Raw genomic sequence first — 288,358 nt, 5'->3', positions numbered from 1 at the left:
TTTCTCTCACTTTCTAGTTTCCTTATAGTACCTCCCATTGAGACAACCTAGTAGACACAAAGCTGGAAATGGCATCTGGGAAAAGTAGTCTATGGGTTTTTATCACCTATAATACAGAAGGATGAGAAAGATACAATAGGTACAGTTAGAGTATAGTGTCTTAATTGCCAATATTTTTCTGTAGAATAATTACATGTTATTACATGTTATTTCTTTTTTTTCCCCTTTTTGACAGATTTTTTTCTTTTTTATTATTATTATTATTATTTTTACTTTACAATATTGTATTGGTTTTGCCATACATCAACATGCATCCACCACGGGTGTACACGTGTTCCCCATCCTGAACCCGCCTCCCACCTCCCTCCCCATACCATCCCTCTGGGTCATCCCAGTGCATCAGCCCCAAGCTTCCTGTATCCTGCATCAAACCTGGACTGGCGATTCGTTTCTTATATGATATTATACATGTTTTAATGCCATTCTCCCAAATCATCCCCGCCTCCCTCTCTCACAGAGTCCAAAAGACTGTTCTATACATCTGTGTCTCTTTTGCTGTCTCACATACAGGGTTGTCATTACCATCTTTCTAAATTCCATATATATGCGTTAGTATACTGTATTTGTCTTTTTCTTTCTGGCTTACTTCACTCTGTATAATAGGCTCCAGTTTCATCCACCTCATTAGAACTGATTCAAATGTATTCTTTTTAATGGCTGAGTAATACTCCATTGTATATATGTACCATAGCTTTCTTATCCATTCATCTGCTGATGGACATCTAGGTTGCTTCCATGTCCTGGCTATTATAAACAGTGCTGCATGTTATTTCTACATATGTTTTAAAAAATGCATAAATATAAGAAGATATATATATGTATATATGTATATATTGTCTACTACAACACATCAGAGATACTCACTGTTACTGTCTGTAGTTTTATCTTTCCTAAATTTTCACACATATGAATGCTAATTGAAATGGGAATTATTTTATCTAACAATTTACTTGAATATTCATATCAAAATATTTGGGCTTCCCAGGTGGCTCAGTGGTAAAGAATCTGTCTGCAATGCAGGAGACGAGTGTTCAGTCCCTGGGTTAGGAAGATCCCCTGGAGGAGGAAATGGCAACCTTCTCCAGTAGCTTAACTATGTAAGTGCCTTTAACTTTTGTTGTAAAACTGGTTTGGTGCTACTGAATTCTCTTAACTTTTGCTTGTCTGAAAAGCTTTTGATTTCTCCATCAATTTTGAATGAGAATCTTGCCAGGTACAGTAATCTTGGTTGTAGATTTTTCCCTTTCATCACTTAAAATATATCCTGCCATTCCCTTCTGGCCTGCAGAGTTTCTGCTGAAAGATCAGCTGTTAAACATATGGGGTTTCCCTTGTAAGTTATTTGTTGCTTTTCCCTTGCTGCTTTTAATATTCTTTCTTTGTATTTAACCTTTGTTAGTTTGATTAGTATGTGTCTTGGTGTGTTTCTCCTTGGGTTTATCCTGTATGTACTCTTTGTGCCTCTTGAACTTGATTGACTGTTTCCTTTTCCATGTTGGGGAAATTTTCAACTATAGTCTCTTCAAAAATTTTGTCAGTCCCTTTCTTTTTCTCATCTTCTTCTGCGACCCCTATAATTCAAATGCTGGTGCATTTGATATGGTCCCAGAGGTCTCTGAGACTATCCTCAGTTCTTTTCATTATTTTTACTTTATTCTGCTCTTCAGAAGTTATTTCCACCATTTTATCTTCCAGCTCACTGATCCCTTCTTCTGCTTCAGATATTATGCTATTGATTCCTTCTTGAGTATTTTTAATTTCAATAATTGTGTTGTTTGTCTTTGTATTGTTATTGTTTAATTCTTCTAGGTCTTTGTTAATTGATTCTTGCATTTTTCTCCATTATGTTTTCAAGGGTTTTTTTTATCATCTTTACTGTCATTATTCTGAATTCTTTTTCAGGTAGTTTGCCTATTTCCTCTTCATTTCTTTGGACTTCTGTGTTGCTAGTTTGTTCCTTCATTTGTGCAATATTACTTTGCGACTCCATGAACTGCAGCATGCCAGGCCTCACTGGTTTAAAAAATTAAAATTTAAAAAAAAAAGGAAAAACAAAAAGAAGACGAAAGAAAAACAAAAACAGAAAGCTCCACAGATCTTCAAAAAACCAACATAGGGAGAGGTTTATAATGACAATAAAAAGTGCGATTGAAAAAAAGAACTCAAAAGCTTTCTTAGATTTCATAGTGCCAATAATATTGACATCTACAACAACGAGGGGTGGGAAGAAAAAGAAAAAAAATCCAAAAGAAACTACAGAACAAGTCAAAAGATAAGAATAAAAATGTTTTTCTTGAGTCACTGCTGTCAGAGTTCTTTCCCTTCCTGGGAGTCACAGTCCACCTCACCTCCCTAGGATGCCCTTCAACACTGTGCTGGTCTCTGGATCTGCTATGGGGGCAGCTCTAATATGGTCCTACTCCTGTGTTTTCTTGCCCCGAATGCTCACAGCTATCAGAACTAGTGCATTTTCTTTTGTGGGAGCACTCAATGTCCTTTTATATATTCCATAGGCATACAGTCTGCCTAATTGATCATGTGAATTTAACCTGCAGCTTGTACAGCTGGTGGGAAGGTTTCGGGTCTTCTTCTTTAGCTGCATTGCCCCTGGGTTTCAACTGTGGTTTTATTTCCACCTCTGCATGTGGGTCATCCACTGGGCTTTGCTCCTGAGGCTTCCCTGAAGGACTTGTGTCTGCCGCAGTGAGGGGCAGGTGCAGAGGTGGTGCAGCTACTAGGGTCACAGAGGTTCTGGCACCACCAGGTACTCAGGGGAGTTAGCAGCTAGGGCAGCAGGAAATATAGTGCTCTAGGCTCTCTGATAGCTCAGTTGGTAAAGAATCCATCTGCAATGCAGGAAACCCCAATTCTATTCCTGGGTCGGAAAGATCCTCTGGAGACGAGATGGGCTACCCACTCCAGTATTCTTGGGCTTCCCTTGTGGCTCAGCTGGTAAAGAATCTGCCTGAAATGTGGGAGACCTGGGTTCGATCCCTGGGTTGGGAAGATCCCCTGGAGAAGGGAACGGCTACCCACTCCAGTATTCTGGCCTGGAGAATTCCATGGACTATACAGTCCACGGGGTCGCAAAGAGTCGGACACGACTGAGTGACTTTCCCTTTTTGGCTTCCCAAGTAGTGCAGATGGTAAAGAATCTGCCAGCAATGCAGGAGACCCGGGTTCGATCTCTGGGTCAGGAAGATCCCCTGGAGAAGGGAATGGCTACCCAATCCAGTATGTATTAGAGACTTCCCTGGTGACTCAGATGGTAAAGCGTCCGCCTACAATGCAGGAGATCTGGGTTCGATCCCTGGGTCAGGAAGATCTCCTGGAGAAGGAAATGGCAACCCACTCCAGTATTCTTGCCTGGAAAATCCCATGGACAGAGGACACTGGTAGGCTACAGTCCATGGGGTCGCAAAGAGTCGAACATGACTGAGCGACTTCACTTCACTTCACTTCTTCAGAAGGGTATAGCAACCAGTATTGACCAATACACTCCAGTATTTTTGCCTAGAGAACCCCCTGAAAGAGAAGACTGACAGGCCACAGTCCACAGGGTTGCAAAGAGTCAGACATAATTGAAGCAATCCTGCATGCATAGGCACAAGACTTCTTTTTTGCCTGTGGCAGCTCTGCCTCAGTGAGGGTTGACCGTAAAGGTGGCACAGCTGCTTGGGTTGCAGTGACCCCCTGGTAGTGCCAACTGTGCAGGGATACAGACAGCTATACCTCAGGAGCTATGGCTCTATCAGAGCCTTTTTTCAGCCTCTGGTAGCTGGTGATCAGAAGACCTCTTTGGCTAGTCTTTCTCTGTATCTCTGCGTATTCACGCATTTAGAGGGCTCCTTTGCCTGGGGACCTTCTCTTTTGTTTGGCATGTCAGGCACATAGAGGGCCTCCCCTGGCTGTGGTCCTACTCAGTAGATCAGTGCATCAGGCACTTAAAGGGGCACCCTGGGTGGGGTCCTACACTGTAGTTCAGCCATCAGTCACTTAAAGGCATCAGTGCATCAGGCACTTGATAGGCCAGCCTCTCTGTTGTTCAGCTGAAGATGCTGGCATGTGGGGAGAGAGAGGCTATGATGATGGCTCCACCCTCTACACGTGACCCAGCAGTATTGCCTTGCTTCCATGGCTGCCTGGCTTTCCTCCACAGGCATTTCCCACCACAATCTCCTTCCTCACACCCCCTTGGTCTGTCTCTCCACAGTCATCAGTAGCCCTTGCCCTGGGATTGCTCCACAACCCCTAAGCTCCAGCTCCCTGCCACTTCTAGGGGACCTGCATCCTTGTCCAGGGTACACATGACTGCAGAAAGGACTGTCTGATTCTCATTCCATTTAGGCTGCCACAGATTAGCTGTTTCACTCTCAGCCTTAAATGTTTCTCCTCTGACTCACGCAATTGCCTCAATGTGGGGATCAGACCCCTGCTTCAGTTCCCCTACCCACCAAAGGCAGGTCCAGTCCTAGTAACACTCCTGTTTTCACCCCTAGTTCCTTTGTCGTACCAAGTTTTGTGTGGTTCTGTATATTCTTTTCCACTGGTCAGGTACTCCTGTCCACTATCAGCTGGTGTTCTGCATGTACTTCTGTGTCTGAAGGTGTATTCCTGATATATCCGTGGAGAGAGATGTACTCCACGTCCACCTACTCCTCCACCATCTTGTTCTTTCCCTCCATTTTATATTCTTTGTAACTCTATTATCTTTTATGCTTTGTTATAGTATTTATTGATTGCTTAGGGTTTAAACATACATGTTTAATTTGCCCAGGTGGCACTAGTGGTAAAGAATCTGCCTGCCAGTGCAAGAGATGTGGGTTCCATCCCTGGGTTGGGAAGATCCTCTGGAGCAGGAAATGGCAACATTCTCCAGTATTCTTGCCTGGAGAATCCCATGGACAGAGGAGCCTGGCAGGCTACATTCTATAGGGTAGCAAAGAGTCAGTCACAGCTAAGCACACAACACCCACATAGTGTATTTCCAAGTTATATTATTAACTTCATATATGGATTAAGAATCTTACCATAGTATGATTTTATTTCTCCAATCTCAGTCCTTGTGCTATTTTTATCACACATTTTACTTCTATATTTTATATAAAACTCAAAGTATCTTATTTTTAAAACAACTCAAGGATACTTAAATATTAGGAAAATTATTTACTAATGTAGTTACTTTGCTAGTATATTTTATTACTTTGTTTACATCCAGATTTCTATTCAGAATCATCTGAAGGACTTCCTGTAATGTATTTTGTAGCAGAATTCTGCTTGTAGTGACCACTTTCAGCTTTGTATATCTGAAAGTATATTTATTTCACATTTGCTTTTAAAAGATATCTTCACTGAATTATATGTCTAGCTAAATTTTCCCCTTTATTAATTTAAACATGTAGCTCTATTGTCATCTAATTTATATTGTCTCCAATGAGAAATCTGGCATCATTACTTTCTTACTAGTCTGTACATAATATTCCTTTTTACTTTCAAACTTTAAAATGTTCTCTATCACTCATTTTAAGCAAGTTGGTTATGATATGACTTGATGTATTTTTTTCATGGTTCATATCCTTGGGATTTATTATACTTCTGGATTTACTATTTTCATCAGATTTAGAAAACTTTGAGCCAATTATTTCAACTACAACTTCAAATATTTTCTTCCCTGCCCTATCTTTAAAGGACTACAATTAAACCTGTATTAGGCCACTGAAAATTATTTCATGTCTTATGAACCCTCCTTTCCCCTAGATTGCTTTCTTTCTTCTGCTGCTCTGTCTTGAATGTCACCAGTCTTTCTCCTATAGTATCTAACCTGGTGTTAATCTCATCTAGTGTATTTTCCATCTCAGAAGCTGTAGTTTTTAATCTATGGAAAATGAATTTTGGCCTTTTTTCATATCATTCACAGCTGTACATAATACATTCAATTATTCCTCCAGTTTTGGAAATATGTAGAGTGCAGTTATAAAAATTATTTTAATATGCTTGTCTATCATTCCTATTATCACTAATATTTCAGGGTTAATTTTGTTTCTCTCCTCATTCTGTTCATATTTCTCTCCTTCACAAGACTGAAAATTTTCCCTGGACACTGAACACTGATAAGTTTATCTTGTTAAGTGCTCCATATTTTTATATTCCTATGACTATTCTTGTGCTTTATCCTAGAATATGATATGATTCTTGAAAGTAGTCAGATCCTTTCAGGTTCTGTTTTTAAGTTTTTCTAGTTGGAATCAAGGCTTTCCCTGGTGGCTCAGATGGTAAAGAATCCACCTGCCAATGCAGGAAACCCAGGTTTGATCCCTGGTCAGGAAGATCCCCTGGAGAAGAGAATGGCAACTTACTCCAATATTCTTGCCTGCAGAACTCCATGGACACAGGAGCCTGGGGGGCTACAGTCCATCGGGTCGCATAGAGTTGAACATGACTGAGTGACTAACACCCACACAGTTGGAATCAAAGTAGCCTGTAATCTAAAGCTAATTTTGCTCCTGTAGAGAGGCAAAATATTCTGAGTATTTCTGTCATGTGCTTAATTGCCATCTCTAATCCTATTCAGTGAAATATCTGCCCATTTCTAATCAGATTGTATCCTTGTTACTCTTGACTTCTCAGTATTTTATATATTCTAGATATTACTCCTTTATCAGATATGTGGTGTTCAAATACTTTCTCCCAGTGTATTACTTATAATTTCATCCTCTTAATTTTGTCCCTCAGAAAAAAAAGTTTTAAATATTGATGTTACAATTTTTTCATTTTTATCTTCTATGGATTATGCAGTTGGTTTCAAGTTTAACACCTTTGCTTAGTCCTAGATTCTGAAGACTTTTTTCTCTATTTTTCCTGAAAGTTTTATAGTTTTAAATTTTATATTTAAATAGATGCCTTTGAACTGTTGTGTTGGAGAAAACTCTTGAGAGTTCCAAGGAGATCAAACCAGTCAGTCCTAAAGGAAATAATTTCTGAATATTCATTGGAAAGACTGATGCTGAAGCTAAAACTCCAATACTTTGGCTACCTGATACAAAGAACTGACTCATTGGAAAAGACCCAGATGCTGGGAAAGATTGAAAGCAGGAGGAAAAGGTGACGGCAGAGAATAAGATAGTTGGATGGCATCACCGACTCGATGGATATGAATCTGAACAAGCTCCCTGGTGTGCTGCAGTCCATGGGGTCGCAAAGAGTCAGACACGACTGAGTGACTGAACTGAACTGAACTGAGATGACAATTTTGAGTTAATTTTTGTATGAGGTGTAAGCTTTAGGGTGATTTTCATTTCTTTGCCTATGACTGTTCAAGAGATCCAGCACCATTTGTTGAAAAAGATTATCCTTCAACCTTGGATTGCCTTTGCTTGTCATCAGTCAGTTGAGTATATGTTTGTGGGTGTATTCCTGGGTTCTTTATTCTATTCTATTGATCTACATGTCTGTCTCATTGCCATTATCACACTGTCTCGAGTACTCTAATTATGTATTAAGTATTACTCTCAGTAGAGTGACTTAGGTATTTTAATTCATTTGCATTTCCATTTTAATTTTAGAGTAAGCTTGCCTATGTCTGTAAAAACATGCTGGGATTTTGATACAAAATCAATTAAACTTATAGATTAGTCTGGGGAGAATTGACATCTTTACTGTGTTAGGACTTCTAGTCCACTAACACACAATGACTGTCCAAGTATTTAGGTCCTCTTTAATTTCTTTCATCAGCATTTTGTAACTTTCAACATACAGAACCTGTTCTGTTAAATATATACCTGAATATTTACTTTACTTTGGAGGGAATGTAAATTCTTTCTCACTTCTCTCTCTCTCTCTGTCTCTGTCTCTCTCTGTCTCTCTCCATATATATATATATATATATATATATATATATATATATATATATATATGAACTGTGAACTTCCAGATGTTCAAGCTGGTTTTAGAAAAGGCAGAGGAACCAGAGATCAAATTGACAACATCCACTGGATTATGTAAAAAGCAAGAGAGTTCCAGAAGAACATCTATTTCTGCTTTATTAACTATGCCAAAGCCTTTGTGTGAATTACAATAAACTGTGGAAAATTCTGAAAGAGATGGGAATACCAGACCACCTGATCTGCCTCTTGAGAAACCTATATGCAGGTCAGGAAGCAACAGTTAGAACTGGACATGGAACAACAGACTGGTTCCAAATAGGAAAAGGAGTATGTCAAGGCTATATATTGTCACCCTGCTTATTTAACTTATATGCAGAGTACATCATGAGAAACGCTGGATTTGGAAGAAGCACAAGCTGGAATCAAGATTTCCAGGAGAAATATCAATAAGCTCAGATATGCAGATGACAACACCCTTATGGCAGAAAGTGAAAAGGAACTAAAAAGCCTCTTGATGAAAGTGAAAGAGGAGAGTGAAAAAGTTGGCTTCAAACTCAACATTCAGAAAACGAAGATCATGGCATCTGGTCCCATCACTTCATGGCAAATAGATGGGGAAACAGTGTCAGCCTTTATTTTGGGGGGCTCCAAAATCACTGCAGATGGTGATTGCAGCCATGAAATTAAAAGACACTTACTCCTTGGAAGGAAAGTTATGACCAACCTAGATAACATATTAAAAAGCAGAGACGTTACTTTGCCAACAAAGGTCCGTCTAGTCAAGGCTTGGTTTTTCCAGTAGTCATGTATGGATGTGAGAGTTGGACTGTGAAGAAGGCTGAGTGCCGAAGAATTGATGCTTTTGAACTGTGGTGTTGGAGAAGACTCTTGCAAGTCCCTTGGACTGCAAGGAGATCCAATCAGTCCATTCTAAAGGAGATCAGCCCTGGGTGTACTTTGGAAGGAATGATGCTAAAGCTGAAACTCCAGTACTTTGGCCACCTCATGCGAAGAGTTGACTCATTGGAAAAGACTCTGTTGCTCGGAGGGATTGGGGGCAGGAGGAGAAGGGGACGACAGAGGATGAGATGGCTGGATGGCATCACTGACTCGATGGACATGAGTTTGAGTGAACTCCGGAAGTTGGTGATGGACTGGGAGGCCTGGCATACTGCGATTCATGGGGTTGCAAAGAGTTGGACACGACTGAGCGACTCAACTGAACTAAACTGATATATATGGAATATATATATATATATATGAAATATTTATGAAATATATATGAAAGTGTTAGTCGCTCAGTCATGTCTGACTCTTTGTGCCCCAATGGACTGTAGCTTACCAGGCTCCTCAGTCCATGTAATTCACCTAGGCAAGAATATTGGAGTGGGTAGCCATTCCCTTCTCCAGGGGATCTTCCTGACCCAAGGATCAAACCCAGGTCTTCTGTATTGCAGCGAGATTCTTTACTGTCTGAGCCAACAGGGAAGCCTATATATATATGTGTGTGTGTGTGTTTTAAATATATATATATTTAAATTTTTGGTCTCTGCATGTTTATTGTTAGTATGTAGAAATATGATTGACTTTGCATATTGATCTTTTATCCTGAAACATTGCTAAATTCACTGATTAGTTGTAGAAGTTTTTTGGTAAATTCATTGGGAATTTCCCCATAAATAATTACGTCACCTGTAAACAAGTCTAGTTTTCTTTTTTATTTGCCAGTCTGTAAGCCTTTTATATATTTTCCTTGCTTCATGTGGAATAAGAGTGGTGAGAGCAAACAATCTTGTCTTGTTTCCAGTCTGGTGTCTCAGTATATTCAAGCTGCTGTAACAGAATATCATAGATTGGGTGGTTTATATACAACAGAAATTTATTTCTCATAGTTCTGTAGGCTTGAAAGTCCAGCAGATTCAGAATCTGGTGAAGCCTGCTTCTTGGTTTATAGTTGGCTATCTTCTCACTGGGACCTTGCATGACAAAAACTGCAAAGGTGTCTCTCAGAACACTGGAGTGGGTTGCCATTTCCTTCTCCAATGCATTAAAGTGAAAAGTCAAAGTGAAGTCGCTCAGTCGTGTCCGACTCTTAGCAACCCCATGGACTGCAGCCCACCAGGCTCCTCCATCCATGGGATTTTCCAGGCTGGAGTGGGGTGCCATTGCCTTCTCCATTTTATAACCACACTAATCCCTTTATTATGGCTCCATTCTCTTGACCTAATCATTTCCCAAAGGCTACACTTTCACTGGGAATTGGATTTCAGCATACGAATTTTGTGGGGACACAAGCATTCAGTCTTTAGCAGAGGGAGAATGTTGTATTTCTCCATGAAATATGATGTAGATGCTCTTTATCAAATTGAGATAATTCCTTTGGATTCCTAGTTTTCTGCAAGTCTTTCTCATGACTGAGTATTGCGTTTTATCAATTATGTTTTCTGCATCAATTGATATGATTATATAATATTTCTTCTTTAGCTTGTTTATATGGTATAATACATTAATCAATCAAATTTTCAAACATTGAACCAGCTTTGCATAATTTAAATAAGTTCCACTTGGTCTTGTTGCATAAACACTTTTATATATGGTTGTATTTAGTTTGCTAGTACAGTGTGGAAGATCTTTTGTGTCTTAGATCATAAGAGATATTGCTTTTTTTGTTTTTGTTTTTACTGTCTTTTTCTTGTTTCAATAGCAGGATAATACTAGCCTTATAAATGAGTTAGGAAATATTCTCTCCTTTTCTATTTTCTGGGAAAGATTATATAACACTGGTTTTAATTCTTCTGTAAATGTTTGATAGAATTCTTCAACAAAACCATATGGAGATTTATTTTTCCTCTGTTTTTAAAAGTTTTAAATAGTTTATTTAACACTTATGGAAGTATTATGAGTATATATTTCATATTGATTGAGTTTTGTTATTTTGTGGTTTTTGAGAAGTTGGTCTTTTCTTTTAAGAGGTGGAACTCATGAACAAAATTGTTCATAGTATTCCCTTACTATCCTTGAAATGACTAAAAGATCTATAATCATGTTCTTTCTAATATTGGTGATTTTTTCTTTCTTTTTATCTTTGCTTTTTGCTAGGTTTATTGATTTTGTTGATTTTTTAAAAATAATTTGCTTTTGTTTCATTGCTTTTCTTTATCATTTTTCTGTTTTCAAGGATTCCTGCTCTCATCTTTATTATTTATTTCCTTTCTTCTACTTGTTTTGGGTTTGCATTCTCTTTTTGAAATATCCCTAGGTAGGAAATTTGGCTATTAATTTGATACGCTTTTTTCTTTTTTTAATGATTTTTTTATTGGAGGATAATTGCTTTATAATATTGTGTCAGTTTCTGCAATACATCAGCATTTTATTGTTATAAATTTGCATTTCATCTCTGCTTTAGCTATGGCTGACATATTTTATATTTTAGAGGCTGCATTTTAATTTTTATTTAGTTATGCTTTTATTTCCTTTTGAACTTCTTACTTGATCCATAGACTATTTAGATGTATTTTTGCTTACACTTCAAAAGTTCAGGAGTTTTCCCAGTGTCTTTCTGTTATTGATTTCTGCTTTGGTTCTATTATGGTCAGAGAATATACTGTGTATAGCTAAAATTCTTTTAAATTTGTTAAGATTTGTTTTATAGTCAAGGATATGATCTGTCATGGCAAATGTTCCATTGACACTTGAAAAATAATGTCTTCTGTTGTTGTTAGGTGGAGTCTTGTTTATATGTCAATTATATCCTATCAATGTTGTATTCTTTTGTTCTTGTATATCTTTGCTCATTTTCTGTGCAATATTTCTACTAGTTTCTGAGAGCAGAGTATTGAAGTATCAAAGTGTAATTGTGTATTCATATATTTGTACTTTCAGCTATATCAGTTTTTGCTTCATGTATTGTTAACAGTCTGCTGTTTGGTATATACCTATTAAAGATTGTTATATATTCCAAGTGGATTCATCCTTTTATTATAATGTAGTATCCCTCTTTGTCTCTACTAATTTTCTTTGCTCCAAAGTCTATTATAGCTAATATTAATATAATCATTCTTGGTTTTGTCAGTTAATGATTGTATGGTATATTATTTCCATCTCATTACATTAAACATACCTATGTAATTGTAGTTGAAGTGAATTTATTGTTGACAGCATATTATTGGCTCATGAGGTTTTGCTTGTTTGTTTTTGTTTGTTTTAATATTAAAATCCCCTTTATTTTGATACTTCTATTGGAATGCATATATTGGAAGTCTTTCTATTTCAAGTTATAGAAAATTCAACTTAACCAATTTTTTCCCAGTTTTATTGAGATATAATTGACATACAACACTGTATAAGTTTAAGGTACAGACCATCATGAGTTACATACATCATGAAATGATTACCACAATAATTTGTGATGAGAACTCTGTGATGTTTATTACTTTCTTATATGGCATACAGCACTGTTAATCATAGTCGTCATGTTGTATATTACATCCCCAGGACTTATTTGTTTTATAACTGCAAGTTATTTTATATCTTTTGACCATTTTCATCCAAATCCCCTATACCCACCCACTCCCTTGTCTGTTAACCACAATTATGGTCTCTTTTTTTCTGTGAGCTTGATTTTGGTTTTATTTTTGTTTTTGATTACATATATCAGGGAAATAATACAGTGATTGTCTACTGTATCTGACTTGACATAATGGCCTCAAGATCTAATCATATTGTTGGAAATGGTAGGATTTCCTTCTGTTTTAATATGGCTAAGTATTATACCATTATATAAATATCACAACTTCTTTATTCATTCATCCATTGATGGATTCTTATGCTATTTCCATGTCTTGGCTGTTGTAAATACTGCTGCTATGAACATGAGGTGCAGAAATGTTTTTTTTCCTTCAGATATATCCCAGAAGTGGAATTGCTTGATGATATGGTAGTTCTATTTTTAATTTTTCATAAGCCTCCATACTCTGCTGTTTTTCATAGTGTTTGTACCATTTACAATCCCACCAGCAGTGCACAAGGCTCCCTTTTCTCCACATCAGCTGCCTGCTAGCCCCTCCATCACCTGGCTGAAGAATCACAATGCTGCCTGCTTCTTCCAAGTGGGGCATGGATTAGCTTCCTGGCCAGGCCCACTGAAACTACCAGGTAGGGAAATTAGAGTGCAGATGATTCCATGGAGTGGGTGTATCAGATCAGATCAGATCAGTCGCTCAGTTGTGTCCGACTCTTTGCGACCCCATGAATTGCAGCATGCCAGGCCTCCCTGTCCATCACCAACTCCCGGAGTTCACTCAGACTCACGTCCATCGAGTCAGTGATGCCATCCAGCCATCTCATCCTCTGTCGTCCCCTTCTCCTCCTGCCCCCAATCCCTCCCAGCATCAGAGTCTTTTCCAATGAGTCAACTCTTCGCATGAGGTGGCCAAAGTATTGGAGTTTCAGCTTTAGCAGTGGGTGTATAGAATGGATAATTCTCTTTCTGCTCACCCCCATTGAAACTGGGAAAGAGGGGTGGTTTTATTGTTGATGTTTCACTGGAGTAGGGTTGAGTATTATCAAAAAGTTTTTCTGTTTTTAAGCCACTCATCCAAAATCTGGCCAAGGGGGATAGACTCATTGAAACTTTTATTTATTTACTTTGTCTATGCTTGTAGGTGTTTACAAGTTGGAGGATTCTGCAATGCACTGTCTGGGTCATATGGAAGACAATAAGGAAATCGAAGTACTTTACTTGCTGTGTTCTTTAAATCTCAACTCCCTAGCCAATCTATCTTCTTGGTTCCAGTTTTAAGAGTTTTCTTTGCTTGTTTGCTATATTATTTCTTAGTTGTTTTAGTTGTAGGTATAGAGGGGACTGATCATCCTCACTAATCTCTAAAAATGCGTGTGCAAAAAATGATATAAAATCAAAGTGTGCTTATCACTTTTGCTAACTTTAAAAGTAATCTTAATACCCTAATTTAAAGTATGCAAGAAAAAGGTACACTGTTTTTGGTGTTATGATTTTGGAGTAAGGATCTTTAAAAATTTAAAAGCACCTCTCACAGCTATCACTATTATAATAGTTTTAATTTCATTACAATTGATGTATTTATATACTCTCTTTGATTCTACTCTTTAAACTTGTTTAAAGAAAAAAAATTAAGATATATATATCTAATGGTTGATTCATTTTCATACATGAAAGGTAATGAATTTAAAATCAGCAGTTTTATTTTTCCAACTTTTTTCCCCATTGTTTTTCATTTTTTGCAGTTGAGGCATACTTTTCACAAATTAAAATTATGAATATTAACTGTGCAACTCAATGTCATTTTATAAATAAAAACACTCTCATAATCTCAACGCAGCTCAAAACACAGAATACTTTTCCCAGTATAGAAAAGTCTCTTTTGCATTTTCTTTTCTTCCCCAAACTTTAAACTTTTTATTTTATATTGGGGTATAGCCCATTAACAATGTTTTGTTAGTTTTGGGTGAACAGTGAAGGGACTCAGCCATACACATACATGTATCCATTCTCTACTAAACCCCTCTCCCATCCAGGCTGCCATGTAACATTGATCTTGTGCCCTTTTCTAAGCAGTAACCAGACTTCCTAAGCCAATAGTTTTTCTGACCTGTATCAATGTGGATTAGTTTTATTCTGATCTCGAGCTTCATATAAATGAATCATATAGCACATGTCCTTTTGTGTATGATCTCTTTCAAATAAACACATATGTTAGATTCATCCATATTGAATTTATTGATAATTCCTACTTTTTTATTGTTGCATGGTATCTCATCGTATAAATTTCACATATACCTTAAGAGAATTCAGGGAGTGACTTCATCAAGATAGCAACATAGTTCATTCCCAACTCAGTCCCCCTTACAAGAGGATCATTTAGCAACTACCCATAGACAAGACTGCTTTATTGACTAGGCCAAAGCCTTTGACTGTGTGGATCACAAAAAACTGGAAAATTCTTAAAGAGATGAGAATACCAGACCACCTTACCTGCCTCCTGAGAAATCTGTATGCAGGTCAAGAAGCAACAGTTAGAACTGGATATGGAATAACAGACTGGTTCCAAACTGGAAAAGGAATACATTGAGGCTGTATATTGCCAACCTGGTTATTTAACTTATATGAGAGTATATAGTGTGAATTGCCCAGCTGGATGAATCACAAGCTGTAGTCAAGATTGCTGGAGAAATATCAATAACCTCAGATATGCAGATGGCACTACCCATATGGCAGAAAGCGAAGAGGATCTAAAGAGCCTCTTGATGAAAGTGAAAAAGGAGAGTGAAAAAGCTGGCTTAAAACTCAACATTCAAAAAACGAAGATCATGGCATTCGGTCCCACCACTTCATGGCAGATAGACGGAGAACAATGGAAACAGTGAGAGACTTTATTTTCTTGGGCTCCAAAGTCAATGTGGACCAGTGATTGCAGCCATGAAATTAAAAGATACTTGGAAGAAAAGCTATGACCAACCTAAACAGCATATTAAAAATCAGAGACATTACTTTGCCAACAAAAGTCCTTGTAGTCAAATCTATGGTTTTTCAGTAGTCATGTTCAGATGTGAGAACTGGACAATAAAAAAGGTTGAGCACCGAAGAATTGATGCCTTTGAAATGTGGTGTTGGAGAAGACTCTTGAGAGTCCTTTGGACTGCAAGGAGATCAAACCAGTCAATCCTAAAGGAAATCAACCCTGAATATTCATTGGAAGGACTGATGCTGAAGCTGAAGCTTCAATACTTTGGCCACCTGAGGAGAAGAGCTGACTCATTGGAAAGGACCCTGGTGCCGGGAAAGATTGAAGGTGGGAGGAGAAGGGGACAACAGAGGATGAGATGGTGGATGGCATTACTGACTCAATGGACATGAGTTTGAGCAAACTCTGGGAGATGGTGAGGGACAGGGAAGCCTGGTGTGCTGCAGTCCATGAGATTGCAAAGAGTCAGACATGACTGAGCAACTGAACAACAACAAAAAACAGATGTAAAATAAGAAGTAAATAGCAACACAGTTGATAGTTGGGATCTTTGGTATCCCACTCTCAAAAACAGATAGATCACCCAGAGAATCAATGAGGAAATGGTGAATTTGAACACAATAGATCAAATGAATCTAACAGACATACAGAACATTTTATTCAACAGTAACAGAATACACATTGTTTTCAATCACACATGGAACATTGTTCTAGGATAGGCATACATTAGGTCAAAAACAAGCCTGAACATATTTAAGAAGTTAGAAACTATGTCAAGTACCTTTCCTGACTAAAACTGGAAAGTAACAATAAGAAGATAGTTGAAAATTCACAAATAACTGACAAAATCCAACATCTATTCATGAGAAATCTTTTAATCAAAATTGATATACAGGGTACATATTTTCAACATAATAAAGGCCATTTATGACAAACCCACAGCTAGCATCATGCTCAATGGTGAAAATATGAAAGCTTTTCCTCTAAAATTAAAAACAAGGATGCTCACTCTCACCACTGCTATTTAACACAGTATTGGAAACCCTAACTACAGCTATCAGACAAGAAAAAAAAAAGACATCCAAATTTGAAGGGAAGGGAATTCCCAAAGAAAGAAAACAAAAGGGTAAGATCAAAATTGGGCTACATGTTTTCCCATAAGACATTTTTTTGATTTTGAAAGTAGCAGCTGATGCTTTAGAACTGAGCATGTCTTTCAACAGCATCTTGGGGTTTGAGGAACAAAAACTGGATTTTTCTCTGATACTGAGAAAAAGTCCTTTGCATGTCAGAGGATTTCTGTTAGGAATTAAAAAGGGCTAAGAATAAGAGTAAACTGGAAATTGATCAGCTCTCCCAAACAATCTCAGCATTGAGTCACTTGTCTGAATTAAGGTTCTCTGCCTTAACAGACATAAGTACCTTGATGCAAAGGACTAAGGGATGTGTATTGCAGTCTGAGAGCAGATACAAAATTAATGAAAAAATATTGTAAGTAATATAGCTAGGAATTTTTAAAATATTGAAAGTCATCAAAATATGCATTCAAGAAATGCCACAAACATCAAAAGGAATGCAAATAACATCACAATTAACCATATTATGATGAAAGTACTGAAAATCAAATGCAAAGGAAAAATAACACACATTAGTCATTTAAACAGATTAAGTGATTAATTTTTTAAAAAACTGGAATATTGAAAGGACAAAAATGGGAAGGAAACATTGAGATAGCATAGAGGAAGTAACAGTGGGAAGAAATTACCATCATTTGATACAGGTTGAAAATTGGAGAAGAGGTTGGGGTTATTCAGATATGTTTGGGAACCTCTCTTTCTAGAACTCAAAAGTCACAGGACCCTCAAGTCACAGGTGTCTGTCATCTTAAATGACATAATAAGTGGTCTATAGGGCACAGTTGGAATGTCAGTCTCTCTTGTCAGAAGCAACCAGCTTCTCCCACACAAGAGGATATATCAGATGGCACTTATTTTGAATTATATTCTCCCCCTCAAAAAATACAAAAGCTCACATTAATGGTAAACAATCAATAGGCCTGTTGCTGATGGAAGTGTTCTTCCATCTAGAGTAGATATGCTTCTAAATATTTTTTCTTACAGGATATATGAGCATAACCCTGGTATCATAGAAAGCAGTATGCCATTATAAAGTTCTGATTATTGTTAGGTTTCTATGGAAACTGGAAAATACAAATTTCTAACCAGAGGTACCCCCTTAGACTAGACATCAACCATTTACCTTCATCCTAATCCAACTAATGAATTAGTAAATAAAATATTAAAGGTAATGTAAACAATCCTCAAAAAAGGCATTGAGGGAAAACATCTTTCAGATAGTGAGTTATGGAAGACAAAAAGGAACAGGTTTATCTTTTTCAGCAAACATAGACATAGGTTACAGTTACTTTTAAGGGCTGCCATAACAGATACATAAAGTGGAACAGATCTCAAAGTCCACAAAGCCCCAAATTCAATCCTAACATTTGGTTGCTGTGATTGATGCCAAGATTCAAATGGAGAGATGGAGAGAATGGAGGCATGTCTGAGATACGTCTGATGACCTTCCCTAAAGGCCTCAGGTTTGAGTCAATTGCCAAGGGGCCATAGGCCCTTAGTCTCAATCCCTAGGCAGACATACACATTAAAATCTGCAAAGATTTGATCATTAAGGATTCCAGATATATCCTGGTAGGGCTTCCCTACTGGCTCAGATGGTAAAGAATCTGCCTGCAATGCAGGAGACCCAGGTTTGATCCCTGGGTCGAGAAGATCCCCTGGAAAAAGAAATGGCTACCAACTTCAGTATTCATGCCTGGAGAATCCCATGGACAGAGGAGCCTGGTGGGCTACAGTCCATGGGGTTGCAAAGAGTCAGACACGACTGAGCGACTACACTTTCACTTTAATACAGCATATAATTTCAGTGCATAACTGTATTTAATAACTGGACCTTCAGGCATAAATTACTTCATCCCAGGCAACATAAAAACTAAAATATGATGGGTCACAACATTAATGTATCAGTTCAGTTCAGTCGCTCAGTCGTGTCTGACTCTTTGTGACCCCATGAATCGCAGCACACCAGGCCTCCCTGTCCATCACCAACTCCCGGAGTTCACCCAGACTCACGTCCATCGAGTCAGTGATGCCATCCAGCCATCTCATCCTCTGTCGTCCCCTTCTCCTCTTGCCCCCAATACCTCCCAGCATCAGAGTCTTTTCCAGTGAGTCAACTCTTCGCATGAGGTGGCCAAAGTACTGGAGTTTCAGCTTTAGCATCATTCCTTCCAAAGAAATCCCAGGGCTGATCTCCTTCAGAATGGGCTGGTTGGATCTCCTGGCAGTCCAAGGGACTCTCAAGAGTCTTCTCCAACACCACAGTTCAAAAGCATCAATTCTTCAGCATTCAGCCTTCTTCACGGTCCAACTCTCACATCCATACATGACCCCAGGAAAAACCATAGCCTTGACTAGATGAACCTTTGTTGGCAAAGTAATGTCTCTGCTTTTCAATATGCTATCTAGGTTGGTCATAATTTTCCTTCCAAGGAGTAAGCGTCTTTAATTTCATGGCTGCAGTCACCATCTGCAGTGATTTGGGAGCCCAACAAAATAAAGTCTGACACTATTTCCACTGTTTCCCGATCTATTTCCCATGAAGTGATGCCATGATATTGGTTTTCTGAATGTTGAGCTTTAAGCCAACTTTTTCACTCTCCACTTTCACTTTCATCAAGAGGCTTTTTAGTTCCTCTTCACTTTCCGCCATAAGGGTGGTGTCATCTGCATACATGGGTATAAATACATGAGTCACAGTTCAGTTCAGTCGCTCAGTCTTGTCTGACTCTTTGCAACCCCATGAACTGCAGCATTCCAGGCCTCCCTGTCCATCACCAACTCGCAGAGTCAACACAAACCCATGTCCATTGAGTCGGTGATGCCATCCAACCATCTCATCCTCTGTTGTCCCCTTCTCCTCCTGCCCTCAATTTTTCCCAGCATCAGAGTCTTTTCAAATGAGTCTGCTCTTTGCATCATGTGGCCAAAGTATTGGAGTTTCAGCTTGACATGGGTCACAAGATTAACATATAATTTCTGTGGTGCATTCACAAACAGTGGCTTTAAATACTTTTCAATGATCACATATTCCCCCAAAGCTAGAAATGAATGGATGGATGAAGCAAAAGTGAAAAAGTTAGAACCTGAGATAGAGAAGACTCAGGTTAGAAAGGAGACCCTAAATAATATATCTAAGTTTCTTATTAGAGATCCATATAAAGAGTAAAAATTGGGACTTCCCTGCTTGGTCCAGTGGTTAAGACTTTGCCTTCCAATACAGGGGGATGCAGGTTCGATCCCTGGTTGGGAAGCTAAGATCTCACATGCTTCTCAGCCAAAAAAACCAAAACATAAAACAGAAACAATATTACAACAAATTCAATAAAGACATCAAAAAGTCTTTTTAAAAAAGAGTGAAAATTGACCAATTGTTGCAGTTAACAGGATTCTAATAAGGAAATATTAGAATATGGAAGATTATTAGAATATTAGAATGTGGAAGATAACCTCCATAGGTTCAGAGAAAACAACCCACATTGAGGCAATTTCAGGGCCAACCATATAAATAATCATTAAACAAATATGTACAATGATATTGAGGAAAAATAAAGCTCCCAGAGTGGAGAAGCAAACACTAAAACGAATCCTATGTGCTTATGACCGCAGGTAGAGAAATCGAGCCTGTCATATTTGGGAAATTGCATTCCCCAGGAAATGCTACAATTGACACCTTGTAAATGTGTAAGGGGGCTTCTCTGATGGCTCAGTCAGTAAAAAATCTGCCTGCAATGCAGGAGACCTGGGTTCAATCCCTGGGTCAGGAATATCCCCTAGAGAAGGGAATAGCAACCAGTATTCTTGCCTGGGGAATCCCATGAGCAGAAGAGCCTGGTGGGCTACAGTCCATGGGGTCATAAAAGAGCTGGACACGACTTAACCACTAAACAGCTACAACAAAATGTGTAAGGATGGCTGGAGTTAAGGAACTTTTTATCTTCCTATAATGAAACAAGCAGACAAAAAAGTAAGTCGCTTTGCAGAGACTTCACAACATCATCACCAAAGTACACAAGGAAGGACACTCTGACACTTACACTCTTACACAAATTCATGTTATTCCAGTTAGAGAGACAGAATTGTAATATGGTCTTGATTGATCTGGGGAGATTAATAATAAAATTGCTTTTAATTTTTATTAATATATTAATAATAAAAAGCCCTGTCTGATTGGGCCTCAGTAGTCTAAACAAGATGAAGCTATCTCATACCTCTGGGACTCAAAAAAGAGGAACCATCTAGGACAAGATTATACATGTAGCCAAACTGGATTGTTTTCATTTCTCTCGGAGAGAAAAGGTAAATAAAAAGAGAGACATCTTCAGAAATAAAATACTGAGAGAATAAATAGAAATGTGATTCCACATTTTAAACTTGTTTTGAGTGGCCTACTAGACCATTAGCAATGTGTGAGGAAATGGTCACTCTCAGGCATGTGCCCAGAGTCACATAGCTGGGAAGCAGAGGAGCCTTTATTGCACTCAGGTCTGTGTCCTCCTTGGCTGAAAGCTGTACTCTCACCACCACTCTTCCTCACATCCTATTGAGGAATCAGGCTTTATTTTAGCAACCAGGGTGATGCTCATCCACAGAATGATAAAACTGGTGTTTATAATACCAGCATGTTTTGTTTAATTCTATGCCCCTAGTAGAAGGTTTTGGAAAATTCTGGCTGTTTTCAGTAGACTTTATCCTTATTTTTTCACCCTCCTTCACACTCTCATACTTTCATACTGTCATTGTCATACTCACATATTCAATCCTAGACATATTCAATCCTAGACTTTTATTTCCAAACTTTCACATTCTTAAACTTTCACATTTCATTCACAGACATTTACATACTATTTATCTACCTATCTACTATCTATTTATTTATTTTGTCTTAATATCGTTCACCTATTTCTGTTGTCCTCTCATTCCCTTCCACTCTGGTGATCACTTGTTTGTCCTCTGTATCTATGACTCTCTTTCTGTTTTGTTAGGTTTATTCATTTATGTGGTGCTTTTGACTCCACATATAGGTGAAATCATACAGTATTTTTCTTTCTCTGTCGGACTTATTTCACTTAGCATAATAACCTCTATGTCCATCATGTTTCATATGGCAGATCTCATTTCCTATGGCTATATAATACTCCATTGTATATGCATGCCACAACTTCTTTATCCATTCATCCTGATGTTGTAAAAGATTGAGGGCAGGAGGAGAAGGGGACGACAGAAGATAAGATGGTTGGATGGCATCACAGACTCAATGGACATGGGTTTGGGTGTACTCTAGGAGTTGGTGATGGACAGGGAGACCTGGAATGCTGCAGTTCATGGGATTGCAAAGAGTCAGACAAGATTGAGCGACTGAACTGAACTGAATGATGGGCACCTTGGTTTCTTTCATATCGTGATTATTATAAATAATGCTGTGATGAACATAGGGGTACATATCTTTTCTAATTAGTGTTTTTGTTATCTTTGGATAAATACCCTGCAGTAGTATGTAATGGTTTCCCCACTGGAGAAGTGGTATTCAATGGCTTCTACTCAGCAGGTAAAGAATCTGCCTGCAATGCAGAAGATACATGTTCAATCCCTTAGTCGGGAAGATTCCCTGGAGAAGGGAATGACTATCCACTCCAGTATTCTTGCCTGGAGAATTCCATGGACAGAGAAGCCTGGTGGGCTTCAGTCCATGGGGTCACAAAGAGCTGGACACAACTGAGCGACTAAACACACACACACACCCAGTGTTATGTAATATCATTCTTTGTCTCTTGTGATAGTCTTTGCTTTAAATTCTATTTTGTTTAATACGTGTTGTTACCCTGGCTTTCTTTTTTATTCCATTTATATGGAGCACCTTTTTCTATTTCTTCACTTTAAGTTTGTATGTGTGTCTAAATCTGCCGTGATGTTTGATGTTGTCTCAGAGGTCTCTTAAATGACCCTCATTTTTTAAAAATTCTTTTTTTTTTAAATTTTATTTTATTTTTAAACTTTACAATATTGTATTAGTTCTGCCAAATATTGAAATGAATCCGCCACAGGTATACCCGTGTTCCCCATCCTCAACCCTCCACCCTCCTCCCTCCCCTCCCCTCCCTCTGGGTCGTCCCAGTGCACCAGCCCCAAGCATCCAGTACCGTGCATCGAACCTGGACTGGCGACTCGTTTCATACATGATATTATACATGTTTCAATGCTATTTTCCCAAATCTCCCCACCCTCTCCCTCTCCCACAGAGTCCATAAGACTGATCTATACATCGGTGTCTCTTTTGCTGTCTCGTACACAGGGTTATTGTTACCATCTTTCTAAATTCCATATATATGCGTTAGTATACTGTATTGGTGTTTTTTTTTTTTTTTTTTTTTCTGTTCAGCTTGAACGATTTCCACTACTCTGTCTTTCAGTTCATCAATTTATTCCTCTGTATCACCTAATACATTGTTGATTCCTCTACTGATAGTATATTTTAAATTTCAGTTATTGAAATTTTTAAGCTCTATTTGGTTCTTTTTTATATTCTCTAACTCTTTGTTAAACTTCTCACTGTGTTCATTCCGTCTTCTTCCAAGTTTATTGAGCATTTTAATGATCATTACCTTAAACTCTTTTGACTAGATTGCTTATCTCCACTTTGCAGAGCTCTTCTTCTGGGGTTTTATCTTGTTCTGTTGCTTCAAAAATTTTCCTTTGTCACTTCATTTTGCCTGATTCTTTGTTTTCATTTATATGTATACATGTATGAGGTAGGTCAGGCATGCTTCCTGATATTGGAGAAAGGGACTTCAGTAGGAGATGTTCTATGGGTCCCAGAAGCACATTTCCCTCTGTTCACCAGAGCTATATGCTTTAGGGGTACTTCCTATCTCCCTATGTGCACTGCATGGACCCTTCTTCTGTAGCGATACTGACTACTGTGGCTGTTCTGCTAAGTGTGGCTAGTCCCCAGCCTCGTTGGTTGTCAAGTCCTGCCTGATGTGGGAGCTGCTAGCCACTGGTGGGCAGAGCCGGGTCTTGAGTTAGTTAGCTACAGAGCCCTGGGGAATCCCAAGGCAATGCCAGCCCACGGATGGGTGGATTAAGGTTCTGGAGTGGTGGATGTGAAGCCCAGGGGTCCCTAAGATGATATCAGCCTGTGGGTAGGTGGAGCTGAATCTGAACCCAGCTGGCTACAGGGGCCATGGGGTCTTGAGGTGGCTGGAGTGTTAGGGAGGAACTGCAGCTGCTGCTGGCCTTCTGATTGGTGGAACTATGTCCTTGCATGGCTAACTTCTTGGCCTGATGAGTCCCAGAATTGGGATTGACTGGCTGGCAGGCGTGGCTGGAACCAGGTGCCCATAAGCTAGAGGAAGGATTACAAAATGTCTTCATAGTAGAATAGTTAAAGTGAGAGTGTTAGTCACTCAGTCCTGTCCAACTCTTTGCAACCCCATGGACTGTAGCCAGCCAGGCTCCTCTGATTCTTTACCGTCTGAGCCACTAGGAAGCCCTCATAGTAGAATAAGCTTCCCCAAATGGCTGCTACCAGTGTCTGTGTCTCCAGGTTGAGTCCCAGTTGCCTTCTGACTCTCTAGAAGGCTCTCCAAGATCAGCAAGTTGGTTCGCTCTAGGCTCCTTTCACATTACTACTTCTTCCCTTGGTCTTAGAGTATGTTAGTTAGATTTTGTGTGCACCCTTTAAGAGCGGAGTCTCTGTTTCCTACAGTCCTCTGTGCTTAGTTGCTCAGTCATGTCTGACTCTTTGCAACCCCATGGACTGTAGCCAGCCAGGCTTCTCTGTCCATGGGGATTCTCCAGGCAAGAATACTGGAGTGGGTTGCCATGCCCTCCTCCAAGGGATCTTCCCAACCCAGGGATAGAACCAAGATATCTCACATTGCAGATGGATTCTTTACTGTCTGAGCCACCAGGGAAGCCCTCTGGATCCTATGAAAGCAAGCCACACTGACCTTCGAAGCCAAACATTCTGGGAGATCATCTTCCTGGTATAGGACACCAAGCTGGGGAGCCCGATTTGGCACTCAGACCTCTCCTTGGGGAGAAACTCGGCAGTTGTGATTATCTTGCTGTTTGCCAGTCCTTTACCCATGGGTGTATTAGCTATACTGTGACTCTAATGTTCTTACTTATCTCACGGTTCCTTCTTTGTATGTATCTTAGGTTGTAAAATATTTTTTTTTTCCAAAGAAATCTGTGACATCATCTTCCATCTCACATGCTGTTTGAGAATATTGCTATATCCCACTGAGAACTGGGGTCTATGTCCCTAGCCTTTTTAACTGGGCAGGTTTGGAGGGAATGTTTCATTTAATAGATTTGCTGAAGGTGATACTATTTGACTTCCAAGGACAGATCATGAAATTCAATGCAACTTTCATGTGGTATTCTGTAACACTTGTCTTTGAATTCTTGAGCTGCCATATAATATGTCTAACTATCCTGAGGCCACTATGCTCTAAGGAAGCCAAGACATCTAGAGAGTTCATATGCATGCATGTGTTCTAACTGGCAATCCTAGTTTTTGTGTCTTTTCAATCCAGGCATCTTATGTATGAGTGAATGTACCTTCATGTTACTGCATTCCCCAGCTAATGAAAGACTCCTCGATTTCAGGTCTATCCAGCTGAGGCCCACGGTATAATGAACCAGAGAAGAATCTTTTCTGATATGCCATCTAAGAATTCTTGATCTACAAAATGTGATGGCTAAACAAAATTTTGTACTACACCACTATTTTAGAGATAATTTGTTATGCATAATAATGGCCAGAACAGATATCAGAAGTAGTTTCAGAGGAACTGCTTCAAGGATGCGTCCCCTGAATTTGTTCTCCGATCTGATTATATTTCAAGACATTAATAACTTTTTCCATTGGCAAAGGGCACAGTTGACAGCTTGCGGTATACAGCAGCAATACAGTTTCTTATATCATCACCTGTAGACACCTTTGGCCACCTGATGTGAAGAACTGACTCATTTGAAAAGACCCTGATGCTGGGAAAGATTGAAGGTGGGAGGAGAAGGGGATGACAGAGGATGAGATGTTTGGATGGCATCACTGACTCAATGGACATGAGTTTGAGTAAACTCCAGGAGTTGGTGATGGACAGGGAGGCCTGGCGTGCTGCAGTCCATGGGGTCACAAAGAGTTGGACACGACTGAACAACTGAACTGAGACACCTTGAAGCAAATGCATATACATGGCAAGAGTTTGAGTAACTGAAAAACACTTGCAGCCATAAAACATTTTATTGAAAATAAGGATTATAATGAGGTTGACTGTTTCCTTTTACATGTTTCAGAGAACTTAGGAAAGAAAATGATGAGTTCAGGGTTTTAAATTCCCAGATTAAGTTCCCAGTAGGGAAGCAAATCACATCTCTGACTGCTCTAAGCAATAATTGTTATCTCATGTAGCCATAAGATTAAGATTTCTGAATAAAAGCAAAACTAAAGTATAATCTTGTTAAGGACTGAAGTACAATGAAAATTTATTTTCCAGCCTCATGAATTCTTTTATGTTAAAGTAAGAACATTGATGCAAAAGTAAATGCACAATGAAAATTTAGATAGGGACATTCAGAACATGATCAAAAACATGATGAAACTGAAATCCTTGAAACCATAAATTCTGCCAATCTACCTTTGCTATTAGTAGCAGCCTTTACACTTGTGTGTGAAAAGATCAGTCTTTCCTAGTATTAAAAACCTATAATGGCCTAACCTGAGGTAACTGACCTGCAAGAGACTATAGATTCTCATCAGGATCTACTCACACCAAGTATCATTGTTTTTATTTTTATTTTCCTACCTTCATGAAGATACAATTGCCATATAATATTATGTAAATTTAAGGTATACAATGTGTTATGACAAAATGATCCCCACCACAGTGTTAGCTAACACCTCCATCATATCACATAGTTACCATTGCTTTTGGATCTATAACCAGACTTGTATTTTTTTGTTTGTTTTGTTGTTTTTCAGCTGTACTGGGTCTTAGTTGCAGCATATGGGATCTTTAGTTGTGGCATGAAGACTCTAGTTTCCTGACCAGAAACTGAACCTGCACCACCCCCTGCATTGGGAGTGTAGAGTCTTAAGCGCTAGACCACCAAGTATTCTTGCCTGGAGAATCCCAGGGATGGAGGAGCCTGGTGGGCTGTCATCTATGGGGTCACACAGAGTCGGACACGACTGAAGCGACTTAGCAGCAGCAGCAGCAGCAGCAGCAATAGCACCAAGGAAGTCCCAAGACCCATATATGTATGGAATCTAGAGAAATGGTACTGATGAACCTATTTGCAGGGCAGGAATGGAGACACGAACATGGAGAGCAGACTCATGGATGTGGTGGGGGAAGGAGAGGGTGGGATGAATTGGGGAAATGGTATTTACATGTATGCACTGCCACATTTGGAATAGATAGCTGGTTGGAAGCTGCTGTGTAGCACAAAGAGTCCAGCCTGGCACTCTGTGGCAGCTTGGAGGGCGGGGTGGGGGTGAGGGGGGGATCAGGAGGGAGGGGATGTACACATAGCTATGACTGATTTGCACTGTTGTGTGGCATGAAGCCAATGCAAGGTTGAGGGGCAATTGTCCTCCAATTAAAATAAAATAAAAACCCTTAAGGCTGCCAACTTGAAAATATTTCCTCTCCTATGTTAGCAAAAAGCACATTTGCTTTTAACTGAAGTAAAGATTGTGGATACAGGAGTAATAATGATCTGTGCTATAAAAATAAAGTTTATCCTTATTAAAAGAAAAAAAAAAAACTATAACCAGACTCAAGCCCTAGAAGGCTTCCCTGTTGGCTCAGACAGTAAAGAATCTGCCTGCAGTGCAGGAGACCTGGGTTTGATCCCTGGGTCAGGAAGATCCCCTACAGAATGGAATGGCTACCCATTCCAATATTCTTGCCTGTGGAATTCCATGGACAGAGGAGCGTGGTGGGCTACAGTCCATGAGGTCACAAAGAGTCAGACAGGACTGAGTGACTAACACTTTCACTTTCAAATCCTAGCAGCTTTCAGAGCATGAGAAAAAAGCATAGCCTTCAAGGAGGTGTTATACACATCAAAACAGTTGTATGATTTTGTCCACTTACATTAATGAAATTTGGGGGAAAAGTGTGAAAATAGATTCTGAAGTTTTTGGATCAGGATGTTAAAAGATATGTTGGATTGGGCCAAATTTATTGATATAGTCTCACTAGGTAGAGATTCCATATTTAATACATCAGTTTGAATGGGGAGAGTGACTATAACAATTTGCTGTTAGTTGGACCAAATATGGACCCAAAGGCACTCTACACGAAGTGAAGTCAAAATGCCAGTACTTCCTTAGAACACTGGAAATGAAGGTATCTAAAGGTTTAGAGACTTTGAAAGGATAGAGTGGATTTACCACTTAAGACCTACTCTCAACACCCCACTGTGACATCCAGAAAATCCAGAGGACTCTGTCTTTAACGAAGCTGTCAGAAACATTCATGAGGGGAGCATCAGCATCACTGAAGACTCTGTGATGTGTAATCTTTGTAGGGCATAAATGATTGGGAACTGCTGCCTTCAAATTAAACTTCTTGCATTGAAGGGGGACATTGTATTCCTGGTTTGGAAAGAGCCAAGTGGTGACGTGTATTTGCCAGAGACAAGATGGGTATGGTTACCATAATAAGTTAAGTAGTAATAAGAACTTTCTCACTCACAATGAGCTTTAGTGTTGACAAGTTGATTGTGGTGTCCCTAGAACTAAATTAGATGAGCAGCTTACTAAGTTGTACTTCATCTGTATAAATTAGACAGCTCTATATCTAATGAATAGAATTCTGACTTGAATGACTATGGTAAAAATTCACAGGTCCTCTTGAACTCAACTCCAATACTTGAGCCACTTCAAAAATTCAATGCCCTGTGAACAAAGATGAGGCCAGATCTCCTTTAAAAAGGACTCTGCTACCCAGTCAAATGAAATATTGTAAATCTGCATTTGAAAAAAGTGAAAGTGATAGTTGCTCAGTTGTGTCAGACTCTGCGAGTCCATGGACTGTAGCTCCTCAGTGTCCATGGAATTCTCCAGGCAAGAATACCAGAGTGGTTGGCCACTTCCTTCTCCAGGGTATCTTCTCAACCCAGAGATAGAACCGGAGTCTCTCACATTGTAGGCAGATTCCTCAACATCTGAGCCACCAGGCAAGCCCTTAATCACTGGACCATCAGGGAAGTCTTCCCTAAAGGGACTTGTCTCCATTTATCAGGGTAACTGCATTGAAGAAAGAGGGAAATAATCATATATTTTAAAAAGATTACTAGACACTGACTCTGAAGTAACCCTAATTCCCAGAGACTCAAAATGCCACTGTGGAGATTTTACTCAAGTCAGTGATGTATCTCCTGCTATGCTTACAAATAGCTGTGAAAAGAAGAGAATTGAAAAGCAAAGGAGAAAAGCAAAGATATAAACATCTGAAGGCAGAGTTCCAAAGAATAGCAAGAAGAGATAAGAAAGCCTTCTTCAGCGATCAATGCAAAGAAATAGAGGAAAAGAACAGAATGGGAAAGACTAGAGATCTCTTCAAGAAAATCAGAGATACCAAAGGAACATTTCATGAAAAGATGGGCTCGATAAAGGACAGAAATGGTATGGACCTAACAGAAGCAGAAGATATTAAGAAGAGATGGCAAGAATACACAGAAGAACTGTACAAAAAGATCTTCACGACCCAGATAATCACGATGGTGTGATCACTGACCTAGAGCCAGACATCCTGGAATGTGAAGTCAAGTGGGCCTTAGAAAGCATCACTACGAACAAAGCTAGTGGAGGTGATGGAATTCCAGTTGAGCTATTCCAAATCCTGAAAGATGATGCTGTGAAAGTGCTGCACTCAATATGCCAGCAAATTTGGAAAACTCAGCAGTGGCCACAGGACTGGAAAAGGTCAGTTTTCATTCCAATCCCAAAGAAAGGCAATGCCAAAGAATGCTCAAACTACTGCACAATTGCACTCATCTCACATACTAGTAAAGTAATGCTCAAAACTCTCCAAGCCAGGCTTTAGCAATATGTGAACCGTGAACTTCCTGATGTTCAAGCTGGTTTTAGAAAAGGCAGAGGAACCAGAGATCAAATTGCCAACATCCGCTGGATCATGAAAAAGCAAGAGAGTTCCATAAAAACATCTATTTCTGCTTTATTGATTATGCCAAAGCCGTTGACTGTGTGGATCACAATAAACTGTGGAAAATTCTGAAAGAGATGGGAATACCAGACCACCTGATCTGCCTCTTGAGAAGTTTGTATGCAGGTCAGGAAGCAACAGTTAGAACTGGACATGGAACAACAGACTGGTTCCAAATAGGAAAAGGAGTACGTCAAGGCTGTATATTGTCACCCTGCTTATTTAACTTATATGCAGAGTACATCATGAGAAACGCTGGACTGGAAGAAACACAAGCTGGAATCAAGATTGCTGGGAGAAATATCAGTAACCTCAGATATGCAGATGATACCACCCTTATGGCAGAAAGTGAAAAGGAACTAAAAAGCCTCTTGATGAAAGTGAAAGAGGAGAGTGAAAAAGTTGGCTTAAAGCTCAACATTCTGAAAACGAAGATCATGGCATCCGGTCCCATCACTTCATGGGAAATAGATGGGGAAACAGTGGAAACAGTTTCAGACTTTATTTTTGGGGGCTCCAAAATCACTGCAGATGGTGACTGCAGCCATGAAATTAAAAGACGCTTACTCCTTGGAAGGAAAGTTATGACCAACCTAGATAGCATATTCAAAAGCAGAGACATTACTTTGCCAACAAAGGTTCATCTAGTCAAACTACGGTTTTTCCTGTGGTCATGTATGGATGTGAGAGTTGGACTGTGAAGAAGGCTGAGCGTCAAAGAATTGATGCTTTTGAACTGTGGTGTTGGAGAAGACTCTTGAGAGTCACTTGGACTGCAAGGAGATCCAGCCAGCCTGTTCTGAAGGAGATCAGCCCTGGGATTTCTTTGGAAGAAATGATGCTAAAGCTGAAACTCCAGTACTTTGGCCACCTCATGCGAAGGGTTGACTCTGGAAAAGACTCTGATGCTGGGAGGCATTGGGGGCAAGAGGAGAAGGGGACGACAGAGGATGAGATGGCTGGATGGCATCACTGACTCGATGGACATGAGTCTGGGTGAACTCCGGGAGTTGGTGATGGACAGGGAGGCCTGGCATGCTGGGATTCATGGGGTCACAAAGAGTCGGACACGACTGAGCAACTGATCTGATCTGATCTGATGCTGTTGTTATCCCCAGTACAGAATGTGTAAGTGAAATTGACATACTCAGAAACTGAAAGAATCCCCACGTTGGTTTCCTGATCCATAGAATATGGACTATTACTGCAGGGAAGGCCAAGCGAAAGGCACTAAAACTGTCTCTACCTACCAATATAGCAAACCAAACGCAATGTTGTATTCCTGGAGGAATCTTGAGATTAGCACCACCATCTAGGAATTTAAATATTCACACAGTGAAGATTCTCATCACATGCCCATTCAAGATTCTTATTTGGCCTGTGCAGGGGAAAGATGGATTTTCAAGAATAACTGGATTATTATAAAAGTAGTCAAATGATGAACTCAATTGTAGATGCTATTTAAGATTTCTTTGCTGCAGAAAAGCAACATATCCCCTGGCATCTGGTGTGAAGTTTTTTCTCCCCTGTATTTGGAAATAAAGACCATATGCAGCAGTTTGACTATAGCTGTCAGGGCAAGCAAGTTACCTTCACCAGGCTATATCAATTCTCCAGACTTGTGTCAACAATTAATCCTTGGGGATCTTGATCATCTCTCCATACCATGGGAAATTACACTGTCCCATTACATGGATGTGTGTGCTCAGTTGTGTCTGACTGTTTGTGGCCCCGTGGACTGTAGGCCACCAGTCTCCTCTGTCCATGGAATTTCCCAGGGAAGAATACTGGAGTAGGGTGCCATTTCTGACTTCAGGAGAATCTTTCTGACTCAGGAATGGAACCTGGATCTTCTGCACTGTAGGCAGATTCTTTACCGCTGAGCCACCTAGGAAGCCCATGCTAATTGAACCGGATGAGCAGGATTTAACAGCAATCCTAGACACCTGGTTGAGAGGAATGCATTCCAGAGAATGGGAAATGAACCCCATAAAAATTCAGGGACTGGCTTTCTTGGTGAATTTTCTAGGGGGTTACTGGTCTACAGAACATTGAAATATTCTGTCAAGAGGAAGGACAAGTTGATGCATCTGGCCCCTACTAATGAGCTTCTTTTGGTTTTGAAGGTATCATATATCTTACTTGGGAGCACTATTAATAATTCTACCCATTTACTGAGTACACTAAAAGGCTATCATGTTTGAGTAGGGTCCAGAATGAGGATGGAGAAGGTGATGGCACCCCACTCCAATACTCCTGCCTGGAAAATCCCATGGATGGAGGAGCCTGGTAGACTGCAGTCCATGGGGTCGTGAAGAGTCGGACACGACTGAGTGACTTCACTTTCACTTTTCACTTTCCTGCCCTGGAGAAGGAAATGGCAACCCACTCCAGTGTTCTTGCCTGGAGAATCCCCAGGGACGGGGGAGCCTGGTGGGCTGCCATCTATGAGGTTACACAGAGTCTGACACGACTGAAGCGACTTAGCAGTAGCAGAATGAGGAAAAGCTTTGCAGTATTCCCAGGCTGCCATGCAAGGTGCTCTTCCATTTGGTCAGTACAGTCAAGCAGATCTAGTGGAATTTGCTGTTACTCTGCATATCAGGATGCTGTGTGGAGCACTTTTCATTCTTTTATAAGTGGTGAAAGTGAAAGTCTCTCAGTCCTGTCTGACTTTGCAACTGTATAGTCCATGGAATTCTCCAGGCCAGAATACCGGAGTGGGAAGACTTTCCCTTCTCCAGGGGATCTTCCCAACCCAGGGATCGAACCCAGGTTTTCCACATTGCAGGCAGACTCTTTACCAGCTGAGCCACAAGGGAAGCCCAAGAACACTGGAGTGGGTAGCCTATCCCTTCTCCAGCGGATCTTCCTGCCCCAGGAATCGAACTCGGGTCTCCTGCATTGCAGGCAGATTCTTTACCAACTGAACTATCAGGGAAGCCCAAACTGACAGTTTGCTTATATTTCCTTCAAATGTCCATAACAAATAGTTTATTTGGGTTGATAACCTTCCCCAAGATAATTGTAACATGTTAGCTGCTACTCCTCTTACCCCTTTGTTTTTTTCTTGGAGGGGACCAGGGTAAAGTTATTCTCACTCTGACAATTCCTGCATTAATATTTTATTTTCCAAAATGAATAGTATAACTTTTGCAGAAAAAAGAGGTTAAGAATTTCTAAATTCACAGAGGCACATTTTGATAAGTTTCCAGATTCTTTGTAGCTTTCTTGGTATTTTGCTCCGTGAAAAACTACACTTGCAAAAATAGAAAACATTCAGGGAGTGGAGATTCTCAACTATTTTGTAGCTCATCGCAATCTATCAGTAACAGACAGAAATCAAATAGGATATTGACAGGTCAGAATGGAAGGTTGTCAGAGAAGCAAAATGTTCTTAAGAAGGATTGTTCTGTATGATCCATATAGGTATGGGCTCCATATAGGTATGTATGAACAAGCTGATGAATGTAGCCTCAAGGTGACTATTTGCATGGGAGAGAAGCAGTTTTGACTAAGAGGATTTGTGCACGCAATATGTTTGAAGAAAGTGAGATGTGAATGGGAGAGACGGTGTATGTGGTTGCGTGTGGAAATGGGGGTAGGCAAGATGGTTGGTGGTTATACTTTAGCCTTGCCCTGGGACCAGATCCATAGGTCCATCCAGCTCAGTGAATGATGGACTATCCAGCTGCAGAGACTATTTCCAAAGCAAGGTCAACACTGTTACTGTGCCTAGGTAACAAAGCATGACAGGGAGTGAAGATGACGAAAGGGTAACAGATCAAATATTTAAACTGGACCACCTGCAACATTTGAAATATTTGAAGGTTTAGGTCAAGAGTTTAGTTGGGGGTCTATATTCCATGGGGGCTTCCAAGGCAGTGTAGTGGTAAAGAATCTGCCTACAATGCAGGAGATGTGGGTTCAATCCCTGGGTCAGAAAGATCCCCTGGAGAAGGAGGTGACAACCCACTCCAGTATTCTTATCTGGGACATCTCATGACCAGAGGAGCCTGGTGGGCTACAGTTAATGGGGTCGCAAAGAGCCAGACCTGACTAAGCAACTGAGTACACACACACACACACACACACACACATAATATGCCATATGTGAAAGGTGTGTGAAATATGTAAAAGGTTTAAATCAACTAATAGAGTGCTAAATAAAATATCTTCACATTAACCTGAATGGTTACATTTGCATTTGAATAGTTGGTCTATTTTTATGTTTTTCCTTATATAATTGATTAAGGAAATTTAAAAACAAACTTGTCAGAAATAGAGGTGTAGACATAGAAAACAATCTTATGGTTACCAGGAAGTGGGGGAGGGATAAATGGGAGATTGAGATTGACATATACACACGACTCCATTAGATATAAAATATAACTAATAAGAACCTACTGTATAGCATAGGCTACTCTACTCAATATTCTGTAATGACCTATATGAGAAAAGAATCTAAAAAAAAGTGGATACATGTATGTGCATATCTGATTCACTTTGCTGTATAGCAGAAACTAACACTACATTGTGAATCAACTATACTCCAACTAAAAAATTAAAAAAAAAACACACAAATCTGTCAGTAACAGGTATATACCAGGAATGGTTCAGTGATACTCAAGATCACACATCTAGATACCTGTCTCCAGGGCTGCCCTGTGCTAGATTCAGTGTATTAAGTTTCTATTGTTACATAACAAATTGCCACACAAAAGATCTCTCTCATCTATAGTCATGTATATCTTCACCCTTCTATATTCCATGGGTTAGAAGGAAGTCAATAGTCCTGTCAAAGTCCAGGACAAGGGATTACACAAGGGTGTGAACACCAGAAGGTGGGGATTATTGGGGGCCAGCTTTTAGTCTGTCCACCATACTTGGACTCCTCTAAGTTCTTTTCCAGTGATGTGGGAAGAATGGATCCACCACCCTAGACCGATGATCCTCTTCCCAGGCCCCAGTCTCTCCTCTGCCCCTTCTCTACAATCACTGAGTGCCATTTCTCACCTCAAGAGGTTTTACTTGCATATATGTATATAATGTAACTAACTTATCCTCTGTTCCCTGCCTATATCCCTTATTTCTAAGCTACTTCTCAGTCCTGGGCATATTTATTTTGGCCGTGATCTGAAGCCTCAGAAGCACAGGCCTTCTGAAGAGGATTATGTAGGCCTCTTGGAGCTTAGGACTTAGGTCTACATGAGGAGCAAATTCAGGGCCCCTGATACACAGAGCATGGTTTGAGGTTGAGAGGCAAATGTCCTGAGTACACACATCCACTTAACCACACACGTGGGACTCTTGGCTGTTTGCAGAGTTGAAGCCCACCATGTTACCCTCCCCAATTAAACTTTATTCACTCTCTCCATTAGATGTAGCCACTATCCTAAATAAGTTGTTTATAATTCTCATTACTTTTTGTCTGCTATATATGTGTGCATAATTCTTATGCATTCCTTTGATTACATGTATGTTTGTGTGTGTGTGTGTGTGTGTGTGTGAGCTGCTCAGTCATGTCTGACTCTTTGAGACCTCATGGACTGTAGCCCACCAGGCTTCTCTGTCCATGGGATTCTCCAGGCAAGAATAATGGAGTTGGTGGCCATTGCCTTCTCCAGGGGATCTTCCCCACCCAGGGATCAAACTTGCATCTCTCCTACATTGCAGGCAGATTCTTTACCACCTCAGCCACAAGGGAAGCCCATATGTATATTCATAGGTAATCAATTTATGGTGATTGTTTAGAATGTCTCTAGACCTTGTATACAAGGCATCTTAATGTTTGTATACTTCTGAGACTGGAATTTTCCCTTACCCATTTTCTCCACTGCTACTACTTTGAATCTGATCTTTCCTTGTGTCTGCATCCCTGAGAATTCTAGTCTCTTTCCCAGTTCATCCTTTATCGTCCTATTCAATTTACTTGAAACAGTCTCAAGTCAGTGAAGTAAGACTGGTCATAACATAGATAAAGCCTAAATCCGTGTTTTTCAAACTTTAGTGTGCCTCAGAATCACCTAAAGGGCTTGTAAAACTCTGGTTGCTGGACTACCTTCAGATTTCCAATTCACTATGTCTGGAATGGGGCCAGAGAATTTGTAATTCTAACAAGTTCCCAAATGATGCTGATGCTACTATATTATGTCAGCCCACTAACAGCCCAGTACTATCTGGTCTTAAGATAAGCTAAGTCATTCATCAGGTTCTTTCAATAAAATGCAGTAGGGCCTGGACCTCTATCCCTGTTTACATAAGGTGTTTTTAACTTGATGTTTCAATTGGCCGTGTGTGTGTGTGTGTGTGTATGTGTATGCGTGTGTGTGTGTGTGTGAGCTCAGTCATGCCCGACTGTTTGCTTCCCCATGGACTGTACCCCGCCAGGCTCCTCTTTGGAATTTTCCAGGCAAGAATACAGGAGTGGGTTGCCGTTTCCTTCTCCAGGGATGTTACTGATTCAGAAATAGAACCCATGTCTCTTATGTCTCCTGCATTGGTAGGCAGGTTCTTTACCACTATTATCATCTAGAAAGCCCACTTCAATTAGAGGACGCAATAAAAGAACTTAAAACATGGTTGAAAATGATCCCTTTCAACAACAGTAGGGTGGGCCAGAACAGAAAGATACAAAGATAGATTTGAATCAGGTTATTTATATAAAAAAAAATTTGAAGCTTATTCATTTTTAAAAAGCTTTTTATTTTCAACTTGAACTAATTCTGTCAGACATATCAGAGAAAACAGAAAAATTAGATATCAGAGATGTTACTTTTTGGGTGAAGAATTTTGGAACAAATCAGCCTTGATAAATTTCCCACAGACTACTAAAAATCAGAAAATCTCATATCTGTGATGAATCAATCCACTGTTTCTCTTTCATCCAAGTCTTTCTAAGCCTTCAAACTGTAGGAAGAAATAAAAGAACAATTAAACACAACAGTGACTTTCTAAATCTAATAATAGTCAATCCTGTATATATTTGTTGTTTCAACAAGAGAAAACACAATTTTCCTCTTGTAAACCAGACCCTTGGGTATCAGGGTGTTTGTCTGTCAACTGAACATGTGTTCAATCAACTGATCACACCAATCTAGTCTTTGACTTGTCAAATGCCAAAAATGTTTGTTATCATTATTTTTTTTTGGCTGGTGAGGTGGGGGAAAGGAGAACACCAGACAGGGATATAAATGTCTTTCCACCTTAAAATACTGTGCTCTTTCCATAAACCATAATCTCTTAATCTCCCAGACCCTCAGAGTCCATATCTGTAAAAGGAGAAAGAAAAAAAAAAGAAGGAAGAAAAATGATAGAAGGGATGTAAGTTAAATTAATAATTCAATAACCAAAATCTTAGTATAACTAATTTTATTTTGCCTTACACATGAAATACAAAAGTTTAAATAAACACTTAGATATAAGTCATTAAATGAGATCTTACTTGAAATTCTTATCTTTTTGCAATTTTTAGGTAGTCACATTATCAAAGGCATTGTGTCCTTGTTAATATAAGAAAAAGTACTTAGTGGCCACCAAATGACAAACTCCCATCTCTAATGCATGTTCCGGTCACTTTTGCTACTTAGTGCTGGCAACTGTGTTCTAAACAAATATGGTCTCAGTTACCAGGCCTGATAAATTTCTCACCTGTGTTAAGTCTTATCATTACAGCTCAAAGAATGTATACCTATGAAAGATGTACAATTCAGAATATTCTGCATTCTATACTATCTAGTGAATGTGAAAATTATTAACCCTAAAACTGATGTATAAAAATAATTTTAAAACAAGTTTCATTGTTTATCAAGAAAATTTAAGAATATAACATGTGTATGGCAGAAATGGTTGGATCACACTCAACCTGGACTCTCCCAGGCTGCACTCTATTGGATTTGGATCCTTTCAAGGTTCTTTTTCTGGTTCTTCATTTTCATCTTCTTTCCCTCCTTGCCTTCAAGTTCTTGGACCTCTTCATTAGAATTTTCATATTGATAATTACTAGCTTCTTTCATGAAAAATAATATGGACTTTGGGACCAGACTTCATGGAAAAAATAACCCAATTTACAATCACCTCCAGTATTCTACCCTCAGGAGGAGAGAAGTAGGTGCAGAAAAACTAACGAGGCACCTTCCTAGTGGTTAGAGCAACACTTCCAGGGCCCTCACATTTCTGCAGCTTCAGGGTTTTCAGGGTGAGGTCTTTACCATCTATCCAGTAGATCTCACACCCTGTGCTGCTGATTATTTCTGGTCCTTTGGAGAAGAAGGGATCAGAATCATCTGGGTCTGACCGCATTTGGTATGTGTTCATCAGAACTTTGTTGAAAAAGTATTCGTCTGACTTAAAGAGGAATTCTTAAGGTGAAGCTCATTGGTTTTCGGACCCCTGAGAATTTTATTTTTACATCTTTCAGGTGATCTGTTACAAGTTCATCATTTCCCTGGGTCATGCTACAGAGAATCTTTAAGTGCCCTCAACCAAAAGCAAGGGATGCCCTTTGTTTGCCCCTTCCGTTCAGGCTCTCTTTCCATCTCCTCCCAAGCTCCTTCTGGAACAGGTACTTGCCACTGACATTCACCTTCTGTGGGTTCATGAATTTTATTGATGATGTCAGCTCTCTTATCAAACAGAGGTTGGTAGAAGACAGCATACTTTTGGTTGAGACCATAAAGGTCTTCATAGAATTGGAATTCCACTTGTGCAAATTGTGCCTGGAGATTTTTGAGAGCTTTGACCCTCTGCTTAACCGCTAGAGGCCAGCACTGAGTGTGGCCTGCCTTTAGCCGGATGCCCCAACAGGGGCCACAAGGGCCTCAGGAATCGGCTGCCTCCTGCGGGTTTCAGTCTCCTCGGTTGCATAGGCCCCTCCAGTGCACAGAATACATCTGCATCAGTCAGGGAATTGCCCTCCTCGACCTTGAGCTTCTCGGGTTCCTCTACCTTCTAGCATGCTGTCCCATCGGCAAGTTCCCCAGGCATTTAGGGGGCGGTTCCCTCTATCAGGTACTTACCCCTCCCACCCTAGTTCTCTGCTCCCTCTGCCAGACCCTTGCCCTCCCAAGGTATGGATCCCTCTCCCGGATCTTCAAGCTCTTGAGAGCCACACTTGACCATTATGCAGCCTGAATCAGAGTGAACCAAGACGTGGTTATTATAATGATACTGCATAGAACGGAATGGACCAGATCCTGGAACAGGGATCAAAACTCTGCCATGGGTAACTCATGGGCCCCTACTATGCTTTCTCTGCCCTCCTCCTGTACCTCATCATCATGGTCTTTCTCCTTGTATTCATCTTTCTCCATGCTGTCATAGTCCAGCTCCTCTTCCTCCTCCTCCTCTTCACCCTCCTCTGGGTCCTCCTCTTGCTCTGCTGAGGGGGTGTCCCTGTTCTCCTTGATTGTGGGCTGGGTGGCCTGCTGCCTAGCACCCTCCTCCAGAAGAGCTCTGGCAACTGCCTGTGAAGCCAGAAAGGCAGCAGTCCCTGCGATCCCATCTGACCCTTCGGCAAGGGGAATCACAGGGACGCCAGTGAGTGCAGGATCACGGTCCTCCCCACCATCAACTACATTCTGGCTACTATGAGCTGGGTCTTGCTCCTGCGTGGTTGACATGGCGGCAAGAACCCACTTGTCCCTGCTTGGACCCAAGTTGTGATCAAGTGCAGAAAGGACTGTGGTGAAAATGGCAGCCACCAAAGTGACTGCCACTAACTGGACGCTGTTGGCAGCAGGGGCTACAGGGAGGTGGTGGGGTGACAGAGAAGGCGGTTGAACAGGTAACAGAAGTCTAAAAAGGTGCCTGAAGGGGCCCCGCAACAGGTAGAGCTCACAGAGACTGTTGCCACGGTGGCGGTGGCCAAGTTATGAAAGAATCAGAGGGGCGGGTGATAGGAGCTGAACCTTGAAGGGTCAACAAAGGAGCGATTTCGTCATCAGCGAGCCCTAAGCTCATTTGCTGAGAAGTGAGGATTGACATACCTGGTGTCCAGTGAGTGATCAAGGCCCCTAGGTTCTGGGTTACTCGAAATCTCCTATGTCTTTGAGACGTTAAAGTCCTTGTTTGGCCTTTAGGACCACACAAGTTCACAAGTCCTGTTAATTTCATAATTGTCAGCAAAACTGTAGTATTCCAATCAAGAACTGTAATCCCCTCTCCCCATTTCATCAAAGGCCAGCTCCTGTCAGTAGGGACAGAGTCATTAAAAATTGTATAGCTCAGATCTCAGCAGTGGCAATAACTTCCAAGAAGAGAGTAAAGATTTTAGCCTTCTTAACATTATTAAAATTCCTTAATAATAAAGAACATATGAAGTTAAAATGGCATCAATCAGAACAGAGGGTTGAAGAAATGTTAGAAACAGGAGCTGGAAGTTTAATCAATGCTGCGAAAAACACACCAAGCCTCTAAAGAATGCATACAGAAAAGAGAATGCTTATTTAAGGCAACCATGCTGCTGCTGCTGCTGCTAAGTCACTTCAGTCGTTTCCGACTTTGTGCGACCCCATGGATGGCAGCCCACCAGGCTCTTCTGTCCCTGGGATTCTCCAGGCAAGAACATTGGAGTGGGTTGCCATTTCCTTCTCCAATGCATGAAAGTGAAAAGTGAAAGTGAAGACGCCCAGTCGTGTCTGACTCTTCGCAACCCCATGGACTGCAGCCTACCAGGCTCCTCCGTCCATGGGATTTTCCAGGCAAGAGTACTGGAGTGGGGTGCCATTGCCTTCTTCAAGAGGGCAACCATAAAAGGCTTTAAAAGGGCAGCCTTCCTAGGATGATCTGAGTAAACTAAGGCTTTCTGCTGCATTCAGACCCACTAAACCAAGAAACTATGTGTAAAAAGCAAATTTTTTAAAAAGATAGGTCACTTTTTTGTATTTATTCTGAAAATTAAAACATTTTGTAACTGAAAAATATTTTAGAGAGCCATAGGAAATGAATTATGAAATATCATATACCAGAAAAATAACACTGATAAATACCTTTCATCATTTCAACCAAATTTCAATGAATTAAAAAAAAACTAATGTATTTTTATTGAAGTAAAATTAGTTCATAACATTATATAAGTTTCATGTGTATGACATGGAATTTCCACTTCTTAATACACAGTAACATGCTCAGCATCAAAAATTTACTTTCCATTTATCACCATATAGAAACAGAGCAGGAGCCTATCAGGCCCCCCCAGGACAGAACACCCCACACACACACTCCCGCCCCCCACACCACACACACACACACACACACACACACACACCATGTCCTCTGCCTGCTTTTTGTCTATAGAAAAACTTTGTCAAAGAATAAATTTAATCATAGAAGTGAGAAAAAGCAGAAGTAAAGAAAAGCAGTCAAGCCAGACGGAATAATAATAGTCAATAAACAAAGTCAAGGACTTTTATTCCTCTTCAAAATCTATAGACAATATCCTGAGACATATCCTTTGAACTGTTTTGTAGATACTGAATTGCCCACCAGGTGAAAGGGTTAATTACATGATGTCCAGACTGTAGCCATGACATAAGCTGCCACAATTCTGAGAACTGGTGTCAAGAAAATGGGACAAGCCAACTCTGGAACTGAAGATTAACTGTACTTAGAACAATCAAGATGATATTGATAGACCACCACGTGACCAATTTCAAGATGACTGTTAAAGCTGACTGGGCTATTTCTACATGTCCCCCTCCCTCTGACTATACACCCTGAAACTCCCTCTTAAAAGCTACTGCCTACAGATTGTCAGGAGGGAGTTGGCCTTTGGACATGAGTCTGCCTTCTCCCCCAGCTGCAGACTGGACAAAAGCAAACTTTCCTTTCCACCAAGTTTGCCTCCTGAGTACTGGCTTTCAAGAGGTGAGCAGCAAACCTGAGTTTTGGTAACAGTATGGTTGATCCTCTTTACCCATTTTCTCCTCCCCCTCAGTGGTTACCCTCTGGTGACCACTACTCTGCTCTCTGTATCTAGGTGTTTGCTTTTGGTTTTTTCTTTATTTATTATGTTTGTTTGTTTGGCTTTTACAATCCAGTATTGAGTGAAACTGTATGATACATGTCTTTCTCTTTTTAATGGCTACTGTACACACACACACACACACATATACACTGCATCTTCTTTATCCATTCATTTATTTATTGTCACCACTAAGGTTGTTTCCATATCTTTGCTATTGTAAATAATATTGCCATGAACAAAGGGCTACATATATCTTTTCAAATTAGTGTTTTCATATTTTTTTGTATGAATACTCAGAAGAGGGATAGCTGGATCATATGGTAGTTACTTTTGTCTTTGGTCTCACCTCAAGAAGGGACCATGGCATTGTCAAAAAAATTTGATTTAAATTTGAAGGGAATGTAGCAAGGTAACTAACCAGATACAGAGAAAATCAATGTCCCAGAGCACCTAACTGGCTTGCTAAAGGTCATGAAAATTAATGGCAGAGTCAAGTCTCCACCCAAGGTTTCCTGATGTCTAATCAGCATTTAAACAAGATTACTTCTTTTCTATCCAACTTGGAGGGCAACATGACATCTGAAGGTTAATTAGCCACAGAGAAAGTCAGTGGCCCCAAGTAAAGGAATCAGAAAGACCAGACTAAGGTGTCTCCAACACTCTTCCTCCACTTTTGACCAAAAGCATTAACAGGGACTGAGAAATAAGTGCCATAATCCCCCAAAATGAGAAGCTCAAGGTCTTTTCTGGGAGAAAAGACCAAATGTGAGGTGGATCTATAACTAAACTATCATTACATGTAATACATTTACTACCATCTATGTAGTAACTTGCCCAAAAAAGATGTCCTTTTCATAATAGGGGACTGGAATGCAAAAGGAAAAAGTCAAGAGATACCTGGAATAACAGGCAAATTTGCCCTTGGAGTACAAAATGAAGCAGGGCAAAGGTTAATAGAGTTTTGCCAAGAGAACACACTGGTCATAGCAAACACCCTCTTCCAACAACACAAGACTCTACACATGGATATCACCAGATGGTCCATACCGAAATTAGATTGATTATATCCTTTGCAACCAAAGACTAAGAAACTCTATACAGTCAGGAAAAAAAAAAAAAAACTGGGAGCTGACTGTGGCTCAGATCATAAACTCCTTATTGCAAAATTCAGACTTAAATTAAAGAAAGTAGGGGAAACCACTAGGCCATTCAGATATGACCTAAATCAAACCCCTAATGATTATACAGGGGAAGTGACAAATAGATTCAAGGGATTAGATCTGATAGAGTGCCTGAAGAACTATGGATGGAGGTTTGTGACATTGTAGAGGAGGCAGTGATCAACACCATCCCCAAGAAAAAGAAAGCCAAAAAGGCAAAATGGTTGTCTGAGGAGGCCTTAGAAATAGTTGAGAAAGGAAGAGAAGCTAAACAAAAGGAAAGATATACCCATTTGAATGTTGAGTTCCAAAAAATAGCAAGGAGAGATAAGAAAGCCTTCCTCAGTGATCAGTGCAAAGAAATAGAGGAAAACAATAGAATGGGAAAGGCTAGAGATCTCTTTAAGAAAATTAGACATACCAAGGGAACATTTCATGCAAAGATGGGCACAATAAAGGACAGAAATGGTATGGACCTAACAGAAGCAGAAGATCTTAAGAAGTGGCAAGAATACACAGAAGAACTATACAGAAAAGATCTTCATGACCCAGATAACCACGATGGTGTAATCATTCACTTAGAGCCAGACATCCTGGAATGTGAAGTCAAGTGGGCCTTAGGAAGCATCACTATGAACCAAGCTAGTGGAGGTGATGGAATTCCAGTTGAGCTATTTCAAATCCTAAGAGATGATGCTGTGAAAGTGCTGCACTCAATATGCCAGCAAATTTGGAAAGCTCAGAAGTGGCCACAGGACTGGAAAAGATCAGTTTTCATTCCAATCCCAAAGAAAGGCAAGACAAAGAATATTCAAACTACCGCACAATAGCACTCATCTCACACGCTAGCAAAGTAATGCTCAAAAATTCTCCAAGCTAGATTTTAACAGTACATGAACTGTGAACTTCCAGATGTTCAAGCTGGATTTAGAAAAGTCAGAAGAACCAGAGATCAAATTGCCAACATCTGTTGTGAAAAAGTAAGAGAATTCCAGAAAAACACCTACTTCTGCTTTATTGACTATGCCAAAGCCTTTGACTGTGTGGATCACAACAAACTGTGGAAAAATTCTTCAAGAGATGGGAATACCATTTGCCTCCTGACAAATATGTATGCAAGTTAAGAAGGAACAGTTAGAATCAGACACGGAACAGGACTGGTTCCAAATTGGGAAAGGAGTATGACAAGGCTGTATATTGTCACTCTGCAGATTACATCATGCAAAATGCCAAGCTGGATGAAGCATAAGCTGAAATCAAGATTACCAGGAGAGATATCAATAACATCAGATACACAGATGACACCACCCATATGGCAGAAAGTGAAGAATAACTAATGAGCCTCTTGATGAAAGTGAAAGAGGAGAGTGAAAAAGCTGGCTTAAAACTCAACACTCAAAAAACAAAGATCATGGCATCTGGTCTCATCACTTCATGGCAAATAGATGGGGAAACAATGGAACCAGTGAGAGACTATTTTGGGGGGCTCCAAAATCACTGCAGATGGCGACTGAAGCCATGAAATTAAGATGCTTGGATCCTTGGAAGAAAAGCTATGACCAACCTAGACAGCATATTAAAAAGCAGAGACATTACTTTGCTGACAAAGGTCCATCTAGTCAAGGCTATGGTTTTTCCAGTAGTCATGTATGGGTGTGAGAGTCGGACTATAAAGAAAGCTGAGTGTTGAAGAAACGATGCTTTTGAACTCTGCTGTTGAAAAAGACTCTTGACATTCCCTTAGACTGCAAGGAGATCCAACCAGTACATCGTAAAGGAAATCAGTCCTGAATATTCATTGGAAGGACTGATGCTGAAGCTGAAACTCCAATACTTTGGCCACCTGATGTGAAGAACTGACTCAGTGAAAAAGACCCTGATGCTGGGAAAGACTGAAGGTGGGAGGAGAAGGGGATGACAGAGGATGAGATGGTTGGATGGCATCACTGACTTGATGGACATGAGTTAGAGTAAGCTCAGGGAGTGAGTGATGGACCGTGAAGCCTGGGGTGCTGCAGTCCGTGGAGTCGCAATGAGTCAGACATGACTGAGTGACTGAACTGAACTGAACAAACTATGTAGCTGAAAGCATCGGAAGAGGACACACTGGGTGGGCTTTTCTCAAGAAAGGAAGAGGAAGGATGTAAGGTGTACACCAAAAGAAAGGCATCAGACACCTGACTTGAAAGGACAGTTTTCACATTGCCCCTTCAAAATGCTCTTGTCCTCTCAGAGTGTCCTTGACTTTTTCTCTCAGGAAGAAGAGAAATACAATGGAATTAGACTTACACTATTGTAAAAACTGGTAAAACAATTTTGATTCAGCCATTATTGTTGCATCTGGTGATGGTTCTCAACCCACAGGACACAAGGCCAGGAAGGAAGAATAAATACGAACTCAAGAAATGTAGGGGAAAATTGAAACACACAAAAAGATGGAACCTGCATCTTCCTTTCTTTCATTGGATCCTAGGTCAGAATTTGTCTATCATCAACCCTAAAAATTTGCTGGAGAAATGTAACTCTTGTTACAAAGTCCCTCTTGAACTTGGCCCAGAAATTAGAGAAGCTAGAGAAATATGACCCTGAATGCTCAAGTTGTGAGCCTGGCCACTGCCATTGTCAACAAGGGGAAGCAGCAGTTTATGATCTACAACATGGTGCCTGACTACATCATTCTTCCAAGAGTAAAACATGGCTACTGTTTCAAATCAGATTTTCATTTTATGGTGATCAACCCTAACTTGCAACATGCAAAGTAAATGATTATGGGAAATGGAGTTTGGCTTGGCCAAGTTGACACATTTTAGTGCTTTCACAGTCCAGCCCTTGTCAACTTGGCATCCATACACACTTCAACTAAAGAAAAGAGAAAAGCCATGCTTCAGCCTATCATGATGCAACTCTCCTGTGTAAAAATCAGAACATGCAAACTCCCTTCATAAAAGACCGTACAATTCCCTTCATCCATCTTAGGTGAGATGCTTATTTTTCTTCTCAGACCACTTTAATGTCTGGTAACTTGTACCCTGAAAAAAAAATTAACCATTATTAGCATATGCTATATATTAATTAATAGGAAGGAATAAGGGGAAAGGAAGGTTGAAGAAAAATAGCTAGTAAAATACAGATATATTGATATCAAAATAAGCAAAAATACTCATGACTATTACAACCCTGGAGTTTTCAACTGGAAAACCCTGGTGGTCATAACTGGTGTTTTCACCAATCTTCTTCTAATACCCATTTTATATTCTCATTGCTGTAAGCAAGTCCCTTAGCTGGGTTAATTTCCTTGCCTGGTGTATGACCTAATTTTTCCTTTCTAGAGGGTCTGGACTAGGTGGAATGACCTAATTTTTCCTTTCTAGAGGGTCTGGACTATTAGCAGTTCTGTTTGTATGGGCTGTTATAGTTTTCCATTGATTTTGTTCACAGGACATAGGAATGTTACTGAACCAAACTTGGATCTGCTTGCCTGTATACAGTAAAGCCAATCTACTGACACCAGGTTGCGGTGAAGGACAGTGCAGCATTATTGCTGGGCACCAAGTAAGGAGTCCAGGTAGCTAGTGCTCAAAAGGCACAAACTCCCCAATGGCTTTCAAAGAAAGATATTTAAAGACAGGGTGAGGGAATAGCGTGGTGGGTTGTGGGGTATGTGATCAGCTTGTGAACATTCTTCTGATTTATTTCTGGTGAGGTAATTGAGAGTGCACATCATCAATCTTCTGATTCCAACCATTCTGAGGTCTATGTGCTTGTGGGCAGGATGCAGTTAACTTCTTCCACCTGGTGATGATGGGGTTTCAGTATCTGTAAAACAGCTCAAAGGACTTGGCTCAGAATATTATCTATAGCCCTTGAAGAGGAACTAAATGTTCTTCACTTTGTTTAATGGTTGAAGTACTATTATTTTGTCTTGCTTGACTGGAACTCAGGGAAGGAATAGGAGGCCTTCTCTACAGATAAGAGACTAGCAAAGTACCTGGGGATGTCTCCCTAGGAAAGCCCCATCAGGTCCTGCTCAGGTATAGCAGTACTGAGAGGCATCCCTGGGAAACTCCTGCATTACAAATCCCCATTTTGTGTAGCAATGCCATTTCCTCTTGATGGTCAGGATCTACCACCTCTACCAGTACTCTAACCCCTCTTTTTTCCTATTCATTCAGTGGCACCAAGGTAGCCAGATGGCAATCTCAACTACAAGTCTAGTGGAACCATTGTTGTATCCCCTCAGTGGAAGTGTTCATTCATTTGAACCAGGAGCGCCTAGTTCACAGGGACAGGAAGCAAGACTTATGCCAGTGGATTAGTAGGGGAGTAATGAGAGGATTCCAGTCATTTTCATTCCTTGATTCCCCAACCTGTGAATCCAGACTATGGGAGAAACTGCCTCACATTTTGGATGCTGATTTAGAACATATACCACATCACAAAGCACATTGTCCTACTCTACAAAGTGTTGTCATCTAGCTGGTTCTGAAACGGAGTCATCAAAAGGCCCTTTCACTTGCTATTAGACCAGCTATTTCAAAAGTGATGGGAAATATGGTCAGACCACTGAGTTTCATGAGTATCAGCCCATCATCACATTTAGTTTGGTTTGAAATTAGTTTTTTGGTCAGAAGCAAAGAATCAGACATGACGGAACTGAACTGAACTGAACTGATGCTATGTAGGATATCACCATGGTACATATGGCAGTCTAAGTTCACAGATGATAGTTTTGGCAAAAGCACTGTGGACAAGGAAGACAAAGCCACATTTAGAGTCAATGTCTATTCCTGTGAGGACAAAGCAATACCCTTTCTATAGTGTATGTGGTCCAATGTAAACAAAGTAAACCCAAATAACTTGTTAGTTAACCTGAGGTGAAACGCCTTATTTGAATCTCAGTGTTGGTATCTGCTGTACTTGTGGTCACATTGAACTTGAATAGAGGTCCGTGTTTCTGAGCCCATGCATAAACTTTATATTATTTGATATAGCCACTTTCTTCATGATCTCATCTGGCAAGGACAGGAATATATGGGAAAAGTGACTGATTGACATCCACAGTTTGCATCATCTTATCCTCCTAATTATTAAATTTACATTCTGCTAATATTGCTTTTTGGTAAGGATTCATACTGGACAGAAATATCTTCATGCTCCATGATCATTTGCAGAGAGTTACATACATACCCCTTCTTCAGATTTCCTTATTACCTGTTTTGCATCCACGTCCTTACCATGTTCCCAAACATTCAGGCAAAACATTAACCATTGTCCATTAACTAGGGTAAATGCATATTTCTTTTCACGTTTCATTTCAGGGAAAGTAAGCAATTGGATACAGTGCTTGAAGTCTTGGCTACTGAGATTTCCCTTCATCACTATCCTTTTAGCAGCAACTTCTTTTCTGATCTTGAACTCTAGAACAAGCTGATGCTTGACCATGGGTCACCAAACACTCATGTAATCAAAAATAACTCTGATGAATTGAGTGTTGCTTAACCCATTAAACCATAAAGTTGGAGGTGAACATTTCATCAACAAATGATAGTGGTATAGCGGGGAAGTGGAAGATTTGCCTTGAGCAAGTCCTGAAGGGGCAAGCAATTTACACAAATGTGGTAAAAATGGGAAGCATATCCCCAGTTTCTGACACAGAACTACTAAAACCCTAGGAATTTTCTGAGTTGTAGGGGTGATATAAACTTCTTTTATTACTCATAGCAAGCCCCTTGAAACCATACCTGGGTTTATGCTAATGAGATGACTCTTGCCTAGACCCTAGATAGCTTCAGGATTGGGGCTGGTCACCAGAAAGACCAAGCCATTATTAGAGGTTTGGAACTTTCAGTCTCATGTACTAGTTTCTAGGGATGGGAGAGGGGTTGGAGATTGATTTTAATCACCAATGGCCAATGACTTTATCAATGGTGTCCACATAATTAAATCTCCAAGTGTGCATGCATGCAAAGTCACCTCAGTCATGTCCTACTCTTTGCGACCCTATGGACAGTAACCTGCCAGGTTCCTCTGTCCATGGGATTCTCCAGGAAGAATACTGGAGTAGGTTGCCATGCCCTCTTCAAGGGGGTCTTCTCAACTCAGGGATCAAATCCACTTCTCTTATGTCTCCATGAAAAATCCCTAAATGACAGGATATGGGAAGCCTCTAAGTTTCCCAACATCAAAATACTGGGAAGGGCATGGAAGCTCCATGAAACTACCCCGTATCTTAGCTTATGCATTTCTTCTACTTCACTATTCCTGAGTTGCATCATTTATAGTAAACCAGTAAATGTTTAAATGCTATTTTGATTTCCCACCTATTTGGGTCTTCAGAAAAATGTAAGATGATATGGAAGGCCCTCGCAATGTCTACTACATAGATCAAAGTGTCAATACTATAAAATAAAGATATATAACTGAAGGAAGAAGGTAGATAGCACGATCAAACATATGGCATAAGGGCCTTTGGGAGAGGGGCAGAATTGGTGTGTTGATAGCCTAGACTACTCACTTGAGATATGTAATCCAAGCTGGTATTATTTTGTTTCATCTTGTCAGCTGCTTAAGACTATCCTTTAAATTTTCTAATTACATCTGTGGTTTGTGGGTGATATGAAGCATGAGATTGTTTTATATAACCCATGATTGGGTCCACTGATGTGTACTTGGGTCACAAATCTGAAGCCATTATTAGATGGATAGTGTTCAGGAAACCTGAACAGGAAACTAATGTGGTTTTGTGAAAGTGAAGTGAAAGTGGCTCAGTCGTGTCCTACTCTTTGCAACCCCATGGACTATCCATGGAATTCTCTAGGCCAGAATACTGGAGTGGGTAGTCTTTCCCTTCTCCAGGGGATCTTGCCAACCCAGGAATCAAACCGGGGTCTCCTGCATTGCAGGCAATTCTTTACCAACTGAGCTATCAGGGAAGCCCATTGTGGTTTTGTAGGTCTAGGATAATGTGGCCAAGTCAGTGAAAAATCTATAAATTGCTAGGCCAAACCCCAGAGAAAGTCTCTGCAGCAGTCAGGATCCAGTGAACCTATCCAGATGTGACCAGTGGCTCAATGTGATTAACCTGCTAAGAATGTCCCGGCCCATGGCTTGGAGAATCTGTCCTTCAGATCAGATCAGTCGCTCAGTCGTGTCCGACTCTTTGTGACCCCATGAACTGCAGCACGCCAGGCCTCCCTGTCCATCACGAACTCCCGGAGTTCACTCAGACTCACGTCCATCGAGTCAGTGATGCCATCCAGCCATCTCATCCTCTGTCGTCCCCTTCTCCTCCTGCCCCCAATCCCTCCCAGCATCAGAGTCTTTTCCAATGAGTCAACTCTTCGCATGAGGTGGCCAAAGTACTGGAGTTTCAGCTTTAGCATCATTCCTTCCAAAGAAATCCCAGGGCTGATCTCCTTCAGAATGGACTGGTTGGATCTCCTTGCAGTCCAAGTGACTCTCAAGAGTCTTCTCCAACACCACAGTTCAAAAGCATCAATTCTTCGGCGCTCAGCCTTCTTCACAGTCCAACTCTCATATCCATACATGACCACAGGAAAAACCATAGCCTTGACTAGACGAACCTTTGTTGGCAAAGTAATGTCTCTGCTTTTGAATATGCTATCTAGGTTGGTCATAACTTTCCTTCCAAGGAGCAAGCGTCTTTTAATTTCATGGCTGCAGTCACCATCTGTAGTGATTTTGGAGCCCCCCAAAATAAAGTCTGACACTGTTTCCACTGTTTCCCCATCTATTTCCCATGAAGTGATGGGACCGGATGCCATGATCTTCATTTTCTGAATGTTGAGCTTTAAGCCAACTTTTTCACTCTCCTCTTTCACCTTCATCAAGAGGCTTTTTAGTTCCTTTTCACTTTCTGCCATAAGGGTGGTGTCATCTGCATATCTGAGGTTATTGATATTTTTCCCGGCAATCTTGATTCCAGCTTGTGTTTCTTCAGCAATGCTTCTAGTGTTGGCTAGGCTTTGACAGGTGCAACAGCTTTTCTGTGCTGTTTCAGCATTTTCAAATGGCAGTGGCATCCAGGAGGCAAGCTATCATAAATCTACCTGCTTTAGGGTAGAAGACACTTCATTCTCAGTATTTAGCTGAAAAGTATAGTCTGCTAGTTGATTATGCTTTCCCTCACCATTATTAGAGGCTTTTCTAGTGAGCATCTATATGGGTAATACAAAGTTTTTTAGGAGCAGAACTGATTTTTATTTAAATGTTTCTACCCAACAAGAAGCCTTATTTTATATACCAGTCTGAGGCTTGATAGTGGCCTGATCAAATTTCCACACCATTAGCTATAACCTGAGTCACATAAATTTATGGTTTTCCATAGGTCCCACTAAAATGGTCCTAACTGTAGCAATTCCCATCAGGGCTTGAAGGGAAAAGCTAGCAGAGATGCACATAGACAATATATCCATACCAATAACACATTCATTTATGGGGGTCATGAAAACAGATTTGTAGAAGTTTTAAGGGATCCTGTCATTGTCAGACTTAAGCAAGGGTCTTAATGGTGGTGGCTTTAGGCTCCAAATCAGAGGGTATTATCTACTTTTCCCTCACCTTGGTGCCTGTAATTGTGTGGAGAACAGTCTTCTATGAAATGATACTTAGAAAGTCAAAGGGTTTAATTTTTCACCTCTCTACTAAATTTTAACCTTTGCATAGGAATTCTGATCCCCCTGGTAACAGAGGGCCGTTGACTTAACCTGAGTGTTATTTGTATTTGAAGGCTGAGAGGTCAGATTCTGGTTCAAGATAGCTATATAGGAAGATTCTGAACTTATCCCCCCACATGGACGCAATGAGTCTGTAGCTACATATGGAACAATTTCCTCTGGGGAAAAAACCTAAAGACTGGCTGAGTAATGACTATACATCAAGCAAGCAAGCAAGAAACCACATAAAAGTGGGTAGAAGAGACTGGGATATAATCTTGCTATAAAAGCCACCCCTCACATGTGTGCTAACATGGTGACCCATAACTGGCATGGAACTCAAAATCTGGAGCTTCTCCCTGAGTAGCAAAGGATTTGAGCACCACATTGGGCACCCAAACTTTTAAGACCTGTACCTAAGAGGTGAACCCCCAAACATTTAGCTTTAAAAATCAACAGAGATGTGATGGACCTAGAGACTCATATCCATGAGACCTACAAGACTGTAGCAATGTGAGAAATGGATCTAAAAGGGCTTAAGTGCTTGTGCTCACTACCCTAGGGCTTAGATCAGAGGTAGGCAGTTGCATTCAGAGGCTAAGTGAAAGAGATTTGTGTGTACTAAAGTATTGGCCTGAGGGTCAGGTATCTTATTTAACTCACATATCTAAGAATCTGCTGGAATACTCTCTGGAAACAAGGACTGTAGGGAGCCATCTTTGTACTCTCCCTCTGCCTTACTGAGAAGCCTGATAGGCTACAATTCACAGGGTCACAAAGAGTTGGACACGACTGAGTGACTAATACTTTCTCTTTCTGCCTCACCCTAGACAGCAGGTACCATCTTTTAACTTTTTTTTCTATTTCTGGTGGAAACCATCTTTATGCTTCCTCTCTGCCTCATTACAACTGGTGGGAAACAGTTTCACACTCTCCCTCTGCCATGTTCCAGAGCACCAGTAACTCAAGGATGGAGTTTTACACAAATTTGCTGTCCTGATTTTTGTGGCTAGAGTATGCCCCTTTATTTCCTTGTTCTTGAGGCCAAGAGGAATTGTGTTCATGGGTACCATGGAACTGTATCAACCAGAGACAGTATTTAGTTTTTAGCAGTCTACCACCAAAAAGGCATTGCACAGACAGTAGCTGAAACATACCCTGGTATTTGAAAGAGGCTTATTTACTTATCCAGGAACTTTGGTCTCAGGGGAAAACTTTTGGTTTGACACACATTTAGTGCCCTTAGAAGTAATTTCAGGGAACAGAGGCCAGTGGAAACAATCTTTGCACTCTCTGCCTCATTACAGCTCACTGGTATCTCCCAGGAAGGATCTTATATCGTTGCCTGGTGCCCAGATTCTTCAACTGCCACCAGAGAACGCCTGAACACAGCCTGGCTCTGGGTCCCACAGGATTTTAACCAACAGAAAAATAGTCTTTAAATAGTTAGCATCTCCAGGGCACAACAAGAGGCAGCAGAGCCAGGAGCTCAGTCTCTGTGAAAGAAGCCTGTTAGCTAATCATCATAGATGCAGACTGAGGGGCAAGCTTCTGTTGCTGCTGCTGCTGCTAAGTCGCTTCAGTTGTGTCCAACTCTGTGCGACCACATAGACGGCAGCCCACCAGGCTCCCCCATCCCTGGGATTCTCCAGGCAAGAACACTGGAGTGGGTTGCCATTTCCTTCTCCAATGCATGAAACTGAAAAGTGACAGGGAAGTCGCTCAGTCATGTCCGACTCTTAGCGACCCCATGGACTATAGCCTACCAGGCTCCTCCATCCCTGCAACTTTCCAGGCAAGAGTACTGGAGTGGGGTGCCATTGCCTTCTCCGGGGCAAGCTTCTAACTAAGTACATGTCTGAGGCATGTCTTTAATCCTTTCCACAGACCTCAAAGAATGGGTGCTATCTTTACACTCTCCTTCTGCTATGCTCAGGAGCAACACTATCTCCCACAGCGGCACTCTTATGCATGTCTGGGGCCCTGGTTTTTGTGGCCAGGGAAAATTGTGTTCCTGGGTCCCATGGGAGAGTGGCAATCAGAGAGACATTTCTTTACAAGCTAGCCCCCCAGAAGACTGCAGAAACAATTGACAGAAATGCACCTCCAGTCTTTCTGTGAAAGAAGCTTCCTTGCTTGTTCTGGAGCATTGGCCTGAGATGTAAGCCTCACTTTTGACTCATACCTAGGAGTTTATGGAACTGCTCTCAGGGAATGTAGGACAGTGGATGCCATCTTTGTGTTCTCCCTCTGCCTTGCTAAAGCTTGCCAGTATCTCCCAGAAAAGAGCTTATACTTATCTGGAGACCCAATTGCTGAGACTGCTGCCCAGGTGACCCCTCCAAATTGCCTGGCTTTGGTGGCCAGAAGACTGTATTTATTTGCATACTTTAAATTTTGCTGCCTGAGGGTCTGGATTCCAATCAGCCTGAATCTAGGTCCCAAATGAGATCCTACCTATTGGGACACTGACAGGTCTCAGCAGAGCCTCAACTACTTGGAGCTATTCAAATGATAATGATTTGATTGGACAGTCACAAATGTTTGAGAGAGAACCAAGATCTAGGGAAGAGTTGAATGACAAGGCTCATCCCCTACCTAAGGCCACTACTTCAAGGCTGAGAGAGGTACCTGGTTCATCTAATGAATAGAGGTCAACACAGAGGATCAAGCAAAATGAGGAAACAGAGGAATGTGTTCCTAATTTTTAAAAAAGATAGTCTCAGAAAAAATCTTAATGAAATGAAGGTAAGTAATTTAAACCTGACAAAGAGTTGAAAGTAATGGTAAAGTCAGGAGAATAGATGAACAGAGTGTGAATTTCAACAAAGAAATGGAGATATAAGAACTACCATATAGAAGAAGAAATCAAAGAAAAAAATTACTAATACCTTGACACGAACAAAATTGGAAATATAATGAATTGAAATGAAATTTAGGGGATGCAGTAAAACCAGTTCTAACAGAGAAGCAATAAATGCCTACTTCAAGAAACAATAAAATGTCAAATAAACAACCTAACATAATTTTTTACCTGGAGGATAGTTGCTTTACAATGTTGTGTTAGTTTCTGCTGTACAGCAAAGTGGATAAGTTATACTGTTGATGGACATTTAGGTTGTTTCCATGTTCTGACTAACAACCTAACATTAAACTTAAAGAAACTACAAATAAAGAACAAATATGCCCAACGTTAGTAAAAGGAGAAGAATTACAAAAATCAAGCAGAAATAAATGAAATAGAGACTAAAAAGAAAATAGAGAAGATCAATGAAAATAAGAGTTGGTTCTTTGGAAAAATAAACAAAATTGACAAGCCTTTAGCTAGACTCACCAAGAAAAAAAGAGAAAAAAGCTCAGGTATATAAAATCAGAAAGGAAAGAGGGGATATTACAATTGCTACTACAGAAATACAAAAGATCATATGGGCTTACTATACATCAACAAATCTGACAGCCTAGAAGATATGGATAAATTCCTAGAAACATATAACCTACCAAAGATTGAAATAGAAAATCTGGACATATTGCTAGTAAGGGGATTGAATTAGTAGTAGTAATAATAATAAAAAACACTTCTCAACAAATAAAACTCCAGGTTGCACTGATAAATTCTTTCAAACATTAAAAAAACAGAAATAATAACAATTCTTCTCAAACTCCGATCGCTGAGTCGAACACGACTGAATGACTTCACTTTCATTTTTCACATTCATGCACTGGAGAAGGAAATGGCAACTCACTCCAGTGTTCTTGCCTGGAGAATCTCAGGGATGGGGGAGCCTGGTGGGCTGCCGTCTCTGGGGTCACACAAAGTTGGACACGACTGAAGCGACTTAGCAGCAGCAACTTCTCAAACTCCTAAAATATAGAAGAGGAGGGAATTCTTCCAAACTCATTTCAGAAGGTCAGCATTACTCTGATATAACTACGCAAGGACATTACAAGTAAAGAAAATTATAGGCTGAAATCTCTGATGAACATAGAGGTAAAAGTCCTCAAAATATTAGCAAACCAAATTCAACAATAAAGACATTAAAAGGATAACACACCATTTTCAAGTGGGATTTATTCCAGGGATGCAAGGATGGTTCAACATCTGAAAATCAATCAATGCAATGTATCGCATTAACAAAATGAATGATAAAAATAACCTCAATAGATGATCATCTCAATAGATGCAGAAATCATTTGACAAAATTAACACCATTTATGGCAAAAAAAATCTCAACAAATAGAGTATAGAGGGAATGTACCTCAACATAATAAAGGGCAGCATATGACAATCCCACAGCTAATATCATACTCAATGATAAAGAGCTGAAAACTTTTTCCAAAAGCAGGTATAAGACAAGGATACTCACTTTCACCACTTTTATTCAACATAGTATTATAAGTCCTAGCTAGAGCAATTAAGCAAGAAAAAGAAATAAAAGACATCCAAATTGGAAAGGAGGAAGGAAAACCCTCACTATTTGCACATGAAAAGATGTTTTATATATATATATATATATATATATATATATATATATATAAAGACTCCATTAAGAAACTGTTAGAACTAATAGAAGAATTTAGTAAATTTGCAGGATACAGAATCAATATACAAAAATATGTTGTGCTTCTATTTACTAATAACAAGATATCAGAAAGTGAAATTAAGAGAAAATCCATTTACACTTGCACCAAAAAGAATAAAATACCTAGGAATAAATTTAACCAAAAAGATGAAAGACCTGTATAATGAAAACTACAAGATATTGATCAAATAAATTGTAGAAGACACAAATAAATGAAAACCTATACCATGCACATGGATTAGAAAAATTAATATTGTTAATATGTCCATACTACCCAAAAGAATCTACCAAAATTCCAATGGCATTTTTCATAGAAATAGAACAAACAATCCTAAAATGTGTAAAGAAGTGTAAAAGGCTTCAAACAGCCAAAGTAATCTTGAGAAAGATGAAGCAAGGTGAAGGCATCATGGTCCCAGATTTCAAAGTATATTATAAGGCTGCATAAATCAAAACTGCATGGTACTGACACAAAAACAGACACATAGATCAGTGGAATAGTATACAGCACTTAGAAATAAACCCACACATAAATGGTCGATTAATCTACAACAAAGGAGCCAAGACTACACAATGGGGAAAAGACAATCCCTTCAATAAATAGTATTGGGAAAACTGTATGGTTACATGCCAAAAGAATGAAACCAGATGATTACCTTACACCATACAAAAATATTAACTCAAACCATATTAAAGTCTTAAATTTAAGACGGGCAACCCTAAACTTGAAGAAACATAGATGGCAAGCTACTTCATATAGATCTTGGTAATAAGGTTTTGAATCCAACATAAAAAGAAAAAGCAGAAAAAGCAAAGAAACAAAACCAAGTGAGACTATGTAAAACTAAAAAGCTTCTGCACAGCAAAGGAAGCCATTCACAAAAAGAAAAGGCAATCTAATGAATGAGAGAAAATATTTGCAAATCATATATTCAAGGGTTAATATCTAAATATTGATATATAAATAACTCTTGCAACTCAAGAGCAAAACATTGTGATTAAAAAATGGGCAGAAGGTCTGCATAGATATTTTTCCAAAGAAGACATACAGGTAGTCAACAGGTACATGAAAAAGTGCTCAGCATCACTAATCACCAGAGAAATACAAATCAAAATCATAATGAGATGCCACCTCACACTTGGTAGAACGACTATTATCAAAAAAGAAACAACATGTTGGTGAGTACATAGATAAAAGGGAAAGCTTGTGACTTGTTGCTGGGAATAAAATTGGTGTAGCCACTATGTAAAATAGTATAACATTTCCTCAAAATTAAAAATGAAACTACCATGTGATCTAGCAATTCCACTTCTGGGTATTTATTTGAAGAAAACAAAAACACTAATTCAAAAAGACACATGTGGCCATGTTCATAGCAGCATTATTCATAATATACATTAGCTCCAGTATGGAAAAATCTACATGCTCATTAATGAATGAATGGACAAAAAATATGGCATGTGTATTATAATTCAGCCATAGGAAAGAATGAAATCTTGCATTTTATGAAAACAGATGGTCCTTGAGTGCCTCAAGCTCAGTGAAAAAAGTCAGATAGAAAAATGCAAACAGAATGACCATCATCAAAAAGTCTACAAGCAATAAATGCTGGAGAGGGTATGGAGAAAAGGGTACCCTCCTACACTGTTGGTGGGAATGTAAATTGGTATAATCACTGTGTATAGCAGTATGGAGCTTCCTTAAAAAACTAAAAATACCAAATGACCCAGCAATCCCATTCCTGGGCATATATCTGAAGAAGACCATAATTCGAAAAGATACATGCACCCTAATGTTAATTGCAGCACTGTTTACAGTAAGCAAGTCATGGAAGCAACCTAAATATCCATCGACAGAGGGGTGGATAAAGAACATGTGGTACATGTATACAATGGAATATTTATTCAGTTATGAAAAGAATGAAAAAATATCATTTGCAGCAACATGGTGGACCTAGAGATTATCATACTAAGTGAAGTCAGTTAGAGAAAACAAATATCATATGATATCACTTGTATGTGGAATAAGAAAAAAAATCATGCAAATGAACTTGTTTACAAAGCAGAAACAGACTTGCAGACTTAGAAAACAAATTTATGGTTACCAAAGAGGAAAGGTGGGGAGGAAAGATAAGTTAGGAGTTTGAGATTAACATATACACACTACGATATATGAAATAGATAACCAACAATGGGTGAAAGGGATAAAAAAATATAAATTTCAGTTTTAAAATAAATAAGTCATGGGGACGTACAGCACAGTGACTATAGTTAATACTGTATTTCATATTTTAAAGTTGCTAAGAAAGTAAATGCTATCACAAGGAAAAAAAATTTGTAACTATGTAAGGTGATAGATGTTAACTAGACATTGTGGTGATCATTTTACAAGGTATATGAACGCCAAATCATTATATTTTACACGGGAAACTAATACAATGTTATACATCACTTAGACCTCAATTAAAAGAAAAACTATTTCTTTTGATGATATTAAGCTGCATGAGCTGTTTGTAAATTTTGGAGACTAATCCCTTGTTGGCCACATCATTTGCAATTATTTTCTTTCATTCTATGGTTACCTTGTGTTTTGTTTATGGTTTCCTTTGCTATGCAAAAGCTTTTGAGTTTAATCGGATCCTATTTGTTTATTTTTGTTTTTAATTTCCATTATCCTGGGAGACATTGAAAAATACATTGCTGCGATTTATGTCAGAGAGTGTTCTGCCTGTGTTTTCCTCTATGAGTTTTATAGTATCTGGTCTCATATTTAGGTCTTTAATCCATTTGAGGTTATTTTTGTGTATGATGTCAAAGAAAGTTCTAATTTCACTTTTTTTTGCACGTAGCTGTCCAGTTTTCCCAGCACCATTTATTGAAGAGACTATCTTTCCTCCATTGTATAGCCTTGCCTCCTTTGTTGTAGATTAATTGATCATAGGCATGTGGGTTTATTTCTGGGCTTTCTATCCTGTTCCATTGATCTATATTTCTATTTTTGTGCTAGTTCCATACTGTTATAGTCATAAGACTATAGCTTTGTAGTATAGTTTGAAGTCAGGGAGCCTGATTCCTCCAGATCTGCTTTTCTTTCTCAAGATTGTTTTGGCTATTTGGGATCTTCTGTGTTTCTATACAAATTGTAAATGCTTTTCTGTGAAAAATGCCATTGGTAATTTGATGGCGATTGCATTAAATCTGCAGATTGCCTGGCATAGGACAGTGATTTTCACAATATTGATTCTTCGAATCCAAGACCATGGTATATCTTTCCATCTGTTTGTTTTGTTTTAATTTCTTTCATCAGCGTCTTATAGTATTTGGAGTACAGGTCTTTTATCTCCTTGAGGTGAAGTGAAGTTGCTCAGTCGTGTCCGACTCTTTGTGACCCCATGGACTGTTAGCCTACCAAGCTCCTCTGTCCATTGGATTTTCCAGGCAATAGTACTGGAGTGGATTGCCATTTCCTTCTCCAGGGGATCTTCCCAACCCAGGGATCAAACCCAGGTCTCCCGCATTGTAGACAGACGCTTTACTGTCTGAGCCACCAGGGAAGTCCTATCTCCTTAGGTGGGCTTATTCTTAGGTATTATTTTCAGTGAAAGGGTAAATGGAATTGATTCCTGAATTTCTCTTTCTGATCTTTCATTGTTAGTGTATAGAAATAAAATAGATTTCTGTGTATTAATTTTGCAACCTGCAACTTAACCAAATTCATTGACAAGCTGTAGTGGTTTTCTTAGGATTTTTGTAATGATATTCTCCTTAGCATTTTCTTAGTATTATGTCATCCGCAAACCGTGACAGTTTTCAGGTTTGGATTCCTTTTATTTATTTTTCTTCTCTGATTGCCATGGTTAGAACTTCCAAAACTATGTTAAATAAACAACCCAATAAAAAAATGGGCAGAAGACCTAAATAGACATTTTTCCAAAGAAGATATACAGATGGCCAAGAGGCACATGAAAAGATGTTCAACATTGCTAACTATTAGAGAAATGCAAATCAAAACTTACAATGAGATATCACCTCACACCAGTCAGAATGGCTATGAAAAAATCCACAAACATTAAATGCTGGAAAGGGTGTGGAGAGAAGGGAACCCTCCTACACAATTGGTAGGAATGTAAACTGGTGCAGCCACTCTGGACAACAGTATGGAGGTTCCTTAAGAAACTGAAATTAGAGCAATCATATGATCCTGCAATTCCACTCCTGGGCATATATCCAGAGAAAAACACTGTCTGAAAGGATACATGCATTCTGACCTTCATAGCAACACTATTTACAAGAGTCAAGACATGGAAGCAACCTAAATGTCCATCAACAGAAAAATGAATAAAGAAGTGGCATATATATACACAAGGGAATATTACCCAGCCACTGAAAAGGATTAAATGATCATGGATGGACCTAGCAACTGACATACTGAGTGAAGTAAGTCTGACAGAAAATATGATATCGCTCATTAGAAAAATCTTAAAAATGACACAAACGAACTTATTTACAAAAGGAAACAGACTCACAGACTTTGAAAACAAACTTATGATTCTAGGGGTGGGAGGCAGGGAGGAGGGATAGTTAGGGAGTTTGGGACTGACATGTTGTTGTTGCTGTTTAGTCGCTAAGTTGTGTCCAACTCTTTTGTGACCCCATGGCCTGCAGCCTGTCAAGCTGCTCTGTCCATGGGATTTCCCAGGCAAGAATACTGGAGTGAGTTGTCATTTCCTTCCCCAGGGGATCTTCCTGACCCAGGGATCGAATCTATGTCTCCTGCATTGGCAGGTGAATTCTTTACGACTGAAACACCTGGGAAGCCTGGGATCGACATGTACACACTAGTGTATTTAAAATGGATAACCAACAAGGACCTACTATGTAGTACAGGGAACTCATCTCAATTTTATGTAACAGCCTAAATGGGAACATAATTTGAAAAAAGAATAGATACATATATATGTATGGTTGAGTCATTTTTTATGTACCTGAAACTAACACATTGTTAATCAGTGGTACTCCAATATAAAATAATAAGTTTAAAAAAATAGATAAATTCAGTCAAAAAGTATTTGTTTTAAAGAAGAAAAAGAAAAAAAAAATAGCTGATAGGTTAGACAAAAAGCTTCTGGGCCTTTTCCTCTATTCCCAGGTCCACAGAGAGGGGTGGACCTGCATCAGTCACAGGGGCTGACAACATAGAGACCCAAGCAAGGCTACCTCCCTGGATTTGGCCACAAGTTCTCTGAAGCAGGAGAGGGAGAAGGAGCAGAGAGTGGGTGAGGCAACTGACTGGGGTGGACAGCTGCTTCCTGGCTGGGACTCTTAGGGGCATGCAGGGTGGGCCTGTTCAAGCAGAGCCCAGTCTTTCTGGGAGCGGGGGGTGGGGGAGCAACCAGAAGGTCACAGCTGCTGTTGCTGCTGCTGTTTGCATTCTGTTACCCTGGTGACAGCTGCCATAAAGGCACTATGAAGGACAGGGTTTGTAGTAAAGCACCCTACACTGTGCCACTCTCTCTTTATTAACTTTAGTCAGATTACCTCTGGAGAAATCTAATTAAGTTTCTAAGGTCTCTTTGGAGGCTGTTGGACAAAGCAATCTTGAGTACTACACTTTTTTTTCCTCTCTTGAAGTTTCAACAACTTGCTGACACCAGGGTGTTTATTGGCACCAGGAACATATTGTTCAAGTTACTCAGCTTGTGTGATGACTCCCACCACCATATCATTGCTGAGAGCCTTAAACAGTGGTTAAGATATTGCTTCCCTACCTTTCTTTGACCCTCTCTGTTGGGTCACTTATCTGACCAGCCAGGTGAGATCTGCTGGGGGATGATCTGGTGGTGGTCAGGCACTAAAGAGGACCAGAAACTGCCCTCAGAATGGAAAAGTTTATATTAAAATATGCTAACACCCTCCTAAGAATGCCTCATGGCTTCCTCTGGCATTCCCGAAGATCCATATGCATGACTAGCAAAGTGCCCCATGAGACATTTAGACTCTTGCAAATAATCCACTAGCAACCTTCTAATATGCCCTGCAGACTCCGTTAATAACTCCCAAAGGTACTGTGTAGGATCTTCAGGCTTTTGAGTTCCAGGAGAGCATTGTGGTTAATTGACTCCTTGGCTCTCTAAGTTTGTCAGAAGCTCAGCTGAGCTGGAGAGAAAGCTGATCTGCCAGATGTCAGAGTAGCTGCTTAAGACAACATGCCAAAGTAAAAGTAACACTCAAGCCTTACTTAAATCACTTACTGCAATAAGAAAAGCAAAAGGCTAAACTGGGGAAAGTGCTGACCCCACTCTTTTCTGTTTTGCCCATGGACCAGTGCCAGCATGAGATCAGATGGATGAACATAGACAAGGAGGTTGTCTCACTGTACAGGGAGTGCTGAACAAAATGCTCCTGTGGTTTTAAGTTAGGCACCTAGGCTAGGAGCACAGCTATGTGTGAGAGCATGGCCAGCTAAGGGAGGCTGACTGCTTGACAGCAACACCCTCCTGAGACTTCAATCTGTTAGGTAGTTAGAATAGGAAAAAGGAGTCTAGAATGGTGGTGGCTAAAAGACAAGAAAGGGAAAAGCCCGTAAAAAGAGAACAAAGGAAAGTCTGAGGACTGGAGTGAGGATCCCAGGTAAAACAAACAGCATTCCTGGCTAGCCCCATTTACATAGGGCAGGCCCAAGGGGAGGAGAAAAAACATATAAAAAGAGGAGCCAAAATTGGGCTGCAGGCCTCTCTCTTTTCCCATCTATTGGGTTGGCATGCCCTCATGCCTCGAGGATGTATTTTCATTTCAGTTCAGTTCAGTCGCTCAGTAGTGTCCGACTCTTTGCAACCCCATGAACCGCAGCATACCAGGCCTCCCTGTCCATCACCAACTCCCGGAGTTCACCCAAACCCATGTCCATCAGGTTGGTGATGCCATCCAACCATCTCATCTTCTGTCATCCCTTTCTCCTCCCGCCCTCAATCTTTCCTTTACTTTCTAAATAAAACTGAGCTGTATACGGAGCTGTAACACTGGTCCATCATTTCAAATTTTTTTTTGCAACGAGACAGAACCGAGGAAATTACACACTCGCACAACAAATCTGTTGGCTGTACAACACGTCTGATGTAGGAAGAGAAGTTTTCGCCCTCAAAGTGTGCAGGTTAAATCCTTTGTAATTGCCTATGGTTAGGCCTGAAAATCACATGTAAGTTTTTAAACCAGTAGCCAGACGCCTCCTTTTCATCATAAACTTTTAGTGGTAATTTTTGTAGTGGTTGGTCTAGTGGTCTACACCTTAACTTTTTCTTCCTTCCTTCCTTCCTTCTTTCTTTCTTTCTTTTTTCCTGGCCACGAGGCATGCAGGATCTTAGTTCCCCAATCAGGGATTGAACCTGTACCCCCTATAGTGGAAGTGTGAAGTCTTAACCACTGGACCTCTAGGGAAGCTCTTCCATCTTAACTTTTCAATAACAGCTTCAGATTTTTATATTATTATTAATATAATTCCAGTTAGATAGAGAAACATTATTTTCATGTAGCTTTATTCACTTTACTCTATTTTGTGGTATTATTGCTATGTATGTGCTTCCTGGGTGGTTTAGCGGTATCAATGCAGGAGACATGAATTTAATCCCTGGGTCTGGAAGATCCTCTGGAGAAGGAAATGGCAACCCACTCCAGTACTCTTACCTGAAGAATCCCATGGATGGAGGAGCCTGGTGGGCTACAGTCCATGGGGTCACAGAGTCCGAGACTACTTAGTGACTGAACAACAACAGCAATTCTTATATATGTTAACTATTCCTATAAATGTTACAAACTCAGGAATACATTGCTATAATTATTACTTTATAAAATTTTATGTCTCTTGAAGAATCTTAGAGAAGGATAACAAATACATGTTTGTAGCTTTTATTATATTAACTTTCCTATTTATTGTAGCTGGTTCGCTGCTTCTTGTGAATTCAATTTACCATCTAGAGTCATTTTCTTTGTCTAACACAGCTTTCCTCCCATCTACCTCCATTGTGCTGTTTTTGCTAAATAAATTGCATTTCTATGTGTTATAAGCTTCAAAATACATTATGTACATATTTTAATATAATTGCTTTTTAAATCAGTTAAGAAAGGAAAGGAGAATAAATATGATTATATACAGTCTTTTATAATTACATAGTTACTATTGCTCTTTGTGTGTGTGTGTATTCAAATTATAATCTGAGGTCACCCATTGTCAGCCTGAAGAACTTCCTTTAGCAGTCCCTATAGGGCAGGTGTGCTAGCAACAAATTCTTTAAGCTTTTGTTTGTCTGGAATGTGCTTATTTCACCTTTATTCTTGAAAAATCACTTTGCTTGATTTGGGATTATCGATTGACAGCCAGTCAATTCAGTTAGGTTGCTCAGTCGTCTCCAAATCTTTGTGACCCCATGGACTGCAGCATGCCAGGTATCCCTGTCCATCACCAAATCCCAGAGCTTGCTCAAACTTATGTTCATTGAATCGGTGATGCCATCTAACCATCTCATCCTCTGTAGTCCTCTTCTCCCACCCTCAATCTTTCCCAGCATCAGGGTTTTTTCAAATGAGTTAGTTCTTCACATCAAGTGGCCAAAATATTGGAGTTTCAGCTTCAGCATCAGTCCTTCCAATGAATATTCAGGGATGATTTCCTTTAGGATGTACTGGTTGGATCTCCTTGCAGTCCAAGGGTCTCTTAAGAGTCTTCTACAGCACCACAGTTAAAAGCATCAACTCTTCAGTGCTCATCTTTCTTTATAGTCCAACTCACATCCATACATGACTACTGGAAAAACCATAGCTTTGACGAGGCAGACCTTTGTTGGCAAAGTAATGTCTCTGCTTTTTAATATGCTGTCTAGTTTGGTCATAGATCTTAATTCCAAAGATCAAGTGTCATTTATTTTCATGGCTGCAGTCACCATCTGCAGTGATTTTGGAGCCCAAGAAAATAAAATCTGTCATTGTTTCCATTGTTTACCAATCTATTTGCCATGAATTAATGGGACTAGATGCCATGATCTTAGTTTTCTGAATGTTGAGTTTTAAGCCAGCTTTTTCACTCTCCTCTTTCACTGTGATAAAGAGATTCTTTAGCTCTTCTTTGCTTTCTGCCATACAGGTGATGTCATCTGTGTATCTGAAGTTATTGATGTTTCTCCCGGCAATCTTGATTCCAGCTTGTGCTTCATCCAGCCCGGCATTTCACTTGATGTATTCTGCATAGAAGTTAAATAAGCAGGGTGACAATATACAGCCCTGACATACTCCTTTCCCAATTTGGAACCAGTCTGTTGTTCCATGTCCAGTTCTAACTGTAGCTTCTTGACCTGCATACAGATTTGTCAGGAAGCAGATCTGGTGGTCTGGTATTCCCATCTCTTGAAGAATTTTCCACAATTTGTTGTGATCCATGCAGTCAAAAGATTTGACATAGTCAATAAAGCAGAAGTAGGTGTCTTTCTGGAATTTTCTTGCTTTTTTGACGATCCAATGGATGTTGGCAATTTGATCTCTGCTTCCTCTGACTTTTCTAAATCCAGCTTGAACATCTGGAAGTTCATGGTTCACGTACTGTTGAAGCCTGGCTTGGAGAATTTTGAGCATTACTTTGCTAGCGTGTGAGATGAGTGCAATTGTGCAGTAGTTTGAGCATTCTTTGGCATTGCCTTTCTTTGGGATTGGAATGAAAATTGAACTTTTCTAGTCCCAGGGCTACTGCTGAGTTTTCCCAACTTGCTGGCATATTGAGTGTAGCACTTTCACAGCATCATCTTTTAGGATTTGAAATAGAGCAACTGGAATTCCATCACCTCCACTAGCTTTGTTGGTAGTGATGCTTCCTAACACTTGACTTCACGTTGCAGAATGTCTGGCTCTAGGTGAGTGATCAGACAATCGTGGTTATCTGGGTCATGAAGATCTTTTTTGTATAGTTCTTCTGTATATTCTTGCCACCGCTTCTTAAGATCTTCTGCTGTTAGGCCCATACCATTTCTGTCCTTTATTATGCCCATCTTTGTGTTCCCTTGGTATCTATAATTTTTTTTGAAGAGATCTCTAGTCTTTCCCCATTCTATTGTTTTCCTCTATTTCTTTGCATTGATCACTGAGGAAGGCTTTCTTATCTCTCCTTGATATTCTTTGGAACTCAGCATTCAAATGGGTATATTTTTCCTTTTCTCCTTTGCCTTTCACTTCTCTTCTTCTGTTTGATATTTTAGAAATATCAATAGCATCAGATACACAGATGACACCACCCTTTTGGCAGAAAGTGAAGAAGAACTAAAGAACCTCTTAGCTATTTGTGAGGCCTCCTCAGACAACCATTTTGCCTTGTTGCATTTATTTTCTTGAGAATGGTCTTGATCACTGCCTCCTGTTCAATGTCCGAACCTCCATCCATACTTCTTCAGGCACTGTATCAGATCTAATCCCTTGAATCTATTTGTCACTTCCACTGTATAATTGTAAGGGATTTTATTTAGATCATACCTGAATGGTCTAGTGGTTTTACCTACTTTCTTCATTTTAAGTCTGAATTTTGCAATAAGGAGTTCATGATCTGAGCCACAGTCAGCTCACGGTCTTGTTTTTGCTGACAATTTAGAGATTCTCTGTCTTTGGCTGCAAAGAATATAATCAATCTGATTTTGTTATTGACTATCTGGTGATATCCATGTGTAGAATCTTCTCTTGTGTTGTTGGTTGACAATACTGACAGGTTTTTTTTTTTTTTTTTTTTTGAATTTTGTATTATGGCTTCTGTTGTTTCTCTCCCTCTCTCTCTTTTAAATTGAAATATACTTGATGTACAAAATCATATGAGTTTCAAGTGTATGACATAGTGAGTCAACATTTATACACATTGAAAAGTAAAAACCACAATAAGTGTAGCAAACATCTGCCATCATAATATTATTGCAACATTATTGACAATATTCTTTATGCTGTATATTACACATCTGAGACTTACTTAATTTATAACTAAAGGTTGTACCTCTGAATCTCCTTCTCCTATTTCGCTCAATCCCCTACCATTGTCCTCTCTGTTAATCACCAGTTTGTTCTCTGTAACTATGAGTCTGTTTGTCTTTTGTTTATTTAAAAACATTTCACATATAAGTAAGATCAGAGAGTTTTATCTTTTTCTGCCTGACTTATTTCACTTAACATAATGTCCTCAGGTTCCATCTATGTTGCTGCAAATGGCAAGATTTCATGCTTGTCTAAGGCTAAGTAAGATGGTATTATATACATAAATACAACATCTTTCAGATCAGATCAGTCACTCAGTTGTGTCCGACTCTTTGTGACCCCATGAATTGCAGCACACCAGGCCTCTCTGTCCATCACCAACTCCCGGAGTTCACTGAGACTCACCTCCATCGAGTCAGTAATGCCATCCAGCCATCTCATCCTCTGTCATCCTCTTCTCCTCTTGCCCCCAGTCCCTCTCAGCATCAGAGTCTTTTCCAATGAGTCAACTCTTCACTCGAGGTGGCCAAAGTACTGGAGTTTCAGCTTTAGCATCATTCCTTCCAAAGAAATCCCAGGGCTGATCTCCTTCAGAATGGACTGGTTGGATCTCCTTGCAGTCCAAGGGACTCTCAAGAGTCTTCTCCAACACCACAGTTTGAAAGCATCAATTCTTCGGCGCTCAGCCTTCTTCACAGTCCAACTCTCACATCCATATATGACCACAGGAAAAACCATAGCCTTGACTAGACGAACCTTTGTTGGCAAAGTAATGTCTCTGCTTTTGAATATGCTATCTAGGTTGGTCATAACTTTCCTTCCAAGGAGCAAGTGTCTTTTAATTTCATGGCTGCAGTCACCATCTGCAGTGATTTTGGAGCCCAGAAAAATGAAGTCTGACAGTTTCCACTGTTTCCCCATCTATTTCCCATGAAGTGGTGGGACTGGATGCCATGATCTTCATTTTCTGAATGTTGAGCTTTAAGCCAACTTTTTCACTCTCCACTTTCACTTTCATCAAGAGGCTTTTTAGTTCCTCTTCACTTTCTGCCATTACTCATTCATTTATCAATGGATACTTAGTTTGCTTCTATTTCTTAGCGATTTTAAATAGTGCTGCAAGGAACACTGACTTGCATATATCTTTCAAATTAGTGGGTTTTTTTTCTTTTAAATAAATATGCTAAAGTGTAATTGCTGGATTGATGCTAAAGCTGAAACTCCAGTACTTTGGCCACCTCATGAGAAGAGTTGACTCATTGGAAAAGACTCTGATGCTGGGAGGGATTGGGGGCAGGAGTAGAAGGGGACGACAGAGGATGAGATGGCTGGATGGCATCACCGACTCGATGGATGTGAGTTTGAGTGAACTCCGGGAGTTGGTGATGGACAGGGAGGCCTGGCGTGCTGCAATTCATGGGGTCACAAAGAGTTGGACACGACTGAGTGACTGAACTGAACTGAACTGATGATAGTTCTGTTTTTAGTTTTTTTGAGGAATCTGTGTACTGTTTTCCATCATGGCTGTACAAATTTCCATTTCCACCAATGGTTCATTAAGGTTTTTTTTTCTCCATATTCTCACCAACATTTGTTTTTTGTTGTCTTGTTGATAATGGCCATTCTGATAGGTATGTGGTGATAACTCATTTTAGTTTTGAATTGCAATTCCCTGATGATTAGCGGTGTTGAGCATCTTTTCATGTATCTTTTGGCTATATGTATGTCTTCCTTTGGAAAATGTCTATTCAAATTTTCTGCTCAATTTTTATTCATATTATTTTTTAAATTAATTAATTAATTTTAATTGGAGGCTAATTACTTTACAATATTGTAGTGGTTTTTGCCATACACTGACATGAATCAGCCATGGGTGTACATGTGTCCCCCATCCTGAACTATATTATTTTTTATATATTGAGCTGCATGAGTTTAGTGTATATTTTAGATATTAACTCCTAAATGGAGATAGTATTTGCAAATATCTTCTCCCATTCAGTACGTTGCCTTTTGGTTTTATTGATAGCTTTGAGAGAGTTAACTCTTAGGTAGGTTGATAAGGAGTCCGGGGCTCTTGAGGAGGAGAAAGGGGTCCAGAGTTCTCAAGGAGGAGAAAAAGACAAACTTTTTTCTGCATCCCTTTGTTTTAGTCACATAAAACATTGTTTCTTTAAGCTCAGAGCTAATGGCTCAAGGGCATTTTTTTCCTTAAGTTCTGTACTAAGGATTATATAACAACAAATGTATCTTGCTTGAGGACACGTTTCTCCTTCTTAACAAGAACCTTTTGACTAATCCTGTTATCTTATGTGGGAGTGGGTCCGGTTAGTGATAGTAGTGATAGTGAAGTCACTCAGTCCTGTCCCACTCTTTGCGACCCCATGGGCTGTAGCCTATTAGGCTCTTCCGTTCATGGGATTTTCCAAGCAAGAATACTGGAGCGGGTTGCCGTTTCCTTCTCCAGGGGATCTTCCCGACCCAAGGATCGAACCCGGGTCTCCTACATTGTAGGCAGACGTTTTACCGTCTCAGCCACCAGGGAAGTCCTTAAAACTGAAGTCACTCAGTTGTGTCTGACTCTTTGCAACCCCATGGACTGTAGCTTACTAGGCTCTCTGTCCAAGGAATTTTCCAGGCAAGAACACTGAAGTGGGTTGCCATTTCCTTCTCCAGGGAGTGGGTCTGGTTAGACCTTTCTATTGTTAGTTCTAATCTTATTAATTTAAGATGTATGTTGTGGGAGTGAGTCTGGAAAAAGTATATAAGGCCTTGCTAAGACTTGTGAGGGGGGCACACTCTGTCTCCCTTCCAATGTCTATGTCAGAAGCTTTCTCTGTCCTTTTCCACTGTAATAAAACTTCTGCCACACAAAAAAGCTCTGTGTGACTAAGCCTGGTCCCTGATCCTGAAGTTAAATCTTCTTTGGATATCATGATTCTGATATTGTTCACTGTAATCTATCAGTTTCCTTCACTGTACAAAACCTTTTTACTTTGATATAGTACTGTTTAGTTACTTTTGCTTTTGTTTCCTTTACATGAGGAAACAAATCCAAAAAAAATTGTCACTATGACTGATGTCAAACTACACATTGCCTATGTTTTTTTCTAGTTTTATGGTTTCGGGTATTACATTTGTTTTTAAACAACTTTGATCTCACTCTTTGGCATGTGGCTGTTCAGTTTTCAAAACACCATTTATTAGAGACACTGTGTTCTCCCCACTGTATATTCTTGGCTCCTCTGTTATAAACTAATTGGCCATATAAAAATAGGCTTATTTCTGGGCTGTCTGTTCTGTTCCATTGATATCTATATGTCTGTTTTTGTGCCAGTGCCATATAGTTTTGATTATTATAAATTCATAGTATAGTTTGAAACCATGGAGTGTGATATCTCCAACTTTGTTCTTCGTTTTCAAGATTGCTTTGACTACTCAGAGTCCTCTGAATTATAAGAGAGAGACATATTTCTGGATTTAGTTGAGTTTATTGATATGGCTGCACTTCCTAGAGATTCTGTATTCAATGTGCTAGTTCCAGCAGCTTTATACAAGACTGAAACGATTGTTTTAAATGTAAGTTTTAAAGAATATCTTGCAAATTAACAATCAATCAATTTCATCTTAGGGAGAATGTATTTCCAGAATGCAGAACTGAACAATAGTCAGGAATGAGAGGGAGGTGGAGGACAGAACTGTGGAGATTTGGGGTGGGGGAAGAGAATCAAGATAATAGATGAAGAGGAAGAGAATTAACAGTTTCTGGATCCCTCCTATGTGCCAAGTACAATATAGGAGCTTCCAGACAGCATCTCTAAATTTTACTTAATACTTCTGATAACCACATGATATGGGGATTGTTACCATTTCACTATAAACGTAGTAGTGAAAGTCACTTAGTCGTGTCCGACTTTTTGTGAACCCATGGACTTCAGTCCATGGAATTCTTAAGGCCAGAATACTGGAGTGGGTAGCCTTTCCCTTCTCTAGGGGATCTTCCCAACCCACGGGTCGAACCTAGGTCTCCCGCTTTGCGGGCAGCTTCTTTACCAGCCGAGCCACAATGGAAGCCCAAGAATACTGGAGTGGGTAGCCTATTCCTTCTCCAGCTGATCTTCCCGACCCAGGCATCAAACCGGGGTCTCCTGCATTGCAGGCGGATTCTTTACCGACTGAGCTATCAGGGAAGCCCATATCATTTCACTACAACAGAGAGGAAACTGAGGTTCAGGGATGTTAAGTTACTTTCCCCAAATTACACAACTCTTACATAGCAAAGGCATGACAGGAGCACAGGACTCCAGAAGGCAGAATAGGGGAGTCTGTGGGGGTGGGGGAGGGTTGCCCTTCTCATGTGTCAGCAGATCCTGCAGTTGCTGCCTGCTAGCAAAGCTCAGCTGAATCAGATACAGAAAATAAGCCGTGCTATTGCCTGACTAGGACGCTAGAGGGCGCAACTTTGGAAATTTTCTTTCTAGACAGTCTGTTTCGTCGGAAGCGAATACTGAGAGTAGATTATACTGAGAGCAAATACTGAGAGCAAATACTGAGAGTAGATTATATGTTGTATACCAGGAGTGAGTATGAACTAACCTCAGTGTTGGGAGCTCTGAGCTTTCCATTGCCTTGTGGCAGGACAAATGCACCCTTGACCATCCTATGTGCGAGGTGTACCATCTTCTGTTCAGTTTGCGCAGTGGGTGTCAGGTAGTTAGAAAGATCCCTTGGGTTCAGAAAACTGATAGTTGGCAGTCTCTTTTGAAATCCCAGTGCTAAGTGTGGTCATCTCCACACAGTAGGAGCTCTATCGATGTTTGCTTAAGAAGAAATGATGTCACCATACTATCACCCTCTGTCTAGTCACTGCCTTGTCAAAATCCCCCAGTGGCTTTCTAATTCCCTTTAGGTAAAGTTTGCACTATTTAACTTGGCTTTCAAGTCCCACCATAGACTGTGATCTAAGCTTATCTCAAACTAACTCCCATTCCCCCAACAATCACCCCAATCTTAACATATACACATCCTTAATGTAGTCCTGAAGCAGCCAGTGTCTGAAATTAGATGCTTCACATCACACCCTGCACATGCTGAATACTCTGGAGTTGCTGCTGCTGCTACTATGACTACTGCTAATACTACTTCTACCACTAGATCTAGAAATTGGCAGAGGCTAGGTTGAACTCAGGTCTGCTGAGTGAGTCCAGTGCTCTTAGCTCCCTTTGCTTCTTTGCAGCACACATTTCAGTACATAGTGCATATTGAACAATGAAACCTTTGATTCCATTCTCCTTGGCTCCTTCTGCATCCTTTTTAGGGTCCTGTGGCCCAAGGGATGGAACAGGAGATTTTAGTGACCTGAGGACAGGACTGATTTTTCCCTGAGCAGACATAGATGTGTCCAGCATCAGAAATCTGGAGTTGGAAGCTACTTTTGACACGATCTCCTCCAAGCCAATGTGTAAATAATTTCTATAGCACCCATTAAAGAGGTTCACCCAGTCTCAGCCTGTGTGTACCTTTCCTTTAAAATGCTGCTGATCCCAGCCGTGATAGGGAAAACGGTCTGTCCTGCTGCCTCTTGGCAATTTTGCCTCTGGTCCTCATTCTGCCTGCTGAAAAGACACAAACTCAGACCCTACCAGCTCTGACCATCCTTTTCCTCTCTTGTTATAGTTGAAAGATGTGACAGCAAAGCAATCATTCAAAGTTCCATTCTTATCATTTTTCACTTTGTTCTTTTTGGCCTTGGTTCTGTACATCAGCTTTGAAACTATCATCCCAGGGCTAATGCCTGGTGTTAATGAGTAACTAAGAACACTCTACTTTTGCAATAGAGGAGGGAACATTATAAAAATGGAAAGATTTTGCTTTCTGAGATATGCAAGTGGCTTCTTGGGCATGTGCTGTAAGTACTTTTTTCCTCTTTTGGAACTTTGAGCATTTCTGTCAGCAAGTCAGAATTCCAAATAATCATGAGCTTCGGATTGTTAATTCTAGAGGCCAAGGTCTAAGTGTGATCCTCTGATAATTGACCCCCTACTAGCCTCTGTGACTTTTTTAGAAAAAGGACTTCGGTGACAACATAGATATTGGACAGAGGGATAGAAGCAGGGTGTTGGATTGGGAGAGATTGAAGGCTATGTGACTTTCTAGGAGATGGTGAAAGAGTTTAGGCTTCCCAGGTGGCACAGTGGTAATTTAGTCCATAAACTGAGGCAGTGGCAGCAGAAAGGGAGAGAAAGGAACAGTTTTGAGAGGTATTTAGAAGGTACCACTCATAGAGCATCATAAGTCATTAGATGTAGGGGATGAAGAATGAAGAAACCCCTAAGATGACGCCCAGGTTTCTGGCATGGGAGCCTCAGTAGATAGTGATATGGAATGAAGATGAAGAAGCAGCCTTGAGGGTCAAGGAGATGATGTGTTTACATTAGGAAACAGATTTCCAAATTGAAACTGAGGTATGTGTGGAACATTCTAGTGGATACATGCAGTAGGCAGCTGGACAAATGACTGAGAATATAAAATAACACTGTAATACAGTATGTAGTTTTGTGATATGGCAGTTTAGTTCCTGGAAGTGGATAAGATCACTTAGGAAGAAAATAGAGGACTATTTCTTTCTTCATATCACTCCTGTCCATGGTCATTGGATTTCACAGCTGACACCCATACTCTTCTGTCTTGTACTCTTTCAGGCTCAGAGAATCTTACATCATATTTTCTGATTGCTGCTCTGATAATTAAAAATATAACGTGAATGAATATAAGAATGATAGTGTTTAGATGTCTTGCAACTTAGAAATGACTCTGTATTATACTGATGGTGACAGAGATCTCAAATGCAAAAATTTACACTTTCATTTTCCTGTTATTTAGAAATATTCCTATACTTTCCATATGTTGCATGAATGTATTAATTTCAGCTCATGATCATGTACATGGCTCCATAAACTACCACCCTTCCATTCTAACTAAACATATTTTTCTTGTGAAAATTATTTCTCCCCTTTTTTTTTCTGGCCACACAGCATGGCAAGCAGGATATTAGTTCCCTTGTCAGCGATCAAATCTGTGCCCCTTGCAGTGGAAGGGCGGAGTTTGAACTAGTGAACCACGATGGAAATCCCTCCTTTAGTCTTTTATTCAAAGAAAAGTACAAGCTTTCTCTCATCTCACCTCTCATAGATTTTATCTTAAGAAAAATGCCAAAATTAAAAAAAAAATCTATACCTGTGGCGGGTTCATGTTGATGTATGGCAAAACCAATACAATATTGTAAAATAATTAACCTCCAATTAAAATAAATAAATTTATATTTTTTTAAAAAATCTAAAATTCTTATATATTAATATAAAAAATAATGTAAGCAGAAGAGGGCTAATGTTATCTTAAGATTCTTTTCACTCCAAAAGGTTGCCTCTAGTTCAAATAAAAAATAATTCAATTTCCATAAATTCAGTTTACTCCCAGAATTTTCATATGTCACTATTACATCTGAATGACAATCCTTGCCACTATTTCTGTGGCCCCAGGAACCTATTTCCTGTTCCTATTAGATGTGTCATTAGTTTCTCAGGAGAGAAAAGCGTCCCCATAGGCCTTGGTGAGCACACCATTAAATATTTTCTACTGTTTTACTAATCACGATGCGTGATTATTACATGTTTCTGATTCAGAGTTTTCATCCAGCTAAGATTCCCCAATGGTTTTCTCACCTCATCTCTTATAGATTACCTTCCTTCCAAAATGCCACTGTTCTCTCTGGTTCTCTTGATACTTGGGCTTCATTGTGCACCACCTAACAGCTGTGAAGGCAAAATAACCTCCTGCCTTTCCCCCCAACAAAATGCCACTCTCTATAAGATGTCATCTATCAATGCTGACTTTGCATTCAACCTGTACCGGAGGTTCACTGTGGAGATTCCAGATCAGAATATCTTCTTTTCCCCCGTGAGCATCTCTGCAGGATTGGCCATGCTCTCCCTTGGGGCCTGCTCCAGCACCCAAACTCAAATCCTGGAAGGCTTGGGGTTCAACCTTACAGACACCCCAGTGGCAGAGATCCAGCAGGGCTTCCAGCACCTGATCTGTTCACTGAATTTTCCAAAGAAGGAGCTGGAATTACAGATGGGAAATGCCCTTTTCATTGGGAAGCAGCTGAAACCGCTGGAAAAGTTCTTGGATGATGTCAAGAACCTCTATGAGACTGAAGTCTTTTCTACCGACTTCTCCAATGTTTCTGCAGCCCAGCAGGAGATCAATAGTCATGTGGAGAAGCAAACCAAAGGGAAAATTGTGGGCCTAATCCAAGACCTCAAACCGAACACCATCACGGTCCTGGTGAACTATCTTTGCTTTAAAGGTAAGGTTCTAAGATGTCAATTTCTAGTTCAATGTTCCAGTAATTTGATGGGGCACTGGAGGGAGCTCATGGTATCTTCTCACTGGCATTAGCGGGTGTCTCTCGTACCACGGAGACCTGTTCCATTGGATACAGATGTGTGTAATTTTGGATATTCCCGGAGGGACACATAGCTCTGTGGATGAAACAAGGAAATCTCTAGGGAGAGGCAACATTCAGAGAGATGAGGAGTTACAATGGTTTGAACACCCAGCTCACATTTAGCTAAAGGATGATTTCCAGAAGATTTGGTGAGGTGAGACAAGCTTGCACTTGGCAGGTAAACAGAATTAGGTTTAAACCTTATTGTGACCCTCACTTGCTGTTCATTCTTGGGCATGTTATTTGAAGACTTCTATCATGTACTATGTACCCACTATATACCAAGCTCCATGCTACATGTGTGGTTGACACACATTGTCTCATCTAATCTTCACAGTTAATAAATTTCAGAGCTGGTATTCCCACCCAGGTTTGTCTGATTCTAAAGCTGGTTCTTGTAACAACAAGAATCATGTGACTCTTTTCTGAAGGTGCTGTGCCCAAATGATTTCTCCTGGTTCTACAGCACATGTCAGCCATGTTTGGTGGAAGAGAGAACGATTCTTGGCCACAAATCACACACTTGTAGACGGATAAAACGGCAGAACAGATCTGTTGTCTCATTTCATCCTGTGTGTTGGATGTGCTTATACCTTTTTACGGAAGAGGAAACTGTGGCTCTGATGGGTTTAGTGTAAGTATAGTGATTTTGAACACAGACGGAACATCTGTTGAACATGGAGTACAACAGCCCTGGGTGTGACTCCTGGCTCTGCCACCAGCTACCTGGGAGACCACTATCTCTCCCTGATTCTCAGTTACTCATTTTTAAAACTGGTTGACAGAAGTTACCTACCTCTGTGGTGGTATTCATTACTAGATTAGATGACTGATGGAGAGCTTCACATTGGCGCTAATACAAGTTTAAAACAAACTCTCTCCTCTTTGTATTTTAAGCCCAGTGGGCAAATCCTTTTGATCCATCCAAGACAGAAGAGGGTTCCAGCTTCTTAGTGGACAAGACCACAACAGTGCAAGTGCCCATGATGCACCAGATGGAACAATACTATCACCTGGTGGATACAGAGCTGAACTGCACAGTGCTGCAAATGGACTACAGCAAGAATGCTCTGGCACTCTTTGTCCTTCCCAAGGAGGGTCAGATGGAGTGGGTGGAAGGGGCCATGTCATCTAAAACACTGAAGAAGTGGAACCGCTTACTGCGGAAGGGGTAAACATCTTAGATGATGTGAAAAGTGGAGGGTGGGCATAAGGCTAAGTTCAGAAGAAACCCAGAGGCAGGAGAAACACTCTGAATCACTTAAGAGCTGTGTGATGACCACTAAAGTATAGTGAGGAGATCCTCTTTGCCAGTCCCTTTGCTGGGTACTTTACATACATTATTTCATCTAAACTCATCAATAAACCTGCAAAGGAGATAATATTATAAGAATTTTTCAAATGAAGAAGTTGGGACTAGAAAAATGAAATGAACTATACAAAGTCAGCCAGCTAGTAAAATGCTTTCCCAGAGTCCAGCTGGAGCTTGGGGGATGGGTAAGATATTGATAGTTGTTCCATACTGCACTAGAAGTGTTAGATGGAAATCCATGAAATTCCCCTGGTACTACGAATTGACATTCATGCCTTTGACATCCTAACTTCTGTGAATATCCCTAGAGATGTTTGTTTTTTATTATAAGTGGGTCACATCTTCCAACTTCCATTGCCGCAGTCCCAAATGGGCTGAACCAGAGAGCATTCCTTCTAGGATAACTTCTAAGGTTTTGGTATCACGTGTTACCTGCATGGTAGTGGTTATCAATACCTAGGGAAGGAGCAGAATCCAAGACCATACCAAGGAGACAGAAAGGGAGGGAATCATGAGCTTGGTGTTTTAATAGCCATATGTTCCCTCTTCCTTTCCCCACAGGTGGGTTGACTTATTTGTTCCAAAGTTTTCCATTTCTGCCACATATGACCTTGGAGACATCCTTCTGAAGATGGGCATCCAGGATGCTTTTGCTGACAATGCTGATTTTTCTGGGCTCACAAAGGACAATGGTCTTAAAGTTTCCAATGTAAGTTGATAGAGTCCTTTAATATATGAGATGTAAGGGCCATTGACAAGCAGTTAATTCAGATCTCTCATTTTATTGGTGATGATTCTGAAGCCTATAGAGGCAGAATAACTCTTCCTAGGCCAGATTTACTCCAGGGTCATTCTCATTACCCCCAAAACAAGTCATTGTAACATTTACTTCCATCCTCGACTTTCATGTTCTAAAATGATTCTGATGGAAGAACTTAATCATTAGAATTGACTCTGATGGAATACAGTTCTTGAGGAGGTGGCAGGGGCAGGAGAAAGCTTAATAAATGACTTCTAGTCAGAAAGCCATGAATAAAAGGTTGTCCCTTGACAGCAAGTTCTAAAGTCAGCAGAGATTCATTAACTACACTTAGACTAGTGTCTTTCGTATTCAAGCACCATCAACACAGTATAGTGAAGGGGTAGTCCCATCCTTTCTTCTACTTCCCTACTTCTAAACTTTTCAAAGTCATTTCCTGTTTCTTCAGGGGATCAGCAGTGTTTGTTCTCCCCCAACAGGTTGCCCACAAGGCTATGTTTTACATTGGTGAAAAGGGAACTGAAGCCGTTTCTGAAGTCAGATTCCTGAATCAGCCTGAGACAACTCTTCTTCATCCTATCATCCAATTTGATAGATCTTTCCTGTTGTTGATATTGGAGAAAAACACTAGGAGTATTCTCTTTCTAGGGAAAGTTGTGGACCCAACGGAAGTGTAGTTGGGAAAGAGGCTATTGGCTAATTTCATGTGCTTATTGCAATGAGAAATGAATAAATAGTATAGCCTGATGCGACCGATATGGGCTTGGACATGCTTTCCTTTGTGCAGGGGTGGAGGTTGGACCCTAGCTGAACTACACCGGGTGTGAAAGAGGCCACTCGTGTGTTCAGATAGTCAGTGAGTGGCTCAGTATCCAAAGCACAGGAAGGCCCCATGTCAATGTGTTCCTCTTTGTCAGAACATCCACTCCCATCCCAATTAGTCAGCTCCAAGGAATTTTACTGGGCTGACAAATGCCCTGTCTTCTGCCCTCTTGGCAAATAGTTGAAATGAAGGTCAAGTCCTCATACCCCATGATTCCAAGAAAAAGTACAACAAATATTAAGCAGCATAAACGCAGTGGATTATATATGAACTTTTCAACCTCCTTCTTCCCACCTAATCAAAACTGTTCTCTGCGTTCTTGCCAGACTGCCACTGGTGGCTTGTAAAAAGATGTTTTCACTACAGGGCTGAGTCACCGACTGAGAGCTACTGGTAGGGATGTAGCTTTTGTAACCTAACAAGCATGGTACAAAAAAGCAAGAGAGACAAAGATGAACTTCACTGTACAAGCCCACCTTGCCCCTAAAAAATGTTTTCTTATTGCTAATTTATAAGCTGGGAGGGGAGAAGGAAAGTGATTCATTTATATTATAACTCATAGCCCTTCCTTTTCTGTATTCTAATCAGACCCCTTTCTAAAAGTTGTACCCCTGTCCCACTTGCTTAAGTATAAATCTCCTGGTTAGTTTTACTGAAGTTTGATACCTCCCTGTTCTCAGATGCTTCAGCAACTTCCCCTTGTCTGTTCATGTTCTTCTACCCCCATCTACTAAACTAGACTTCATCTCAGACAATATGCATTCAAAGCCCCAGGATTAGAATTCAGTACACACAAATAGTACAGTGACTGTCAATGATGTACTATGTGAAATTCTAGCTCTAAGGTGCAATTCTTCAGTGACAGGGAAATAATGACAAGTGCATAAGTGGTTTTGCAAATATTGCACTTTCAGGTTGAAATAAATATATATGTTTAGAAAAGTATATAGCCCATAAGCATTCTAGTGTTTTACTAGACAATTTGGATGAAGGTTTGCTTACTCCTGGTATAGCTTACATTTTGGTTTTATGGATAATAAGTTGGAAGTCCAGACAGGAAAGGTGATTTATAGGACAGAAAAATCATTGCTAACATGCAGTTTGGTTTCACTGAGGTTAATTACAATTCTGGATTTGCTGTTTATATTGTTTTGTGATCTTGAACAAGGTACTTAAACCCTTCACTTTGTTTTCCTCATCTTTAAAATGGGAGCACTAATGATATCCATGTCATCAGGATTTTGTGAACATTCCTGCTATAATGCATGTAATGTTCTCATCACAGAGCCAGACATCTGATAAGGAAAATGTTGGCTGCTCAGTCGTGTCTGACTGTTTGTGACTCCATGGACTGTCCATGGAATTCTCCAGGCAAGAATACTGGAGTGGGTTGCCATGCCCTCCTCCAGGGGATCTTCCTGACCCAGGAATTGAACCTGAGTCTCTTACATCTTCTGCATTGGCAGGTGGGTTCTTTACCACTAGCACCAACTGGGAAGCCCAGATGTTTGATTAAAAATCCTTATAAATATTAATTGTTATTCTTGTTGGTCAACATTAGCCAGTAACTTAAGGCCAGAGCCAAGATTATAGTGTGGGTCTCCTGATTTGCAGATATGCTTTTCTAGCTCAGGCCCTACCTCCAGAGACCTGAGTAAATGCCATACATTTCCCTCTCTAAACCTCCCCAAATTAGTTCAATCAGAAATTGTTTTGAGAGAAATATCAGTTTCTCCAGTTGTAAGTTGGGAATTATGAAGACACTATCTTTCTAGCAGTTCATGTATCTTATTAGAGAATAAGTCTCAACTGGATCATGAAGGATGGTCACTATTTACCTTATAAATCTCAGTTTATTCTAGCAAACCAAGACTAAAATATAAATTCCTTAATTTCATAAGGGTTAATCATAAAATACCTATACCAATATATCATTTAGCAGTAAAAGTTCACAGCAGAATTTTTACTAAATCGGGAAAAAAGGCAAATACTTTATTATTGTTCCTATTAAACATTACCCTGGAGATCCCAGTGAATACAGCAAGATAAGAAAAAGAAATACACATTATTAAAAATGGAGCAGAAAGGAGAAAACAAATCTCTCCACACAGAAAAACCCAATAAAAATCTATGATTAAACTCTTAGAACAAAAGGGAGAAAACTTGCAGGGGGACAAGGTACAAAAGAGTAGTGGCATAGATTGTATGACGTTAATTAACTCTGTTTTCCTTTCTCCATTGTAATAGAATCATAGACACAAGTCTTCCCTAATATATTACATTTCTTAGCCTTTCTTACAATTAAGGGTGCCCATGAGACTAAGTTCTCATCAATGGAATATGAGTATAGGTGTGGTGTGATGTTTACTGGTCAGGGCATTACAATAAGTCGGGTACCTCTTTCATTCTTTTTCCATCTCATTTGAACTGGATTGTGGACTTACTCATGATCTATTAATAGTTTGATGACCAGGAAGATGAAGAGCTCTTTAGCATGGTGCAATATATGGGCCTCTTTTCAGAGTAGTATTTTAAATGTCAAAAAATTTAGCATTACAAAGGCCATCAGTAATATTGAAATATAATTATAAAAATAATGCAATTGAAATTACTAATGTGGTGATATGTGTGCTTCAACTACAATGTATTAATTAGATCTTATAAGTGGTATAATGAAAACATTCTTTCCAAAGTAATAGGAAGTATGTGATATTTCAAGATATCTCCAACAATAATAATGTGCTTTGAAATTATGTGAACTTTGTGACAAAAATCACAGGTACAGTGGCCACTACTGTGGTTTGTGGCCCACATTTATAAATGAACAAAATGCTAAATTTTGGTTGGAGGTTGGTAAAATTATAGATGAGATTTTTCATAAACAAATGTATAGGTTCTCAAGACTTTATCCTTAAACATCCTTGAAGTTTTTCTGGACTCCAGGTTAAAAATTCTGCCTTTGCAGTAAAACAAAATGGAAAAGACCTTGATATCTAAATACCTACATGGAAGAGAGGTGGCCACTGACCTAAAATTCTTATTGCTGATGATTAAGTGACTAGAAATAAATTTCTGTCTTCTTTAAGAATTAGATTTATTGTGAGAATATTTACTAAGCAGCCTGGCTGTATTAGTCTGATCAGACTGCCATAATAACACCACAAACTGGCTTAAATAAGAGAAACTTTTTTTTCTCTCGGTTGTGAAGGCTAGAGATCTGTGATCAAGGTGCTGGCAAATCACATTTCTGTTGAAATCTTTCTTCCTAGTTGAAGCCTTTGTGCCATGTGCTCTCATGCCTTTTTCTCTCATGCCTACTTGTGTGTGGGAAGAGCCACTGAGCTTTTAGGTATCTCTTCTTATAAGAACACTAGTCTTATCAGAAAAGGTGCCCACTCTGGCCACCTCATTTAGCCTTAATTACTTCCTTAGTCCATATATAGTCACACTGCCGAGACAGGCCTTCAACATATGAATGGGAGGAACACATATATCCCGTCCATAACACTAGCCTTATTCCAAGTCATACAGAAATTGGTAGCACTAGTTGGGATGCTGCAGGTTATATTCTCCAGGAAGAAGACAGAGTTCATCATTGTTGTTGTTCAGTCACTAAGTTGTGTCTGAATCTTTGAGATCCCATGGACTGGAGCACACCAGGTTTTCCTGTCCTTCACTATCTCTCAGTTTGCTCAGATTCATGTCCGTTGAGTAGGTGATGCCATCTAACCAGCTCATCCTCTGCCAGCCCCTTCTCTTTTTGCCTTCAGTCTTTCCCAGCATCAGGGTCTTTTCCAATGAGTCAGCTTTTTGCATCAGGTGGCCAAAGTATTGGACCTTCAGCTTCAGCAATAGTCCTTCCAATGAATATTCCGGGTTTATTTCCTTTAGAATTGGCAGGTTTGATCCCCTTGCAGTCCAAGGGACTCTCAAGACTCTTCTCCAGCACCCAATTCAAAAGCATCAGTTCTTCAGTGCCCAGCCTTCTTTATGGTCAAATTCTCAGTTCTGTACATGACTACTGGACAAACCATAGCTTTGACTATATGGACATCTGTCGGCAAAGTGATGTCTCTGCTTTGTAATACACTGTTTAGGTTTGTCATAGCTTTCCTTCCAAGGAGCAAGCTTCTTTTAATTTCATGGCTGCAATCACTGTCTGCAGTGATTTTTGGAGCCCAAGAAAATAAAATCTGTCACTGTTTCCATTTTTTCCCCATCTATTTGCCATGAAGTGATGGGACCAGATGCCATGATCTTAGTTTTTTTATGAATCTTGAGTTTCAACATACACAATGTTTATTAGGGAGTGCCTTTGCAACTGATGCAATGAAATGGATGGGCCTTCACACAACCACCTCAATCAGTAATTGGATACGGGCCAGACATCTCTCTACAACTAAGACTATCTTAGAAAGGTCTGAAAACTGAGGGCTTTCTACTAACTGGACAACTAGAATCTGAAAAAATAAGTCCTTTCTTGAAGAGGAATATGTATGGGACACTTCCAAGTCCAACACAATCTACTTCTAATGCTACCAAAATCTACTTTTCCATATTAAATCCAAGAAGGAGATCCTCCAGAGTCCTCTACTATCCATTCTACATTTCTCCTCTCTTCAGCTGGTTTCTGTACCTCACTTGGTAACATGACTGAGACCCTCATCCCTGACAAGAGCACTTCTTTGGCCAAGGTTACCGCATATGTCCATTCCCCATCAAAATTGGTCAAAGGAATATCAAAAGGCACCATGTGGATTGTTTCTTTGTGGCCAAGCATATTTAGCTTGCTTCCACTGTGTAACATTTCTTCCTCCTCCTGATAGAGGGTCAACTTCCCTTGTCTAGATGGTGTGATAGTCTGAACCTGTTTTTTGGCCACCTGTAATGCATGTGGGATCTTAATTCCCTGACCAGAGATCAAACCTGTGACCCCTGCATTGGAAGGCAGAGCCTTAACCACTGGACCACCAGGGAAATCCCCTGAATCCATTTTTTAATGTTTGACTGCTAGCATCTTTTAAGCCTCACCTCTCCCTATTCCTCTTGTGTACCACATCTGGGCAAGCTTACAAGAAACCTAGGTGTTCCTTCCTTTGGTGCTGATGGGAGGTTTAAATTTTATAGGTCCCTGCATGCACAAAAGAATCTCCATACCCTACTTACCATAAAAATCTCAAGCCAGTTTTATTTCTCTGATCTCTGAAGTGATTTTGGGTGAGCAAAAGAATCTGACTCTTGAAAAATCCTTACCATGTAAGCAACAAGACTTTCACAATTTGTGTGTTTGCCAATCTTGACATCTGAAACAAATTTTGAGCAGGGGTCCACTCTGTGTCTGCAGGATGACCACAACAGATAGTGATTCCTCTTCTTGCTTGTTATACACTGAAAAAAGAATCCTGAAGTGTCCAGGCAATGGGATTCTTGTTGGTTTTCATGGGAGAAGTACTTTTTGTTTGGAGATCATGCTCTGCAACCCTAGAGAGCCCAGAGTTGTAGGAACAGGAAGAAAATTTTCTGTCTCTGGACTGCCTTTGGCACAGACTACAACATCAACTCTTCCCTGAATCTCCACTCTGCTACCATGTCCCCCAGTTTTGGACTTGCCAGCTTCCACAATCATGTGATCCAGTTCCATAAAATCAATCAATGAATCTCATATACATTATATATGTTGCTCTTTTCCTGCTGAGGCCTCACTAGAATCAGCTTAATGTTCCATCTTTCTAGATTTCATCATACAACTCTTCCAGCCTCTACCCATTACCCAGTTTCAAAGCCACTTCCACATTTTAAGGTATTTGCTATAGCCCCATTTCTCACTAACAAAACATGTCTTAGTCTGCTAAATGTCATCAATTGGGTGTCTTACACAACAGAAATTAATTTTTTCATAATTTTAGAGGCCAGAAGTCCCAGATCAAAATCAGTAGGAATGAATACTAGTAAATATTAGCCCCCTGGCTTATAGATAGCTACCTTCTCACTCTGTCCTGACACAGCCTCTGCGTGTGTGTGTGTGTGTGTGTAGAAAGAGAGAGAGAGATATCTCCTTCTTCTTGTAAAGCCTCAAATCCTGCAAATTAGGACCTCAACCTTATAGTTAATTTTTTGCTCAATTACAATCTAAAAGCTCTATCTCCATATATAGTCACATGGTGGATTAAGGTTTCAGCATATAAAGTTTGGAGGGTATGATACATTCAGTTTATAGCAGTGATCTTGTGGCATTTAAAATGTTAATTACTTCTGGATTCTAAATAAGAAGACTTCAGGATGAAAAAGTCTTTAAGAAAAAAAGCTCATTACTATCTACAATAGCCAGAACATGGAAGTTTATATGTGTGTGTGTGTGTGTGTGTGCGTACACACAAACAAAAGGAAATATTACTCATCCATAATAAAGAATGAAATAATGCTATTTGCAACAACATGGATGGATCTAGAGATTTTAATACTAAGCAAAGTAAGTCAGAAAGACAAATGCCATACATCACTTATACGTGTTATCTAATGGTATCAATGAACTTATTTTAAAAACAGAAATAGAGTCAAAGATGTAGAAAACAAATTTATGTAGGGTTACTAGGGGGAAGTGGGGAAGGGGAGGATAAATTGGGAGAGTGTGATATATATATATATATATACTATTATATATAGACGAGATAACTCATAAGGACCTACTGTATAGCACAGGGAACTTGTCTGAATACTCTGTAATGACCTATATGGGGAAATGATCTAAAAAAGAGTGGATATATGTATATGTGTAACTGATTCACTTCGCTATACAGCAGAAGCTAACATAACATTTTGAATCAGCTATACTCCAATACAAATTTTTTAAAAGGCTCATTTAGTCTCCTTAGATAGAAAATGGTAGAATAGAGTCTTAAAAGCCCATTCTTCCATAAAAACAACTAATAAACTGGTAAATTCTGTCAAAATCAATTTTACCAAACTCTGAAAAGTTATTAATATATATGCACCTAGCATTGGAGCATCAAATATATAAGATAATTATTAGTAGAACTGACAGGAGATATTGACAGTAACACAATAATAGTAGCAGACTTTTACACCTCACTAACATCAATGGATAGATCATCCAGACAGAAATTCAACATAAAAACTTTAACCTTAAATGAAACACTAGAGCAGATGGTCATAATAGCTACATACAGAAATTCCAAAATGTGCAGGCCCAGATGACTTCACTGTCAAATTTTACCAATTTCTACAAAATAATTAAGATCAATTTTTTTTGAACTCTTGGAATAATATAGAAGAAAGAACACTTCCTAAGTTATCCTATTAGGCCAATATTGCCTCGATACCAAGGCCAGACAAAGACATCACAAAAAAAGAAAATAAATACCAATATCATTTATATAGATGCAGATATTCTCAACAAAACTCTAGTAAGCTGAATGCAGGAAATATAAAAAGTATTATACACCATACCAAAGGAGATTTAACCCAGAAAAGCAAAGGTGGTTCAATATATAAAATTCAATCAATATAATACTGTATATTAATAGAATGAATAAAAACACAAAATCATCTCAATAATAGAAAGTGTTTGAAAAATTAAACACATTTTCATGATATAAGCAATCAACCAGTTAGGAATAAAAGGAAACTTCCTCAACATAACAAAGGACATTTACTAAGAACCCAGAGCTAATGCCATAGTCAATAGCAAGAAACTGGCAGCATCTCTCCCCAATCTGGAGAAAGACAAGGATGCCTAATCTCACCACTTATATTCAATATTTTACTGGTATTTACATCCAAAGGGATTAGGTGAGAAAAGGAAATAAATAAATAAATTTCAAAGGAAGAAATAAACTATCTCTATTTGCAGATGAAACCCTAAAGAATCCACAGGATACCACTGGAACTAATAAAAGAGGTCAGCTATATAGTAGGATATAAAGCAACATACAAAAATCAGGTGTATATCTACACTATATACTAGCAATAAACAATCTGAAAGAAAATTAAGAAAACAATAACATTTACAATAGCATCATAAAGATTAAAATATGTAGGCATAAACTTAGCTAAGAAAATGCAAGACTTGTACATTGAAACTATACAATGTTGTTGAAAGAAAGTAAAGAATACATAAATTAATAGAAAGTCACCCTGGGTTCATGGTTTAGAAGACTTACTATTAAGTTGGCATTACTCACCCATTATGGATCCACAGATTAAATGCAATTCTAATCAAAATTCCAACCTCCTTTTGTTGTAGAAATGGAAAAACTGATCCTAAAATTCATAAGGAAGTACAAGGGATCCTGAGTACCCAAAACATCTTGAAAAAGAACAGAGATTTAGAAATTACACATAAACCTATGCCAAGCTACAGTAATCAAAGTAGTGTGATACTGGTGTTGATAGACATGTGGATCAGTGGAATAGAATTTGAGTCTAGAAATGAACCCATACATCTACGGTGACTTGATTTTGGCAAGAGTCCCAAGTTCATTCAATGAGAAATTATAGTCTATTTGACACATGATGTTGTGACAACTGGATATTTGGATGCAAAAGAAAGAAGTTGGACCCTTACCTCACACTATATACAAAAATTAACTCCAAATAGATGAAGTTTTAATTAACTCAAAAAGAAAAATGTCTTTGAAGAAAAATGGCTTATTAAGGCTTCCCTTAAACAGATATCTTTTCACACCAGAGATATCTTCAAGAAAATTAGAGATACCAAGGGAACATTTCATGCAAAGATGGGCACAATAAAGGACAGAAATGGTAGGGACCTAACAGCAGCAGAAGATCTTAAGAAGAGGTGGCAAGGATACACAGAAGAACTATACAAAAAAGATCTCTGTGACCCAGATAACCACGATGGTGTGATCACTCACCTAAAGCCACACATCCTGGAATGGGAAGCCAAGTGGGCCTTATGAAGCATCACTGGCAGCAAAGCTAGTGGGGGTGATGGAATTCCAGTTGAGCTATTTCAAATCCTAAAAGGTGATGCTGTGAAAGTGATACACTCAATATGTGAGCAAATTGGGAAAACTCAGTACTGACCACAGGATTGGAAAAAGTCAGTTTTCATTCCAGTCCCAAAGAAAGGCAATGCCAAAGAATGCTCAAACTACCACAAAATTGCACTCATCTGACACACTAGCAAAGTAATGCTCAAAACTCTCCAATCCAGGCTTCAACAGTACAACAACGGTAAACTTCCAGATGTTCAAATTGGATTTAGAAAAGGCAGAGGAACCAGAGATCAAATTGCCAACATCTGTTGGATCATCAAAAAAGCAAGAGAGTTCCTAAAAAACATCTACTTCTGCTTTATTGACTATGCCAAAGACTTTGACTGTGTGGGTCACAAAAAACTGTGGGAAATTCTTCAAGAGATCGAAATTCTTCAAGAATACCAGATCACCAGACCTGCGCCCTGACAAATCTGTATGAAGGTCAAGAAGCTATGGTTAGAACTGGACATGGAACAACAGACTGGTTCCAAATTAGAATAAGAGTACATCAAAGCTGTATATTGTCACCCCGCTTGTTTAACTTCTATGCAGAGTACATCATGTGAAATGCTGAGCTGGATGCAGCACAAGCTGGAATCAAGATTTCCAGGAGAAATATCAATAACCTCAGATATGCAGATGGCACAACCCATATGGCAGAAAGCAAAGAAGAACTAAAGAGCCTCTTGATGAAAGTGAAAGAGGAGAGTGAAAAAGTTGGCTAAAAACTCAACATTCACAAAACTAAGAGCATGGCACCCGGTCCCATCACTTCATGGCAAATAGATTGGGAAACAATGGAAACAGTGAGAGACTTTATTTTTGGGGGCTCCAAAATCACTGCATGTGGTGACTGCAGCCTTGAAATTAAAAGACATTTGCTCTTTGGAAGAAAAACTATGACCAAACTAGACAGCATATTAAAAAGCAGAGACATTACTTTGCCGACAAAGTCCATCTAGTCAAAGCTATGGTTTTTCCAGTAGTCATGTATGGATGTGAGAGTTGGACTATAAAGAAAGCTGAGTGCCAAAGAAACGATGCTTTTGAACTGTGTTGTTGGAGAAGACTCTTGAGAGTCTCTTGGACTACAAAAAGATCCAACCAGTCAATCCTAAAGGAAATAAGTCCTGACTATTCATTGGAGGGACTGATGCTGAGGCTGAAACCCCAATACTTTGGCCACGTGATGTGAAGAACTGACTCCTTGGAAAAGACCCTGATGCTGAGAAACATTGAAGGCAGGAGGAGAAGGGAACAACAGAGGATGAGATGGTTGGACGGTATCACAGACTTGATAGACATGAGCCTTAGCAAGCTCTGGGAGTTGGTGATGGACAGGGAAGCCTGGTGTGCTCCAGTCCATGGGGTCGCAAAGAGTTGGACATGATTGACTGAACTGAACTGAACTTAAACAAATGTCCTCAGCAAGATCAGATTAAGGTTGTTTCCTTCTCACCCAATCAAACAGATTTAGATGGCCTCAATTAAGGAAAGAGGTTGGCAGGGGGTGAGGAAGGACAGAAATAAGGGAGACTTAATTATGTCTAGAAAAAAGATTTGGATAAGTTTGCTGTTATATAGTGTTGGTTGCGGAGAAGGCAATGGCACCCCACTCCAGTACTCTTGCCTGAAAAATCCCATGGACAGAGGAGCCTGGTGGGCTGCAGTCCATGGGGTTGCTAAGAGTCGGACACGACTGAGCGACTTCACTTTCACTTTTCACTTTCATGCATTGGAGAAGGAAATGGCAACCCACTCCAGTGTTCTTGCCTGGAGAATCCCAGGGACGGGGAAGCCTGATGGGCTGCCGTCTATGGGGTCGCACAGAGTCGGATACGACTGAAGCGACTTAGCAGCAGCAGTAGCAGTGTTGGTTGCAAATAAACTGAAAGCTTATTGAGTTTTGAGGCAATTACATTGACAAAGAAACCACAAACTTGGTCTTAAAAGAGTTTATGACTGTATGGCATTGTCCCCAGACTTGCACCTTCTGAGAGAGGAGTGTGGATAATTGTGTATCCACCAAGGAAGGAAATATCCCCTAAACCCATTTGAGATGTGTCTATGGTTAGCAATGGACAAGGGAGTTTCTAACATAGAGAAGATTTACTATCTAAACAGAGAACTTCCTTCATTAAAAGTGCAGAACATCTTCAGAGTAGTGATCAGATTCCATCATTGCAATGAATAAGTGATCACAGTATATCTTTCATTCTTCCATTTTTATAATGGGAGTTTTTATTCAGCTTATTCTGTCCCTATGCCACCATTGTCTATTGGGGATGTGGGAGAGATTGATGATATAACTTTTAATTCAAAAGGATCTACATGTGGACCTGATAGAACTGCTCACCACCCAGAGATCCTGGATTTTGAGCTGAATGTCAGAACACTGGCTTATCTTCTTTGGAGAGGGAGTCCATATATTCTAGATGTGAGAAGGAAGGTATGTGTGTGTGTGTGTATATATATATATATATATATATATATAAAATAAAGGAAACACTGTAGATCAGTAGTCCCCAACCTCTGGGATCTAATACCTGATAATCTGAGGTGGAAATGATGCAATAACAATAGAAATAAAGTGCACAATAAATGTAATGCACTTGAATCATCCCAAAATCCACTCCCTCGGATCCGTGGAAAAATTGTCTTTCATGGTGCAAAAACGGTTGGGGAACCTCTGCAGCAAATGAGGAAATAAAGGCTCAGGGGCTTAAGGAATGTTCCCCAAATCAAATGGCTTTTTTGTTGAGACAAGGATTCTCACTGCCATCTCACTGTGGAGCCTCTGCTCTTGGCTAGGACATTACCTATCTACAGGGAAATAGTAGAAATAGGGGCAATGCCAACAGTACTGGTATTTGTCCAAAGTCACTTCCTGCTGCAGCAGGAAATAGAAAGCAATAAACAAAAGCAGTCAGAAAGCTTCATCAGTTTTTGAGAAGGAGCCATGCATTTGCAAGAAGTCAGTTGGAATGTTGGAATTTGGTATTCCAAATTTTGAGAGCCTCGAAAGTAGGTGGCAGGGGGCACAAACCTTTTTGATGATACATTCATTCATTCAATCAACAGACATAAGTAGAGGGCCTATCTTGTGCCAGGATCTGTCTTAACAAAAAAATAAAATATTCGTGAAGATTACATTCCAAGTGTGGAAAGACAGTAAACTATTGATAAAAAGTAAAATATACTAGGTCTTACTTGGCTATGAGTATTATGGAGAACAATAATGCGAGGAAGAAGGAAAGTAAAGCAATTTGGATATAATGGTGCCTTTCTGCAGTTTGGAGAAACAAGGGTTACTCTTTCTGTTTAATACACCACACTTCCCAGAACTTGAGATGAAACACCCTCACAAAGTCTAAGTCGATTTTTGCTCTTGCTATCACCTATTTGTTTTGTTTCCTTGCAAATTATTAACTTTGCAAGGTACGATTTTGCAAGGGGTTGTCTCAGCCTGCACCTCCCTTCCCCTATCTTGTTATGGCAGCTGTCTTATCTATTTTCCATCTCTCTACTGCCCATCCAAACCTCTGTTCTTTGCTGATTATGGGCCTATGACTGCTGATGTTGTTCCTCTTATTTCCTACTTCTTATTTCAGTCTCTTATTCACTCAAGGAGCCAGACTAGAACTATAGGTGTCAATTTTGGAATCAGAGGAACCTGAAATTAAACCCTGGTTCAATCACTTACTGGGTAGGGGACTTTTGCAATCACTTGCTGCCTGAATAGCATGATATGGATATATGCTAGAAAAAACAATGTAAACCTGTTGTCTATATTGAAAAGTTAGAACCAGAATGTAAATCAATGCATCTCTTCTCTGGCAGTGTATCCCAGATCAGCCAAGAATTAAAGTTTGCATATACCACTGAACAATGAAGCCCGACTATTAAGGTGCTGGTAAAAGAAAAGGATATATTAAATGGAGAGTGGAGGAAGGAAGTCATAAATGCTAAATATGACCTCAATGCCAGCTACAGAACTGAGGGCTTTGGTCTTTACAAATAGGTTCTTTCTTCTTGGTCATGGATTTATATCTATATATTTTAATTAATATAATCCATTTCTTCCAAAACTATAAGTAAGTGGTGTTTAAAATGGCTAAATTTAGTCCACAGGTTGAGGGATGTTAAAACATAGTCATAATAGATCTAGAGAAAGTATGAGCATTACCCATGATCCTGGAATTGAAGCTCAGTGAAGTGACTGAAGAAACACTGGAAAGTGACAGAATTTATTTTGGATTATATTACATAAGATATGTGCTGTGTGTGTGCTAAGTTGCTTCAATTGTGTCTGACATTTTGCTATCCTGTGGAATGTAGCCCACTAGGCTCCTCTGTCCATGGGATTCTCCAGGCAAGAATACTGGAATAGGTTGCCATTTCTGTCTCCAATGGATCTTCCTGACCCAGGGATTGAACCTGGGTCTCCTGCACTGCTGGTGGACTCATTACCACTAGTGCCATCTGGGAAGCCCCATTTCATAAGATAATGCTATCTTTTTAGGTAAGAACAATTTTGGAAGAAAGTATATTGGAAGAAGGGTATGTAGATGTTGGGCAGCTCTAAGCATGGCTTCTAATAGACATATATTGCTTCTGGACAACCCAGCATTAACTTTTCCAGTCCTTATTGTGCTCCAATTTATTTATTTTTTTTTATTTCTGAGAGGATTTTAATTTCCAGAAATAGAGGTGTATCTCATCACCAAATATCTGCTAGTCAGTCAAGATAATGCTACTCAGGTTTAATCAGTTGTGGTTTCCAAATTAAATTATATTTGAATACTCAGGCTAGGATGCAAGGTCTCTGCAGAGTTTGTTTCGAGCACAGACTGGACAACTTTGCTTAAAGGTCACCATGAGAACTGTTTCAGGCAAGGAGGCCTCTGAGTTCTACTCCTGAACCATGGCAGGAAGAATATGTAAGTGCAGCTTCTCTCTTGAACCCACTGAAAGATTTGGTTATAGCTTATTTTCTTTTTTAAAAAAAAATTAATTTATTTTAATTGGAGCCTAATTACTTTACAATATTGTGGTGGTTTTTGCCATATATTGACATGAATCAGCCATGGGTGTACATGTGTCCCCCATTCTGAACTCCCTTCCCACCTCCCTCCCCATCCCATCCCTCAGAGTTGTCTCAGTGCACCAGCCCTGAGCACCCTTTTTCATGCACTGACCTTGGACTGGTGATCTATTTAACCTATGGTAATATATATGTTTCAATGCTATTCTCTCAAATCATCCCACTCTCGCCTTCTCCCACAGAGTCCAAAAGTCTGTTCTTTATATCTGTGTCTCTTTTGCTGTCTCACATATAGGGTCATTGTTATACCATCTTTCTAAATTCCATATATATGCATTAGTATACTGTATTGGTGTTTTTCTTTCTGACTTACTTCACTCTGTATAATAGGCTCCAGTTTCATCCACCTCATTAGAAGTGATTCAAATGTGTTCTTTTTAATAGCTGAGTAATATTCCACTGTGTATATGTACCACAGCTTTCTTATCCATTCATCTGCCAATGGACATCTAGGTTGCTTCTGTGTCCTAGCTATTGTAAACAGTGCTGTGATGAACACTGGGGTACATGTGTCTCTTTCAATTCTGGTTTCTTCAGTGTGTATGCCCAGCAGTGGGATTGCTGGGTCGTATGACAGTTCTATTTCCAGTTTTTTAAGGAATCGCCACACTGTTCTCCATAGTGGCTGTACTAGTTTGCATTCCCACCAACAGTGTAAGAGAGATCCCTTTTCTCTGTACCCTCTCCAGCATTTATTGTTTGTAGACTTTTTGATAGAAGCCATTCTGACTGGCGTGAGATGGTACCTCATAGTGGTTTTGATTTGCATTTCTCTGATAATGAGTGATGTTGAGTATCTTTTCATGTGTTTGTTAGCCATCTGTATGTCTTCTTTGGAGAAAGGTCCAGTTTCTTTTTAAAGAAGTATTATTGCCCTTTATATGAAATCTACTTAAATCATGGGATTTCTCCTCTAACGAAGAGGCAGGCATATCTTGAGCTAAGTTAAAATAATCTAATGCTCTGTGGTTATATTTTGGATCATAATCATTGGGGAACAAGACTGAAAATGTCTGAGGTCTAAGAAAACCAGGTGCTAGTATCCTTATCAGACCAATCATGCTATGCCATCACTTTTGGTTATTCCTAGCACAACCATCCAGTTTCCTGTTCATTCTCTGAGCTTTTAATATCATTATAGCAAATTCACTTTTCTAAAACTTTAAAAATCTCAAAGAATTTCAGCTCTCTAATCTAATGATGTACACGGGTACTAGCATCAGAACATGGGTTTAAATTCTGGTCCCACAAATTACTGAAACTTTCTAGGCCTCAGCTTTATTATTTGTATGGCACCTACATCATAGAGTTATTTTGTGATAAGTGTCCAATAAATGTTAGCTTTTATTATCATATGCATGCTATGTCACTTCAGTCGTGTCCAACTCTGTGTGACCCCATGGACAGCAGCCCACCAGGCTCCCCTGTCCACAGGATTCTCCAGGCAAGAATAGTGGAGTGGGTTGCCATTTCCTTCTCCATTATTATCATATAGCTGACTAAATTTTCTTACATTAAGTACTGCTACTCTTTTGTCCTTCATTACCATATTATAAGGAGGAATCCCCTGTTGCATGGGCAGCTCTCTGACATGATCTTTTATTGTGCTGATTGGAATAATGAATAGAGCTGCAGCACTGAAGGGCCCTAAAAAGATTAGCTCAATTTACCTTGGAAAGGGTCAGAAGACATTCTTAGGAAGAGGTGACTATTTCAAATTGATTTTCAATGATTTTTGGTTATTGAACTGGAGTCTTTGGAATATAACATTGTGATGTAATTGATCAAAGACAATAAGTTCTACTTTGGATTAATGAAAATAAATTAGGTGTGTGTGTGAGGTTATGGAATACTGAGTCCTTCCCTTGTTATGTTCCCAAGAGTTTCATCTGACGCATTCTATGTTGCCCATTCTGCCACATAATTTTTTTAATAGGCAATGTCAATAGATACTTCTATCTGTGCTGATTTTCCTATTGTTTTCTGTAATTAAGTCTTCATTACCAACATGCATATAGTGAAATTTTTGACCTGAATAGTCCCTATGGTTCATGATATTCATAATGGCCGGCCTCAGAGTTCTTAAGCACTTTGTCAATATTATTTAACTAGTATTTACTTTGAAAACACCGAGGACCTTTAAACTCTTCCCATTAAGTACTTTACCTTTCCTGTCTGGCAGCAACACGTTTTGCTAAAGACAGGGTTCAAATGTCTCTTTCCCTGTTGCAAGAACAGAACCACTTGAGAAAAATTTCTGCTTTTAATAAAAGTGACTTTAACTATTAGAGGAACTATCTTTTCCTATTGTTCATCCTAAATTATGTTCCCAAGATTTGCTAATTATGGGGGAGCTTGGATTCATTTATTTGTTCATTCATTCATGAATCTTCCTCTTTCTGGGACTGCAGCCCTTTTACTCCTCAAAAACGCTGAATTTGTAGGGAGAAGATTTGAAAATCAACCAGACTTTTAATTTTCAGGCATACATACAAAGCATTTAATAGAAGTTGGACCTCTGGTGAGGGTTGGAGGTGTGGATGTTGGGAATTAATTTTTTTTTATTTTATATATTTTACTTTTAAAAAAAAAACAAGGAGCATGTGATGCTTTTATAATTATACATTTTTCTAAACTATCAATCCTTCCTTATAAAATAATTTTCTTAGGAAATCTATAATAATAATCTCTGTATCTAGGTATTTTATCCAGCTCAAATTTGTGCTCAATCATGATAATCATTTTCTCATATATGTCTTTGACTCTCTTGCTCTTGTTTCATTCTGGCACACTTACTTGGAAAACTGGAACCTTAATTAAATCCAACTTTATTTTATGCCTGCACCCAAAAACCTGATCATGACTGGAGAAAAAAGTGCATAACAGTAAATTAATGACCACATACCTAAAGTATATTTTTAACCCTTCCAGATATATTATTTGTTTTAAGTACATTAAATGTCCTATCTACAAAGGTGACTAGTTCCCAGCTTCTTCTCTATCTTCAAATCTCTAATACCATCCCCCTCCATCCTCTCATTCAGCAGATTTCTTTGCTTAGCAGCATCTGTATCTATATACTCTAACTTATTGCTTGTACAAAGATGATCTTTTCCTTCCTTTTCTCTAAAACCAATCTTTTTGGCACTAAATTGCATATTCTTTTAACCACATTTGCTTAAGCCCCAGCAATTCTTTCTTCGCTCTCCTGTAAAAGCATCTATATTTTTTGCTCTCTAGTGGATCATTCCAATAAACATAACATTTTTTTAATCACTTCTTCCATCATAAAAGAAATGTTCCCTGATATCACTTCACTGTTATCTGGCAACAAACTCTTTTAATCTCTTGCAGAGTATAATAAAAATTTTTATTAATATTTGATATATACAATATCTCTCATCCCATTCTCTATTCTCTCTCTGCCCCCTCTTTTCACACATGTGCATGTACATTCATCTTTAATATAGTTCACATGTAGTGAAACAATTATATTGAAATTGTATTATTCAATGCATTTCCACAAATGTATATACCCTCAAAATTCATCCTCAAATTGAGATATAAAATATTTGCATAAAATTTCTTCATGTCCCTTTGCAATCAGTATCCATGTCAAACATTTATTGTTTCCATTTCTATAACTATACGCTAGTTTAACATGTTCTTAAATGTAAATGTTCTTAATAGTCCATAGACAGAGGCTTTTATGTCTAGCTTCTTTAGCTCTGTTTTGAAAAGTCTGAAGTTTCATGTGCTGCCTTAATATATGTGAGACTCACACAACCCCAAATGATTAGCTGTGAGTTCTCCTTCTCTTACCATGCATGCTCCACATCCAGCCACAAAATCTTCCCACCTACCTGTTCTCTTTATCAGTGGGTCTAGCTCACACGCTAGTAAAGTAATGCTTAAAATTCTCCAAACCAGGCTTCAGCAATACGTGAACTGTGAAATTCCAGATGTTCAAGCTGGTTTTAGAAAAGGCAGAGGAACCACAGATCAAATTGACAACATCTGCTGGATCATGGAAAAAGCAAGAGAGTTCCAGAAAAACATCTACTTCTGCTTTATTGACTATGGCAAAGCCTTTGACTGTGTGGATCACAATAAACTGTGGAAAATTCTGAAAGAGATGGGAATACCAGACCACCTGACCTGCCTCTTGAGAAACCTATATGCAGGTCAGGAAGCAACAGTTAGAACTGGACATGGAACAACAGACTGGCTCCAAATAGGAAAAGGAGTTAGTTCCTCAAGGCTGTATATTGTCACCCTGCCTAACTAACTTCTATGCAGAGTACATCATGAGAAACACTGGGCTGGAAGAAGCACAAGCTGGAATCAAGATTGCCGAGAGAAATATCAATAACCTCAGATATGCAGATGACACCACCCTTATGGCAGAAAGCGAAGAGGAACTAAAAAGCCTCTTGATGAAAGTGAAAGTGGAGAGTGAAAAAGTTGGCTTAAGCTCAACATTCAGAAAACTAAGATCATGGCATCTGGTCTCATAACTTCATGAAAAATAGATGGGGAAACAGTGGCAACAGTGTCAGACTTTATTTTTGGGGGCTCCAAAATCACTGCAGATGGTGATTGCAGCCATGAAATTAAAAGACACTTACTCCTTGGAAGAAAAGTTATGACCAACCTAGATAGCATATTGAAAAGGAGACATTCCTTTGCCAACAAAGGTCTGTCTAGTCAAGGCTATGGTTTTTCCAGTGGTCATGTATGGATGTGAGAGTTGGACCATAAAGAAAGCTGAGCACTGAAGAATTGATGCTTTTGAACTGTGGTGTTGGAGAAGACTCTTGAGAGTCCCTTGGACTGCAAGGAGATCCAACTAGTCCATTCTAAAGGAGATCAGCCCTGGGTGTTCTTTGGAAGGAATTATGCTAAAGCTGAAACTCCAGTACTTTGTCCACCTCATGCGAAGAGTTGACTCATTGGAAAAGACTCTGATGCTGGGAGGGATTGGGGGCAGGAGGAAAAGGGGATGACAGAGGATGAGATGGCTGGATGGCATCACCGACTCGATGGACATGAGTCTGAGTGAACTCTGGGAGTTGGTGATGGATAGGGAGGCCTGGCGTGCTGTGATTCATGGGGTTGCAAAGAGTCAGACATGACTGAGCGACTGAACTGAACTGGACTGAGGTACATCCAATCTGATCCTGAACCTGAGGGGTTTTACTTCCATGGTATCCTGTGAAACTATTCAAACTACATATTTATTCAAAGGTACTCTTTTTACATTCCTTTTTAAAAAATATATTTCACTACAATATTTATATAATTTTATAGTAACAATCTGGAATTTGGGTAGATGTCTTTCTGCCTACTAAATATACATTTCTACTATGGGTATAAATATCTTGTTTACTTTGTACCACCAGGCCACAAGACTAATATAAGCAAGGGAGTAAGTATAGACAGACAAGAGAAATTAGGACTGAACTCTGGAGCGTGCCAATGTTAAGAGGTTACCTACCATAGTGGAAAATAGAAAGGGCAGTGAGAAGAAGCTGTCAATGAAGCTGAAGAAAAAACATGAGAATGCCATTTTGGAGATCAAAGAAAAATATTAAAGAGAAGGTGTAGAGACTGCCCTGGTGGTCTCAGTGGCTAAGACTCTGAATTCCCAATGCAGGGGTCCTAGGTTCCATCCCCTGGTCAGGGAACTAGATTCCACATGCAGCAACTAAGAGTTCACATGCCACACATAAAGATCCCATGAGCTGCAATGAATATTTGGTGAAGTCAAATAAATGTCAGTCAGTTAAGTTGCTCAGTCATGTCCAACTCTTTGTGACCCCATGAACTGCAGCATGCCAGGCTTCCCTATCCATCACCAACTCCAGGAGCTTGCTCAAACTCATGTCCATTGAGTCGGTGATGCCATCCAACCACTTCATTCTCTTTTGTCCCCTTCTCCTCCTGTCTTTAATCTTTCCCAGCATCAGGGTCTTTTCCAATGAGTCAGTTCTTCGCATCAGGTTGCCAAAGAATTGGAATTTCAGCTTCAGCATCAGTCCTTCCAATGAATATTCAGGATTGATTTCCTTTAGGATTGACTGGTTGGATCTCCTTCCAGTCCAAGGGAATGTCAAGAGTTTTCTTCAACACCACAGTTCAAAAGCATCGTTTCTTCAGCACTCAGCTTTCTTTTTAGTCCAACTCTCACATCCATACATGACTACTGGAAAAACCATAACTTTGACTAGATGGACCTTTCTCAGCAAAGTAATGTCTCTGATTTTTAATATGCTGTCTAGGTTGGTCATAACTTTTCTTCCAAGGAGCAAGCGTCTTATCATTTCATGGCTGCAGTCACCATCTGCAGTGACTTTGGAGCCCCAAAAAATAAAGTCTGACACTTTTTCCATTGTTTTACCATCTATTTGCCATGAAGTGATGGGACCAGATGTCATGATCTTAGTTTTATGAATGTTGAGTTTTAAGCCAGTTTTTTCACTCTCCTCTTTCACTTTCATCAAGAGGCTCTTTAGTTCTTCTCTGCTTTCTGCCAAAGGGTAGTGTCATCTGCATATCTGAGGTTATTGATATTTCTCCTGGCAATCCTGACTCCAACTTGTGCTTCTTCCAGCCCAGCGTTTCTCATGATGTGTTCTGCATAGAAGTTAAATAAACAGGGTGACAACATACTGCCTTGACATACTCCTTTCCCAGTGTGGAACCAGTCTGTTGTTCCATGTTCAGTTCTAACTGTTGCTTCTTGACCTCCATACAGATTTCTCAAGAGGCAGATCTGGTGGTCTGGTATTCCCATTTCTTGAAAAATTTTCCACAATTTGTTGTGATCTAGAGTCAAAAGCTTTTGTGTAATCAATAAAGCAGAAGTAGATGTTTTTCTGGTATTATCTTGCTTTTTTGATGATCCAACAGATGTTTGCATGTTCCTGTACATGCTCCAGAGAATGTGAAACTAACTCCAGGGCAGAGACAGCCACTACAAAAACATACAGCCTTGTACACATTTGGCAGAGGGGAGGAGCAGCTCAGTGATGTAGTACACAACCCATTTGACCAGGACCCAGCCTCTAACAAAGGCATGTATGCAAGGGGAAAAGTGAAACCAGCTAAGAGTTGCAACCCCAAGCCCTCAAGCCCCAGCCATATACCAGACCAATATGGAAATTGCCTTGGTCTGGGATATGGAAGAGAAGCCCAGTTGCCCCAGGTCTCCTGGACCAGCCCTTAGCCCCCAGCTCCATCTGTGATAAAGCAGTGATAGCCATTGAGCACAAGAGAAGTCCTGACTTGCACCTGGCTTTGGTTCTAAACCCTCTGACTCCAGCCCTACCTCCCACCAAGGTGGTGACGGCCAGCACACCCCAGGAAAAGATGCAGCCTGTGCTCACTTCAGGTCCAGCTCTGTCAACAAAGTTACTGGGCACAAGCAGACTGCATAGAGACACTCCCACACAAGGACACACCTTCAAGACTGGAATAGGTAAATGTTTCAGCAAATTCCAAAGAGACAGAGGAAGTTAAACAAAATAAAAAGACAGACAGATATACTTCAAATTAAAGAACAGAGGAAGAAAAATGCTGAAAAAAAACCTAATAAAACAGATAATTTACCTGATAAAGAGTTCAAAACAATAGTAGTAAGAATCCTAACTAAAGTGAAGAAAAGAATAGATGAACATAATGAGAATTTTAACAAAAAACTAGAATACATAAAAAAGGACAAATCAGAGCCCAAGAATTCAATAATTGAAAGATACTCTAGAGGGTACAGTATATTAGGTGATACAGGAGCGTGCATAGGTGATCTGGAAGATAGAATAATGGAAATCACCCAATTAGAACAGTAAAAAATAAAGCAAATTTTAAAAATGATACTAGTTTAAGAGACCACTGGAACAATATCAAGCATAAACATTCACATTATAGGAATGCAAGAGAGAGAAGAAAGAAAGGAGTAGAAAATTTATTTGATGGAATTATGGCTGAAAATTTTCAAACCTGAAGAAGGAAACTATATCCGGGTACAGGTAATACAGAGAGTTTCAAATAAGATTAAGACAAAGAAACCCACAACAATCATATCATAATTAAAATGGTAAAATTTTAAGATAAAAAGATACTTCTGAAGACAGCAAGAGATAAACAAACATATAAAGGAACCTCCATAAATCTATCAGCTGAGTTTTCAGCAGAAACTTTGCAGGCTGGAGGGGAGTAGCATAATATATTTGAAGTGCTGAAAGGGAAAAGTCTATAACCTTGGATACTCTACCTAGCAAGGTTATCATTCACAATTGAAGACAATGCAAGGAGGTTCTCAGAAAAGCAAAAAACTAAAAGAGTTCATCAATACTAAACTTACGGGAAGTGTTACAAGGTTTTATTTAAGTGAAAAAGATAAGGCTACAACAACAAAAAACACATTATAGAAAGGGAAAAAATCTACTGATAAACGCAAATATATAGTAAAGGCTGTGCAGATCAACTACTCAAATAAGCTAGTACAAAGATTAAAAGACAAAATGTAAAACTAAATATAGCTACAATAAATAGTTAAAAGATAAACATGAAGATGTAAAATATGACATAAAAACAGAAAACATGATCAGGCAGTAAGAAATGTAGAGCTTTTAGAATATGTTTGAACTTAAATGACTATAGTTGAAAACAAGTAGATATAGGTCAACACATATGAACTCCATGGTAATCACATATCAAAACCCAACAATAGATAAACAAACTAGAGAGAAATAAACAAAAACATAATACTAAAGAAAATCATCAAAGGGAAGAGACTAAAAGAAGAAAAGAACAGAAAAGAACTACAAAAAACAACCAGAAAACAAATTTTAAAATGGCAATAAGTACTTACTTGTCAATAATCACTTTAAATGTCAATGGACTAAATGCTCCCATGAAAAGACATAGGTGGCTGAACGGATTAAAAAAAAATACAGACTGAAAGTTAAGGGATGGAAACAGATATTCCATGCAAATGTAACTGGAAAGAAATCTGGGGTAGCAATACTTGTATAAGACAAAGTAGAATTTAAAACAAAGTCTATAAGAAAACACAAAGAAGGGCATGATACAATAATAAAAGGATCAGCACAAGAGGATATAACTTTAATAAACATATATGCACCTAGTATGCTATGCTATGCTAAGTCACTTCAGTCGTGTCCGACTCTGTGAGACCCCATAGACAGCAGCCCACCAGGCTCCCCCGTCCCTGGGATTCTCCAGGCAAGAACACTGGAGTGGGTTGCCATTTCCTTCTCCAATGCATGAAAGTGAAAAGTGAAAGTGAAGTCGTTCAGTCGTGTCCGACTCTTAGCAACCCCATGGACTGCAGCCTACCAGGCTCCTCCGTCCATGGGATTTTCCAGGCAAGAGTACTGGAGTGGGGTGCCATCGCCTTCTCTGCACCTAGTATAGAACTGACCTACATAAAGCAAACATTAATAGACATAAAAAGAGAAATTGACAATAATAAAATAATAGTAGGGGACTTTAACACCCATTTACATTAATGAATAACTCATTCAGACAGAAAATCAATAGGGGAAGAGTGGCCTTAAATGACATATTAGACTAGTTGCACTTAATAGATATCTACAGGACAGTCCATTCTAAAACAGCAGAATACACATTCTTTTCACGTGCACATGGAATGCCCTCCAGGACAGATAACACACTAGGCCAAAAAACAAGTCTCAACAAATATAAGACAGAATGTATACCAAGTATCTTTTCCAACCACATGGATATGAAACTAGAAGATAATTACAAGAAAAAAATGGAAAAACACAGAAAAGTAGATACTAAACAATATGTTACTAAACAACCAATAGATCAATGAAGAAATCAAAGGAAATCAGAAAATACTTTGAGACAAAAAATAAAAACACAACTTTCCAAATTTTATTTGATTCAACAAAATGGTTCTAAGAGGGATGTTTATGTTCATAAAAGCATACCTCAAGGAACCAAAAAAGAAAAAAAACAAAAAATCTCAAATAACAACCTAACCTACCATCTAAAGAAATTAGAAAAAGAACAAACAAAACTCAAAGTCATCAGACGGAAGGAAACAATAAAGATCAGAGAAGAGATAAATAAAATAGAGACCTCTGCCCGATTTGAAAGATTATTGAAACAAAGAGCTGTTTTTTTTAAAGACAAAGACAGTTTGACTACCTTTTTTAAAGACAAAGACAGTTTGACTAAAGGCTTACCTTTAGTCAGGCTCACTAGAAAAAAAGAGAAGATCTAAATGAAGTTACTATTGATATCACAGAAATACAAATAATCATAAAGTAATACTATGAATAGTTATAAATGAAAAACTGGACAATCTAGAAGAAATAGATAAATTCATAGAAACATACAATTTTCCAAAAATTAATCAGTTAACATAGATAATCTGAACAGGTTGATGAATAATATTGAAATTGAATCAGTAATCAAAAAAATTTCCAACAAACAAAAGTACCAGATGACATAGCTTCACAGCGGGATTCTATCAAACATAGAAATAAGAGCTAATACCTATTCTTCTCAAACTATTAAAAAAATAAAACTAACATGAGGGAACACTCAAATTCATTGTATAAGGGTACCATTACCCTGAAATGAAAACCAGACAAAGACACCACATGCACAAAAAAAAAAAAAAAAAAAAAAAAAAAATTGCAGCTGTGGTACATATACACAATGGAGTATTACTAAGCCATTAAAAAGAATACATTTGAATCAGTTCTAATGAGGTGGATGAAACTGGAGCCTATTATACAGAGTGAAGTAAGCCAGAAGGAAAAACATCAATACAGTATACTAACGCATATATATGGAATTTAGAAAGATGGTAACGATAACCCTGTATACGAGACAGCAAAAGAGACACTGATGTATAGAACAGGCTTATGGACTCTGTGGGAAAGGGAGAGGGTGGGAAGATTTGGGAGAATGGCATTGAAACATGTGAAATGTCATGTATGAAACGAGATGCCAGTCCAGGTTCAATGCATGATGCTGGATGCTTGGGGCTGGTGCACTGGGACGACCCAGAGGGATGGTATGGGGAGGGAGGAGGGAGGAGGGTTCAGGATGGGGAACATATGTATACCTGTGGTAGAAAAAAAAAATTTTAAAAAGTAAAGATAGAAAATGCTTAATACACATAATTATTTTATGTAGGGATGTTTTGATATAATTTAACCTCTCACATTTAAGTAAAATTGCATGTATTATGTGTTCTTAACAACAACAACAAAAAAATAAACTCATGTTAGGGGAGATTTTGGAGATACTTCTAACACATTAAGTGAAAAAGTAATATGTATAACTGTATCTATTGAATGATATAAATTGCAGATGGATAGATAGGTGTACACTCATGTATATTTTCAAAATACAGAAGGATGTATATCATACTGTCAGCAGCAATTGTCTCTGGATAGTAGGGCTATGGGTAGCTTTTATTTCTTTATGAGTTTTTGTATGTAATATCTGAGATATATTACAGCTTTTCTTCTTTAGACTTCTTTGTAAGTACAAGATTTTTAATAAATGTTTCTTTCATATGCAGAAAAAAAAAGGAAAAAAAAATAAATTTCAGGCCAATATACCTGATGAATATATTTGCAAATACTTTACAAAATATAAACAAACTAAATTCAACAATATGTAGAAAGGATCATACACTGTGATCAAGTGAGACTTATTCTAGGGACACAGGAAAACATGATCAATATTTGCAAATCAATCAATGTGACACATCTCAATAACAAAACGAAGGGTAAAAATCACATGATCATCTCAATAGATGAGGAAAAGCATTCACAAAATCCAACACCAATTTATGGTAGAAACTCTCAACAAAGTGGGTGTAGAGGAAATGTACCTCCACATAAAAAAAGCCATAAGTGACAGACAGTTAATATCATACTCAATAATAAAAAGCTGAAAGCTTTTCCTCTAAGATGAAGAACAAGACAAGGATGCCCACTTTTATCATATCTATTTAACATAATATTGGAAGTTCTAGTCACAGCGATTAGACAAGAAAAAGAAAGTATCCGAATTGGAAGGAAAGAGGTAAAACTGTCTATAGATAGAAAATCATAAATCTTCACCAAAAATCTATTAGCACTAACAAATTATTTCAGTGAAATTGCAAAATACAAGATTAATATATAGAAATTTGTTGAACATCTATACACTAAAAATGAACTATCAAAAGCGAAAGCAAGAAAACAATGACATTTACAATAACATCAAGTAGAATAAAATATCATAAAGTTAAAAAATAAAATAAAATATAAAAAATAAATAAAAACAAATAAAAAAAAGAAAAAACATCAAATAGAATAAAATACCTGGTAATAAATTTAATCAAGGAGGTAAAAGACTCTGAAAACTGTAAGATATTGATGAAAGAAATTGAAGATGATAAGATAAATAGAAATAGATCCTGTATTCATAAACTGCAAGGATTAATATAGTTACAATGTCCATACTATCTAAAGCAATCTAAAGATTCAAAACAATGCCTATAAAACACTATGAAAATTTTCACAGAACTAGAAAACATAATCCTAAAAATTTTATGGAACCAAAAGTACCCCAAATAGGCAAAGCAATCTTGAGAAAAAGTAATGAAGTTGGAAGTATCAGGTACCTCAACTTAAGACTATGCTACAAAACTATTGTAATCAAAACAGTACAGTAGTGGTGCAAAAACAGATACATAGATCAATGGAACAGAATAGAAAACCCAGAAATAAACCAACACAATATGGTAAGTTAATCTATGACAAATGGGGCAAAAGCATACAATGGAGAAAAGACAGTCTGTTCAATAATTAGTGCTCAGAAAATTGTACAGCTACATGTAAAAGAATGAAATTAGAAAATTTTTCACACCACATGCAAAAATAAACTCAAAATAGATTTAAAACCTAAATGTAAGACTAGAAATTATATAACCCTTGAAATAAAACATAAAGTACACTCTTTGACATAAAATCTTCACAATATTATCTGGACCTATCTCCCCTACCAAGGGAAACAAGAGCAAAAGTAAACCAGTGAGATCTAATTAAATTTAAAAGTTTTTGTGTAGCTAAGGAAACCATCAACAAAACAAAAAGACAATATCTGAATGAGAGAAGATATTTGTAAATGGTATGTCTGATAAGGATTTAATATCCAAAAAAATAGGGGCTTCCCTGGTGGCTCTTTACTGATTTCCCTGGTGGCTCAGGTAGTAAGAGTCCATCTGCAATGCAGGAGATCCAGGTTTGATCCCTGGATCAGGAAGATCCCCTAGAGAAGGGAATGGCTACCCACTCCAGTATTCTTGCCTCAAGAATTCCATGGACAGAGGAACCTGGAGGGCTACAGTCCATGGAGTCACATAGAGTTGGACACGACTGAGCAACTAACACTTTTACTAACACTTGTGTCTCAGTGGTAAAGAATCCACTTGCCAATCAATGCAGGAGATTCAGGTTTGATCACTGGATTGGAAAGATCTCTCGCAGAAGGAAATGGCAACCCACTCCAGTGTTCTTGCCTGAGAAATCCCATGGACAGAGGAGACTGTGGGTGTGTGCTCAGTCACTTCAGTTGTATCTGACTCTTTGTGACCCTGTGGACCTTAGCCCACCAGGCTTGGTAGAAATCTAAACTAATAATCACTATGAATGTGAGAATCCAAATATGCCTGTTAAAATACACAAATAGTTATAGGTTAAAAAAATGACCTGACCTAATATTGCCAAATATTGTCTATCAGAAACCCTCTTTAAAGACTCAGATAGATTAAATGTTAAGTGACAGAGAACACTATATAATAAAAGAAAGTTGAGCTAGCAGACTTCAGAATAAGGGAGATGGTTAATGATAAAGAAAAAAGTTTGAGTACATAGGATAAGAGGGCCAGTTGCCCAAGAAATCATAGCAGTCCCTAGTATGTATGCATTTAATAACAAAGCATCAAAGATATGTGATGCAAACTATTAGCAAGGTGAAAAGGCAGCCTTCAGAATGGGAGAAAATAATAGCAAATGAAGCAACTGACAAACAACTAATCTCAAAAATATACAAGCAACTCCTACAGCTCAATTCCAGAAAAATAAATGACCCAATCAAAAAATGGGCCAAAGAACTAAATAGACATTTTTCCAAAGAAGACATACAGATGGCTAACAAACACATGAAAAGATGTTCAACATCACTCATTATCAGAGAAATGCAAATCAAAACCACTATGAGGTACCATTTCATGCCAGTCAGAATGGCTGCGATCCAAAAGTCTACAAGCAATAAATGCTGGAGAGGGTGTGGAGAAAAGGGAACCCTCTTACACTGTTGGTGGGAATGCAAACTAGTACAGCCACTATGGAGAACAGCGTGGAGATACCTTAAAAAACTGGAAATAGAACTGCCATACGACCCAGCAATCCCACTGCTGGGCATACACACTGAGGAAACCAGAATTGAAAGAGACACGTGTACCCCAATGTTCATCGCAACACTATTTATAATAGCCAGGACATGGAAGCAACCTAGATGTCCATTGGCAGATGAATGGATAAGAAAGCTGTGGTACAGATACACAATGGAGTATTACTCAGCCATTAAAAAGAATACATTTGAATCAGTTCTAATGAGGTGGATGAAACTGGAGCCTATTATACAGAGTGAAGTAAGCCAGAAAGAAAAACACCAATACAGTATACTAACGCATATATATGGAATTAGAAAGATGGTAACGACAACCCTGTATGCGAGACAGCAAAAGAGACACAGATGTATAGAACAGTCTTTTGGACTCTGTGGGAGAGGGAGAGGGGGATGATTTGGGAGAATGGCATTAAAACATGTATAATATCATGTAAGAAACGAATCGCCAGTCCAGGTTCGATGCAGGATACAGGAAGCTTGGGGCTGGTGCACTGGGATGACCCAGAGGGATGGTATGGGGAGGGAGGTGGGAGGCGGGTTCAGGATGGGGAATACGTGTACACCCGTGGTGCATACAAATGCAATACAATATTGTAAAGTAAAAAATTAATAAATAAATAAAAATTAAATTAAATTAAAAAAAAGATTATAAGACTGACTAATGGGAATAGCTATTACCACTGTTGATGTACTTTGAAAACAGCAATCCATATTTTATGGACCAGAAAGATAAAAAAAAAAAAAAAAGCTGATAGAACTAAAAGAAAAACAGATATATCCACTCTTATGCTTAAAGAATTGAAAAAGCTGTCAATCATTTTTAAATCAAGCATGCAGAAAATCAGTAAGAATATAGTAGGCAAGAACAGCATAGTCAACTTGACTGAATTGACATTAGTGGAGAAGTTCAAACAACTGTAGAATACACATCTTCTCAGCCTCACATGGAGCACTTTCTAAAACACACTTTCATAAATTCAAAATAATAGTGATCATACAAAGTGTGTTTTCAGAATATAATGGAATTGAATTAGTAATCAACATCAGAAAGAAACTATGACATCCTCAAATATTTGGGAATTAAACAACACATTTCTATGTATAACACAGGTCAAAGATGTCTCAAGACAAATTTTAAAATATTTTGAACTAAATTTAATGAAAATAAAAATTATCAAAGTTCTGGAATGTTGCAGAAGCAGTGCTAATGGAGAACTTATAGCATTAAATGTATATATTATAAAAGAAGAAAGATCTAATATCAATATCCTAAGCATTTACCTTGTGAAAGTGAAAGTATTAGTCACTCATTTGTGTCCGTCTCTTTGGGATCCCATCAGGCTCCTCTGTCTATGGAATTCTCCAGGCAAGAATACTATAGTGGATAGCCATTCCTTCTCCAGGGGATCTTCCCAACCCAAGGATTAAACCTGGGTCTCCTGCATTGCAGGCAGATTCTTTACCGTCTGAGCCGCCAGGGAAGTCTAAAGAGTTTCAATGCAGCCAGGAGTCAAACCTAGGATCTTCTGATCCTTAGAAACCTGAAAAAGAAGGGTAACTTAAGCCTAAAGCAATCAAAAGAAAATAAATTACAAATATTTGAACAGAAATGAAAAAAACGGGAAAACAAACAAAAAAAAAAAACAATAGAGATATCAATGAAACAAAAAAACTGGCTCCTAGAAAAGGGGGAAAAATGAATAATTATTTAGCTAGACTAACCTTAAAAAAAGAAAATACACAAATAGCCAATGTTGGAAACTGAAGGGATTATTACTACTGATCCTGTGAACATTTAAATATAATAAAAGAATACTAGGAACAATTCTGTGCCCACAAACTTGGATAACACATGAAATATACCAACTCCTTGAAAAACACAAACTAGAAATGCTCACACAGGATCAGTAGCAATGAGCATGCCTAATACCCAGATCTTGTTTTCTATTCCTATTTTCCAAAAAAAAGAAAAGGGATACAGAACATAACAGACAATCAAAAACTCTACTACACTTTTATTTTTTATTTTTCTTTTTCTCAGTTCATTTCTGTTCCTTCTTCTTTTTTGGAATAAAAACCTTGGAATCATCGTTGACTTCTCTTTCTTGTACTCCTTAAAAAATTGATTTAGGAATTCTGTTGGCCTTAGCAACATACAATATTGTCAACCAACTAATTCTCATTCCCTCCAGTGCTGTCACCCTGGTCAAAGTCATCAGCATCTCCCAATTTGTTTAATTGTTTTTTACCTGTTTTAGCTCTTGCCCTCCTACAGTATAGTTTCACAAAGTCAGAGTAATCCTTCGGATACCTAAGTCAGCTCATATGTTTCTTATGTATAAAATCATCTGAAGACATTCTCTCAGAATAAAACCCAAAGTCCTTTAAATGGTCTAGACATTTACTTTATGAATTCCACTTCTATTCATCATCTCCATTGACTACAGCAACTCTAACATTCTTGCTCCTTAAACCTACTTGGCATGTTTCCATCTCAGAGTCTTTGTACTTGCTATTTTCTCTTCCTATAAGGCTCTTTGTTGAAATAGACACATGACTTGCTCCCTCACCATTTTCAAATCTTTTTTCACGTACGAATTCAGTGAGATTTACACTGACCACCCTCTTTCAAACTGCAGTCTACTACTCTAGCACTCCTCCCCTTAAACATGCTTTGTTTTTCCATAATATTACACCTTCCATTATTCTCTATACTTACTTATTTTGCATATTTAGTGTCTCACTCTTCTAGAAAATATGTTCCATGAAGACGAAGGGTTTTGTCTCTTGTTTACTGTTATATCACCAGCATCTATAAGAGAGACTCAAAAATACTAGATACTCAAGAAAGGTTGGTGAATTTTGAATCAAATTCTACCTGGACTGCTTTTAAGGCTATTCTTAGACATATGTTACACCCTGAATTCATCTGTAATCACCATTGTTATTTTGCTGCCAACTGCACAGATGCAGGTGATTGCTATTACTGATCGACCCACTACACCTACGTGTGCTGTGTGTTAAGTTGCTTCAGTTATGTCCAACTATTTACGACCCTATGGGCTGAAGCCCTCCAGGCTCCTCTGTCTATGAGATTTCTCAAGTAAGTATACTGGAATGGATTGGCATGCCCTCCTCTAGGACATCTTCCTGATCCAGGGATCAAAACTGTGTCTCTTATGTCTCCTGCACTGGCAGGCAGGTTCTTTATAACTAGCACCACCTGGGAAGCCCCCTTTACATGTATAAGTGCTAGTTACTGCTGCCGCCATTTGGGGCAAACTTGACCAATGCCCAGCTTCATGGATCTCCTGTCTGTTCAAATGCCACCGGTCATTTATGTAACTTCAATACTCCAGACCACAACTTAAGAGTGTATCTGAGTCATTATCTTCACCATTACAATGTGTTTTTTATATAATCATTTGCTATAATAATATCCTAGACTTAAATTTCTCAGAACTATAAGGAAAAGCCTTTTTATCACATCTTTGTGCTAGTTTAGAAAGGTCTGACAGTACATTTGCAATAACTCTTATGCTATAACACATTTAGTTTTATGCTCACAGCTATTTCTTCTAAGACACAAAGGTGCTTCTTGAGAGTGGGGTCAAGGTGGGTTCAATTATCTTTGACTGAGTATGCCTTAATGTTGTCAGAAGGCCATATACGTTCCAGTACTTACTGTTCTCTAACTTCTGTCCCTGTTACATGGTTGCTAGACTGGGCTCACTTGCAGGGCTCTGTACTTTCCTCTATCATACCCTCCAAATATAGTTTGTCAGATATGTTTCTATGTGGAGCATATAAACATGTACTTCAGTGTACAAAGTCAAGTTCTTTCCTAGGAGGTGAACTGCATCTAATAAGGGCCTTCATCAAAGATGGCACTTCCATGGTCTGGTGACCATAGACATAACCTCCTCCGCACATCAGTCAGATGTGTTTGTTCTTGTTCTTTAGTTGTTCAGTCGTGTCCAACTCTTCTTTGACCCTATGGACTGTAGCCTGCCAGATTTCTCTGTCCATGGGATTTTCCATGCAAGAATACTGGAGTGGTTTGCCATTTCCTTCTCCAGGGGACCTTTCTGACCCATGGATTGAACCTATGTCTCCTGCATTGGCAGGAGGATTCTTTATCACTGAGCCACCTGGAAAGCTCCTCAGATGTGTTTAGAAGGGTGTTTATATGATAAAATGAAATCAGATTTAGATTCATGGAGTCAAGATATTTTTGTCTCAGAAAGATTGTGTAGTTTTTCAGCTGTATCTGGGGCAATATTATTGGGAAAAAGACACTATAGATTTGAAGACAAGGTGGTCCTGACTGGGAAAGCATTGCTGTGATATAATCAATAGGCCCTAAGGACTTATGGCATTCCTGGCCTTTAGCTCTCCTTTTGAAAAACAGTTTATGAGTATGATGGTTAGGATTAAGATCTGTGGCCAGTGACTGAAAGATTCAAAATTGCCATTGCTTAAATATTTTAGAAATGTACTTCTGTCATGGAAATCTGAAGTTGTATGTAACAGGGGTGACATGATATCTCTAACTATTGATATCTTAGAGGACTTCACCTTTGCTGAGTGGGGCCCTTATTCTTAGGTCTGAAGCATCACTCACGTTACAAGTAGCAGGACAGAGGAAAAGATGAAGAAAAAGGTGCAACATGCAACTTTTAGTACTTTTATAAGGAAGATTGTTGGAAGATTTCATACGACACTTCTACGTTCATCTCATTGACCAGAACTTATCACATGTCACATGTAGGGAGACTTAGAAATGTATTATTTATCTAGGGAGCTACATTTCCAACTAAATTACTATTATTCGGCTCATTGAATTTAAGGTCCTGTAGCAGGTTTGAGAAAAATGGATATTAGAGGCAGTCTCTGCCACCACCCTTCTCAATTATATATATATATATATAGTGAAGTTAGCATCAATAGGTATATGTATGTGTATGCAGGTGCTCATGTGTGCAGTGGGAATAGTCTTTATGGAAGAGGTGGTATGAGATGAGACAGTGGTTATAAATGTGGACTTGATATCACTCAGTTTGGCTGTAAACTTAAAACTGCTCTAAAAATGTATCAAAATTTAAAAGAAAACCCCAAAGTATGTCAACCCTGAATATTCATTGGAAGGACTGATGCTGAAGCTGATGCTCCAGTGCTTTGGCCATCTGATCCAAACAGCCAGCTCACTGAAAAAGACACTGCTGTTGGGAAAGATTGAAGGCAGGAGGAGAAGGGAGCAACAGGATGAAATGGTTGGATGGCATCACTGACTTGATGGACATGAGTCAGAGCAAGCTCTGGGAGTTGGTGATGGACAGGGAAGCCTGGCATATTGCAAAGAGTTCATGGGATTGCAAAGAGTCAGACACAACTTAGAGACTGAACAACAAACATGATCTTGAGACAGCAGACCTTAGATTTAAACCCCAGTTCTTCTATTTACAAGTCCTATGAACTTTGACAAGTTATTTCACCTCCCTGAACCTCAATTTGCCACGTGAAGCAGACAAAACACCAATTCTGGAATTGTTGCAACTTTAATATGAATAATGTATATAAAGTGCTTAAGAACAGCATTTTACACGTAGTAAGTTCAATAAGTAGCTCATACTCAACATTCAGAAAACAAAGATCATGGCATCTGGTCCCATCACTTCATGGGAAATAGATGGGGAAACAGTGGAAACAGTGGCAGACTTCATTTTTCTGGGCTCCAAAATCACTGCAGATGGTGACCGCAGCCATGAAATTAAAAGACACTTGCTCCTTGGAAGAACAGTTATGACTGACCTAGATAGCATATTGAAAAGCAGAGACATTATTTTGCCAACAAAGGTCTGTCTAGTCAAGGCTATGGTTTTTCCAGTGGTCATGTATGGATGTGAGAGTTGGACTGTGAAGAAAGCTGAGCACCGAAGAATTGATGCTTTTGAACTGTGGTGTTGGAGAAGACTCTTGAGAGTCCCTTGGACTGCAAGGAGATCCAACCAGTCCATTCTGAAGGAGATCAGCCCTGGGATTTCTTTGGAAGGAATGATGCTAAAGCTGAAACTCCAGTACTTTGTCCACCTCATGCGAAGAGTTGACTCATTGGAAAAGACTCTGTTGCTGGGAGGGATTGGGGGCAGGAGGAGAAGGGGGTGACAGAGGATGAGACGGCTGGATGGCATCACTGACTCGATGGACATGAGTCTGAGTGAACTCCGGGAGTTGGTGATGGACAGGGAGGCCTGGCGTGCTGCGATTCATGGGGTCGCAAAGAGTTGGACACAACAGAGTGACTGAACTGAACTGATATGACTATTTACATAAAATTTTACCTGTATATCTATATGGAAGCCATTCAAACAGTAATTTAAAAACTGTAGCATTCATTGCATGTCAATTTTCAAAGAGATATTGGCCCTAAAGTCAAAAGAGCTGAGTTTTAACTCAAATGGCCTTGGGCAATTCATTTACTATTTTTTATTTTAAATTTCCTTCCTTCTTTCTTTTCCTGTCTCTCTTTCACTTTGTTTCTTTTTCTCTTCTTTGTATTATATTAATAGCATCAAGGATCATCAAGGATGAGAAAGGGTAATAGAAATGCCTTAAATTCAGTTCAGTTCAGTCGCTCAGTCATGTCCGACTCTTTTCAACCCCATGAATCGCAGCATGCCAGGACTTCCTGTCCATCACCAACTCCTGGAGTTCACTCAGACTCATGTCCATCAAGTCAGTGATGCCATCCAGCCATCTCATCCTCTGTCGTCCCCTTCTCCCCCTGCCCCCAATCCCTCCTAGCATCAGAGTCTTTTCCAATGAGTCAACTCTTTGCATGAGGTGGCCAAAGTACTGGAGTTTCAGCTTTAGCATCATTCCTTCCAAAGAACACCCAGGACTGATCTCCTTTATAGAATGGACTCATTGGATCTTCTTGCAGTCCAGTCTTCTCCAACACCACAGTTCAAAAGCATCAATTCTTCGGCGCTCAGCTTTCTTCACAGTCCAACTCTCACATCCATACATTACCGCTGGAAAAACCATAGCCTTGACTAGACAGACCTTTGTTGGCAAAGTAATGTCTCTGCTTTTCAATATGCTACCTAGGTTGATCATAAGGAGCAAGCATCTTTTAATTTCATGGCTGCAGTCACCATCTGCAGTGATTTTGGAGCCCCCCAAAATAAAGTCTGACACTGTTTCCACTGTTTCCCCATCTATTTCCCATGAAGTGATGGGACCAGATGCCATGATCTTTGTTTTCTGAATGTTGAGCTTTAAGCCAACTTTTTCACTCTCCACTTTCACTTTCATCAAGAGGCCATTTAGTTCCTCTTCACTTTCTGCCATAAGGGTGGTGTCATCTGCATATCTGAGGTTATTGATATTTCTCCTGGCAATCTTGATTCCAGCTTGTGCTTCTTCCAATGCTTTAGGGAAAGTATCAAGTACATCTTCCTTGGCATCCTTGGTCTCTACACACTACATGCTAGTAACATCCACCTCACTCTTTTGTGACAATGAAAATTGTCTCCAGACATTGCCAAATGACCTCTCGGGGAAAAATTGCACCTAGTTCAGAGCCACTATTCTAGACAATAAGATATTGAAACAGTAAATGCTAAGTGTTACCAGTTTAGAATGTGTGTTTGCTTTGTTGCTCAGTCATGCCCGACTCTTTGTGACCCTATGGACTAGAGCCCACCAGGCTCCTCTGTCCATGGGGATTATCCAGGCAAGAATACTGGGGTGGGTTGCCGTGCCCTCCTCCAAGGATCTTCCCAACTTAGGGATCGAACTCAGGTCTCATGCATTGCAGATTTTTTACCATCTGAGCAACCAGAGAGGCCCAAGAATGCTGGAATGGGTAGCCTATCCCTTCTGCAGGGAATCTTCCAGACCCAGGAATCCAACCGGGGTCTCCTGCATTGCTGGTGGATTCTTAACCAACTGAGCTACCTATTAACCATTTAATAAAAATTGTATTAAATATGACATGAACTTAAAGCATTTTTCTTTTGTGGTCTCCTAGTGTGTAGTTATATAAATCTTTTATAAGTCTTTCAGTAATCACCGGTGCATCATAGAATTGCATGCAGGAAGTTGGATTTTTAAATGAAAAATACAAAATTATATGATATAAAATTGTTGTACATTCTATAACACTGCAATTGTTTTAAATAATCTGGCATGAAGTAGAATAATGAAATAACTGTCACCTATATACCCCACTCCTAGGCTTTCTAGTGAACTCATCCAGTCCTTCAACATCTCAGCTTCTAAATACTCATTTTGGACAAAACAGTAAAATTTGCGGAGGAAAACTGGCCTGAATTTTTGTCTTTTTTTTCTCGGAGGAGTCCAAAAAGATAGCCGTATCTATTTCATAAAATAATTTCTAATGTCCCTCATTTCTCATACATGAGCCTGTAGCACCACTTAGTGGCTAGTACAGCTAATAGGAAAAGCAAGCTTAAAAGTAGCATTTAAAATATTTTCTAATATTTTCCTGTTAGACTTAGCTTTCCTAATAGGAAAATAGATGTCATTCTTATCTTCTAATTTTGTTATGCTTGTTTAAAATAATCAAGTGCAGCAGAACTATAATACAAATGTCAAAAAGTTGCAGTTTCATCTAATTTCTGGTAAAATTTATATTCCCCTTTGTTAGATGTTGTATTAGAGGCCTAAGCTCAAGTCCAGGTGAAGGAACCCCTTTTCTCTTGTACTGGTTGCTTTTTCTTTAAAAACAGCAATTAGAGCAAGGTAGAGCACTGGAGAAGGAAATGGCAACCCACTCCAGTGTTCTTGCCTGGAGAATCTCAGGGACGGGGAGCCTGGTGGGCTGCCGTCTACGGGGTCGCACAGAGTCGGACATGACTGAAGCAACTTAGCAGCAGCAGCAGCAGAGGAATCAAGGGGAAATGAATAGCTGATAATAGGATAAAGGAGTTTTCCAGTGAGGAGGGTGATGGTCCAGATATGCCATGCAGAGTTTATGAAAGTATTTTTTTCAGGAGAGAGGCTGTTGTTATTTTATTATGGAAGTAATAAAAACAATTCAAAAAATTATGAAGAATACATAAGATAATATAAAGTCTTAACTCTATGTAGATAATTACTTTAAAATGTTTGGTATGTGTGTGTGCATGTGTATGTGTGTGTGTTCTATGTACAAGCTGTATAGAAAAAACTGTTTTTCTCTCTTAAACCAATAGATACAAATAAACTTAAGATAAATTTCAATTACAATTGAGGAACACAACATCCATTATTTGGTGAATTTTTTATAACTGTAAAAGTAATATTCAGACATTACTAAAAGTTCTACAAGTATGAAAGGATAGAAAAATAGATGTCTTACCCAATCAGAATTGTTTTCCTTTCTCAGAGACATTGTATATTGATGTTTAAAGTTATTATGTAATACAGTAGATAATATAAATAATACAATTCTTAATTATGCTATGTATTTTTTGTGCCTTGTATAACCCCTTTAATGAATCTGAGAGATCTACCATATTGGCCTATCTAGATATGTTCCGTTTTTGTTAATGGCATATTTTCTGCTGTATAGGTTTAGTATATTTTTTAAACCAGTCACCTACTGATGGGAATTCAGTTTTTTTCCTCCTAGTCCAGTACTTTATTACAACCAATCAGGCAACAAACATTCTTTTGCATATAACTGTGTACATGTCTGAGTATATCTGTAGTATATATTTCTAGAACTAAAATTGTTGGTTCAAAGAGAATGTGCGTGCTGAATGCTGTTGTCAAATTCCCTTGCAAAAAGACTGTAACAATAGAACATACAAGTGGAATAATACGAAAGTCTTTAACCTTTGCCAATCTGACAAATAAAAAATGGTTATCTTTGTTCTCATTCCTTTTTTTTTCATTATGTGTGAGCCAAATATTTAAATAAGTTTATAAGTACTTCATATTTCTTTTGATGACCTCATTGTTCATGTCTTTTTTTAATTTATTTTTTAATTGAAGGATAATTGCTTTACATAATTTTGTTTTTCTCTGTCAAACCTCAACAAGAATCAGCCATAGGTATATATATATCCCCTCCCTTTTGAACCTCCTTCCTATCTCCCTCCCCATCCCACCCGCTCTAGGTTGATACAGAACCACTGTGTGAGTTTCCTGAGACATACAGTAAATTCCCATTGGCTATCTATTTTACATATGGTAAGTTTCCATGTTACTCTCTCCATACATCTCACCCTCTCCTCCCCTCTCCCTGTGTCCATAAGTCTATTCTCTATGTATGTTTCTCTATTGCTGCCCTGTAAATAAATACTTCAGTATCATTTTTCTAGATTCCATATATATGTGTTAGAATACAATATTTATCTTTTTCTTTCTGACTTACTTCACTCTGTAAAATAGGCTCTAGGTTGATTCACCTCATTAGAACTGACTCAAATGTGTTCCTTTTTATGACTGAGTAATATTCCTTTTGTATATATACCACAACTTCTTTATCCATATAACTTCTTTATCCATTCATCTGTTGATGGATATCTAGGTTGCTTCTATGTTCTGCTGCTGCTGCTGCTAAGTCGCTTCAGTCGTGTCCGACTGTGAGACCCCATAGACGGCAGCCTACCAGGCTCCCCCATCCCTGGGATTCTCCAGGCAAGAACACTGGAGTGGGTTGCCATTTCCTTCTCCAGTGCAGGAAAGTGGAAAGTGAAAAGTCAAAGTTAAGTCGCTCAGTCATGTCCGACTCTTAGCGACCCCATGGACTGCAACATACTAGGCTCCTTCGTCCATGGGATTTTCCAGGCAAGAGTACTGGAGTGGGGTGCCATTGCTAGCTATTGTAAATAGTGCTTCAGTGAACAATGGGCTACATGTGTCTTTTTCAATTTTGCTTTACTCAGTGTGTATGCCTAAGAATGGGATTGCTGGGTCATCCGTTCAATTCAGTCAGTTCAGTTGCTCAGTCGTGTCTGACTCTTTGCAACCCCATAGACTGCAGCACACCAGGCCTCCCTGTCCATCACCAACTCCCAGAGCTTCCTCAAACTCATGTCAATCGAGTTGGTGATGCCATCCAATCATCTCCACCTCTGTTGTCCCCTTCTCCTTCTGCCTTCAATCTTTCTCAGCATCAGGGTCTTTTCAAATGAGTCAGCTCTTCACATCAGGTGGCCAAAGTATTGGAGTTTCAGCTTCAACATTAGTCCTTCCAATGAATATTCAGGACTGATTTCCTTTAGGATGGACTGGTTGGATCTCCTTGCAGTCAAAGGGACTCTCAAGAGTCTCTTCCACCACCACAGATTGAAAACATTAATTCTTCAGTGCTCATATAGTGGTTTTATTCCTAGTTTTTTTTTTTATGTTTAATTTAATTTAATTTAATTTTTTTTTTGTGTGTGTGGTGGCACTATTTATTTCATATCTAATTTCACATCATGGTAGCTAACATTATTTGGGTGAAACTCTCTGGTACATATTATAATGATGAGTGATGAGCTGAGTTGTACAAACTCTCTGACTACCCTTCATGATGAAAAAAGGCAATAGACCCCAAGAAGGACTTCATTAAGTGTGTTTCTGGTCCAATAATCAGTTTCAGGACATACTGCTTCATCACCATCATCGAAGAGAAACTCTGACTGACCTCACAGATTCTAATCATGCTGAGTCACTTCAGTCATATCTGACTCTTTTTTTTTTTTTTTTCCTTGTTAATTTTCTGTTTAGTTGATCTATCCATAGGTGTGAGTGGGGTATTAAAGTCTCCCACTATTATTGTGTTGTTGTTAATTTCTCCTTTCATACTTGTTAGCATTTGTCTTACATACTGCGGTGCTCCCATGTTGGGTGGATATATATTTATAATTATTATATCTTCTTCTTGGATTGATCCTTTGATCAGTATGTAGTGACCTTCTTTGTCTCTTTTCACAGCCTTTGTTTTAAAGTCTAATTTATCTGATACAAGTATTGTGACTCCTGCTTTCTTTTGGTCCCTATTTGCATGGAAAATCTTTTTCCAGCCCTTCACTTTCAGTCTGTATATGTCCCCTGTTTTGAGGTGGGTCTCTTGTAGACAACATATGTAGGGGTCTTGTTTTTGTATCCATTCAGCCAGTCTTTGTCTTTTGGTTGGGGCATTCAACCCATTTACGTTTAAGGTAATTGCTGATAAGTATGATCCCGTTGCCATTTACTTTATTGTTTTGGGTTCGAGTTTATACACCATTTTTGTGTTTCCTGTCTAGAGAATATCCTTTAGTATTTGTTGGAGAGCTGGTTTGGTGGTGCAGAATTCTCTCAGCTTTTGCTTGTCTGAAAAGCTTTTGATTTCTCCTTCATACTTGAATGAGATCCTTGCTGGGTACAATAATCTGGGCTGTAGGTTATTTTCTTTCATCATTTTAAGTATGTCTTGCTATTCCTAGTTTTTTAAGGAATCTCCATACCGTCTTCCATAGTGTCTGTATCAATTATATTCCCACCAACAGTGCAAGACCCTTCCCTCTTCTCCAAACCATCTCCAGCATTTATTGTTTGTAGACTCTTTGATGATGGCATTCTGACCGGTGTGAGGTGATATCTCATTGTAGTTTATATTTGCATTTCTCTAATTATGAGCGATGCTGAGCATCTTTTCATGTGCTTGTTAGCCATCTGTATGTCTTCTTTGGAGAAATGTCTGTTTATATCTTTTCCCCACATTTTTATTGGGTTGTTGGTTTTTCTGGTATTGAGTTGTATCAGCTGCTTTTATATTTTGGAAGTTAATCTTCTGTCAGTTGTTTCAATTGCTATTATTTTCACCCATTCTGAAGGTTATCTTTTCACCTTGCTTATAGTTTGCTTTATTGTGCAAAAGCTTTTAAGTCTAATCAGGCCCCATTTGTTTACTTTTGTTTTTATTTCCATTACTCTAGGAGGTGGGTAATAGAGGATCTTGCTTTGATTTATGTCATTGACTGTTCTGCCTATGTTTTCCTCTAAGAGTTTTATAGTTTCTGGTCTTATATTTAGGTCTTTAATCCATTTTGAGTTTTTTAGTTGGTCTTTGTGTTTGGTGTTATGAAGTGTTCTAATTTCATTCTTTACATGTAGCTGTCCAATTTTCCAAGCACCATGTATTGACGAGGCTGTCTTTGCTCCACTGCATATTCTTGCCTCATTTGTCAAAAATAAGGTACCCATAGGGGCATGGGTTTATTTCTGGGCTTTCTATCTTGGTCCACTGGTCTATATTTCTGTTTTTTTTTGTGTGCCAGTACCATACTGTCTTGATGACTGTAGCTTTGTAGTATAGTCTGAAGTCAGGCAGGTTGATTCCTGCAGCTCCATTCTTCTTTCTCAAGACTGCTTTGGCTATTCAGGGTCTTTAGTGTTTCTATATGAGTTGTGAAATTTTTTATTCTAGTTCTGTGAAAAATGCCATTGATAGTTTGATAGGGATTGCATTGAATTTGTAGATTGTGTTTGGTAGTATATTCATTTTCACAATATTGATTCTTCCTACCCATTCTATCTGTTTATGTCATCTTTGATTTCTTCATTAATGTCTTATAATTTTCTGTGTACAGTTCTTTTGTCTCCTTAGGTAAATTTATTCCTAGATATTTTATTATTTTTGTTGCAGTGGTGAATGGGATTGATTCCTTAAATTCTGTTTCTGATTTTTCAGTGTTAGTATATAGAAATGCAAGTGATTTCTGTGTATCGCTTTTGTATCCTGAAACTTTGCTAAATTCACCGATTAGCTCTAGTAATTTTCTGATATTATCTTTAGGGTTTTTTATGTACAGTATCATGTCATCTGCAAACAGTGAGAGCTTTACTTATTCTTTTCTGATCTGGATTCCTTTTATTTATTTTTCTTCTCTGATTGCTATAGCTAGGACTTCCAAAACTATGTTGAATAATAGTGTTTGTTGTTGTCTTGTTCCTGATCTCAGGGGGAATGCTTTGAGTTTTTCACCATTGAGAATAATATTTGCTGTAGGCTTATCATATATGGCCTTTACTATGTTGAGGTAGTCAACTCTTCACATGAGGTGGCCAAAGTATTTGATTTTCAGCGTTAGCATCAGTCCTTCCAAAGAACACCCAGGACTGATCTCCTTTAGAATGGACTGGTTGGATCTCCTCGCAGTCCAAGTGATTCTCTAAAGTCTTCTCCAACACCACAGTTCAAAAGCATCAATTCTTCAGCACTCAGCATTCTTCACAGTCCTACTTTCACATCCATACATGACCACTGGAAAAACCATAGCCTTGACTAGATGAACCTTTGTTGGCAAAGTAATGTCTCTGCTTTTGAATATGCTATCTAGGTTGGTCATAACTTTCCTTCCAAGGAGTAAGCGTCTTTTAATTTCATGGCTGCAGGCACCATCTGCAGTGATTTTGGAGCCCAGAAAAATAAAGTCTGACACTCTTTCCACTGTTTCCCCATCTATTTCCCATGAAGTGATGGGACCAGATGCCATGATCTTCGTTTTCTGAATGCTGAGCTTTAAGACAACTTTTTCACTGTCCTCTTTCACTTTCATCAAGAGGCTTTTTAGTTCCTCTTCACTTTCTGCCATAAGGGTGGTGTCATCTGCATATCTGAGGTTATTGATATTTCTCCCAGCAATCTTGATTTCAGCTTGTGTTTCTTCCAGCCCAGCGTTTCTCATGATGTTCTCTGCATATAAGTTAAATAAGCAGGGTGACAATATACAGCCTTGACGTACTCCTTTTCCTATTTGGAACCAGTCTGTTGTTCCATGTCCAGTTCTAACTGTTGCTTCCTGATCTGCATATAGGTTTCTCAAGAGGCACCTCATGTGAAGAGTTGTCTCATTGGAAAAGACTCATGCTGGGAGGGATTGGGGGCAGGAGGAGAAGGGGATGACAGAGGATGAGATGGCTGGATAGCATCACCGACTTGAGGGGCATGAGTTTGGGTGAATTTCAGGAGTTGGTGATGGACAGGGAGGCCTGGCGTGCTGTGATTCATGGGGTTGCAAAGAATTGGACTTGACTGAGTGACTGAACTGAACTGATGTTGAAGTAGGTTCCTTCTATGCCCGTTTTTTGAAGCTTTAATCATAAATGCGTTCTGAATTTTGTCAAAGGCTTTTTCTGCATCTATTGAGATTATAATATGGTTTTTATCTTTCAATTTGTTAATATGGTGAATCACCTTGAATGATTTGCATCTATTGAAGAATCCTTGCATCCCTGAAATAAAACCAACTTAATCATGGTGTATGAGCCTTTTGATATGTGGCTGAATTCTGTTTGCTAAAATTTTGTTGAGGATTTTTGCATCTATGTTCATCAGTGATATTGGCCTGTAGTTTTCTTTTTTTGTGTTGTCTTTGTCTGGCTTTGGTTCAGGGTGATGGTGGCCTTGTAGAATGAGTTTGGAAGTATTCCTTCCTATGCAATATTTTGGAACAGATTTAGAAGGATAGGCATTAATTCTTCTCTATGTGTTTGATAGAATTCTGTGAAGCCATCTGGTCCTGGGCTTTTGTTTTGGGGGAGATTTTTTATCACAGCTTCAATTTCAGTGCTTATAATTGCATTGTTCCTAATTTCTATTTCTTCCAGGTTCAGTCTTATAATATTGAACTTTTCTAAGAATCTGTCCATTTCTTCCAGGGTATCCATTTTATTGCCATACACTTGTTCATAATCTTTGTATTTCTGCATTGTCTGTTGTAATCTCTCCTTTTTCATTTCCAATTTTGTTGATTTGATTCTTCTCTCTTTTTTGTTGATAAGTCTGGCTAAAGGTTTCTCAGTTTTGTTTATCTTCTCAAAGAACCAGCTTTTAGTTTTATTAATCATTACTATTGTTTCTTTCATTTCTTTTTGCTTGGATCTTTATGATTTCTTTCCTTCTGCTCATTTTGTTTTTTGTTGTTGTTGTTGTTTTTCTTCTTCTTCTTCTTCTTCTTCTTCTTCTTCTTCTTTTTCCAGTTGTTTTAGGTTTAAAGTTAGGTTATCTAGTCAATGCTTTTCTTGTTTCTTGAGGTAGGATTGTATTGCTATAAACTTCTCTCTTAGAACTGCTTTTGCTTCATTCCATGTTTTGAGTTGTCATATTTTCATTGTCATGTTTCTAGAAATTTTTTGATTTCCCTTTTGATTTCTTCAGTAACCTGTTGGTAATTTAGAAACGCATTGTTTAATCTCCATGTGTTTGTGTTTTTTACAGTTTTTTTTTTTCTTGTAATTGATATTCATTCTCATAGCATTGTGGTCGGAAATGATGCTTGATATGATTTCAATTTTCTTAAATTTACTGAGGTTTGATTTGTGACCCAAGATGTGCTCTATCCTGGAGAATGTCCCATGTGCACTTGAGAAGAATGTTTATTCTTTTGCATTTGGATAGAATGTCCTGAAAATATCAATGAGATCCATCTCATCTAATGTATCGTTAAGACTTGTGTTTCCTTATTAATTTTCTGTTTTGATGATCTGTCCATTGGTGTGAGTGGGGTATTAAACTCTCCTACTATTATTGTGCTACTGTCAATTTCTCCTTTTATATCTGTTATTGTTTGTCTTATGTTTTGAAGTGCTCCTATGTTGGGTGCCGAAGAAGGCAATAGCACCCCACTCCAGTACTTTTGCCTGGAAAATCCCATGGATGGAGGAGCCTGATAGGCTGTAGTCCATGGGGTCGCTAGAGTCGGACACTACTGAGCAACTTCGCTTTCACTTTTCACTTTCATGCACTGGAGAAGGAAATGGCAACCCACTCCAGTGTTCTTACCTGGAGAATCCCAGGGACAGGGAAGCCTGGTGGGCTGCCATCTATGGGATCGCACAGAGTCGGACACGACTGAAGCGATTTAGCAGCAGCAGCAGCAGTATGTTGGGTGCATAGATATTTACAATTGTTATGTCTTCCTCTTGGATTGATCCCTTGATCATTATGTAGTGTCCTACCTTATCTCTTGAAATCTCCTTTATTTTAAGGTCTATTTTGTCTGATATGAGGATTGCTACTCCAGCTTTCTTTTGCTTCCCATTTGCATGGAATATATTTTTCCATCCTCTTACTTTCAGTCTATATGTGTCTTTAGTTCTGAGGTGGGTTTCTTGTAGACAGCATATATATGGGTCTTGTTTTTTTATCCATTCAGCCAGTCTGTGTCTTTTGTTTGGAGCATTTAATCCATTTACATTTAAAGTATTTATTTATATATATGTTCCTAATGCCATTTTCTTAATTGTGTGGGGTTGATTTGTAGATCTGTTTCTTCTCTTGTATTCCTTGACTATATAAGCCCCTTTCACATTCATTATAAAGCTGGTTTGGTGGTATTGAATTCTCTTAACTTCTGCTTGTCTGAAAAGCTTTTGATTTCTCCATCAATTTTGAATGAGATCCTTACTGGGTACAGTAATCTTGGCTGTAGAGTTTTCCCATTCAGCACTTTAAATATATCCTGCAATTCCCTTCTGGCCTGCAAAGTTTCTGCTGAAAGATCAGCTGTTAAACAAATGGGGTTCCCCTTGTATGTTACTTGTTGCTTTTCCCTTGCTGCTTTTAATATTCTTTCATTGTGTTAGTCTTTGTTAGTTTGATTAGTATGTGTCTTGGCGTGTTTCTCCTTGGGTTTATCCTACATGGGACTCTGTGCCTCTTGGACTTGATTGACTATTTCCATTTCCATGTTGGGGAAATTTTCAATTTTTCTCATACCCTTTTTTCTTTCTCTTCTTTTCTGGGACTCCTATAATTCGAATGATGGTGCATTTGATATTTTCCCAGAGGTCTCTGAGATTATCCTGTTCTTTTCATTATTTTTACTTTATCTGCTCTTCAGAAGTTATTTCCACCATTTTATCTTCCAGCACACTGATTTGTTCTTCTGCTTCAGATATTCTGCTATTGATTCCTTATTGAGTATTTTTAATTTCAGTAATTGTGTTGTTTGTCTCTGTATGTTTATTCTTTAATTCTTCTAGGTCTTTGTTAATTGATTCTTGCATTTTATCCATTTTGCTTTCAAGGTTTCTGATCATCTTTACTATCATTATTCTGAGTTCTTTTTCAGGTAGTTTGCCTATTTCCTCTTCATTTGTTCAGACTTCTGTGTTTCTAGTTAGTGCCTTCACTTGTGTAGTATTTTATTATGCCTTTTCATTATTTTTTAACTTATTGTGTTTAAGGTTTCCTTTTTCCAGCCTTCAGTGTTGAATTCTTTCTTTCTCTTGGTTTCTGCCCTCCTAAGGTTGTTTCAGTGGTTTCTGTAAGCTTTGTATGGGGGGAGATTTGTGCTGAATTTTTCTTCCTTTTACAGGCAAGGCTGAGTGAAGTGGGAATCCTATCTGCTGATGATTGGGTTTGTAGTTTTGTTTTGTTTGTCATTTAGATGCGGTGTCTTGCACAAGGTGCTACTGGTGGTTGGGTGATGCTGGGCCTTGTATTCAAGTGGTTTCCTTTGGGGGAGTTCTCAATATTTGACACTCCCTAGGGTTAATTCTCTGGTAGTCTAGGGTCTTGGAATCAGTGCTCCCACTGAAAAGGTCAGGGTTTGATCTCTGGTCAGGAGCGAAGATTCCACAAGTGGCTTGTTATGGCATTAAGTGAGATTAAAACAAATGCCCAGAAACGAGAAACCAAAGATGAACCCCAGACAAATGGCAGTTACAAAATCATGAAGATAATAATTAAAATAGTGGAATATACACATATACATATACACCCATAAGCAAAATCAAAGCAGTCCAACAAAAATAAAGTACAATATATTGACCTGGTGAACAAAGGAAACCAAAAATTATATCCACCAGCTAAGAACAAAACTAACTAAAGCACAAACTATAAAACATAATTAAAGCAAGGTGCCAAGTGGGGAATAAAGAAATGAAAACAAAACTAACAAATATGTTTAGAGGAAATGAAAGGAAACACAAAGGTAAATAGAGGTAGATAAAGAAGATTTATATACATTAAAGATTTACTGCAAGGGGAAAAGAACAGTAAGAAAAGCAAACAAAGGAATAAATGTAGAAAAAATAATATGTTTTAAAAAATTAAAATTGAAAAAAGAGAAAAGACAAAAAAAGGAAGAAGAAAGAAAAAAAAGAAAACTCCACAGAACTGCAAAAGCCCAACATAGAGGCAGAGGTTTATAACAATACAAAGTGTGACTGAAAAAAAAAAAACTCAAAATCTTAATTAGATATCATTGTGCCAATAAAATCAACAACTACAATGGGGGGTGGGGGTGGAGAAAAGGAAAAAACAAAGAAAAAAATTCAAAAGAATCTATAGAACAAGTCAAAACATAAGAATTATAATTGTTTTACTTGAGTCACTGCTATCAGAGTCCTTTCCCTTTCTGGGAGTCACAGTCCACCTCACCACCCTAGGATGCCCTCCAACACTGTGCTGGTCTCTGGATCTGCTGTGGGGGCAGCTCAGATTCTAATCTGGTCCTACTCCTGTGTGTTCTTGCCTCCAAGGTCCACAGCTATCAGAACTAGTGAGTTTTCTCTTGTGGGAGCTTTCAATATCCTTTTATATAGTCCATAGACACAGAGTCTGCCTAGTTGATTGTGTGGATTTAATCTGCAGCTTGTACAGCTGGTGGGAAGGTTTTGGGTCTTCTTCCTTAGCCACACTGCCCCTGGGTTTCTATTGTGGTTTTGTTTCCACCTCTGCATGTGGGTTGTCCACTGGGGTTTGCTCCTGAGGCTGCCCTGGAAGACTTGGGTCTGCCCCAGTGAGAGCAAGGTGTGGAGGTGGTGCAGCTGCTTGGTTTTCAGGGTTTCTGGCAGCACCAAGTACTCAGGGGAGTTGGTGGCTAGGGCAGCAGGAAATATAGTGCTCTAGATGGGTATGACAACCAGTCTTGGCCAATATACTCCAGTACTCTTGCCTGGAGAACCCTCCTGACAGAGAAGCCTGTAGGCCACAGTTCACAGGATCGCAAAGAGTTGGACACGACTGAAGCAACCCTGTGTGCATAGATGAAAGACTTCTTTTTTGCCTGTGGCAGCTCTTCCCCTGTGAGGCTTGAGTGTGAAGGTGGCACAGCTGCTTGGGTTGAGGGGACCTTGGTGGTGCCAAGTGTGCAAGCACATGGATTGCCTCTGCCACAGGAGTTATGGCCTGATCAGGGTCTTTTTTTGAGCCTCTTGTGGCTGGCAATCAGAAGGCCTCTTTGGCCAGTCTTTTTCCATGGCTCTGCCCATTCAGGCACTTAAGGGGCTCCCTTGCCTGGGAGCCTTCTCTGTTGTTTGGTGTGTCAGGCACATAGAGGGGGGCCCCCCTGGATGGGTTCCTACTCTGTAGATTGGCGTGCCAAGCACTTAAAGGGGCACCCTGGGTGGGATCCTACTCTGTAGTTCAGTGTGTCAGGCATTTGATGGGCCAGTCTCTCTGTTGTTCAACTGCAGATGCTGGTGTGTGGGAAGAGAGAGGCTCCGGTCATGGCTCCACTCCCTTGGCATGACTCAACAATGTCGCCTTGCTTCCATGGCTACCTGGCTTTCCTCCACAGGCATTTCCCACCACAGTCTCCTCCCTCACATCCCCCTCGATCCATTTCTCTGCAGTCAACAGCAGCCCTCACCCAGGGATTGCTCCACAATCCCTAAATTCCAGTTCCCAGCTGCTGCACCTTCCAGGTGACCTGCATCCCTGTCCAAAGTATTCATGTTTGCAGTAGGGACTGTCTGATTCTCATTCCATTTAGGCTGCACAGATCAGCTGTTTCACCCTCAGCCTTAAATGTTTTTCCTCTGACTCAGATAATTGCCCTGATGTGGGGATCAGACCCCTGCTTCAGTTCCCCCACTTGCCAAAGGCAGGTCCAATGATACTAAAACACTGGAAAAACAGGGGGCTGTTTTTCCCCCTAGTTCGTTTGACCAAGTTTTGCATGGTTTAATATATTCTTTTCCGCTGATCAAGTACTCCTGTCTGCTCTCAGTTGGTGTTCTGCATGCACTTCTGTGTCTGAAGGTGTATTCCTAATGTATTTGTGGAGAGAGATGTACTCCACATCCACCTACTCCTCTGCCATCTTGTTCTCTCCTTGTTCATGTCTTTAGCCTATTTCAATCTACTGGGTTTGGCTTCCACTGAAAGGAGAACTTCATATAAGGATTTAGTTTATTTGAGAGATGATCTCAGAAAGAAGGAGTTGAAGATTTGGTAGAGTAATAAAAAGAGGAAGGAAAGAGAATAAAACGATGCATGGATGCATTATTTAGATCACTGCAAGTTTTAGGGACAAGATGGAAGAGACTCATTTCTTCCTGTCCCTTCTCACTAGATACAACTATAAACTCTGAATTTACAGTGCATTTGGCAACCAAAGGAGAAAATTCTGAAGGGTGGTAATAGGAAGGTATGATGGCTTGAGACTCCCAAGACTGGAGAAACAACAGAATGGCAAGTTGTCATAAGTATTCCAAATCCCCCACATAGAATCATTTCTCCCCCAGGTTTAATGAGAGTTCCTCTGACAACATCAAGAAAGCCCAACACTACTAGAAAAGGAGATTTATCAGGAACCTCATGAAGATTAAGTGGTCAAGGGATGCAGTCTTTTACCCAGTTGGGCAGGAGACTCCAATTACACACTGGAAAATATTGTGGGTAGCCTGGTAACAACAGCAAGTGGGGTTCCACCACAAAAGTCACCCCAGTCTGTAAAGCTTGTTTGTCTCCACTAGCATAAGACTCCCCTTCCCCACCCAGAGACATTAGTTCACCAGTAGATGAGACCCTACAACAACTGACCAGCTAGAGAAGTACACTCCATCATCCACAGACAGAAGAAGCCATGCCATAACAACATTATTGCCAGGAAAGACTCTTGCCCATGGCCTGAGACTCCTCTACCCTACCCAAAGACACCAGGTACCCAGGACAAGGGAAACATCTTCCACCCCAGCAGCAGTTACCAGTGGGAGCTACAGCACTCAGTCATGTCTGACTCTTTGTGACCCAATGGACTGTATGTAGCCCACCAGGCTCTTCTGTCCATGGAATTCTCCTGGGAAGAATACTGGAGTGGGTTGCCATTTCTTTCTCCAGGGGATCTTCCCAACCCAAGGACTGAACCTGGGTCTCCTGCATTAGATAAACCAAACAGAACAAAGTAATACTGCAAAACCTCTAAAAATAAACTATCATTATAACCACAGACTACAAAAGTACACCAGGACTTTGGTGTTATCTCTAGGCATGGTGGCTTCCTACTTAGATAAAAGATTTAAATGTGAATCTCCTAATATAATAAATAAAATGTATAGGAAATAATCATATCAAGAATCAGAGAAATCTTAACTTGAAAAAGAAAAGTTAATTAACAGATGCCAAACATCAAGATGAATCAAATGTTGGAGTCATTTAGGCATCAATTATCGTGGACCATAAGTCACCCCTTGTATTTGTCCTCCAATTTCAAGAGCAAAAATTAACAATCCATGAACAAAATTGCCTCTGTGGGAGTTGTGAGATCCAGCACCATGTGCCAAAGGACCTGGGGGAGTCTCACCACCTGTGCATTGAATAGTAGACAGATCTTGGTACTGGTTTTGAAATCTGCAGGAGAATGTGAACCAGTTCTAGTCCCTCTTGGCTATTGTCTGAGAGTAACTGGAGAACACTGACTTGGGCAGATAGCTATGGATGTGAGTCTTTTTATAAGCTCAGATTTCCAGAAGAAAAATTTCAGCACTTCCTTGGAGTAAAATATTTACAAATTTGTACACACTGGAATGGGTAAAAGAAAAAAAAACTTCACTTTGCTAGCATCACCCTTCCCCCAGGGCAACAAAGCTTAGGGCCAAAGAAATAAATGTGTGATTTTTCCCAGGGGAGAATGGGAGACTGGGTGAGTAAACACCTGCCTTTTCCACGTGTATGGGACACTGCCAAAGAGAAATTTCTCTCTCATAGCATCCAGAGTATTAACTTCTGAGTTGCATGACTCGGGGTAAGAAAGATCAGGGGAGTAGCATAAAAGATTCCTAGAGGGTATTAAAGGGATATGATTTCTAATGATGGCATTCTGGAGTCCATTAGGAAAACTACCCAGAAGCTTCAAGGAAAATCTCAACTGCAAATCCCCCGGACTGGTTCACAGACACCCACAGTATATAATACCAAATTCATACCTCCCCCAACTCTGCAGCTGGCTCTCTGTGGTGACCATGACAGTGCGATTTGGAAGAAGACTAGGGAACGTTCACAGAAAGCAGGTCAGGGTCTGTGGGCAAGGGAGAAAGCATAAAGTTTAGCTGTAGTATTTCCTTCAAGAAAACAAAAGAACGGCAACCAACAACTGGCCTGATGCACTGTAGGATAATGAGAAGCCGTATAAGCTTAAGAATTCCGCCACAAGAAAGAACAAGAAGCATGGAGCAGTTGTATCCATACAATGTCTGAGAGAGTCTCAGGATTAACAGCAGGACTAATTAAAGATATTTTTAACCTGAATGCAGTTAGTAATGGTTGGAAGTAGTAATTGTTATTTCAACTGTGAAGACAGAAACACAAAACTCTAAGGAATGTGAAGAATTAAAGAAATACGATGGCACTAAAAGATTACAATAACCTTCTATAACCAAACACAAAGATATGGAGCTCTATGTTTTATACAATAAAGAATTCAAAATAGCGGTTTTAAGGAAACTCAGCTACAAAAAAAACTTACAGACAATTCAGTGAAATCAAGAAAACAATACATAATCAAAATGAAAAATTTAACAAAGACATAGAAATCATAAAAATGAACCAAACACAGAGCTGAAGAATTCATGAAAATGAAAAAAAAAATGCAATAAAGATCATAAACAGCAGAATAGATCAAATAGAAGAAAAAATATCAGTGGAGTCAGTGAGATAGAGGATAGAGACTGTGAAATAACCCAGTCAGAGAACAACAACAACAAAAAGAGTGAAATAAAGCCTTATGTGATCTATGGGAGACCATGAAAACACACACACACACACACACAAATCATTGAAATTCCAGAAGGCAAAGTGAGAGAGGAGTCAGAAAGCTTATTTAATGAATAGTGGCTGAGAACTTTCCACAACTGGGGAGAGTTTAGACCCCCAAATTAATGAAATAGTTCATCCCATTATTTCAAGACAAAACATTTTTTTTCCAAGACACATTATGATAGAACTGCCAAAATGAAAGACAAAGAATGTTAAAGGCAACAAGTGAAAAGAAGATTGTAATCTACAAAAGAACTCTCATTATACTTTCTTGGCAGAACCCTTACAGGCCAAGAGAGAGTAGGATGATAAATTCAAAGTTCTGAAAGGGAAAAAAAAATGCTAACCAAGAATGCTCTATCTGGCAAAGTTATTCTTCAACAATGAAAGAGAATAAAGACTTTCCCAGACAAACAAAAACTCAGGGAATTTATCCCCTCTAGACATGCCTTAGGGTTTCCCAGGTGGTAAAGAACTTGCCTTCCAATGCAAAAGACATAAGATATGCAGTTTCAATCCCTGGATCAGGAAGACCCCTTGGAAGAGGGCATGGTAATCCACTCCAGTGTTCTTGTCTGGAGAATCCCAAGGACAGAGGAGCCTGGTGGGCTACAGTCCTTGGGGTTGCAAAGAGTTGGATATGACTGAAGCGACTTGGCATGCATGCACGCACACACGACATGCCTAACAAGAATTGTTGCAAGGAGTTCTTTAAAAGGAAATGAAAGGCCACTATTCAGTAGAAAAAAACATGTGGAGATATAAAATTCAGTGGTAAAGGTAAATACACAATTAGAATAAGACTCTAATCCTTTAATATGATGGTATGTTAACTATATATAAAGGTTACAGGACAAGAGTATCAAAAATAACTATAGCCAGTATAATTTATTAATGAATACATAATATAAAAAGTGGTAAATTGTGACATTGAAAACATAAAGTGGGGAGTAAAATGGTACAGATTTTTTATGTGATTGAAGTTAAGTTGTTTGCAGCATAACATAAACTATTACAAGGTATTTTATGTAAGTCTCATAGTATCTACGAGCAAAATTCTATAATAGACTCAAAAATAAAAAATAAAGATAAGGCTATCAGAGCATACCATAATGGAAAATCACCAATTTAAAAAGGAAGGCAATAAGAGAGATAGCAAGAAACAAGGGAACTACAAAACAACCAGAAATCAATTTGTAATATTAATTAGTCCTTCTAGTCTAGTGTTAGTTGCTCAGTTGTGTCTGACTCTTTGCCACCCCATGGACTGTATCCTGCTAGGTTCCTCTGTCCATCGGATTCTCTAGGTAAGAATACTGGAGTGGGTTGCCATTCTCCATGGGAATTAGTCCTTACATATCAGTAATTACTCTAAATATAAATGCATTGAATTCTCCAAAAGGTACAGAATGACTGGATGGATTTTTTAAAAAAGGACCCAAATACATGCTGATTACAAGAGAATTGCTTCAGCTTTAAGGACACAGTTAGGCTCAAAGTGAAGGAATGGTAAAAGATATTCCATGCAAGTGGAAACCAAAAAGAGGAAAGGGGTAGTGATACTTATATCAGGTAAAATAGACTTTAAGCCAAAAACAGTAACAAGAGACAAAGTCATAATATTGATATAGAGGTCAACTAAACAAGAGGACATAACAATTGGAAATATATACACACTCAACATCAGAGCACATAAATGTATTAAACAAATACTAACAGATCTGAAGGGAGAAATAGACAACATACAGTAATAGTATGAAACTCTAATATCCCACTTCCAGCAATGGATAGATCATCCAGACAAAATATAAATAAGAAATTATTGGACTTGAACCATACTGTAGAACAGATAGACCTAAAAGATACATATAGGACCTTCTGCCAACAGCAGCAGACTATACATTATTATCAAGGATGCATTGAATATTCTCCAGGATACATAATATAGTAGGCCACAAAACGAGTCTTAGCAAATTTAAGAAGACTGAAATCATACCAAATGTCACTTCCAACCACAGTGGTAAGCAACTTGAAGTCAAAACCAAGAAACTGGAAAATTTACAAATACATAGAAATTAAACAACACAGTCCTGAACAACCAATGAGTCAAATAAGAAATCAAAAGGGAAATCAAAAATATATTAAAATATGAAAATGTAAAAACAACATACTGAAACATGAGATCCTGTAAAAATAGTTCCAAGAGTTTAATCAAATTATTGAATTGTTAATCTTGTCTTTAACTGTATTGGGGATGCTTTCTGTCACTATTTCTTTATATTATTTTCTGCACTACCCTCTTTTTCTCTTCTCTGTGTCTGGGACCTTGCTGAAAGTGAAATTGAAAGTGGATCAGTCATGTCCAACTTTTTGTGACCCCATGGAGTCCATGGAATTCCCTAGGCCAGAATACTGGAGTGGGTAGCCATTCCCTTCTCCAGGGAATCTTCCCAACCTGGGGATCAAACCCAGGTTTCCCACATTGCAGGCAGATTCTTTATCAGCTGAGCCACCAGGGAAGCTCAAGAATACTGGAGTGGGTAGTTTATCCCTTCTCCAGCGGATCTTCCTGACCCAGGAATTGAACCAGGGTCTCCTGCATTGCAGGTGGATTTTTACCAGCTGAGCTACCAGGGAAGCCCTACCAGTGACCTTGTTGGTATACAAAAAAATTAATCCAAAAATATCCACTCCAAGGCCCAGAATAATAAATCTTCTAAAAACAAAAGGCAAAGGAAAAATCTTGAAAGGAGCCAGAAAGAAACAAAATTTTACCTATACCTGATTGTAGAGCCATAGTCAACTACATTAGTGATGTAGGAGACAAATCAAGAGAGAGTGATATCCCAGTGGCTGAGAGAGGAAATTGTTTCAAGGAGTGAGCAGTGCAAAGCGTATCAGTGTTGACTTATGTAGACTAGGGACCAATGGGATACCCCATTTTTTCTGATCCCTCAGACTTTCATGGAACCCTAATGGATAAATAACAATAGTCCAAATAAGTTTAAATTTCCTCTCAGACTGGTAGAATAGGAATTGGAGTTCAAATAACCATTTTTGCTTGTTTTGAATTAGTTTTTGCACATACAGGTTTGTGGAGTAAAATTCATAGGTACTTTTTACTTGTCGAATGAAATGTCTATTTCCCCAGTTTGTCATATAATGTTAATTTTACTTTTAGGGAGAAGATTTTCATTTTTGTGTGGTCTAATTTTCTTTGAACTTCATTGTATTCCTTTCTCACTGTGGATTTGTGAGACTCCATGGTATTGGAAGTTTGCGTTTAGAATTTTGGAAATAGTGTTCCATTTGGCACTGCAGATGGTGACTGCAACCATGAAATTAAAAGACGCTTACTCATTGGAAGGAAAGTTATGACCAACCTAGATAGCATATTAAAAAGCAGAGACATTACTTTGTTAACAAAGGTCCGTCTAGTCAAGGCTATGGTTTTTCCAGTGGTCATGTATGGATGTGAGTGTTGGACTGTGAACAAAGCTGAGTGCAGAAGAATTGATCCTTTTGAACCATGGTGTTGGAGAAGACTCTTGAGAGTCCCTTGGGACTGCAAGGAGATCCAACCAGTCCATCCTATAGGAGATCAGTTCTGGGTGTTCATTGGAAGGACTGATGTTTAGCTGAAACTCCAGTACTTTGGCCACCTCATGCCAAGAGTTGACTCATAGGAAAAGACCCTGATGCTGGGAAAGATTGAGGGCAGAAGGAGAAGGGGACGACAGAGGATGAGATGGTCGGATGGCATCACCAACTCAATGGACATGGGTTTGGGTGAACTCTGGGAGTTGGTGATGGACAGGGAAGCCTGGTGTGCTGCAGTTCATGAGGTTGCAAAGAGTCAGACATGACTGAGAGACTGAACTGAACTGAACTGAACTGAACTGAGCAAATCAGACACATTCTTTCATCATCTAAAAAAGTACCTTTGGGGATTGCCTAGAATTTGGTATATTGGTTTATGGGAACATAATTTAAAATTTTGGGATCAAAAGTATATTGACATACTTTGGTGATCCTTAAATATGTCTCAGGACGCTTGCAACATTGAGTTGTTCTTGTGAAAAAAGAATCACATTCAAACCAAGTGTTTGTACAAAACAGTTAGATGACTTGTTTTTTGTGCTGTTTTACTAAATGACCTTTGTCATTTCTCATGATCCTTGGGTAATTACTAATGGGGCATAGTGGTCCATTATGTGTTGCTTTTAAAGGTAAACAAAACTTTAAAAGACACTATTTTAATTTTATTTTGATCTATCCTTTGTTTCACTTCAGGTTTATAGGGTAAAGTCATGTGAAGTTACCCCAAAGGTCATTACCCTTTGGTCCCCAGAACCCGGATGGTACTTTGATGAAAGAATTGAATTTGTCAGTCTTAATTTTAGGCTGTTGTAAATTTAATAGTACTAAATACAAAGCAAAAAAAAAAAAAAAAAACTCATTTTTCAACTATTATTTTTATTGAGTATAAGTACCAAATGAGCCACTTGGACATATGGGATGGCAACATAAGAAAAAGTTAATCTTGAACCTGATTTTACATTTATCTACAAAGTAGGCTGTGTACTAGCTTCTGAAAAGATAAATCCATATATAATCCATTTTATTCCCTTAGGAACTATTCTTTTTATATCAGTTGACATGGTTATTAATAACATAAAATGTGATATTTACAATATTTTTTGAAACATGTTTGGCCTTTATTATATTAGCTGTTTATTAAAAAGTAGCCAACCTGAATATCCTTAGGTGAAGGTTATAGGACCTATAAGGAAAAAAGTGTTATTATATTGGAAAAAGATTAATAGATTTGCAGTGTTGGAGTCTGTAAACCCACTGCTCCCTTTGAGAATGATAAAGTTACTAACCACGATTTCTATTCATGACCTACCATATCCTCTCCTTTGGTAAAGGGTTCCCAGGATAATGCCATTTTTCAGTCTTGGGGTGTTACCCTGACCATTCTAATTCCAATCTGTGTTGATATTATTACTCCTTGGCTCATAACAGTGTCTTTTAAAGTAGTAGAAGTCTGTGGGACCTATGTATCAAGCTGAATGAGTCAATTTGATTATAATGAAGTACTTTAAATTTAGCCTATAAAAGCCTGTGCAAGTATGCCGTGTACAGGTAACACAACTCCAGAATGTCTGGCCATACTTGACAAATTAGAACCATACCAACTGGCACTCACAGTTAAGTCTGATGAATACCTCTCCAAAATGTTCTGAGACAATAGCATCTTCATGGAACCATTCCTCTAATGCTTTTGTGATCTGTTGAGAGAAGTGCTGTTCCTCTTCTGATCCCAGCTGAAGGACTCAAATCTTTCATGTTTGCTCTATCTTCCATTTTCTACCACCACTCCACACTAAACCTTTTCTTGGATATCAATAAACTATAAATATTTTTAAAAATATTTATTTTTTGACTGTGGTGGATCTTTGTTACTGTGCACAGGCTTTATGTAGTTGTGGTGCTTGGGCTTCTCACTGTGGTGGCTTCTCTTGTTACAGAGCATGGGCTCTAGCTCTAGGTACATGGCTCAGTAGACGCGGCTCTCAGGCTCTATAGCGCTGGCTCAGTAGTTGTGGCCCATGGGCTCAGTTGCTCTGTGGCAAGGCAGATTCTTAACCACTGAACCACCAGGGAAGCCCTGATCTATAAATATTTACTACTCTCTTTGGATACAGTTTTTACTCTTTGGGATGGGAAGGAAGTCAGCATTAAAATTTGCTCAGGTTTTACCCTTGCTCATACCCCATGAGTCTGTGTAAAATTCTACACATTTAGAGGAAATGTGTTATTAGTTTTTTTTTTAAATTTTATTATTATTATTATTTATTACTTTACAATATTGTATTGGTTTTGCCATACATCAACATGCATCCGCCACGGGTGTACACGTGTTCCCCATCCTGAACCCCCTCCCACCTCCTCCCCATACCATCCCTCTGGGTCATCCCAGTGCACCAGCCCCAAGCTTCCTGTATCCTGCATCAAACCTGGACTGGTGATTCGTTTCTTATATGATATTGTACATGTTTTAATGCCATTCTCCCAAATCATCCTCCCCCTCCCTCTCCCACAGAGTCCAAAAGACTGTTCTATACATCTGTGTCTCTTTTGCTGTCTCACGTACAGGGTTGTCGTTACCATCTTTCTAAATTCCATGTATATGCATTAGTATACGGTATTGGTGTTTTTCTTTCTGGCTTACTTCACTCTGTATAATAGGCTCCAGTTTCATCCACCTCATTAGAACTGATTCAAATGTCTTCTTTTTAATGGCTGAGTAATACTCCATTGTGTATATGTACCACAGCTTTCTTATCCATTCATCTGCTGATGGATATCTAGGTTGCTTCCATGTTATTAGTTTTTAATTCCACTACTGCACAACCCATAAAGATTTTGGTCCAATTAATATACCCCTCCTTCACTAGAATTCCTAATGGAACAATAGGTAGAACCCCTAACACCTTCTAATCAGTGCATTATTACATACTTTAAGGAAATGAATAATCCTTCAATGAGTCTTAATTCTGAAGTATTAGATGAGTATAGTTCAAATAATGACATCAATCAATACATTTAAAATTTTTTATTTTTAGAGATTGAACAATGATTCATTGCAATTTTTCTGAATAAACAATTAGCAGTCTCAAAGATTATTTCAATAAATTTTAAAATTAGAGCACAGATTGCATACAAATTGATTTTAAATATGCATAGTTTTGAAAAGAACTTAAGAGTACTTAAAAGATCCAATGACATCAATCAATACGTTTAAAATTTTTTAGAGATTGAACAATGATTCATTGCAGGTTTTCTGATGAAACAATTCGCAGTCTCAAAGACTATTTCTATAAAATTTAAAATTAGAGCACATATTGAATACAAATCGATTTAAATAGGTACAGTTTTGAAAAGAACTGAAGAGTACTTAAAAGATCCCATTGATTTCATGTGGCATGATTCCTAGTTTAATTGATAGTGCCTCAGTTAAGTAAGTCCTGGCAGAAAACACTTACTGATTAATTATCTAGAAACTGGTAGCACTAAAATATTAAAATGTATGCATTCAAATGGTTTGTGTGTGTGCTTGTGTGTATGCATGTATGATTTGTGCTTTGCCTAATCTACTATCTTAACGATTATCCTTTCTGTTTCCTGAGGCGCTTAACCTTACTTCAAAAGACCTAATCATACTGAACTTTTCTTGTCAGCTCTTTGCATATATCACATTTCTAGTTTACAATGATTTCTTCTATTTTGGACAAGGGCTTTGGAGTAAAAAGTAAAGTACACTAAAATAAACTGTACTCTGTCCCAATGCTACTCACAAGCTGCCAGAACTTTCATGCTTCAACTCACAGGACTTGGGAATTTGGCTTTCCAGGAATCCCTGTCAATGCTTCTGTGATGAGCCAGGGCTTCCAGGTGCTGCTGCTACAAGGTGAGGTGTAGTTACAATTTTTTCTTTACTGTGCACTGACTATGAAATGTAATTGCTCCTTCATTTTCTTGTTTCAGCTGGCAAAGGATGTAAAAATTCCAGATGGATTAAACATCTAAATTGGAAATATTCATTACCAACAAATGACTAAATATTTTCAGTCCTTCCTAAGCTGGCTATCCAACATCTAATCTCCCTTAGTGTGTGCCTAGCTTCCTTTCCTCTTAGCACCTTATCATTTAACGCTCAATTACACATTTGCAATCTCTCTTGCTTATTTACTTTGGGACACCTCTGTAGATGCAGTTCACTACTGTGTATATTTGCTAGAATGACAGCCACAGAGCACAATGGGAGTTGACTTCCTAAAATAGTTTACTGTCTTACTGTGTTAAAAATACGATTTAAGATAAAACTTATTTTTGAACCTTAACTGAGTAAATATTATGAAGAAAAAAATGAATTTTTAAAAGACTTGATTCTACACACTACTTAAATGAGAGAATTTTCTGAAATTCAAACATAGCAAGCTCCATCTGCTCAGCGATGAGGTACTTGCACAAAGTTCCCCATGGCCTTTTTGGTGTACAAATTAAAAAGGAAGACTAATTCTAAGGAAATAATTTGACATAAAAGTTTGTTTTCTCTTTAAACTACTGCATTTAAAAAGTTATTTGAGTTGTAAACACTCAAGGATAAGCCAGTTTTAAGATCACATTATTGTGTCACAGTAACAAATGCGAATCACATTTATCTTTAATTCATGGATTCAGGTTCTCCTAAATTCTCATTATTGAGCTACTACATTCTTGATAAAAGTTATTAGGAAAATCCAAATCATCATTCCTGGCACCTAGGTACCAAGAAATAGTGTGCTATTATGAAATCACATATAGTTAGCTGCTTTTGTATTTTGGTTAACCAGGTAGTTTGAAAATTATTATCCCACTAGCACTGTCTTCAGATTTTAGAAGTAGAACTAGAGGAATTATAGTGAGGTATACTTTGTGGTAGTTCTGTTGCTTCTTTATTGCCCCAGAACTAACCATGGTATTGAGGATGGATATGGAGAAATGATACTTTTCACCAGGTAGCAATTACCATAGGCGACCAAATGCCACCTATCTATGGCGTCTATAATATATAGGGGTGATGGACTAGCATGATTTTTTTCACTGCTATAAATTTGCGACCTAGGTATTTGATAAAGTTGTATTTTTTTCCAAATCTTTCCTTTTAACCTATTACATTAAGTCCCTACATATGAACTTATCACTTTTAGATTAATTTCTGATTTTACAGAAATAGAACCATGAAAAACACAAGTATTAGCGGTCAAAACTTTTTGTTGTTTTATTTTCTTATTTTTGCTTAATAACTGGAGGGAAGTTTTCCTACAGTTTAATCTGGGATCAGGAAAATACTCAAAGCTGTCTGATAGTCACATTGTTGGCCATATAAGAATTTTGATAAATCAACCAATCTGTCTTTGGGACAGAACTTGACGCCTACTTTAAAGTATTAAAAAATACAACTTATTCTACAGTACATATGTATAGGAGTTCAGTCCTGTAATCAGGCTTGCAAGTGTATTATTTGGTGGTTCTTATAGTTATTGCACATCTTTGGGGTTTCTGAGGAAAATCAACCATTTTAGGCTTTCTTCCTTTCTCCTTATCAAGAGAAAACCAGCTTAACATGGGATGAAAAGAACATAACTGGTCTCTAACCGTGGGCTTAACTGTCATGGAGCAATGAGGGAAAAGGGGGGCCTTTCCCCCTTTATCACTGTATTTTCTCCAGGCATGCAGGTTGTTCAGCCTTAGGTCTGGTTTATACCTAGTCCTTATTATTTTCATTTCATAATCTAACATTCGGTTCTTTCTAGGACTTGGCAAATCTGTATATGGTTTGGTGCTATTTTGATTTTTTTCTGGGGGGAAAAAAAAACCCTCATTCAGGGGCAACTCTTTTGAAAGCTGTTTGGAATCTAACGCATTACAGGTTTCTTAACTCCATGTTGTAAAATTCCGAATATAGATACTGTCCAAACTGTCCAAAGAGTAATGTTTGAATTCACAGTAACAAAAGTTACAAAGTTTGTGCAAAAGATATTGTACACCATTGGAGTACATAGAGCTTGCTATAGTTAATTTTATATATAAAGCTGCATTTATCATTAAAACTATTCTGTGCTACATTAAAAGTAAAGTATCTGATTTAATTTTTCCCTACAAGTAAAAGTGAATGCTCATTTAATCTCAGAAAATTTAAAAATGCAAATTGTATATTTATGATGCTTATAATCAGTATAATAAATCATTGGAAACTTTTAAACACCATAATTGCTTTGGAGCTCTTCAAGTTTTCCAAGGGTCATGAAGTAAACCCGGCTGTGATGATTGCGCAGGATAGAGGTAAAGAATAGCTTTAAAAAGAGAGAAAGAGACAATATCAGTAAATATTTAATAACTGCAAATTGATATTTGATAGGTACAACTATCATTTCAATTTATCTGTTATCAATCAATTTCAAAAAGAGATTTCCTTAGATTAAAATATACAAATTCAAATGAGTATGGAGCCAAAATTATAATTTAAAAAGTACTTTTTACCATATTCTATATGACTGTACTTCATATAGTTTAAATAAAATTAAGTTTTTGTAGGTGACATTTATCTGCTAAATTTCTTGATTGGTTTCATTAACAATTTAAAAAAAATCTACTTTTACTTAAGTTAGCTTTCCTTTTACTTTTAATATATGGAAAATATCATATTATTTAGATGCAGTTCACACTGTCGCTGGTGCTTAAGTGGCCACTGAAATTTTCTACTGGGTACAATTTTCTATTTCAGTGTAATAGACTGACATGAATAGATTGATATTATCAGCTAAACCAATTGACTTAGAGAGGAACATGTTGTGCAAATATGGTCTGTGCCATAAAGAAAATTAGGACAGTACAAGAATATAAATAGCAAACAGAAGTATTCTTGTTAGGACCAAGGTTTTCAACCTCCACAATGGATATACTTAGGAAGGTGTGTGACGTAATGATGAAAACAACACTAGCTACCCTTGACTTAAAACCTTTTATGTGCCAGGCTGTCGACCTGCGAGATGCTTATTATATATACATTATTGATAATTTACAGAATTGTTCCAAGTTATTAATATTCCCATTTTTGAGATGAAAAAAACTAAGGTTCAGAAAAACAAGTCAAACTTCCAGGTTCTCACATGTAGTTAGATCTGGGACTGTATCCTAGATGTACCTGATCTCAATCATTGGTTCTTGCCATTCTCTCTCTTTATACTGTAAACCAGTACCTTTTATTGATGCCCAGTGCTTTACCCTGTGGGTTCTGATAATTCAAATCCTCTGAAATTTCTTACAAATGTGAATGCTTCCTAGTCTTATTAGAATTATTTTTTCATGCTATTATTTGTCACAACATGTAGGGACTGTTCTGATATCATACAATTCATTTTTTCCATATAAACTAACTGAATTGGTTAAAATTGATCACATTACACAAATAATTGCCAAATATTGATTTCCTTTTTCTTTTCTGTAATGTCCACTTATGAAGATTAAGTGTGATAGCCTCTTAAGTATTTAGCACAAACTCTACTATATGATTAGGTGTTCAACAAACATAATTAACTTTTTCCTTCTTCTGTTATTGGATTATGTTGAAAACTATAAAAGGCAGATCTACTCAAGCATTATCTTTCAAAATGTCATATTAATATGAATGTGAAAAGAACTATGCATCACAGACAATAATGGAATTTGTAATAAATAGAGGCTAGTTTTGCTTTGAACACCATTAGAATTTTTACATTTTTGAAACTGATTTCTCTTGAAACCAAATTTCATCATTTACCAAATCAATGTTTCTAATGCAAATTGCAAATTTATTTTTATTATATTATTAATATGTCAATTTGGGAAATTAACATAAATATACTTATAGCCAGAAAGAAAACAATATAAATTTCCTCAGTTAATTTGCATTGCTTGCTTTACTTTTGCTCTAACTGGAGTATGTAAACTATACCTTGTCACCTCGGGTACACAGAAATCTCAGCTTCTTAATTGATCTGCGCTTCAGTTCACTTTCCAGAACCCTTGACTGCGAAGAGCGGACTTCCATGGCCTTTTGGCCCCACCCTGTGGTTCTCTGTGAACACTCAAAAGCTACAATAAAAATTTAAAAATCAGAAAAACACAAAATATTTCTGCCAGTGATGGAAAATTATAACTACAGCTAATGTTTGATTATTAAGAGGGACATTACTACAGTTTGGATGAATACATTCTTATTTTCCTCCGTCTAAGTCAGTAGTTTGGCCATTATGCTGCTCAACAGAATGTTCAAGCTAGCTCTGTACTCCCATCATTGTGATCAACTATTCACCATAGTGAATAACTAGATCTAAGTTAATTTTTGTATTTACATTCTCCAACACCACAGAAAAAGCTGAAGGTTAATGTTAACCCCTTTGTAGAAAATCAAATCTACTCACAGTCATTATTTTATAATCTAGTTGGGGTACAATATCCTGTATGGGTTTGTACTTGTGCTTAAGTGACATACATGGAAACCTAACTCTTCAAAATTAAAACTGTTAAAAAATGACTTGCTAAAAGAATGACTTTAGCAACTCTGCTGCTGCTGCTACTACTGCTAAGTCACTTCAGTCATGTCCGACTCTGTGGGACCCCATAGACGGCAGCCCACCAGGCTCTGCCATCCCTGGAATTCTCCAGGCAAGAATACTGGAGTGGGTTGCCATTTCCTTCTCCAATGCATGAAGGTGAAAAGTGAAAGTGAAGTAGCTCAGTCCTGTCCAACTCTGAGTGACCCCATGGACTGCAGCCTACTGGGCTCCTCCGTCCACGGGATTTTCCAGGCAAGAACGCTGGAGTGGGGTGCCATTGCCTTCTCCGTTAGCAACTCTAATGTAATTCAATTAAGTACCATGTTATAAACAGAACTAAAGCTAATTTGACACTGTTAAGCCTTTGTCTTGCTTAGGAAATTTTTATTAAGATTAAAACTTTTGGGTACTGCTTTATATTATTCAGTGACAATTAAGATTATGACAACTGCTTTAAAACAGAAAACCTAGTTATGTAAATAGCCATATAATCAGCTAACACTGTAAGGTATTTTCTGACATGGTGAGCAGTATTTTTTTCAACAACTGCATACAGCAAAATTTATAAACTTCATGCACAGTCTACTTGCTGAGTCCAAGTACCCAGTTCATATGGCATTAAATAATTTCTACCTTGATTCTAAAGCACATTAATTTGCCACTTAACCTAGCTACTGAGCTAGTTTGTATATGAGATAGAATCCAATGATTTAGTTGGGAATGCTTAATGATGCTTCCTATGATTGCTGCATCTCTATATATTTGTTTAAAAATCCAAAGCAATGATCTTATTAGTGAGAACATTCATTATATCTAAAGGAAAATGTAAAATTTAGATTGGGGAAATCTGGATCTGGGTTAGTTTTAAATTAAAAAAGAAGTTATGTTTAGACAAAAAAAGAGAGCAATTGATTTCCTTAATATTAGAGTTATAAAGCAATCTTTACATGCTCTCAAATTACCCTTAATACACAGACCAAAATATCTTCTCATAGTGCTCTAATTTATTTTACATATAGAGAGGTACTTTTCAATTTTAGTTACTTAAAATAGCTCTGTTTTAGGTTGGAAGTTGTCTTGCCTAAGGATAAGAACTGTAGCAGATGACTTTTTAAGATCTTTTTGATTCCTATCATTGTTTACTGACATAAATATAGGGGTTACATTTCGCATTTGAGCTAAATTTCCTTATTCTAATTTCTGATTAATAAATTGATCACAACCACTGTAAAAGTTAGAACAAGGCATTATTTTCAGTTTATTTTGCCCCAGATCTGTCAATTATATTGTAAGCATTTACTTCTTTTCACAAAATGGTTTTAAACCCTCTGTGAGTTCTTACCTTTTGAAGGAATTGGATGTTTTCAGGACATTCCTTAACACTATGTATGCAAAAAGAAAGGACTCTGCAGATGCAATGCAATGTGCCATCATCCATAGTGAAAAAATGTCCATTAAAAACGCTCTCTCAAACTGGTCCTTAAAGTCACATGTGGACCACATTTAGCCATTTTATAGAGATTTCAGAAGCTTCTAACTTTTTATTGATAAACTACTTTTCTCTCTCTCTCTTATCTTTCTGTCTTCTTCTTTTCTTTCCTTCCTTCCTTCCTTCTTCCGTCTATCTCTCTCCCCCTCTCCTTCTCCCTTTTCCTTTATTTGCTTCATTAAACTTATCCTCCTTCCAGGAACATTTCAACAAAATCATTCTACTCTAGTATTTTTGCTGTTTATAGGCATTATTCTGTTTCCTATTTAGAATTACCTCTGTAGTCATCAAGCCTCAGAGACATGTACGAGAGATTCAAGTTATTCAGATTTCCCAGATTGGTAGTCCTGTGCTGGTCAGGAAGAAAAAAAAAAATTTTCCCTGGTCTAATGAAGATGAAAAGGCAGTTTTCTTTGTGTTGCCATCTGGGTAGTATCTAAGAGCATTTCAGTCAGTCATATTTATCTGTTTTGTAAATGAAGGATGATGAAATCTTAGTGACAACCAATGAGTCACAAAAGCAGTTTGTATTTGATTCTTCACAAGAATATTACTGGCTAAACAGAACACTATTGACTGTACAAAATGGAAATATTTGGCTCCTCTCTTATATTAGTTGGCACTCTCCTAAGATAAAGGTAAAAACCCCAAATCAATGTTATGGAATGAAGCATTTTCAACATCTGTGTAAAATCTGCAAGCAAAAGGAGTTAAAATAAAATGATAGATTATTATAGAAAATAATCACTTTCTTATTTTAATTGCATGCTTATTGAAAATGAACTACTAAGACAGCCAAAATCAGTCTCTTTGTGGTAGCCTTGTGAAATCATTAAGCATAAGAAAAACATATACATTATCTTACAAGGGAGTAAATATGCAGTACCCCAAATTAACCCTAGATGCCTTGAGAAAAAGTGACACTTTAGGAAATAGAAGCTTTTCTGGGATCATATGAAAGGAGAAAAATTTTCCACATACCTACGGAGGATGGTATGTCTTTCCACACATCAAGGATATTCTTGAAGAGTTGTTCATTTGCTTCCACGGAAAGGGATTCAGCATTGAAGGTGAGCATCACGCCAATTCCCAAGGAATCAGGTAAAATGATGATATTCTGTGGTATAATGATTTCCAGGGGCTAGAATTATGTTCCATAAGGATTTATATGTCCAACATTTTATCACTACTACTTTAATAGAAGCAGCTTGGATGAACAATAAAGACCAAAGAGGGGTTCAAAGTACAGAGAGGAGAGAAATTTCTGTTTTAGCACTAAACAGCATGCTATCCAACACTTGAGAAGAGCTTTCCCTATGTCATAAGGTTGTTATTGTTTAATATTCTCCTATATTTTTAGGAGAAAAATTATATATGTAAAAAGCAGAATATATTTCTAACAGAGAAATTTGTTGAAATTTCACTAAGTATGATGTATAATGATAGAAGAAACATCACTTGTTTGATTTCAGATTCATTTTAGCACATTAATGAATACTAAATTTAGTAAGGAATGAACCAATTAACAAATACAAAATCACTGGTTATCATCCAGTTCATTCAAATCAGAAATAGAAAATTAACTCTAAAATAGCTTGAGCTTAAATATTTACAAGGAACAGCCTTATAATATTTTTCACTGCTTGAAATGTAACAGTCATCCTCCCTTCAAAAAAATTATAGAATTTATTATCCAATTTACATAATCTTAAAATATCTTCAATTCAGAGAGGTACTAGGTGATGAAATATTAAGAAATATCTAAGAATTTCTAAATTTCATGATGCACAAAACAATGTGACAAAACGCCCAAACTATAGATATTGTCACGTTAATCATATTTCCCTTAAAAATGAACAATCAATTCCTCTTATCATGTCTCCAATTTAGCAATTTAAGGGAAAAAATGTCAGAAACTATACTTGCCAAACCCAGCGCACTCAGGCCAAGTGCTTGTGGCCATGCCTCAGTCTCAGCAACAACAATTCTTAAAACTAAAATGGGGATCCAGAGGCCAAAAGCAATTTTAATGCGTTCCCTGGGCACTCGCATGAGCAACTGAATCAGAAAAGAGATGAAGGAAGAGAGAAAAAGAAATTGCAAGAAAAAAGATTGTCTCAAAAAATTTGTTTAGAATAGAGCTGAGCTGCTGTAAATCAGAAAGCATCAGAGGTAATTCTCTTGCTTCTCAGATGATTCCTGAAGTAATCAGATATTCTTTTAGCACACATAGCTCCCTTGTAGCTTTATAGCTTTTGTAATCTAGCACTGTTGGAAAAATTATTTTTAGTACATCCTGTTTCAGAAGACACTCTCTCCTCCCTTATATTAGAGTCCTTTCTCTTTTAATGGGTCAAGACACTAGGGCATTTAGCTAAAAATTCTATTTTTGAATTCACTTAAGGTATCCTAATTAGGCCAGAAAATGATGAAAAAAAAATCCTCTTCTCTCATTGTTTCCATAATAATTAACAGATTGCTCGAAAAGAAAGTAATTCTTCTTGCTTAGTAGTCAAGTTGAACACAGAATTCAATCTTCCTGAATGACTTTTCAAATAAGTATTAACTTGGATCAATACTGAGGTTTTCAATAACACACGATGTGATGTAAAAAAAATAAGATGCAGGAAGTGATGGAAGACTTTCCAAGTGAGGAATACTATAATATTTATACTAAAACTTACCTGAACTCATATTTAAGTGGCTTTGTCTGGGGCTCGGTTCAGTGTTTTTGACATTATAAATTGTGATTTTTATATAATCATAGGTGACAACAGAATGATCATCTAATTGGATTGTTAAATCTGACCAAAACTTGAAAAAACAGCCTTCATTAATGATCTGACAACTGTTCTGTGTAATCTGTCAGAGATATACGAGATAACTCTGAAAACTGTGCAATGTGTGATTGCAAAAACTGTGCAAAAGTGATTCAGAAGTACAAAAAAGTTTTCTCCTGGACTTTTGTATAACACTAAACTGCTAAAACTTTAGTGTTTGACAAAATGGGGAATTTAAAAAGATTTGTTGATTCATCTCTTTTTAATATAATTTTCAATAGGAAAAAAATGTCATTTCTACCATTATATGTATATTGTGTGTGTGAGTGTGTGAGGTTTATGTTATGTTTGAGCTCTTTATATAAATGATGTGTATAGTATTTTTACAACTATTCATATTTTAGATGCTGTGCCATATTTTCATGTTTATAATTATTTAAGAGTTGAGAGTTGATATGCATTAGCTTTTAAAGTGTTGAATCCTTGATCAGAAATTCTAAGTATAAAGTATACTATAAGAGAATACTTTATGATAACTTGCTATCTATCATAGTTTACTAAAATCTGGATAAAGAAAGGGCATATACATAATAATGCATAATGAGATGCAGAGAACTAAAAGCAAGGGTTATAAACTCATATGCCTAAGAGGGCCAGTTATTATAAATACATAAACATGGATGGATAGAGAATGCATAGCATATGTTCCATCCAAAAGTGGGCAGGCACCAATTGGTTCCAGTTGATTATGGCCAGATAGTAATGTTGGATCATTGGTTTTTCAATAGAAATCCAGATTTTAAGTGTAAACTAGGGATTCAGTTCAGTTCAGTCGCTCAGTCGTGTCCGACTCTTTGCTACCCCACGAATCGCAGCACGCCAGGCCTCCCTGTCCATCACCAACTCCCGGAGTTCACCCAAACTCATGTCCATCGAGTCGGTGATGCCATCCAGCCATCTCATCCTCTGTCATCCCCTTTTCCTCCTACCCCAATCCCTCCCAGCATCAGAGTCTTTTCCAATGAGTCAACTCTTCGCATGAGGTGGTTCATTTAAAAACAAATACAAAACATCACTGTGCCAGACAAAGTCTATCTGCAGAACAGACTTAGCACTCTGGACTAAGAAACCATCAGTGACTTTTGTTTATCCATTACTACCTTCTGGCACTCAATACTTACCTTTTAGGTCTCAGTTCTAATATAGATATTGTTACTCGTATTTTTAAACCTTTTAAGAGTTTCACAGTTGGAAATACTCAAATTATGTTACACAATAATTTCCAGGGATCTTACGTTATTTGGCAGGGTCACATCAGACATAACCTCAGATTCTGCATCAATGATGTGATATCCATCTGCTGAGCTGAAGAAAATCTTTAGTCTTTTTTCAGAACCAATAGCCAGGTCAACTGTCACTGGCTTATGACCAAGTGTTGGAAACACCTGTAGGTATAAAACCAAATACGGCCAAAAGGCCAAAAATGACATTCTGTCTAAGGTGAAAATTCTCCCGCCCGTTTGCTTAACAGGTGTATAGAACCCAGAATGATTTTTAAAATTACATATTTAGAGACCTATGTATTACAACTTGTCATATCTGTTAACTCAACAAGAACAATTATATTCAGGTTCTAAATATTGAGTTTTCCTTCAAAGGCCAAATCTTCAAAAATCATAAGAGTTTTATATGGCCTTGTATCCTATGTGCTGTATTTAAATTCCTTGCCTTGAGCTTCAGCAAATGAAGGAGCTCATCTGGTCTCTTAAACCGGTTTGCTGGATCAGCTGCCTGTATTTTTGCCAATATTCGTATATAGGCTTCATAGGACATGTAGTCTCCTTCGGAGTCTGCTGATTGATCAATGCACACTTGGTAGGGAATGAGAAAGGCCAGACATGTTAACCTACCATAGACTGGGTGTACTCTAGGCTATTATGGTTCCTAGTCCAAGGAAACAAAAAGCCAAACAGGATACATTGCCAAGTTCAGGTCACAGTAGAGGACTGGGCATCACAGGTTTCACCATACTGAACTCATGTGGTGGGATTCAAGAACTGGAGTGAGGATTTAGACAAGGAACTGTATATCAGGCCAGACAGACTGTTGGTACTTACCTTCTTTGCTTCCCAGCTCCATACCAGGCAGCTCTGACCAATCAGCAGACACCCAGGAACAAACCCATATCCAAATACTGACAACTGACCCAATGTCCAATTTAGGGAGATCAGATCAGGGATGTGATTTGTGTCAGGACAGGCCCAGACTATCTATATAGTAGTCTGTGCTATTTATAAAAGAACATATTTATTGTACAAATGGCTCAGCCGGTAAAGAAATCCGCCCACAATTTGGGAGACCTGGGTTCGATCCCTGGGTTGGGAAGATCCCCTGGAGAAGGGAAAGGCTACCCACTCCAGTCGTCTGGCCTGGAGAACCCATGGACTGTATAGTCCATGGGGTCACAAAGAGTCGGACACAACTGAGCGACTTTCACTTTCAGACATTTGAGGAGCAGCCATAAACATTACCCCATCTATATTGTACACATGTGATGTTTTAGTCTATAAAATATAATATGTAAACAGATCCTAACCTAAGATATGATTGTATTTCATGAATACCTTACTGGGGTCTATCATGATGTGTCCCTATCAGTGCTTTGAAAAACTCCATGGACCAACCAGTTCAAAATCTCCTAGGATGTTTGCTAAAAATACAGATTCCCCAGGCCCCATTCCAAACCTAATTTGGCCTGGAGTTCGCCTGAGGTCTAAACTTTTAACAAATGCTTCAGATGATTCTAAGAAGCTACCGGATTCTATGTAGTACCACTGGTTCATTAATCAGTCTTTATTAATACAGAATAAACACAGAATAATTTTATTTATGTTGAGTTCTGAAGCACTGTAAAAAGATAATAAAGATAAAAATAGTCTCCAGTTTATGAAATGTGATTAAAAATCATCAGCGACTTAATTGTTTGGGACACTAAATGGTTACCTTATGAGGCTGATCCATAGAAGTTCAGTTAAACCAAAATAAGGGCGGAAACAGTACTTGCAATCCAAATAAGCCTAACCAGCATTTCTTGTAATAGTTCTAGAGAGAAATGTGTTTAGAGATCCAGCTTGGAAGGAATATAGAGCCACCCTTTCCTCCCCACTCCCACCTATTATAGTCCTGGTCATGAGAGCAAAGGCTTTCTTTTCCTTTATTCGTCTACCAGGGGGTTCCCCACTCTACCACTGTCACATCTTTCCTTACCTTCCCTCTGCTCTCCACCCCTCACTAAGAGAGAAAAGGGACTTTCTCAGCTTCAAGTCATTGGGGTAGCACCCAAAGCTTGTGTTTGTGGCTTTAGAAGAGGAGTTTTTCATGTTAACTACAGGAATTGGGAGTGAGGAGCTGGTAGGGAGTTCCTGTAAGGGGAGGGGTCAGGGATTTCCCTCACATTCTCCCTTGGTTTGGTACCTGCAAATTGTCTAGAAAAGGGTTAAATGATAATTATTGACATGGTATATTCAAATTACATTAACTGTAGAAGAATAGCATCTATATTTCTCCTACTATATTCCAAATACTGTTCTGTTTACAATTTCTCAAAAGAAAGCCCAATGAAAATGGAGACCACTCACTTTAATGGCAGTGTTTTCATCAAAGGACTTTGGTGCCCATGCATACAGGTGAATCGATGATTTCAAAGCAATTGCAATATATGTTGTTTCTTCATGTTGGACTACAATGATAAAATACAAAGAAGTAACAATGCCACAGGGTTAACAAGAACACTCAAGTATTTGTATTTGTTGTTAAAAATGTCGTAACAATGACAATTAAGAAGGCAATAGCATCCAGAATGATTTATGGATTCAATGCAATCTCTAAAATCCCAATGGCCCCCTATGTACAAACAGAAATGCTGATTAAAATTCACATGGAATTAGAAGAGGCCAAAATGCTCTTAAAAATAAAAAACAACGTTGGAGGACTCACAGTACCCAGTTTCTAAACTTATTATAAGCTATAGTAATCAAAGCAGTGTAGTACTGACATAAGGATAGGCATATAGATCAATGGAGTAGAACTGAATGTCTATAAATAAAGTACATTTATGGTCATGGTGCCAAGAATATTCAATAGAGAAACAACAATTTCTTCATCAAATGGTACTGAGACAACTGAATATCTACATATAAAAAAATGAACTGGATGTCTTACCTTAATCCATATATACAATAATTAACTTGAAATGGATCAAAGACCTAAATGTAAGAGCTAAAACTATGAAGCTATTAAAAGTAAATAAACCCTCATGGTAATAGATTCTCATATTTGACACCAAAAGCATAAACAACAAAAGAAATAAACAGCTAAATTGGGTTTCATTAAAATTCACTCTTCTATGCATCAAAGGACACTATCAACAGAGTGAAAAGACAAAGTATGGAACAGGAATAAATATTTCCAAATCATATATCTGTAAGGGTTTAGTATCCAGAATATACAAAAAACACAACTCAATAACAAAAGGATAAATAGCCCAAGGGAGATATACAAATGGCCAATAAACACTTGAATGCTCAACAACATTATTCATGAGGGAAATGCAAATCAAAACTATAATGTGATGCCACTTTATACCTACTTGGATGGTTGGAACCAGAAGAAAGACATTTTAAACAATGAATTTATAATAGATAAACAAAAGATGAAGTATTTATACAATGCAATACTATTCAGCAATAAAAAGGAATACTGATGCATGTTGTACTGGTTATAGCATGGATGAACCTTGAAAACATGGTATGTGACAGAAGCTTGTCACAAAAGATTATATAATGTATAATTCCATTTAAGTACATCATGGAGAAAAGACAAATCTATAGCAGAGAAAGTAGATCAGTAGCTTATTCAGATTATGAAGGGAATAAGGTAAGAGGAATTAAATTTGCAGTGATTGCTAATGGCTATGATGTTTCTTGTTAGAATGATGAAAATCAGATCATGGTGATGGTTACACAACTCTATAAACATACTGCAACTCACTTAATTGTACGCTTTAATTGGGTATATTTCAATAGAGCTTTTTTATTAAAGAAAGAGAAAGTTTATAAAAAGTATATGTTTGCCCTTGGCCAGACCTTCTGGCTCTTATGAAATATGTTGTCCTACTTCTAGATTTATGTTTATGCTAAATCCCTCTTCTTTGGCAGAGATACTGCTGCTGTCTTCTCTAGCCAGACTTCATCTAAGACTAATATATAAGAATTCTCTCTCTCCTTTCCTCTCCCTCTCTCATTCTCTCTCACTCTGTGTCTCTGCCTCTCTGAGTCTAGCTTCACTTTCTTTCTTTATTTTTTTTAACTGTTCAGAAGTAGGTCAAAGAATTATGATTAATAAATCCCCCAACAAGCAAACAAATTCTCTTTTAAGCAAATAATGCTGATAATTTCAATATATGGCAGTAATTGGTATCAGTCCACTATTTTGTGGACCTTGGAAGGCTATGAAAATACCATGCAAGTATGGTTATGTTGTTATTCTCCTTTGGGAAGGAGCTACTGTTCCACTCGTCAGTAGGACAAGTGTTATTAGAGAGCTGGGATGGATTGGAATGCAATCAGCCAGGAAAAGTAGACTAAACTAGTCCATTCATTTCACAAATGCACAGAACTATCTTTGCAAGGTTGACTATCTTTGTAAACTCTCTCTTATAGAACTAAAAACTTGATAAGTTATTAAGAGGTACTTCTGCTATATCAACTTCTGGGTTGACATCTGGGAATATTAAAGTAATGATACACAAAACTAGAAGAAAATAGTATATTTATTTAATACTTAAGTTGTCTGGGCACTCATTTCTACCTTTATTTGTGTGTATGTATGTATGTATATGGGCTTCCCTGGTGGCTCAGATGGTAAAACATCTGCCTGCAATGTGGGAGACTTGGGTTCGATCCCTGGGTTGGGAAGATCCCCTGGAGAAGAAAATGGCAACCCACTCCAGTACTCTTGCCTGGAGAATTCCATGGATGGAAGAGCCTGGTAGGCTATAGTACATGGCATCACATATGTATACATACATGAAACCTATCCTGGGAAAGCCTCTTAGTATGCAGAATAGAAATGGTCAGTCAGGATAAAAATATCCTGCCACAACTCATATTGCTAAGTTGCTTCAGTCGTGTCCGACTCTGTGTGACCCCATAGATGGCAGCCCACCAGGCTCCCCCGTCCCTGGGATTCACCAGGCAAGAACACTGAAGTGGGTTGCCATTTCCTTCTCCAAAGCATGAAAGTGAAAAGTGAAAGTGAAGTCGCTCAGTCGTGTCCGACTCTAGCGACCCCATGGACTGCAGCCTACCAGGCTCCTCTGTCCATGGGATTTTCTAGGCAAAAGTACTGGAGTGGGGTGCCATTGCCTTCTCTGAACTCATATGATTCCAACTATCTCTTACCTATGCCACTAGTTCTGACTGATAGACAATTAGTAAAGAGGAAAGAAGAAAAAAAAGGCTAAGAGTAGAGGGGATTTGCTTCAGAAATAGAAAGAATGGGAAAACATTACTTCCAAGTTGTTGAGAGATGACAGCAGGACTCTGAGACCCTGGATTTGTTACTCCATTCCACAGTGGATGGTTGTGAAGACACAGGGGATATGAAAACACACTAATCAGACAGGAAATATTTTGCAATTATACTCATGAATATCATAAGTGGGAATGAGAGCCAGCAGATAATTGATAAATTTTCTTTTTGACTCATGGTAAAGTTTCTTGGTCAGTATTAAGAGGGATTTTCCAATTTTTAAAAAAGGAATCATTATGGGATTCTATTTTATTGCTGCTCCAAGGAAAGACAATGTCATATAAATCTTGCAGGTTACTGAAGACACATTAACATTTATACAATTGAAGTTAAATAGAAGCAGGAAGAAACATCAGTTAATGTGAACTAATTAGAGTGAGTGGGAAGGGAAGAAAGGAGGAAAAGTAAACCAAATTTAACTTCAATAGCTATTTCAGTCAATCAATATTTTTTCAATAACAGCCATTATTGTGACATAAAAGACTTGAAAGATGTCTCAGAGAAATTTACTCATTTTTGTATTTGAAGTTGCAAATGTTTTCCTTTCTCTACTTTACCTTTCACAAGAATGTACTTCACCAAATGAAAGGAGGCAAAATTTATATAGCTGAGGTAAATGGCAACATATTCCAGTATTCTTGCCTGGGAAATTCAAAGGACTAGGGAGCCTGGCAGGCTACAGTCCAAGACGTCACAAAAGAGTTGGACATGGCAATGACTAAACAATAACAACAAAAACAAATGTGAAATGAGACTTACGGACACTGAAGTGTTCACAGCCTGTCAACTTATCAATTGATTTGCAGGCTTCTTCTGTTTTGAGCATTTCCTCTTGTCTTCTTTTACTTTCTGGATCATCATTCAAAATCTTATTTCTCAGCCACGTCAAATGATACACTCGAAGTCTGTTCTTACGGCCTGATAGATAAGAAAAGACACAGTGTTTTAATTCAGTCTTTTTTCTTTTTTTTTTACATATTAGAAGAACAAAAAAAGGTAAAGGTATTTTGTCTTTTTAATCAAATCTTTTAATTAAAGTAAAAAGCAGTTTTAAAAAACTATACTGCATTGAGTTTCCCCTTTAGAGTTTGGAAATATGATAGCAAAGTTTCTTTTAGTCTCTCACTTCCAAGAAATAGCTGAAGTGTCTACCAGCTATCAATGTAGAAGTGAATGTACAATACTTCTTTGGAACAGGTTAAGACTACTACTATGTGGGCAACAGAATTACCATCCATTCATTTGTTCCTTAGCTTTTAATTTAAGCCATGAGTTTTTTGGGACTCAGAGACCTAGAAGCTATCTCTGGTAGTGTGCATATATGAGAAGATATGTCTGGTGTACTGATTGTTAGGCATCCTCAGCCAGTGAGATGGGTGTCTCTCTCTGTACTCTTTCATTCCAGTAAACTTACAAAGAAATCCAATGGTTTATTACTTTTTCTCAGCCCAATCTATCTTTAATGTTATTTTTCTAATTGTAAATCCCATCAAATTCTTACAGTTCTTTCAGAAAAACAAGCCATTAAAATCACACATTTATTTTCATATATAGTACTTTATAGTCATTTAAAGACTATAAGATTTCTAGGCCCAACATTAAGATTCTTATTCATGTAATCTTAAACATATTTTTAATCATTTTTCAGTAGTGTTAGAATTCAAGTATCTATATCTATTGTCATTCTGTTCTCAAATAACAAAGTTGAGCTCCAAACTATCAGGTATCTTTCTATACTAACATTCTCTGTACTATCTTATGCAAAAATAATCCACATTTAAGAGAAACTTCAGCAATAAAAAGAGAATATTTGGGTTAGAGAAAGCTGGAGAAAAAGAAATCTGTTATCCAGATGTGCAGCCTGCAAGCCATCCAGATGTATTCAAAAACTAAATGTTGCTTCCATGTGCCTCAAACAATTATAAATGAATGGCCATGAAAAATGATTTAAAAAATCATGATACTTTGGTATATATTTCTAGGGGATTTTCTCTAACCAAAACTTAAAGCAACATTAATCATATTTAGGACTATACATAATCATTAGTTAATGTGAAATATCATTATTAGGTATAGACAGGAAGTATATAAGCACATAAAATTACTGTGATTAGCATCATTTTATCCTATAGTTAAAACATTTAACATTTTTTTCCAATCTTTTTCAAGAGTAATTTTTTGCCTAAAGTCAGCATTAATGTTAGTGCTTTTCTGATACCAAGTACTGTTTAGTAATCACAATAATTATTAACATCCATATACTTGATCTCTCATATTCCAAGGTTCAGGCTCTGACTGACTCAAACTAAAAAGTTCTACTACTATGTGGGAAGAATAGAGGATCCATTCTTGTTACTAGCCCTATCTGTAGACCCTTATTATAGGGCTGTGGTAGGTACAACAGACTCTCATTTTTATCCAGTTATTGGCCTCTTTGTTCCTTGTTGCTTCTAACACATCACAGGAAAGGTATATACTGGAGGTTACTGTGGTGGTGAGTGCATGGGTGGCTGAAGCTGTGACTTCCAAAGTTGTACATGGTTATTGACAGAAGACCTGATAGGATGCAAATGGCATGGTTTTTCCTTTCCCTGACCTAGTAGAGGTACATTGCAATCAAATATCCAGACATCAAAGGAGAGTCAGAAGTTTAAATTGTAAATAGTTAAGAAAATGCAAGTAGGAAAGCCTGGTGTCCCAATTAAAAATTATATTTACAGTGCTTTCCTCGGAACACTTTCACTTGAGAAAGTCTTTAGCCCAGTTTACAACCTAATTAATCTGCATAATAACTCAGCTAATTTTAGTTCTTAAACAAACCTGAGATGGTAATCAGCAAATTGAGTGGCTCTACAACTTGAATCTGACGGAATGGTCTTCTCTTTATAAGTTTAGTAATGTCTGCCTTTCCACTTCTGTCCATCAGATACAGATTCGATCGAGTTCCCAACAGTAAATTCACTCCTGTTCATATACAAAAAGAAAAGTGCTATATTAGCTCAGATTACATTTTTATAATTACATTTATATTAGTATTCTTGCTCCTCCAGTGAGCTGATCTATGTAAAGGTGATGTTTGTCATTTTAAGCTACTGTTGACTTCATTTTGTGTAACAGGGAACTCTCTACTAACAGAACAAATTTATTTTCATTAAAATATAGAAAATAACACCTTCTGATAATATTCCACTGGCTGGTGTCTGGTATGCCATCACACAGATAGAACTTTGTGTATATGTTAGTACCTTTTAGTAATGTCCCATACTTTACAAAAATCAGTCAACTCTTTTGAAAGTTACTATTAAATATTCATGAGGCCTAGTATATATAGTCTTTTTTAAAATTTTAATTATTTTTTAATTGAAGGATAATTGCTTTACAGAATTTTGTTGTTTTCTGTCAAACCTCAACATAGGTTTGAATCAGCCATAGGTACACGTATATCCCTTCCCTCTTGTTGGTTTCTCATTCCTAACTATAACAGCGATTTAATACTTTTAAATAATTATATGCAAATTATTTTAAAATTGGGTGATTCTGTGTTCATGCATATATTAAAAAACTTATATTGCTGAATGTCTATAAAATTCGTTCCTATTTCATATATTTACATTCCTATACTCTGTTATTTGTGTGCTGGCTGTATTCATTAAAATATAAGCACTGTTTAAAGACTGAATGAGAAGACTAAAATAGAAGATTCAACTAAATTTAGAATGCACTTCATATGGGGGTCAGGATCAAGACAGTGGAGTAGAAAGACTCTGAACACACCTCTTTCCATGGGCAAACAAAAATTACAACTATTTACAGAGCAACTGTCTATGAGAATGACCTAAAGCCTAGCAGGAAGATTTTCTGCAACTAAAGACATAAAGAAGGAGCCACAACAAGATGGGAAGGAATGACAGAGATGCAGTTTAGTAAAGACTCATATTCAAGAGCTGATGACTCATAAACAAGAGGTTCTGCCCAAGGAGTTTGGCATCCAAGATGCACATTGGGTTCCCCAGCCCGGGGGTCTGGCACTGGGAAGATGAGCTCCTAGAACAATTGGTTTTGAAAATCAAGTGGGGCTTATTTTCAGGAGAGCTGAAGGGCCATAAGTAAAAGAAATTCCATTTTTACAGGGCATACACAAAATCTCATATGCTTCAAGTTTCAAGGCAGACACGGTGGTTTGAAAGGTGCCTGGGTCAGACCCACTTGTTGATCTTGGAGAATCCCCTTGGAGAGACAGAAGCAGTTGGGACACCCCTGGGGACTGAGACACTGGCAGCGGCCATTTGGGGCATCTTGTTCTACCATGATGACACATACTAAAATCTTTTATATTTTAAAATATAAAATCACAAGTTATAAAAATGGGTTACTAGACATGAAGCTCATCTCTGGGTAGTTGCCTGACTGAAATGATAATGAAGTAAACTTTGCTTTCTTGTTATCTGACACATTACATTAGTAGAACTTTGAGGATGGCTTTTTTTTCTGCAAATCTGTAATATTTGCTACACTGCTCTATTTTTAATTTAAAATTCTGTCCCCTGTTCAATCATACATTAAGCAAAATCTATGAAACTGCAGGTTGGAGGTTGGCATTTATTTTGGATTTTTCACTTCCTTGCATTAATTTATTCTATTTCATTTATGATTCAGACTGGCTTCAGGTAAAAAACTGTCTCAGAATTACCAAGTGGTTAAAATTCTCCTTGAATAAAGGATTGAATTAGTCTATTAAAGTTAAGATATTATACAAGGAATTTTGTCTACAAATCCTCAAGATATTTTAAAAACAAGAACTTTTGAAGAAACTTCTTGCAATAATCTCATTAGGTATTATACATTGCATTCTATCACAAATTGAAAATACTAAGCTTGAATTTTCAAATAATTATAACCTAGTCCAATTTTATATTTTAGCAAAGTTAATTCAGGTTATAAAGAAAAACAGAATGAACAGGAGAGGGAGTAATTCAAACACCAAACTGCACTGAGTGAAAATAAATAAGCAAGTTAACTGCTCTCTCTGTGTGTACATACATGTGTATATGCATGTTTAATAACACATACAAACACACACACACACACACACACACATACATGGAAATGAGGAGGACATGGCAACCCACTCTAGTATTCTTGCCAGGATAATCACTTGGACAGAGAAGCCTGGTGGGTTATGGTCCACAGGGTCACAGAGTCAGATAGGATTGAAGTGACTTAGCATGTATGCATAATTGAAAACAGTTGTGCTTAGTCGCTCAGTCATGTCCGACTCTTTGCAACCCCATGAACTGTAGCCCACTAGGCTCCTCTGTCCATGGCGATTATCCAGGCAAGAATACTGTAGCGGGTTGGCATTCCCTTCTCCAGGGGATCTTTCTAACCCAGGGATCAAACCCAGGTCTCCTGCATGGCAGGCAGATTCTTTACCATCTGAGTCACCAGGGAAGCCCTGAAAACAGTTTGTCAATAGCAAATACATATTTTATATCTGTGCTTTTACACTAGTTTTTATATAGATAAAAATGTACTCTTTAAAACACAACTCAGTTTTAAGAAATCAAACTTACCCCACAAAGAACCACAGCAGATCTCAGAAGTGAATTCCTTTTCATACATATGGATTAGTGGTTTTTTACATTCATAAGAGACATATAATGGGTTAACATTAACGTCAGAGGGTCGCTTAGATGATTTCTCAGGTACTTCCACTAATCCAGCATATACTGTGAAGAGAAGATATTGAGAGAACTTACTAGTGTGTACACCATACGCACTTGAGTGTTTTTACAAATGAGACACAGCTTAGAAAAATTCCTTTTCCTTTATTGTATTTTATTTTTTATGGAGCTATCATTTCTATAATTCATAAATCATCAGATGACACAAATCAAGACAGAATATATTTCTGTATATGAATGCATTTCAAGTTACTGTGATTAGATATCAAATGAAATCCAGATGAGGGAGCCAATTTCTCAATTATAGTTTGAATTTAGGTGCTATAAAGATTTAGTGAAGAGTAGATTTTTTAAAAATCCATCTGAATTTATGTCACTGAGTATCAGAATGACTTCTTTTCTGATAATGAACCAGTGGTTTTTGACAAACTGTATTTAATATGGAATAGACTGCAGCATTTGAAGATTATATTAAATACACTTACAGATGGCACTGGCAAAGTCAGCATTTGCAGTCCTTTCAGAATCATTGGAGGGAGATGAGTGGTTGGCAGAGAAACCTGATTCTGTTGATACTTCTGATATGTCCACAGTGTCATTCTCAGCATCAGGTACTGCGGGTGCAGCACCTGGGGCAATGGCATTTGAGGCCTCACTTCTACCACCTGACTCCTAAAAGATGATCAAAAATTGATATTGACTTTATTAAGAAATTAACAGGGAGAGAAATGTAAGATGCCTAGGGGTTACTTGAAAGAGGGAATGCAAATTTTGTAACATCTGTAATTCTTGATCCTTATAAAACCCACATTTACCAGTAGAACTCAATAATGTTAGCAGAAAAGAAAGAACTAACTTATAGTGAGACAACTGATGTCAGAACAGAAATTAATGGAGCATGAAATCCTCAGCTATATAATTTGGGGACTTAAAATTTGTGGAAATTTTACTATGCATCAGATATCCTGTTAGGCATCTTATTTACAGATTGTTGTGAATCCTTGCAACAACACCAAAAGTAAGTTTGATTATCTCCCTTTTACTTATAAGGAAACTAAAGCTTATTGAAGTTAAACAATCTATTCAAGGTAATATAAATAATTAGGGGGATTAAAGTTTGAAGCCAAAGTCTGTCTGATTCCAAACCTTATGCTTTCAGTTACATTATTTCAAATAGCTGCATGCAAAAATAAAAAAGTACTATTGTGCTGGATTCAATTTCATTTTGTCAAAGGACAAAGCTAATGATAGAAAATCAACCAACACAATTTCAAGACTGCAAAAATGCTTCAGTGAAGGTCTAGCTAGATTCTATTGACTTACAGATAAGAAATTCAAGGATAAAGTCACAAAATGTGACAGAATTTATGTGGGATGCCATATCCGATGGCAAAACATACCAATTCTTTTTGGTAAGCCTGTTTGCAAATAAGCATTTCTTTTATGTATAAACAGTGATTCTTGGCATTGATACAGTTATCCTGTCCTACCAAAAATTTGTTTTTATGACCTTTCCTACCATAAAAGTATTATATGCCAACATGTCCTTTTAAAATGAAAATGAAAGGAAGATCTATTCTCTCCGCAAATGTTTAAAACATTTCTTAAGATAACTGGAGATACCCAGGGGTGCTATGAAAACCATGCTGGGACATCTTGTTTTAATGTCTTTAATTAAGATAAGTAGGTAGGTAGGTAAGAGCTACCTACTAGGATGGATGAGCAGATGGGTAGATAGAAAGACAAGCAGATAGACTGACAGACAGTCAGGCAGATATAGATTCCTTTTTACTGATATTGCTTTCCCATTGGAAATCATCTAGGGAATTTCTTCCTACCTTGGAAAGAAAAACTTCCTAGGGAGTTTTTTTGTTTGTTTGTTTTGTTTCTTTCCTTCCTTGATTTCTTTTTTAATTAATTAATTAATTTTAATTGGAGGCTAATTACTTTACAATATTGCAGTGGTTTTTGCCATACATTGACATGAATCAGCCATGGGTGTACATGTGTCCCCCATGCTGAACCCCTCCCATCTCCCTCCCCATCCCATCCTTCAGAGTTGTCTCAGTGCACTGGCTTTGAGTGCCCTGTTTCATGCATCAAACTTGGACTGGTGATCTATTACATATGGTAATATACATGTTTCAATGCTAGTCTCTCAAATCATCCCACCCTTGCCTTCTCCCACAGAGTCCAAAAGTCTGTTCTTCATATCTGTGTCTCTCTTGCTGTCTCACATATACGCTCATCATTACCATTTTTCTAAATTCCATATATGTGCATTAGTATACTGTATTGGTGTTTTTCTTTCTCACCTACTTCATTCTGTATAATAGGCTCTGGTTTTATTCACCTCATTAGAACTGATTCAAATGCATTTTTTTAAATAACTGAGTAAAGTTCCATTGTGTATATATACCACAGCTTTCTTATCCATTCATCTGCTGATGGACATCTAGGTTGCTTCCATGTCCTGGCTATTGTAAACAGTGTTGTGATGAACATTGGGGTACACGTCACTTTCAATTCTGGTTTCCTTGGTGCATATGCCCAGCAGTGGGATTGCTGAGTCATATGGCAGTTCTATTTCCAGTTCTTTAAGGAATCTCCACACTGTTCTCCATAGTGACTGTACTAGTTTGCATTCCCACCAACAGTGTAAGAGAGTTCCCTTTGGCATTTATTGTTTGTAGACTTTTGGATAGCAGTCATTCTGACGGGTGTGAGAAGGTACCTCATTGTAGTTTGATTTGCATTTCTTTGATAATGAGTGATGCTGAGCATCTTTTTATGCGTTTGTTAGCCATCTGTATGTCTTCTTTGGAGAAATGTCTGTTTACTTCTTTGGCCCACTTTTGCATTGGATTGTTTGTTTTTCTGCTATTGAGCTACATGAGCTGTTTTTATATTTTGGAGATTAATTCTTTTGTCAATTGCTTCATTTGCTATTATTTTCTCCCAATCTGAAGGCTGTCTTTTCATCTTGCTTATAGTTTCCTTCGTTGTGCAAAAGCTTTTAAGTTTAATTATGTCCCATTTTTTTATTTTTGCTTTTATTTCCATTACTCTGGGAAGTGGGTCATAGAGGATCCTGCCGTGATTTATGTCAGAAAGTTTTTTGCCTATGTTTTCCTCTAGAGTTTTATAGTTTCTGGTCTTACATTTAGATCGTTAATCCATTTTGAGTTTATTTTTGTATATGGTGTTAGAAAGTGTTCTAGTTTTTTTCTTTACAGGTGGTTGACCAGTTTTCCCAGCATCACTTGTTAAAGAGATTGTCTTTCTCCATTGTATATTCTTGCCTCCTTTGTCAAAGATAAGGTGCCCATAGGTGCATGGATTTATCTCTGGGCTTTCTATTTTGTTCCATTGATCTATGTTTCTGTCTTTGTGTCAGTACCATACTGTCTTGATGACTGTAGCTTTGTAGCATAGTCTGAAGTCAGGCAGGTTGAGTCCTCCAGTTCCATTCTTCTTTCTCAAGATCACTTTGGCTATTTGAGGCTTTTTGCATTTGCATACAAATTGTGAAATCATTTCTTCTAGTTCTCTGAAAAACACCATTGGTAGCTTGATAGGGATTGCATTGAATCTATAGATTGCTTTAGGTAGTATACTCATTTTCACTATATTAATTCTTCCAATCCATGAACATGGTATATTTCTCCATCTATTTGTGTCCTCTTTGATTTCTTTCATCAGTGTTTTATAGTTTTGTATATATAGGTCTTTTGTGTCTTTAGGTAGATTTATTCCTAAGTATTTTATTCTTTTCATTGTGATGGTGAATGGAATTGATTCCTTAATTTCTCTTTCCGTTTTCTCATTGTTAGTGTATAGGAATGCAAGGGATTTCTGTGTGGTAATTTTATATCCTACAACATTACTCTATTCATTGATTAGCTCTAGTAATTTTCTGGTGGTGTCTTTAGGGTTTTCTATGCAGAGAATCATGTCATCTGCAAACAGTGAGAGTTTTACTTCTTTTCTAATCTGGATTCCTTTTATTTCTTTTTCTTCTCTGATTGCTGTGGCTAAAACTTCCAAAACTATGTTCAATAGTAGTGGTAAGAGTGGGCACCCTTGTTTTGTTCCTGACTTTAGGGGAAATGCTTTCAATTTTTCACTGCTGAGGACAATGTTTGCTGTGGGTTTATCATATATGGCTTTTATTATGTTGAGGTATGTTCCTTCTGTGCCTGCTTTCTGAAGGGTGTTTTTTTTTTAATCATAAATGGATGTTGAATTTTGTCAAAGGCTTTCTCTGCATCTATTGAGATCATCATATGTTTTTTTCTTTCAGTTTGTTAATGTGGTGTATCACATTGATTGATTTGCAAATACTGAAGAATCTTTGCATCCCTGGGATAAAAGCCCACTTGGTCATGATGCATGATTTTTTTAATATGTTGTTGGATTCTGTCTGCTAGAATTTTGTTGAGGATTTTTGCATCTCTGTTCTTCAGTGATATTGGCCTGTAGTTTTCTTGTTTTGGCATCTTTGTCTGGTTTTGGTATTAGGGTGATCGTGGCCTCATAGAATGAGTTTGGTAGTTTACCTTCCTCTGCAATTCTAGAAGAGTTTGAGTAGGACAGATGTTCAGATCAGATCAGATCAGATCAGTCGCTCAGTCGTGTCCGACTCTTTGCGACCCCATGAATCGCAGCACGCCAGGCCTCCCTGTCCATCACCAACTCCCAGAGCTCACTGAGACTCATGTCCATCGAGTCAGTGACACCATCCAGCCATCTCATCCTCTGTCGTCCCCTTTTCCTCCTGCTCCCAATCCCTCCCAGCATCAGAGTCTTTTCCAATGAGTCAACTCTTTGCATGAGGTGGCCAAAGTACTGGAGTTTCAGCTTTAGCATCATTCCTTCCAAAGAAATCCCAGGGCTGATCTCCTTCAGAATGGACTGGTTGGATCTCCTTGCAGTCCAAGGGACTCTCAAGAGTCTTCTCCAACACCACAGTTCAAAAGCATCAATTCTTCGGCACTCAGCCTTCTTCACAGTCCAACTCTCACATCCATACATGACCACAGGAAAAACCATAGCCCTGAACGGACGGACCTTTGTTGGCAAAGTAATGTCTCTGCTTTTGAATATGCTATCTAGGTTGGTCATAACTTTCCTTCCAAGGAGTAAGCGTCTTTTAATTTCATGGCTCCAGTCACCATCTGTAGTGATAGGTGTTAGCTCTTCTCTAAAGTTTTGGTAGAATTCAGCTGTGAAGCCATCTGGTCCTGGGCTTTTGTTTGTTGGAAGACTTTTGATTATAGTTTCGATTTCCGTGCTTGTGATGAGTCTGTTAAGATTTTCTATTTTTCCTGGTTCAGTTTTGGAAGGTTATACTTTTCTAGGAATTCGTCCATTTCTTCCAAGTTGTCCATTTATTGTTATATAGTTGCTGATAGTAGTCTCTTATTATCCTTTGTATTTCTGTGTTGTCTGTTGTGATTTCTCCATTTTCATTTCTAATTTTGTTGATTCTTCCTTGATTTCTTACCATAATTACTGTATACCTACCATAACCCAAGCCTGAGGTTGGACCCTGGGACTGGATGAGTAGGTGAAGAACAGTTGTCAAGGATGGATTAAACATAGTATGAGTTGGGTCATGAAGGATGACTAGTTCAAAAGCAGAGAAGAGGTAAGGGGAAGCCATATAGACAGAGAAAATTTCTGGCATAGGGTCATTAATTCATGAAAGAGCAAGGCATCTTCTAAGTTAGTTTGTATGATAGGACAATGGGCTGGGGAAGTAAATTGGCATGATAATTCTTCTGTCTGGAATCTCAGCTCTGTTTTCAGATATCCAATACTCCACATTTGTCAAGAACTATTTCAAATAGCACATGTTTCAAGAAATCTTCTCTGTGATAATTCCTATTTATCTACCATCTGTGAAGCTATTTGAGTATTTTAAAACTTACCTATAAAGTCAGTAAATGTTTTTTGAATGTCAAAATCATTGTCTAAACACAGTACATTACTTCCGTTTAAATTGTCTGTGTTAACAGTTCCTCAAAAAGTTAAAATACAAGCTAATAATTCCATTCCTAGGTATACAGATCAAAGAACTAAAAACTGCAGATCCAACAACAGATACTTGTACAGCAATGTTCACAGCAGCCAAAGATGAAAATGACTCAAGTGTCTATCAAAAGATGAATGGATAAAAAAAATGTGATGTATTCATACTATTTATTAAGCCTTAAAAAGGAAGGAAATTCTGATATATGATGCTAAATGGATGAACCTTGAAAATATTATGCTGAGACAGACAGAAAAAGACAAATATTGTGTGATTCTGCTCATATAAGGTACCTATACAAAAGTAGAATGGAGGTTATTGGGAACTTTGGAGGATAATGGGGAGTTTATTGTTTGAGGTGATAAAAAATCTCCAGAAATTACTAGTATTAATGATTGTACAACACTGTGAATGTACTTAACTCCATTGAACTGTACACTTAAAAATAGTTAAAATGTGAAACTTTCTGTTACGTGTATTCTATCACAATAAAAATCTCCCAGAAAAAATGTATGTATTAAGAGACACTATCCCAAGCATATTGTTCATGGAGTTCTCCATTTTTCCTTCTCCATTTCCTTCTTCATTCCCTTCTCCATTTGCCATTTCCTCTTGATGAAAGTGAAGGAGGGGAGTGAAAATTCTGGCTTAAAACTCAACATTCAAAAAACTAAGATCATGGCATCTGGTCCCATCACTTCATGGCAAATAGATGGGGAAATAATGGAAACAGTGACAGACCATTTTCTTGGGCTCAAAAATCACTTTAGTGGTGACTGCAGCAATGAAATTAAAAGATGCTTGCTCCATGGAAGAAAAACTATGACCAATCTTGACAGCATATTGAAAAGCAGAGACATTACTTTGCCGACAAAAGTCCATCTAGTCAAAGGTATGGTTTTTCCAGTGGTTATGTATGGATGTGAAAGTTGGACTGTGAAGAAAGCTGAGTGCAGAAGAATTGATGCTTTTGAACTGTGGTGGTGGAGAAGACTCTTGAGAGTCCCTTGGACTGCAAGGAGATCAAACCAGTCAATCCTAAAGGAATCAGTCCTGAATATTGATTGGAAGCACTGATGCTGAAGCTGAAACTCCAATACTGTGGCCACCTGATGTGAAGAACTGACTCATTTGAAAAGACCCTGATGCTGGGAAATATTGAAGGCAAGAGGAGGAGGGGACAAAAGAGGATGAGAAGGTTGCATGGCATCACCGACTTGATGGATATGAGTTTGAGTAAGCTCTGAGAGTTGGTAATGGACAGGGAAGCCTGGTGTGCTGCAGTCCATGAGGTCACAAAGAGTTGGACATGACCGAGTGACTGAACTGAACTGATCCCAAGCATATGATCTGAGTAATAAAGGTGGACAAATAAGATATTTTTGTTCTTGGAAGAAAATAGGAAGCATCCAAATTAGAAGAAATAAAGATGTATCTACAGATATAATTTAAAATGTTAAGACTTTGGAATAGAAGTTTAAAATATATTTGTAATGGCTGGAAATATGACATATCACATGAATAAATGCATTTACAAAGAGATGAATTCATTCTCCTTTTCAAATGGTGTATTACCTCTAGTTGATGTTCAAATTCCTGGAATACTGGTCTCTCCAATATTGGATCATCTGTCTCTGAGCAATTTTCTCCTCCATTCAGTTCTTGGGCTTCACTTTCTTCATTGGTTCCACTGACTCCCTCATTTCCATTACTCTCCTTGCCTCTTCTTCCACTGCCTACATTCGCTGTGTGTTCTTCATGGTCTCCAATGGCTGCACTGTCCCCACTGGCTGCACTTCCTCCATGGCTTCTATTAACTCTCTGACTTCCATAGCTGCTGAAAGATCCTTCTCCTCTATCACTTCCATCTTTACCATCTTGCTTGTAGCTTCTGCCTCTGCCACAGCTTGGCCTGATAACAAGATTCAGTTAATGATAGAAAGTCACCCAACGAAAATAAATGTCAACAAATGAAACAAAATTAGGTTGACTAACACATATGTATCATCTCCAGGCATGTTTTTGCTCTATGTGAACACTACTGGTATGATATAGATATGAAAAATGTCCCTATGTCCTGTCAATCTTAATATTGAATTAACATCATAGTCACCATCAACTCCCTGCCTACATTTGCATGACAGATGGAAAAGGATGTATTAGGAACATGTATTAGGTTAGCAGTAATAATATGTTTTTTTCTTAAATCATAGATTATTTCATACATTAGCAACTTCACAGCCACATGAATGATCAAGCCCATATTTTTGGCTCAACCATAACATATTTGAATATTTCTTATATTTAATTTATGTTAATTTAAACACATGCCTTGATCTTCTAACATGTGTATCATCCATTCTGCAACAGATTTTCATTGATTTTTCTACTACTATCACCAGGAAGTTTAGTAATATAGATCTCATTTAGTTAATATAGTCACTTAATTACTTGCTAGGACCACCAAGCTTAGCAAAATGTCTCAATAATCTTTTGCATAAGAGACAACATAAATAAGTAACTATGATAATTCTAAAAGCAAATGAATTTGAGATCAGAATTCCTGGTAGTTTTCTTGGTAAAAAAAAAAAAAGAAAAAATGTTGAATAATCTGTAGTCTGTTCTGTCATATAAAGCCTTGGTAACAGTTGAAAATTAACAAAACAAAATATGAATTTCAATATTATAAAGCAAACAATTTTCCCACTGTTATTTTTCTAAAAATACAAAAATATACTATGTTAATGAATCATCTTTAAGAGCAGTTTAAATACAAACCATAAGCAAATGTAAAATAAGAACACATTGGCTGTTTATAAAGCAGGACCAAGTAACTATATGTATAGCAGAGAACTGGTGGTATGCCAAAAACAATACTTGACTAAATATTATCACTTTGAGTAGCTACTCTATAAGAAGATAAAACTGAATGAGCATTGAATTTAGTTCTTCAGTTTTCAGAGTCTCAAGGATGTTAGTAAGTTGGAGCTTAAAACTATCAAGTGGGTATTAAATATGCTCAGCAAATTTAGAGATTTTGTTCTCTAAAGCCCTAAATATCAGGGCTTCAACTTACAATTATTAAGAAGCACACTACTTAATTTGTCACCCCATTTATCACACTCATTGTATTTTACAGGGCAGAATGATCCAGTAGCATTAATTTTAAGAGAAACACCCAGATAATCCCAGTTATAAAGAACCTAATAAAGAGTTGAATGCTAATAAAGTATAATATTAAAAGAAATGCAAAATTAAGTGTTTTGTATTAAAATAATTTTTAATAAAATAATTTAAAAACCTATTATTGAAAATCGACCATTTACTAATATGCAAATACAATTCATTCACCCTCCTGGTGATAAATTTTAAAGGTAAACCAAAGATACAAATTGTTCTGAAATTATGAAACATGGACAATGCAAGTAATCCAAGAAAACCAACCTTGGCCAGCTAGAAGCATCATCAGGATTATTGCCTTTGTCATCAATAACCTCATCATTGTCATCATCATAATGGTCTTCACCAACATCATTAGCCTGATCAAGCTGGTCATTCAACTCATCACTGCCATTGTCATGGTCATAACTATCTTCATAAGCATCATTAGAATCATCATCACCATCAGTATCAGCACCAGCATCATAAAGTTCAACATAATCACCATCCTCTTCAGGTGGCTGAACAACAGGTGCAGGAGTCAACCAGTCATTCCGGAAGATTTCAGATAGTGCATTATAGCCTACCCATTCATTTGTCAAGTAAACGGGGGGTGATATTTTTCCTACTTTAAATCCATCTGGAACCTGTGTGCACAAGAAAGATTAATGTAGTCTCTAGTAGCTTTTCATTTTCTTCTAGATTGGAAAGCTTCCAAGCTGACAATATTTTAAAATATATTTTCAACTGAAATGAAGATGTTCACTCATTAGGTAGAGCCAACATTTTTGTAAGGATGAGCTGCCAAAACCCAAACCTCAGGCTGTGATCCTTAATGGCCTTTCTAGATCACACAGGACAAAATTTACTCACTTTGTTTTTAATTAGCTCTACTTACCTGCTGAGAACTAGACATTCTAGTTTTGTTTTGGAGAAGAGTGTTTTGGTGTTGGAGAAGAAGACAGATGATTTGACACTCTACAGAAGAGTGTCACTATTTTCCATTTGTTTTATCCATTGATATTGGGATTAACACATAGCTCTTAAAATTAACGTGTTAATTTCCCCTCTCTAGTTTTATACAACATCAGATCAGATCAGTCGCTCAGTCGTGTCTGACTCTTTGCGACCCCATGAATCACAGCACGCCAGGCCTCCCTGTCCATCACCAACTCCCGGAGTTCACTGAGACTCACGTCCATCGAGTCAGTGATGCCATCCAGCCATCTCATCCTCTGTCGTCCCCTTCTCCTCTTGCCCCCAATCCCTCCCAGCTGCAAACACTTCTAAGAAGCAAACCAACATAAATCCACCTTAAAAAAAATCTACCTACAATGAAGAAGACCCAGGTTCAATCCCTGGGTTGGGAAGATCTCCTGGAGAAGAAAATGGCAACCCACTCCAATATTCTTGCCTGTAAAATCCCATGGACCTCAGTCCACGTGGCCACAAAGAGTTGGACACAGCTGAGTGACTAACACAGACACACACACATACACACATACACACATAATGTCCTATAAGCAATCTCTGAGCAATCTGAAAGGGGTGTATGTATAGTAGGGTAGAGGTAATTGCAAAAGTAAAACAGAATGATCTGAAAGCATTAAAGTATAAAATAACTAGAAGGTCTTTTTATTTATGAAATTAGAAGGCATTTCATTTTTCACTATTTTTTTAATCTTTATGCATTGCCTCATCTTCTAAGAAATGATATTAGACAAAAAATGAGCATTTAAACTGTACTTCTTAATTTGAGCTAACGCTTCTACAAGCAGATTTTTATCTCTCCTCTGTCAAATATATTCTGATACTGGAATGTGAAAATAAAATATTTTATGATCAATTAAATATTTTTACATATCAAATGTCATTTCTAGATTTCATATTCTGCATGCTGATATAACAATAGAAATCTATATTTGAAAGATTACTTTAAAAACTCAACACTTTAACCTTTCCCTCAAATGAAGATGAAAATATGTAAGTCAAAAGAAATTGAAGATTAAAGAGAACAAATATAAATATGTTAAGAGTTAAGATGGAAACCTACATGAATATCAACCAGCAAACTCTGATCAATGGTAGAATAAGGTGGTGATGACTGGGACCTCCTCCTGATCACAGGACTTGCTTCCTCAGAAGAAGATTCTGTAGAGTGCCAAAAAGACATTAGTAACAGTGGTAATCACAGCCATTATCTTCATTTTTATAGTGAACCACTTCAATCTCTTGGTATTTTTCTTGTAGCCTCTTTCCGTTCAGGAGAGATCACTTGATAAATTCTTATGGGGCCAAGATCCTATGTTCTGTTTTCACAGGTAGAGAGAGACTCAAAGTTTGTTCTGTTAGACTACATGGCTTTTTTGCTTTTAATATTAAATATATACTTGCTGAATATTTTTGTGTAAAAAGGTACATAGTAAGACTGGTATGCAGATAGTCCCATGAGAAAAAGAGAATGCATCAAGAGCAGTAAGGGCTGGGTGGTATTTCTGGCCTCCCCTAATAACCAGTAGAAAAAGAGCCCAACGGTGTATAGAAGATGATAGTTTAAACAAAAATTTCAACAGGAGAGTTGACTCTTCAGTCTTAATCCCCCAATTTCCACTCAATGATATATCCTCAACTGCAATACAGTTGCGACATGAACAACTGAAAAGTGACAAATCTTAGCCCTTTTTATAAAACTGTGAGCCTTTCTATAGAGGCACTATGCAATACAACTTTCTGCAGTAACAGAAATGTTCAGTATCTGCACTGTCCAATACATTAGCCACTATCCACGCATAGCTTTTGAGCATTTGAAATATGGCCAGTGTATCTGGGGGGTTGAATTTTAAATTTAACTTCATTTTCATTTTAGTTTTAATTTTAATAGCCACATTCGCTAGCTGTATCATAACACACAGTTCAATTTTATAGTGTAAATTTTTCCATTTAAAATGCAATTCTGCCCAGAAGTCTGGATTTTTTATATTAAGGTTTGTGGTATAGTAAATAACATCCATGGTTAAAACAGGGTGAGAATATTTAGGTTCAAAGATCAGTAGATCTGGGTGAGTTTACTTGGAAAAAGCTTCACTAAGGGGACCTTCAAGTCCCTATGTATTGTTTTTGGGTGCTTGGATTTTGAAGATAAATAGTATTCTCTCTCTTTTATTTGCAGCTTTGATATTTATATAGCCAAAATACTGACACTAAAACTCCAAAAAGCATGTATTTGAAAATATTACTATCTTTTGAGGATATTATACTGAACACATCTTACAATTTGTGTTCATGCCTTCTGACATTGTTGTACCTTTGCAGTTTATTACCTTTCTGCAGAAAACTATTTTCTTGCAAGTGTTTTGGTGTGTCATTAGGCTAGGTAAGAAGTTTGAGTGAATGTATGAGATTTTGAGGCAAATTTGTAGTAAGGTTTTCTGATTTCCTGTATTATGAGGTATGTAATATTATAGGAACTTCAAATCATCTATGTAGCACACACAATAAAAGAATTTTAGAGCTGAAAAGAACCTTAGCTATTATCTACATAGATACTCTCCCTTTCTCTCTCCCACCACTGTTCATAACTGCTTTGGGGCCTAGTCCAGAATTTCCTTATTTCAAAATATACAATATGAATAAATCTTCAATTTTTAGTTGCTTCTTTAGTATTAGCAAATTAACCCTGGTCAAACCAGAAAGATTCTGAGGGAAAAAATTGCTAAAGTTTCTCTTCACATAGGCTTGTCTTATTTCTCACAAGATAATATTTCTGCACAAGGGGACACTCTTATTTAAAGAAAGTACATCACTATCTGAGTTTCCTAAGAAGAAGAATGACCTCTAAAATTCAGGTCTTTGAGTATCTGATTTTCATACAGTATACCTATATATTCATTTAAGTATTAACGTTTTAATAAAATCTATATGCTATATTTTTACAGGTGACCTGGGGACTCAGTCAGTCATTTTCCCCATGCTTAACTTACTTGAATTGCTTAAAAGTAGATAGTGCTAGATTTTATGTTCCAAGGCATAATTTTGACTTTGTTTATACTGATATTTCATAAATCTATAATTCATTTAAACTCTCTCAAAAGTACATCATAAAATACTTATTTGAAATTCATATCACAGTTTGTGAAGCTATTTGCTATGATTTTATTAATTTTAAGTAACTATATTAATTTTTAACATTTATGAGATACTGTATATGTTTTACTTTGAGGAGGTAAAATAACAAACTGATAAATAAAACACATGCCCACAACTAGTCCATCTAATATCTCAATATTCTAAAGACTGTCTATAAATTTTAGCCTGTTGGAGAGTCCTCTCTCAAGTTCCTTTCCCATATTTTTCACACATGGTATAGAAACTAAAGCTGAACTCCAACCCTCCACCTCCCTAGACACATTCTTAACTACTACCCAACTGAAAAAAGAACCTTCAGAAAAATTACTCTCCATTTCTCAAAGGTCATCAAAATTACTCTCCATTTCTCAAAGGACTGCCAAATCCAATGACTTGGTCTTCATCCTACTTGGCCTCCCTGACACTATTGATTCATTCCTTCTTGAAATTCTTTCTTGACTTTTGCAAAATAAACTGTTAAACATTAACTCCGTTTTGACTGTTTAAACTTTGTGCTTTGAATCACCTGATGCTGCTGGGCAATTTTGAGGATTTTGCGAACTCCTTTGTCTGATGTCAATGGGCTTCTGAGCTTGTTCCAAAACAGACCGCTGAGGAACACTAATGAAAAGACAGAAAAGCATGTGCCATGTCCTAACATTCAAAAAGGGAATGTATAACTCAACATCAAGACCAACAAACTTTTAAGTATATGGGTATATATCAAACTGAAAGAAGTAGAGCTTAAGTAATATTTTCCAATTTCCGCAAATCTATTATTTTATCTAGAAAAGAGAAACAATTTCTAAAATATAAAAAAACTGTCTCCATACAAGTATGTTTCCTTCACATATCATGTTTATTTCCAAAAATTTCTATAAAGTTTCTTTAAACTAATATTCAGACATTATCATTACCTAGGTAAACCAGCAATAATCATAAATTTATAGTGTATGTGAGGATTTTAACATGATAAAAAGCTAAGTTATTGTTATTTTAAATATTCTTTTACCATCTTTATTTCAAATGCTTGGAATTTATTACTTTTAATGTCATCCTGCATTAGATACATGAATAAATAGATAGATAGGACACTTTGGTTTTCAGGATTCAAATTCAGGGAATATTTAGAAAGTTTCTTTGGACAAGCACTACTAAATTTTACAGTTGCTTTGAAATTTCTATATAGGAAGTACTTTGATTACTGATTTAGGCCTGGAACAGACAAGAGTCTTTTCTATGACCCTGAATTTCAGAAAAGACTCAAGGTTCAGTTAAATTTGTTTCATAAATGTAACCATATCTAAAGTAAATATATTTGCTATACATAAATTCAAAAACCTTTTAGTGATTAAAAAACAACCAAAACCAGTTTAAAAGCAATATTGAATTTTTATATACCCATGTTTAACAATTTAATAGTCATACGGATTTTATATTATACCCATGATGCCGAAACAGATACACAAAAACTAAACTGATTTCTCCTTTTTTTTGTCAGAAGGATCATGACAACTCATTCACTGAATGCATAGTAAGGGAAAGTTCCCAATTTTGCTTTAAATTTTTTCAAGATTTCTGTCTACCAGTTAAATCTAAATGACATAAATTCATGGGTGTTTTAAAAAATAATAAGACAGGAATATACATACTAAATACTATCAGCTCTATGCCATCTGACCATACTGTGCAGAATCTTGAATACAGTAAGTATTCACTGAATGACTAAGTGAATGAATATAGGCTAAGTTCTCTCTAGTATGAGTTGGGAGTTGGAGGGGGTATGATTTTCAAGGAACATCTATATTAAAATTTAGCAGTCAAACATAACACATGGCATACAACATCTAAAATATGAAACATGATCTTTGAAAATTAGTGATTATTATCAATAGTATAGAGTTAAAAATTACAGTGATTGGTATAAAATAATGATATAATATTGAGTTTTAGATTTGATTTTCCTTATAGGTCATTTCAGAGAAGGCAATGGCACCCCACTCCAGTACTCTTGCCTGGAAAATCCATGGATGGAGGAGCCTGGTAGGCTGTAGTCCACGGGGTCGCTAAGAGTCGGACACGACTGAGGGACTTCACTTTCACTTTTTACTTTCATGCATTGGAAAAGGAAATGGCAACCCACTCCAGTGTTCTTGCCTTGAGAATCCCAGGGACGGGGAAGCCCAGTGGGCTGCCATCTCTGGGGTCGCACAGTCTATGGGGTTGCTAAGAGTTGGACACGACTGAAGCTACTTAGCAGCAGCAGCAGCATAAGTCATTTCAGGTTTGCCCATTCTGTGGCATTAGCTGTACTACATGATAAAATATGTAATTGAAGTTATCAATTGCTGAGGTTATCAATTGTATGTGTGTTTTATCATGTAGTACATGTTGTATATGATAAAATATGTAATTGAAGTATACCTGATACACTAAAATATCACATCTTTTTATTGTAAATTACTAACTGAAAGCTTTTCAAGAATTCACTGTTGTTCCTTCTATTAAATTGTGAATCTTACCAGCTAATCATCAAACTAAATAACACTGAGATTGCAGTATGTCCAAATATGAAAGATCTAGTTAATGGATTGTTGCAGTTTTGTGGTTTTAAACATGGGCCAGTGATATCATTGATGACTATGTTGTCACTAATATTTTAATTTTGAATTTACATAGAACCTAGTGTCAAATAAATAAGCATTAATATTCCATATGATAGTAAATCAGAGTAATCTGAATATAGAAATCAGAGATACATACCTTGAAGAGAACTTGACACGATGTACACGATCCTTGTTGTGAGGCATAGAAGCAGATCTCTCTTGAACCTTGAGATAAAATGCAAAACTTCAGTAGAATTCTCAATCATAAATTTTTTGAGTTATTAATTTATGTGAAAATGTCATTCTTCACATAGAGATATTTTCTTAAAAACCCAACTTATAAAATCTGATTTTCATAAATAACTCATATTTTCCTAATTACTTATAGTATGACATTAGAAATGCTTAACCAAAATCTTTGAATATAGCCTTGAATTTTAGTATAACAACAGATTCTGGAGATCATATAATCAAACACCCTTATTTTATTATTGAGGAATCTATATCCTGGAGATGGAAAATGACTTTTCTAAGTATTTACATCAAGTCAAAGAATATCTTTAATCAGACTGTAGGCCTCCCACCTGATAATTTACTGTTCCTTTTATGTTATCATATTACTTTTTATATCAAGTTCAAACTTCTTGCCCAGAATTGAAATTCAAATTTTTCACCCACTAACCCTTCTAAGCTAATACTAAATTTTCAAAAGTTGTAACATACATGCATACATTATTCAAATGTCTCAAGAGTTTAAAGTGTTAAATCTTTAAGGAAGTATGTCCTTTTATCATATCATAATCAGTGTTTGAAACACTTTTCAATTCTAAATAAATTAATTTTATTTTATCAATTATTCATCATCTAATATAGCAAAAGACTTAAGAGCACATATAAGGAGCCCACTTCCATCTGTGGTACAGATTCACTTTCTGCCAACATTAGTATATAGGGCCATGAACTGTTGCCTTGCCTCATTTAATTTTATATCTCTAGGTTTCTACTCAAAATAGTTTTTAACTACCCCCCTCAAATAGGTCATTCTGACATTCAACAAGGCAGTCACACTAGATTCTTTAGAAAGGAAAATTCAATGTTACAATGAAAAATAAATTTAGTATTTTCCTGCTGATGAAATCATTCTATAGTTTCTAGAAACCATATTAACCTTACTATGCTATTTTTTTCCTCTTATGTAGCGACCTATCGAGGTTTTCTTAATACTCCAACAGATAGATTAGAAATGAAAAATGTTGTCAATCGTTCACGTGTTTTACTAATGAATGTTTTCCAATACAACCAGATGTTTGGCAGTATGCAGGATAAGCATCTGACTGACTGTTTCCACTTTTGATTCAGATAACTGGCATCATACTGACTCAGTCCAGGCCTCTTGGTTCATGAAGCTAATCTTTGAAAGTTTATTGAAACTAGTTAACCAGAGGCCAAAATTAGAGATAAAGGTCAATAATAAGAAAGGCTAATGACTAATATGAATAGAATGTATTTTTTCTGAAAATTGGGGAGAAGAAAATGATTAGTAAGAATAGCATATATTAAGGCAAATGATGTATTCCAAACCAATCAGATACAGCTCATTATATTTTGGGTTTAATGTATCATGCTTATGTAATAATTATCATCTGGGGTAAGAGTAAAGTCATCATTTAATAAGGCAGAGAGGGGGACATATTGCCTCTTGTAATTAAGTAATACAATCCAGCATATGTTCTTTCTGCCACTAACTATTATTGATAAAGCAGTGCTCTGTTATTCATTTCAAGAGACTGTTATTATCAGAAATAACTTATTTAAAAAGGATAACTGTCCATAGCATACATCATAATAGACTACGGTGAAGTATCTTGAAAGAAATAGATAGTGATCTTGGGTGCTTGTCCTGATTAAGAGTAGCAATGACTCACTATTAATAAAACAAGAATGTCTGAGTTCTTCACCAATCCACCTATCTGCACTTAGTGACCAAAAAAGTTTTAGATAGCTACTAATATCTGTAAGGAATGCTGTCTATAATGACAGGACCTTGTCCACACTCCTCTCCAATACCATGTGCTAAATAGTTATTAAAAAACTTGTGAAAACAAAAGTCAACCTGGACACCAGGACTGACATGATTATTCCCATAAATCTAAGAAAATAAACGATAGGTTAAAATGAGCCAGACCCTGTCATAATCTACATCTCAGAAAGAGATATAAGCTGAACTACTGAATTTTTCATGGGCAAAATTTTTACTTAAAAGAATGACTGATGAGACAAACTGATTATTCAACTTGGGTATCTGGCAGGCAGTTTATTTAAAATCAATGAAGTAAGCCTGTCAAATCAAGGAAAAAACAATTGATGTTATTTGTTAACAATGATAAAACTGAGCTTTCAATAACAAATTAAAATTTTAGATTCATATATCACTGTGCACTTGACAGCTTATCAATACTCAATTTTATGATGAAGTTGATGATATTAATTAATGTCATTTTTGGTGGTGTGAAATAAAATGTATATTTGGAAAGAACCACATACACAGTGAACCAATATTTTCCAACTGATCAATGCATGAAGATATAAAATTGTGTATTAGCAAAACATCTATTCATAGCTGATTAGATGGATTTTAATATTATTGAATATCCAAAATCTCACTGATATGGTTTTAGACTCCACTTCTCTAGTTGTGGTGTATTATCAAATAATATGCACAATTATCTGAAAAATCTGGAAATTCTCCCTGTTCAACCACAAATATGTAAGAAGCTAGCGTTTACTCATATACTTCAACAGTTGGCCTGGATGGCTAAGTCAGTAGAGCATTAGACATTTAATCTGATGGTCCAGGGTTCATGTCCCCATTCAGGTATCAGTCTATCTTTTGGGCTTCCCTGGTGGCCCAGAGTGTAAAAAATCTGCCTGCAGTGTGGGAGACCTGGGTTTGATCCCTGGTTTGGGAAGATCCCCTGGAGAAGGGAATGGCTACCCATTCCAGCATTCTTGCCTGAAGAATCCCATGGACAGAGTAGCCTGGCAGGCTACAGTCCATGGAGCTGCAAACAGTCAGACATAACTGAGTGACTAACACTTTCACATTTTCTTTTCAAACAACATATGGTAACAGATTGAATGCAGAAGCAGATATGAGAATACAGCTGTTTTCTATTAAGCAAGATGGAGAATTGTTATTTCACTAAAATTTGATTCTTATATTAACATCTAATAGTTTTATTACTTTTTAAACAAAGTAACAGACATTTAAAATTTTTGGTTTTAATTTATAATACATTATATATTCAATGACATGATCTGAGTAAACAAAAGCTTTTTTGGGGTCTTCAGTGTTTTAAGAGTATAAAGAGATTTTGAGACAAAAAAGTTAAGAACCATTGTTCCAAGCACTTATTAGTGTCACAGTAACTCATATTGAGAGACTTACTTCATTTTCTTTAGGTTCTGGAATGTATGGCTGCAATGGTTCTATTTGGACTTCAGCCTGAATCGAATGAAATGCTTCATCATTATCTGATGATTCATCTTCTTTGTCCTTGAAACAAAAAGGAAAATAAATATCTTACTTGCTGTTAAACTGTAAATTATAGCAGCAATTATCATCATCTTACTGTTCAATTAAAAAAAAAAACAATTTTTCAATATTCAAACTGATTTAAGTGTAGTTTCTAGTAGTTTTTGGTTCTGCATCCCTTTCAGCATCTGAGTAATGCTACAGATTCTCTGTAGAAAAATGCATATAGAAAGACACATGTCTCTTCATATATTTTAGGGGGTCATTGACCATGTGCAGTTCACTTATTAGACCCAGGTTAAAAATCTCTGGTCTAAAGCTTAACTCATGAACTCAAAACTCTAACATTTAATGAGTGGTTATAATTACAAAGTTTGGTCCTCCTGAGCAATGGACAATCTGCAATACAGCACCGCAAATATTTCTGTTTGAGTCCTAGGAGTTTAGGTAAGTTTCTGTTTTCCCATTTAAGCCAATCAGCATTTCTTCAATACAAAGGGAATAATGGAAATGTGTTGTCTTTCTAGTGAGTTGAAATACACACATACATCTTTAAATTCTAATAAACTTTCAAGTATTTTGAAAGACCTATGACTTGATTACAACAACAAGAATTTTCTTTTTCTTTGTATTTCCCTTGATAGTTACACATAAAGGCAGGAATGCCTATACAAGATCCTAGGTTCATGGGATTAGTAGCTATTATTTAGTGACTTTTTCTTCCATTTTAGAATGGCTTCTTACATAAATATTTAAAACACTGAAAGACAATAAGTAATGTGTTATGCTACTAATACCATGAGTCTTGCAGGAATGCATAAAAGTCTTTTTAAAAAATGCAAAAGCCATTAGATCCAATTGTTCCTAGAGCTCATTGGGAACAGTCATTAGCATTTTAGATTGCTTAATGTCTGGCAAATATTAGCACTTGCACTCTTGCAACCCCTTCTCTGTTTGGTTTCTTGTGCTTCTCAACTGTCAGATTTGGGGGACCAGACAATCATTTCCCCTTTTGGGTCTTGCTTCTCTTGTTGCTTTTACTTTTTCTCTTGTTAAACATGTCTGGGAAACAGCATTTGCTCAATTAACACAATGGCCACAAACCAAACACTCCCTTATTGAGACATTCAGACAAGGTTGATTTGTAATAACTACATGAATTATTATTTGATAAATGGATGTTGATAGCAGGGTTTAATTTAGGATCTTCACAATGATTCCTTTTATATAAACAGATACTGTGAAGTATTAGAAAACGACTGCTCTCCTGGTATTTTTGACCTCTTTAATTTGCTTATGAAGCCCATAAACCCTTCAGTATCAGATTAGATTTGCCAGATTGAATCCACCAACTCCAGCCAAATTATCTATATATCTATTTATATTAGGGAATTTTGAAGAATGAAGTTTTATTAACTTGAATTTGTAACTTGTGCCATGTTCTATGCAGGTACTTCATTGATGTAAAATGGGTGGAAAATAAGTGAGACAAGTCATATTTATGGTAAGCATGTACAAAATGTTTAACCTTTAACATCCTAAAGTACAAAAACGAGTGCAATTCTCTTAAATAGTATGTTCAGCATTCTATGGGAGGAAAGCGCAAAATAAACTTACTTAGAGATTAGAAGAACAAAACTGAATTTTTGTGTTTATTTTAATGAGTTATATTTTTAATTTTGACCTATGAAAGTAATTTTTAAATATCCAAAATAGTACCTTTAAGTGTGCATATGATGTTGGTTAAGGAAATAATAGGTAGAAAATTAACTAATAATGAAAGCTATGTCACTAAAGAGATATTAAGCAAATAACTGGATCATTCAAACAAATCTTTCTTTCTCAAATTTAGTCACAATTATTTGGAAATTTCAGGATAATTTACTTGAAACCCAAATTATTTAATCTTCTCTGAGACACAATGAACATTTATTTCATTTGCTTTTACAGAGGGATCACCTGAGTATGAACTAGCATATTTTTTCTGCATATGTGACTTAGGAAAAATATCAGAAACCCTTACATTTGCAACTTGTCTCAGTTCTTCCTCATGCTGATTAAAGATATCCTCCCATTTGCATTGGCGCCTTTGCCTATGGGCTTCTAAATCTGAGAGCTCAAACGCTTCAGGTCTCCGTGACAACTTTGCCCGAAACCTCTTTGGTGATAGTCTTTTTGCCAGTGCCTGCCTTAGACTAGAAACTTTTGATTTTTTCTTCCGTGCTTGTTCTGGTTGAGAGTAAAACACGTCTGATGCCAGGTTTTCCATCAGGATTTGCAGTGGACCAAGCGGCTTTGAGTTATGTGCGTTTGGTGCTCGAAGTAAATCTCTTGATAGTCCCTCTATGAGTGCTTGAACCGAGCCAACTGCCTGTGTGGGGTCTAGTGCCCAGGCTTGTGCTTGAGGTGACCCTTCGGCTTGCCCCTCTACTGGAACGAGCACCTGAGTATCCAAATGGAGTGGCAACAGCACGTGGTGGTTCTGTGACAGTAGGGGCAGGAACACTTGGGCATGGACTCGTAATGACTCAGGTTCCTCTGCCTCCATCTCTGCCTGTGTAGGCTCTGCAGCCTGTTCCTGTACCTCTGGCTGTTCGGGTGCCCCATTCTGCTGCAGCGGCTGTTCAGGTATGTGGTTCTGCCTCTGCTGTTGTTCAGGGACCCGGCCATGTCTTTGCTGTTGTTCAGGCACCTGATCTTGCCTCTGAAATTCCTCTGGTACCTGATCCAGATCCTGGGGCTCTCCGGATGCCTGGGGTTGGCCCTGAGCCTGCTGCTTTTTGGATACCTGGGTCTGTACCTGTTGAGGCCTAGGGGCCTTCACCTGAGCCTGTAGTGGCATAAACATCCAGCTTGTCCTCTGTGGTCGTGGCGGTGCCTTCATCTGCATCTGAAGGGGCACAGATGTCTTAGCCTTCACCTGAGCCTGTAGTGGCATGAACATCTGTGCAGCCCCTTGTAGTCGCTGAGGTGCCTGGGCTTGCCCCTGTAGAGGCCTAGGTGTACCGTTCTGAGCCTGTAGTGGCATGAACACCCTGGCAGCTCCCTGGAGATGCTGAAGGGCCTGAACCCGTGGCTCTTCTCGGTCAGGTAACCACCTTGGTTGAGAGGGTTCTCCATGCAGGACTCTAAGTGGTCTGCATCTACTGCTGGTAGGCAGTCTCAGAAGCTCTTGAGTACAAGAAGGTCCCCTAGAAATAAATGTACAAATGGTTGCCATACAGTTAGTGTTGTCAGTAGAGTGATGTCATTCAGGGGAGTTCCTTTTATTTTTAAAAGATTAACATTTTTCTGCAATAAAGATACTTCCACTACATCTTTATTGAATCATTCCTGTAATGTTTGAAAGTCTTTACATTAGCAATATATTCAATATTAATGGTCTGATAATCTAGTTGATCATTATATTGTCAGAAATTAAGGACTCTTTGAGTAGTAATAAAATTTTTTCCTCAACATTTCCATTCAAATATCTCTTGAAAATAGAGATCTGTTTTATTTGATCAAAAAGGATTAAGTTTATTTGAGTTAAATACAACAATAGGGAATCAACTGTCTTACATGAATTGCTAACATCAAATTATATATGTAAGTTATCTAACGCACCTGAATCTTCTCATGGTATACTGCTCCTTAATAGCTTCTTCTCTTTCAAAGATCAGAGGTATTCCTTTTATGAAATAGAAAAAAATAATGCATAATAATCAACAGAAATTAATAAATCCACCTTAGTCAATTTGCACCCTTTACTGCTCAGGATGCTGAGTGAATTTACAAGGACAAAAGGGCTGTAACCCTTCACATCACATCTACTGGTGGTGTAGACAATATCCTCCTTCCTAGGCCTCCTTTTGTAGCACAGTGACTCCACAGAGACTAATTTCTCTCTGTATAGGAAAACAAAATAGGAATCTGATTGCTGCAATTCTAAAGAGAAACAATTGAAAAAGGTAAAGGGACAAAGGGACAAAGAGAAACTCCAGATGGTTGGTGAGCATGGCTTACAGGTGTGTACTATGGATGGAAGGACTTTATGGTTTGGGCCCACACCTATCTTTGGTCCTTTCAATGAGGATCTTGAAAATGAGGATCAGGATCTTTGGTCCTTTCAGTGAGAAGGCAAAAATCTAAATTCTGGTTTTTACAACTAACACACTGAAAATGTTTGGCATCTTTCCTGTCACCTGTGCTGTACTGAAATACAGACACTTACAGACAAAAGAGTTTTATTTTAAATTTCCTATATGACAAAGTTTAGGCCAACTATATTGACATCGTCCATCAATTTCTCTATAAATGTGACTTTTTCTGCAGATTACATTTTGGAAATTTTGCAACTCTGGAAATTAGTGAATTCTCAACTAGATGTGGTATCTTTCTGCACCCATTTGAGATTGGTCGACTTTTATGATGATGCTGGTCCAATAAATTCTCTACCATGGTTAAATACACTAATTCCTTCTGCTTCTCACTCCAAAATAAGATATGTATAGTTATGCAGATAGAAGAAGATTGGCTGCAATCAATCCTATAGTGCATCTGAGAAGGCTTACTATCTTTTTCAGGCTCCCCACTTTCCATTCCACTATCACTCAACTCTGCATATGGTGCCCTAAATTAAATGCAAAATATGGCATATAACCTATAAAGTTGGAACTTTCTAAGTAGTTTCCTCTGGATTTGATGAATAACCATCCTGTCATTTTTGGCATTAATATCTAGAAGCTTAATTTTATTTGCATAAATTGTGCTTTGTTAACTACATCTTAAAGTTGGAGATTAATACATAAAATCAACTATGTGCAGTTCACTGATACTACATCAAAAGTAGCAGTCAATAAGTGATTAATCATAAATCCATTTATCTAATTGGAGTTAACATATTAGATGAGAAAGAACAATAAGATAAAGATTTTATCTTGTGTTTATTTCTCCAGTTAGTTTTCTTAAAATAAAATTAGCACATCATAAAATTCTTCTTGAGGCTTTCAAAGGCCTTTCTAAATATGAACACATGCTAGATGAACTGGCAAAAATTTATAATCTTAAGTGTGTGTGTGTGTGTGTGTGTATATATATATATATATATATATATATATGGTGAGGTAAGAGATAATGAATTAAAAGCACATGGTATATTTGTGGAAAAGCTAAATGTCAAAAGGTCTCAGACTTTAATTTCAACTTAATTCTTAAATATTATTTTTCCTAAAAAAATAATAAAATTTTCTCTCATTTGAACATTTATTCCAGTAAAATGAAGATTTACATATCCTACCTTTTTTCTGTCTCTTTTTAATGATTCCAGTAAGATGCTTCTTTAATGACTCAACAACATGTCCTTCATTTTTTATATTCTGAACAAATGGGTGATGAAGCATGTTTGCAGAAGTAGGACGAAATAGGAAATTTTTTATCATGCACTTTTCCATGAAATCATGGAACTTGCGGGACCTAAAAGAAATGAATCAAAGAGGTAAAAGAACATTCTCAGGTATTCCACACCTCCCACCTCCACCCACATGCCACTCTGAAGGTCATATTTTTGGAGAGAGTTGTCTTAGTTGTAATAGTCTTTTCAGTAACCAGATATCCTATAGCTTGACAATGTACATTACACAGCAATGCCATTCAAGCCTCAGAAGAGGCTGGAGTCAATGATATTTTCTACCCAAATAATAGTAGAAACTTCGGTGAGTTCAAAAGAATGTATGTGGTAAAAAAGACGAGTGGTGGGATGGCAATTAAGTGGTTGATGTGATTTATGCAGACCATGAGACCAGACTGGTCATCCCATAGTAGTCATATTTTTAAAGCCTGAGTGTTTTTCTTGACTATGTGCACTTTGAGCTCTAAAGCTGTCCATGTAATGATCCAGAAAAGGGTGTTAATAGCACCAGGACTGATTAATTTTATAAAATGGCCCATGCAAACAGATGTGACCAGAAAGCCAAATCTGTGGGAAGGGTTAAATTTAATCACAAGGAAGAATGTCAGCAACTGAATCATAGTAACCACTTTTACCAGGGCAAGTAATATATACTGAGAATAAGCAAGAACTTCATGTACTAGTTCCAAAAACTTCAGGAAGAAAGATTCCCAAGTTCAGTCGGGCTGTAGCACTCTGAGAGAACAATCCTCTTTAGGTTCTGTGAATGTTTAGTTTTATGGGTCAAACGACTGGGCTATACATCACAATCATTGACTGCCTATGTAAGCTCAGTGAAAAACTTCACAAATGGCTTCCATTGGTCCAGCCCATTACAGGAGACAAAACTAAATATGTCACTAATGCCAGGACAGTACTGTCATCATAATATACCATGGAGAGTATTATTTCTATTTGGCTAGCTAGCTCTTAATGAACAGTACTCATTTAGACTCCTTAAGGTATTCATTTTTAGGAAATATTGTCCAACAAGGATATTGAAACAGGACTGATCAAATGAATTAAAACTTCTTTGCTATATAAAAATATCAAGTTAATGTGTTTAAGAGATTAAGTCATTCATCTTTACCATCCACTGGATTTGACTTTGGGAGCAGATTCTCGCAAAATAACAAATAAGGCTTCCAAAGGTTGAAGATTACACAGGGCTGCAAAGGAAAATAGATAAGTTTAGAATGAGTAAGAAAGGTAACTACAGAACAAACTCCTAATTCCAGAGGGGATTCTCAGTGTTCTTTCACATATCATGTTGAATAGACACTGAAGAATAGATATGAAAGAAGGTAGTTAGAAGAAAAGTTGACTTTAATACAAGCTGTCCATTATATAAGATACTAAACCTTCACTATTTCCAAGTGTGACAAATAATAATAAATTACACTAGGTTAAATTTTTGAAATGTGTGATTGATGATTTCTATCTAGAGAAGTCAAAAACACAGGTGGAGTCAAGTACTCTTCTGTGCTTGTGTACTGCCGGTATCCTCCACAGTTGTAAAACTGGAATATGTAATTATAGGCTGAAAAGTCTATCATACTAGTAACTATGCACAATAATGTGCAAACAATGATTTAGTAGTCTAAAAAGATGAGAATGATCTGGTTTGGAAGCTAACAGTCCTAGGAAAAGAAGTAGATACAATGTAACTATTAAGAAGGGGCTTCCTAGGTGGCACTAGTGGTAAAGAACCCGCCTGCCAATGCAGGAGACATAAGAGACATGGGTTGGATCCCTGGGTCTGGAACATCTCCTAGATGAGGGCATGGAAACCCACTCAAGTATTCTTGCCTGGAGAATTCTCATGGACAGAGGACCCTGTTGGGCTACAGTCCATAGTGTTACAAAGAGTCAGACACGACTGAAGCGACTTAGCACGCACGTACAACTATTAAGAACACACCCTCTAGATTAGATCATCTGTGTTCAAATCCTAATTCTACCTTTGTGACCTTGGGCAAATTACTTACCTCTCTGTGCTTTGGTTAATTCATCTTAAAAACAGAAAATACATCAAGAATTCCTTCAAAGAGTTGTTATGAGGATTAAATGGCAACGTACCTATAAAAGTGTCTGGCACAGAGTAAGCACTTAATAAATATTAGCTATTGATATTATAAGAAAGATTTTAGCTATCTGGCACCTCAATTCTGTGCAAAATTACTAGACTTTCATTCTCTTTTTCAGAAACACAACCATACAAAGAAAAGCCTATTCCAATATGTGGTATATAAATTCATTACCTCATTGGCTTGGGAATTCTGGGCTTTTCAATAAGTATTTAAATATGTGTCTCACTTTACTTATTTCCTCTTGTGTTTTGATTAAAGAAAACTGGCAGTGCAATAATTCCCCAAAGGAGAGCCATAGTGTAAATTTCACCTAATACTAAAAGTGTGTCATTCATGTGAGGACAATTTGATATTAATAACTCTTTAGAGGAATCCTTCCTCTCCCAAAATACATCTCAAAAAAAAAAAATCTCCAGTGCCAAATTGGCCTCTCATAGTAGTATAAATAAAGTCCCCAGGGTAATTTCATTAGAATAATATAAAGGCAATCGTTCAAAGGTCAAGGTTTATATAAATTAATAGGAGGTGCAGTGGCCTGATCTCCATACCTGACCCAGCTTTAATCCATGCCCATTCTGTGATATGTGATATTCCAAGGGACACCAGAAATTCTTGATATTCCAAGGGACACCAGAGATTCTTAATAGTTTTATGTTACCATTATTTCTACTCCTTGAAATTACTCCCATTAACAATGAAACACAGTGTTAAAACAGTAGATACTGTACAGATGAAGCACATAGGAACATGGGAACCTACAGGATCTGCTTGGAGAGGGAAAAGCAAAGCAGTTGCAAGCCCTGCCCCCTGACATACACACTTCAGGCATTTCTCTCACTTCTCATCAATACTATGAATGTGTTTATTACTTATATTCTTGGATTTAGGTATTGAGAACAGCAAATATGCCCTGTTTATGGGATTATACATTTGCTGGTTATTAATCATTTATACTCAAGTTCACATTACACTTTTACTTTCCTATCAGAAAGCAGTAACCTGAAGAACAGACTACTGACAGGTTACTTCAATGAAGAGAAAGAGGGGGAAACAAGAGAAAATGGAGCCTACGGAACAATGAGGGCAATGGAGTGGCTGATAGGAGCATGGAAGGCACCAGTGATAGCTGGACTGACTCCAAAGTGGGGAAAAAAGCTTCCTTCTCAATATTGTTGAGGATTGGCTCAATTAAAAGGAACTACTGGAGGATTTTCTTAACTGGCACAGTCTGAAGTATATAAGTGTAACTGTTCAGGAACCTAAATATTTCATCAGTGAATAAGTACTGGAACGCCTTTAGATTCTGTTTGGTTATTACTATCGTGACCAAATGTTATTGAGGCTAAATTGAGTCAATACTCAATCAGCCTAAAATAAGACATCTTAACAGAGAAAAATACAAACTCTTCTTAAAGACATATCTGGCCATTCTGACTATGGCATTTCGTAATTTGGGAAAGACCATCATTTATAGTTTGGCACGTGGTGTGGCACCTGTGTGATCAGTACAAGCTGACTGGTACAAGTGGCAGATTTGTACAGCATGTTTCATAACTTTTAACCAACATCAAATATTATTACTCACGAGGAGCCCCTTCAGCCATTTCAATAGCAGTGATTCCCACGGACCACACATCACTCTGCAAAGGAAAAGATGACCAAAAAAAAAAAAAAAAGTCACTTAAAAGTGGGAAACAGATAGTATTTAGAATCTCTAAACAATCTTTGGCTGAGGGGAGGTACCAATGCCACAGCCATTTTATGGGTTTTCTTCATTATAGACTGATGTTATAGGAAGATGTTATCTGACCCTATGACCAGCCAGTACTGCACTACACAACAAGTTGATATGGGTGAGGATTCAGTGAAAGGAAAATTCATCTTGGATGTATTGCTATTGTTACCTTAACTGAAATACCAAAAGGAATTTGTTGTAAAGAAATCCAATCACATACTACTAGCTCTAAAGAAGTCAGATCGTAGGTAAATGATTTGACACTTTGCACCTCAATTTTACCCTATTAGGGCTTGACATGGGTTTGATCCCTGGGTCAGGAAGATCCCCTGGAGAAGGGAATGGCTACTTACTCAAGTATTGTTGCCTGGAGAATTCCATGGACAGAGGAGCCTGGCGGGCTACAGTCCATGGGGTCGCAAAGAGTCAGACATGAATGAGTGACTAACACTTTCTTTTTTTCACTTTCAAAATAGAGATTATAATAATAGGATCCATGTTATAGAGCTAGCATAAATATTAAATGAAATACTATATACATAAGCACTTTCAGGAGTTCCTTGAATACAGGAAACGGAGGACAGAATTATTATAATTCTAGGAAAATATACATTTTAGGAGGCTCCAGGGAATGACCTTCACTACTGTTAACTGTACTTTGTTTTTTAGAATGTAGAAAGGGCACAGGGCTAGAAGTGCACTGTTTGGCTTAATGACTCCTAAACAAGTTAACTGAATTCTTAAATTACCTGTTTATAGATGTCTTAGTTTCAAAGAGTTGTTGTGATGATATAAGTTTAAGTTTTCTTTAAGTTATGTGGGACTTAAAATTAAAAGTGTATAATTAATAGAGGTGAAAGTCCTTGGAAGACTGCCAAAAACTGAACCGCTCTAAAGCATTATTGTTACAGCAAGTCACTTAAAGAACATTATGTTTCCATTGTCTCCATAGCTCCTAATAGTATTGGCTCTCAACAGATCTGCTTGCAAATCAAGCAGAGGGCATTTAAGGGAAAAGGAAAAGAGATGAAATTTGAATTAATCAACTTTGAGTATTGAGTTCTAGGTTCCACACAATGAAACCACAATGAATTGTTTGGATGAGCTATGATGTGGAGAGTGAGTGTGGTTTTTCCAGTCTGTAGCAAATGGAGTGTTTTCTTTCCATATCAACTTTTTAAAATGTGTACATAGATGTATATTGTCCAAATTGCAGCTTCAGTGGAAATTTTAATAAATAGCATAAATTGTTACTTAATTTGTCTATTCCACTGATTTTCTGTGGTTTGGAGCTGAACCATGCCAAGGACTTTCTCCATTACCCTGAGTAATCAAATTATTATTTTTTTTTCTCTTTGGAGCTAAGTTACTGTGGGGATTAATAATTGGCTTTACATTTATTCAGTTTTAAGAGTATAAAGCACTCTGTCCCTGGAAGTTAAATTTCCATATAAAGCCACATAATATAATATTCTTTACCAAGAAGTTGTAAACAAGATGAACTAGACATTCTTCCTCAAATATGGATAACTCCCAATGGTCTACTTTGCCTACATTCTTAGAAAATATTATTCTTACACACATCATCAAACCACATATAGGAGTAGTGGTTTTTATTCTTTTATTTCATAATTTAAAATAAAAAGTCAAAAGTCCTTTACAAATTTTGTTTCCTACTATCTGAATCCTTACACTTACTCTGTAATCATAGGAGCGTCTGGGGTCCTCATCACAGTCAATCACTTCAGGTGCCATCCAGTATGGGGTTCCAATGAAGCTATTTCTCCTCCCATTAATTCTGCTCACCTGGGCACTCACTCCAAAATCCACTGCAAAATTCATTTGTCAAAATAATTAATGAGTAACAAAAAGCTCAATAAGTTATTGCTTTAACTTGGAAAGCCAATACAAAAGCCACAATGGATAACAGATTTTCATTCCAGCCCAGCAAACTTTACCATGAAGTCTACTCCAGTAACACTGGGAAACAGGCTTTTGCTGGTATTTATGTTGGAAAGAGATTCAGCAGTGCTATTATAAATCTACAGTAGGTTTGGCTGAATGTTTACCATGAATATTAAAAATAAAGTTCCATCAGTATACCCTAAACCTCTGAAGTGATAACATATGTAGTGTTTGGACCTGCCACCAAGCTGGAAGAAGACCAGCACTATAAGCAATATCTAAGAAATCAAAAACTTATTAGTACTTCATTAGGAAGTCTCACTGATGATGTTAGAAAGTTCTACTACACTAATAAAGAAAAATAAATTTATGCTAAAATTTAGTTTAAGTTCTTCTACAGATCTTCTGAATCAGATGCAAATATTTAGTGTGGTATCCATATCTCAGCTTAGACTATTAAAGTTCAGTCTTCTATTCATCTGTGGGATATATTATATGAAAATATTTAGTATGGTATCCTCAGAAACAGACAGAAAAAAAGGCTAAAGTAGACTGGGGTTATTTAGTCCAGAAAAAATAAGACATGGATGAAAAATGAAGTAGATTTTCTAATTTAGAATGGTTTCCAGGAATCTAGAGGATGGCTAACAACCCTGACTGAAAAGTAGTTTAAAGAACTTAGGAAAAGAAAAGAAAAATTAAGAAGTTAAGAGTTTAAGGCAGTGTTAAAGGAAGGACTAATAAGAACAATATCAACACAATGTCCATAATACATGAAAATCATTGGGTGTTGCACAATCTCATTATCTAGATACTTTTTTTTTTTGAGAATAGGTTACATCAGAGTTCAGCATTCTCACTATCCCTGAGGGCCAACTTTAAGGGCCAAGAAATATCTATGAAGGCCATAAGCTTATGTATGACATTCAAAGAAGAAAAGGAAATGAGCAAAGACTGGAAGAAAAGAGTGATAAATGGAAGAAAAAGGAAAAAAAGAAAACCTGAAATTAAAAGTAGGGATGAGATCCCAACAGTGGCATCATTCATCTTTTCCTTACTGACTTAGGGACCAGAATATGAGGATTATTGATCAGTTGAGACTGCAATACAGTCATTGTCCAGTCTCTCTCCTTTCTGTTACTCCCTTTGGGTTTTGCTTCTTCAACCTTCTCCTTATAACTTGTCATTTAAAAATATTGTGGGATCTAAGAAATCTAAAAACCAATGTATAAGGATTATATATAGATGAGAAGCCTGCAAAATTTTAATCCAGTGCTAAAAGGTCTCTCCTACAGAGTCAAGTACATGATCTTTAGTGCAGGGACTTTGTGACAGATTTTTCAGAGGCTTTTCACTTACAATTTCTGTTCTGTGATGCAGATGATAGGGTTGGCTAGCAACTTGACCCAAATATATGGGAACACTACCATATATGTGAACACAGAATGTAGCTGTGTGACATACTATATCCATGCTACACATTTCACTGTGAGATCCAAATGACCCTTGTGTATTTTAACACAGTGTCTTAAAATTCCGTTTCTAGCTTTGTAGCTTTTAGACACAAAAGAATAATACATTTACTTGAAATTACTTTTAACTTACTGCAGGAACAATTATTACCACATGCTTCTTCCACAAATATTCAGTGAAAAGCATTCTTAGTGAATGAACAAAAACTCTATTCTGGTTATATTTATTTGGCAGGAAAAATGGGAATGATCTTAAGATCATGCTAGAGATATGGTAGGGGAAGCCCCTGGTGGCTCAGATGGTAAAGAGTCTGCCTGCAATGCAGAAGACCCGGGTTTGATCCTTGGGTCAGGCATATCCCCTGGAGAAGGAAATCGCAACCTGTTTCAGTATTCTTGCCTAGAGAATCCCAAGGACAGAGGAGCCTGGTGGGCTACACCCCATGGGGTTGCGAAGAGCTGGACACAGCTGAGTGACTATTAAACACACACACACACACACACACACACACACAGATATGGTAGGAAAGAATTGATATGATTAAATACAGGATTTGATGCCAGTGATTTTATGTTCTGTATCAATGAGGTCATCTGCCATTAAATAGTACTGACATTATTTATATGATATTATTTATAAATCCACAACAATATTTATTTTAAACATTAAAGAGCACAACATATTGTTCCCTGTGTGCCTGTGAGACAATATAATAATTATTTTCAATAAACTATACCATTCTGAACCCTGGAACTGAAAGCTAGAAACTCTGGATTTTAGATTTCTAATTCCAAATTTGATTTGGACATTACTGGAGCATCATTTCTAACTTATATCAGTTCTTTAAATATTTGAGGGAAAATTCCAATGAAGCGATTTGTGCTTAAGTAAATTTAAAAGTTCTTAGATATTCTTTGGAAAATATGGCTCTGTGATGTGGAAGAATTGTCTTTTTGTTTAATCTTTGTTCATGACACACAAACTTGCACATGGTAAACACTCAATTAAATTGTTGAAATAAATATAATAGCAGATCCCACCAAGAGTACTGCAGTGGGTTACTATGCCCTCCTCCAGGGGATTTTCCTAACCCCAGGGATCAAACTCGCATCACCTGTATCTCCTGCATTGGCAGGCGGAATCTTTACCACTGAGCTGCCTGGTAAGCTCAATAGAAGGTAAAGCAATGACCAAAATGTAAAACTCCCATTTCAAAATTGTCTCAAAATGATTTCTGAGAAACAGTTAGGTGCATCTTTCTCTTGTCCCACATCCCTTCCAAAACAAATTTTCAAATTTTGATTTATTTTGCAGGCAGGGACAACATAGTGTAAATAAGTAGAGGGGGATATTAGTGACATGAGAGAAAACAGTAATCTTAAAGGATTTTTCTCTGTTAAGATATTTTGGGGTTCATTTAAAGTATTACAAGAATAAACTTACCTAGTTTTACTTCAGCATTATGAGTCAGTAGCACATTTTGACCTTTGATGTCCCGGTGAATTACACGGTGTGCATGAAGATGAGCTAAGCCCTGCATATACATACATATATACATTTATATAAAAAAGCAAGATCAATATACAGTTTTTCTCTTTTTCTGGTACTGTTTTTAGCATTTTTGGAAAGACTTTTGGTAAGAAAAATGGCCCAGATTTGCATTTTTCAGACAAAATTCTTCTTTAGGCTGGAAATACTACAACCAGTTCCCAGAAATAGTACTTTCGGCTATAAGGAAAGGAAAATAAATCAGGACATCCATGAAAGAGAAGGAACACCAAAAATTAATGCTTGTATATATTGGGCCATTTACCTTCGTTTCTAGTCTCCATTTTTTCCAACTAACCACATGACTAAAGACCTGGATATCTGAACTATCTTAGCTCAGCCATTGTTTTACTCTACTTATCCAACCATTCGTTTAGTCCAAAATATTTTCAAGTCAACCTTGTAGGCTGAGAATTTGGAGGAATATGGAAATTCACTTTATTTTTTTTTCTTCTTTTTTTAAATTTTATTTTATTTTTAAACTTTACAATATTGATTGGTTCTGCCATATATCGAAATGAATCCGCCACAGGCATACACGTGTGATGACCCAGAGGGATGGTATGGGGAGGGAGGAGGGAGGAGGGTTCAGGATGGGAAACACGCATATGCCTGTGGAAATTCACTTTAAAGTACTTGCCATTTGTATTGGTTTACCATGCTGTCTCCAGACCATTCACCACTAAAACTAACCCATGCCCTGGCTTCAGTGAGATTGCTCTACATACTAACAGGAGATTAATAATAGAAATAACAGTAAAAACAGCTAATATCAATTGAGTCCTTATTCTTTGCCAAGCACTGTGCTAAGCACTTTACATGGAGTCAACTCTTAAATCCTTACAGCAACCTTTTAAGGAAGGTGCTAATTCCACCCCAAATTACAGGTGAGGAAAATGAGATTTGGAGAAATTAAGTAATTGACTCAGGGACACACAGCTAATACATGATGAACCAGAATTTAAACTCAGTCCAGAGTTCGCACTCTTAAGTATGTACACTATTACCATGAGTGAATCCAGTTAAGACAGCATTCTAATATTTTATCAGTGATGCTGTTCAGTTCTGTTAACATCCTTCTTGGGTGACTCTAAGCACTTAAGACACAAAGAAAAATCTGAGTTTGGTAGATCAAGAAGACTGTCATTTTCATCCAATTTGGTGTTCAAAATAAGCAATGTTTTAAACATTAAGACATTATTCAGAGAGGATATCTATCTGCAAAAGAGTTGTAGATGATTTGGAGCCATTGAGTAAAACACAGATTTCTCAACCTATCTTAATCTCCAATGATAGTGCTATGCTTTAAAAAAAAAAAAGAACTCTAAAATCACAACAACTTAACACTTTAAGTTACACCCATGATCCACCAAACACTGTAGTCTGACTCTGAAAGAGCCATTAAAAGCCATAATTTGGAATGACATTATGTCAAAGCTGCTTTCTCTAAAGCCTTTTGGTTTTTTTTCAGTATCCTGATCCAGAAGTTTAGAATTTTTAAACCATCCTATATGAGCAAGTATAAGACACACTGTATATATTACCCCCAGGTTTCTTCAAGGTCAGGGGCAAATGACTATATGAATGCTCACCTGGAGGATTTCTCGGCAGATATAAGCAATCCAATCTTCCTTCAAACTCTGATTTCTGGTCATTCTCACTACATCAGTGACTGAGCCGGCTGCACATAACTCCATCACCATCTGCAGGGAAGCCAGCAAAGAAAGTATCAAGACTTAGAAAGTAGTTCTCTGAAAATATCTGGAGAGTTTTAGTTCATATGGCTTACATGTATATGTTATGTTTAGACATTAAGATACTGCAAAGACTGGCTCAATTGTCTGGTAGGAAGCTAGTAGAATTAGAAAGAACTGAAAAAAAAAATCCAAAGATCTCTGGAGGGAGAGAAAGGAGGTACCACACCAGGGATTTTTAAACCAGGAGGTGGGATTTGAGCTAAGCCTTGAAGGATAGGTTGTGTTTGGGTATGCTGAGAAAGAAGAATGTTCAGCTTATTGAAAACAGAATGAGCACATGCCTTTAGAAAGAAGCTTGCACAGGGCTAAGCCTGAGTGATGACTGGAGTAGAATAAAAAAGACAGTTGAGGGAATAGTTTGCGGGTAGAAAAACAGGATATGGAGGGTATCTCAAAACAATTTACACTTAAGCATTGACTAGATTTGTTTTTACTGTTGTTTTATTTTCAAGTTTTAGAATATTTTCCCCAAGATACTGACAAAATACAACCTGAAGGGGGAAACTGTCAGTCCCATTACTGTAGGGCAATTTTTTTCCAAACAAACTGCTAAGGAAAGTCTATTTTAAGTCTAATATTCTGACAGTGTCTCATTCAGATTTTACTTTATTAACAAATGCAATTTTTCAGGAAATTTGTTTTTGCCACTAATGTATCAGTTGCTCAACTAGTAAATTTGCTTTCATATATTAGCTAACTAGAGGACTGACCAATGTGAAGGAGAATCTGCCTATTATAATCAATTTCACAAACTTTTCTTAAGTGCAGGTTTATGCTCTAGTGCCAATGTCAAATGGTAATACTACTTTGTCAGTAGAACAAGACATGCTTTTTTAAAAAAAAACTATAGGTAAGATAATTATTGCCATAGATGAAAGGAAGTAAAAGGATAGGCCCCAAATCATGAATATTTAAAAGGTATACCTTATTTCCTTTTGGAATGCTAAGATTTTCCTTTCAGAAAATTACTTCCTTATTTTCTATTTGTTCACAACTGATATAACACAGAGTCTTTTACCTGAGTACACTATTCCAATAAACGAAAATACGAAAAGCAGCCTAACAAACCAGATAGTACAGATAAAGCACAAAAAGGTTAATTTTCATGTCTACTATATCGAATGGTTACAACATATACACTGTGGTAATGGAAGAAAAGGGGCTCATTTTGAACCATGACAAACGTGAATTAAAGTCATTCACTAAGGTGAACACTGGAAAATCTTGCCAGTATTACCTGAGTCAGAAGAGTTCTACTATGAAAAGAATGCAAGACATTCTCATTTTCCCGAATTTGTATGCACAGTGCCTGGCTATACTTTATAAATGGTAATTATTTTGTTATTTGCTTCCTATGTGTTCAGATTTACATAGGAAAGAAAGTGTGAATGGTCCCAGGAAAACTCTTACCTCAACAAATACCTTTTGCATGCAGTGCCTATTTATCCTTCAGATATTAGTGTAAGAAAAAGTTTTTCAAGGAAGAGTTTTCCTTTCCCTAACTTAGATTCCTTTGTTATTTGCCCATTCAAAAGCATGTTACTTCCCTTCTGACCAATTATACATTTATTTGTGTGATTATTTGATTGATATTTGTCTTCACAAATAGACTGTAAGCTCCAGTGGGCCAGAGCCACGTAAATTCAGCTTATGACTGTATCCTCAGCATCTAGGAGAAAGCCTGGAAACAGATAGCTTTGAATGAATAGATGTTATATGACTGAATTAATTGAGCACTGAGAAACATATCTAATAAGTAGACTGCCATACTGTCAAGAGAAAAAAAACTTATAAAAATATATTTAAAGACAAATGCTGTATGCCCCCCCACAAAAGGAAAAAAAACAAAACAAAACAGCAGCCATGAAAAATGCACAGTGATATTTAACAAAATTTGAACTGGCATTGTCAGAGAATAGAGGATTTAGTTAACTGGACATTTGGGAGAAAATAGGTTTAAACTGAAGATCTCTAAATTTGAGGGTTCTCAAAATGTGGTACCTAGACGAGTATCATCAACATCACTTGTAAACTTTTTAAAAAGTGCAAATTTGTGGACTCCCTACCCCAGACTAACTGAATTAATAACTCTGTGGGTGGGGCCCAGCAACCTGTTTTTATTAGGATCTCCATGAAATTCTGTTGCAGGCTAAAGTTTGAGAACCATAGCTTCAATTCAATCCCTTGTTGAAACCTTCCTATATTGCCCACTATCCTGCTTCCTAAAGTTCACATATAAAATGTAACAGAATCTTTCTTTGACTCGAAAATTCTGAAAAGTCTCAGGTATTATTTTAAAAATACCACTCTTAACTTGGCCTAGAAATGCAAAAGAATGTACACTGACCCCAGGTGATGTTCTAAATATTCCTTTTTAAATAAAGATATACTTGATTGAAGCTCATTTTCTTGTGGTTTGATTATGTCTCCTATGGCAGAGGGCAGCAACAATTCTGGTAACTGTAGCATGGGTTTCAGTTAGCCTTTAAAATTTATAGCTCATTGATTTGTAATTCATGATACTATAGGCATGAAGCCTCAGAAAAGGATAAGTCAACTAACCACTTAGAAAAACAGTTTATAGGAATTATGTTTAAAGATAATTGCACTTAGCAAACACTTAAATTGCACTCATATACTCATTCCAAGTGTGACTTGGAATAGATATTTATTATTCAGTCATTGGGCCCAAATCCATCAGGTAATCTCCTTAGCTATACCTCTAATTTATAAGCAAATGTATTAGCTACATAAAGTTAAAAGCAGCAAATCTCTATTTGAAAAGAAATATATTAGATATTTCCAGTATTCATTTGAGTCTTCTCACATCTTATCCCTGAACCCCTTGCCAATCACTTAATTTATTTTTCCATATTTTATCACTCCCATTTCCAGGAATTAGAGCACATTTTTTTTTCATACTACTTTGAGCAGTTGCATGCTTAAGTTCTTCTGTAGGTGCACAAAAATGACATCTCAATTTATGAAAGTATATGTTCTGAAGTGAGACTTAGTCTTATGCAATAAGATCAAGGTAACTAAATACACACCCAAAGTTGATGCCTCTGGCCAGGGGGACTCAGCTTGAAAAATGCACCGTAGAAGGACACAATGTTCTTGTGGAAAGAGTACTTCTTCAAAAGGTTGAGTTCAGTCCTGAGATCCTCTTCTTCATCCTATAGAATAAGGATAGTAAAATTCCTAAGCTATGCCACTCAATGACTATGGTATCCTAAGCTATAGTAGATCAAAGAAGGAGAATCTTATGGCAACCCTTTATACCCCACAGCAATGTATTATAATAAAATCCCAACTAGAATTCTCAGAATGGAGATGTGGGGTTAACTGGGAATTTGGGAGAAGATAAAGGTCAATTGAGTATCTTTTAATTCAATGGTTCTTAAAGTATGATCCCTGGACCAGCAGTGACCACCGTATGAAGTTTGCACTAAATGGAATCACCCAATTAAACTGAAAAATTCAATGGTTTTAGTATATTAATAAAATTATTCAACCATAAGAACATTTTTGTCAACCCAAAAGGAAATCCCATACTCTTTAGCTATCACCCCCAAATTCTGCCACCACATCCCAGCTTCAAGCAACCACAAACATTTTTTATATCTCTATAGATTTATCTATCCTTAACATTGTATATAAACGAAAATAATATAGTATATAAACTTTTATGACTAGTTTGTTTTCCCCCCAGGGTTCATCCATGTTGTAATACATATCAGTATTTCATTCTTTTTTATTTACCATTCATCAACTGAATGAGTTATTTCTACGTTTTATCTAGTATGAATAATGCTGCTATGAACATTCATTTCAATTTTAGTGTAGATATATATTTTCATTTCCCTTTGGTATATACCTAGGAGTAAAATGGTTGGGTCCAATGGTAATGCTGTATTTAACATTTTGATGAAATGTCAAACTGTTTTCCATAGTGGCTACACCATTTTACATTCCCAAATGAATGATGGTTCTCATTTCTCTATACCCTCACCTCACGCTCATTATTTTCTGTTTAATTATTATAACATCATAGTGGGTGTAAAGTGATAATCTCATTGTAGTTTTGATTTGCAATTCCCTGAAGACTGATGGAGTTAAGGATCTTTTCATTGGCTTACTAGCCATTTTATGATCATCAGAGGCGTATCTAATAAAATATCTTTGCCCCTATTTTTAAGTTGGATCACTTGTCTTTTTAGTATTGAATTGTAAGATTTATTTATATATTCTATATATAAGTACTTTATAAGATACATGATTTGCAATTATTTTCTCCCATTCTGTGGGCAGTCATTTACTTTCATGATAGTGTCTTTTGAGGCACAAAATTTTACTGTAAAGTTAAAAAATTTAAAAAAATTAAATTTTGATGAAGTCCAACTTATCGATTCCTTATTTTGTTGTTTGTACTTTTGGTGTCACATCTAAGGCTTTCTTGTCAAATCCAAAGTCACCAAATCAACTCCAATTTTTTCTTCCAAACATTTTATAGTTTTAGCTCTTACATTTAGGTTTTTTATCCATTTTGAATTAATTTTCATAGAAAGCAGGGGACCAATTTCATTCTTTTACCTGTGGATATCTAGTTACCTCAGCATTATTTGTTGAAAAGTCAAGTCTTTCCCTATAAATCGTGTTTTCATTCATGTTGAAAATTAGTTGATCACAGATATATGGAAATAATTATATTTCACTGATCTATGTCGAAAAAGCAAGAGAGTTCCAGAAATACATCTATTTTTGCTTTACTGACTATGCCAAAGCCTTTGACTGTGTGGATCACAATAAACTGTGGAAAATTCTGAAAGAGATGGGAATACCAGACCACCTGACCTGCCTCTTGAGAAATCTATATGCAGGTCAGGAAGCAACAGTTAGAACTGAACATGGAACAACAGACTGGTTCTAAATAGGAAAAGGAGTACATTAAGGCTGTATATTGTCACCCTGCTTATTTAACTTATATGCAGAGTACATCATGAGAAACACTGGACTGGAAGAAGCACAAGCTGGAATCAAGACTACCAGGAGAAATATCAATAACCTCAGATATGCAGATGACACCACCCTTATGGCAGAAAGTGAAGAAGAATTAAAGAGCCTCTTGATAAAAGTGAAAGAGGAGAGTGAAAAAGTTGGCTTAAAGCTCAACATTCAGAAAACTAAGATCATGGCATCTGGTCCCATCACTTGATGGCAAATAGATGGGGAAACAGTGGCTGACTTTATTTTTGGGGGGCTCCAGAATCATTGCAGATGGTGATTGCAGCCATGAAATTAAAAGATGCTTACTCCTTGGAAGGAAAGTTATGACCAACCTAGACAGCATATTAAAAAGCAACAAAGGTCCGTCTAGTCAAGGCTATGGCTTTTCCAAAGTAGTCACGTATGGATGTGAGAATTGGACTATAAAGAAAGCTGAGTGCTGAAGAATTGATGATTTTGGACTGTGGTGTTAGAGAAGACTCTTGAGAGTCCCTTGGACTGCAAGGAGATCCAACCAGTCCATCCTAAAGGAGATCAGTCCTGAGTGTTCATTGGAAGGACTGATGTTGAAGCTGAACCTCCAATACTTTGGCCACCTGATGCAAAGAACTGACTCATTTGAAAAGTTCCTGATTCTGGGATTGAGAGCAGGAGGTGAAGGTGACAACAGAGGATGAGATGGTTGGATGGCATCACTGACTCAATGGACATGAGTTTGGGTGGACGCCGGGAGTTGGTGATGGACAGGGAGGCCTGGTGTGCAGCAGTTCATGGGGTCACAAAGAGTTGGACACAACTGAGCGACTGAACTGAACTGATCTATATGTCTATCCTTATGCTTGTACCACGTTGCCTTGATTAACTGAATTTTAAATTTTCTAGTTTGATTTGTCCTACAATTTTAAAAGATACGCTTAAATTCATTATTTTCCTAATCACTACAGTGGTAAATATGTTATAAAGCTAGCTATCAATCCAGTGGTCTGAATTCTTAGTAGCTATAAATTTCATTTCATTGTAAATAAAAAAAGCTCTCCTACAGCATCTATAAAAGTTCAATTTATATAACCTTTTCAGGAATACTCTCACTGTACAGAGTGAGATATATCTGCAGTATGTGAAGAAAAGAAGACTTTTAAAGATAAAGTTATACTCCTATTCTAAAATCCAGTGAAAAAGGATACCTTTGACTTATTCTGGGCAATGAATTAGAACAGGGCCCACTGGCATTAAAAGTAATTAATGGGTGAACCTCTAACTATCTTTAGTTATCCCCAGCATTTCCCTCAATTAACTTGACTTGACAACCTTGAGGTAGTAGAAAATACATCTGTAGAACATTTTTTAGCATTTCCCTAGGATTTTCCAGTGGATTTATTCATAACCATTCAACAACTCTAAAACAAATCTAGACACCTGAATGTCTTTGGGGGACGGGATGGAGCCTTATTTCTCCAGTTGGAAACCCCAACAACAGGATTTGCATTTATTGTGTAATAAAAGCATGAACAATTAAAACAATCACCTGTAGCATGAGAATTATATAGAAGTTCAGGTTCCTGTTTCACCCTAGCCTCCCAAGGAAGCTTGGTTGATAAGTTGCCTTCACATTCCCTTAACCTGTAGGATAAAGGCTGATCCTCGTGGCTTTCATTCTTGCCATATAGGACCCTTAAACTTTCTGCTTCCCTTGTGATGTTGTTATTCTTTGAAATGATAACAATATCTGCCATCATATAGAAATAAACCTTAGAAACTAGTAATTCTAAATGTAGAGGGGTAATCTCAGTTTCTAGCAAGGCACCAAGGTTCTGCTGAGAGAAATATGAACTCATAAAGACTCAATAAATAAGAATGAGATGGTAATGTGAGGATAAGAACACATAGAATAGGTTAAAGAGAAGAGCAGGCCAGATTGAGTCCTTCAACTTGTTTGGTAGTTTGGTATCAAAGAACTTCCTTTTCTTTCTGAGTTAGAAACCTCATGTCCTCAAGCAGGAAGAGAATAGCTGGGCTCCTGGTAACCATGTAGTTGTATTTAACTATACGTTTATTCTTCTCATAGGTAGGCTAAATATTCTGGTGCCATTTTTCCTATGAGAAACCTGACGACTAGAGAGGTAAGACCATTTTTCCAAGTACTTCTTAGCTATTTAGCAGTAGACTTGGCATTGGAACTCATGTTTCTTGACTTCCACACTACTGCTATTTTCGTAAACCCCTGATTAATGAGATGTGTGTGCAAGTCACAAACTTCTTACCCCAAAGGATTCAGGATGATTTAGAGATGCTAACTGGCCAATCAATTATTTTTCTTACTAAAATATATAATCAGAGAACTCAAAGCTCCCAACTAGAAAAAACTTCTAAGAGTGGGTCTCCCACATAAATGTAAACTCCCCCAAAACCAATAAACCAAGATCAGATATGTTTGGAAAGCATTAGTATGTTTGCCATTCTCAATTAACAGGAAGTTGAGCTTGTGAGAAACACATAAGTACATTATATCCATCAGGCCAAGTGGGTAATTTAAAACTCTCACACATATCCCAGTAATATGATGCTATAGCATTTCCTGGCTCAAGGCCAGTTGATCCCAGAGTGGCCTGAATATCCTGCTTTTTGTCAAGAAGAGGCAGCTCAGGATGCCAAAACTTGCATTGCAATTTCACCCAATTCTAAAATCTAAGTGTTTTTCCCTATAGAAAGACTTTAGAGAGAGTTTGGAGATGATCTTCAAATGAATTACCACAAATATTTGATAAAACCAGAATTAGTGAAACAATTTTAATTTTCAAACCTTACCTTTCACAGCTTCTTGATTAACATAAGCATTACCTCTTACATTTAGATATGCTTTGTCTCCCAAGAAACACTGTAAACAAAATAGGAGCCCAGTACTTTTAAACTAATCATGAAACTGTTTACCGATATCTTCTTAATATAACTAGAAAGTTCTTCTGGGTGTGATTATTAATGGAAAAGCTTATTCTTAAATGAGTCTGGAAGCATATTTATTATTAAGATACAAAAGGCTGAAAATATTTGAATACTAGATAGATAACTGCAGGGGAGAAAAATCAAGAAAAAAATATCAGTTATATTGTTAGAGCAAAATTCTCTATTTAGGCCCCCAGAATACTTTGATAGATCACTAACATCTAGATTATCAAGATCTACTGAAAAAGAATTTCCTTTGCCAGAGCTTATTCTAGAGCCAGCAAATTATCAGAGTAATAGAAACTGCTTTGTAAGGCAGTTAAAAAGTTTCAGGTAGAAATCACCTTCATGCATTCAAGTACTGGGCCAGATGTCTGAACACTCAGGCTGGGCAGCCTGTTGCTTTTCTGTCTATGACTGTTCTCTCACACACGAAAAGAGTAGTCTTCATTGGGCTCATACATGATGGCAATGTCTCTAAAAATCTTGATGGGGGAAAAGCTAGTCAGTCCAGAATATCATGTAAAAGGTATGAAAAGAACCTTGCCAAGGCCAATTTTAGACTTCCCTGGTGGCTCAGTCGGTAAGGAATCTGCCTGTAATGTGGGAGACCTGGGTTTGATCCCCCGGTCAGGAAGAACCCCTGGAGAATGGCATGGCAACCCACTCCAGTATTCTTGTCTGGAGAATCTCATGGACAAAGGAACCTGGCAGGCTCCAGTCCATGGGGTTGCAAAGAGTCGGACACAATGAGTGACTAAGCATATAAGGCCAATTTTAGACAAAATTCACTCTTGTTCCCATCATCTCGTTTGTTATTATTCAGCTAGTGGGCTATATCTGCTGTGAATTTACTTAGTCCTTCATCTGCAGTCAACACTTACCTGTTCAGGGTACCATTTCTTCCAGGCCCTACTTTCCGAAAGTTGCTAGTGTTCAAATATGATGAATGAATCTATGTCAGTACATTAAAAACATAAATATCACTTTTAGGCAAGAAGAGTTTAGTGGTGGCCTTCTAGAGATAATGATACAATACAAAGGGATTAGTTTAAAGTTGAAAATTAAAGGAAAGATGGCTTGGACGCTAATGAAGGCTTTCAGTACTCACACTGTATCTCCAGCCGACAGACTTTTGATATTTATTCACTCTCACTCGCCTTCCTATTTCAGGTAAAGGGGTCTGCAAAGCCAAGAACAAAACTTTATTAAACGCATTGGTACACTCTGAAAATGATTTATTCTTGAGTACTTTGTGCTTAAGTACTAAATGAAAGAGTAACATAATTCCTCTCTCAATTTTCACTAATAGTTTTAATAAAAAAAATCAGATTCTTATATACACAGAAACTTGGCAAAAAATTCATAGTAACAGATTTAACTGCCATTTATGGAATATTACAATTTGATGATTGTAAAGTGCTATTTCCTCTAACAAACAAGGTAATTGACACTATCTATGGGCTGAACATAATTTTTAACTGTTTCAAGTCAGAGCATTTAAAATGTAGAGTGAAGTAAGCCAGAAGGAAAAACACCAATACAGTATACTAACGCATATATATGGAATTTAGAAAGAGGGTAACAATAACCCTGTGTACGAGACAGCAAGAGACACTGATGTATAGAACAGTCTTATGGACTCTGTGGGAGAGGGAGAGGGTGGGAAGATTTGGGAGAATGGCATTGAAACATGTAAAATATCATGTATGAAATGAGATGCCAGTCCAGGTTCAATGCACGATACTGGATGCTTGGGCTAGTGCACTGGGACGACCCAGAGGGATGGTATGGGGAGGGAGGAGGGAGGAGGGTTCAGGATGGGGAACACATGTATACCTGTGGTGGATTCATTTTGATATTTGGCAAAACGAATACAATGATGTAAAGTTTAAAAATAAAATTTAAAAATTAAAAAAAAAAAGGAAAAAATGTGGGTCAAAGTCTATTAAGTTGAAAAAAAGGGAATACGTATTTTAGAGAGTCTCACTCAAAGAGTACCAAGCTGATTATTTGGAAGTCATGGTTTACAGGGTAAAATAAATCCACAACACCTCAAATTTCATTTGACATTTACGGATGAAACAAAAAACATGCAGCTCTTTAAATAGTTTCATAATAGTTTATATAGTTTAATATAGTTTAAATAGTTCATAATTTAAATAGTTTAAATAATTTCCTGCACAAATTGGAAAAGAACAGTTTATGGCATTGATAACAATTCAGTGACTATATACACTTTTTCAAATATGATATTTTAGAATTTTCTTTTAGGTTATAGTGAAGTGAAAATATCTTGACCTTTGTTATGCTCGTGCTAATATTATCCTGAGAAAGTGAGGTACTCATGCTAAAGAAAGAGGACAGAAATCAGGGCTTAGCATAATCTATGACAATATATTATGACCCATGACACAGCTTTATGAATGTTGGTCAGAACACTGCCAATTAGACTCTCTCTTGTGCATTTGTTAAAAAATACATGAAAAAAAAGTGCATCTCAGACAACTTCTTTTCCTTCTACCTGTCACTGAAAACCTAATGGCCTGAGTTTTCAAAAGGAATTGTTGGGGAGGGAAATAAATACAATAAAACACAGAGGAGTAACACAATATTAGAGGAAATTTACTATTTACTATGCCTGGAAATAGATAATCAACTAGAAATAGACCAGAATATGGATTTTTTCATTTTTATAAAATATAAGAATATATAGGACTTTTGCTGTGATTATAATTTTTATGTGTAAATGTAATAAATCAATAATAAAAATAATGTACTAGTGATAGAAATAATATTAAATTATAAATATAATAAATGCAAATTAAGATAATTATATATAACAATGATGCAAAAAACAAATACAATATTTTCTGAGCTGTTTATCCCGAGACCACAATCCACTAAGCAACAGAATACAGACAGGATGTAATATTACCTTACGAGCATTCATCACTTTCACAGCTGTAAATGCACCAGTCTTTTCATGGAGTCCCTGAAACATAAGATAATAATAAACATTTAATGCTGGCTATATAATCCAGCAATCAAGAAGCAAAGTAAAAAAATAGTAAAATTAAATAAGGTTAAACACTGTAGTCTATTATAAGATATAAAGTATTATAGAGAGATGAACTATAATGTATTATATAAACCAAAGCATCCCAATGAAAAGTAAAAATTTCAGACTGGAGATAGGGAAAAAGGAAATGTTTTGTTGAACATTTTCCAACTGATTATGTGTTACTATGCAGACAGATATTTCTATCGAACTCCTCTTCATATACTAAAAAATGTTTTTTCCATAATTTTCACAGATAAGAGTGACACATAATTAATTCAATGGCCTGTAAACCATTTAGTGTGTCTCAATCATATGAACCATAGATATTTATGAACAGAAGTTCTGAAAGATTCTTTCTTATTGAAAACCCTCTGAGTTCTAAGAACTTGTATTTATACAAAATGCAAGTACAAGTTACAGATTTATAATTTTCAAAAATGAGCTGTACTAGTTTGCATTCCCACCAACAGTGTAAGAGGGTTCCCTTTTCTCCACATCCTCTCCAGCATTTATTATTTGTAGACTTTTGGATCGCAGCCATTCTGACTGGTGTGAAATGGTACCTCATAGTGGTTTTGATTTGCATTTCTCTGATAATGAGTGATGTTGAGCATCTTTTCATGTGTTTGTTAGCCATCTGTATGTCTTCTTTGGAGAAATGTCTATTTAGATCTTTGGCCCATTTTTTGATTGGGTCATTTATTTTTCTGGAGTTGAGCTGTAGGAGTTGCTTGTATATTTTTGAGATTAGTTGTTTGTCGGTTGCTTCATTTGCTATTATTTTCTCCCATTCTGAAGGCTGTCTTTTCACCTTGCTAATAGTTTCCTTTGATGTGCAGAAGCTTTTAAGTTTAATTAGGTCCCATTTGTTTATTTTTGCTTTTATTTCCAATATTCTGGGAGGTGGGTCATAGAGGATCCTGCTGTGATGTATGTCAGAGATAAAAACTGGAAATAGAACTGCCATATGAACCAGCAATCCCACTGCTGGGCATACACACTGAGGAAACCAGAATTGAAAGAGACATGTGTACCCCAATGTTCATCGCAGCACTGTTTATAATAGCCAGGACATGGAAGCAACTAGATGTCCATCAGCAGATGAATGGATAAGAAAGCTGTGGTACATGTACACAATAGAATATTACTCAGCCATTAAAAAGAAAGCATTTGAATTAGTTCTAATGAGGTGGATGAAACTGGAGCCTATTATACAGAGTGAAGTAAGTCAGAAAGAAAAACACCAGTACAGTATACTAATGCATATATATGGAAATTAGAAAGATGGTAATGATGACCCTATATGCAAGACATCAAAAGAGACACAGATATAAAGAACAGTCTTTTGGACTCTGTGGGAGAAGGCGAGGGTGGGATGATTTGAGAGAATAGCATTGAAACATGTATATTATCATATGTGAAACAGATCGCCAGCCCAGGTTCGGTGCATGAGACAGGATGCTCAGGGGTGGTGCACTGGGATAACCCTGAGGGATGGGATGGGGAAGGAGGTGGGAGGGGGGTTCAGGATGGGGAACACATGTACTCCCATGGCTGATTCATGTCAATGTATGGCAAAAACCACTACAATAATGTAAAGTAATTAGCCTCCAATTAAAATTAATTAATTAACTTTAAAAAAAATAAAAAAAATTGAGCACAGAGGTTGGGAATAAGACTTCTTATTTTGTAACTAATGCCTTTTAAAGTATTTCAAGCTGAAGTCATAGAGAAAAATCAGTCTGATATTGATATGAGTAAGGCTTGAACTTGAAACAGATTTTTTTTTCCCTAGGAGACTGCATTCTTTGGCTGGACTGGGTTAGACAATATTTCCCCAGAACTGAGGTTCACCCGTAACTTCAGATTGTGACTTTTCTCAAAAACAGAGTCTTTGCAGATGTAATCCAGTTAAATGAGGTTGTATTAGATTACCATGGTCAATGACTGGTATGTTTATCAGAGAAAGGTGAGGGATATTTGGACACACACAGAAACAGAAGATGGCCATATGAAGACAGGAAGAAAGTGGAGTGATGCAGCTAGAAGCCAAAGGATGCCAAGGATTGCTGGCAACCACTGGAAGCTAGGAAGAGGGAAGGAAGTATTTTTCCCTAGAGCCTTTAGAGGGAGAATGGCTCTGTAGACTTACAGCCTTGAGAACTATGAGAGAATAAATTTCTGATGTTTAAAGCCACCTAATTTGTGGATTTGTTACTGCAAATGTAGTAAAATAATATGGGGGCAAAACAAAGAACTGTCAGTAGTCACAGATCTCAGGTGAAATACAGTCACATTTTTAAACGTACAAAATGATCAGATGAGGGGGTGGTGGTGTTTCTGGACAGTATTTTTAATATCTTGGGTAACGTGCCAAGTGAGTAGCTATGCAAGAGATCAAGATTCCTTGAATTCAGGACAGTGATCCTTAAACATATTGCTTGTCTGTTGTCACACCTCTCATAAAAATATGTGCTTGGAAGTATATGAAAACAAAGTAGAAGTTTTCATAAACTTTAGATGACTCCTACAAGTTTTCTCATCAAAATAAAGCCAACTGATCAAAGAAGCTTGAAAGAAAAGAAGCCCACTCTACCATTACCATCAATGTTACATGAGTGTCAAAACTGTTTTTTCCATGATATGATCGATGGGATTAAATCCTGTACGTTCAAGGTTACTTCAGTCCTACTGAACAAGCCACTGTTTGTAAATGAAAGTTTGTAAATGAAGCCATGTGTCACAAATAGATCAGTAGGCTTTCAAAGAAATAAAGTAACTCTAGAAACACTAGCATTTTGAATTGAACTAGGCATTAAGAAGCTATACTGGTTAAATGGTTGAAGCACTGATGAGAAATGGCATGGATTGTTGGTTTCAGTTTGTGGAGTCAGGCCTGTGAGTTGGGTCAAGGTGGTTTTTGTTCAACTGTGTTCTCAAAAAAAAAAAAAAAAAAAAAAAAGCTTAAGTTCTAACTATTGGTATCTCTGAATGTGACCTTTTTTTTTTTTTTTGAAACAGGGCCTTTGCAGATATAAGCAACTTAAGATAACATCATACTGAATTAGGGATGGCCCTATAACCAGTAACTAGTAACAAGGGGAAATTTTGGACACAGATCTCCAGGGAGAATGCCATATGATGACAGAGGCAGAGATTTGACTGGTGTGTCTACAAGGATTATTGTCAATCACCCAAAGCTAGATGAGGCAAGGAATCTTCCTTCCTAGTCCCTCCAGAGGGAGAATAGCCCTATAGACACTTTGATTTTGGAATTCTAGCCTCTAGAATTGCAAGGGAATAAATTCCCTTTCTTTTATGCCATCAAGTTTGTGGTTAATTTGTTATAGCAGACCTCGAAAACTAGTACACAAGGCTAGCCTGATGGAAACTAAGCAAGGGAATGGGGCTGGACTTGGGATAGTGTTCAGAAATTAATGATCAAAGTATAAGGAAATATCTAAAATCAGGTGAGCAGTTTTGGGTGGAGCGTGACAGCTACCAAAGACTAGAATTTTTAAAGGAAACAAAAATATTGTAGGTTATTGATTGATCAGAGAAAAGTAATTAATATTTTAGATATTAATGCCTTATCAGATAGATGATTTGCAAATATTTTCTCCCATTCCGTAGGTTGCCTTTTCATCGTGCTGATGGTTTCTTCTGCTATGCAGAAAGTTTTTTGCTTGATGTAGTCCCACTTCATTATTTTTGCTTTTGTTGCTTGTGCTTTTGCTGTCATATCCAAAAAATCCTTTTGAAGACCAATGTTAAGAAGTTTTTCCCACTATGTTACCTTCTCAGGAGCTTTACAACTTCAGGTTAAGTCTTTAACGCATTTTGCGTTAACTTTCGAAGTAGGGTAAGAAAAGGTCCAACTTTAATCTCTTGCATGTGGAAATTTAAATATGTTGGAAACTCCCACATTAATTTATAGATCTGGGAGAAAGTATATATTAAAACTTTTATCTATGTAGCCCTTATCAGGACACAGAAAGTACTGTTTTTCTAATTATTCACATAAACACTTTCTAGTCAAAGTTTACTCACATCTGTATGCACAAATATAACATGCTGGAAACTGGTTCTCACACAGCCTTTAGAGGAGTTGAAATGTTTACCCCTTGATTCTAAGAGGTCTTGTGAGCCAAACTACTATCCTGTGCAACACAAATAGTTGGCATGTTAGCAAAGTGAAGGGCAGGGAATCCTGGCATGTGGCAAGATCTACAGTGAGTAAACCACAAAATTTTTAAACATATAGAATACACAGCCATCACATTCATGACATATATTAGTGATATACCGTCTTTAAAAGGTGCCACCAATTGCCATAGAACAGAGAAAATCAACTTGGCTCCATCTTTATTATCTGGGTTTTATTCTCTCAACTGAAAACTACAATTTTTTTTCTGGTGAGACAAGGTATTCTAATGTGAAGTCTTAAAAAAACATGCTCACTATGTCTATAGAGGAATTAAACCCCAGATTGTGGAACCAAGCACAGGGTTAACATGCCTAACCATTATGCAAGTTTTCGTAGATGTCTAGAATATCCAGGCAACAAATGGGGTTGACTACTTTCTGTATCTTGACTTTTAAAATATTTTTTATTTTAAATAGTAATTTCAGACTTAGAGAAAAGTTTTAAAGATAGTACAGTGTTTCTCTATATCCTTTACACTGTTTCTTTTAAATGTTAACATCTTAATGACCATGGCACAACTGTCAAAACTAAGAAATTAATATTGGTCTAATACTATTAACGACATTATAATCTTTATTAGGATTTCCTCAGTCTCCCCACTAATGTCCTTTTTGTCAGACCCAAATTGGGATCCTGCCTTCTATTTAGTTGTTATGTCTCCTTAGGCTCTTGTAATCTGTGATAGTCCTAAGTCTTTTCTGTTTTTCATGAGCTTGACACTTTTCAGAAGTACAGTCAAGTATTCTGTAGAACGTCCCTAACTTTGGGTTTGTCTGATGTTTTCTCATGACTAGACTGAGGTCACGGGTTTGAGGAAAGAACACCACGGGAGTGAAGTGCCCTTCTCATCACATCATGTCACAAGTACATGGTATGACCACAACTGATCATTGGTGATATTAACCTAGATCACTTGGTTTAAGTGATGTCTGCTAGGTTTCTTTTTTCCCTATTTCCCCCTCTCATATTCTATTCATTCTAACAATCAGAAGTGATTGATGTTGGTTTTAAAGAGGAATAACACTATTCTTGAGCATTTATGTAGAGAACCTAGACATCATCTTGAGATAAACTATTTGTTTAGTGGTGCCATCTTGTGGTTCATTGACTACATAGAAGTTGTTATAAGATCTTGATTTTAGCTGAAGGTCATGTTGTCATAAGCAGATTGCCTATCAAATAAGATGTTGAACCAGGACCAGCAAATTCTATTTCTAGGATGTGCCTTTTTTCAGTTACACTTTATGCTTTGTGAAAAATTAATTTAAAACACCATTTGTTGAAAACACACATAGAGAATGCTAAGAAAGGAGTTTGGTTTTTAATCCTAGATTGAACGTTAAATAATCTCACATTTCTCACTGGTCTTAGTGAATATTATAAAGGAAAATCACAAAGAAAACCTTAAATTATAAATGTGGGGTTTTTTGGTCTGAGTTTCCTGCCATCAGTAATTTCAGTACTATCATATAGGAGCTACAACTGCATTATAGTACAATGCTCCCTTAAATAGGGTTTGCAAACTAAGAATTTTTAATTCTCAAGCATCACAGTGCAAGAAGAAGAAAATTCCCCTAGCTTTCGTTCCTACCATAAGAAAAGAAATTTCTGCTTAAATCTTTTGAATATGTTCACAGGCCCTCTCATATTTGAGTAATAGAAGATATGTAGTAACAATGTTTTGTAGCAATTTCCCGACTCTAAGCTCAAGCCTATTAACATCTGGAGTCAAATCACCTATATTTCCACCTTAGGCAACTGTCTGTCTTGTCACCAAGCTCATTTAACTTACATTTCATTATTTATAGATGCAGCTCATATGATACGAATTTTAGGGGCAAAAGAAGATCAACTACTCAAAAAATCCCCCTTCTACTCCACCTCACAATTCACTTCAAAGTATAAAAATCAGTATTATGGCCTCAATTTTATTAAAGAAATGAAACTCTCTTATTATTCAAATGTTAGCTGAAAAAACTGATTTATCATTCTTCATTTGTCATTAACACTTCAGCATGAGTTAGAGGATCAGATTAGATAACTGCAGGAATGGTAATAAACAGTTAAGTGTTGATGGAGGAAGGAAAGTGCTAGAGTCTGAGGAGTTCCAGGAGAGATTGCTCCTCAACCATAATGAAGGCAGCAAGTGTCTAGAATGGGGAGCAAGGTAAAGGTGTCTGAGAAGAGACTCTAAAAGTGTGGAGGGAGAAAAAAAAAAGAGGGGGTGGAGAGGAGAGGTAAAGAGACAAAATATGCCAAGTCACAATTTTACTGGAGGAATTTACAGTGTTTAAGATGTATATTAAACTTCTAGGAGGGCCTAGAGGAGCTATTCCACATTCAAGGTCGGGAGAGGCGGCGGTGAGGAGATACCCCTCGTCCGAGGTAAGGAGCAGCAGCTGCGCTTTGCTGGAGCAGCCGTGAAGAGATACCCCACGTCCAGGGTAAGAGAAACCCAAGTAAGATGGAGGTGCTGCAAGAGGGCATCAGAGGGTAGACACACTGAAACCATAATCACAGAAAACTAGTCAATCTAATCACACTAGGACCACAGTCTTGTCTAACTCAATGAAACTAAGCCATGCCTGTGGGGCAACCCAAGACGGGCGGGTCATGGTGGAGAGATCTGACACAGTATGGTCCTCTGGAGAAGGGAATGGCAAACCATTTCAGTATTCTTGCCTGGAGAACCCCATGAACAGTATGAAAAGGCAAAATGATAGGATACTGAAAGAGGAACTCCCCAGGTCAGTAGGTGCCCAATATGCTACTGGAGATCAGTGGAGATATAACTCCAGACAGAATGAAGGGATGGAGTCAAAGCAAAAACAATACCAGGCTGTGGATGTGACTGGTGATAGACGCAAGGTCTGATGCTGTAAAGAGCAATACTGCATAGGAACCTGGAATGTCAGGTCCATGAATCAAGGCAAATTGGAAGTGGTCAAACAGGAGATGGCAAGAGTGAACATCGACATTCTAGGAATCAGTGAACTAAAATGGACAGGAATGGGTGAGTTTAACTCAGATGACCATTATATCTACTACTGAGGGCAGGAATCCCTTAGAAGAAATGGAGAAGCCATCATGGTCAACAAAACAGTCTGAAATGCAGTACTTGGATGCAATCTCAAAAACGACAGAATGATCTCTGTTTGTTTCCAAGGCAAACCATTCAATATCACAGTAATTCAAGTCTATGCCCCAACCAGTAATGCTGAAGAAGCTGAAGTTGAATGGTTCTATGAAGACCTACAAGATCTTTTAGAACTAACACCCCAAAAAAAGATGTCCTTTTCATTATAGGGGACTGGAATGCAAAAGAAGGAAGTCAAGAAACACCTGGAGTAACAGGCAAATTTGGCCTTGGAGTACAGAATGAAGCAGGGCAAAGCCTAATAGAGTTTTGCCAAGAAAATGCACTGGTCATAGCAAACACCCTCTTCCAACAACACAAGAGAAGACTCTACACGTGGACATCACCAGATGCTCAACACCGAAATCAGACTGATTATATTCTTTGCAGCCAAAGATGGAGAAGCTCTATACACTCAACAAAAACAAGACCAGAAGCTGACTGTGGCTCAGATCATAAACTCCTTATTGCCAAATTCAGACTGAAATTGAAGAAAGTAGGGAAAACCACTAGATCATTCAGGTATGACCTAAATCAAATCCCTTATGATTATACAGTGGAAGTGAGAAATAGATTTAAGGGATTAGATCTGATAGATAAGAGTGCCTGATGAACTATGGACAGAGGTTCGTGACATTGTACAAGAGACAGGGACAAGACCATCCCCATGGAAAAGAAATGCAAAAAAGCAAAATGGCTGTCTGGGGAGGCCTTACAAATAGCTGTGAAAAGAAGAGAAGTGAAAAGCAAAGGAGAAAAGGAAAGATATAGCATCTGATTGCAGAGTTCCAAAGAATAGCAAGAAGAGATAAGAAAGCCTTCCTCAGCGATCAATGCAAAGAAATAGAGGACAACAACAGAATGGGAAAGAATAGAGATCTCTTCAAGAAAATTAGAGATACCAAGGGAACATTTCATGCAAAGATGGGCTCAATAAAGGACAGAAATGGTATGGACCTAACCGAAGCAGAAGATATTAAGAAGAGGTGGCAAGAATACACAGAAGAACTATACAAAAAATATCTTCACGACCAAGATAATCATGATGATGTGATCACTAACCTAGAGCCAGACATCCTGGAATGTGAAGTCAAGTTGGCCTTAGAAAGCATCACTATGAACAAAGCAAGTGGAGGTGATGGAATTCCAGTGGAGCTATTTCAAATCCTGAAAGATGATGCTGTGAAAGTGCTGCACTCAATATGCCAGCAAATTTGGAAAACTCAGCAGTGGCCATAGGACTGGAAAAGGTCAGTTTTCATCCCAATCCCAAAGAAAGGCAATGCCAAAGAATGCTCAAACTGCCGCACAATTGCACATGCTAGTAAAGTAATGCTCAAAATTCTCCAAACTTCCAGATGTTCAAGCTGGTTTTTGAAAAGGTAGAGGAACCAAAGATAAAATTGCCAACATCTGCTGGATCATGGAAAAAGCAAGAGAGTTCCAGAAAAACATCTCTTTCTGCTTTATTGACTATGCCAAAGCCTTTGACTATGTGGATCACAATAAACTGTGGAAAATTCTGAAAGAGATGGGAATACCAGAGCACCTGACTGGCCTCTTGAGAAACCTATATGCAGATCAGGAAGCAAGAATTAGAACTGGACATGGAACAACAGACTGGTTCCAAATAGGAAAAGGAGTACGTCAAGGCTGTATATTGTCACCCTGCTTATTTAACTTATATGCAGAGTACATCATGAGAAATGCTGGGCTGGAAGAAGCACAAGCTGAAATCAAGATTGCCGGGAGAAATATCAATAACCTCAGATATGCAGATGACACCACCCTTATGGCAGAAAGTGAAGAGGAACTAAAAAGCCTCTTGATGAAGGTGAAAGTGGAGAGTGAAAAAGTTGGCTTAGAGCTCAACACTCAGAAAACGAAGATCATGGCATCTGGTCCCATCACTTCATGGGAAATAGATGGGGAAACAGTGGAAACAGTGTCAGACTTTATTTTTTTTGGCTCCAAAATCACTGCAGATGGTGACTGCAGCCATGAAATTAAAAGACGCTTACTCCTTGGAAGAAAAGTTATGACCAACCTAGATAGCATATTCAAAAGCAGAGACATTACTTTGCCAACAAAGGTCCATTTAGTAAAGGCTGTGGTTTTTCCAGTGGTCATGTATGGATGTAAGAGTTGGACTGTGAAGAAAGCTGATTGCCGAAGAATTGATGCTTTTGAACTGTGGTGTTGGAGAAGACTCTTGAGAGTCCCTTGGACTGCAAGGAGATCCAACCAGTCCATTCTGAAGGAGATCAGCCTGGGATTTCTATGGAGGGAATGATGCTGAAGCTGAAACTCCGGTACTGTGGCCACCTCATGCGAAGAGTTGACTCACTGGAAAAGACCCTGATGCTGGGAGGGATTGGGGGCAGGAGGAGAAGGGGACGACAAAGGATGAGATGGCTGGATGGCATCACTGACTCGATGGATGTGAGTCTGAGTGAACTCTGGGAGTTGGTGATGGACAGGGAGGCCTGGAATGCTGCAGTTCATGGGGTCGCAAAGAGTCGGACACGACTGAGCGACTGAACTGAACTGAACTGAACTGAAGATGTATATATCTGAAACAATTACAGAATGAAACCAAATACAAAGACTACTTAATAACATGAATTCTTGGGTCCCAAATACAGTCTAAATACAGTTTAAAGGGTTTGAGAGAATAAACATATGATACCACATGAAGGTTTTAAAGTCCTAAGAAATTTCTCTAATTTATGATCTCACAACTATTTTCTAGGTTTATACCCTAAAATATAGTAATTAGGACAAATGTATTCTTTTTCCAGGACCATTTGAAATTATCCAGGAAAGAACATAAATTCCTCAATGTATTGATTTCAATTTGGCAATGATTCATGTTCTTATTAATTAATGTAGATAATCAAATAAGCAGTGTTAGTCTTCTTCATAGGAAAAACAAAATTTACTACTGTGCTATTGCTTGTCAATGGCTCCAAGCTCAATTTAAACATTGTGAATCTGTCCTTTGAACAGAAAATGTGATATGTCTCTGAATTTAGGACACTAGTCACATATAAACCATTGTTAAAAGGTATATGTGTCTGCTTCAAACAAAAAAAAAAATTTCAGGACAATCTTTACATACATAACAAAATAAATGAAGGGATGACGATAAAAGAAGTCTGGTTTACAAATGGACTTACACTAGCTTTCATTAAACATCAAACTCTTCAAATATATTTTCTGAAAGTGGAATTACCACATTTCAGATTACTTCCAATTTGAGGAAATATATCAGAAGTAATAAAGCAAGGTCAACTTGCAGATTGGTAATCCAGAATCAAACTATAGCTTAGCCAATGATTACAGAAGAAAATTGGTGGCTTCACTTGTGGCTCAGATGGTTAAGAATCCATCTGCAATGCAAGAGACCTGAGTTTGAACCCTGGGTCAGGAAGATCCCTGGAGAAGGGAATGGCAACCCACTCCAGTATTCTTGCCTGGGAAATCCCATGGACAGAGGAGTCTGGTGGGCTACAGTCCATGGGGTTGCAAAGAGTTGGACATGACTAAGCCACTAAACAACAACAAATTACAAATTGTCAGTATCCTGGTCACTTGAAACTTAGCCTTACTTATTTCTAGTGGACTAGCCAGTCCATTAGGCTTTTATTTTCAGCCAGTCCATCATATTTCCTCTTGGTCACAGTATCTCAAGATTTCCATTTTTGTTTGATAGACTGTCCTCTGCCTTTGGACCTATTCAAATGGAGATAAATAGCTATTCCAGTTACTCATTGTGATTTCTGTTAGGAAATCTAGTATATTAATATAAAAGTGGAAGGAAGGGTAGGGAGAAGGATAGTAGTAGAACAGGGAACAGGTGATATCCCCAGGCAGGGCCCAATATTCTCAAATTCTTTATAAGTATATAGAAGCACACTGGGGCTTCCCTGGTAGCAGAGACAATAAAGAATCTGCCTGTAATGCAGGAAACCCGGATTCAATCCCTGGGTTGGGAAGATCCCATGGAGAAGGGAATGGCAACCCACTCCAGTATTCTTACCTGGAAAATTCCATGGACAGAGGAGCCTGGTGGGCTACCGTCCATGGTGTCGCAAAGAGTCTTGATGATGATAAGCAAGATATATGGGTAAATTAATTTACATGCAGACAATTACAATGGAAAAATAAAGTCAATAAAGTCTAGGTCTCACGCATATAATCATATCAAGGATCAGTCACTCCAACAATAAACTTGGATGAAAAAATAAAAAGTTCTTGAAATTTGGGAATATATGTCTTTCATTTTGGTATCTCTAGTGCCTAGCAGAATGGCTGGTACCCTTTTAATGAATACTAATTAAGGGAATGATGAATACAGTAACTGGGAAGGCTTCCTGGAAGAGGTACAATATCAATTGCACCATGAAGATGTCACAGCATTTGAACAGATTCTGAAGGGCAGGGTGGACCCAGTGAGTGACACACCATGAACAAAGGCTATGAAGTAATGCTGATTAGGAAGGCACAGCCAGCGAAGAAGAAAAGAAAAAAGTGGCAGTGGCCATACAGAGAAGAAAGAAAAAAGAATATGAGAGTGCACCTGTTTTTGTCTTGCCAGAAATTTCAGTCTAAAATTTTTTAAAAAATAAAATCTTGTTTAAAAGAAGACAGAAGTGATCATTGAGAAATCAGTAGTTAGCACTTCATGACTGGCTTTTGTTAGTTCATGGTCTCATGTAAAGCTCAGGTTGGTTAAGGCACTGAAACACCAGCATTGAATCGCAGTAATGATCAATTTCTTGGGGATTACACATTTTAAACCATAACAAATGATTTAAAATAGCAGTTGTGACAGCTGTGTTGGAAAAATCCATCATCCTGCAGCAGTTAATTACCATGTTTTTTTCCCCAGAAAGAACACAAGACAGTCCTTGATGGCCTTGTAATTTTGATTAGGCTAAAAACTTTATTTTTAATAATGCAGTTAAAGGAAACTGCCGTGGAAAGACTGCCAACTATTCAGCAACTCCTACATAGTCCTTCTAGTTATTTGCTTTGCCTTCTGTTGGCAAATCTAAACCACATAATCCCCAGGGCATTCTTTCTTTCTTTTCATTTGGTTTTGTGGTGGCAGAAGGCCACAAGGTACTCACTGCACTCATACCTATTTGGTAACCTTGCTTTTCATTCACACAGTTTTGTCCTTCTAGTCATTTGTTTGTATTCCAGTTTTTTCCTAGCAAACAAACCAAGTGATGCTTCAAGGTCACCAAGACTACAGCCCTAAATGGCATCGACCATGTACTTCATGCTGTGCTGTGGATAACGTGGCTAACAGGATAATTTTCATCATCATTGTGTCTATGCAGAAAAAGAAGGACACGGGGTTCAAGAGAACTTTTAAAGGTTAGCATGCCCATAATCCTGCCTCCAAGCAGGGACTTTCCTTAACCAGTGTTTGAGATGGGAAGTAATGGTAGTTTGGTTATTTGAAAGTCTTTTCCTTTGCTTCCCCATTTAGTCTTCATCACTACCAACAAGCTCAAGAACCCCAAAGGGACAGATGAATTTGGAGCTGTCAGAGTTTAGAGGTGTGGCCGATACTGGAGAGGATCTAGCACAGATGATGAATGGGTCGAGTTGGGGAACATATAAGGAAACGTGTCAATCACTCTACACCCCACCAGTTATCCATCAGGAAGATTTATTTACTCTAAAAATTGCCAAAGGAAGAGATGCAGCCTGTTTGGGGAGCTCCTTAAAGGAATTCCATAGACTTTAGATTTGCTTTTAAATGCTGTAAGGAACTCACAGATGTGTACATATTTGATAAGTGCTATTTGATAATTAAGATTATTAAGACACAATTTTTATAATTCCCTTAAAATCTAGTATGCACAGTACAGGGCCACAAAAATTGTGTTCATTAAATTTATTGAGGGGAATAATTGACAAGAGGCACTAAAGAGAGTCTCTAATTTGATATTTACATGAGCATCCCGTCACCACAAAGGTCTTGATACAACCAAATGTACCAAAGTTGAAAAATTCTTTTTGGGTGTGACTTTCTCCTTTTGGAGTGAATTCAGAATAAGCAGGAGCAGATATTTCTGGCTTTGAGAAAATGGAGCTTGGAGTTGAATAAATACTATTTTAACCTTGATGCCTTAGGATGGCAGGCTTCTATAATCAAGTTGATACAAATTTCAGAAATTGCAATTGGGCAGAAACAGGAGCTACACTTCCTTCAAGAAGAGTAACAAAGAGATTGTTGCTTGACTTTATATTTTTTATCTTTATAAATATATTAGGAGATTTAATTGGCATTCATGTTATTTCAGCAACATAAATGAAATATATTTTAAGTTGGTACTTTATATTCCTGAGGCTTCATAAATTCCTTTTATTTAATTAGTCTATTTACTTGTCCATCTCTGCTATTAGACTGGCAGTTCTTTAAGGGAAGATTTCCTCTCTGTTGCCAGGCAAGAGTACTGGAGTGGGTTGCCATTGCCATCTCTGGTATATCTTTATAGTCTAGTACAAAGCCTGGCATGTCACCATCATTCTGCAAGTAAGCATTAAACTAAACCAAGTCAATCTCCATATGGAGCTCTAAATAAGGGAGGACATGCATGGGCAAAGGTGTGTATGTAATGGTGGAAGGGTGGTGTACAAAGATAATTTTTATGCCAAGTTATGTGTGAGAAGATTTGGAGGGAGTTCAGTGCCCAATGTGCCTATGATATACTGGGGCTTTCTGACAAAGACTGAAATGCTGCACTGCACCAGGGTACTCCAGGAACTCAAAGATCATTATTTGTCCATAGTGAATTTCATTTTTTACTCTATAATCATCTTTGGGTTCCATTCTGAAGCTACTCAAAGTTCCTCAAAATTCATTCAGTCAGAGACCATCCAGGAGATGATATGTGCTACTCAGAGGGCATGACCCTGCATAAGTAATGGAAGTGCCAAGGCTCTTGCCCAGTTGGTACATTTGATTGGCCTAATTCTTAGCCTTGCTTTCCTTAACCCATGGCTACTACTTCCAAAGTTTCTTCATTAAAGATCTGCTGTTTACACTTCTTGTGGTTATATCTACTACAAGTACATGAGATGGTGAGCACTCCAAGTTCCTCACCTCTTTTTTTTTCCCTAGCAAACCCCCAAATTACCCAAACCCTGGCTAGATGAAGCCAAAGAATATATACTGAAACACAAATTTTGTAGCTAAAAACCTTCTAACCACCAGCATAATCCAACAGAATAATGTTTTTCCTCATCCAGAAATTTGGGACAGTCATGGTCATGCTTATTAGAACTGTGAAAAGAGTCGGAAGAGGGCCTTCGTGGTTTCAGTGGCTATGTAGCTTAGAAACTCCCCTGTAATTTGAGGCAGTTATGTGTGCTTATACAGCAGCTTCAACTGAGTTTTATTACCCTTGTTATTACTCCTGCAGGGAAAATTAGGTCAAAATATGTAGTAACATCATTTGCAAATGAAGCTGCTCTCTATCGCGCTATAGCATTCAAAGAGCAAATTGCACAAAATGGACAATAAAGTTCAAAGTTCTTGGCTTCAGGATACACACAGCATTTGCTGGAAATACATGGATAGCTACTAGTAGTCAACCAAGGGGAGATTTCATCACACTGCAATGTGACAAGCACATCAGCATCCACAGGGGACAAAAGTACAAAGCCATTATTTGTGCTACAAATGGGTGGCGTCATAAAAACTTTGATGTTGATCACAAACTCAGGTTTAAAGTCACAGTCTGTAACTATGTTCATGCTGAGGAAACTGTGTAGGAACTCTGTGGGACTAGGGACCACACTATGCCAAATGCTCTGAAAACATTTCCAAACAGCTTTGTCTATAATATATGGTGAAATAATGATCAAGTGAGAGATGATGAATTACTTCATGTGTGAAGCTTCCCCACAATGAGTTTTCCCCCTCTGAAGGTCCATACAGTAGAAAAATACAAAAGAAACTCAGCTACCAGAAGACACTTCTGTGTTCAGACTTTTTTCCCTTTAAGTTCCCACTTTCTTCCACTGTCATTGATAGTATCCCTTTTTTTAAATTTTTCTTTAAGGTTTGTCTGGGCTTGACCATGGGGTAGTTGGTGAGGGCATGGGCAAAGGCAAAGAATCAAACCCTCTATAAGCCAATGGTCTTCAGCATACACACAGACTGCTTTCTTTATGCAACGCATGAATCAGTTAACACTCATGCAAAATGCATTCCATCTGCCCAGACAGATGTAAGCTGCAGTGTTTTCAATTCTATCAAATAGCACAACTAGTTGAAAGAAAAAGACAGATGGGTAAGGAAAGAGACTCAACCAAAAGCAGCAGCTTTGGCTCAAAATCTACCCAATCAAAACAGAATCCTCAACTTTCCCAGGTCTGTTGACAGAGGTACAAACACAACACCTTCAGTATGAAGCTAAGGTGGAGACGATGTTGATGCCTTAAAGAGAAAAATCCTTAAAAACTAAATTGTCTCCATGATCTACAGCAGTGATTAGCAGTTCTCAAAGGCACCTTTGAGGCATCTCTATTTGACCAGGATGGACACTAATACTTAGGGAAATGCCAAGGAGAAGGGAAAATGGAAAAAGAAGGAGTAGCGGGGGAAGTGAGAGGACAGGCAGGGCATAGGAAAGATTGAGGAAGGAGATGAAGAGAGAAAAAAACTGGCTTCTACAGAAGAGAGGCCAAGAAACACCAATAGCCTTCAGGGTTTAATCAATGCTCCAAAGCATAAAGTGTGAAGAAATTAAAGGACATTTTCCACCAATATTAATTTGGTAATTTACCACTAACTCCCAGTCTCTGCCAACCTTAAAATTTGGGGAGTCTTCATTCTTAAGAATGACTAAGATGACTTAAACCCTTCAACTGGCCTTGAATTGACCTTTGTGGGCAATGCTCCATGCCCTAAATGTTTACTCCCTTAACACTCCACTCTGCTACCGCATTCCTTCATGATCCTGCTCTGGCCTTTTCAAAGACAAAGCAATAGCTAATCTTCTCTTACAGATGTATTGGGAAGGTCTTGTCTAGTGAACTTCCTTCTCATCAAGGAACTACACGTGCATTTTAACTAGAGCCATCGGCTTATTTTTTTTTTTTTTTTAACTCTAAGGAATTATCTAGGCAAAGGGAATTTCAGCACATCTTGGCAACTATAGTGCTGGATTTGCCAATAACATGCTGTTTACATCAAGTCTGCAGAAATGAAATCTGAAGAGTGTGAAATTAACTAAAAGGCTCAAAGTTAAACCCCTCAGTGTATCCCTCACAGTTGCATAGCAGACAGAGGTGGGTGGGAAGAAATGATAGCGGGATATAGCCTCCCAAAACTGCTGAGTTGAAAATTGTAACATGATAAAAGGAGAATGATGCTAGTACACAGGGAAATAAAAGTACAGGAAGATCTTATTACAGCTAATTAAAAGAGGGAAATCACTGAGGCAAGTCAAATCTAGCAAGGAAGCAATGGGAGACTAAGGCAATAATAAGGCTAAAAATATAGATTTATATCAAATACCTTGCTATTTCAATAAAACCTCTGTATGTGTTCATACACATACATATGAGGGAGGAGCATTAGTGGGGAATGGTGTGTGTGTGTGTGTGTGTGTGTGTGTGCATCAATGACAGTTTCCATATTTGGAGGAAAAAACAAGAGAAATCCAAAGGACCACGGGGGCATGTGGAAATCAACCTTGCCTTCTTCACAATTTCAACTTTTTTCTTTTCTCCTTCAAATACTCTTGCCATTTTTCCCTGCTATTTTCTCCACCACTAGCATTAGCAGCAGAGCCACAATTAAGCTCGAAATTCCCTTCCCAATCTAGTGTTTCTTCCACTCCTTCACACAACCTCCATATTTAAGAAATTTTTATTAAATCTTACCTATATCCTGGACACCAGGCAAGACATAAAAATTACTTACAGTTTCTACTTTTAAGGAATTTTATTTTTTTTATTTTTTAAGGAATTTTATAAATAGTAATAAAGGTACATAAACTACCAAAATGCAGGAGACAAAGTGGCAACTATTATAAGGGTGCAAATGAGTCCTTGATACTACCAGAATTATACTTAAGATTTTCCTATTGAAAATATTTCACAAATTCAGACCAGCATTCCTCTAAATCTGTTAGATCTTATATGTCTGACTTCTTTCAAATTCCTAGAATATAACTGAAATCCTACATAACAGTTACATTTTCTTAGGCCATAGATTCTATATGGTCTCATATTGATGGCAATGCCGCATATTTTTGTTATAAGTTTCAGGATGGATTCATTATAAAATCCAATGAGGTAAACTGCTAATATTTAAAGCATATAAGGAAAACAGCCAATATCACAGACTATTTGACTTTTAATGTTTCCATTTTTATTTATAATGGAAGATAGGGTTTCATACGTAAACAGCTCTGTGAATTCAAATGCAGGCACAAATGTGCTGTTTAAATATTATTTTAACCAACCAAGTGTTTCTCTGACAATGCTGAGACTTACTAAGTAATAGAAATACATTTGGTGAAATTTATTTTCAGGGTGGGCTTGTGTAAGTCAGGGACTGTAGCCTAATTCTGGAATTAGGCCACTATGTTTAGCTGGTCTATCTATAACCATAGCAAGCTCAGTTTGGCTAATTATCAGATCTTTAAAAAGTATATATCACACCTGGCTTATGATCAGAGTATGGATTCCAGAGAAGACACTTGACTCATACCTGTTTTGGGTAAAAGAGCATCTGTATGATGTAGCTTTGGTTGTCATTTTGCCTTTTCAAGAGATTAAATATGTATATTTTGATTCATTAATTTAGAAGAATTTTCAGAAAAGCCCATCTGAATTACTCCAAAATCTAACTTCATTATATCGATCCAGGTTGACAAATAGACAACCTTAGTGAATCTACTTTAATGACTGGGTAAGAATGATTTTCAATTAGCTCATAAAGACTATACCAAGGATAGTTTTTCACTATTTTTTACTGCATACAATCCAACAAAAATGAACAGACTGCCTGTTTCCAAAGCATTTTTCTAGGAAGTATATGAAAATCTAGTGCTATCAAAGGATTTGAAAAATTTGTATTCTAAACAGATTAAATAATCTTGTAAGTATCTATAATTTGCTTAACATTCTTCCCCAATCAACCAAGGATAAAGAATTATTATGTTATGTGTTTACCACTATTATTAGATATGCATGGGAAGTTCAAAATAGCCCTTTCCTATTTAATCAAAATTATTGCTAGATTGGATAAATATGTGAGTGCATAAATATTTTTGAATGTATATTAAAATACTAATTTCTCTATGAATTATTTATATATGTAAGTTTTTTTATTTTTAAATACATGAAGTTTTGTTACCCTTTTGTTGTTGCTTTCTAAATTGTACTGAATTTTGGTCAGAGACTATGTTCTGTAAGATATATTTTAAGATTTTCTTCATAGCCAAACATATAATCAATTTTTCAAAATGTCGCTTATGTGCTGGGAAACAATGTTTGTTCCCTAATACTTGGTTGCAGAATTCTACTCATTTCTAAGAAACCAAGCTTGCTAATTATAGTTTCATTAATTTTATTTTTGTCAACTTGGTCTTTAAAATTCTGAGAGAGGTGTCAAAGTGTTCCATTGTAATTGGGAACAGACCAATATATCCTTGTCATTCTATCAGTTTTTCTTCATTTCTGATACTTTAATATTTTACCAATATATTTTAAATTTCATAATTATACAATAAGCTTCTTTTAATAAAAATACACATAAGCCAGGAAAAAATTTATTAGAGTTCATAACACATATTAAAACCTAGAAATTAGAACTTCTTTTTATTACTTTTTGTTTTCCTTTGTTTTAAGCACTTGACTTACATTTTTTGAGAGCTATGCCACCTAGAGTATTCCCCAGGTTAAGCAGTGTTCCTTGGGCCAAACTGAAAGTAAAATAACTGACTGGCTGGTTTTCCCCTGAACTGACATACAAATGGCTCTGTTGACAGAATCTAAAAGAAGAAAAGATCATCTTGCCATAGTAATGCCTAAAAAGCTGTAAGATGAATAAATATCTTTTTCCTAAACAAGTGTTTAACAGGTACAGAAAAAGAATTAGATACGTGCAAAGAAAGGGAGCAAAGGCAGATTTTTTTTCTTTATTCCAATTTTATGAATACACAAATCCAATTCCTTTCAGGTCCAAACTACAGTATTTACATAACTAATAGCTCGATAGCCTTCACCACTTGTGTGGGTTTAAATGTTTGCTGTACCTCATAACAGAGGATGAAACATATTGCAGGGTTTCCACAAGACAATTATTTAACAAAAGATTCCACTATCTCTCTAAGTCCACAACTAGGATTTCACAAAACCAAAGTATTCTGGTTTCAAGGGTCTTTGATAGTGGTATGGTCATGAGTCACTGTCAGGAGGTAATACATAAGTTATTGTTCTTATTTATCCTATACTGCACCTTTATTCAACTGTGAACTATGAGAAGTCAGAAAATTCCTTATCCTTGTGGGGCAGTACCTGAAAGAATGTGAACTCAGGGGCCCCCTCAGGGAGGATACTGTACTTGTGAAAACTGAAAGTTCCCTCCAAGGAATAAATTGCTATCCTCCACTACCTCTCCTCCTATCCTCCCCAATCTATCAGTCTAGGCATAAGCTTAGAAAAATAGTGAGTTTGTTTTATAATTATCTGGCTGAAATGGAATCCTTGTAATATGCTTCAGCAGCTGTTAAGGAGTGCAACAACACTGAAGTTCAGGGGACATTCACAAATTAAAGCAAACATCAGAGGCAATCATGAAGGGGAAAAACATTCCTGAAAATGACCCTCAAGAAGAGCTCTGTAGTAGAATGGAGTAGACCAATCTACTTTGATTGGGTGAAGTTGGAGACTGGGGGAAGCAAGGAAGGGGAGGAGGGGAAAGAAGGGGAGAGAGAGAAGCAGCAGCAGAAGGAGGAGGAAAAGGGGAAGAAGGCTGGGAGGAGGAAAGGGGGAGGAAGAAGATGAAAGATGGAAGAGAAAGAGGTGCAGGAGGAGAAAAAGGAGGTGAAGCAGGAGGAAGAGGAGGGTAGGGTAAGGAAAAGAGGGAAGAAGATGAGAAAGACTGACTCTATGAGAGTGGGCAAATTGTACACCCAAAGAAATTCATTTTACTAGTCCTTTCTGCTTAGTGTCTGTAAAGTTTACTAGTCTCACAACAAAATTCAGACACTCTAAATGAGCTAGGTTTATTCTCCCAAATTAACTCTGCCCTAACCAAGTCTTCCCTGATAGCTCAGTTGATAAAGAATCCACCTGCAATGCAGGAGACCCCAGCTTGTTTCCTGGGTTGGGAAGATTCCCTGGAGAAGGGATAGGCTATCCACTCCAGTGTTCTTTGGCTTCCCTTGTGGCTCAGCTGGTAAAGAATCTGCCTGCAATGCAGGAGACCTGGGTTTGATCCCTGGGTTGGGAAAATCCCCTGGAGAAGGGAAAGGCTACCCACCCTACTATTTTGGCCTAGAGAATTCCATGGAGTATATAGTCCATGGGGTCACAAAGAGTCAGACATGACTGAGCGACTTTCAGACTTTCAGTTTCAACCAAGTCTTGCCTTATAGAAAGTCAAATGGAAACTAGTTTTCCTACCTTGATAAGTTTAACTACCAAATTATATCAATAAGATTATTCAGGTATTGAGAACACATATATATGGGTGCATGTGCATATGTGTTTCACTTAATAGATATATATTCATTAAAATTTGGATGGTTTGGTACATTTGCCACCAGCTAAAATTAATGATAATTTTCTATAAAGATCAGATAGATTCCTCTATCTGGGACATTTGATGGTTTCAGAGTTTTTCAACTAATACTTATTTCATTCCTTTTAACTTTAAAGGTTTTAAAAACTTTCAGCTCAAACAATATGGAGAGATTTTTCTAATAAATAGGGTGAATAAATTTGCAACATTGGCCAGATATAACTGGGCAGTGGCCCATAGATATTTTAGGATCTCCCCTATACTTACAAGGTAATGAGATGTACTATATAACATTACAGACTAAATATCTGTCTTTTGTCTGTGTCCCAATTTGATTTTTGAAATTAAGCAGAGCTGAGAACTATGGGATCCTTCCTATAAGGATTTATAACTCTATGCACTGCACCTTCAGATATATAAACTCAGCATGTCCTTGCAGTATACATTCTAAATATAGTTATAATAACAGAGAAAAACTTTCAAAACCCCTTTTAAAAACTTTCCATTCAAATTACCACTTTATATTGCTATGCATGGCACTGAATGACCATAGATAAAGGAAAGCTTAGAAGATCATCCTTTTGCAAAAAAATGACTCAATTTGGTTTAAACACATTGTTCTCCTGCATTAATGACCAAATCGACTCCAATGGCAGCAGAAGCTTTTGAGAGATGTTTTGGTGAGAAATAACAGTTTGAGAAATGTCAAGATAAGAAATGAAACTCTTCTAAATAGAATTCTAAGATTATTAGGCTCCCTTTTTCATTTGAATAGGAATAAAAAGTATTGACCCCCCCTCCACTTCCACAAAGAAACTCTACTTAAGACAATTTAAGCATTATCATTTTTTTAAGGAGGATACTCTTTTAGAAAGAATAACAGAAATCACCGATGTGAAGGTAAATGAATCTTTCCAGGAAAGTTTAGAGGTATTAAGGTTGTAAAGCTGACAGAAAAGGTTCAATGGTAAGCTGGAAGACTGTCTTCAAATACACATACACACACACACACTCACACATCCTGTGACTACAGAAAAGTGATAAAAAGGAAATAGGCTTTAATTAAAGCAGGAAAGATTTTGACTAAACAGCAGCAAGAATTCTTTGACAATTACAAGAATAACAAATGGGAATGGGTTACTTGTTTCTCACAGAGCCTTTTAAAAACTGTGTGTGTGTGTGTAACTAACTTGAAGTTTGAAGTATGGCCAGTCTAAACGGAGAGTGTTAGTGTTGGAACAAAACTTACTATTCCCTGATATTAATAGTATTCAATAATACACTGCTTTCTTACCTTTTGCGACTTCAGGATCCTTTGAATCATTCCTAGTGTTTTCATAGTGACCTTCCTTCTTGCCTTTCAGGAAACATCATCAATGTAGCACACAAGAGTGGACTAAGGTTTCATAAAAATCATGTATCATACCATACCATAGCTTAACTATTATTCTTTGTCTTCCATTTATACATTATTGCTTTTGTTTTTTCCAGGTCTATCATGTCGGATACATGGAATATAAACTCTCCTGCTACTTTCTAATTTTTTAGTGGTTAAAATTCCCAATTCTCAAATCAAGTCACTCACCATTTAGAAGGTTTAAGGGCAGTTAAAGTATGAATTTGTTCGGTACCATGTAGGGCCTTTCTCACACAAATGTATTGCCACTAGAAACAAATTTAATCAATTTGCTGCAATACATTAAGATCACAAAAAGCACAAGCTCCTCCACCCTGGTTTTAGCATCTGCCACTAACTGTATCCATCATATATGCTGACTTAGGAAAGTGATAGCCAGAAACACACTGACTTAAAAAAAAAAACTAACTTTTTCTCTGTATAGTTTGCTTGTACAACAAATGATCCATATCATAATACCAAAATATTCTGTCATCCATTGTTATTCTCTGAAATAAATCTATGCATAATCTCAGCCGAAGAAAGTTCTAAGGAAAGCAATTCGGAAACTATAAAATATATTTCTTCATTTTGGAGATGTGTAACAAGTTTCTTTTTATTCTAACATATTTAGTGTCTTGTGATTCTATTTCATTTGTATAGGATAATTATCTGGCAGGTTTTTTTTCTTATCACCTTCGTAATTTTAGTGGTTAACCAGTAAATGTTCTCCTTGTATTTAATAGAAGGCAGTCAATAATGACATTTATATATTACTGTATTCAAAACCAGCTCTTGGTTAATCCATTTCACAGTTAAGGTGAAACTACAGTAGAGAATAATTTACTATAACAAAGACCCAAATATAATTATTTTCAAAATTAGAAATCATTCACTTTTTCTTCCTTGATGACAAAATTCTTTTAATAACTATTTTAAAGCAAGTAACTTTGTATCTTATGACTCTCTTTTCTGTGAAGCTCAAATATCTAAATTAAATTCATATCAGACATCATAAAAATTGATAATATATTAATATTAAAACAAATTAAATAAACTCATATCTATATTTATCATCAAATGGATGTTGACAAGAGTGTTAAGACATTTGTGGAGAATAAGTTTTCTTCAACAAATGGTATTTGGATAACCTGCAAAAAAATAAAGTTGTGCCCCTCCCTCATACCATACACAAAAATTAACTTGAAATGGATCAGTTACCTACATATAAGAGTCAAAACTAAAAAAACCCTTAGAAGAAAACATGGGAGTAAATCTTGGGGACAATGAATCTGGTAATGGTTTCATAGAATAACTAAAGAAAATACAAATAAATTAGATTTCATGAAAATTGAATGAAAAGAAAACCCACAGAATGGGAGAAAATATTTGCAAATCATATACCTGATTAGGGACTTACATTAGCAAAAGATTTGAGTAGACACTTACCCAAGGAAGAAGCACAAGCGGTCAATAAGTACATTAAAATATACTCAACACCAATAATTATTATGGCAATGCAAATCAAAGCCACAATGAGATACCACTCCATATTATAGCCAGAAGGATGGTTATAATTTTTTTAATGAAAAAGAGTGTTGGTGAGGATGGAAAAATCAGAAATTTCATATACTTTCAGTGAGAATGTAAAACGGTCCAGGCCTTGTGGAAAACTCTTATGGTTCCTCAGAAAGTTACATTCTTATCATGTGATTCAGCAATTCCATCCCAAGGTGTATACCCAATAGGATAGAAGGCATACAACCATGCAAAAACTTGTACATGAATCATAGAAACATTATCATAATAGTCAAAAACGTTGAAACATCACAAGTCTCCATAAAAACTGAAGAATGGATAAAGTGTGCTATATTCATACAATAAAATATTATTCAGCTATTTAAAAAGAATGATGCACTAATTCACACTATAACATAATGAATCCTGAAAAGAGTATGCTAAGTGAAAGTTATCTGGTCTCAAAGGGTCACATATTGTAGGATTCTATTTATGTAAAATTTCTAGAATATACAAATATTTTGAGGCAGTATATTAGTGACTGCCAGTGGCTGAGAAAACAGGGAATGAGGAATGATTGCCTAATGGGTACAGGGTTTCTTTTGTGGGTGATGAAAAGATTTTGAAATCAGATAAAAGTCATGGTTGTACCCATTGGTGAATATACTAAAAAAACACTGAATTACATACTTTTAAGAGGTGAAAATTATGTTAACTTTACCTCAATAAAGTTGTTATTTAAAAGTGAAAGTTAAATAATGACAGTGGGAACATTAAGCATGAATCTCCTCTACTCTTTATTTATTTGGCTGTGCTAGGTCTTAGTTGCAGCATGTGTGATCTTTTAATTGTGGCATGTGAACTCCTAGTTTTAGCATGTGGGATCTAGTTTCCTGACAAGGGATTGAACCCAGGCCTTCTGCATTGGGAGCGTGGAGTCTTAGCCACTGAACCACCAGGGAAGTCCCCTGAATCTCCTCTAGTCTTAACAGAATAATTTGTCAAAATAAACAGCTTAATAATTGCTAATATATTATGCGCAACCTAGATAGCATATTCAAAAGCAGAGACATTACTTTGCCAACAATCCGTCTAGTCAAGGCTATGGTTTTTCCAGTGGTCATGTATGGATGTGAGAGTTGGACTGTGAAGAAAGTTGAGTGCCAAAGAATTGACGCTTTTAACTGTGGTGTTGGAGAAGACTCTTGAGAGTCCCTTGGACTGCAAGGAGATGCAACCAGTCCATTCTGAAGGAGATCAGCCCTGGGATTTCTTTGGAAGGAATGATGCTAAAGCTGAAACTCCAGTACTTTGGCCACCTCATGTGAAGAGTTGACTCATTGGAAAAGACTCTGATGCTGGGAGGGATTGGGGTAGGAGGAAAAGGGGATGACAGAGGATGAGATGGCTGGATGGCATCACTGACTCAATGGATGTTGAGTCTGAGTGAACTCCAGGAGTTGGTGATGGACAGGGAGGCCTGGCATGCTGCCATTCATGGGGTTGCAAAGAGTCAGACATGACTGAGCGACTGAACTGAACTGAACTGAACTGAACTGAATGTATTAGAGTACACACACATATATGTTTAATCTCATTGGACAGTGAAGCAAGCTCTGGTATGATAGAGTATGTTGGTCTTTGAATCTCAGATGTTTACCATAACATAATTATGTGACCAATTATTAGGCAAGTTACTTGACTTCTCTGAATCTCAGTTTCCTCATCTATAAAGCTGGAATGATGATATCTTTCTCACAAGAAAGTTTTGGAGATCAAAAGAAATAACATACATGGAAGAAGTAGCACAGTTCCTGACACAAAGTAAGTACAAAAAAAAAAAAAAAGAAAGAAACCAAAGAGAACTAATTCACTCAATGCAAGGTGCTGGGCTTGAGCTTTAAAAACAAATTAAGTCAAGGACTTTACCTTCAAGAAGTTCAGGATCAACTAGGCTATTAAAAATGACCATAAACCAGATTTGTTATTCTTTCCAAGCTTTCCGTGTAGCAAGGGCGACTCAGCTACCCATTTATCCCCTCAGAAGATTTCTGTACCCTCCCACCCTCGCACTATTACACATATGATTATGGAAACATCAAGTAAGCTAGTGTGAAGAATTCTTCTTGTGCATGTTGTTATTAAGTGAACACTATAAAGCAGTTACTTCTCACTGGGGATATCTATATTATATATTTTTAAGTATTTTATAATTAATTGAAGCCTGATTTCCAAGCACTCTGTTGAGGAACACATTCCAGTGTGTTTCTGAGATATATAAAGACTTCTCAGTTGCTGTTGTTCTCTAGATTCAAGCCACATTTTATCTTAACCACACCCTTGCTGGGTTATGAGTAGCTAAAATCATGCTGATGCTGGCTATATATAATTGTTTGACAAGTCACTGACATAAAAATACTCTAATTTATCACTAGAGAATCTTATCCAGCAGGTTTCATTTACAGATGCTCTTTATAGGTTGAAGATAACCAAGTTCAACCAGAGAACATAGTTTGCCCTGGCCTTTTTCAAAATCATCATCTTATCAAGTTTATTATTTTAACCAATCTATTTGTGCCTGGAAATAGAAATCATGTCTCCTAAACATAATCAGGTTATATTAAAAGCATATATCAATACTGCTCAGTACTGATACAATCAATGATACAGGTTTTTCTCATTTCTCTAACTGAAAGAGATCTTTTTGAGTGAGCAATTACAGGAAAGCAAGACAATAAAACATTCTTAAAGTAATACCCACTCGTCTTAGAGGCAATCTTTACTCTTCTAAGATGAGTATAATTCTCTTACACTGAAAATAACTATTCATTAATTCGCTTTCCCCTCTTCTGCCACTAGCTCAAAAAAAAAAATTCCCAATGAAAGTGAAAACAATCCTAAAAACTATAAAACTGATAATAGTCTTTTTTTTTCACACTGACCAAAATGTCTTGAGTCAGCCAGATTCTGATTTCGGCAACCTGATATTAATACATCACTTCGACCCAGGTGGCTCCATCTTGACCCAGACACTGCTATAGGCTAACAGATGTTTCTCAAATTTCACGTGACATTATCCATTCCACCTGTTTCTGTGACAGATGATTTACTTTCTGACACTTAAACAAATCTCCCTAAATGCTCCTCCCCCCTCCCCCATCAGGTCACCTCAACAGAGAACTGCCTGACCTTAATGAGGTTCTAGTCCAACCTCTCAAGCTTATAAGAGGCAGAAACAACCTTCAGAAAGTGTAAGTAAACAGTGGTGTCACTTGGAGGAGGGGTATAGCCCGTGGTGTGGCTGAGCCTGAGATTATGCTTCTGGGGTTTCAGTCTCAATGCTCTTCTATGGCTACATAATTTTATCTCTATAGCATTTTGGAAATCTATCCATTCATCCAGACACATATCTTTTAAAACCTTCCCTTTCAAATTTCAAGAAGCAAAACAAAATTGGAGATGGAGCACATTTTGGGAGGTCGGGTTTATCAAGGTATAATTTACATTAGCAAACTTTACCTGTTTTAGAGTATATTTCTATGTGTTCTGACAAACACAGTCATGTAACTACCATCACTATAAAGATATAGAATAGTCTCATTATCCTGGAAAATTCCCTTGTGGGGAGCACTTTATTCTTACAGTGCTGGTAATGAACTTAGCAGTTACTGGAAAGTTCTGTTTGACTTAATGTTTAGCTTAACCATGAGGTAATCAAAAACATGTTTGGTTCCACTTTTGCTGAAAAGCTTTCTAAAATGCCAGTGTCAATTTGCTGCCTTATTAAGTAAAAAGAGAAAGGCAGGAGATATAGACCAGTTTACTGGATCAAGTAGGGTTCCTCGGGTGACAAGCCTGGGAGGAATTCTACCAAATGGGAGGGAGGGAGGGAGGAAGGGAAGAGGGAAGGAAGGAACAACAAAAGAGGAAGGTGAGATGGCAAAGGAAATTTTGCTTAATATATTTTGCAGACAGTCAGTCTTGAAGGTTGATATGGACAGAAGATTTGTAAAACTCTGGGGAATTTGTGCTCGCTTGCCAGCAAATGCGTGGGAATAGCTTTTTATGCTTGCTTTGTTATTTTCCTCCTTGTCCTACAAGTTATTTATGTAACAAAACCCCAATAAATTCATGCTCCCTTAGGTTGGGCTTAACCAATCAACATAGGACTTTAAGAAAAATTAGTTTTATTTCTTTTAAAAAATATAGTTTTCCAACAAATTGATATAAATGCCATAAGGACTCCCCCCGCTTTTTGCCTCATATGCCCAGAAATTTAGATCTTTATTATTCATCTGAACACATTATCTTATGTTAGATTACCAGGATAATTATCTTTATTCTTTTCCAAATTGGTTTCTGATCTCTCACCTTGATCTTAACAAATGCATATTAACATTATAAATTACCTCAAATTATCTGAAAAAGTCAAGGTTTAATTTATAAATTATTTACATCTGGTTGCTTGGCAACTGGCTAAAAAGAGTAATGAGGAACATGAAACAGTACCAACCTTTTGCTTCTTAACCGATAGCCCATATTTTATGAGGAGTGTGATTCTAATCAAAGATTACAAAGCAGTACTATTGTCTTAATAGTAAATTAGAGCAATAAAAAATAAGGATTGCTTTTAAAGGAAATAAATCAATCTCAATTCCTTCAGTATGATGGTTACTGTTTCACTACTACTGCAGGACAAAGAACCATTAGACTCAAATAACTAGTGACAATGATAAAAATTAAAATTTTAGATGGCTTTCTATGTGCCAGGTTCTGTTCTAACAATTGTTACATAGATAAACTCAGTTAATTTACTACTACTTTATGGGATAAGTAGTAGTAGTATACCCACTGTGCAGATGAGAAAATTAAGAGGTCACATGCCCAAAATCACATAGGTACTTGAGTGGCAGAGCCAAGATACAAATTCAAAAATCCAGATCCTATGTTTTGAACGATTGTACACTACTGCCTTTCACTATTTGTTAAGTCATATAATTTTCTTAACTGAACCCAACAACCCACTTACTGATCAAACTTACTTGATTCAGCATCTATTTGAAACAGCTTCACATGCAGGGATAGTTTAGATACTGCTGTAGCTAAGAAGGGCTTCCCAGGTAGGGCTAGTGGTAAAGAAACCACCCACAAATGCAGGAGACATGAGACCTGGGTTCAATCCTGGGTCTGGAAGATCCCCTGGAGCGGGGCACGGCAACTCTCTCTAGTATTCTTGCCTGGAGAATCCCCATGGACAGAGGACCCTGGCAGGCTACAGTCCATAGAGTTGCAAAGAGTTGAACACAGCTGAAGCGACTTAGCATGCACACATGTAGCTAAGAAAACCATGCCCTTTTATCCTGAAGTACCTATTTCTGTCCCTAAATAATCAGTGACCCTGTGGTGGTGGTATCCTTAGTTTGGTATATCATTTTTATCTACTTGCAATTGCCTACAAGCATAATAAGCACTGATGTCTTCTACTGCTGTTGCATCCATGAAGAGTCTTAAATAAGGAGCACGCACATAGGCAATATTGATGTGAATCTGAAATCAAACATCCAGATGTTTAGCATCTTATGTACATGAGCACTAACCCTGTAACATAGTGGACCACAATGGGATTCCTCATGGCATTCCAGGAGCATTAGTGTTACTTTATTACAGATTGTTTACATACCATTGAAGATCAAATGGCAAAAATGGAAAATAAACACAGTCACAGAATTTGGAATTCCTTTAAGAACTAGAATTCTAGGATAGTTGTTAGATACCTAGGTTATCTTCTCAGCAAAGTTTCCTCATAAATTTCTTGATTTTCAATATTTTTGTAAGCAACTATTAATGTATCAACATAAAATAACTAGCTATATTTCCTAAGGTATAAATTCAAGGCTTTGAGAAACTATCCCCAAAGAGTCCTTTTTAAAGGCGGAATGATTATAGGAAATAGATCAATAGAAGCAACAAAAAAGTTACTATCCGAAATTATCCTTTTGAGTGTGGTTGATAAACATGAAACTTGAAGAAAAATGGTAAAAAAAAAAATAGTAATTATTTTCATGAATCAAATGGCTCAGAGGAAAGCTATAATGACTGCTGATTAACTAATAGTTATAGAATGACTATTCATACTAATACAATTTAGTTTATTTATTAAATTTGTTGTTCCCTTAGTGTTAGGTACATTACAAAGGTATTAAAAAGTGAGGCATGAAGAAAGTTGTGAGACCTGAGTTAATATCTTAATTACATATTTTATCTTTTGCACCAAAAAAAAAAATGTGGTTTAGCAGGATTTCATATTATCTTCTTTCTGTCAGAATCAGAACACAATTAAAAAATATTACTGTCTCAATAAAAAGTGAGGCATGAATATCTAAAGGTCTCTACTGCCAATAATTTTCCTTTCATTCTTTTGTTTTATAAGACAAAGATCATAATTTAGGAGACAGTCACCTGAGGAGACAATTATGTATGCTGCAAATGCAGACTTGCCTTTCAGTTAGAGGAGGTGAGAGGGCTTCAGGAGAAAGCTTCCAGAAACTCGACCCACTTTCAATCATCTCAACGAGAATACTTTCAGTGTCTTTTCCTTCTCTCCCACAACCCCTCACTCATTCATAGCTCTCTTTATAGGACTTACTACAATAAGCACTGTATTATAATTATTTCTGAATTTTCTCCTAATTCAATTATGAAGATATTACTTTCTCCCCTTCCCCCTAATTCTAGGTTTTGCTTTTTTCCAGACAATTCCATGCTTCCAAATTTTACCATTTGATATTGCTTATTCCACTGAATCAAAACTCATTTTTTACCCTTGTTATTGAATCAAAGCACAGAGGTGCCAACCTCAATCCCTTTCTTCTTCTTTTCCCCTCTGTGCAATAGCTTATATATCAAAATGTGCACAGTTCATGACTGATTCTGTCAGGAAGACAAATAGTATATTCCCTTCAGGTCACTAGGACATCTCAGTGTTTATATCTCTTAATTAAGATTAGTTTCTTAAGTGTAGACTCGTCTGTCCTGAATGGTGGTAACTAACCTTTACTGAGTACTTTGTAAGTATCAGGTACTGTATCCTGTGAAGTATTATAATCCTTAATTTTACAGATGAGGAGGCTCAGATAGGTTAAGGAATTTTCCTAAGATCACACAGAAAGTGGCAGAGTTATGGTTAACACCCAGGTCCGAGTGACTTCAAAGTTCATGCTTTCTGCAATACCATAAGCAGCTCCCAAAGGCAATCCAGGTTTTATTTATTTAAAATAAGACTAAAGACAGCTGATACAACTAAGAATTCCCTTGTGCATACTGAAACTCAACCTCAGACAGAGCAGAAGAACATTTATCATCTGACATGTGCACTTAGGATGTTATGTACAAGACCATAGTGAACCGAACATGGGTTTAGTAAACTTGGGTGCAGTTTAAAAGAAACACAGGTGAAGTGTACTTGACCATAAAAGGTTTGGTGCTTCCTGTGACTCAAATGATTAAGTTTCATGTAAAGCCCATTAATGAAATATAAAATTATATTCATGTAGCTTGCAGATGTTAGTGTTTCCTCAGTTTCTTTCTGGGAATGTACCAAACTTAGGCTGTGTCTTGAGGTTATTGTGTCTTGAATGAAATAGCCAGCCATACAGTTAATCAGGAATTAATTTAGTCAAACAACTGGCTTGACAATGTTTCTTTTTTATTATTTAATTGATTGACTAAGTAGGCTGGGATAGAACAATCTGTTCGGTGGCAAAACAAAAAAGTCCTAAAATCACCTTCAAAGTAGCTCATTCTGTAAATCTTACCAGGAGAGGGGATCATACAGCTCTCTCCATTACCATACTTAACTTCTGCCCTTTCTGAGGAATCTTGCCCAGGTTTCCAGATCTGAAAGTTCTGCAGAAACATTTAGTGAATTCTAGCCCATCATCACAGGAAAATTTACTGCAGTATGCTGTTATAGTACTCCAAACCATGGCACTAAGCTGCCACCCCTGACTTGCCAAGAAAGAACTTTGCGAAGACAGCCCCCAAATGCTACTCGACTGTGTATTAAGATGTAAGGAACAAATTGCTTAAGTTTCCAATTCACTAACAGGATACATATGCAAAGCAAGGAAAAGTAACTAATTCTATAATCAAAACCAGGGCTACATGTATTTCTAAACTTTTAGGGATTTGTGGTGTGGGAGTAGAGGAGTCGGGAGATTTCCTTTTATCAATGCCCAAGGACATGCTTTCATAGTTTATTTTTACTGTGGAAGAGAGTCTTAATTACCTTTCTCAAGCCTATATCCACTGAAAACCTAATCTGAAGGATAACCTATATAAATGCATGTGCCTGACATGGGGATATATATAATAGCATGTGCCATAGAGGGACAAAACAGCACCTTCATAGACTGTGGCAACCAAGAATTTGTACCTCTAACAAGTTCCTGAGTGATACTAATGCTTTCAGTCCAGATGCCAAACTTTAGGAACCACTGTATAAGGGTATTAACATGTGAAAGTAGAATTGGTGCATCAATTGCTCTAAAAAGTCATTAACAACAACAACAAAAAAAACTAAAGAGTCATTCCAAGGACCACTGAGACACTGCACTGAAGCTTACAGGAAGAAATTGGTAAACCAGAGGAGGAAAAAAAAAACTAATTTCATTACTCAATTGATAGATGTGAAGTTCATCAGGGTGTAACAGGGTATTCAAAAAATTATTTTAATCACTATATACCACCTTCCTTTGCTACTAAGACTGTTAAGGTCTTGAGGGTTTGGAGCAGCTGAGCATATTTCCAGTAAATGCATATTGACTAGATTTTAATTCCACTATATGATCTGCCAAGACTTTAGAACCAGATTCTGGGCTCCTCTTTAGAAAGTGGTCCCCAATCATGCCACTTCAGCTGGCTTCCTTAATTAAAAACATTGGTGCTGCTTTAGGGAATAGATGCTAACTTGGGAGCAGGGGAAGTAAAAAAGAGAGTTCATGTGTTTGGCTTGGTTTAAATCCTGCTGCTTAGATTTGATATGTGCTTTAATCCCTCTTTTACATGGCCAAATATTAAAAAGAAAAAAAAATAATAAAAAGTCCAAGTCTCAAGTCATCTGACCAAAGAGCAACAGGATGATCCAAGAGCAGATGAATCAAAACCACATTTTTAAGGGAACATAGTCTTTTAACTATATGCTGCTCAAGACATCTGGACAAATGGGCTTTACTGGTATCTGGAAAGAAAGATAAAATCATAGTAGAATTCATGATTACCAGTGTCCCTGAATTGCTTTTTAACCAAGCCAGAACTTTCACCAATTCACTATTTTTCATTTGACTTAAAACAGTCAAATCTGCATGACCATTTCCCCCATCCCTTCTATCTAGCCTTCAGCCAGGATCCCTATGCTTGCATTTTCAGCATACTGAAAGGTTCTGACACATCTTCTGCAAGGTTTCTTTCACCCAAGTCAGTTCTCCTCTATGCCAGAGGAAGTAGTAGGACCCAAAACTCTGACTGAGGTTCATATGAGCAAGAAGAAAATGGCATTTCAAAATGATTGAGAAAGTTGTTTTTCCATTGATCTAATATAGTTTAACTGACAAACTTAAAAGTTGCTCTGAATATGCATTTGCGTGTGCCTGTGTGCATGCATGACTGTGTGTGTGTGTTTCTCTTCACTGAACAGGCCAAATCAGCCAGCTGTTAAATACTATGTAACCTAAATGGTAGGGTTAAGTCCCTCCAGTCTTTCTCCTTTCCTTGCTTTGCATTTAAATGAATGCTTTGCATTAAATAAGGGTCAGTGGAGGGTCATTCTAAGCAAAGAAGACTTGAGCTTGTGAGAATGAGAGAAACAGGCTCCCTCCATTAAGGGCAAATGGATAACCTCTGGCAAAGTGTATTCTGCCAACATCCCCAGTTCCCCCACTCACTGACTCCTCCCATGTCACCCTAAGGCTTTCTCTTATACAGGTGCTACATCTGGCTTTGCTTTCCTTGGGATCAAATCCCCATGTTACAAAACTTTCCCTCTCCCCTCTCTCACAGACATCAGAAATAATTTACCTGCCTTGTGCCTCATTTCCCTTGGGATTAGGGTGAGAGCTAATCTCATCTGCGCTAAAGTGTTAATTAATAGTTTAATGCATTACTTAATTTAGAGTATGTGTGTACACAGGTCATTTCTGGTAAGATGTCCAAAGAAATGACTTTTTAATAATGGGGGTTTCAAGGAATGTGGTAGGTTTGTTTTGGGGATATATATTTGGTTTGAGATAGCTTTCCTGAAACTCATACCATACTGAGTTCAATCTTTGCCCTTCTAGCACATATGCTTAATTTTTTCCACATATGAAAAAAATAATAAACCCTCTCTTGAGATTTTCTAGTTTACACATAGAATCTCAAGTTCCTCTAGGCAGTGGTTCCCAATCAGAATCTCTTAGAGTGGGTCTTGAACATTAACATTTTTAAGTGATTCCTCCCAAGGATTTTAATATGCACTACTGCTTAAGAACCATGGAAATACAGAAGTCAGGGCATTCTGCTCCATTAGAAGGCATCAAACCCAGGCCTGATATTGTCTTTGCTCACAATGCTGCTGAAACAGAATTTCTCAATTCATGTCAAATTATGGATTGCTCTTGAAATAATGCAACACAAATCCATGAAATCATTCATTCTCTTTCCCTCATTGCCTCTCACCCCTATTATTTATTATCTATTATCAGTGGTTATTCGACTGGCTAGAGGGCCATAAGGAATAACACAGAGACATTTTAAAGATGAGGCAGGCCAGGACTTCACTTGAATTCACTGTTTTCAAGTGTTCATTGCCATCAAATGTATCTGGGACAAACTACTCAAAATTTTACATAATAATACAAACCATATGGAGATAAACATGGTGCAAAGTGACTCTGGAAAGTCAACTAATAAGTTACTTTTACATTCCTCCAGATTCTGTCCATAAAAATTAAAGAGACTTATAGCAGTCAAGGTCATTTACCACACTTTGAATTGTCAGTAATTAAAGAAAAAATAAGAGGGGATATTAAAAAAAAAATAAAAGAACGTGTCAAGACAAAGAAATGTAATGTGGGGCTAATGTGAGCTGAATGTAGAGGATTCATTTTCAGAGGCTGGAGTAACTAAAGTCTGATTTATAAAATATTTTTTTATCCTTGCATTTTGATAAATACCGAAGGGCCTCCTTAAGGTAAATTGAATAATATCCTTTACTCCTAGCTGTCACTCAGAACAGGCTGAAGGAATACATTTGAACATTTGAATCATCATTCTGATTTCAAAAACTGTAGTTTCACTGGTATAATAGCACGAGAGTTATAACTAAAAATGTGGAATTATCATAGTGTTAGTCATAATTTGCTATGAGAGAAAATGAGGCATTTCATCTCAGCTCCCTATGAAGAAGTAGCATACTCAGGGGATGACTATCTGAAACTTAGAGCATTAGCTAATATTTGAGAAGCCTTGAACAACTGAGTACAAGTTAGCAAGGGATAGAACATGGTATTTCTAAAACAAAGCAAGGCTTTACACCTTTAGATATTTGACCTTAAGCAAGTCACATCTCCTCTCAGGGCTTGAGTTTTGTCATCTGTAAATAATCTGATCTCTAGGGAGTCCTTCCAGCTCTGTCCCTGCAGTTAAGTTTGATTCTTCCCACTTGCCTCTGCTTTCTAACCAGAGAATATTAAAATAACTTTTATATGAGAAAGGCATTCCTCCATCAACTCCTGCATTCTCAGTGCATTTTTATTCTCAGATACCATTTTTATAATGCTTTCAGTCTCGATGAAAGGCTTTTTGCCTACTCTTTCCTAGGGTAGGTATGCAGATGCACTGCATAATGGGTTTATTATCCCCGTTATTTTTGTGAAACTGCAACTTAGAGATGATAAGTGACCCACCTCCTGGTCACTCAGCTCATGGAGTTAAATTCAGATCCGTGTAACATGAAAACACATGCTCCCACTGTGGCATGGCAGGGGAGTAGACAGACTTGATTATCCAAGGATGGAAGCTGCATACTTCAAGCTTGTGTCAAAATAAGCCCCTACATGAATTTTTAGCTGACTATTTAGAATCTATTCTATGAACCTATACTGAAACCTTCCTGACCAGGACTCTCATCAAAGGGATTAGTCTTTTAAGGAGTATGTGTCTACTGTCTAGATTTTTTTTTTTTTTTTTTGAGCGAAGAGCTTTTCCTCTTGAAATGGTATAGCACAATATTGATAGCATGTCTCTGTTCTGGTTGATTCCAAAACCTATATTGTGCACCAGGCACTTTGCTATTGAAAGATTTTACATAAAATTTATTCTTAAAAATAAAAGCCAGTTCTCAGTGATTAAATTTAATTGAATCCTTCTTAAATATTTACTATTCAGAACAGACACTTCATGAATGGTTAATTAATTTCTCATGTAGCTTCTGATGTTCCCCATAAAATATACCATGCAATTTGGCTTTGTCAATTGACTGAAAAGATAATTCTCTAATTGACTCTGTCTTCATTAGAAAGTCTCTCTGAGATTGAATGGAGGAAAACAATAATGCTTGAAATGGAGAACAGTATACACTAGAGTCACTGGAACCTCATCTTATACACTCCTTCAGGGCTTGGTGGAACCACCTTCCAAGTTCTCATTGATCCAACTATATCATATAGAAAGGTGTTACTTTTGTACTTAGCACTTCTCTTGTAGTTTTCAACAGCATAGTTAAAAGTGAGGGCTTTTCCGGCCAGAGTGATCTGGTTTCAAACCTGGCTTGTCTACTTACTGTATGACTTTAGATAGGTTATTTAACTTCTCTATGCCTCAGTTGCACAGAGCTGGACACGACTGAAGCGACCTAGCAGCAGCAGCAGCAGCATGCCTCAGTTTCACATACAAAATAAGATTCATAAAATCTACTTCATGTGATTTCATAAAATCTACCTCATGTGATTTCTCTAAGGCTCAAATCAGTTAATGCTTAATGGTAACTTGTACTGTTTGGGGCTAGGGTTCAAGACAGATTTTACTTTACGTCTGTGCATTATACTGCATGGCATTCCCCACTTACTATTTAGGAACTATATCTTCCTGAAGTACTAGAAAAAGTTGATGATGGCAGAAATTCCAACAAATGAAGTCACTGAGAGAGCTGGGAGACGATGACATTGCTTCAGGCTCTATTTCTCTGTCTACTGTGAACTCTTAGCCAATCCAGAAAGGGCATCATTAACAATGCCACATGAACTACAGACTTCCCGTATATCACTGCCCCTTTTGGAATCTTAAAAAATCTACAGAAAGATTCTTCCTTTGCAAGTATCAGTTGTCCTTGAGAACATTCTCTGGGCCATCCTGAGGGAATTAGGGACAGCAAGATACGATGGTTGGATTTAAACAGTTCTGCTAGCAATCTGTCTCTATTTTGCACTGTAAATCAGTCATGCTGTATGTATCCTTCTTTCAGGTCAGCCTCTCACTATCACAGGCAAAATGGTTTAACTCACAACTCTAAAAAGAAATGGACCACATGCAACGCGGCTCTAAACAACACAAATGGTCCTTCTATGAAGAAACAACTCCGAATTGGAGCCAGTGATACCCTGGCCTGTGAAACAGAATAACATAAGATTGTTCACCTAAAAACAAAACAAACAAACATTGACTGATACTGGCTGCAATAACATTAGGTGCTTGGGTCCATATTAGGCACAATAAAACTCGAGAGCGACTGATCAAGTTACCAGCCTGGTGCCCTTCCACCTTTAGAGTAAGGGGAAAAAAAAGTTATATTGATTCTCTTTTCCAGCTCAGGGGACTGAGCAAGCAAAATGTTCTCCTTGGCACGTCAAAGAGAAATCTCTTCTTTCCTCTACTCAGACCCTCAGTAAAGAGAAAATTACACACTTGCACTCTGTGGCCCCTACAGCAACCAGCAAAGCAGCTTTGCTATGGTGCTTGAAGGGAGCACCAAACAACATTTGCTAGAAGCAGCAGGGAGGAGTAGCAGCTGTTTTGGGACCAGAAGACCACTCCTATCCACCCTTTGGCAGCTTCTTAGGTAGGCTGAACTGGCATTCTCTGCCATACTACAGCAGGTGGGCAAGACAATCTCTCTCTTATTTCTTTACACAGGGTTGGTGGGTGGTAAATCTGTGACCCAGGGAAAAGCTGTTCTAGATAGGGTTAGCAGATAAACTATAGCTTAGGCCCAGTAAAACTTGACCTTCAAATAAACAAATATTTTTAGCATAAGTACATACTTTTGGGATACATTGACACTAAAAAAAGAAAATTGTTCTTTATCAAAATTCAAATTTAACTGGGCATCCTATATTTTTATTCATAAAATCTGGCAGCCCTTATTCTAAGTTCTGTCTTACACTTCTATTTTTAATAACTTTTAAAATTTTTATATTGGAGTATAGTTGATTTACTATGTTATTTCAGACATACAACAAAGTATTTAGTCATGCATCTATATATTTCTATTCTTTTTCAGATTATTTTCCCATGTAGGTTATTACAGAGTATTGAGTAGAGTTCCCTGTGCTATACAGCAGGTCCCTGTTGATTATATATTTTATATAGTAGTGTGTATATGTTAATTTTTACTCTCCATTTCTCCCAGTCCCCTATCTGATCATCAGGGCACTGGAATATAACATTTGAATAAAGAAAACCAGAAAATATAGAAGAAATAAGTATAAAGGAGTTGAGAGCACATTACTATATTTACCAATATTATTGAAAGGTGGATCATTTGCCTTTTAAAAAAAATACAAACTCTCTTGATTTGTAGAGAGTGAGGAAGGCTTTACAATTCAGTTTCAATGGAATCATGTAAATGGTTACTTTGATATTTATTTCTTTAAACGAATTATCCTTTATAAATTAATTGGTCATATTCTAATTTATTTATGTAAACCCTTTACCAACCCAACTCACCTTTCATGCAACTGCCAGAGTCAAGAAGGTAAAGGAAACGGGGAGAGGTTAATTTGGAAAGTTCTGGTCTCATATGGGAACATCTTATCTGAAGGACCTCAGGGAGGTATGTTGATAGTAAGTTATGCTTCTCCAATCTACGTCCCTTGATGTCCAAGCATCAAGATCTGTCTGAGAAGTCCCTTCTAAAAACCATCTTGGACACAATGGAAAATGTCTATTTTCAATTTTAGTAAGGTTATGCATACTAGATGCGAACAACATTTTGGTAATTTCTGTTAAATAATCAGTCAACTAATTCTGTCAGTGTGTTTTTGGAGGGGAATGGTGGTGGTGGTGAAGAAATCAGTCAAACCAATTTTCACATTGTGCTGGCTGGGGTAAACATAGACTCTGCTCCCTAAAAATATCACCACTCTGTTTTTCACTTCTTTGAAACTACTTTGCACCTTTCTATCCCCATTTGTTAGTTCTGCCCTGAGTACAACTGAGGGGAGGATACAACTACCTATTATTCGGTACCATATGTTGCTCAAGTTAAAAAGGAATAAATCCAGCATATATGTATGGTGTCCCTGACTTACAGGAGTTTCCCAAGGCATGGAACTAGGGACTAGAAATATAACTCAACAACAAAGGTATGTGTGTGTATATATGTATATACACATATATCAGTGTGCATGTGTGTGCTCACTCAGTCGTATCGACTCTGTGAGCCTATGGACTGTAGCGCACCAAGCTTCTCTGTTCATGGGATTTCCCAGGCATGAATACTGGAGTGGGTTGTATTTCCTACTCCAGGAGATCTTCCCCATCCAGGGATTGAACTAGCATCTCCTGCATTGGAAGGCAGATTCTTTACCACTGAGCCACCAGGAAAGCCCATATATCAGTGTAGGGCCTGCAAAATCCACATTACTAAAATTTTTAGAGTTTAATATTTTGGGGGCATTTAATTTTTTGAAACCCACTAAAATTTAAGGTAGTTTAAAACCCCATTACAGCAACTGGCAAGCATGGGTAGAAGGCTGAGAGAAGCAAAGACATTTGTAAGCTCTTATTTATGTGTTTTTCTTTCTAATGGCTGCCAGTCTTCCAAGTCAGGAAATATTTGCACATGTTCTAGACATCTTCCTGAAGGTATGAGGCTCTCTTGAAACCATCCTTACACTTGGCTGTGCCAAAAACACTACAGCAAACTACAGTACCCCAAGAAAAAAATACTCTTTCAGGCTTCCTAAATGACTCATTCAGCCTAGAGTAATAAAAAATAAGTAAGGTTAATATTTCCATCCTTTGGAAATATTTATCTCTACACAGTGTCACCTTTTTTTTATATATAGTCAGAGTAGAAAGTTACTTAGGTGGCATAATTTTTAAAGGCCAACCTGTCTCCAGCACTGGCTTAACAGGGCATCATTAGACAATCCTTTCCATCAAGGCACATCTGCAGAGAGCCCCCAATAAAACGTGTTATTTGGGAATGGGTCACTTTTGTACACATCTTTTTAGTCCCACAAAAAATCGTGGCAAGTACCCATACATAGAAGGTATTCTGCTAGTCTCAAAGAGATTATAAAGGTGATTCAAAAAGATTTTCTGGACACACCTAATTGTTTCCTAGACCTACTTGTAGAATGACAACAGTGCTAATAAAAGGAGAGAATGAATGTAGGCAATAGAAAGCATACTAAGACATTTACATTGAATTTTTTGCTTGGCATATATCCCTGATGCTCTTTGTGCCTAATATCTGCAAGGCACTTTACGAGGTGCTCTGGAAGTATAGCCAAAATGAAAATGTCCTGGTCTCTGCCCCTGAAGAAATCTGTGAACTAGTTTCAAAGACTAATGAATTCCTAGGCATACACTCCAAGCTTTCGTAGCTGGTTTTCCACTGTCATTGCAACACATTATTTTGTGAGGAACAAGGAGGAATTCACTGCCTACACAATTCTTGTAGAAATTAACCACCAGGAAAGCCTCAAGTTTTAAGTTCTATTAAAACCCTCATCTCCATCTGAAGGGATATTATAAGAATTTTACTTAAGCAGTACACTTGGTATTTACCTCATCTCAATGCCAAATCTGACTCCATCTACCTGTTCAACTGTCTTCCTCTGCCAGCCTCTAACCTTCCAAGCTGTAGCCACTTAGCCACTACATGAAATTTATTCCAGGCCAGATGGGGAGAACTTGTGTTCTTGAGCAGGAAACAAATTATATATATATATATATATATATATATATATATATATGTTAAGTCGCTTCAGTTGTGTCTGACTTTGCAACCCTATGGACTATAGCCTGCCAACCACCTCTGTCCATGGGTTTCTCCAGGCAAGAATACTGGAGTGGGTTGCCGTGCCCTCCTATTTCCTGTAGCTCCTGCGTTGCAGGCAGATGGATTCTTTATCACTAAGCCACCAGGGAAGCATATATATATATATAGATAGATAGATAAATAGACACACACACACACACACACATATATATATAATTTCATCAATACTCCTAGAAATTAATCTATTAGAAAATACATAAATTTTTATTTATCTATTTATTTTATTTTAAAAATCCCCACCAATCAGAAACCAATCATCCACAGAGGAGATCCTGAGGTTCTGTTTCATCTTTGGGAGACACTAATTTTAAATGATCATTTGCTGCCTCCCTCTTCCCTGGGGCTCCCAGTAGGAGCAGTAACTGAAGCAAAATACCTCTGGCCTTGCTCACTGGACTAGAGTAAAGCATTAGCAAGAACTTATTTGCCTTCCTAGGGCTTCTAAGGGTTTGAGTAGGGATTTAGTCATGAGCTTCAAGTGTCCTATAAAGCCCATCTGCTTGTCCCAGTCTACTTCTGGAATTCTACTAAGTCACTTAGACTAGACTATGCCTTAGTGCCCATTATGATGCAAACAGCTATGCTGGAGGGACATATCATAAATAATCTTCATTACTGACCTCAGCTCACCAATTTCCTGTATTGGAAAGAAACTTTTATATTTGGGCAGATATTTTTTTCAATCGGCCAATCTACTTTACTGCTTTTTACTCTGGCTTGTACCTGTTGAGGTGAATGGAATATAGTAAAGAACACAGACTTAGTGGCCAGGCAAATTTTGGGTTGACTCCTGGCTTTGCAAATTACTAGCTTTGTTCAGTAACTCAAATTTTGAATCCTTAATTTCTTCTTTATGAGATGGGGGAGGTTAAAGATAACAATTGTACCTACTTCAAAACACTTTTATGAGATATAAATGCTGCTGCTAAGTCGCTTCAGTCGTGTCCAACTCTGTGCAACCCCGTAGATGGCAGCCCACCAGGCTCCTCGGTCCCTGGGATTCTCCAGGCAAGAACACTGGAGTGGGTTGCCATTTCCTTCTCCAATGCATGAATGTGAAAAGTGAAAGTGAAGTTGCTCAGTCGTGTCCGACTCTTAGCGACCCCATGGACTGCAGCCCACTAGGCTCCTCCATCCATGGGATTTTCCAGGCAAGAGTACTGGAGTAGGGTACCATTGCCTTCTCCATGAGACATAAATAATACACTGTAAATTAAGCACTAGGCACAGTGTAACACAGTGAATGTAACCTTTTTTTTTTTTAATGGTACCAATTTTTAGGACACCAAGCTCACTGTCTCTAAATTGACTAATATTTATTTTCCATCTTTTTTACTCACTCAATTTTTGTACCAAAAATTTTTTTTTAATTTTCTTTTTTTTCAGGGTTAGGAAAAGCTGTCCTTCTAAGAGGACTCTCAGATGTGTCCTTTTTGACTGAGGTGGTGTTTTGTTTTGTTTCTCTTCAGAGTTAATGATTTATATAAAACCTTAGTGGCAGTGCTTAGAATATAATCAATCTTCTTTTCCCTTAGGGGAACCTGAATAATCCAAACTCCTTTTCCTAGTGATAATGCAACTCTGTCTACAAATGACATACCTAAAAGGAGCTTTATTATTTTTTCAGCATGAATTACACATAAACCACCTCCATGTTATTATTTCTCCAATTGAAAAGACACAGTTTATGCCTCATTGTTCCTCTCTTTCTCCATGCTCTGGTAGAGGAGGAATACAAATTCCTGAGTGTAGCTGAGCAGAGAAAATAAGAGTACAGGTTAAATAACTACTTAATATTCTGATATTCTTTGATAGTTTAGTATTATTTTACTCACAGGCCTCTTTATAAGAGACTGCCTTTAATGTAGCCCCAGGAATGTAAAAGTTTAAGAACTTCCACTTTGAGGGCTTTGCTGGTGGCTCAACATCCTTCTACAATGCAAGCAATGTGGGTTCAGTCCCTGGGTCGGGAAGATCACCTGGAGAAGGAAATAGCAACTCATTCCAGTATTTTTGCCTGGGAAATCCCATGCACAGAGGACCCTGGCAGACTAAAGTCCATAGACTGTAGAATCCATAGGGTTACTAAAGAGTTGGACACAACTGAGTCACTAAATAACTTTTGCTTTGTCACCTCCAGAGAGCTACAGTGGCACATTAATTTCTAAATGCTACTTTTGCATCACCCACAAAACTACCTTAACTAAAGATACACAAATATGGCATGAATGTGGAAAAGCCCTAAAACCAAGTTAGGGTTCATTGTTATTTTCAAGAGTTAGAACTGCCTAAATGCTATCTTCCGAAGTATCTGTTTCATGAAGTGTGGTGATGACCTGGTTAACTAGTTTCTAGTGGCCAACTGTTAGAGGATCAATGACAAAAGAAAGAACTGTTGATATTTCAATCACCTTCACTGAATTTACTGAGAATCTGACCACTGTGTCATATATATATATAAAATATTCTATATAGTATGTGTGTGTGTGAAAGTCACTCAGTCATGCCCAACTCTTTGCAATCCCATGGACTATACAGTTAATGGAATTCTCTAGGCCAGAATACTGGACTGGGTAGCCTTTCCCTTCTCCAAGGGATCTTCCCAACCCAGGGACTGAACCAAGGTTTCCCACATTGCAGGCAGATTCTCTACCAGTTGAGCCACGAGGGAAGTCCCTATATAGTATAATTATATATAAACATATGCTATGTATATTCATATATATGCGTTTTATATATGTATGTTATACAAATGTATATGTTTAATTGTATAGTCCTATAAATATATGTATATTTATAGTATATATAAATATATATGCATACATATGGAAAATAAACTTGATTTTCAATATATTCGACAAAGAGTACATAAATGTTTTTAGCAGTAGTCCCACCAGTCATGAAATTTTGTACATCAGTTTCTAAAACTGTATTATTTTCCCCCAGCACACAGAGATTTATATTTTATTTACATTTTATAATTGGGATGTTTTTATCTGATTGAACAAAATCACTATGCTATAGTTTATTAGCCTCAGCTTTTGTTTAAAAATATATATTTGTCTCCATTCATTTAAATTTGTCTTCTCTGCTTATAGAACTCATTCGAAAATCAACTGAATTAAGTATATGAAGACATGAGATGATACTTTTTGGCATTACTCCAACATACCAAACATAGAATTTCATTTTCCCTCCATACATATCTATGAACTCATTAAATAGATAAGAGTAGTTGTGAAAATTTTTAATTGTGGTCTCTTTAGGGCTCTACATATGACTTTTATTATCACCTTTCATGCTATTGCTTTTTCCTCCCTCAAATTTTATCAGGAGGCAGGAGTAAACTTAGGTATAACACAAAAGGAAAAAAGACAAGCCTAAAACTCAGAGACTGAGTTATATTCCACAGTTGGAGAGATGTCATGGCCAACACAGAAATACTCCATGTTCTCCAAGGCCTTTAGGCCTCAGCACTTTCCACTAATTTGGTCCCCTGAGTCTCAATTTATTTAGTGTATGCTGGTTCATTCACCCTCATTGCAAATATTCAACCTCAGTTCTCTTATAGAGGAAAAACTTAGTCCTGGAGTCTGAGTTAGATGGCTCATTAGACTTTCCACATCCAGGAAAAAAAAAAAAAAAGGAGATCCCTATTTTCTTTCTCCTTTTGCCCACTTTCACCCTTGCACTCCCTTTCCTTACTTTATTTCATGACTCCCTCCTTAATATAGAGCTACAATCATAGGGAAAATAACCTCCTTCTTTAGGTCCACTAAAACTAAATCAATAAAAATGACCATCCCTCCCTACCAAATGTCTTCTGATAATTCTAACCAGCACCACTAAAACTAAATCAATAAAAATGACCATCCCTCCCTACCAAATGTCTTCTGATAATTCTAACCAGCACCTAGTACCTAACACAGTGCTTGGGACACAGTGAACATTCGATAAATATTTTTAATTGTATTATGGAAAATTAAACATTCAAAACAATGTATTTATTTAATGGATAAATTTATGTTTCCTATGCCAGAGAAGCCTGAGGGTTACTTAAAGACCAACCCCTACTTTTGAGGCATATAATCACCAGGGGGCGATGTCATAGGAAGGAGGAGGAACAAAGAGAAGGCTCTGGACTTAAGATACTGCACCAGGAAGGCACAACAGTCTAGTAAGCCTGTGGCCTCAACTCAGCTGCAGCTTCAGTTTCTGCTTGTGAGCCTTGCAATGTATAATGAAATGCACAGTGTTATGCACTTTACGGCCGCTCAAGCAATATTTGTTGGCTGACTTAATTGAGCTATATTTGCAAAATGGCAAGGATGTGAGAAAACTTTCCTACCTAAAAAGAAAGCATTCACAGTGCTAGACATTTGGTAGGCAAATAAACAGTATAATTTCAGCCTAAAAGGAAAAATACTCAAACCCCTATCCAATAGGTCTAGTGGCTAGGCAACCCAAATGTCAGCACCATGTTTCTGAAACTTAATTTAAAATATGATAAATTGTATGTCATCCACTTTGAGGACATTTCTTTCCTGCCTTTCTGTTCCCACTCCCTGTCCCAACTTCAAATCCAGAAAATGTAACTAGTAAACCTAAATATTACCTGTCTGGTGAGATTTCCGAGTAAAAGCATTGTGTCAAGCAGTGATTTTTAAAAATCTAATTTAACAGGGATGCCTTGGACAGCGTTTTAAAAAGAAATTGCCATATTCAACAGTGCACTTCCAGATTGCAAGCGATTTGGGAATTTGCTCATCATTGTAATTCCTCCCACACCTTTCATATCTGACTTACTCCACTGAGTACCAAGGGACAGGTGACTGCTGTAAGATCTCTCAAGGATGGATGCTTACTTATGCCCATTATGTTTTTAAGTTTTAGAACAACAAGATATTTGACACAGTCTATTCCTTCCACCAACAGTAACTGAGTTCCAACTAGGCATCAGGCACAAGTGAAAATTAAGCTCTAGAACCAATTGTAAAGTTTCACCCTATCTCAGGTGAATTATTCCTTTGCCTGAAATAAGTACCTTGAATCTTTTCCCACTCCTTTTCCTGCCCTTATCACCTGCAAATGGCAACGTGGGAACGGATGATTAAGGTTAGAAGTATAGTCAAGACTTCATGAAGATCAAGGTAAACTGGTTCACTCTGGCGATTCAGTTCATTGTCTTACCCCAATAGTATTCTGTGTAACAAAATGCTGTTAGGTAACAGTAACGCAGAACTAAAGAGCCTCTTGATGAAAGTGAAAGAAGAGAGTGAAAAAGCTGGCTTACAACTCAACATTCAAGAACTAAGAACACAGCATCTGGTCCCATCACTTCATGGCAAATAGATGGGGAAACAATGGAAACAGTGACAGACTTTATTTTGGGGGTGCTTCAAAATCATTGCAGATGGTGACGGCAGCCATGAAATTAAAAGATGCTTGCTCCTTGGAAGAAAAGTTATGACCAACCTAGACAGCATATTAAAAAGCAGAGACATTACTTTGCCAACAAAGGTCCATCTAGTCAAAGCTATGGTTTTTCCAGTAGTCATGTATGGATGTGAGAGTTGGACTATAACGAAAGCTGAGCACTGAAGAATTGATGCTTTTGAACTGTGGTGTTGGAGAAGACTCTTGAGAGTCCCTTGGACTGCAGAGATCCAACCAGTCAATCCTAAAGGAAATCAGTCCTGAATATTCATTGGAAGGACTGATGCTGAAGCTGAAACTCCAATTCTTTGGCCACCTGATGCGAATAACTGACTCATTGGAAAAGACCCTGATGCTGGGAAAGTTGAAGATGGGAGGAGAAAGGGATGAGAGAGGATGAGATGGTTGGATGGCATGACCAACTCGATGGATATGAGTTTGAGTAAGCTCTGGGAGTTGGTGATGGACAGGGAGGCCTGGCGTGCTGCAGTCCATGGGGTCGCAAAGAGTCAGACATGACTGACTGAACTGACTAAACACAATTTTACCTTTGCATTGGATATCATAGTAGTTACTGAGCTAAATATTAGGTCTTGCTACCGGGTAGTAAGTGGAGGAAAGAATAGAAATACATTTTATTTGGTGCAATGAGTAACTTCTCCACCTAATAGCCAATAATCAGCTTCTATTTTGCAAGGTGGTGAAAGAACTATAGGACAGTTTTTACTATGCTCATAACTCTAAGAATAAGTTTCCATTTTATTGAGTTCCAGGCACTGTGCTAGGTGTATTGTTGAAGAGCCAAAAAAAAAAAAAAAACCGCTGGAGATTATCTAGTCAAATAGATTTATTTTATACTTGAGGAAATAGGCCCAGAAAAGTCAATCTACAAGTATTGTGTCAGTTAACGGGAGGGTCAGGTTGCCACCCACTGAGCTATCCTAAAAGGTCTTGGTCTCTCTCTTAATATTCCATATTCCATAGAGAATAACTACAGTCTCTCTGGGTATATTGATCTTTGGGAAACTGTTTAGTTTTTAACAGTACCATTAAAAAATGTTTCAAAATAATTTCTTTTTGTTTATATGGTCTCACATGGGCAAATTCTAAGTATTCTTCCAATTTGAATGACAATTCTTCAGCTATGAGACCAGAATCTAAAGGTGAAAAGGAAACTGCATTTTATGACTCTAGTGGAGTAAAAAAAGAACTGCACTTTCTCCTAAAAAGAGAGAAAAGTAAAACCCACGATTTTAAGTGAGGTTTATACTGGCAGGCAGCAGGAGAGGGTAGAAAGACAGGTATTTAATTAGAAGAAAAAGAAGGAAAGGAAAAGGGTTACAATGTGGAGTGTGCAACTCAGCCTTCATTTCAACATGCACAGACCTCAGCAGACAGCTGGAAACCTGCCAGAGAACAAGGCCTTGGAAACAAGCTGGAAGACATTGGAGAGACTTTAACCAAAACAAACACCAGCAGGGGATGTGGTTGGCAGAGCTGAAAAAGCAAAGGACTCTATGAGTCACTCTGACATTAATTTTGAATGTTATCATGCTTCCATTTTGTTGTACAAGGTATTTATACATCATTTTATATACATATATATATTCACATATATATACATATGCACATATGTATTATTTAGGTAAAGAACAAATAACATTACAATCATTAGAAATATACAATTTAAAATATATAAAAGTACATCCACTATCTCACTACTCTATTAGTAACATTTAATTCACTATTTTTAATGTGTAAATTTTTAACATAACTGTAATCAGAATATAAAAATAATATGCAATATGTAACACCATAAACATAGTTCTGTGCTGCTAGATAGCTTCATAAACATTGCTTTTCAGAGCAATGAGATATTAACTAAGTTAAGATAATTTACAAAGCGGAAATGATAAATGGTCAACAAAGGGTGGGGGAGATAGACTGGGAATTTGAGATTGACATGTACACACTGCTATATTTAAAATGGATAAACAACAAGGACCTACTGTATAGCACAGGGAACTATGCTCAGTATTATGTAACAATCAAAATGGGAAAGAATTTGAAAAAGAATGGAGACACTGAAACACAACAGTGTTGATCAACTGTGCTCCAATACAAAATAAAAAATTTTTAAAAAGATTTTTAATGAACTGCTAAATGCCAAGTATGGGCTAGCATTAGAGTGCAGTACTCTTAAAACACAGTCAAAAGCTTTTCTCCACATATTTATGGTCCTGACCTGGTAGAGAGAAGCCCTTGCAGTAGGAAAGATGTGAAACCATATCCAATTTCTCTCCCCCTCGCCCATTCAGTAAAAGCCCTAAGCTTTAGGGGAAGGGCACCAAATGCTGTTCCTTCCAGGGTACAGATGAAGACCTGATATAGCTGGGGGAAATGTAAAAACATATTCAGTCCTCTACTTCTGGGGGAAGCACAGGAATCATTCCTGGATCCAAGCCATTTAGAGGTGTCTTACTAGTAATAGAAGGGCAGGTTAAGTAAGAAGGTCCCACTCTCATGACCTAGAGGCACAGGATCTGCCTAAGACAGGGGTTGAATCAGGAAAACAGAACTCTTCCCTGCCCTACTAGGTGCTTAGTCGTTCAGTCATGTCTGATATTTTGCGATCCCATGGACAGTAGCTTGCAAATCCATGGGATTTTCCAGGCATGAATATTGGAGTGGGTTGCCATTCCCTTCTCCAGGGGATATTCCTGACCCTAGTAAGAAGGGATGAGCAATATACATACCTCTGGGGGAGGCACGAGAGCACTGAGTGAGTATCTTTGAAGCACAGAGCACAAGGAAAAACTAAAGCTCATATCCCAGAAACTCAGAGTCCCCTGAGGTGGCAAATACCCCACAAAATACACACACAGAGCAGCATATGCATGTGCACACAAAACAAAAATAAAACAAACCCCCTATACGTTTCATATTTAAACCGCTGAAAAACAAAGAAGAAAAATTTTAAAGGCAGCCAGAAGAAAAACACAAAGGAACAAAGATAAGAATGACAGCAGACTTCAGAAACCATGCAAACCAGAAGACAATAGAGTATTATTATTAAAGTGCTGAAAGGAAAAACAGTAACTGTCAACCCCAAATTCTATATCCAATGTAAATATCTTTTGAAAACGGAGAGACTTTTCACACAAAGGCAGAGACTTAATTACCAGAAGCCCTGCACTATAAGAAATGTTAGAGGAAGTTCTTCAGGCTTAAGGATATCATACACAGAAACTTGGATTTAACCAAATAAATGATGATACCAGAAATAGCTCAAATAAGTATAAATATAATTTTTCTTCCTTTTAAATTACTCTAAAAGACAACTGACTAAATAAAAAGTAGTAGTATTGAGTAGAGGGAACAGAGTAGTAGTACTATGGGTTTATATCATATATAAGAACAAAATGTTTAACAACCATGAGCATAGTATACAAGCTGGGATACCACACAGTGAAATGGTAGAATATTACTTGAAGGTATACTGTGTAATTTAAGATGGATATTGAAAAATCTTGATTATGGTAGTAGTTACATGATTTGACATTTGTCCAAACTCATGAAATTGTACACTTACAAGGATGAATTTTTCCAAGTGTAAACCATACCTCAATAAGCTAGTTTAACAGAAAGAATTATTATGCACAACTCACCTTTTACCCTCTTGACTTTTCTTCTTCTTATGGCATCACAATTCTGATGACTGCTGATGAAAAACCATCTTTCTGTAGCCTTACCTTTGCTTTTTGCCTTATAAAACAGGGTTTTATTCCTAATATCTGATGGTGAAGAGAGCTATATACCTTCAAATGAAAGAAAGTACCCAAATACACACACACTTAAATACACACCCCTGAGGAATTAAAACATGTGTAGAGCCATGGATATGACAAATGTGCCATAAAGAAGAGAAACTTGTATGCATAAGGTTTAGGAATCTATGCACAAGGTGGCAAAATTTGCTTAGATCACACAATTGTTAACTAATTATTCAGTCTGGATGCAACCGGGGTAACATAAACAATACATTTGCATCTGTATCACATCACTGTCTAAAGCTTATTGTTTCTGTTAATAGGCTAGGTCAAAATGACTTAAGAAAACTTTTACCATGAATATTGACATTCTCTGTTCCTTATACTTACCAAGTTTCTTTCTACTTTTAGGACTCTTCCACAATTCTATTTCTACTACTCAGTGTCTCTGCTATAGGTACCTTTGTACAAATTTTAAAGATCTCCCCACCCTACCTGGGTAGATGAATTTTAAAAAGAAACTCCTGGGTAGATGCAGCCCTAAGGGTACAATGCTTGGCAAGCAGAGGGCACCTTTGTCTGAATTAGAAGGAAGCCCCTTCCACTGGACCCATTTCAAGATACTTCTACACAACCCATAGGGAGAGGACCTGTGGTCAGCTGATAGTAAGGATCAGTCCAGGGATAGTGATTTGGTATTTAAGGGATATGCCTAGGGAAGATGAATCCTCCATTTGTACATATCATTATACAGGATTGAGAAAATGTCTATTCACCATATTAGAGAGTCGGGGAAGGGCACCTGATAAATGATAGGGCCACTAAAGCACCGTTATCTCCAATAGAACCCTTTACACTGCTCCTGCTCTACCTCAAATGAATCAGCATCATCCTCTACAATCATACCTTTGCTTGCTTATCTCATATTTGTTCTCCTGCTGTCAGTTTACCAGTGATTTCCCCAGGGAGGCTGACCCTTCAGTCTAAAATAAGCCCCCTCCTTCTTTACTTTTATATCACTAGTAATTTTCTTACAGAGATATATTACAATTGCAATTATATAATTATTTATGTGTTTACTTTTATATATTTGCCTCCTCCAACCCTCCCAGACACACACATACACACATTTAATCACTTATACGTTTCTAGTCCATAAACTCTAGAAGAGCAGGAACTATCTGCTTTGTTCACCAGTTTATCTCCAAAGTCTATCACAGTGTCTGTCATATACTTTGTGGTATATAAAAATCATTGAACAAATGCATAGATTTTCTTGTTAGATTATTTGGTAAACTATCACATACGTATACATATTCATGTACACAGGATGATATAGAATGCTATGGAAACTTTTGCAACATTCAGCTTAAAAGTTGAATGCAAGTAACCAGAATGGTATGGATATACAATATAAAACAAGTGATATTTTTATTTGAGTACATATTATTTGAATTAGTTCCCTTTTCCTTTGGCAATTTTATTAACTTTCTGCTAATAACGTTTAGATCTTAGGTTTTGTTGGTTGGTTCAATATAGCTTTCTAATCCATTTCTTTCATAATAATTCTCACAGTTGTCACTGAGCTATCTTAATTTGATTGTTCTCTCAAAGTGAAATATGCTTTGGCATTATTTGATTTGCAGTGTAGGGTTTTGACTTGCAATCATTGTTGTCATTAGAAAATGCAGAATGAAAACATAATGTAACTCCACTTACCAAATAGATTCTGCCATAAGTACCAAGGCCAATGGTTTTATCCAGTGAGAATATTCCAGTTGGATCCTGCAAAAATGTTCAATAAAACTTCTGAATTTTCTTGGAAAAACAGCTGAGCATTAAACTGTATAGAATGCTATTTTCAGTCTGCCTTGTTCCCTTAGAATTTCCATGGGAAGAACCTAAGTTTTATTTACCAAAAGAATAAAGATATCACAATCTCCCTGGACTGAGTGTACTATTTTTTTAAAAAAAGCAATTGTGTGAACATTAAATAGTTGTACAATTGATTATCATAAAACTGTGAAATTGGTACAATCATGTCTAGGTGAGGCATATTCATAATTTAATTAGAAATACTATTAGAAGTAGAAAGAAATTTATTTACTTGCAATGACAAACTCTTTTCATATCCATCTTTTGAGTGCTAACCAGAAAGGCAGAAAGTGTACCGTACAGTAATGGTAATATTGAGTAGATATATAACGATAAGTAGATATTGGCTATAAAGTCTAAATTATTTATATAATAGGAATTTCCCAGGTGACTCAGTCAGTAAAGAATCTATCTGCAATGCAGGAGACCTGGGTTGGACCCCTGGGTTGGGAAGATCCCTTGGAGAAGGAAATGGCAACCCACTCCAGTATTTTTGCCTGTGGACATAGGAGCCTATCAGGCTATAATCCATGGGGTTGCAAAGAGACGGACATGACTGGGCAACTAACACACACACACAAACACACAAACACACACTTCTTAAGAAGAACATTGCTTCTAAATATGAATAACAAAGCAAGATCATGGCAATAAAAGAGTATCATTTAAAAAAAAGACAGAGTTGCTTTTGTTTGTTTTTAAGTTAATCTTTACATCAGCTGAATATGTTTTCATGGCACAAATTCACTGTTGATACAGTCTGTGTCTTAACCTTAAATGTGACATCATAGAAGACAAAATACAACATGTTTATCAACAGTTTTCTGAGGTTTCCACATTCATCCTTAAACATTATTTTCTAATCTAAAAATATTGATATTAATTTCCTGTTCACCACAAAACATGGTTTCTTGAACTTTATCACTACTTAAACTTTTATCCTAGCAGCTTATTATGCTATTTTGGCAAAACATTATGAGACATGAGTAGATACCAGTTTACACACAAAGTAACTGGAGCATTGGCAAATTCTTGAAAATTCACATGCCTTATAGAAAGCACATTTTATATACACAAACTTCATGTAACCTTGTTTGAAAATGTTTTTATCATTGTGACAAATATGAGCTAAACAGAAAAACTATTGAGCAAATGCAATGTATATGACTGAAATTATAGACTCCTTTAAACTGGTGTGATATTTGTGTAATCTAGCAAAACTGTCATAGGAAAATGACACAGCTCTGGGATTACTTTAATCAACAAATATTCACCTGGACAGAGTCAGGAGACTGAAAGTTTAGCCCCAGTTCTGCCTTTAATTAACTGTATGATTTTGTGTAAGTTACTTTCTCTGGGACTCAGTTTTAACATATATAAAATAAAGGTGCTGTGTTAGGTGACTTCCTAGCTCTAAAATTCTTTGGAAAAAAATCAGATTCTGACATTTGAAAATCCAGATGCTTCCAATGCACTGATATGACAATTGCTAGTAGGCTACTTTCTTAAAATTCTCATTAAAATCAGTGCCACAATATGCACAATATCATTGTAGGAAAACAGTTCTAAGAAACACTCCCAATAAAAATGAAAAGTTTTTTAAACTATAATTTTGAGAATATAATAAAAGTAAAAACAGAAGTATAGTGGGTTTTGATAATAACCATATCATTGTTGTTATAATTCATTGAAAAAATTATGGGAAAAAGCCAACAAAGAATTTCCTAAGGTTCGGCTTGAAGAGCTTATCAATTTAACATATTTGTTTAAAGGAGATCTTTGTGGAATTTATATGAGACATTATTAATTCTGGAGAAATAGTCTCTAGTCATTGGTCAAAAGAATCAACTATATTAGCTGGTTCTTATTGGTAAACCATTCTTTGTATAGTTGAGGCTGCATTTTAGCTTAAAAAAAAAGAAAAGATACCATATATCAGAGAATCACTGCATTATCTGAACATGTTTATTTCCAAATCTTTGAACACAGTCTTTAATTTCTTTAATTCCTTTTCTAGCCCTCAATAACGTAAGTACTATACTCATACTTGAACTCAAGTATCTATTTACTCAAAAAAGACACTAAGGAAACAAACGGGAGAATAAAATGCCTGTGCAATTCTTGGCGGCCTTATTTTATCTATATTCATATTGTTTAGAAATTTCTTCCTGATCACAAATGACTGAAACATCTTAAATTCATTCTCCTCATGCTCATACTTAAAGAAGGTTTTAAAAACTTTTTCTTCTGTTCTTAATGGAAGCTAAATCTAGTATTCATTCACTCTAAGAGTATTTTTTCATTAGTTTTATACAAGATTTTTTGTTTCTGTCTCCACATTAATCTTTCAAAACTAAATGTCAAACTGAGCAAAAAGAGGAGGGGTCTATGCTAATGACTAGGATAACATTACACAATTTCTTATATCAAATTTTCCACTGAATTATAGTCAGAGAAAGTTTATTCTAGGCTCCCAAGGGAGGAAGTACTGAGAAGTCAACTTTTTTTTTTTTTTTTTGGTGACTGTAAAATTGAAGGATTCTCACTAGCAGGGTCTTTATGATTACTTGGTCCTCTCCTCTGCCCTGCTATTTACAGATAAGAAAACCAGAAGAGGAAAGACCTTTATATTTATGACTGTTACATTAATTTAGAGAATATTTGGTGGTTCAGTACATACTTCGGTGTTCCATTTGGCTAAAATAATAGTTAACAAGAAGCCTTAATTTGTGAACGTTTTCCTCAAAAGATAGTACTGAAAGTCTAATTTTTAAAACATTTTGAATCGTAAAATGTTGGGCAAATATTCTATACTTTGTTATATTTTTCTACGTGTCTAAAAAACTCCTGCAATTTAAAAGTCCTAGTCTGTTTGCCCCCTGAAATCTAGAATTTTAGGGAGATATTTCTGTCTTCTGAATTCAAGAAGAGGTAAGAAAATGATCACATTGATGGGTACTTGTATTAAGGGCTGGGGTTAAGGGTAACAGGAAGAAAAAGAACCACTAGGAGGCAGTGTTTGCTGGTCATGGGAGAGACACAGAGCCAGATCTACAGAGCCAAATACAGCAGAAATTAAGAACAAAGGGGAGATGATAAATGGTCAACATAGGCAGCAATGCATTTCAGATTTAGGGCAGTAAAAGAAAAACACAGAACATATTCTAGTAGTTAGCTAAAGAAAGAAAAGAGATTGCAAGTACCTAGAAGGAATAGCATAGGCTATTGTTCTTTTGTTTCAAATATTAGAAATAGTGACTTTAAGAAAATAGTTTATGGATAGAGAAACTGAAGATGGCAGATATAACAAAATAAGTGTCAGTAAGTTTCAGAGATATTTGGACGAGTGGGCTTCACAATTCACGTGGAAATTTAAAAAGGACAATCTCTTCCTCTAGACCAGTGTGTCTCAAACTGTGGACGGCACAGACTCTCCCAACATGAGACTCATCTGGGGATTCTTGTTTAAAATACAGATTCCCAACCATGGAAATATGAAAACAGCATTTCTGTGGATGGGCTCCAACCTCATTCTTGAGAACTGTTCTGGTGCACTAACATAAAACCTACTGCTCTAGATACTGGGGCAGGGGACTGAGAAAACTGGCTAAAGTACAACGCTGTGTTGAGGCGATGCTCTAGAATACCTAATGGAGGATGTGCTGAATATTTCAATCCTGTGGACTAGAAAGTAAAACTGATTCCAAATAGGAGGCTAAGGGATTTGAGAGAGTGAAAGGTTCTCATGACTGAGTGTGGAAGGTAGTCTTGGTCTTCCACCCAGGGTGGTGGAAGACTGGGAGAGCTGGCAGTTTATATTTAAATATAAACCTAATGTAATTCAAATATGGTTTTTTGGATCATGTACTATTTCAGATCACCTCTGCCACTACTGTCCTCCAGGCCTGTCTAATCCTGACCCCAATATAGATTAGGACTACACATGGCAGTGTCAAATACCAAGGCCACAGTCGTGAGGAATGTCATTACCATATTGGGCACAGAAGGCAAAGGGACTATCATAGTAAAAGACATGCCAGATTTGGAGATGAAGAAATAGTTTCCAGTTCCAAGGATGGAGTGACATATGTACACTAAGGAAAAAACTTTATATATATGTATACATATACATATATATATATATATATATCCCCAGGTATTGCTGTTGGCAGGCAATGTGAAACACACACAGATTACAGATTACAAATATATATATATATATATATACATATACATACACACACACAAACACACACCTACATATAATGTTTTATATATATAAAACATAAGGCTTTTGCAATTCTTTTTTCAAAAAAGGAAGCACAAACCACAAATCTCTGTATTTTCTTCTCTGTTTTTCACCTGTAGGAAATATTTATTCAATAGTTAGTGAAAATGGAAAAATGATAGAAACCTATTAATTAACAAAGACAATGTAGTTTACCCACCTCTCGTTCTCTGATTATTATGTTCACTCTCTCATTTTATGTCTTTAACTTTAGGGAATTATGCAAAAAATGTACAGTTCCCCTCCTCTCTCCCTGTTTACACAGCTTTCATTGTTGCTTACTATTTTAGGTTTTAAAAAATATCTAATAGCAAAAGTGTCAAATAACCTTCTACCACTTTCTTTAAATCACAATTTTCACAGCCAGCCTGACTTCTCTCAAAGGTCCTTGTCTTGTGGTCATTTAGCTGGCCAACCCTGAAACGGACATAAAATATCAATTTTAAACTACACCTGTATTTAAATATTCTATACTCTGCATTATTCTTTTTTGCTCAGTATGAAACCCTAACGTCTGAATCCCCTCTCATTATCTGGCTTTTGCCATGTTGGTATATTTAGTGTTGACAAATGCCAACTTTTTTTTATCTCATATACATCCTATTGAGGATAATTATCACAAGGGATCTCAGTATACGCAGGTTTCTTTGCTTGCTTTATCATGTCTATTTTGCACCAAAATGCAAATTTCCAAACAGGTAACTTAGATATCTCTTGACCTCTTTATTTACTCTTATTTCTTCACCAAATGCAAAGAAATCACTAATCTATACCTCAGTGACCAAAGCAACAGTGAACTTTTCACATCTCTAAAAATTTTATGTTAAAAAAAAAAAAGAAATTCTAAAAGGGGTGCTCTTCTTCCACTTGATTTCTTAGGGTTTAGACCTAGATGGATATTCAAAGGGAGACTTAGGCATAATTTGCTCATATGGTGAAGATCTCCATGGTATAAAATGGCTCCTATATAATAGAAATTTAGAAACTGTTAGAAGCTGAGGACTTAATAAGATTTTCGTAAAGTCTGTAAAATGAGCCAAACATCAGCGCCCTGAGGTTTTGTATCTTCTTCCTGCGCCTGCATTAAAAACTACCCTCATCTTTCTCCCCTCCACCAACACCCAGAAAACTAATATTTCACTAAACTGCAGCCTTTCCCTTTATTATCTTGGCTCTCACCAAGTTCTTATTTCCCAGGCCATGACTGGGTCAGTTAGTCTGAGCCATTTTCCCCCATTTTTTTGTGGCAATCAAACCCCTTCTCCTTTTCCTCCTTGCTTTTGGGATTCCTTGCTCTGTCATTTCCAGGAAGTCTTTCCCATTCTTGCCTTTAGTCAGTTTTCAAAAGAGTTTATTTCAGCTTGCCTATCTATGTGTGGTTTCCTTATTTCCCCTAGTTTGCTTTTTTTTTTTTTTTTTCCCGCTTTCCCCCACAATACACAGATGATGTTGGAGGAGGGTAACTAACATTTTATTCGTTGGTTTTACACTTGGGAGCAAATCTAGTCAGAATATGAAAGTGCTGTTCAGAAAGGAAACCACCAATTGAGGCCTCCATATTCCAGAAATCTCATGTATACACCAAGTGGGAGAATACTTTTTAAAATTCTGTGAGTTTATTTTATGAAGCTGCATCAATAACCACAATGTTGATTATCTGTAATTCCACATGGTTATATTGAGGCTTCCTTTAAAACAGGCTGAGAACAATTTGCTAAAATGTTACCCATGTGCATTATCTCCTCCTCCACATTGTTTTAGTGTCAAATTGTATAGGTGAGGCTTGGAGAATGCCCAGTGTTTGAGGGGAAGGGGAGTCTGCCATCATCAATAAGACAATATTTAAATGTAAATATGTATACAATTAAGGCACTGATACTTTGAATAGTTCTATAACCTCGAGGTTAATATTTAGCTTTTACCAAAGCAAGCAGGCCACTGCCCTGAACTATACAGTTGCTTGGCCATCTTTCCAACATGGGTGCGTGCTTATTCCCTTTCAGAGAGTCCAGGGACCCTTTACATTCAAGAGGGTGCGAGTGAAATGCCAGTCTAAAAAGGAACTTGAAAAACGGATTTGGGTGGGATCCAACATCTGCCAGAAACCAGATGCCAATGAAATAAACGGCGCTGCTAAAAAAAAATTAAGTCTACTAATAACGACAGTGATAATAGCTCACCAATCAATCACAACTCCGGAGGAAAGCTGGGCAATTTGGGAATAGGGGAATCCACAAACGAAAACCACGAGAAAAAGTTAGCAAGTGATTAGCAACTTGAGCGCAATACCATTTAAACACAAATTGGGGTGTGAAGAATTCACTTCTTCCCCAAGCCGTCGAGTTCTTTAGCTCCCGCAATACTAAAACGTAATTAGTGCCCTGGCAGAATAAGGTTTTGCAAAGTGCTATTAGAAAGCGAGATGGCAACGGTTTGATTTTCTGGCCCGCTGTCACCTAGAAGGAAAGGTCAAGCCGAGAGTGGGCATCCCTTCTGGCAAAAGCAGCAGCAAACGACGGGGCAGCGAGGTGACATAGGAGTGCTCTCAGGAAGCCACGCGTCGTCGCTCTCCTTGGGCCCCCGCTAGGACAAGAACCCCAGGGCCACTAGACCAGAGGCCACATTGGGAAAAGGTCCCGCTGTTTGTGGCTCGCACCATTCCACTGCCACCTCTCTCCACCACCCCCCTCTAAGCCTGGTCCTTCGCCTTTCCGTGAGTTTGGAGCGACTCGGGTGCCCAGAGGGGCGCCCTCCCCAAAGCCCATTCTTGGGGGTTCCCTCCCGCACTCGCGATCTCCTGGAAGTTCTGGCCAAGCCAGGCTCCGGGACATCGGTCCCCTCCCTGGATGCTCAGAACTCGGAGAAGACAGCCCTTGGGGGTGAGGGGGTCGACGGGCGTCCTCTACTCACCGGCAAGTGGCCTAGATCCGTGACTTCCTTGTCCCTCCAACCGCCAGGTCCCGCCATGGCTTCGAAGGGGAACCAGAGCGGGCGACTAGGTCAGGCACCCTCGCGGGAGTCCGAGGTGGAAGCGTACAGAAGTTCAACGAAGAGAGGGGAAGCGAGAGGGCCGGGGAAAGGAACGGGGGATCAGGGTTGGCGGCGTGGGAGAAAGAGGAGGGGAAAGTGGAGGGAAAAGAGCGAGGAGTGGAGAGAAGCTGGAGTTTGAGAGGCGGGAAAGCGAGTCTGGCTAAGGCGAGAGAAGAGTCCGAGCGACCGTCCCGGAGACCACGGAGCGAGAAGGGTGCTCCGCGGGCGAGAGCGCAGCGTCTGCCCGGGGCAGGGTGCGCCTCTTTCAGGGTGGGGAGGGGGGCGGTGCAAGGGGAGGGGGGCCGGGGAGCAGCTCGAAGGCGATTGGTGCAGCGTCACGTCGCCAGGTGGGCAACCGAGCGCCGGGGAGGCGGGCGAGGGGGCCAGTGACCGAGGGAGGTGCTGAAGGACTATAACGGTTTGCTAGCCGGCCCCGGCGCCCGTCCCCTGCCCTGCAGCCCCCTCCCACCCCCTCCTAAGTCCGCCGCTGCGCCCGCCGCCCCCGCCGGCGGGTGTTCCACAGGAAACTTTTTCGAGGCAGCTGCCAGCCCCGGAAAACTGGTCCCGCTCCGCGCCGCTCCCAGTCTGGGCCCCACAGCCCTACCACAGTCCAAACAGCCTGCGCCCTCAACTCTCCACGAAACACTTGAGACTTTTCTAGTTGTCTGCCTTCTCTTTCTGCTCTGATTCTATTGCTCCATTTGTTGCAAAGACCCATCAAGCGAGATAAGGAAATAACTTACCACTGGGTTAAGGATCCGACCCAGGCGAGTCCCCGGTGCGGGCGGGGCCGGTAGAGAACATCAAGTGCGCCGCAGGGCTACCGCAGCTTGGCCTTCGAGGCCAGTAGCCGAAGGCAGCGCAGCGTGGACTGGACCGCTGCGAAGTCCCCTCGAGGTGGATTACATCTCTTCTAGTCCTGGGCTAGTTGGTACCAGGCCCGGGCTGCTCAGTCGGAACCGCACCTGTTCACAGGTGCTGGGAGTTAAAAGAGTCTGAGTCTCTGAAGCTTTGGTTAACCCGGGTGTTAAGTTTGCAGTTCGCCGCGTTCGCAAAGCTCAGAGAAAGTTCCTGCGTCCTTCCCTGTCTTCAGCTCTCTGGCCGGGTTTCATTCATTCGCTCCTTCCTTGCAAAACATTTCCGGGCGCTCAGGCTGTTCGCCTCCGTTTCCCCAGAAAGCGCAGGAGGTCCAATACACGGTTTTAAAGAATCTGACAAAAGCGCTTTAACTTGGAGAAGTAAGACACCTCTTGAAGAGTTTATGGGAAAAGGGAGTCGGTGTCTAAAACTAACCGCATTCTAAGCTCTTGCACTGCGAGGAACACTTTAGAAAACGTCCCAAAGCTGCTTACTTCCCCTAGCTCATCGACCACGTTGAAGCACCCTCGCTCTGAACGTGATGTAGGGGGTTTGTTTCCGGTTTCTTTCTTTTTTAGGCAAAAAAAAAAAAAAAAAAATAAAAGAAAGAAAGAAAGAAAAAAAAAATTCTACCTCTTCCAGAAGGATTTAAGGAATAATTTTTCCCATAGACCTGGAGCTCACTATTTCTGACCCACGCCTTTCACTTTTGTTATTATTTTCTTTATATATTGGTGGATTTTGTTTATTTCGTGTCTGTTTCAATTTCTGAGTTTGACCCCTTTACATTCCTTAACCTCCGAGCCTCAGTGAGTTCTGTAATCGCCAGTCTATCTGAGGAACCCGGTCTCGCTAAATAAAGAAAATTCTCTGTGAACGGGTGCGGGGAAAACCAACTACTGCCTTCCCCCCAAAAGAGATTCGGTTGTTCTGGATCGAATTTTCGTGTTAATTCAAATATGATGTAAACCAAGCAAATTATATTTTCCAAGAATTCAAATCTTGACAACTCCACCGCACAAACTCTTGCTCTTTTTAACACAGTTTAAAAATTCCTGTATGATCGGTAAAACTCTTCTAGATCTCTCTGAATATTAATCTGAAAATAACATTTCATAACTAGAGCTGGGCAAGTGAGCTAGTTAATAGAAAGTTACACTTTTTAATACATAACTAGGTTTTAGAAATCAAGACACGGAGTCAAGAAATACAACATTTAAAGGATATCTAAAGAGAATCTTTGCTAAAGGGAAGAAGTGTTGAGACTTTTTTTTTTTTTTAAACAACGTGGTTTGCTGACTGTACGGTGTGGGGAAATGCCCTGTAGCCCCCGATGGCAGAGACTGTTTTAGCCTGTCTATGGGGACAAGTCCAGACCAGGCAAAAGAATCCAGGCTAGATCATTGGGCTCTCTAGTTGCAGGGCTCCGTGGGAGGCTAGCGGCTTCATGACTCCATAGGGATTAGCCACATCGCCTGGTGGGACCCCCGTGGTGGGGGGAGGGGAAGGTAGGTGTTTGACCAGAACTTGACAGAGAATCTACACATTTTTTAAAGTTATTATTATTTTCAAGGAAAAAGGAGTCATGGAAGACCTTGGAAACTTTGCCTTGTAAGCTGGCATTATGGGGATTTTTGTGGCCAGCTTGGGTAAGGTCAGCCTGGCTAGCTGACCAGAAGGCAAATAGATGGCCCCTGAGCATGAGGCTGAGACAAATCCTGAAGTAGGGCACTTGTTTTCCACCTTCAGGGTTTCTTTTCCCCTCACCCAACAACCATCACTTCCCCTTCCCCCTTCCAAAGTGGTTTTTTTCTCTCTTTCTTTCCTGACCTCAAACTGCATAAAAATAAGCCCAGTCAATCCAGAGTCTAGAAACTTGTCAGATTGTCTTCTACCCAGAAATCATTTCTCTGCCAATACATAATTTCTTGTATATATTCCATCCTTTTCTCCTCCAATACATTTTGTTATCTTAAAGCCCTGTGCATTTTGTGACTTTTGGTTGTTGTTTTTAATAGCTAAAATTTATTGAGTATATGTTATATACTGGAATAAGTGTTTTGGAATAAGTGTTCTGGAATGTTCTGGAATAAGTGTTTTGTGTATGTTATCTTATTTAATTTTGTCAAAAATTCTTCCAGCTTTTAAATGATCTCTGTCTCATAGGCAGGGAAGTTGAGGCACAGAGAGATGGAGTAACTTTCCTAAAGCCTCACAGCTAGTAATTGGAGGAATCTGGCTTCCAATTCAGGCCGTCTGACTCCAGAACCCACTTGTCAATGACTGTTGAAGGGTCAGTGCATATTTTGAGACTGTGTGAAGAGGAGCCAAATTCAAAAAAGCTTCAGGGTAAGTGAGATCAGATGACATTAGTTAGGCCCCTGAGCTATCCAGTTCCCCTTTCCCCCTTTTCAGCCTTCAAGCCCTCCTAACAGAAATAACAAGGGCTTTATAAAAAGAAATGGAGCCCAGCTATAGCCCAAGTGACCTGCCTGAGCAGAGATTACCAAGTAGATCACCTCATAGGGAAAAACCATGGATTTCAAGCTTAAGAAACTTCCAGAGGAAAAAAATCCAGCAATTTTCAATGCTTGCAAAATATTAAAATCCATTCTTATTCCTTCCAGAGAGATTTTTTGGCCGAGAACAAGCCTTATTCAGTGGAGACTTGTAGGAGGCTGTGTTTGTGAGCAATTGTACTTAGCTGACCTGAGATGCTAAATGGCAAGGTTACAGCCAGTTAGCTCAGTTGGTATGAGTATTGCAGACATGGTGCCAAGGGTATGGGTTTGATCCTCCAGAGGGCCAGTGTGCATCTCTCTACTCTTTGGCCCTTGATAACACCTCACCCCTGGGCATCCAGCGATGCCATTTTAGAAAAAAAAAAAAAGAAACTCCAATATCATTGCTTTCATCTTTGTATACAAAGAATTGCATATTCATTTTTCTCATGTAAATTGCTAACTACCATAAGCTGGAGAAATTACACTGACGAGCGTGTGTGTATTATGAAAAATACAGATCCAAAAGAGTCTAGGCTCCTTTTCCTTCTTTTTTTGATTTATACATTTATAATTGGCAATATATATCTTAATAGACACTTTAAAAATGAAATTTATTAAGCATTTAAGCACACAAAACAGTCTGCCATTTATTGTTTTTCTTCTACTTTGACACCTTGGGTATGAAAACGTAAATCTTGTAAACTTCTGTTAGGACAAGTTTGCTGCCTACAAATAAGGTTTACATAGCAATCTTCTTGAAAAGATACTTTGTACATTTGTGATTGTAAATACTCAAGGTCCAATATTTCCCAGTATACTTGTGAGCCGTCTGGGGCAGCCTACCTTTTAAGAGTCTGAGGGATTCCTTTCTGAAGGAGGAACCTCCTTTGGGAACCATCGGGCTAAAGAACCTGCTTAAGGTTTTCTTTTCTTTGGAGACAATTTTGAAACTGTAGGATTTCTGCTATAGTCCCCAACAATCTTGCCACTGATTCTTTGGATTTTTCCTATGTTTCACTCCTCTGAGGACAAAGCAAAAAAAAAAAAACAAAAACCTGATGTTTCTCGGGCTAAAGGTCATGAAATGTGCCTTCTGACCATAGTTTGCAAAGCTTCTGTTACTTGTCGTGGAATGCTCTTAAGCTCGGCATGATTTGAGCTATGCTTGTTTCTAAAATGGGGCCCTGGAAATCTGATCCTGGCTGAACATGGGTCTTGTCGCTATTGAAAACTGGAATGCTACTCTAAAAAAAAGACAATTGTTTTATAAAGAGAACTAAAACAGGGAAATTAAAACCAAAAGTCAGATGAATTTCTGAAGTTAGCCATGGGACTTCCTTTTCCCCCATTCTTTTCACTCTTTGAAGGCCATGCCATTCTAGTCCTGGAATTCCCAACCCAGCAGCTTCAGGCTAGCCAGCTTGCCTCACTCAGCAGAAGCACAGAGGAATACATTTACTGTGATGGTAATGAGGCTTATGCTTCAAGACACCTCACTTGCACTTTTACGGACCTGGGAGTGGTACTAGTAATTCTGTATTGGCAATTTTATATTCTGTTTTGAAGTGGGAGCCCCAAATAATAAAAGCTTCAGATCCAACAGAACTTGGATTTGGCCCTGAATGCATAATGTATGGAGAGCATAGTAAAGTTGAAGTATATTCATGTGTGTGTGTGTGTGTGTGTGTGTGTGTGAAAATCTCCATAATATTACTGAGACTTACAAAATGAGCTGCAACTAGCAATCCACAAGTAGAGTGTGCATTTTGAAAAGAGAGAAAAATGAAAGAAAAGAGAAATAACACTGAAGTTGAAGAATTTAAACATCTACATAAAAAGGAATACATTACTTAAGTAGAATGGATATCCTTTTGACTGAAAATTAAAAAGAAAGAGAAAACGGAAATGGTATCATTATGAGAGTATGCTACAAACTAATGACTGGAAATAAATGGGCACTATTTTCCTGAATCTAGATCACAGCACTGCCACTAGGGAAAGAAATAATAATGATAGTGAGCATATTGTTAATGTTTTATAATATTGTATTAGAAAATATCAATGCATTGGAATGTCAAACAACTCAAAGTTGAATGCCGAAAAAGATAACAGTCTCTACCTTCTCTACCACATCACATTCTACCACCATAATCCCCTCCCTCTAGTTGTTAACAATTTGATGTACACCATTTCCTATAATGATAAGCTTTAAGAAAACACTTGTATACATGGTTCTCTCTCCTTATTCTTTTGTTCTTTTATTTTTTAATTTATATCTTGAGAAGTGGGATTCTTGTTCATGTTTCTATCTTGTAGAGAGCAACACATACATGTACAAATACACACAGAATCAAGAACGTTCTGAGAGAATATTACTTCAACAAAAAATATTGTGATACACTACACAATAGTGTAGGATAAGAGAGAAAATTGATGGAGAGCACTGACCTGTTGCACTTAGGGACAAAGCTCTAGGCTCAGAAAAATGAAAAACTAAAAAAAAAAAACAAACCTGCATATATGCTTGTGGTGATCTTTAGACTATGAAAGAAGTGTTGCAAATTTGAAAACAGGCAAAATTCCAATTTTCAAAACAGAACAAAAAAATAGATTTTAGAGACTACTGTTGTTGTTGTTTAGTCGCTAAGTTGTGTCCATCTGTTGTGACCTTATGGATTGTAGCCTACCAGGCTCCTCTGTCCATGGGATTTCCCAGGCAAGAAAACTTGATGTTGGTTCTAGGGGAATTCTCACAGAATATTGTATAGATGGCTCCTAAGAGGTAGTCCCCCAGAGAAGGTGATGGCACCCCACTCCAGTACTCTTGCCTGGAAAATCCCATGGATGGAGGAGCCTGGTGGGCTGCAGTCCATGGGGTCACAAAGAGTCGGACACGACTGTGCGACTTCACTTTCACTTTTCACTTTCATGCATTGGAGAAGGAAATGGCAACCCACTCCAGTGTTCTTGCCTGGAGAATCCCAGGGACGGGGGAGCCTGATTGGGCTGCCGTCTGTGGGGTCGCACAGAGTCAGACACGACTGCAGTGACTTAGCAGCAGCAGCAGCAAGAGGTAGTCCCCAGGAGCAGGGATACGTTGATAAGCCTCTGTGACAAACCAGCTCATATTCTATTTTGAACATATTCTATTTTGTGACATCAACCTTCTAGGTACCCCTCAGTGAACCAGGCATCTTGTTATTCATGACATGACTTTATCTGGTGTCCTCCCACAATTGATGAGGGCTGGCCTCTGTGGCTAATAGAATATGGATGAGGTGATAACATATGCTTTATAAAGCTAGGTCATAAAAGACATTGAAGCTTCTATCTAGGTCTCTCAGATTGCTTGCTATGGTGGAAGCCATTTTCCAGGGTTTGAAGACAGTGAAGCAGCTCTGTGGTGAGACTACATGCAGAAAAACTAAGGACAACATTTAATACCATCTTGTCACTTGTGTAATGAGTCACTTTGGAAGTGAATTTTGTAGTCCCATTCAAGCCTTAAGATGATAACACTCATGGGTAACATCTGATTGCAAATTCATGACAGACCCTGAGCTAAGCCACTCCTAAATTCATGACCCATAGAAAACATGAGAGATAAGAAAAGGTTATATTTTTACACCACTAAACGTGGGGATGAATTGTTGTAAAGCAGTAAATAACTGATCAAATGAGTTGCTCACCAAGTAGATGAGGTTACTCCTATAGTCAGTCTGTCTTTATGTCAGCAAAGAATCTTATAATATCATCTTACACAAGATAGACAAATGTGGGCTGGAAAAAACACAGAAAGGCATGATTAGATGAACAAAACAGTTGACTGATGAATCAATAGCAAACTGAAGAGAACTTGTGATACTGATATAAGGTTATGCTGAGCATAATGAAATATACATTCCAGAGTAGCACTATCCCATAGAACTTCTGTGGTGGTAAAATGTTCTATATTTGCACTGTTAAGTATTATAGCCTCTAGAAACATGTGGCTAATTACTTGAAATGTGGCTGTTACAACTTGGGAACGGGATTCTTAATTTTACTTAGTTTTAATTAAGACAACTTTAAATTTGTTTATACAGTGCATAATTTACACAGTGAATAAGTTAAAATTATACAGTTGCTAAAGGCCACTATACTGGACAGTGCAGCCCTCTATGATTTAAGAAATAAGGTTTGTTAAAATTTAGTGGAAAAATAAATAGAATCTTAAGGACAGAAACTCTAAAAAGAATGTGATACAGAGTTTCTGTCCTTGTCTTTGTGCTCAACTTATTTATCAATGCTGTAGGTGACAACATGAAAGACATGCATGTAACTTTGGTTGATGAACCCAAACTGTAAAGAATTATTAATCTATAGGTTGATAGCATTTTTCTTAGGCCTGCCACTCCAAGGTCGAGTGAGGAGGGAGTAGAGTAAAGGCAGTGACTGGGCTGAGACATAAGGTAGTCTTTAGGTTTAGTTCAAAGGAAAGTGTTCCAAGGTCAGAATAGGGTAGAGAAGACAAGCAATAAATTGGTCATAGGTTGGGAGGCAATGAAGCAGAAAAGCTGAGAAGATAAAACTAGAGATGAGACTGGAGCTGCCAGGAAGCTAGAATGATGAATGGGTAGGGGGTTAGGAAAGGGAGGCAGGGGGTAAACTGAAGTGAAGCGAAGAATACACTCAAATGAAGGCCAGTTCCTGCAGGCTTTTGGCTGCCTTGTTTCTCTTGATTTTCCTTATGGCATTCCCTCTGGGCATGGGCTAGAGCATAATATCAATTCTAAAGAGAATCAGACTGTTCAAGAGCCTGCTGCTGCTCTTGAAGCGACTGAAGTCGCTTCAGTCGTGTCCAACTCTGTGCGACCCCATAGACGGCAGCCCAACCAGGCTCCCCCGTCCCTGGGATTCTCCAGGCAAGAACACTGGAGTGGGTTGCTATTTCCTTCTCCAATGCATGAAAGGGAAAAGTGAAAGTGAGGTCACTCAGTCGTGTCTGACTCTTCGGGACCCCATGGACTGCAGCCTACAGGCTCCTCTGTCCATGGGATTTTCCAGGCAAGAGTACTGGAGTGGGGTGCCATCGCCTTCTCCGTTCAAGAGCCTAGAATTAGTCTAAACCAACCAGATGACATTTTACAGATTTAATTGTGAAATTTTACGTCTTGGTTTGAAAAGCAAATTATTTCATAAGAAGAAGGAATGAAAAACTAAACTTTAAAAGGTAATGTTAAGCTAGTATTGCAGTGATACCAGAAGGACCAGTAAGATAACCAAATCAAGGAGAATTTTCTTAATTTACCCAGGTAAATACACCTGATGGAGGCTGATTATTTCAGAATATTACATTTAAACAAATTAAATAGTCTCCAAGCTAGGGAAAGTGAATAATGGTGACTAATTTAGAAATTATGACATTTGGAAAGGTTGAGGGACTGGTGATGTACAGCCTTTTGAGAAAACTCAGGGGGATGGAGTAGCTATCTTTCCATATTTTTAATGGGAATTCATAATAAAGGAGAATCAATGGATATGTTCCAAAAGGTAAAACATATAGCAATTTAAACCATATTCTAATAGTTATCACTGTAAAGAATTAGCTGCTTTATAAAGGAAAGTAATCTCTCTAACTGGAAATGTTTTAAGTGGAGACTACATGATCATCTGCCCTGGATTTGTACAAAGAACTCATGGATTAGAAGATAGATTGAACTAAGGCAACTCTAAATCCTTTTCAATTTGGAGAAACTGCAACTACAGTTCTTTTCCTCTATATGTTGTGGTCTCTGGCTATTCACTCAGAAGACATTGCTATTCTGTTTCCAACTTAGGGACATGTACTATCCTTAAGTCACACCCATGAAACTACATTTTATATAAAGTCACAGAACAAATGCTACACTTGGTTAGAATGCAAAGACATAACTAGCTATTTTTATATGTGGAACAAGTGCCAAGCAATGCAAACATTGCCACCACTCCTTCCCTCTCCCTTTAGCATCCTTCTGATCCTAGGGGATACCACACCAAGTGCACTTTCATCACAATCTGCAAATATCTATTTCCATTTCTTCTGTTTTTCTCTTTGTGGTGTTCAAACATTAAGGAGGGTCTTTAAGGTCAAGATGTGTGTGTGTCTTGGAGGCGTAGTGTGTTACTTCTGGAAATTTGTGACTATGCTACTTTCCCAACCATAATTTAGGGAGCAAATCCAACCAATTATTCCTCTTGTAGAGCTTCCAAGAGGAATCTGTGAGAGTGTACATGACCTACATGATATACATTCTCATCCAAGGAGGATACTGAAAGCACAATGATAGTATTCTTTAGTATTTTTTTCCTTTTCAATAACCATACATACTCGCTGTAACAAGTCAAGTAATATAGAGATGTGTAAAGAAGAAGTTAATAATCACTTCTCCTCCCATCTCACACCACTGAGATAATCAGTGTTAACAGTCTGGATTTTATATTTCCATGCTTTCATCTTTACTCATAAAAATATATGCAAACATAATATATTTTTCTCTATTTTTTAAATGAGAAGGGGGAAGATTATACTGTACATATCACTCAGCACCTTGCTTTATTTCACTTAATATTTTATATACATCAAAGCTAATAGTTCTAACTTACCATCTCAAGAGCTTCAGGAAAATACTTAGAGCTTTGACCACATAAAAACTAAAATAAGTCAATGGACCTGGAAAAATGTTTGCAATGTATATGACCAACAAATTCTTAACTTCACTAATAGACAAGAAGCTACTGAGAATTGATAGAGGAAAAAAATCTCCCTTATGGAAAAATGGGAAAAAGTTAGGAATAGGCAATACACAGAAGAAATATAAGTAACCAATAAATATTTAAAAACATGCTCAACTTCATAGAAGTCAGGAAAATGTAAATCTAGAGGAAAAACATATTTCATTAAAATTATAAAACTAAAAAACTTTATTGTGAAATGAGGGTAACAGTGAAACTATGAAATAGTGGTATATAGAGTAAAGCATTGCCAACATCCATTGTATCATCAAAAAAGCAAAAGAGCTCCAGAAAAACATCTATTTCTACTTTATTAACTACACCAAAGCCTTTGACTGTGTGAATCACAACAAACTCTGAAAAATTCTGAAAGAGATGGGAATACGAGACCACCTGACCTGCCTCCTGAGAAATCTGTATGCAGGTCAAGAAGCAACAGTTAGAATATGACACAGAACAACAGTTTGGTTCCACATTGGGAAAGGAGTACATCAAGGCTGTATATTGTCACCCTGCTTATTTAACTTATATGCAGAGTACATCATGCAAAATGCCGGGCTGGATGAAGCACAAGCTGGAATCAAGGTTGCCAGGAGAAATATCAATAGCCTCAGATATGCGGATGATACCACCCTTATGGCAGAAAGTGAAGAAGAACTAAAGAGCCTCTTGATGAAAGTGAAAGAGGAGAGTGAAAAAGTTGGCTTAAACTCAACATTGGGAATACTAAGATCATGGCATCTGGTCCCATTGCTTCACGGCAAATAGATGGGAAAACAATGGAAACAGTGAGAGACTTTATTTTGGGGGCTCCAAAATCACTGCAGATGGTCACTGCAGCCATGAAATTAAAAAATATGCTTGCTCCTTGGAAGAAAAGCTATGACCAATCTAGACAGCATATTAACAAGCAGAGACATTACTTTGCCTACAATGGTCCATCTAGTCAAAGCTATGGTTTTTCTGGTAATCATGTACGGATGTGAGAGTTGGAATATAAAAAAAGCTGAGCGCTGAAGAATTGATGCTTTTGAACTGTGGTGTTGGAGAAGGCTCTTGAGAGTCTCTTGTACTGCAAGGAGATTCAACCAGTCAATCCTAAAGGAAGTCAATCCTGAATATTCACTGGAAGGACTGATGCTGAAGCTGAAACTCCAATACTTTGGCCACCTGATGTGAAGAACGGACTCATTGGAAAAGACCCCGATGTTGGGAAAGATTGAAGGCAGGAGGAAAAGGGGATGACAAAGGATGAGATGGTTGGATGGCATCACCAACTGGATGGACATGAGTTTGAGCAAGCTCTGAAGGTTGGTGATAGACAGGGAAGCCTGGCATGCTGCATTCCATTGGGTCACAAAAAAGAGTAGGACATTACTGAGTGACTGAACTGAACTGAAGAGTAAAGCATAGTAGTTCCATCTTCACCTTTGCAGTCTCATTCTCCATGAGTTAAGAGTATTTATATTTACGACACAATTCACCATGCTCTTACAAACCTAAGCAAACCCATAACAAAGGATATTCTTTTGCATTATTTTTCCTAACTTTTAAAATAATTGACTTAAATATTATTTCAGTTTCATGTGTACAACATAGAAATTACACATTTATTTACAATACAAAATGATCACCACAATGTCTAATAACTGTCACCACACAAAGTTATTACAATATTATTGAGTATATTTCCTATGCTGTACATTACATCCCAGAGACTTATTTATTTTATAACTGGAGTTTGTACTTATTAGTCTTTTCCTCTATTTCACCCAACCCCTCAAGGACCATCACTTTTTCCCTCTATTGGAATATAAATAGATATAAATATAAATAGATCCAATATTCTATGGATCTATTTCTGGTTTATTTTGTTTGTTCATTTGATTTGTTTTTTTAGATTCCACATATAAGTGAAGCATTATAGTATTTTCCTTTTCTTACTGACTTATTTAACTTAGCATAACACCCGCTAGTTCTATCCATGTTGTATGCAAATGGCACACTTTCATACTTTTTATGGCTGAAAAATATTTCACTGTATTATATATGTATACATATGTACACATATATATCAGATATTCTTTATCCTTTCATCTGTTGATTGTCATTTAAGTTGCTTCCATATCTTGAGTATTGTAATTAATGCTGAAATGAACATGTGGTGTATATATATATTTTTTCTAATTAGCGTTTTCATTTTCTTCTGATAGTTGTCCAGAAATGGAATTGCTGGTAGTTATATTTTTAATTTTACAAGGAAACTTCATGCTCTTTTCCATAGCGGTTGCACCAGTTTTCATTCTTACCAAGAGTGCACATGGATTCCCCCTTTCTTAGCAACACTTGCTGCTGCTGCTGCTAAGTCGCTTCAGTCGTGTCCGTTTCTGTGCGACCCCAGAGACGGCAGCCCACCAGGCTCCCTCGTCCCTGGGATTCTCCAGGCAAGAACACTGGAGTGGTTGCCATTTCTTTCTCCAATGCATGAAAGTGAAAAGTGAAAGTGAAGTCGCTCAGTTGTGTCCGACTCTGTGCGACCCCATAGATGGCAGCCCACCAGGCTCCCCCATCCGTGGGATTCTCCAGGCAAGAACACTGGAGTGGGTTGCCATTTCCTTCTCCAATGCATGAAAGTGGAAAGTGAAAGTGAAGTCGCTCAGTCATGTCTGAGTCTTAGCGACCCCATGGACTGTAGCCCGCCAGGCTCCTCCATCCATGGGATTTTCCAGGCAAGAGTACTGTAGTGGGGTGCCATTGCCTTCTCTGACAACAGTTGTTAGTTCTAGCCTTTTTGATAATAGCCATTCTGACAGGTGTGAGGTAATAGATATCTCATGGTGGTTTTGATTTGCGTTTTCCTGGTGATTTGTGATATTCAGCATCTTTTCATGTACTTGGTGGCCATTTGTATGTCTTCTCTGGAAAAATATAGATCTTCTGCCAATTTTCAATCAGATTTTTTTATATAGAGTTGTATGAGTTATTTGTATGTTTGGGATATTATCACCTTACCAGATAAATGATTTGCAAATATTTTCTCCCATGCCATAGGTTGCCTTTAAATTTTGTTGATTGTTTACTCTGCCATGCGAAGTAGTTTTATATAGCTCAATTTTTAGTTTTATATAGCCCCATTTCTTTATTTTTGTTTTTGTTCCCTTGTCTGAGGAGACAGATTCAAAAAATTATTGCTAAGAGGGATGTCAGAGTATATTGCCTATGTTTTATTTGTGGAGTTTAAAAAATATTTATTTTAATTGGAGGCTAATTATTTTACAATATTGTAGTGGTTTTGCCATATATTGACATGAGTCAGCCATGGGTGTACATGTGTCCAGTTTCGGGTCTTATATTTATCTTTAATCCATTTTTTCGGTGCTTTATCTTGGCTTGCTTGTTTGTTTAGGGAATAAGAAAGTGGTCCCCCCACCCCTGAAAAAGTGGTCCATTTTCATTCTTCTGCATGTAGCTGTCCAGTTTTCCTAGCATCATTTATTGAAGAGACTGTCTTTTCACCACTGTATATTCATAGCCACTTTATAATAAATTAATTGGCCATGTAAGCATAGCTTTGTTTCTGGGCTCTCTATTCTGTTTCATCGGTTCGTGTATTTGATTTTGTTTTGGTGCCAGTACCATATAGTTTTGATAACTATACCTTTGTAGTAAAGTTTTAAATAAGGGAATGTAAAACCTCCACCTTTGTTCTTCTTCTTAGGATTGCACTATTTGTCCACCCCCACCCCATGGCTCCATACAAATTTTAAGATTTTCTGTTCTAGTTCTGTGTAAAATGTCACTGGGATTTTGATAGAGATTTCATTGAATCTGTGGATTGCTTTGCATAGTATGAACATTTTAAACAATATTAATTCTATTAATTCTTAAAATCCATGAGCACAGGGTATAGAAAGAAAGAAAATGAAGTCACTCAGTCGTGTCTGACTCTTTGCAACCCCATGGAATGTAGCCTACCAGGATCCTCCGACCATGGGATTTTCCAGGCAAGAGTACTGGAGTGGGTTGCTATTTCCTTCTCCAGGGGATGTTCCTGACCCAGGGATTGAACCCAGGTCTCCTGCATTGCAGGCAGATGCTTTACAGTCTGAGCCACCAGGGAAGGAGTCCCACACAGGGTGTATATTTCCATTTATTTGTATCATCTTCTATTCCTTTCATCAGTACCTTATAGTTTGCTGAGTACAGGTCTTTCACTTCCTAGACTAAATTTATTCCTAGGTATTTAATTCTTTTTGGTTCAATTGTAAATGGGATTATTTTATTACTTTTTTTTCTAATAGTTTGCTATTAGTGTATAGAAATGCAAAATGTTTCTGTGTATTGACTCTGAAACTACAACTTTACTGAATTTATTTATAGGATCTAATAGTTTTTGGTGGGGTCTTTAGAGTTTTTTTATATTGTATTTGTCTGTACAAGTAGTGACAGTTTTACTTCTTCATTTCTAATTTGGATGGCTTTCTATCTTTTTCTTGTCCGATTACTGTGATTAGGGTATCCTATACAATATTGAATAAAAGTGGCAAAAGTGTGAATCCTTGACTTGTTGCTGATATTAGAGGAAAAATTTTCAGCTTGTCATGGTTGAGAATTATGTGATCTGTGGATTTTCCATATATGGCCTTTATTATGCTGAGGGATGTTCCCTCTATACTCATTTTGTTGGAAGTTTTTAACATAAATTTATTTGGATGTTGAATTTTGTCAAATGCTTTTTCTACATCTATTAAGAAAATCATATGATTTTTACACAGTGTTAACATAGTGTATCATGTTCACTGATTTATGAATGTTGAAACATTCTTGTATCCCTAAAATAAATCCCACTGGTATATGATCCTTTTAATGTATTGTTAAATTTGGTTTGCTAATAATTTGTTGAGAACTTTTGCATTTATGTTCATCAGGGATACTGGCCTGTAATTTTCTTCTTTGTAATGTCTTTATCTGGCTTTTATTTCAGGGTAATCCTAGCCTCATGGAATATGTTTGGAAACATTTATTCCTGTTTAGTTTTTTGGAATAATTTGAGGACAGGTATTAACTCTTTAAATATCTGGTAGAATTCACCTGTGATGCCACCTGGCCCTGAACTTTTGCTTGTTATGAGTTTTTTGATTACTGAGTCGATTTCATTATGAGTAATCCATCTATTCATATGTTCTACTTCTTCCTGATTCAGTCTTGGAAGATTTTATGATTATAGGGCTTTATCCATTTATTCTTTGTTAATTTGTTGGTGCATATTTGATTGTAGTTATCTCATGACACTTGATTTTTCTGTGGTATATGTAGTAACTTCTCCTTTTTCATTTTTTATTTCATTTACTTGGGCTGTTTCTCTTTTTCTCTTAATAAGTCCAGCTAAAGTTTTATCAAATTTGCTTATCTTTTTGAAGAAGCAGCCCTAAATTTTCTATTGCTTTTTTTTATACACTATTTTATTTACAATGTGATCTTTGTCATTTTCTTCCTTCTACGAACTGTGGGCTTTGTTTGTTCTTCTTTTTCTAGTTCCTTTAAATGTAAACTTAGATTGTTTATTTGAGATTTTTCCTGAGGTAGGCCTGTATCACTGTACACTTCCCTCTTAGAACTGCTTTTGCTCTGTCCCATAGCTTTTGGAATATTTCCATTTTCATTTATCTGTAGATATTTATTGGTTTCCTCTTTGATCTTTTCAATGATGCATTGGTCATTTAGTAGCATTCTATTTCAACTCCAAGTGTTTTGGTTTTTTTTGCAGTGTTTTTTTTTTCCTGTAATTGATTTCTAGTCTTATACTGTTGTGATCAGAAAAAAACGGTTGATTTTTCTGTCTTATCAAGCTTGTTGAGACTTGTTTTGTGGCTTCACATGTGATCTATCCTGGAGAATGTTCCATGTACACATGAAACAAAATGTGTACTCTTCCATTTTTGGGTGAAACATTGTATATGTATCTATTAAGTTTATCCAGTCTAATGTATCATTTAAGGCCAATGTTTCCTTGTTGATGTTTTTGGTCTGGACAATCTATAGTCTTCCCTGGTAGCTCAGTTGATAAAAAATCCCCCTGCAATGCAGGAGACACTTGTTTGATGCTTGGGTTGAGAAGATCCCCTGGAGAAGAGATAGGCTACACACTCCAGTATGCTTGAGCTTCCCTGGTGGTTCAAATGATAAAGAATCCACCTGCAATGTGGGAGACTTGGGTTCGATCCCTGGTTTGGGAAGATCTCCTGGAGATGGGTATAGAAACCCACTCCAGTATTCTTGCCTGGAGAATCCCCATGAATACAGGAGCCTGACGGGATACAGTTCATGGGGTTCCAAAGAGTTGGACATGACTTGATTTTTTTTAAAAGTAAGGTGTTAAAATTGTCTGATTGTATCACTATCTATTTCTCTCTTTATATATTTGCCTTATGTATTTCAGTGCACCTATATTGAGTTTATTGGAGAAAGCAATGGCACCCCACTCCAGTACTCTTGCCTGGAAAATCCCATGGATGGAGGAGCCTGGAAGGCTGCAGTCCATGGGGTCACCAAGGGTCGGACACAACTGAGCGACTTCCCTTTCACTTTTCACTTTCATGCGTTGGAGAAGAAAATGACAACCCACTCTAGTGTTCTTGCCTGGAGAGTCCTGGGGACGGGGGAGCCTGGTAGGCTGCCATCTATGGGGTCACACAGAGTCAGACATGACTGAAGCGACTTAGCAGCAGCAGCAGCAGTATCTCATTGTTGTTTTAATTTGCATTTCCCTGATGACATATAATCATCTTTTCATAAGTTTCAGATCAGATCAGATCAGTCGCTCAGTCATGTCTGACTCTTTGCGACCCCATGAATTGCAGCACGCCAGGCCTCCCTGTCCATCACCAACTCCCGGAGTTCACTCAGACTCACGTCCATTGAGTCAGTGATGCCATCCAGCCATCTCATCCTCTGTCGTCCCCTTCTCCTCTTGCCCCCAATCCCTCCCAGCATCAGAGTCTTTTCCAATGAGTCAACTCTTCGCATGAGGTGGCCAAAGTACTGGAGTTTCAGCTTTAGCATCATCCCTTCCAAAGAAATCCCAGGGCTGATCTCCTTCAGAATGGACTGCAGTCCAAGGGACTCTCAAGAGTCTTCTCCAACACCAAAAAAGCATCAATTCTTCAGTGCTCAGCCTTCTTCACATTCCAACTCTCACATCCATACATGACCACAGGAAAAACCATAGCCTTGACTAGACGGACCTTTGCCATCAATATAGCTTCTTCGAGCTTCCCTGGTGCAGGAGACATGGGTTCGATCCCTGGGTCAGGGAAGATTCCCTGGAGAAGGAAATGGCAACCCACTCCAGTATTTTTGCTTGGGAAACCCCATTGACAGAAGAGCCTGGCAGGCTGCAGTCCATGGGGTCACAAAAGAGTTGGACACAACTTGGCGACTAAACAACAAGAAATATCTTCTTTGGTGATATGTCCATTAACATTTTTGGTCCATTTTAAAATTGGATTTGTTTCCTTGTTGCTGAGTTTTAAGAGTTCTTTGTATATTTATATAAAGAGTTTTTTTCTCAGATGTGTCTTTTGTAAACATTTTCTTCCATTCTGTGACGTGTCTTATTCTCTTGACATTGTCTTTCATAGAGCTGCTGCTGCTGCTAAGTCACTTCAGTCATGTCTGACTCTGTGTGACCCCATAGACGGCAGCCCACCAGGTTCCCCCATCCCTGGGATTCTCCAGGCAAGAACACTGGAGTGGGTTGCCATTTCCTTCTCCAACGCATGCATGCATGCTAAGTCGCTTCAGTCGTGTCCAACTCTGTGTGACCCTATGGACAGCAGCTCACCAGGTTCCTCTGTCCACAGGATTCTCTAGGCAAGAATATTGGAGTGGGTTGCCATTTCCTTTTCCAATGCATGAAAGTGAAAAGTGAAAGTGAAGTCTTTCAGTCATGTCCGACTCTTAGTGACACCATGGACTGCAGCCTACCAGGCTCCTCCGTCCATGGGATTTTCCAGGCAAGAGTACTGGAGTGGGTTGCCATTGCCTTCTCCTTTCATAGACCAGAAGTTCTTAATTTTAATGAAGTCTATTATTTAATGAAGTCTATTATCAATTATTTCTTTCATGGGGTATGCCTTTGGTGTTGTATCTATAAAGTCATCAACATACACAAGGCTTTCTAGGCATTTTCCTATGTTATCGTCTAGGAGTTTTGTAGTTGTGGTCTTTTACAATTAGGTCTGAGTTTTTTGATTAATTTTTGTGACAGGTGTAAAGTCTATCTAGATTCTTTTTGGTTTTATTTATTTTTACATATGGAGGTCCAGCTATTCTAGCACCATTTGTTGAAAATACTATTTTTGCTCCATTGTATTGCCTTTGTTCATCTGTCAAAGATCAGTTAACTGTATTTATATGGGTTTATTTTTTTAGTTTTGTATTCTTTTCCCTTGATTTGTCTATTTTTTCCCACTAATATCACACTGCTTGATTAGTGTAGTTTTATAGTAAGTCTTGAAGTCTGGTAGTGTCAGTCTTCCAAATTTGTTCCTCTCCTTCAATGTCATGTTGGTTATTCTGTTTTTGTTTTTTTTTTTTTTTTGCCTCTCCATATAAATTTTGGAGGGCTCAGCTAGTAGAGAATCCACCTGTAATGCAGGAGGTCCCAGTTCAATTTCTGAATTGGAAAGATCCCCTGGAGAAAGGATAGGCTACCCACTCCAATATTCTTGGATTTCCCTCGTGGCTAGATGGTAAAGAATCTGCCTGCAAAATGGGAGACCTGGGTTTGAAGATCCCTTGGAGGAGGGCATGGCAACCTACTCCAGTATTTTTGCCTGGAGAATCCCCATGGAAAGAGGAGCCTGGTGGGCTACAGTCCATGGGATCGCAAAGAATTGGACACGACTGAGCAATTAAGCAGAGCACATCACACATTGGAACAACTTCATTTATATCCACATAATAATTTGCTGGGGTTTTGATTGGCATTGCATGGAATTTATAGATCAACTTGGGAAGAACTGACAGCTTGACAATATTGTCTTCCTATCTTTCTCCATTTATTTAATTGTTTGATTTAATTTATTGGATTCATGAAGTTTTTTGCATGTAGATCTTTTTTTTATTTTTTATTTTTATTTTTTTAATTTTATTTTATTTTTAAACTTTACATAATTGTATTAGTTTTGCCAAACATCAAAATGAATCCATCACAGGTATACATGTGCTCCCCCTCCTGAACCCTCCTCCCTCCTCCCTCCCCATACCATCCCTCCAGGTCATCCCAGTGCACCAGCCCCAAGCATCCAGTATCGTGCATTGAACCTGGACTGGCATCTCGTTTCACGCATATTTTTTTAAGATTTATACCTAAGTATTTAATTTTGGGGGTCTCAAAGAGTCAGACATGACTGAGTGACTGAACAACAACAAATTTCATTTTGGTGAGTCCTAATGTAAATGATACTGTGTTTTAAATTTCAAATTCCACCCATTCATTGCTGGTATATAGGAAAGTGATTGACTGTGTTTATTAACTTTGTGTTCTCCATCCTGGGTGTAATTGCTTATTAGCTCCAGGACTTTCTCTATTGATCTTTTTTGATTTTCTGCTTAGGCAATTATATCTTTGCAAGCAAATACAGTTTTAATTTTTCTTTCTCAATCTATATACCTTTTATTTCCTTTTTTGTCTTATTGCATTGGCTAGGACTTTTAGTTGGAGAAGGCAATGGCACCCCACTCCAGTGTTCTTGCCTTGAGAATCCCAGGGACAGGGGAGCCTGGTGGGCTGCTGTCTATGGGGTCACACAGAGTTGGACACGACTGAAGTGATGCAGCAGCAGCAGCAGCAGGACTTTTAGTATGATGTTGAAAAGGAGTGTGGATGGTTAGGCCATTCAATATGGTTGTTCTCTTGCTGTCTATGCATCCACATACTCAACCAGTACCTGCTTATCTCACGATTGTCCAATCCTGTTAATTATAGGGCTTAATTAGTAACTACCTACAAACTTGCCCCCTGCCTTAGCTGCTGGTTTTCCTGGTAATTGACAAGCCGACCTAATGTCAATCCCTCCTTTCAATGGTGGCCTCCTTCTTTCCCAAGTAGTGAACATGACTGCTGCGTTCTGCTTGCCGTCTGCCATTCACAGTGGGGTGTTGCTCCAGGATGTTTGTTTCAGACAGGTAAGATCTCTTGTCCAATAAATCCTTGATGTCTCTGTCACTGTCTTCGGGCTCTTTCTTCAGTCTCAAGGCTGGCAAACTACAAGGTTTACAGGTCCACAAGGTGTAGCCCAAGAATTGACAAAGCAGCCAGGAGACCAAGGAATCTTGTGCTGAGATGTCAGGAATTAAGGACAAGGAACAGAAAGTTCTGGGGAAAATCCTGAGGTATCTGTCAACTAGCATGTGGGTCGCTGTGGCAGCTGACTACCATGAGAGAGGTCTTTCTCTTCCATTATATTGATGATATCCTGTTGGCCTCAGAGTCACTTTCCAGTTTAAATGTAGCAGCCCTTTGCTTATAGTTCCTCTGACTACATGTGGACGACTGGGGAATACAGAGAAACACAAGGATCTGGATTATTTATAAAATTGAAGCATACCCCCAACCCACCACCCATAAACCATAACAAATACAGGATTTAGGAAATATTAACTTAGGGGCAGGCTTGTGAATTGGATGTAGCCAGTTACCTGGAAGGGTTTGGTTGAGGCCTATGGCAATGGCAAAATAATAAAACAGTACCCATTAGCTTCTAGTCCCAGATATGGAAAGGGACAGAGCAACAATATAGTGTGAATAGAACAGCTACATGTAGTCTACAATGTATCACAATAGGTTAAGACATTTTGTTGTTGTTGTTCAGTTGCTCAGTCATGTTCAACTCTTTGTGACTCCTTATACTGCAGCATGCCAGGCTTCCATGTCCTTCACCAACTCCTAAGGCTTGCTCAAACTCTTGTCCATTCAGTTGTTGATGCCATCCAACCATCTCGTCCTCTTCATACCCCTCACCTCCCGCTATCAATGTTTTTGCCATTCCCTTCTCCAGTGGACCACGTTTTGTCAGAACTCTCCACCATGATCCATCCATCTTGAGTGGTCCTACACGGCATGGCTCATAGTTTCATTTAGTTAGTTAGACTGTGATCCATGTGATCAATTTGGTTAGTTTTCCGTGATTGTGTTTTTCATTCTCTCTTCCGTCTAGATGAGAATCAGAGGCTTGTGGAAACTTCCTGATGGGAATGACTGGCTGTGGGGTAAACTGGGTCTTGCTCTGGTGGGCGGGGCTATGCTCAGTAAATGGAATCCAATTTTCTGCTGATGGGTGGGGCTGTGTTCCCTCCCTGTAGTTTGGCCTGAGGTCAGACTGTGGTAATGGCTACCTCCATCAAAAGGATTTATGCCAGCATGCCATGGCTCCCAGGACTGTTGTATTCCATCCCCCTGACTGTTGACCCATGCCTTCACCAGAGACTCCTGTACACTCACAGGCATGTCTGGCTCAGTCTCTTGCGAGGTCACTGCTCCTCTCTCCTGGGTCCTGGTGCACACAAGGTTTTGTTTGTTCCCTCCGAGAGTCTATTTCCCTAGTCATGTGGAAGTTCTGTAATCAAATCCCACTGGCCTTCAAAGTCAAATTCTCTGGGGTTTCTCAGTCCCTTTGCTGGATCTTCAGGTTGGGAAATCTGTCATGGGTTCCAGAACTTTTGCAAAAGAGCAAGAACTTCTTTGGTGTAAATGTTCTCCAATTTGTGGGTTGTCTGCTTGGCAGCTCTATAGTGGGGCTAATGGTGACCTCCTCCAAGAGGACTTATGCCACATGCTGCATCTTCCAGGTCTGCTGTAGTCAGAGATCCTGTCCCTGCGGCAGGCCACTGCTGACCCATGCCTCCGCAGGAGACACTTAAACACTCAAAGGCAGGCCGGGATCAGTCTCTTGTAGGGGTTCAGACATTACAAAAGATCTACGCAAGTCATCTAGCAATGCAAAAAACTACTATTGGGCATCTAAAACAGCTGTGTATGACATAGAGGCTCTCCATGTACATTGATAGTGACCAAGAAATCCACTTTACCAGCCATGAAGTTCAGAACCAGGCCAATAAAAATGACATACCACTGGTGTTTCCACCTGCCCTATAACACCTCTGCTGCACACTAACTGGAAAGGTAGATGAGCAGCAGTTGAAACTGGAAACGCTCTCAACATGTTGACTAGAGGCTAACTCAAGCCCTATGACTATAACTGGACAT

At 37.9% G+C, this 288,358-nt stretch overlaps 3 protein-coding genes across 4 annotated transcripts; 1 reads left to right on the top strand and 2 right to left on the bottom strand.

Annotated features, from left to right (window-relative positions):
* Positions 1–36,455: 36,455 nt before the first annotated feature.
* LOC133242411 (uncharacterized protein C53C9.2-like) lies at positions 36,456–39,663 on the bottom strand. Its single transcript, XM_061408570.1, has 2 exons — positions 39,038–39,663; positions 36,456–36,677 (listed from the first exon to the last, which is right to left on the bottom strand). Exons 1-2 carry the CDS (start codon positions 39,386–39,388, stop codon positions 36,651–36,653), a joined length of 378 nt encoding a protein of 125 aa, XP_061264554.1. The 5' UTR covers positions 39,389–39,663; the 3' UTR covers positions 36,456–36,650.
* Positions 39,664–73,005: 33,342 nt separating this feature from the next.
* Positions 73,006–79,722, top strand: SERPINA7 (serpin family A member 7). Its single transcript, XM_061409327.1, has 5 exons — positions 73,006–73,042; positions 74,870–75,502; positions 76,541–76,814; positions 77,517–77,664; positions 78,195–79,722. Exons 1-5 carry the CDS (start codon positions 73,036–73,038, stop codon positions 78,390–78,392), a joined length of 1,260 nt encoding a protein of 419 aa, XP_061265311.1. The 5' UTR covers positions 73,006–73,035; the 3' UTR covers positions 78,393–79,722.
* Positions 79,723–137,715: 57,993 nt separating this feature from the next.
* Positions 137,716–266,236, bottom strand: NRK (Nik related kinase). Of its 2 annotated transcripts, XM_061409326.1 has the most exons (29): positions 265,853–266,236; positions 258,499–258,564; positions 206,082–206,138; positions 204,255–204,326; positions 198,247–198,372; positions 195,032–195,142; positions 193,335–193,425; positions 190,212–190,342; positions 188,364–188,418; positions 185,779–185,857; positions 184,539–184,714; positions 182,867–182,930; positions 181,284–182,451; positions 179,174–179,281; positions 175,883–175,950; positions 173,646–173,740; positions 171,048–171,145; positions 169,280–169,641; positions 167,411–167,747; positions 160,287–160,473; positions 159,691–159,846; positions 156,938–157,081; positions 154,877–155,035; positions 151,161–151,265; positions 149,255–149,397; positions 148,822–148,971; positions 145,728–145,863; positions 142,654–142,793; positions 137,716–141,013 (listed from the first exon to the last, which is right to left on the bottom strand). In XM_061409326.1, the coding sequence occupies exons 1-29, from the start codon at positions 265,907–265,909 to the stop codon at positions 140,918–140,920; spliced, it is 4,737 nt and encodes a 1,578-aa protein (XP_061265310.1). In that variant the 5' UTR covers positions 265,910–266,236; the 3' UTR covers positions 137,716–140,917. The 2 variants fall into 2 exon arrangements, with proteins under 2 accessions (XP_061265310.1, XP_061265309.1); XM_061409325.1 differs by lacking the exon at positions 149,255–149,397 and having other exon boundaries at positions 151,165–151,265.
* Positions 266,237–288,358: the final 22,122 nt, after the last annotated feature.

Source organism: Bos javanicus, chromosome X (assembly GCF_032452875.1).
Source record: "Bos javanicus breed banteng chromosome X, ARS-OSU_banteng_1.0, whole genome shotgun sequence".
Classification (NCBI taxonomy): Eukaryota; Metazoa; Chordata; class Mammalia; order Artiodactyla; family Bovidae; genus Bos; species Bos javanicus.
This window is presented reverse-complemented; position numbering and strand designations above follow the sequence as displayed.

Excerpts from the sequence above, each read along its gene's own strand:
- LOC133242411 (XM_061408570.1), bottom strand. The coding sequence starts at position 39,388 with ATGTCAACCACGCAGGAGCAAGACCCAGCTCATAGTAGCCAGAATGTA. Across the intron at positions 36,678-39,037 it reads AGAAAGACCATGATGATGAG|TTTGAAGGCTTAGAAAGACT; the intron begins GTACAGGAGGAG and ends TTCTTCCTACAG.
- SERPINA7 (XM_061409327.1), top strand. Across the intron at positions 75,503-76,540 it reads GAACTATCTTTGCTTTAAAG|CCCAGTGGGCAAATCCTTTT; the intron begins GTAAGGTTCTAA and ends TTGTATTTTAAG. Across the intron at positions 76,815-77,516 it reads AACCGCTTACTGCGGAAGGG|GTGGGTTGACTTATTTGTTC; the intron begins GTAAACATCTTA and ends CTTTCCCCACAG.
- NRK (XM_061409326.1), bottom strand. The coding sequence starts at position 265,909 with ATGGCGGGACCTGGCGGTTGGAGGGACAAGGAAGTCACGGATCTAGGC. Across the intron at positions 169,642-171,047 it reads GTTTGCTGGTTGATATTCAT|GTTCCAGATGGATTTAAAGT; the intron begins GTAGGTTTCCAT and ends TTGTGCACACAG. Across the intron at positions 142,794-145,727 it reads AGACATACCATCCTCCGTAG|CTTTTGAGTGTTCACAGAGA; the intron begins GTATGTGGAAAA and ends TTTTTATTGTAG.